The sequence below is a fragment of the Macaca mulatta genome, chromosome 8 (assembly GCF_049350105.2).
Source record: "Macaca mulatta isolate MMU2019108-1 chromosome 8, T2T-MMU8v2.0, whole genome shotgun sequence".
NCBI lineage: Eukaryota > Metazoa > Chordata > Mammalia > Primates > Cercopithecidae > Macaca > Macaca mulatta.
In genome coordinates this window covers 105,324,149-105,529,180 of record NC_133413.1, presented here as the reverse complement: position 1 = coordinate 105,529,180, position 205,032 = coordinate 105,324,149, and the positions used below count along the sequence as shown (strand labels likewise).

The 205,032-nt window shown below is 42.7% G+C and overlaps 3 protein-coding genes, 3 long non-coding RNA genes and 1 other non-coding gene across 17 annotated transcripts in view; 3 read left to right on the top strand and 4 right to left on the bottom strand.

Moving 5' to 3' along the window:
- Positions 1–3,216: 3,216 nt before the first annotated feature.
- Positions 3,217–107,306, bottom strand: NDUFAF6 (NADH:ubiquinone oxidoreductase complex assembly factor 6). Of its 6 annotated transcripts, none has more exons than XM_077942409.1 (11): positions 107,087–107,306; positions 101,374–101,477; positions 97,906–98,028; positions 91,704–91,760; positions 87,651–87,753; positions 86,196–86,329; positions 84,768–84,869; positions 81,077–81,133; positions 11,959–12,080; positions 6,080–6,180; positions 3,217–3,395 (listed from the first exon to the last, which is right to left on the bottom strand). In XM_077942409.1, coding segments are annotated over exons 2-11 (822 nt in total). In that variant the 5' UTR covers positions 101,395–101,477; positions 107,087–107,306; the 3' UTR covers positions 3,217–3,393.
- Positions 51,509–61,085, top strand: LOC144330823 (uncharacterized). Its single transcript, XR_013397343.1, has 2 exons — positions 51,509–52,086; positions 59,057–61,085. It is a non-coding gene; the product is annotated as an uncharacterized LOC144330823 (long non-coding RNA).
- LOC114680438 (U6 spliceosomal RNA) lies at positions 75,275–75,377 on the bottom strand. The gene has a single exon (XR_003732665.2). It is a non-coding gene; the product is annotated as a U6 spliceosomal RNA (small nuclear RNA).
- A 23-nt stretch (positions 107,307–107,329) lies between the features above and the next one.
- Positions 107,330–137,510, bottom strand: LOC144330821 (uncharacterized). The gene is made up of 3 exons (XM_077943874.1): positions 137,364–137,510; positions 108,988–109,132; positions 107,330–107,558 (listed from the first exon to the last, which is right to left on the bottom strand). Exons 1-3 carry the CDS (start codon positions 137,365–137,367, stop codon positions 107,330–107,332), a joined length of 378 nt encoding a protein of 125 aa, XP_077800000.1. The 5' UTR covers positions 137,368–137,510.
- A 12,854-nt stretch (positions 137,511–150,364) lies between these two features.
- Positions 150,365–157,811, bottom strand: LOC144330822 (uncharacterized). The gene is made up of 3 exons (XR_013397342.1): positions 157,601–157,811; positions 155,975–156,093; positions 150,365–150,593 (listed from the first exon to the last, which is right to left on the bottom strand). It is a non-coding gene; the product is annotated as an uncharacterized LOC144330822 (long non-coding RNA).
- Positions 157,812–173,052: 15,241 nt separating this feature from the next.
- LOC144330824 (uncharacterized) lies at positions 173,053–174,662 on the top strand. The gene is made up of 2 exons (XR_013397344.1): positions 173,053–173,256; positions 174,609–174,662. It is a non-coding gene; the product is annotated as an uncharacterized LOC144330824 (long non-coding RNA).
- Positions 174,663–185,979: 11,317 nt separating this feature from the next.
- The window catches only part of TP53INP1 (tumor protein p53 inducible nuclear protein 1), a 23,126-nt gene continuing 4,073 nt past the window's right edge, over positions 185,980–205,032 (top strand). The window contains exons 1-7 of one of the 6 annotated variants that reach the window (XM_077942413.1): positions 185,980–186,201; positions 190,962–191,126; positions 193,544–193,639; positions 194,344–194,604; positions 195,220–195,583; positions 202,974–203,011; positions 204,344–205,032. The exon at positions 204,344–205,032 is cut by the window's right edge and continues 4,073 nt beyond it. In XM_077942413.1, coding sequence (XP_077798539.1) covers positions 194,493–194,604; positions 195,220–195,583; positions 202,974–202,995 — 498 coding nt within the window. In that variant the 5' untranslated portion in view covers positions 185,980–186,201; positions 190,962–191,126; positions 193,544–193,639; positions 194,344–194,492 and the 3' untranslated portion in view covers positions 202,996–203,011; positions 204,344–205,032. 6 annotated transcript variants of the gene reach the window in all.

Below are 205,032 nucleotides of genomic sequence, written 5' to 3'. Positions count from 1 at the left end.
ACTCCGACCAGCCCTTAGAAAGTATTGCTCAACTGTCTACCAAGTTCTTAGGGAGACTGGAAGAATAGAAGGAAGACACCTCCCCACCCACAGCAGGCCTCCCCAGGGAACTGAAGAACAAGAAAGGCAGGCTTTGGATTTAGATGCCCAAAGGCGTCGGTACTGGCATTTGCTGCTCCCATTTAGCACAGTAATCCTTCCCGTCACACTTTCCCTTTGCTTTACCTAAAATCCCTCCTCTTGAAACCTAGGGAACTGCGGCGACACACACATACCCCACGTGCTCCAGCCAGCCCTTTCTTTTAAATGCATACTTTAGAATTCTGGTCTTTCCAAAACTTTGACGACACAAAACCCCATCAGCCTACTTCACATACCTAGAAACTGTAATTATAGCATAGTATATAAGGTTAAATGTGCCCTAATTAATCTGATAGCTAATTGCTCTGGTGGGTGCGTGGAGAGGTAAAGAAGTTGCTTAGGGTAGACCAGGGATGGGGGCGAGGTGGGGAGAACAGCATACTTATTTTAAACAAAGTGTGTGTGGTGTGTAGGAGAAAATTGAGTTTTGGTAAATTTTATATTTCTTATTCATCTATTATTTCAGTAAGTTGTTTTAACCTGCGTTTGATTGCTGTTGAATTAGAGTCACTACCAGCCAAGCTGCACGTGGATGAGCACCTAGGGAAGAGAGCAGACTTGGGTTCCGCCCTGCTGTTCCACCTGGGATCCTCCTCCTCCAGGCTTGCTGCCTCCCATCCTCCTCTATTTCAATAGAGTTTGTCTCTGAAACAAGTCTTTTTTTTCTTTAATTAATAATTAGAACAAAATTGGCAAAGATGAACTTTTTTTAAATGGGGAAAGTTGTATGATCACACACACACAATCTTTCGTGTGTTAGAGTTGTCTCTAGATGAGTACGGAAGTCGCCAGGGCCAGTCGCTTGTCTGTACCATCATTCTACCTCATTCACCTCTACATGCACAGAATATCTATCAGTGGGGAAAAGGCAGGACTAAATAATGCCTAGAGTCCTTTTAAATTTGGAAAGTAGGAATTGCTATGTCTGGTTGTCTAAGGTCAAGCCTAGAGCATTAGTTATCAAATATTTTTGGTCACTCACTCTCATTAGTAAAAATGTTTGCCCCCCTCACTTCTCATGTACTTATTTAGCTCAAATAAAGTGCATAGATAGAAGCCAGAATGACTGTAATCAAACATCGGCTTTGCCTCTAACAACCTTGGCACATCCAAGTATGACTTTGGTTTTTTTCACTTGTAAAATGGAGATAATAAAAGTATATATCACAGAGTCATTATGCAGATTAAATGAATTAATATATGTAAATCATATACCTGGCACACAGTGCTTTACAAGTGTGAAATAAAATTATTACATATATAATATACACACTTATATAGTGTTACATAAGTGTGAAATAAAAATTCTTACATATGGCCAGGTGCGGTGGCTCACGCCTGTAATCCCAGCATTTTGGGAGGCCGAGGGAGGCTCACGCCTGTAATCCCAGCATTTTGGGAGCAGATCACAAGGTCAGGAGATAGAGACCAACCTGGTAAACACGGTGAAACCCCATCTCTACTAAAAATACACAAAATTAGCCGGGCGTGGTGGTGGGCACCTGTAGTACCAGCTAATTGGGAGGCTGAGGCAGGAGAACAGCGTAAGTAAACCTGGGAGGCGGAGCTTGCAGTGATCCTAGATCACACCACTGCACTCCAGCCTGGGCGACAGAGCGAGACTCCATCTCAAAAAATAAAAAAAAAAATTTTTTTTAATTGTTACATATGTAATATACCCAGCTACTCAGGAGGCTGAGGCTGGAGGATCACTTGAGGTCAGGAGTTTGAATCCAGCCTGGGCAGCATAGCAAGACCCAGTCACACATACACACAGAATTATATGTACAATATATGTAGGGTATATTTATATACACACATACACCTATTATAATGTACCTAGTATGTTAGGTACATTAAAAAACAACATACACACAAAAAAAATCAGAAATAATGATTTTAAATATATATTATATATATATGTATGTTTTCTTTCTGTACTGTTCATAGTCTGTGCCCTCTCTGGGCTGTATGCACCCCAATTTGGAGACCGTTGATTTAGATCTATGCTAACAAACACAGTAGCCACTAGCCACATGTCTTAATTAAATGTAAATTTATTTGTTAAAAATTTAGTTTCTCAGTCACACTGACCACATTTCAAGTGCTTAATAGCCACGTGACTATTGGACAATGCACATATGAAATATTTCCATCACTGCAGAAAGTTCTATTGGATAGCACTGACCAAGTTGGAACAAAGCAGGGAACTCAAAGTCACTGAAAGGGAGTAAGAGTCACTCCTACTCGACCCTGTAACTGTGGTACCCTGTTCAAGTCAAGTGTTAAGACAGCTCTTTGAGCCTCACATCTCAACTGTAAAATGAAGATAAAAATAGGAATTACTGGCCAGGCACGTGGCTCACGCCCAGCCCCACCCTCCCACCCACCCAGTTTTTTTTTTTTTTTTTTTTTTTGAGTCTCACTCTGTTGCCCAGACTGGAGTACAGTGGCGTGATCTTGGCTCACTGCAACCTCCACCTCCCAGGTTCAAGTGATTCTCCTGCCTCAGCCTCCCAAGCAGCTGGGATTACAGGCATGTGCCACCATGCCTGGATATGTTTTGTGTTTTCTTTTTAGTAGAGATGAGTTTTCACCATGTTGGCCAGGCTGGTCTCAAACTCCTGACCACAAGTGATCCACCTGCCTTGGCCTCCCAAAGTGTTGGGATTACAGGTGTAAGCCACCACACCCAGCCTGTAATCCCAGCACTTTGGGAGGTTGAGGCAGGAGGATTGCTTGAAGCCAGGAGTTCAAGACCAGCCTGGGCAACATAGTGAGACTGTGTCTCTACAAAACAATTTTTTAATTAGCTGGGCACTTGGAGTCGCATCTCCTCAGGAGGCTGACATGGAAAGATTCCTTGAGCCCAGAAGGTCAAGGCTGCAGTGCAGTGCAGTGAACAATGATCCAGCCACTGCACTCCAGCCTGAATGATGGAAGGACACCCTTTCTCTTAGAAAAAAAAAAGGAACTTCCTCATAAACTGCTGAATGGAGGAAATAAGATAATGTGTAAAGTGTATGACATACTGCTAAAACATAGAGGAACTTGAAAAGATTAGTAAAACTTGAGTTTATATTTCCCCAATTTCTTTTTTTAATTTTTTACAGCTGAGAATAAAAGATTGGGTCTTGCTTTGCTGCCCACGCTGGATTCAAACTTCTGGGCTCAAGGGATCCTCCTTCTCAGCCTCTTCAGCAGCTGGGATTACAGGCATTCACCGCCAAGACTGACTAACCTGATTTTTAATCCTGAAAGGCAAAAAAGATCACGTTATTGTTCTTGAATCTAATGTGTATTTTGTAAAAGTGAATAGTTTGATTAACTTTTAATTGAAAACAGAACATTCAAGAAGAGATAGGATGGCAAATACCTGGATTTTAATTACTCCTTGATTTCTTTGTCCCCTCCACCTTTAAAGGCTGGTCTTTTCCCAGTTTTGCCCATCTCAGTAAAACGGCACTGCCATCCACAAACCTGATGAGTCACCATCCTGTCATCAATCTCTTTATCTCCAAAATATTGTAGGATCTACATTCAAAACACTTCATCTCATCTATTCTCCTCTCCTCCTGGCCCCTCCACACAGGAGCCACATAGGATTGTGTCACTCCCTGAAGAAACATTTCCATGGCTCCCCACCAAGGCTGCCATATAGAATTGTACAGTTGTAGTAGAACAACCCTATGGGAGAGTGTGTTCACATTGGAGGCACTGGAAATTTAATATTTATTATGAATATTTTCTGGCAGATTTTAGTGAAGTGATTCATTCTAACAAAATTATCTTACAACAATTTTCCAACAAGATGGACATCTAATTTGCCCAAACATGCCACATAGAATAAGAGAATTTCTCTTTCACTTAGTACAAAATGCCAGCTCATCACCAGGTCCTACAAGGCCCAGCACAATTCAGGCCCTGCCATCCCCTCCAACTTAAAATGATGCTACACTCCATCAACTGCCATTCACATTGACCTTCCGTCATTTCCTAAAATAAATCAAGCTCTTTTCTGCTGTGGGGTTCACTGCCCTGGACACCTCTCTACCTGGATAGACACAACCCCACAGTCTCTGCCCTTCACATAGCTGTGGCTCCTTGTCATGTTTCAGGACTCTGAGAGGCCTTTCCCGGACACTATGTCCGAGAGAGTGCCTCAGTTACTCTCAGTCACAGCCCTTTGCTTGTTTCCCTCCCAAAACTTATAGGTCTCCCTGGAGTCTGAAATCTGCATGAGGCCAGGGACCTCATTGTCCTCTCCCTTCTACCCATAGGTCCCAACAGGAGCGTGTGTCAGCTTGTCAGTGATCAACTTGGCATGATTGCCACCCCCTTCTACATTCTCCTCTGCACCTATAGGGAAACAGGCTAGCACTCTATTTTCCACAGAACTTACCCTAAATGTTTCCAGGTTAAATTGTGCCAGTGGAGACACATATATAAGAATTGAAAGGCAGAAGAAAAGCAGAACCCGTCATTCTCCAGTTGCTATGTTCTGAATGTTTGTGTCCCTCTAAAATTCATGTGCTGAAATATAATCCCCAACGGATTGGTTTTAAGAGGTGGGCCTTTGGGATGTGGTTAGTTCGTAAAGATAGAGCTCTAGTGAATGGGATTAGTGCCCTTAAAGAAAAGGCCTGAGAAAGCCTGTGTGCCCTTCCACCATGTGAGAACACAGTGAGAAATGTGCCATCTGTAAGGAACAGGCCCTCAGCAGACACCAATTCTTCTGGGTCATTAATCTTGGATTTCCCAGTCTCCAGAACTGTGAGCAATACATTTCCATTGTTTATAAATTACCCAGTCTAAGACATTTTGTTGTAGCAGTCCAAATGGACTAAGATACTCATATACATTGAACATGCAGCTCAAATCCTAAGGGGCTATTTTCCTGAACTCCTGGAAAAATATTAGATACAAAAAAACACAAAAAGGTGGGCATGCTGGCTCATGCTTATAATCCTACCATTTTGGGAGGCCAAGGTGGGAAGACTGTTTGAGCTCAGGAGTTCAAGACCAGCCTAGGCAACATGGCAAAACCCAGTGTCCACAACAAATACAAAAATTAGCTGGGTGTGATGGCACACACCTGTGTTTCCAGCTACTCAGGTGGCTGAGGTGGGAGAATTGCTTGAGCCCAGGAGGTCAGGGCTGCAGTGAGCCATGATCATGCCACTGTACTCCAGCCTGGGTGACAGTGTGAGACCCTGTCTCAAAAAAAAAAAAAAAAAAAAAAAAAAAAGCAAAAAACTGAATATTCTACTTTTTAAAGGGTAGGGGGCTGTATTCTTAAAAAAAAAAAAAAAAAAAAAGCAATACCTGCCCCTAGACTGGACCCTGTACTATAAGAGGAGGGTGCTATAAAGGATGATATCGGGTCAACTGACAAAATTAAACATGAATGGAAAATTAGATAAAAGTGTTGTGTCAAAGTTAAATTTACTGTTCTGGTTATATAAGAGAATATACCTATTCTTAGGATGTATGCACTAGTGTATTTAGGGGTAAATGATGTGTGTATAAATGTTATATATAACGTAATTTAAATATTACATATAAAGGAGAAAACTCACATACATAAAGATAAAGCAAATGGAGTAAAATGTTAGTGGGTAAATCTGGGTAAAGGGTATATGAATGTTCCTTATACTATTTCTACTTTTGCAACCTGTCTGTAAGTTTGAAACTATTTCCCAGAAAAGTTAAAATATATATAAAGCACTAAATAAACTACTCTGAATAATGCAAGACAAACTAAGATAGTTGTCGTAAATATTCAGTCTCAAAATGGACCTAAACTGACTGCTATATGATTAAACAGCAATACGTTGTACACTTTTTTCTAATTCCCCAGAGAACAGAAAGCGAATTTACTGTTCTTACAGAAGACAAGATATTCCCTGGCTATGGGAAAATAACCCATCGTACTCACAGCATCTTTCGGAGCATTTCAATATGCGACATTTGTGACTTTGCTGCCCACTGTGACCTGCAAACCAGTTTGGCACAACCACATTTGCTGCAAATCCTGGACTGCAAGAAGTGGGATCAGATATTATATTCCTTCTAAAATTCATTATGTAAAGAGAATAATTCGACATATAACCTCATCCCCAAATTGCAGTATCACATACTTTTTGCTTTGAAGCAAGAAGACCCTGGGCTTGGAAATACAGTTCTGTGCCTTTTTTTTTTTTTTTTTTTTTTTTTTTTTTTTTTGAGACAGAGTCTCGCTCTTTGCCTAGGCTGGAGTGCAATGGCAGATATTGGCTCACTGCAACTTCCACCTTCCAGGTTCAAGTCTCCCAAGTAGCTGGGATTATAGGTGCTCTCCACAATGCCCAGCTAATTTATTTTTTGTATTTTTAGTAGAGACAGGGTTTCACCATGTTGGCCAGGCTGGTCTCAAACTCCTGACTTAAGTGATCTGCCTGCCTCGGCCTCCCAAAGTGCTGGGATTACAGGTGTGAGTCACAGTGCCCGGCCAGTTCTGTGCCATCTTATCAAAGACCCTTACAGTCAGCTCTTAGAAAACCATTTAGAAAAGTTTCCCAGTTAAATGACATAGAAATTTCCTTTAAATATATTGCGGAGCCAGGCATGGTGGCTTGTACCTGTGATCCCAGCTACTCAGAAGGCTGGGGTGAAGGATCTCTTGAGCCCGGGAGTTCAAGTTCAGCCTGAGCAACGTTAAGAGATTCTGTCTCTAAAATATATACGTATTGCAAGACCCTGTCTCTAATATAGATATCTATATTAGATATCTATATTAGATATATATACTATTAGATATTTATAATTATTAGATATATATAATTATATATAATTAGATGTATAGATGTATATATCTAATTATTATTAGATATATACAATTTAGATACATAGATATAGATATCTAAAAATATATATATTACATATCTAATATAGATATATAAAATAGCAAAAAAAATCCTCTGTGCTCTACCTATTCACCTCTCTCTTCCCCCAACACCTCGCAACCACTGATCTTTTCACCGTCTTGCTATATATATAAAATATATATAGGGATATATGTATGCTATATATATAATATATAGCACCCCTATATATAGCATATATAGCATATATGTACACCCCTATATATAGCATATATATACCCCATATATAAAGCATATATATAGCATATATATACCCCTATATATAAAGCATATATATCCATATATATATATATATATCAAGACAGTGAAAAGATCAGTGGTTGCCAGGTGTTGGGGGAAGGGAGAGGTGAATAGGCAGAGCACAGAGGATTTTTTTTGTTTTTTTTTTTTTTTGAGACAGAGTTCTGCTCTTGTTGCCCAGGCTGGAGTGCAATGGCATAAGCTCGGCTCACCGCAACCTCCACCTCCTGGGTTCAAGCGATTCTCTGGCCTCAGCCTCCCAAGTAGCTGGGATTACAGGCATGCCCCACCACGCCCAGCCAATTTTGTGTTTTTAGTAGAAATGGGGTTTCTCCACGTTGGTCAGGCTGATCTCAAACTCTTGACCTCACGTGATCAGCCCACCTCGGCCTCCCAGAGTGTTGGGATTACAGGCGTGAGCCACCGTGCCCAGCCGCACAGAGGATTTTTAATAAAACAACTCCATATGATACTGTAATGGTAAACACATACCATCAGACATTTGTCCAAACCCACAGAATGTACACTACTAAGAGTGAACCCTAACATAAACTATGGACTTTAGGTAATATTGACTTGTCAGTGTAGATTCATAGATTGTATGAATAACAACCGTATCACTCTGGTGCAGGATGTTGATAGTAGAGGAGGCTGTGTGTGTTAGGGGTCAGGGGATATAACGGGAATTCTGAACTTTCTGCTCAATATTACTGTGAACATAAAACTGCTCCAAAAATAAAATCCATTCAAAAAAAATGCGCATGTCTCTTGGAGAGGTTGAAATTTAAACTGGGAGAGTTATTTGAGAAATTTTTTGGCAGGCAATTAAATTCATCTCTTGAAAGATTTATTGTAAATCATTTTCCTTAGGCAACTGCTCTTTTAACCATCTGTCAAGCTATCTCACCTTAGAATCAAAAAGTGATGTTGAGATACTTATCAATATTTTTAAAAATTAAATCTTCTTGGCAGAAATTTGATCTTGATCTTGGGAGTTTTAACATATAAATCTAGTATACATTGCATCCTGTGAATTTTCCCAACAATCAATATAAATTGAGCATTTGCCTTACTGCAAACTAAGTTTATATCTAACAGGGACATCATTTACTTGTCATATTGGAAACTAAGGAACTAGGTTTATAATCACCTCTGTTCTATCAGAAACACAAGGCTTAACACCCTACAATAAAATACATTCTAAGTAAATTAGTAAATTACATGTAAAATATGTAAACTTGAGTATAAAAAATCCATATAAAACACACTGCTGTATTACTGTTTTTTCTTTGACTAGCATGCTTCTTTTCCTTTTTTCTTCTTTGTATCTAGCCAATCTTCTGTAATAAGTATGTATTGTTCTATTTTTTAGAAAAACACAAGGCACAATCATGGGTACATTTTGGATCCAATTCAAATACTCATACACAAAAATACACAATGGTTGCTTTATTAGTCCATTTTCACTTTGCTGATAAAGACATACCCAAGACTGGGAAGAAAAAGAGGTTTAATTGGACTTACAGTTCCACATAGCTGGGGAGGCCTCAGAATCATGGAGGGAGGCAAAAGGCACTTCTTACATGGCAGCAGCAAGAGAAAATGAGGAAAATGCAAAAGCGTAAACCTCTGATAAAACCATCAGATCTCATTAGACTTATTCACTACCACAAAAACAGTATGGAGGAACCACCCCCAGGATTCAAACTATCTCCCACCGGGTTTCTCCCACAATACATGGGAATTCTGGGAGTACAATTCAAGATGATATTTGGGTGGAGACAAAGCCAAACCATATCATTCTGCCCCTGGAACCTCTAAATCTCATGTTCTCACATTTCAAAACCAATCATGCCTTCCCAACAGTCCCTCAAAGTCTTAACTCATTTCAGCCTTAACTCAAAAGTCCTCAGTCCAAAGTCTCATCTGAGACAAGGCAAGTGCCTTCCACCTATGAGCCTGCAAAATCAAAAGCAAGCCAGTTACTTCCTAGATACAATGGGGATACAACGTTGGGTAAATCTGTTCCAAATGGGAGAAATTGGCCAAAACAAAGGGATTACAAAGCCCATGCAAGTCTGAAACCCAGCAGGGCAGTTTAAAGCTTCAGAATGATCTCCTTTGACTCCAGGTCTCACATTCAGGTCATGCTGATGCAAAAGGTGGGTTCCCATAGTCTTTGGCAGCTCCACCCCTGTGGCTTTGCAGGGTAAGCTTCCCTCCTGGCTGCTTTCAGGTGCTGGCATTGAGTGTCTGTGGCTTTTCCAGGTGCATGGTGCAAGCTGCCAATGGATCTACCATCCTGGGGTCTGCAGAATGGTGGCCCTCTTCTCAGAGCTCCACTAGGCAGTGCCCCAGTGGGGACTCTGTGTCGGGGCTCCAATCCCACATTTCCCTTCTGCACTGCCCTAGCAGAGGTTCTCCTTGAGGGCCCCTCCCCTGCAGCAAACTTCTGCCTGGGCATCCAAGCATTTCCATAATCCTCTGAAATCTAGGTGGAGGTTCTCAAATCTCAATTCTTGACTTCTGTGCACCCACAGACTCAACACCACATGGAAGCTGCCACAGCTAGGGGCTTCCACCCTCTGAAGCCACAGCCCAAGCTCTACATTGGCCCCTTTCAGTCATGGCTGGAGTGGCTGAAACACAGGGCACCAAGTCCCTAGGCTGCACACAGCATGGGGACCCTGGGCCTGGCCCATGAAACCACATTTTCCTCCTTGGCCTCTGGGCCTGTGATGGGAGGGGCTGCTGTGAAGGTCTCTGCCATGGCCTGGAGATATTTTCCCTATGGTCTTGGGGATCAACATTAGGCTCCTTGCTACTTATGCAAATTTCTGCAGCCAGCTTGAATTTTTCCTCAAAAACTGGGTTTTTCTTTTCTACTGCAGCATCAGGCTGCAAATTTTCTGAACTTTTATGCTCTGTTTCCTGTATAAAACTGAATGCCTTTTATAGTATCGAAGTCACCCCTTGTGTGCTTTGCTACTTAGAAATTTCTTCCACCAGACACGCTAAATCATCCCTCTCAAGTTCAAAGTTCCACAAATCTCTAGGGCAGGGGCAAAATGCCACCAGTCTCTTTGCTAAAACATAAGAGTCACCTTTGCTCCAGTTCCCAGCAAGTTTGTCATCTCCATCTGAGGCCACCTCAGCCTGGACCTTACTGTTCGTATCATTATCAGCATTTTGGGCAAAGCCATTCAACAAGTTTCTAGGAAGTTCCAAACTTTCCCACATTTTCCTTTTGTCTTCTGAGCCCTCCAAACTGTTCCAACCCTCTGTCTGTTACCCACTTCCAAAGTCGCTTGCACATTTTCCGGTATCTTTTCAGCAATGCTCCACTCTACTGGTACCAATTTAGTGTATTAGTCCATTTTCATACTGCTGATAAAGACACACCCGAGACTGGGAAGAAAAAGAGGTTTCATTGGACTCCCAGTTCCACATGGCTGGGGAGGCCTCAGAATCACAGTGGGAGGCAAAAGGCACTTCTTCTATGGCAACGGCAAGAGAAAATGAGAAGGAAGCAAAAGCGAAAACCCCTGATAAACCCATCAGATCTTATGAGACTTATTGACTATCAAGAGAATACCACAGGAAAGACCGGCCCCCGTGATTCAGTTACCTCCCCCTGGGTCCCTCCCACAACACATGGGAATCCTGGGAGATATAATTCAAGTTGAGATTTGGGTGGGAACACAGCCACACCATACCAGCTGCTTTCTTACATAGAAAATTTCTAAATTATTGGAACATTACCTCCCCTGCCATTAGAGGAAAAATATACAGCAAATGCTGTATTCCTCAACATTAAATCCTATAAATGGCAAAACATTAACCTCAACAAGCAGTTATTTAACAAGCTTATGTCCTATGAAACTAGCTCAAAATAAGCATAAAATCTGCAAAGTTAGAACACTGTATTAGATTTTTAAAAATTGGTGCAAGATTAAACAAAATTCAACAGAAACCTTAAATTCAAACGTTGCCAAGTGAATCTATTTAAAAAGCAAGCCGGGCTGGGTGCGGTGGCTCATGCCTGTAATCCCAGCACTTTGGGAGGCTGGGGTGGGCAAATCATGAGGTCAGGAGATCAAGACCGTCCTGGCCAACATGGTGAAACATGTGCGTGGTGGCACATGCCTGTAATCCCAGCTACTCAGGAGGCTGAGGCAGGAGAATCACTTGAACCCAGGAGGTGGAGGTTGCAGTAAGCCAAGATCGCGCCACTGCACTCCAGCCTGGTGACAGAGCTAGACTCCATCTCAAAAATAATAATAATAATTCAAAATGAATTATTATTCTGATTCTGTAAGTTTTTAGTTGGCTAACTCTGTGTAAGTGGCTTAATTGCTCTGCACCTCAATTTCTTTCTTTCTTTCTTTTTTTTTTTTTTCAGCCTCCCAAAGTGTTGGGATTACAGGCGTGAGCCACCATGCCCAGCCTGTACCTCAATATCTTTATTTGTAAAATTTATAAAATGAGGAAAACAATCCCTATCTCCTAGGATTATAAAGATTAGTGATAATATTAAGTAAAACACACAGCACGGCACCTAGCAAATAGATGCTCAATAAACAGAGGATGTGTTGGCAATAGTTGTAGCAAATGTTGCTGCTCTTGAAATTACTAAGAAAATATAAATTTTTACCACTCATGTGGAAAGGCAGGAAGTGGTATATTAATCCTTGACACGTCTGATTCACAGGTCCCTGGCCAATTCTTGCAAAGGTCTTTCCACCATCTTTGTGCCTCTTCAATGACTTTATATTCCTGAAATTGAGAACACAAAAGGGCTGTTCACAAACAGGACAAATACCATGTGAACACACTGTCATTCAGTTGCAGCCACCCAGTCCCACTCCTCACCTGGTCTCCCTTTGACTGTATGAAGCTATCTCCTACACTCATCTCCAGCCCTGACTTCTACCCAGATTCGCCCACATGTTTCTCCACTCCTTAGCTCAAGTTCAGCCACCAGGCCTGGTGGGCACCAAGACAGACAGGCATGGCTGGATAGAGGGGAAGGTGGCTGGACCAAGAGTGCCCCAGAGAAGGGTCTGTGCTCCTTGCAGAGCAGTTTCCCCGTTCTACCTCAATTGGGCCTCAGCACATACAATCGCCATTGCATTATGACTCATACATAAGGCAAGTCATCTTTTAGGAAAGGAAACCAAAATTTGGAAATGAAACTAAGGGCAAGGAAGCCAAAAAACAGGGAACAGAGGCAAGAGGCAGAGAGGCTCATAGCCAGAGACCACAGGACTTGGTGCAAAGATCTGTTTCTAAAACGAGGGCCAAAATTCCTAAGTGTTAGAAAGGAAATTTTGATCTGGAAAACACTAAATTAAATAGCTTTCTGATAGCGATGCAAAGTTATGAATGACCTCTTCCCACTATGCAACACTTTCTCCGTTTACTGAACTTTTCTCCTGTTGTTTCTCTCCCGTATCATCTCCAGCATATCTGCTTTCCTACAAGAAGAGTCCTGACACACATTCAGCTTTCCCAGAAATGGAGTACTGTAGATATAAAGAGAAATAAAAATATGTTCGTCATGGATTTGAAGACCAAAATTATCACGGAAATCTTCCACTGGGGGATAAGGTTGGAGTGGAAAGAAAATATAGAGTGAATTCATCTTGTTTATTTATATATCAATTCCTTCATTTATTTACAAATATCTATTGCCTGCTATTAACTAAGTATTGTTCCTAGAGTTGGGGATGGCCTGGTAGAAGAAACAGACAGAGTCCCTGTCTTCGTGGAGCTCACATTCTAGCAAGGAGAAAAAACACAGACAGTGGTGAGTACAATAAAGGAAATAAAGATGATAGGCAGCATGATGTCACAGGAATCAAGAATCATTTGACATACTTAGTTTGAAACATCTATTAGTGATCTCACATAGCAATATCAAGTCTAGAGCAAGGAGAGAGATCAGGACTGAAAATACAAATTTGACCATTGTCTACAAAGAGATGGGGAATGAGAGTAGAGTTAAGGGTGCTTGCAAGAAAATTTTAAGAATAAAATCTTTCAAAATCAAAGATACAAAGATGAACGAATATAATCTGTCTGTTATGAACTGAATGTTTGTGTCACCCCCAAATTCATGTTAGAATCCTAACCCCCAAAGTGATAGAATTAGGAGTTTGAGCCTTTGAGAGTTAATGAGGTCATGAGAATGGAGTACTCATAAATGGGACTAGCGCCCTTAATAAAAGGACCCCAGAGAATTCTCTCAGCCTCTTTCCACGATGGGAGGATACAAGAGGCAGGTAGTGTACAACTCTCACCATAACCCAACTATGCTGGCACCCTGATTTGAGACTTCCAACTTCCAGAAGTGTAAAAATATATATATTTCTGTTGTTGATAAGCCACCCAGTTCATGGTATTTTATTATAGGAGCCCAAACTAAGAAACTATTATAAGAAATGGTGCTTTATGCTCAAAGACGTTTATTGCAGTATTCTAATACCATTAATAAGTGGGAAACACTAAACGTCTGTTTGAGAGCAGTTTAATACTTTGTCACAATGAAATATTATTCAATAATTCAAAGTCTTTACTAAGACTTCTTGATAGAAAAGGGATACATTTATATTATAATGCTAAGTGATAAAAACTACAAACCTATCTATATAGCATGATAACAATATATTAAAAATATATATAAAAAAGAACAGGACAGCTCCTTGAAAGGCTGAGTCAGAAGAATCACTTGAATCTGGGAGGCAGAGGTTGCAGTGAGCTGAGATTGTGCTACTGCACTCTGAACAGGCGACAGACAGAGACTCTATCTCAAAAAAAAAAAAAAAAAAAGAACAGGAGAAATTACATAAAAGGGTAACCATAGTCTTTTTCTTTCTTTCTTTTTTTTTTTAGTCTTTTCTATATTGTCTACAATTCCCATTTTATTAATCAGCTTAGGCTAGGCTGATGGTGAGGCAACAAAAATTGCTGGACATCTCAATGGCTTAACACATAAAATTTATCTCTCACCCAAAGTCAGCTGTAAGTCAGGTGTAGTAGATAATAAAAGATAACCATTATTAATACTTTCCTGCTCTGTGGCATATGCTACTCACTGCACTAATGGTAAGAGTCTAATTCCCCTCCCTTTGAACCTGAACTGGCCTTAGTGACTTGCCTTGACCAACAGAACATGGCAGCAGTGATGTTCCAGGACATCCAGGGGTAGCTTGTAAGAAGCTTTTTGAATCCCATCTAGGTCTCTTGGAATACTCACTCTTGGGATGCATCTGGTAGGAACCCAGAACCCATGCAGTGAAACTCTAAAGCCACATAGGTGCTCCAATTGACAGCTTCCTTATACCCAGTCAATAGCCAGCATTAATTCCAGCCAGTTGAGTGAGCCATTTTGGAGATCCAGCTCCGATGAGTTGTTAGGGGGACTGCAGCTCCAGTTAACACCTGACTGCAATCAGATGAAAGACCCAAGTAAGAACCGCCCAGCTTAGCCCAGTCAGCTGACACAGAATCATAAGAGATAATAGTAAATTGTTGCTTGAAACTACTACATTTTGGGGGGGTTGAACACACAGAAATCAATAACCAGAACATCTGCTGGTTCTCCAAAGCAGCTGACATTCATGCAGTGACTCAGTGATCCAGGCTGCTTTGTTCTTACACCTCCACCATCTTAATATCCGGCCTCCACTATCACTCTGAAGGAGAAGAGAGAACTGAAAGTTTGCATGGGAATTTTTGCTGCCTTGGCCCGGAAGAGACATATGTCATTTTTGTCCACAGCCAAGTCATACGGCCTAACTGAAAGGCAAGCTAAGAAATGCAGTCTTCCTGCAGTCTTCCTGCACCCAGGAAGGAGAAAAATGATACACTGGTGAACAGTGGTAATGTCTGTCAAGGCTGTGCATTGCTTTCACTTTTTAATTGTGAAATATTCCAAACATAACAAAAGTGCAATGCCTAAAATTACAGGCATTCATCTACTCACTATCCAGACATCTAACTTGTACAACCACACACACAAAAAGCTTTATTTGTAAAAAGATTATTGGATATTAAATATCCCTGGAGAGCTTTCTGTGGATGTTGAGTGATAATTGCTGACTAAAGTCTTTCAAAGATTTCAAGTTCAGACTCTTTAAAATCCACTCTCACTCCTCAGCCCACCTTTCCAGGGACCTCACAGTTTTTCTACCAGTACACTCAATAGATAGTGTTGGTATTTTTTGCCTCCTTGCGTCCATTTACTCTTTCTAAAACAACATCCTAATTTTCCTTTGCATAACCATTCAACCCCACTCTTAGCAAGACAAGCATAATCTGGATGGGATTAATTCCCCCGTAACTCCAGTGATGAGCTGATCTATGCTCTGCAGGGTAACCCATGCTCCTGGATACAGCCACCAGTCCCATTAGCATAAAGCCCAGGAATTTATCTGACATCTGAGAGCAGAGGGTTTCTCTCTCTTGCTGACATGAACAAGGAATCATATGATCCCAGGACTGTTGGCATCTGCTTTGGGACTGTGAAGGAAGACTGCCCTAGGATGCAGTTCATACAGTGGAAGCCAGAACAGAGACAGGAAAAGAAACAAGATCCTTAATCAAGCCTTTAGAGCCTGAACTACCTCCGGACTTTTTAGGTGACACCATGAATTCTTTTCATTGTTTAAGTCAGCGTAAGTTGGGTTTTCTGTTGATTTCAACCAAGGCTTCTAACTAATAAGTGCCAACGCAATAATCCAGTCACACAGTCACTTTCAGTTCTCTTAAATACATGTACTTTTTACTTCAAAATATGGTTAAACTCATCCTTCAATGTGGTTAGGCTGGGCACAGTGGCTCACACCTGTAAAATTCCAGCACTTTGGAAGGCAGAAGCAGGAGGATCACTTGAGTGCAGAAATTCAAGACCAGCCTGAGCAACACAGCAAGACTCCCTCTCTAAAAAAAGAAAACTTCGCTGGTTGTGTTGGCATGCACCTGTAGTCCCAGCTACTTGGGGAGATGAGGAGGGAGGATCGCTTGAGCCCAGGAGGCTGAGGCTATAGTGAGCCATCATAGCACCACTGAACTCCAGCCTGGATGACAGAGCAAGATCCTGTCTCAAACAAAACAAAACAAAAAAGTAGCGAGTATAGTCACTTGTAAAAAGCATGATCCAGGCCCCGATGATCATGGCTGAAGAATAAATCACCCTCTGCAGAATCTAGAAAAAAAAAAAAAAGAAAAAAAAAAACTTTAAAAACTGAGAATATTCCAGATTTCCAGCTGATGAGCATTCCTTAAGCGTTGACTTGTAGACATCTGTCACTTTTTTTGTTTGTTTTTTTTTTTTTTTTGAGATGGAGTTTCGCTCTTTCACCCAGGCTGGAGTTCAGTGGTGCCATCTCCGCTCACTGCAACCTCCGCCTGCCGGTTTCAAGCAATTCTTCCGCCTCAGCGTCCCAGGTAGCTGGGATTACAGGCACGTGCCACCACACCCGGCTAATTTGTGCGTTTTTAGTAGAGACGGGTTTTCACCATGTTGGCCAGGCTGGTCTCTAACTTCTGACCTCAGGGGATCCGCCCGCCTCAGCCTCCCAAAGTGCTGGGATTACAGGCGTGAGCCACCGCGCGACGGACATGTGTCATCATAGGGCATCTGCCTGAACAAGTGGGCAGCTCTCATACTCTGAGGTCCAACCTCCTTAGAACTATCTGCCAAGAAGTCATGTCTGGAGCAGCTGAAAAGAAATCTTGAAGCTGCATAAAGACCCTCATCCGAGGTCTGACAGCTCATGTATGTGAAATATGTGGATAGTGGATAGAAAAGCCTCCGCTGAGTCAAAGTTATGCTTGTAACTTCCCGATGCGGTCATTTGAATGGAGAAGTGTGTGTTCCTCTGAGTATGTGCAACAGAACTCCAACCCATGTGGCCGAGTCAACTGGAGAAAGTTTCAAGGATTGAAAAAAAAGAAAAAGAAAAAGAAGGGAAATGGAGAAACAGTTTTCAATCAGAGAAGCAAGACTCTTCCTTCTCCTGTTATAACTCTCTCATCTTCTCACCACATTTGAACAGCTAGAGAAGTCTCCAAGAAATGATAATATAACATTTAAAAGTTGCCAAGGGAATGCCTTCCAGAAATAGCACAGTAAGTGGAACATGTGGTTTGCAGTCATCTCAGTCATACAAATCCATCTTTTCTTGGGTCACTATAATTTTTCCCTCTCTCCTTCCTGAAAAAGACCCTTCAGCCTTCTTGGTGCTGACAAATATTGAGGTGTTCAAGACAAACTTTGTAGACTCCAGTAGAAATAATAAATGAATTAGATTCATTAAACATAAAAAGAATTTTTGAAGAGTTGGCAATTTGCCAAGTTGAGTACATGATTTGCTTGGCCCTTCAAATGCAAGACTATCTCAATAGACACTTTTGTGTGTGTGTGTGTGTTTTGTTTTGTTTGTTTGTTTGTTTTTTGAAACAGTCTCGCTCTACCCCAGGCTGGAGTGTAGTGGCGTGATAGCTCACTGCAACCTCCACCTCTCAGATTCAAGTGATTCACCTGCCTAAGCCTCCCGAGTAACTGGGATTACAAGCACCTGCCACCACGCCTGGCTAATTTTGAGACACTTTCACATATTCTTTTCTGCAGATCTCAGGAGAACATTTATATTAGCTTATTTTTCATTTCAGATCTAATTTGAAGCACTGGTATCAAAGTCCATTTTATAAATCTCAGCGATATGTTAAAGAAAACCATACCTGCCTTTTTTGTTGATGTTGCTATTTTAATCTCACAGAAAGAAAAATGTAGGAAAAGGAAAGAACATAATTATCACCTGTATATACCAGGTGAATGAAAGAGATTATAGAACAGTGGTAGAAAATATATACAGAAAGTCAGCAAGATGACTCATAAGTACAGTCTCTGAAATAGCTCAGCTTTTGTATACAGTGTGACAGATCTGCCAACAACTAACTAATGTAATAGAATAATGAATCACTTGGGACTAAAGTTATTTAAAAGTTCCTGTGAAGTACACCTCCACAGGCAGTTCCAGAAAATGCCATTGACTTTCAGCAAACATGGCTTTTGGCATAAGGGGGGAATCACAAGAAAGTCACCTACTGGTAAACTCACAGCACCAGCTGCTTTTGCAGTCCTGTGGGCCTCCCTCACATTCGCCTCCACCTGCCTGTCAGGGAACCGCTGGAGTTCAGTGATTAAACTCCCGGGACCATGCCTCTGGCTAAGGGTAAGGTACCCACTCCCCATCCTTCTCCTTTCTTCTCTTGTGCAAGCTCAGGCCACTTAGGGCCCTTCTCTCTTTAAAGCCAACACCATTCATTTTTTGTTTGTTTTTGAAACGGAGTCTCTCTGTCCCCCAGGCTGGAGGGCAGTCTTGCCACCTCAGCTCACCACAATCTCTCTGCCTCCTGGGTTCATGTGATTCTTGCCACTGTCACTCATCATATCTCTGGCTTCACTTCTCTAGTCCAAGGGTGGAGGTACAGATTGCTTGTTCAATGCAGTCTTTGCTCTTCCCAAACAAAAGCACTTATTTCCTTTCCCGACTAAGCCTTCACTGCAGATGACCTCAGGAAGGCAAGCAGGGAAAGAAGAGTCAATGCAGGAAGGCTCAGGGCTTAAGAAATCCCACCAAGTTCTCACCTTCCAGGACCTGGATACAATTCCTGACCCCTGGGAGGTCCCGCAGAATTTGTGTAGTCCACACCTCACTGTATCATAAGCTCTGAGGTCTCCTCTCCCTGGGATGGGGATGGGGCAGAGTTGATCATTCCTCCATGAGGCCTCCCTCCCAGCAATTAAACCTGCAGCTCCAGTGGGGACTGAATGGTGAGTCAGCTACTATCCCCTCTGGCACCATTTGTCTGAAGTAAATAATTTAATTTCCGAAGGCCCCTAGACTGGATGACACATCTTTTTTAAGTATTCCCTATTCCATAGAGAAATTATTCTCTCCAGGCTTTTCCTCACACTCCCGACAAAAAATCAGACTAAACTCAGGCCGCCAGGTTTCCAGCCCTTCCTCTGCCACTTGCTTGCAACCTGCGTGACCTCCGGCACATCACTGAACTTCAGTCAGTCTCAGTTTCCTCACCTGTAGGACTGTGGTGGTCTCAAAGAGATCGTTACTCAGCACAGACCCTGGTATACAGTAAGAATTAACACCAGGAGTCTTGTCAATATCTGCTGGCCAGGATCCAGCACCTAAGGGGGCAATGCCTGGCCTGGCAGTGGGCCATCTGGACTTTGCTCCAGCGTGGCAGCTGGCATCCATTCAGATTGGTCAGCCCATGGGACATCCTGGTTGCTAAACATTTTTAATCTTAGTGCTGTTTGTTTTTAATCTTAATGTTTGTACTGTGTGTGCTAAAAGCAAAGTCATACAGAGAAATATATACTAATGGGTCATCAAAGCATTGGGGAGGAGAGAGAGGAATCGGCAGAAGCATGGAGGGATGGGAGGGAGGAGGACGGCAAGGTGTCTTTTGTCTGCAACATGGTAGGCAAACAGGATCTTAATGGCTTATGGTGTAACAGAGAAGTGCAGGGAAGACTGTTGTGTTAGTTTCCTGTGGCTGCCGGAACAGATTGTCACAAACTGAATGGCTTAAAGACAACAGAAATCAACTCTCTCATAGTTTTAGACGCCAGAAGGTTCAAGCTCTCTCTGAAGGCTCCAGGAGAGAATCCTTCCTTGCCTTTCTAGCTTCTGGTGACTCTAGGAGTTCACTGGCTTGTGTCAGTGGAGCTCCAGTCTCCCCTGTGTGTCTCTGCGTCTTCAATGTCCTCTGCCTTTTTCTTATAAGGACACCTGTCACTAGATTAGCGCCCACCCTAAACCCATGATGATCTTATTTTGAGACCTTTCATGTCATTGTATCTGCAAAGAACGGCTTTTGAAGTAAGGTCGAATCACAGGTTCTGGGAGTTCAGACTTGAACATATATTTCTGGGGACCACTATTCAACCCATTACAATTATATACAAAAGCAGAGGCCTTTGCACACTTAATATTAAACTTAAGCACATCAGCAAAACCCCTTTGGCCATGTAAAATAGCACAATCAGGTTCCAAGGATTAGGAGGTGGACATCTTTGAGGGGCCATTATTCTGTCCGCCGTAGTTGGAAGCACGGATTTCTTTCTAAGAGCAGTAGGAATCAATGGGAGGTTTTAAGCAGGGGAGTGAAACCAGCAGAATCAGGATGCAAAAGCAGAAGAATCATACTGGAAGCAGGGACAAAAGGCTTATCCGTAGTTGGAGGATACAAAGTGAACATAGGAGCCCGCTAAATGGTATTTTAAAACTGACGTAATATATGGTCATGTGTATGATAATGGTAAATAATATGTTTTTATTGTTTCATAGTCTGGGCTTGGTCTTTCTCAATTAATCCTCTGAGGTTTTTATAAGGTCCTGAGTTCCAGGACCCCTTTGGTTGTTGTTAGAAGTGGACAGCTGGCCATGATGGATCCCAGATGACTATTTTGGTCAAGATTCTGGTGCCCACGATGAGCAGGCAGGTGTGCGAGTGCCTGAAGGCATGCTGCTTTGGCAGGCACATTTCCACAACACCTTACCAAGGCACTACCTACACGAGCAAGATGCTGGAACCATCTCAAGAACAAGCAAATGGCTAAACAGCAAGAGGAAAGAATGTCATCAAACTATAATCCAGGAATGTGCAGTACGTGGCTTCTTGGAAACACTTTATAAACACCAAGTAAAAAGAGTGCACAGAATCAGTCATACTGAGATGACGCGTGTATTTAAAGGATACATATGTCAGTAAGGATTTGAATAGAGTTTTATATTTTCTGTGATGTTTGTGAAGTGTATTCCAACCTGTCTGTGCTTCTGGCAACAGCTTCCTGTCTCTGATCTTGCATTGAGTTGCTCAGAATTGCCTGGAATGCCTTCCAATTACTCCTTTCGGCTTGCCTCTTTTTGCTCCTGCTGTCTTCACTGGTCTTCTAATCTCATCCCTCCCTGCTTCATCTTTCCCTACCTACCTCAATGCTACTTGTTAAAATAAAAGCCTTGAGTTTGCTGGCTACCCCTGGCTGCACTGGGTGTCTCGGCTTCCCTGTCATAAGTGTGGGTAAGAACCTCTGGCTTCCTGCCCAGGCCTTTAGGGTCAATCGAGCCAGGCCAGCCCACCAGGCTTCACCTCCAAGCAGGGGATCAGAGAGTTGGGATAATAATTCCTTTCTAGCAATGCATCGCTTGGAGAAGGTACAAGTGATTTACCAATCAGCATAGGAAAGACTGCATTCAGCCAGAACTTTTCCATAGCAACAGAAATCTTGGAGCTGACTCTGAATTGTGGGGACCGGAAAGGACATTATCCAATAACACCTTGATGGAGCAAAATAAAGGGGGGAGGCAAATTTTCCTTCAGGAGATTGGATAGCAACATGGTTCTAATGTAGAATTATTCATTATATCAATTTAACAGTTACAGAGGAGGCAGAAGAACATAAAAATTTAAAAAAGCACAGACTCTGGGCCCAGATTTTCCAGATTCAAATCCCAGCTTTGCTACTTACTGGCTGTTGTTTTTGAATCAGTGGCTTAACTTCTCTTTATCTTTATGGCTGCTACACCTCCACAATCAGGATAAGAATAGTATCTGCCTTATCGGGTTGTTTTGAAGATTATAGAAAGCACTTAGAATAGTGCCTGGAACATAGAAGCACTCAATGTGTGTTAGCTAACTTATTTTTACTGGAATGTGTCCAACACTCCACACCACTGATATTTGCTATGGGCTTTGCTAGCCCATCTGGCTTCTTAAGTAAGTAGCACCCATGAACCATACCTTACAGAGCAACGAAACTGTGCCTGCAGATAAAGAGCTCCACAAAGGCATCTTGACAGTTGCTGGGTAAGAAGCTGAAGCATGTTCTGCCTAGTGCAGTTTGTTGGTTAGGCGAGATGCTAATGAGATCACAGCTGTAGAATCAAATATATTCACTCTGTTCTATGACTCCAAACTAAAGTTTTTCCTCCTCCAACCATCTCTCAGGCAGATGCCACTGCTCGTAAGGACAGCCAGTCACCATCATTGGCTATTATTGGACTAAGAGCACCATTATTGGAGAAACTGCCACAGGTCCACAGATAACACATAATGAGTCATTAGAATATTCCCCCTAAATTAATAAGAATGGTTTTCACCACAATCCAGGGGATTCAATTAAGGTAATTCAAAGATGATAAAGAGGAGAAGGATACTTATAAGGACATACTGGTATGCAACTTTACAAATTTTTTGGAAGTATAGCAAAATAGTCCATAAAAGAGGCAGAAACAGACTCACCTGCATGATCTTGGATAAGTCACTTTCACTTTACCAATCTGAATTTCAGTTTCCTTATCAGGAAAGCAGGCAGGGGCTGGTCTAGGTGACCCAATGTAATCACAAGGGTCCTTATAAGAGAGAGGTAGGAAGTCCAGAGTCAGAGAAGGAAGATGCGACGATAGAAGAAGAGGCCAAAGTGATATGGGGTCATGAGAAGACATATGGGTTCATCATGAAGGCATCTATCTGTCTGTCTATCTATCTATCTATCTATCTATCTATCTATCTATCTATCTATCTATCTATCGCTGCATCTCTATCTATGATTACATTTTCTGAAAAACCCAACCATTTATACATCTTATCATGGAATTGTAAGGCATTCTCTGAAGAGTACAATGATTTCCAGATGCTCTTCCAATGGATAAGCAGCCTGCATGGGAAGAAGTTAGATGAAGCTAAGAAAGAAGTTTGACTCAGGCCGTAAGACCACACAGACCTTAGAGGCGTCTCTGCATATTATTCTGTTGAGCACAAATCCATCAAATGTTTTAAATTTGTTAATCATTTATTTTGCTTTGTGAATTCTAAAAAGGTTATAAAAGGACATGCCTGTACATTATGTTGGACAGATAGACTTTGATTTTTATTGCCCAACTAATTAATATTAAAGTTTTTGGAAGGACATTTTTAACAAGCGAGCTGAGAAGCTTTGGGGGGATTTAGTCTGAGGCGTTTGTTATCCTGAAAGATCTTGGAGCTGGGAAAAAAACCTGCAAATGGGGTAAACTGTAAATTGTTTCTATATCTAATTCCACCCAAACATCACAAAATTTTTCACATATTGAGAAATATGAAAGAATAGTACAATGAATACCTGTATATTCTCCACTTCAGTACAATGATTAAAATGTTGCTACATCCACTCTATTTATCTATCTATTTTTATTGTGGTAAGTTTTAACCATTTAACTAATCAATATTGGAATCCCTGCTTTCAGTTCTTTTGTGTGCATACTCAGAAGTGGAATTACTAGATAAAACTGTAATTCTACATTTAATTTTTTGAGGAACTGCCATACTGTTTTTCATAGTAGCTGTACCACTTTACATCCCACCAGCAAAGCACAAAGCTTCCAGTTTCCCCATATCCATGCCAACACTGGTTGTTAAATGTACAGTTTGGTGGTCTTAAATACAATCACACTGTGTGCAACCATCACCACTATTCATCTCCAGAACTTTTTCACCATCCCAAACAGAAACTTTCTACCCATTAAACAATAACTCCCAATTTGTCCCTTCCCCCAGGCCCTGGTAAGCACTGTTCTACTTTTTGTCTCTATGTATTTGACTATTCTTCATAGCTTATATAGGTGGAATCATACCATATTTGTCCTTTTGTATCTGGCTTATTTTACTTAGTACAATGTCTTCAAGGCTCATCCATAATATGGCATGTATCAGAATTCCATTCCTTTTTAAGGCTAGGAAATATCCCATAGTATGTACGTACCTCATTTTATTTAGCCAGTTATTCATCAATAGATATTTGGGTTGTTTCCAAAACATTCCAAATAGTGCTGCTATGAACATGGGTGTAAAATATTTGAGTCCCTGCTTTCAGTTCTTTTGTGTACAGACCCAGAAGTGGAATTACTAGATAAAACTGGAATTCTATATTTAATTTTTTGAGTAACTGCCATACTGCTTTCCATAGCAGTTGTACCATTTTACATCCCACCAGCAAAGTACAAGGATTCCAACTGCCCCATATCCACACCAACACTGGTTATGTTCTGGCTTTTTGTTGTTGTTTTTTTTCTATAATAGCCATCCTAATGGGTGTGAAGTGCCAGCCGATATTTCCAAGATCATTTGGATGAGAGGACTTGCCAACACAGCCTAACCAAACTCATGCAGCCCAGACGGTTGAATAGCAGGAGCGCATCTTTCTCCATCTACTTCTGGTACTATCCAAGCTCCTAGGTCACAAATCCACATGACTCCAGGTCATTCAGTTATACCCTCCCAAGCTCCTCTAGCTCCTGAAAGGCAGACTCATTCTGTCCCTTACATATGTCCTTGATGACTTCCTTGGTACCTGTAAAAACTCAATAATCTGTACTTACGTTAACATTTTTAAAAAACTATTTTTAATAATAGCTTTATTCAGATACAATTATCGTAAGATAAAATCCACCTTTTCAGAGTAACACTTTTTTTTATTATACTTTAAGTTCTGGGATACATGTGCAGAATGTGCAGGCTTTTTACATAGGTATACACGTGCCATAGTGGTTTGCTGCACCCATCAACCCGTCATCTACATTAGGTATTTCTCCTAATGCTATCCCTTCCCTGTCCCCCTACTCCCTGACAGGCCCTGTTGTGTGATGTTCCCCTCCCTGTGTCCAGGTGTTCTCATTGTTCAACTCCCACTTATTAGTGAGAACATGCGATGTTTGGTTTTCTTTTCTTGTGTTAGTTTGCTGAGAATGATGGTTTCCAGCTTCATCCATGTCCCTGCAAAGGACATAAACTCATCCTTTTTTATGGCTGCATAGTATTCCATGATGTACATTGCCACATTTTCTTTATCCAGTCTATCATTGACGGGCATTTGGGTTGGTTCCAAGTCTTTGGTATTGTGAACAGTGCTTCAATAAACATATGTGTTCATGTGTCTTTATAGCACAATGATTTATAATCCTTTGGGTATATACCCAGTAATGGATTGCTGGGTCAAATGATATTTCCGGTTCTAGATCCTTGAGGAATCACCACACTGTCTTCCACAATGGTTGATCTAATTTATACTCCCACCAACAGTGTAAAAGCGTTCCTATGTCTCCACATCCTCTTCAGCATCTGTTGCTTCCCAACTTTTTAATGATTGCCATCCTAACTGGGATGAGATGGTATCTCATTTTGGTTTTGATTTGCATTTCTCTAATGACCAGTGATGATGAACTTTTTTTCATATGTTTTTTGGCCACATAAGTGTCTTTTTTGAGAAGTGTCTCCTCATATCCTTTGCCCAGTTTTTGATGGGGTTGTTTTTTTCTTGTAAATTTGTTTAAGTTCCTTGTAGATTCTGGATATTAGCCTTTTTTCAGATGGATAGATTGCAAAAATTTTCTCCCATTCTGTAGGTTGCCTGTTCACTCTGATGATAGTTTCTTTTGCTGTGCAGAAGCTCTTAGGTTTAATTAGATCCCATTTGTCAATTTTGGCTTTTGTTGCCATTGCTTTTAGTGTTTTAGTCATGAAGTCTTTGCCCATGCCTATGTCCTGAATAGTATTGCCGAGGTTTTTCTTCAAGGGTTTTTATGGTTTTAGGTCTTATGTTTAAGTCTTTACTCCATCTTGAGTTAATTTTTGTATAAGGTGTAAGGAAGGGGTCCAGTTTCAGTTTTCTACATATGACTAGCCAGTTTTCCCAACACCGTTTATTAAATAGGAATCCTTTCCCCATTGCTTGTTTTTGTCAGGTTTGTCAAAGATCAGATGGCTGTAGATGTGCAGTGTTATTTCTGAGGCCCCTGTTCTGTTCCATACACTTTTTTTTTTTTTTAAGACACAGTCTAGCTCTGTTGCCCAGGCTGGAGTACAGTGGCACAATCTCGGCTCACTGGAAGCTCCGCCTCCCGGGTTCACGCCATTCTCCTGCCTCAGCCTCCCAAGTAGCTGGGACCACAGGTGCTGCCACCATGCCTGGCTAATTTTTTGTATTTTTAGAAGAGACGGGGTTTCACTGTGTTAGCCAGGATGGTCTTGATCTCCTGACCTTGTGATCCACCTACCTTGGCCTTCCAAAGTGCTGGGATTACAGGCATGAGCCACTGCACCCGGCCCATACACATATTTTTAAAGACAACTTTTTAGTTCCTATGATTAAGATGGTTGCCCTTAGGCCAGGCAAGGTGACTCGTGCCTGTAATCCCCGCACTTCAGGAGGTCAAGGCAGGAGGATCACTTGAGCATAGCAGTTTGAGACCAGCCTGGGCAACATGGCAAAACTCCATCTCTACAAAAAAATACAAAAATTGGCCAGGTGTGATGGCTCACACCTGTAATCCCAGCAATTTGGGAAGCCAAGGCAGGCAGATCACGTAATCAGGAGTTTGAGACCAGCCTGGCCAACATGGTGAAACCCCATCTCTACTAAAAATACAAAAAATTAGCCAAACATGGTGGCGCATGTCTGCAATCCCAGCTACTCGCAAGGCTGAGGCAGGAGAATTGCTTGAACCCAGGAGGCAGAGGTTGCAGTGAGCCAAGATCATGCCACTGCATTCCAGCCTGGGCAATAGAGTGAGACTCCGTCTCAAAAACAAAACAAAACGAGACACAAATTAGCTGGGTGTGGTGGCACGCACCTGTAATCCCAGCTACTTGGGTTGCTGAGATGGGAAGATCGCTGGAGTCCAGAAGGTTGAGGCTGCAGTGAGCCATGATTGCACCACTGCACTCCAGCCTGGGCAACAGAGTGAGACCCTGTCTCAAAAAAAGAAAAAAAAAAGCCCCTAAATTCAGGGTCACTTTTTAGAAGAGGAGTATCTTGTGATAGAGCAACAGTGTGCTATATCTCAACTAGACATCTGCTTACAGGCATGGCCAGCTGTCTTGGTCAGGCTCTCTTGGTTGATGGAAACAAAGACTCATTTATTCCTTAGAAAAAGGCCATTTATGATAAAGATCTTTGTGAACAGAAGCTAGGAAGCCATCTGGAACTGAGGCTACTTTTTCTTTCTTTTGGGGTACGTGATCTCTCTCTCTCTCTCTCTCTCTCTCTCTCTCTCTTTCTGTCTCTGTGTGTGTCTGTGTGTGTGTGTGCGCACGTGTGTTGGTGTGTGTTTCTCATAGCATCATTGCTTCTCTGTGTGCTTCTGTTACACTCAAAAGTTTGACTTGCTCTTACCCTCCATGGCCCCAATTTCTAATCTCCTCTCTTTCTGGGCATCCTTTTTGTTTCCTGATCCTGTCACTAACAACTTTATTCTCTCAGAGAGAAACTCTGGCTGCCACAGCTCATCTTTCCCAGCCAGGCCAGATGATCAGTGCTGACTAGCTGATATAGTGCTGCTCGAGGGCCAGCTGCCCAGCCCAGAACAATCTACCTTGCTGTGAGGGGGCTGCAATCACATAACAAAAGAAACGCAGAGGACAGGGTGAAGAGAGCCCAATGGCAACTGCACACACAATGGAGTGTGTTACAATGGGATGAGGAAGCCGAAGATTAGGAAGCATGACTCTTTTAGAATGGGCAGTTATAATGCTCTTTGCTCCAGAGGGGACACTGTATCTTCCAAGGCTGTTCACTACATTAACATCCTTAGACGAGGCTGAGAAAGACAGTCCAGAACAAAAGGGAAGTCAGTACCTTTGTGTTTAAGTGCAACTGTAAGATGCCTACTTGCATTTTATTCTTTTAAGTCATAGAAATAGGCCAGCTTTTGCCTGGGCCCTTCTAGGCTCTACTTGGTAAGTGTCCACCAGCCCTACCTAAAAGAGTACAGAAGGATGTCCACCTGGTTGAACCAAGCCATCCAGAATGGTAGGGAAGGCACCAACCATAGGGACGTAGCACAGGGAGTTACAAATGTAAATGCGTACAGGGGCCAGGCAGGTAGATGTATGAGCGAGGTGACTAGATATAAGAATTGGGAGTAGTGGGAATTGCACTAGACAGGAGAGGCCATGCTCTATTTGAAACTGGGAGCCAATACTTAGTTCAAGTTGATTATTTCCATGGAAGAACGAGGGTCCCAAGTTGTTTGACCTCTTTTTTCCCAAAAGAACTAGGAAACATGAATTTTTATGTGCTATGTCACCCAGCCTTTAAATGCTGGTAATGAATTAGAATTTAAAATACAGGTGCAATGGCTTACAGCTTAATCCCAGTACTTTGGGAGGTGGAGGCAGGAGGATTGCTTGAAGTCAGGAGTTTGAGACCAGCCTGGGCAACATAGTGAGACCTTGTCTTTATCACATTAAAAAATAAAAATAAGCTGGAAACCATCATTCTCAGCAAACTATCGCAAGAACAGAAAACCAAACACCACATGTTCTCACTCATAGGTGGGAACTGAACAATGAGATCACTTGGACTCGGGAAGGGGAACATCACACACCGGGGCCTATCACGGGGAGGGGGGAGGGGAGGGATTGCATTGGGAGTTATACCTGATGTAAATGACGAGTTGATGGGTGCTGACGAGTTGATGGGTGCAGCACACCAACATGGCACAAGTATACATATGTAACAAACCTGCATGTTATGCACATGTACCCTAGAACTTAAAGTATAATAATAATAAAATAATAATAATAAAATAAATAAATAAAAATAAAATAATGTAAGTGGCCAGGAGAAAACCCAAAGAAGCTGTGGTTGGAACTGATGCAGCAGCCTTATAAAGGAAGAAGCAGGCTCTGATAGACACCTGATCTGCCCCCACAAGTGGGTAGTTAAAGCCCTGGTTGATCACAGTCTTAATGGGTAAGCTCATTCAATTAAGAGAACAAAAAGCTAGGGATTGTGGAGAGTACTCTGTTAGAATCACAATCCCGTCCTCTTGCCCTACTCCAACTTCTTCTCCAAGAAAGAAAGAATAGCTTATTTTATTGGGAGTTCAGACAAAAGAACCATGCATGCCTGGACTGGCTCACTCCTATCCTTCTCTTTGAGTTTTGCCTATCTCCAAAGAAAGTTGCTGGATGTCTATGCCGTATGTTTTACAGCAGCCAATCTACATGGCAAGAGGGGCAGGAGGTTGGGAAACAGGATCCTGTGGGCTGTTTAACACTACCAGAGACCATGACACAGGGTCAGCCCCTGAATGTTATTCAATATGAACTTTTCTCAGTAATAAAGCTGACATTTTATTTGTCATCCTACTGATTTTTGAGTCAGTTTCTCAATTGTTTCTAAATTTGGTTAAGAAAAAGGTGTGGCATTTATTTATCTGTTCCAACTCAAACAGGCATTATTATTATTTACACTTTACAGGGGAGAAAACAGTCATTGGTTGATCAAGCTGTATCTGGCCCTATACTCTCTGTTCCTAATAACCACCCATACAGTAGATTTCTGCCTGCCTATCAGTCATTTCTCTCTCTTCTGGTATCAACAGGTTGATATTCCTTGGAATTTCCTCTGTACATTTGATAGGGGTAAGGTTGACTCACTCCCAAGGGCTGACCAATCGGAGCCACTAAACCACCTGAACACTGTGATTGGCTCAGGAACAAACATGTGACACATGCTTGGCAAAACAGAGTCAAACTTAATCTGGCGTAATGCTGGGGGACAAAAGTACTCTCTTTGCATTTGGGTCACTGAAATGAAGGGTTAAAAGCCTGGAGTTGCCACCCACCATCTTGTCATCATAAGATACATGACTGTAGAGCCTATAGAGAAAAAAAGGAATGCAAAGGTGGTGTGCTGGTCTCAGCCTATTGCCTCTCAGCTCCATATTTACCCTTCATTGTTTGTTGAGCAAAAATCTAGCTGGGCCCTTAAGTATTTCTCTTTTACTATTTGTCATGTTATTAAACTTTTTCAGTAGAGGGCGCTGAAGAGACACTGCAGAAGACATACGGTTTGCTTCCTGGTTCCAGTGTGTTCACTGGGAGCATGGGCTGCTTCTCCAGTGTCCAGCTCTTGCAACACTGACAGCTCCTCTACCACCTGGCTCCTTCAGTACCAGCAGCTTACCAGGGCACCTCCCTCAGGTACCCTCAGTGAAATACTTTCTCATGAATTGCTTTTCTGAGCATCCTAGAAGATGAATTTCCAGCAAGTTCCAGGGAATAGATTTCTAGCAAGTTCCACTGACACTGCATGACAGCAACTTTGTTAGCAACTCTGTCAATCAATGAGACACAGCCATGTGCTCTTTGACAAGTTCTGGGTCTTAACCCAGGGGGTCAGAAGTGGGGGGCCAGGAGTGGCAGATTCTTCCTTAGGTGCTCTATCTCAGCCCTAAGAGAAGTAGTACTCCTTAAATCTGCTATTTGTGCATTCTTTCAAATTCTCTTTATCTCTTACTAGCCAATCCATTGTTGCCCCAGTCCCCTGTTAATAGTTAATAATTCTTTAGATTGGCTGGGTGTGGTGGCTCCTGCCTGTAATCTCAGCACTTTGGGAAGCCAAGGCAGGTGGATCACCTGAAGTCAGGAGTTCGAGACCAGCCGGGTCAACATGGTGAAACCCCAACTCTAGTACAAATACAAAATTAGCTGGTTTGGTGGCAGGCACCTGTAATCCCAACTACTCGGGAAGCTGAGGCAGGAGAATCACGTGAACCCGGGAGGCGGAGGTTGCAGTGAGCTAAGATCGTGCCATTGCATGCCAGCCTGGGCAACAAGAGTGAGACTCCATCTCAAAAAAAAAAAAAATACTTTTTAGGTTACGCTTTTCCTAATGTTCAAACAATCGCGTGGCTGCTCACTCTTGATGGAACTGTGAATGACACAGATGGCTGGTGACACCAGGCCCTGATGGCACTGGCTAAACCTGGATCTGGATCCAGCTGGATCAGAAGCTGCCTCTTCCTCTGGACTTTTTCAATTACAGAAGCCAATTTTTTTTTCTTTACTTGAGTCATTTTGAGTTGGGTTTTCTGCCTCTGTTAAATCGAAGAATCCTGATTACAGAAGCCACAAAAGGGGAACGAACAATTGAAATAACAAGAAATGTTTACCCAGGAAGAGTCATCTTCCGAGGGGACAATATGAAAACTATGCATGTGTCCATCACGTGAAAGCAGAATTTCAATGTTAGGGTGCACTTGAATTATATGACTGTAATATAATTTAAATATAATATAAATATGATGACCAAATTAGGGCCAAGGGGTGCAAGTTACAGAGACAGTTCATCATGACAGCATGAGGAAGAGCCTTCCAGTAATTCAGCGCTCAATAATGGAATGAACTGCCCTGCCCAGCTGTGAGTGCCCTGTCTCTGGAAGTTGGGAGACAAGGAGTGCCCACCACCTTCAGGTACGTTGTGGAAGAGATGATTGCATTGGGTGGGAATTGCAACCAAGTAACCTATAAAGTCCCTTCCAAATCTAAGTTTCTACTATTATCCTTGCAGAAATTCCTTAGCCTAAATCCCATTCGATGGTCCCAGCTGAGAGAAAACCAGACAAGGGCAACATTGTGCATTATGTGAATCACTTGGGAACTTAGGGTGCTGCCAGATGTTATCATCAGATGTAAAGAAAATGGACTAAGTCACCAGATAGGGGTGTTTAAATAAAGCCTTCTTTGCCCTGTTAAGAACACAGTGTATTGCCGGAAAGAAATTACTATAAATAAAATCATTCTGAAAATAAGCACATTAAACACTTGGTTTTAATTTGACTCAAGCATATTTACCTAACTCAGATTGCTTAAACAAGTAGGTAAATGAAAAGTGCTCTGAGATTGGCTCAACCCAAGAAATGGAACATTAAGCTGGGAGGCAGCCAACACTGATTCTATTCCCGCTTTTTACAGTGACCTTGGGGTGAGGCGGGTCAGGAGGGAAGAGGGCAAAATAACTTGATTTTGCTGAGCTTTGGTTTGTCCAACTGCAAGAACAAACAAAGTAATAGGCACACCTACTTTACAGAGTATGTGAAAGTTAAACAGGAAATGTCTACAAAAATAGAAAACAATGTATTAGTCTATGGACACAATAGATATTTTGAGTCAGAATCTTCATGCAAAGGTTTCTGGGTATAAATCATACTGGAAGTTGCGTCATTTAGCCAATACTTTCCCACCCTTTCTGAATTAATATAACTTCTAAAGATGTCCAATCCAAAACTAAGTTCACTCTGGCATACAGGATAAATTGGTTTAACATAAACAAACATAGAAAGTGAAACTAAGACCTACAGTAAATCAGTATATTCAAAGGCATAATATATTCAGGAAGCAGAGGCAACTTTGCCTCTGACATGGAGTAGCCCTCTAGACCAAACATTTCAGATCATTTCCTTTTCATTATCAAAAATTTTTTCCTCTTCTTTAAGAAGAAAAAAATCCAGCCATACCTCCACCACAGTTTTTGTGGAGCAGAGCCTGCTTTCAAGTTATTCACGTTGTCTTCTATTTATGGTTGCTCTATTTATTTTTTTGCACGCAGACTGCATCCTGAGGAGGAAATCATTTTTAAAACCTAATTCTTACGGGTATCCTCATTTCAGGAACATTTGTGATTGCTCGTTTATTCCTTACACAGCAAGAACTAAGGCAGGAATTGATTAAGAGAGGAGAAAGGTAGAGAGAGCCCTGGATTGAGTCCCCACTTGGTTTAAATCAATTTCTAGATGAGATAGGCTAATCCATGTTCAACTCACTACAAGCCTCACTTATGATTTAAGGATCATTATCTGTAGCCCAGACCAATACTAAAGAGCCTAGACACGTCTATGCATGTTCTCCCAAAGCCTGGAGCAATGAAAAGGCACCAGAGAAAACATTTAGAAGCTAAACTTCCACTAATGAAGGATTATTTTATAGGCACTTGCAGATGCTGTATTATAGGAAATGATTTAGTGATGAGACAACAGTACTGGGGTAGTTAGGAATGAGGAGAGCTAAATTTCAAGATGGCTTTGTGCCCCCACCAAGCCCCGGTGAGATGAAGGCTGAGGCTCCAAACCAGGGGTGAGGAGAAAGAAAAAGTAGAACATCCAAGAAGCATCTGGTCTCCAGAAACTACTGCTAGGGGAGCTCTCCTCTCTGCTAGGGACAAGGTAAACACTAGGAATCCTTTGTTTATTCTTTTTCTTTCTTTCTTTTTTTCAATTTTTGAGATAGGCTCTTGCTATGTTGCCTAGGCTGATCTTAAACTCCTGGGCTCAAGGGACCCTCCTGCCTCAGCCTCTTTAGTAGCCGGGATTATACCATACCTGGCATAAGAACTCTTTACACTCAACCCCTTGCATGAACTATTAGCAGTTTTGGCCAGGCAACAGAAGTGGGTACAGGCAGAGAATATGGAGGAAGGCACAGAGGAGAGTGGCCGATTTTTTTTCTTTTCTTTTCTTTTCTTTTCTTTTTTTCCAGCTGGAAGCCTGAGATAACTGGTGGTCTCTGGTGGTGGCCCAGAAGAAAGAATGTACTCTGAAAGAGAAACCAGCTTTTGTTTTATTTTGTTTTGTTTTGTTTTGTTTTTTGAGATGGGGTCTTGCTCTGTCACCCAGGCTGGAGTACAGTAGGGCAATCACAGCTCACTGCAGCCTCGACATCCTGGGATCAAGCAATTTTCCCACCTCAGCCTCCAGATTAGCTGGGACTACAGCACCTGCCACCACACCCAGCTAATTTTTGTATTTTTAGTAGAGATAGGGTTTCACCATATTGACCAGGTTGGTCTCAAACTCCTGACCTCAGGTGATCTGCCCGCCTCGGCCTCCCAAAGTGCTGGGATTACAGGCATGAGCCACCGCACCCAGCCTAGCAGCCAGTGTTTTGTTTTTTGATTTTTGTTTTTGAGACAGAGTCTCACTCTGTCGCCCAGGCTGGAGTGCAGTGGTGCAAACTCAACTCGCTGCAACCTCCACCTCCCAGGGTAAAGCGATTCTCCTGCCTCAGCTTCCTGAGTAGCTGGGAGGGATTACAGGTGTGCGCCACCCCACCTCCCCCGGCTAAGTTTTGTATTTTTAGTAGAGACGGGGTTTCACCATGTTGGTCAGGCTGGTGTTAAGCTCCTGACCTTATGATCTGCCCGCCTCAGCCTCCCAAAGTGCTAGGATTACAGGCGTGAGCCACCAGCCCGGCCAGAAGCTAGTTTTTAAAGAAAACGGATCACTCCAGATTGGGGTATCCATTGCTTTAAACATCTTTCCATTAGGAACGCTCCAGATGTAGCAGTAGAGATTCATTTTGCTTACACTGTTAAGAAAATTCACTTTCGGAAAGCAGAAGGGACTCCAGATCAAAACATCACCACCAAGACATGAGCTGCTCTCAACAGAAACCAGTTGCAAATGAGGAGCTATAGAAAATAAGGAAACTCCTCTCACCTCTCTTACCGTTGCGTAGCAACCCCAGACAAAGGGGTCCAGAACCAACCACAAATCTCCCTCAAATGGCTGCATGCTACCCTCTGCTCCAGTAGGCCTAGAGATCCCTCACTAGCCACAGATGAGGAATTTGCAAGGTATCTGATAGTCATCAGATCCTAAGCTGGCCAGTGCCTTTGCATTTTAGAAGTTAGCTCATTTGGGAGCATACCAATTTCTAAATGCTTAATTTCAACTTAAAAGCCAACAATATAGACAGAAGATGGATTCTGTCACTGTATTTTATTTTATTTTATTTATTTTGAGATGGAATTTTGCTCTTGTTGCCCAGGCTGGAGCACAATGGCGTGATCTCGGCTCACTGCAACCTCTGCCTTCCCAGTTCAAGCGATACTCCTAACTCAGCCTCCCGAGTAGCTGAGATTACAGGCATATGCCACCACGCCCGGCTAATTTTCTGTATTTTTAGTAGAGACAGGGTTTCACCACACTGGCCAGACTGGTCTCAAACTCCTGACCTCAGATGATTCACCCGCCTCAGCCTCCCAAAGTCCTGGGATTACAGGCATAAGCCACCACACCCGGCCAACAGTATTTTAATATACACTATTCTACATCTATTGTTGAACATTTAGGTTGTTTCCAATTATCTGCTTTTACCAAATAGGCTGTTACCAATAAGGGGTGTACTTTTGCTACGTAAAGTTGAGATGTCTTGATTTATTCTTTTGTTATTCATTCTTAGTCTCATTTCATTTGTTGTCAAGGAATGAAGGCTATACCGTTCTCCATTTGGAAATTTGAGGCCAGGGGCATCATGTATTTTGGTAATTTCCCATGGACAGTTGACAAGATGGGACGTTCTCTCTAAGTTCATAATGTACATTTCCAGCCAGAGATAAAACTGTACAAATGACTCTGCTCATTGGCCCAGGGGCCCAGAGAGTGTGCTTCTCTCCTTAATTCCCTGTTAGGCCTCGTTAGGTGGGATCCCACCAGCATTGCTACTGATGAGCTGCTAGAAATCCCTGCCTAGCCCCTGGAGGTCTCCTCTCTGAAATTGTACAACATCACTGCTTCCACTTTGGCAATTACAAGGAAAACGGTAAACACAGAACCAACCCCTTCCTGCTGTTTTTCTTGTGAGAAATTCACAAAATCAGACTTGCATGTTCTTGCCCCACAGAAACTCAGGTAATGAACCTGGTATGGCAGTTTTGAAAAAAGTCAGTGTGGACTAAGGGCTGAGAGAATATGATACAGGTGAAAACATGGCGATATGATCTGCTTTGAATCAGAGCCAATCCTTTTGCAAGATGTTCATAGTTTTTAATAAGACATACATACTGCAAATATTGTCAGAATGAATTCAGTCTCCTCTACTTACTACTTGTGTGGCTTTGAGGTGCAATTTTTACATCCATAAAATGAGAAGAATGATACTAACCTCATCAGGTCACAGGGAGTGCTCAATAATATTAATTCTGTCTTTTATCAGCTATTGTTTCTTGCTGTATTAACTAAGGACTCTTTTTCATCTCCCCATTCATTTTTGTCACTTAGATTGTTTATAAAACCCGAAGGTGGTTTCAGGTCTGGACCTGTGCAGTCCTGGCCAGTGACTTGCCCCAGGCACTGAGTGATGTTGCAGTGGGGCTGAGAAACAGAACTTCTCTGCCTGACCTCCCAAAAAGGCCAATAATTTTGTTGAAGTCCTGTCTCCAGTGCCTCTTGCCCAGCAGTCTCCTGGCTGTCGCTGTCTCTGCTCAGCCAGTGCTCTCTCACTCCAATTTTCCATACCCACTGCCCCCAGTCCCTAAACTTTCATGTCCTTCTAAATAACGGGAACCCTTGCATCTTGATTTGACTCCTTGTCAGCAAATAAACTATTTGTAAATTGGGCTAGGTATCAAAGGCCCCTTAACAGTGATTGCTAAAACCTGCTACACTTAAACAAATTATGTGTAAACTTAAAAACTGAAGGAGCTAGGCTTTAGAAGTTATTACGATAATAAATGGAATATTCATTTGAAACTTCAAAAAAAGCGCTAAATCAGCCGGGCATGTGGCTCACGCCTGTAATCTCAGTACTCCGGGAGGCCAAGGCAGGCGGATTGCTTGAGGCCAGGAGTTCGAGACCAGCCTGGCCAACATTGCAAAATCCCATCTCTACTAAAAATACAAAAATTAGCCAAGCATGGTGACAGGTGCCTGTAATCTCAGCTACTTGGAAGGCTGAGGCACAAGAATCGCTTGAACCCAGGGGGCGGAGGTTGCAGTGAGCTGAGATCATGCCACTGCACTCCAGACTGGGAGACAGAGTGAGACTTGGTCTCCAAAAAGAAAAAAAAAAAAGCTAAATGACCTTTTTTAGACCCAAGAAAACTCTTGTATTGGCTAATGGGGGTGGGTGAGCATGGAGTGCACAAAATTTAGGAGAGACTGAGGAGCAATCAGCCCCAGGAGATTTAACAGCCTCAGGCCAGAATGAGAAGGTCTTGGGGGACAGACCTTCCCAGGTGTGCTGGCTGCCCCTGCACTCCACCCTGAGGTTCAGGGTGAATTGCCTTTAGGTTGCACCTTGGTTGAGAGGAGGCCACTGGGCACAGAGAGTGGCCAAGGATTAATGACCTGGATTCCTTTCCCCATTCAGATAACTGTGTCCCACCCAACCCTCACATCCTTCCTTCTCCAGCAGTACTAAGGTAACTATCTTCTCAGCTAGCTTCACCCTCATCTCTGGGTTGGTCAAACCACCAGATTTTCTCCTCACTCACCCCCTGAGGCACATTGTGCAAATTAATCATAGATGCCTGTCTGTGAGAGGGAAGGAATCCTCTACAACCATGGGTCAAACTCAAACCTATGGAGTCCATGCCTTTTTCTTTTTTTAATCTTTCTCCTATCTAACTGCGTGATGGTTAGTATCTGTTCAGTGCCAACAAACAAACTTAGGTGAGGATCAATAGAAAAATGCGGGCCAGGCATGGTGGCCACCTCACTGTGGGGGGAGAGTTTGAGGCCAGTAGTTCAAGACCAGCCTGGGCAACACAGTGAGACCCCCCCCACCCCCAAACTCTGCAAAAAATTAAGAAATTAGCCGGGCGTGGTGGCGTGCACTTGTAGTCTTAGCTACTCAGGAAGCTGATGCAGGAGGATGTCTTGGGCCAAGGAGTTCAAAATTGCCATGAGCTGTGATTATGACACTGCACTTCAGTCTGGGTAACAGACAAAGACCCTATTTCTTAAAAAGAAGAAGAAGAAGAAGAGGAAGAAGAAAAAGAGGAAGAAGAAGAAGGAGAAGAAAGAAGAAGAAAGAAGAAGAAAAAAGAAAAAGAAAGAGGCCGGACGCAGTGACCCACGCCTGTAATCCCAACACTTTGGGAGGCCGAGGTGGGCAGATCACCTACAGTCAGGAGTTCAAGACCAGCCTGGCCAACATGGCGAAAACCTGTCTCTACTGAAAATACAAAAATTAGCCAAGCGTGGTGGTGCATGCCTGTAATCCCAGCTACTAGGGAGGCTGAGGCAGGAGGATCACTTGAACCCAGGAAGCAGAGGTTGCAGTGAGCCAAGATCACACCACTACACTCCAGTCTGGGCAACAGAGTGAGACTCTGTCTCAAAAAAAACAACAAAAAAAAGAAGTATTTATTTCAGGTCTAAAGAAGGCCTTGAGGAAGAGAAAGCAAAAAAAAAAAAAAAAAAGAAAAGAAAAGAAGGTAGCTAATTAAGTAAGGGAAGAACAACTGTGGACCCTTTGCAGGGAAGATGTGTGGCAACCATACGACCGGCTACCTAACATTAACTGAACACTTAATATGTGTTAATAATTGTTTTAAGGACATTGCCTATATTGTCTCATCTAAGCCTTCTAACTGTTGACCTAAGGAAAGAAACTGAGGCAAAATTAATATAGTTTGTTTGGGCCAGGGTTGAGGACTGTAGCCCAGGACACTTCCAATTTGCCTTGGGGAATGCTGCCTTTGGCCTTTGTTACTTTGTTACAAGCAGGTTTTAAAGACAAAAAGGGAACAGGGAGTGGTCTGATAAAAAATAGTTTGGAATCCTCATTAGTTTACAGAAGTAACACTGACCAGTGATTGGGTATACATTGTTGAACTATAGGGTAAGAGTTATGGTGTCCAGCGTATGCAATTTTATGTGTCTTGGCATCAGATAATCTAGAGCTCACATAAGCAAGTGGCTTCAAGAAGTAATTATTTGGCTCAAGGGGGAGTGAGATATGACTTCTGTCACACATTGTCATGTTTCAGTGCTTCTTTGGGCCTGATAATGAAAGGAGCCTGTATTCCTCAGATAAGAAGTTTCTTTCTGACAATCCCAAAGATAGATAGTATCATTCTGATTTTGCTGATGAGGAACCCAAGACATAGATAAAATAGATTCAAGGTCCTGAAACTAGTGGTGGGTCACAATGCAAATCCACCAAGGCAGACTCTAGAACCCAAGTTACATCTCCACCCCTCCCACCCACCCCTTACACTCCCAAGGGATTAGAAGAGCTACCCAGTGAGAAGCATATGGTGAGCACCATGATAATGAATTCCGCTGAAACTGACTCAGGGAACTCGACATATGTTTTCTGTAATTCAGATTCTTAGGGACAATTGTTCTCATGAAATTGCTGATCAGTAGAGAAACCGGATTTATTTTCGATACTGTTTCTGCAAATGCGAATGGATATAGGACTTTGTATTGCCCTTAAAAGGCTTCAGGAGGCTGGGCACGGTGGCTCACGCCTATAATCCCAGCACTTTGGGAGGCCGAGGCAGGCAGATCATGAGGTAAGGAGATCAAGACCATCCTGGCTAACACAGTGAAACCTCATCTCTACTAAAAATACAAAAAATTAGCCAAGTGTGGTGGCACACACCTGTAGTCCCAGCTACTCAGGAGGCTGAGGCAGGAGAATCACTTGAACCTGGGAGGTGGAGGTTGCAGTGAGCTGAGATGGTGCCACTGCCCTCCAGCCTGGGTGACAGAGCAAGACTCCATCTCAAAAAAAAAAAGGCTTCATGAGATATTAAATAGCTCTAGTGAAAAATGCTGACCAGTTTGGGGTTTGGCCTGAAGACAATTAGTGTGGAATCGAATTATGTCACAGGGGGCCAGGCGCGGTGGCTCATACCTGTAATTCCAGCACTTTGGGAGGCTGAGGCGGGTGGCTCACCTGAGGTCAGGAGTTCAAGGCCAGCCTGATCAACATGGTGAAACCTCATCTCTACTGAAAATACAAAAATTAGCCGGGCATGATGGCAGGTGTCTGTAATCTCAGCTACTCAGGAGGCTGAGGCGGAAGAATCACTTGAACCCGAGAAGCGGAGATTGCAGTGAGCCAAGATTGTGCCTTTGCACTCCAGCCTGGGTGACAGAGCGAGACTTCTATTTAAAAAAAAAAAAATATATATATATATATATATATATATATATATATATATATATATATATATAATGTCAAAGGGGAATTTGAAGTTAACCACATGGTAGATAATTTCATTTAGAGACAGCAGAAGACACACAGGTGTGACTCAAAACTCGGAGTGCAGTGTGAAGTTGGGAACACTAGTCCTGATATAAATAAATGAGAAAGGAGTAAAGTAAAAATGACAGGTAAATGACATCTGCCCTTTACGGTTAACATGCACTTAGGCAGTTTATCCCAGAGCATAATATTATATAATGGAGGTAAACAGTTGGGCTTGCCTTAAAGGAATTCAGAAAGAGGAAAAGGCCTGTAGCAGTCATGGTGGAAGGATCGCTTGAGACCAAGAGTTTGAGTCCAGCCTGAGCAACATAGGAGATCCCTGTCTCTACAAAAAAAAAAAAAAATTAGCCAGGGGCAGTAGCACACACTTGTAGTCCCAGCTACTCAGGAGGCTGAGCTGGGGGGACCGCTGGAGCCCAAGAGGTCAAGGCTGCAGTGAGCCAGGATGGTGCCACTGCACTCCAGCATGGGTGCAGGACTCTGTCTCAAAAGAGAGAGCAAGAGAGAGAGATGAACAATTGAGTTACTTTCTTCTGCTTGAATAAATGCAGGGAAGAGCTTTTTGCAGAAAAGAGAGGGTATCATAAGAGACTGAGAAGGTTTTTTTGGAAGAGCTTCAGCACGAACATAAAATAGAGTTCAGCCATGGTGGGTGATATGGTTAGACTCTGTGTCTCCACCCAAATCTCATCTTGAATTGTAACCCCCGTAATGCCCATGTGTCTAGGGAGAGACCTGGTGGGAGGTGATTGTATCATAGAGGCAGTTTCCTCCAGGCTGTTCTCATGACAGTGAGTGAGTTCTCATGAGATCCGATAGTTTTGTAACGGGCTCTTCTCCCTTCCCTCCTCACTCTTCTTCCTCCTGCCGCCATATGAGGAGGTCCCCTTCACCTTCCGCCATGATTATAAGTTTCCTGAGGTCTTCCCAGCCATGTGGAACTGTGAGTCAATTAAACTTCTTTCCTTTATAAATTACCCAGTCTCGGGTATTTCTTTATAGCAGTGTGAAAATGGACTAATACAGCGGGTGTTTGGCGAATGGAAAGGTCACCCTCTGTATTAGTCAAGGTTCTCTAGAGGGACAGAATAGGATATATATATATATATATGAGAGTTTGTTAAGTATTAACTTACATGATCACAAGGTTCCATAATAGGCTGTCTGCAAGCTTGAGGAGCAAGGAGAGGCAGTCCAAGTCTCAAAACTCAAGACCTTGGACTTCAATGTTAGAGGACAGGAAGCATCCAGCTCGGGAGAAAAGTGTGGGCTGGGAGGCTAAGCCAGTCAGTCTCTCCTTTTTGTGTTTTTCTGACTGCTTTATATTAGCTGGAAGCTGATTAGATTGTGCCCACCATTGATTAAGGGTGGATCTGCCTTCCCCAGTCCACTGACTCAAATGTTAATCTCTTTTGGCAACACCTCACAGACGCAGGATCAATACTTTGCATGCTTCAATCCAATCAAGTTGACTGACACTCACTATTAACCATCACACCTTGCTAGTATTAAACAGTCCACAAGAGGGGACAGTTAGAAACGGCAGGGAGAAGACAGAGGAAATGGGAGAACCATGACTCAACTTTATCTGAAGCTTGTAGAGGAGAAAAGCAGGGAGGGGAGAGCAGAAAGTTCACGGCAAAGAATCTCAAGTCTCCTAGAAAGGAGAAATGTCAGAACATAGAGCTGGAGACAAGGAAAGACATGAGATAAAGGCAGAACCCAAGAAGTCAAAAACAAGAGAAGGGGAGCTCAGACCATGAACTAAAGAATGAAGTAAGCACAATCATACAACTCACGTTATCATACTTAAGTCGCAGATGTGGGCATGCTAGGTAAATGGCCTAGGAATGTGAAATTCTAGAGTTAGAGGGAGGAGAACCCTGATTTGATATACAGAAGCCACTTCCTGTGCACAGAGGCAGCTGTGGGGTTCTCCCCACAACGGGTGATTTGGGAAAGGGGCCACACTGAATAGAACCAGACATAATATGAAATATTTGATAAGGAGCGCCCACCTTAAGGTGTCTCTTAAGAAGAGACACCTGATGAGGTGCAGGGTCCTGGAAACTGTCCCTCCCACCTCTTGCCAGGATGCCAAAAATGTGGGAAGTCATTTGGAGGAGGGGCTTGGAAGAACCTGGGGTAGAGGACTCGCAGGGCAGCAGATATTTACCCAAACAGTAGGAAAGTACAGTAAAACCCATAATAGTGAGGTAAGTGGAGTCTACTATGAAAACACAACACATGGGCCCCACTGTTGTGACGCTAACTAAAAATAGTATTTTTCAACCTCTCTGGGATTTCTCAAAAAGCACATAAGATAGAGAAAGTTAGTCTGCGCCCACTGACTCCACAATGAACTGAGCAAGTGCAAATGACAACTAGGCAGTGAACCAGTGACCTCACCTCACACCCAAGATAGGAATTTGGGTCCACTTGGAAGAGGGGTACCCATTGCCAATTGTGGCATATCCTAGTCTGTGTTATGGAGGGTTTCACTGGGTTTAAGGCAGTGAGTGGCTGATACCACCATACCAGAAACTTCCTGGATAATTACTGCTTCCATCCACTCTATAAAGCTCTGAGGTCATGGAAAGGAAAATCCTATTTATGAGATGTGAAAAGTAAGAATATTGATAATCTTGTCCTCTCCCTACTATCTATCTATCTATCTATCTATCTATCTATCTATCTATCTATCTATATATATATATATAGAGAGAGAGAGAGAGAGTTTACACTGTGTATATGTATGTCTTCTATATACAGTGATACTGGATGGGAATTTCAAACAAATCTTCAGAAATGTGATTTGGAGGCTGGGTACAGTGGCTGACGTCTGTAATCCCAGCACTATGGGAGGCGGAGGCAGAGGCAGAAGGATTGCTTGAGTTCATGAATTCAAGACCAGCCTGGGCAGTGTAGTGAAACCCCATCTCCACACAAGTACAAAAATTAGCTGGACGAGGTGGTGTGTGCCTGTAGTTCCAGCTACTCAGGAGGCTGAGGTAGGAGGATGGCTTGAGCCTTGGAGGCAGAGGTTGCAGTGGCGGAGATTGCACCACTGCACTACAGCCTGGGCGACAGAGCTAGACCTTGTCTCAAAAAAAAAAGAAAAAAAGGCTGGTCGTGGTGGTTCACGCCTGTAATCCCAGCACTTTGGGAAGCCAAGACCAGTGAATCATTTGAGGTCAGGAGTTCAAGACCAGCCTGGCCAACATGGTGAAACCCCGTCTCTACAAAAAAATACAAAAATTAGCCAGGCAGTAGTGGTGCACCTGTAATCCCAGCTACTCAGGAGGCTGAGGCAGGAGAATCACTTGAGCCTCGGAGGCAGAGGTTGCAGTGAGCCGCGATCGTGCCACCGCACTCCAGTCTGTGTGACAGAGTGAGACCCTGTCTCAAAAAATAAAATAAAATAAAATAAAATCAAGAAAAGAAAAAGAAACACACACACATACACACACACACATACACACACACACACACACAACCAAAAAAGTGACTTGGCTGAAATTAACCTAAAATTGACTTCTGAAGCCAAAGCCTGAGATCACTATGTGAGAATACAGGGTCTAATCTCCAGTGTACATGTCAAAAAGGAGAATGGGCTGCAGCATCTAGAGAAGAGACCCTCCTGTAGACCCATCCTGTTGCTTTACAAAGTGTGGGAAACCATTGATGGGGTAGGTATGTTTTGGGTAGAGAAGAAAAGGCAGGGTAGAAGAGAGCAGAATCCAGCCAGGTAACCCCCAATGGAAGAATATTCAACTCTAGCTCATCGTGGGGAAGGTAATGACTTTGATCCTTCCAGTTACCTTCTCTAGAGGGAATATGGAAAAAATCCAGAGTGGACAAGGGCAGCCTCACATTAGGACCCCATCCAATGGGCATATCTGTCACTTTCCAGCGCACCAGGACTCTAGGGGCCCAGGATGGGCGTAGCTGTGGCAGAGGTGAGAGACAGCCTGTGGGAGGCTGTGAGCCCAGGTGGCCGCCTGGGACACTATGGTCCTTATAGCCATGAGGTTTGCAGGCAGTGCCTCAAGCGTGGCAGCAGCTGCAGTGCAGGCACCTGACTGTGGTCGACCTCATGGGGGTGGTGAGCAGCTAGCTGGCCCAAGGTGCCAGGGCCAGCGTGGCATCTGCAGGGTCAGCTAGTCTTCAGCGCTGCCAAGGAGAGTTTATGAGCTGCCCCTCCTCTGCTACCGGGAAACAGCCTGATGGGGCAGGTAGGGGTTGAAGTTTCCACAATTAGCTGGAGGAAGAGGGGATCTTGAGAAACAGTGGGTTTTGCTGTAATTGTATGTGTGCCACTCCCCGGCCCTGAAGGGCAAGAGCAAGAAAGACTGAAAGTTGTGAAATGTACCAGGGAAGACACTGCTGTTCAGCATATAGATGCAAGGAAGCTTGTCGCTCCTCCTGTTGCGGGTAACAGTGGTGATAGTGGAAATGAAGGTCTCAAAAGCTGGGTGATGGTTCAGCTGGACCCAGCATGTTAGCAACCCCGTGTTTGAACAGAAGGAAATGAAAAATATAGTAGAAGGACAAGGGAGGGAAATTGGGATCTCTTTTCACGGAGGCACAGAATGGTGAGAAATATCGTTAAATGTTTTAAAGTAAAAGTACTTTTGGAAAGGAGGAAACCAAAGAGAAGTTTTATACTGCAAATAGAGTTGGCTGTATGGAAGTTTAAATGAAAGGCATGGATGCAGGAAACAGGTAGAGAAGTGAACCAGCAGCCAGAAAAATGCAAAAGAACAACTGCTACAGCCAAATGATGAGATGAAAAAAAGTCCCGGGAAACTTTGGGGGAAATAAAAGGGGGAACTTCAGTCATGACGAAACAGAGCCTCTTGCTCCAAGAAAGGAAAAAGTACAAAGAATCACAGATACGGGTATAAAAAAATCCTTGGGGATGCCTGTAAATGTATAAGAAGCGGTCAGCGGGTGAGGAGGGAAAACCGTTACAGGAAAGAAAAAACGTAAGATGCAAGTATGAAAAGTTGTATTTGTGGATCTTTCTAGACGTTTCATCTGTTGGCTACTCTTTAAGAACCAGAGCACTGTGTGTGTGTATCCGCCACTATAAGCTTTCTATATTTCTTTTTTTTTTTTTTTTTTTGAGACGGAGTCTCACTGTGTCGCCCAGGCTGGAGTGCAGTGGCCGGATCTCCGCTCACTGCAAGCTCCGCCTCCCGGGTTCACGCCATTCTCCCGCCTCAGCCTCCCAAGTAGCTGAGACTACAGGCGCCCGCCACCACGCCCGGCTAGTTTTTTGTATTTTTAGTAGAGACGGGGTTTCACCATGTTAGCCAGGATAGTCTCGATCTCCTGACCTCGTGATCCACCCGCCTCGGCCTCCCAAAGTGCTGGGATTACAGGCTTGAGCCACCGCGCCCGGCCTAAGCTTTCTATATTTCTGAAAATTTTAATGATAAATATGCTCCATGCAGAATTTTTAAAAAAAGAAAAAGAAAAGTTGTATTTGGTCACAGGTAACCCACAAACTGCTAATGGTGCACCCAGTGGACAGCTTGCCCCTCCCTCAGATGACGGCGCCATCACCTCTGCAGGGACTGGAGGATGTGTTGACCTGATCACACAGAGAGAAGGCACTCAAGAGACAAAAGGAAGGAGGGAAGTGCCTTTTGTCAGGTTTGCCTTCCCACTGAGGGATTCTGAGGAGGGTTTAAGGGACGGAGGGTTTAAGGGAAGGAGGTCATTTCTGACGGTTTGCTATTTCCAAGAACAGGATCAGGAAAAGCAGAGATTAACTAGGGACTGGGTGCTGCCATGGGGCTAAGCAATAGATCCACAGTAACAAATGAAAATAGCAAAGTGCGTCTGGGGTGCCATTGGTACAAATCAGTAATCATTCAAAGATAGGATTGTGGCACGTTACAGCCTTGAGGGGAACACTGTTTTCTGTTTATTTTGCAGTTGGCTTTACCTGTCACTATCCTCACAGCCTGATTAAAGGTAGGGCTGCTTTTTTTCTTTCTCAGTTTGAGCCGATTTTTATTCTTTCAGTCCTGGTCAGATTTTTCTCTTTCAGTCCCCTGTTTTGGCCATGGGTAGACAGGACGTTATTCTAGATTTTGAGAACACAGCCTATAGATGCAAGGAAGCTTGTCGCTCCTCCTGTTGCTGGGTAAGCTGTGGATCATGTGACAGGACAATGGCTTTGTGTTAACATTTGGGACTCTGGAGGTCACATATTTAAACACTGCAACACAAAAACACTAGGAGAATAGATCACGATCAGAGTTTGTAGTTTGTTTCTAAACCAAGACTCAAGTTTACTCTAATTAACAAAGCCCCATCCCTAATCCGCAGCACCTGCAGAACCAGATATGGGGGTATTATGTAAATTATTGAATCTGATTTTCATGTTTATGTCTTGAATCTTTTTAGAAATGTTAAAGAGTCTAGAGAGGTCTGTGGAAATGCAAGCAAAGTCTTCTTTTTTTAAAGTATAGTTTTAAAAATATCTCTTAATTTTTTTTTGTTTTAGGAATGAGGTCTCACCGTATTGCCCAGGCTGGAGTGCAGTGGCTATTCACAGGCACGAGCACAGCACACTACAGTCTCAAGCCTCCCGAGTAGCAAGGACTACAGGCAAGTGCCAACGTGCCTGGCAAAGTGGCATATGCTTTGCCTTAAGAGGCCTTTTCAGGTATCTAGAAGAGTTCTGTTCCTAACCACCACATGTCTAATTTTATGAGTGTCCTGGCTGAGGTTTTCTATGACCATGGTGACATTGACAAGCTCTCCTGCTATTCTTGAACCATGGTACACAGGATTTTCTCATTCTTTAAGCCTTTTGTAAAGTGTAGAATGAAGAGGCATGGGAGGAGGAGGAGACGGCCCACAATTGCTCTTCAGTAGTTAAAGTTTTTGAACTTAGATCAAGGTCTAACTTTTCTCATCTTGGATCACGTTATCTAAAGGTTTCTTTTTCCAGAACTTTCTTAAACCCTCCCATCCCAACAGCAGCAGCACAGCACCCACCCCATTTCCTACCACCACTACACTATTAGTTTTTCTTTTTTTTTTTTTTTGAAACAGGGTCTTGTCATATTACCCAGGCTGGACTCAAACTCCTGGGCTCAAGCTATCCTCCTGCCTCAGCCTCCCAAAGTGCTGGGATAACAGGCGTGAGCCACCGCACCCAGTCTAATTCTTTTCTGGTTTCTACCACATGCCTCTTATTCCTCTTAATTCAGTTATTTCCACTAGCTTCGGGTCTGTTTCTCTCTTTTTCAGATTTTATCTGCAATAGGAGTTCTTAAACTAAGATGTATGGATAAAATTCAGGGGTTCTGTGATCTTGGATGGGAAAACATTATGCTTTTCTTTTTACTAGACTCTAACTAAAATGTAGCATTTTCATTTGTCTCTTCCCTTCATGTTGATTAATTTCTTTATATTTGTGCTGTTGAGTATTATCAGAGTCTGTGGCTCATTAAACGTTTTCCTCAACCATCATCCTTCCTCACCAAGGCCACCAATCAGGGTATCAGGATAGCCGAGTAAGCTGACAAAGAAGGTGGACTGGGACCTAGATCTTTGGAATGAGGAATGCAAGACTAGCCAGGCACGGTGGCTCAGGCTTGTAATCCCAGTACTTTGGGAGGCAGAGGTGGGCAGATCACCTGAGGTCAGGAGTTAGGGACCAGCCTGGCCAACATGGTAAAACCTCATCTCTACTAAAACTACAAAAATTAACTGGACATGGTGGTGCACTGTAGTCCCAGCGGCTCCAGAGGCTGAGAGGCTGAGGCAGGAGAATCGCTTGAAATCGGGAGGCAGAGGTTGTAGTGAGCTAAGATCGCACCACTGCACTCCAGCCTGGGCGACAGGGAAAGACTCCACCTCAAAAAAAAAAAAAAAAAAAAAAAAAAGATGCAGGACTCAGGACTCCATGTAAACTCCCAGAGGGCAGAACCTGTGCCCACTTTTGTTCACTCTTTTGTTCCCAGGGCCTAAGACAGTGCAGCCACCAACATGCACACTCAGTATTTGTGGAAAAGATGCATGAAGAAGAAGCTGGAAGATTAGCACTCTGTCCTTGAGTACGAGGCTAGGTGGGCTAACGTGGGGTGAGACCACAGTGGGTGAACTGAGACATATTGGCCCAAGGGTCCAGCATCATATCCTGGGACAACACAGCTTGGCCCAAAGCTAAGGCTCTGGTTGCTGTGCTCAAATAGCTTGCTCCAAGAAAAGAAAATAAGTCATTTGGCTGGGCACAGTGGCTCGTGCCTATAATCTCAGCACTTTGGGAGGCCAAAGTGGGAGGATTGCTTGAGCCCAGGAGTTTGAGACCAGAGGGCAACATGATGAAACCCCATCTCTACAAAAAATACAAAAATTAGCCAGGCATGGTGATGGGCACCTGTGGTCCCAGCTACTCGGAAGGCTGAGGTGGGAGGACCACGTGAGCCTGGGAGACGGAGGTTGCAATGGGCTGAGATTGCAGCACTGTACTCCAGCCTGGGCGACAAAGCGAGACCCAGTCTCAAAAAAAAAAAAGAAAAGAAAAGTCTAAACAAATTAAAATGAAGTTATTTCTTCTTCCTTCAAGAATCAGTTTTTATTTTCCTCTATTAAGAGTTTGGCCCTATAGTTTAATTATTATCAGTAAATTTCCTCCTCCTCTCACCCAGTTTTCTCACTGCATCTTCTTTAGTTCAATGGTTTTCAAACTTTCATCTTTAGAGACTTAGTGATTCCACAAACCGTTGAATGGAATGTCATGGGTACTGAAACCAACTGAAGAGCAAAATCATGGAGCTCTCTGATCAAAGCAACCTCGCTTATCTCCGTGATTTACTTAAAAATAAAGACCTGCTATTCTTGGGGATTTACAAAGTAGATTTAGCCCAATAAGATATCCTTAATGTTTTTTTGTGTATTGCAAATTTTACAAAATGTTTTATTTTAAAAAGAATTTATTGCCCCAAACTGGAAGCAATCAAGATGTCCTTCAATAGGGCCGGGTACAATGGCTCACGGTGACTCCCAGCACTTTGGGAGGTTGAGGCGGGCGGATTACCTGAGGTCGGGAGTTTGAGACCAGTCTGACCAACATGGAGAAATCCGTCTCTACTAAAAATACAAAAATTAGCCGGCCGTGGTGGCACGTGCCTGTAATTCCAGGTGCTCGGGAGGCTGAGGCAGGAGAATTTCTTGAACCCAGGAGATGGAGGTTGCAGTGAGCCAAGATCACACCACTGCAGTTCAGCCTAGTGGACAGAGTGAGACTCCCTCTCAAAAAAAAAAAAAGATGTCCTTCAATAGGTGAGTAGACAGACAAACTGTGCTGCATCCATACAATGGACACCTGCATGTGTTTTTTATTCATCAATAAAAAAGAATGGGCTATCAAGTCACACAAAAACGTGGACAAATCTGAACTGCACACTGCAAAGTGAAAGAAGCCAGGTTTAGAGGCCTGCAAACTTCATGATTCCATTTATATGACATTCTAATTAATGCAAAACTAAAGAAACAGTAAGCAGATGAGTGATTGCCAGAGGTTCTGGGGAAGAGGGGAAGGCTTGAATAGGTGGAGCACAGGTTATTTTTTTTTTTTTTTTAATAGAGACAGGGTCTCACTGTGTCTCCCAGGCTGGAATGCGGTGGCACAATCATAGCTCACTGCAGCCTGAAACTCCTGGGCTCAAGCAGTCCTCCCCACTGAGCCTCCAGAGTAGCTGGGACCACAGGTATGTGCCATCATGCCCGGCTAATTCTCTTTTTCTTTTTGTAGAGACAGGGTCTCGTTGTGTTGCCCAGGCTGATCTTGAACTTCTGGGCTCAAGCGATCCTCCTGTCCTGGCCTCACAAAGTGCTGGGATCACAAGTATGAGCCACTGGGCCCAGCCTGGGATTTTTTAAAGGCAGTGAAACTATTCTGCATGATTCTGTGGTGGTGGATACATGACATGACGCATTTGCCAAAACCATAGAAGTTGTCCACACCAAGAACCCACACCAAGTTCTCCACACTCAGTGCATGCAAACGTATCAGCTGCAGAGCCACGCCTCAGGGGACCGACCCTGGCCAGTACCCTCTGAAGTTCTCTCCACTCCAGTGGCCCCATGATGCCTGTGGCCTCCATCTCCACCTTTGATTCTCTCCATGGGCTCCTCTGTCCCATGCTGACTACTTATCCCAGCCTCTTCTCTGCCTCCTGGGTCTGCTTAATGAGTGGCCTTATATCTGTGGTCCCGTGGCTGCTGCTCACCGCCTTCCTTCCGCGGCTCTCAGCTTCTTCCCCCACTGCTGGCTCCATCTGCCAAGGCAGATATGATTGGCTTGGTTGGTCCCTCTCCATGAGCTCCATCTCAGGGGGCCGGCCATGCACCTGAAACTGGCTTGCCTTTGGCTCAGGTAGAAGCAGGATGGTGAGATCCACAGCAAGCCCACCCCTATCTAAGGGCTTGCTTCTGGTCACCCTTGCACCTTTGGAGGGACAGGCACTTCTCATGACCTTTACAACCCCGAATAACATCCCCCTGGGAAATGTCCCAACATTCCTCCTCATCTCCCACAATTGAGAGTTCTGTGCTTCTCCTGTCATGGAAGAGTAGTCCCCTCTTGTCCAAGGTTTTGCTTTCTGCAGTGTCAGTTACCCATGGTCAACTGCATCTGAAAGTACTAAATGGAAAATTACAGACATAAAGACTTGGTGAGTTTTAAACTGAGTGCTGTTCTGAGTTCTGAAATCTCCTGCCATTCTGCTCTGTCCTACCTGAGACATGAATCGTCCTTTCATCCAGTATCTCCACATTGTAGATGTTCCCATCCCTTCTTCATTTAGTAGTCATCTCAGTTACCGGATAGAGAAAAACATAGCATATATAGCATTTGGAACTATCCAAGGTTTCAGACATCCACTGGGAGTCTTGGAACGTATTCCCCATGGAGAAGGGGGAATGACTGTGCTTACAAGGCTGTGCTGTTCTTGCTTCTTTTCTTATTTGTCTCCCTCCCCAGACTGTAAGCCCCATGTATTCATTTACTAAGGCTGCCATAACAAAATACCACAGGCTGGGTGGTCTAAACAGAAATTTATTCCTCACAGTTGTGGAAGGTAGAAGTCCAAGATCAAGGTGTCCACAGGGTTGATTTTTTCAAAGGCCTCCCTCCTTGTCTTGTAGATGGCCATCTTCGCCGGGTGTCTTCACATGTGTGTACGTCTGTGGCTTCATCTCCTCTTCTTATGACATCATTCGTAGTAGATTGGGGCCCACCCATATGGTTTCACCTCAATCACTTCTTCAAAGGCTCTGTCTCCAAATATGGTCACACTGTGAGGTAGTGAGGGTTCAGACTTCAACAAAGGCAAAAACCAGATGCTATGAATCTTTTTTTTTTTCTTTTTTTTTTTTTGAGAAGGAGTTTCACTCTTGTTGCCCAGGCTGGAGTGCACGATCTTGGCTTACTGCAACTTCTGCCTCCTGGGTTCAAGCGATTCTCCTGCCTCAGCCTCCCGAGGAGCTGGGATTAGAGGCATGGGCCACCACACCTGGCTAATTTTGTATTCTTAGTAGAGATGGGGTTTCTCCATGTTGGTCAGGCTGGTCTCGAACTCCAGACCTCAGGTGATCCGCCTGCCTCAGCCTCCCAAAGTGCTGGGATTATAGGTGTCAGCCACCGTGCCCAGCCTATGAGTCATTTTGTATTCAGCACTCAGGGCTGTATCTGGCACACAGTGAGCACTCAATTTTTTAAAAGGAAGAAAAAGAAAGACGAAGAGAAAGAACACAGGCAGGAGGGACGGTTCAGGGCAGCTTACACTAAGATGTGGAAAAGGAGTGAGCAGGACTCGTGTAAAGGAAACACAGAGACCGGCATGACCAGGGCAAAGTGTTCATTCTGGAGTGGGAAATGATGTTGATGGCTAAGGTAAGGCCCAATTCTTGAAGCCCTGAGTGCCTGGGTGAGGTGTTTGGAATTTACGCTGTGAGTACCACGGCTGCTCTGAGAGGTCGGGAGCAGAGGAGGAACTTGAGGGAAATTATATGTGAATTTTAGTGAAAAATCTGGCATTGGAGAGCTTCTGCTTAGAGATATGCAATTTTTATTAATAATTCCAGAAAATTGTGAATTGTGTGAGGAAGGAGGGAACTGCCTCTTTCTAGTCAAAGGTTGATTTTTCTAACGATGTAACATTAAGTAAAAAGACCATTGAGACCTCATGTAAAAATTGAACCCTTTTATGATATAACCAGGGCAACTTCTAGGAGAGCTGAGTCACCACTCTTGTTTAGAGATTTCAAAGCCCCGGAGTCCTCTCCTTTCCTGATTTTGATTTTGTGTAGTTACCCAGTCTGGCTCACACTAACATCGAACTGTGTTTGTCAAAGATTCTCCTCTGGTAATTCAAAATAGCACAAGGAGAAGTGTGTGAGTGTTGGAGTGAAGCAAGATTGGCCTAGAGCTAGTTAAGCAAGAAGGTTTCCAAGCTCAAGTACCTGGAGAAGTGGGCATGGCTAGAATCAGAGACTCCAGTTCTTCAAATCTCTCTCCCAGTTGGCTTCATTTTCCCAGGCTGGCTGGCTGTGCAAGACACATGCCCTGACTGTCTGCATCCCTAATTTCCTCCAGAGAGGAAGGAGGACCCTTACTCACCAAGCCAACTAGAAAATTCTAGGGAAACATTGCTTGGGTCATTTACCCACCCCTGTCCCGAGAGATGCTTATGGTTGGCCTGGGGAGGATAAAATCCCAGCTCCAAAAAGGGAGTGCTAATCTAGGCTGACAAAATAATAAATGTCTGTTTGGGGGCATCAGAGAAATATTGTTTTCATTCCAAGCATTTTGAGACTGTGTATTTGGCCCTGGTGACCTAACAGACTGAATTTTCCTAGATGGTCCTAATTTTATTTAATGTATTTTTTTCTTAATAAAGATGATTTTAAGTGTATGACTAAAAATGACTTATTATTGGACACCTTTGTAAACTTCATCTGAATGAATAAATTCACATATCTGAAAGTCACGTCATTTGTCACGTCTTTGTCACGTCTCATGTCCATGGTTTAGAAACCTGGTGTATCACATATTTGTCACGTCTTTGTCACGTCTCGTGTCCATGGTTTAGAAACCTGGTGTATCACATATTTGTCACGTTTCGTGTCCATGGTTTAGAAACCTGGTGTATCGTTCCATTTTAGAGCACGCTAGAAAAATCAGCAGGAATCTCTGGACTGTTCTGTCATTTGAGCTCTTTCATTTGTCTGTTGACCCACATGAATGGGATCCTTATGACCCTGGGTTCTGCTTGTCAACTGTCCAAGTCTGGGCTGTTGTTGACCTACCAACAGTCAGTGAGGGATGTGTTTGCTTAACAATTGAGAAATAATGTTTTTCACTTTAGACTCTATTTGAGGGGTGGGGTTGCTGGATGCCTGATAATCATTCCTGCTTTCTTTGAATGAAATTTTTGAGGTTGTAAGAGAAGGAATTTGAAGTTTGCAAAGCCTAATCATAACATGAGGCCCTTGATCTAAAGGCTCTCCCGTGGGCAGCGGCAGGTGGGATCGCTGGAAGGAGGACTCTAAGGACAGGAAACCAGCGAGGAAGTAAATGTAACAGAGAAAATCCACAACTGGGATTAGACAATAGCAATGAGAGTGGAGAGGAAGAGATGAGTCCGAGAAACAGTGAACAAGGAATCCATAGAACTTGGTGACTAAGTGGAGAGGCAGAGAAAAGAGGAGGGGGAAGTCAAAGATGGCTAGATGTCTTCTAGTCTGTGACAGAGGCAGAGGAAATGCTCTGCTATTCATAGAAATGGGGAAGTTAGGAGGTAGTGCATAAGGCTGTACAGTTTTAGACATAGGACATTGGAGGAGATGGAAAGTCATCTTCAGGTGGTTAGAAATCCAGGGCCACTTTTGGTAAGTGTTCAGGAAGGAAAGTGCAGAGGGGTAGAAATCTCAGCCACAGGTCAAACACTTCCCTGGCCCCAGATTAAAGACCAATCCAATTAAGCATGAGAACACACGAGCCACACAAGTCACACAAGTCAGTAACAAAAAGGACTCCCAGGTGATCTTAAGTCACATAATTAACATATTTTCAGGACCCTACTTGTATATGGCCCTGAAAACGTTGAGACTAATCAGCTGGAATATATCCATTTTTTTTCTTTTCTCCTTCTTTTTAAATCATTATAGAGAATTTTAAAAATATACAAGAGTAGAAAGAATTCTAGAATGAGCTCCCATGTTTTCATTACCCAGTCTCAACAATGATCAAATCATAGCCAACCTTGTTCCATCCCAACCCTTACCCACTTCTCCCTGCGTTATTTTGAAGCTAATTCCAGACATAAATATTTCAGTCTGAATTTCTAAAAATAAGGACTCTATCCTTTAAAAATAAGCACAATGCCATTATCATGCCTTAAAAAAAAACCTATGATTTCTTACATCAAATATCAAGTCAAGTTCAAATTTCCACTAAAGTTTTAAGTTTCCATTAAAAACAGTTGATTTTAATCAGGATTCAAATTAGGACAACAGGTTGGGATTGGTTGGCAGGTTTTTAAGTCTCTTTTACTGTTTGGGTTTTTGCCCTTCATCACACTCTGGTTTTCCCACCCTCTGGAGAGAGCTCCCCACACCCTGGCTTTGCTGATTGCCTTCCTTGGGTGGACTTTCACTTGTGCCTCTGTCCTCTACATGTCCTGTAAGCTGGAAGCCGGGATCAGATTCAGATCCATTTTTATTTTAAATGTTATGCAAAAAGACACCCAGTGAAGGTGTTAGAATGAGCCACTGCAGTGGATGGGGTTCGCAGGAAATGTAAACTGAAAAGGGTCTGTCGGACCCCTGCGGCAGTGGGACATTTAAGGGGCATGCAGAAAAGGAGACACCTGGAAATGGGGGAGGAGGAGCAGCCGGGCGAGGCGGCGGCGGTGCCGCGTGGGCTGCTAGCCCGGATATACCCTGGGGAGCGCACCTGCGACTTCACCTCCAGTCCCTCCCCGGCTGGTGCAGCGGCGCGCGGGCACGCGGGAGAGGTGGCGCTGCCTACTGGGCCTCATCTTGCTGAGAATGCGACGGGGCGATAGCTTCCTGTCTTTTCCAGTGACTTTCAGCATCCCCAGAGGAAAAAACGGGGAGACACGCTTTGGCCTAGTGAAGCGCAGCAACACTGCGCTGGCTGCGCGCTCAAGGGCGAGAGCCTAGGGGACCCGCCTAAAGCGCCGTTGGGGCTGAGCACCCGACTCGCACAGCCCCGGGCATCGATCCGCGATCCGCGATCCGCGATCCGCGATGCAGCGTCCCTCCGCCCGGTGGGGGCCCTCCTAGCCCTTAGCGCGTCTGTCCCTAGCTTCGGTCCCTGCAGCCACTTATGATAGCAATGACACCCTTGCCCACTCGCCTGCCAGCCTGGCCAGCTCCCTGCAGAGGGCTCACACTTCTCCAGGAGTTGTAAGAAAAGGAGGGAAAGCAGGCCAACGTCCAGGATCTCCCCAGCCTTGGCGTTCAGATGCTGAGAAGATCCTCAAGGTTGGCCTGCTTTCCCCTCACTCCTCCGGCCTTGCTCTTCTCCCAGGTGCCCATTGCCCTCCCGGCTGTGTACCACTTTCTTGCTGCCGGTGAAGGTGTGTGTCCTCACTCTTGTGCTGGTCCTTAAACGATAGAACTTTAGGACTTTCTCATCCAGCAGCACCAGCCTGAAAAGGCAGTGACTTGCACCACCACACGCATACCTGGTCTCAGGTGGGTGGATCAGGGCAACTTGGCCACTAGTACCCCAGTAATGCCCATCTGCCCAACCTCAATGCAGGAGCAACAAGTTGCAGGAGCAGCAAGTATTTCTCTGTCTTGGAGAGATCTAGAAAAAGGCTGAACATACCATGAGGGTGTTGCTTCAGAAGAAAATGCTGGTCAGGGCTTCCAAACCATCATAGGAACTTGTGAGTTGAGAAACATGGTCAATTCTGCTCTCTTTCTCTTCTCTACCTACCCAGGCAGCCACAAATCTCAATGTCAGTCACTGCTTTGGTTAGATATCTAAGGGCTCTGTTACAAAGGTAACTAAGATGAGTACCAGTAGATGCCCAATGACACTTGTAAACACCAAAATGTATACCAGTATAAAGGATGTTGCAGCCTCAGCCTTGAAAAGTAAGACTTTTAGGGAATGAAACAAAGGATAGTCAGGTTCTTCTGGGGACAGGGAGGGTTCTGGCATGGGGAGCAGCCCTGGGCAGGTCTGGGGGTGCTGTGAAGTAGGGCACCCCGACATAAAGACCCTGTGTCTTAGTAGGTGGCCAGCAAGGGAAAGGCAGGAGATACAGGAGGAAAGGAAACTAACATTTTATTGAGACAGGCATTGTGCTGGTCCTGAGGTTTGTGCAAAGATTAATTTCTGGGGGTGAGAAGGTAAAAAATGATGAGGTGGAAACCAGCATTCTCTGTTACTCCAATCTGTGCAGAGCTAAAGAAAACTTGAAAGAAGGGGATGTGAGTGGCAGGAAAATCCCCAGTGACAGGCCCGGAACCTTCTGCCAGCGCAGCTCACCTCCTCCCCAGTGCCTCCCAATAGGATCTCAGCCCTAAACAAGCACGGGGCGTGGGGTGCTACAGATGATGATGTAGCTGATTCTGAGATGCCCCTGGGCACTGCTGGAGCTGAGCCCTGGGACTGGAATGACTTTTGCCCACTGCCCTCAAGATTCCCACAGGCCACACTGCCACTACCTCTTGGGTAAAGTACCTCCACCACCATCCAAATTCTTACCTAATGAGGAATTTTGCCAGGAACTACTTACAGCCAAATGGAGCCAGGCTGGGTATTTCCAGGACATGAGCCATTTTCTCTGTGCCCACTAAACAGGGTGCAAGTCCCTGAAGCCCTCAGGGAAGCTGCAAAGATTACTGGGGTGGGCTCTAGGGAAACAGCTGACCTCTTAGCTCCCACTGCAGGCCCAGGAACCTCCAGGACAGCCTGTGGGGGTGGTGAGTCTGCAAAGCTGGCTGGCTGATGAGAGTGCAGTGCTGGTAGTGTCTGCCTTATGCTTTAATATAGCCATATGGTATGAACACATGCAAAGCTAGCTGGTTTTACTGTTTAAGGAGGGCAGATTTAATTTCTGTGTGATCTGCGTTATCACCATTATTATTTCCTTGGTATAGAAATTGCTTTTTACTTTTTGTGTTTTTCTAAAATTACATTCTCCCTCTGACCAAGGCAAGTAATAAAGGGCAGATGATTGGGGGAGGGGAGGGGAATAGGAAAAAATCGTGGGAGATAAGCTTTAAAACCAATAGAGAGTTTTTCTGTTTTTAATTTCAGTTGAATGGCACAGCAAAGACCCATAGAAGTGAACTGTGATACCAGAAACTCTCTGCCCAGCTTGAAGCTGTTGATATATTATAATCCTTACGTGTGACGTTAATGGTTTTAGTATATATTAATTATCTGCCATCTAGCCTGTTTATTTCAAATATAGCTCCTGAATTCATTGATTTTTATGTGATTTCTGTTTTGTTTATGTATATCTTTTTAATTTCATAATCCAAAGTGGAAAGAAAACATTGATTTTTAGAAGCTCATTCTCTGAAGTTAGAAGAAGTAAAAATGTGTTTGCTTTCTTAAATTTGTTTGATAACCTGAAATCTTAAAGCATCCAAGATGGAAAATATCAAATTTCAAAGCTTAATGATAGCAAGATTCCAACAGATAAAATCTAATGACCTGTTTTTCTCTGAAAGTGATATGGTATGTATGTAAATAGATTAAAATGGCAAACACATATGTACACTTAGTTAAGTGGCAGCCACTATTTTCAGCACTTTATGGTTATCAACTAACTTAATCTTCATGATAATTCCAGGAAGTAGGCACTATCCCTAGGCCATTTTACGGATGAGAAAATTTAGGCACGGAGAGGTAAGTATAATAACTTGCTAGTGGTCAATCAGGAGGCAGTAGAGGAGCCAGCATATAAACCCAAGTTGCCCAGTTGCAGAACGACATTCTTGTCCCATATGCTATGCCTCTGAAAAAAGGAGGCCCTCTCCTTGGCACACAAAGGCAATAAAAATGGCTGCCTTGAGCTGTGTCTCTGTCTAGGTACACAGTTCATGAGTGAAGGAGCTCCTGCACCATGAATAATGGAAGTCCAGATTGGTCAAGTAACTTGTCCCGGCCCCGGCCCATGCATCTGGTATGTGGTTGGACAGGTTTCTAACTAATTATGTAACATCAAGAACATTTTAAACTGCTTTGAGACATTTGTGAATTAAGATCTTTGGGAAAAAATAGTATTTATATATTTATTTATTTATTTATTTATTTATTTATTTATTTATTTTTTGACACGGAGTCTCTTGTCACCCAGGCTGGAGTGCAATGGTATGGTATCGGCTCACTTCAACCTCTGCCTGCCAGGTTCCAGCAATTCTCGTGACTCAGCCTCCTGAGTAGCTGGGATTACAGGCGCCCGCCACCATGCCCGGCTAATTTTTGTATTTTTAGTAGAGATGGGGTTTCACCATGTTGACCAGGCTGGTCTCAAACTCCTGATCTCGGGTAATCCTCCCACCTTGACCTCCCAGAGTGCTGGGATTACAGGCGTGAGCCGCCATGCCAAGCCAATATTTTATATTTTTAATTCAATAGAATTTTTAGAAACCAACTATGCGAAAGCAGAGCTTTAAAACAAACCGTCATACGAGTGAATATAAGGTGGTAGCAGTAGTCTTATGTAGATAATGCAACTCTTACCCTCTGTACTTTTTAAATCTAAGAGATAATTGGGATTATGCATACAAAAGTTTACAAGTGTGATTCATATTGTTGATATGCTATGTGCTCCGTAACTGTTGTTGTGTACCTTTGTGTCTCCTATTAGATATAAGCTCCATGAGAAGAGCCACCTGGTTTACCTTGTTTATGGTTCCAGAACAGTGCCTGGTGCTCAACAAATGAACAGTGAGTGAATAAGTGAGTGTTGAGTCATCTAAGTGAGCTTAGATGAACTGAGAATGAGACTATGCACAGTGAAGAGAAAGGAGGACTCTTGAGGAATTCCACCAGCTTGAAGATGGCTGGAGAAAGACGACAGAAAGCAATCAGAGGTATGGAGGGCAAACCAAGAAAGCAGAGTCAAGAGCAGGGAGATTGGGAAGTGGTAGACAACATTTGGAAATACTGCAGAAAAACCTAAAAGGATGAGAATTAGGAAAGACACTATTGAATTTGGTCTTTGGGGCTGAAGAAAAAAGGCAGCTGCAGAAAAGAAATTGGAGTGGAACCCCATTTGCACGGAAATTATGGAGTAATTGGGACACCAGGCAGAAAGTTTGGCAATGAATGGAAGGAGACATGACAGCGTTGGGCATTTTCTGGCAGAAGCAAGGACATTCATTCTTAATTCAGTAGAAAAGTGTCGTGTTGTTGCTGTCTCAAGTGGAAGCGCCCTCTCACTCCTTCATTGTCCTAAGAGAACAAAAGGGGCCTTGAATTTCACGACTGCCCCAGTGATGCTTCTGAGAGCTTGAGCTTTGGAATCAGACTGCCCACATTCAAACCCCAGTTCTTCCTATTGCTGGCTGGTGATTTAGGGAAAATTACTTGGTTCCCTAAGCTTTCTCATCTGTGAAACGGGGATTCACTCAGTTAGTGAATATTATTCAGCTCCTACCATGTGCAGACACCGTTCTAGTGGGGGATTCAGCATACCAGCAGTAAACAGATCTCTGTACAATGCCAAAAACATGAAGCCAACTATTAACAGTATTTTTAAGTGACATCCTGGTGCTGCTTCCAGGAAGATGGAGTAGATATACTTTTCCCGAATACTCCCACTGAGTACAACTAAAACCCTGAACATTATGTATAAACATGCATGAGAAGATGCTGAAAGGTAGTAAGAAGGCAGACTGGCCAGCGACTTTGCGATCCAAGAAACAACCTGGTGATGAGTTTCCTGGACCCCAGACTTGGACTAAAGGAGCCGGCAACCCAGAAATGCCAACAGGAGCAAATAAAAAATCCCCAACAAAAGCCTGTTTCTCTAGCCAAAGGACTAGGACAGGGGCAGCCTAACGACAGGAAACTCTTAGTAACCACTTACTCCAGCACAGAAAAAAACTGTGGTCCACTCCCACCCACACCAGCCAGGGTGTGGGAGTCCAGGCTATCACAAGGGGCCTCACCTCCACTGGTGTGGTATCAGCAAAAGCCACAGGGAGCTGGTTCTTCCATCCCCATCTGACAAAAGGCTCCCGCCCCCATGGTGTCAACAGAGACGACACGGGAACCTGAACTTCCACCCACTCATAGCTGTAACAAGGCAGTCCCTCCACCTCCCAGCTGGGGTGGTGTCAGAGGAGGCCAAGTGGAGAGTCAGGACTTTCACCACTGCCCAGTGACAATGAGGCCACCTCCCTATGGTGTCAGTGGAGGCCATAAGGAACAGTAACGAGGCCTAGTGGGAATCCAGAACTGCCACCCTGCCCAGCAGTAACCAGGAGCCCTTCCCCTCCGTATGGACAGAGGCCAAGTGCTGAAGCTGGACTTTGCTCCCCCCGGCCCTGCTAGGTGGCTATTAGAACAGTCAGCTAAAACCAGTTTCACCAAGATAGGTCTAGGAAGACAGTGTCCCGAGCAGGACAAATAGTCCTCCCTGGCACCAGCTCCATCCACATTCAATGAGACTTGAAAACTTCTCTGAATGGATATTAGTTTAGAAGGAGCTAAGTTAGTTAGTTGGCCTCACATTCCTCAGCTGGGCCCTGGGCCCAGCATGCCACTTCTCCTGGTTATTATGGTTCATGTCTGAGGTAAGCCATCGGGAAACTGGATGGGACAACAAACTAAAAATGTTTTAGTTTGGACCTGTCCAAAACCAAGAGAATAAAAACAAAATGGATAGTCAAGATGATTCAGAGCTATGGAATGTGTCATTTTTGCTCAGAAGTGTGCTAACTTGCAGTGTGCTTTATCAAAGCCTCGAGTTTATCCTCTTCCTTGTTTCTGCTGCCTTTTCACTGTTAGAAGAGGGAGGAAGAGGAAAACAAAAAAGGAAACGAAAAAGAGAAAATGCCTTATTTTTCTCATTCTCATTAAACACAGTGAAAGAGAAAACTGAAGGGATTGGCTGAAATTTGATTTCTCTACACTCTACACTATTCCATTTAGACAATGATTTTAAAAAACCTGAATTTATGAAAACGATCAAGTGAAGAGTGACTACCCACTTAAGAGTTTTTATTTTTAATAAAAGGGTCTCAGGAGAACATTTCTTTTAAAAGTGATTGCCTTTAATTTATTTAAAATACCCTCATGCTGGGCACAGTGGCTCATACCCATAATCCCAGCACTTTGAGAGGCCAAGGCAGGGAGATTACCTGAGCCCAGCCCAGGCAACATAGTGAGACCCTCTCTCTCAAAAAAAAAAAAAAAAAAAGAAAGAAAGAAAGAAAGAAAAAAAGCCGGGCATGATGGCACATGCCTATAGAGCCAGCTACTTGGGAGGCTGAGGTAGGAGGATCATTTGAGCTCAGGAGTTCAAGGTTATAGTGAGCCATGATCACTCCACTGCACTAGAACCTGGGTAACAGAGACCTCATTTCTCAAAATAAAATAAGTACCCTTCAGACTGAGATACATATAGAAATTGAGTACAGATATATGCTCAGAATGGCTTTTCAAATCTGATGGTATTGGCTTAAGTGGACAACCATCTGTGGATGCATACTTCACACCTTGCTTCAAATTCATTCCGTGTGGATCTAAATGCAAGAAATGAAAACATGAAAGTACTAAAAGAAATCATGGCAGAAAAGGTTTTATAAACTTCAAGGGGACAAATAGAAAGAATTAAATCAAAGGATAAACAAATGGCTTTTAAATATATAAAAGATGCTCAAATTCACCCATAATAAAGGCAAATGAAACTACACCTAGAAGTGACAGAAATATATAAATCCCATGTTCCATCCCACCCTAAGAATCCTTATCAATACTAGCAAAGCTTATGCTTTCTTTTCAGAGAATATTCCATGGGATGGTGGCTTAAGCAACTTTATTTGGTTATTAAAGGAAAAGTAGACCTCACAAGGCTGGAGGCCTTAAGTGCATTTGGATTATAACTGCAAAATAAGAGAAAGAACATACTCCCACTAAATAAAACATCTTCTACAGAAAAATTAAGAATATTTTTCTAATCTCTTCTTTTCTACATTGTATTACTAAATTAAAATGTAGACTGAAAAACAATATGTAAAATGTACTTGTGTGTATGCCAAGGGGAAAGAAAATAGAAGAGGACATAGACCAAAACGTTAATAGTGGTTGTCAGGAGAAATATGTGGAAATTTTTCCCCACCAGCAAGCCATCAGTTCTTCAGCGGACACCAGCCACAGGACCTCCCATTGAATCCCGGCACTATCTACCTAGAGATAGTGTCAGATCCAAGTTGAAGGCTCAGGCCCCGAGACTGCCCCCTACTTCCCATACCAATTGCATGCCTAAGTTTGTTTTACCTGTGCTTCTGACCAAACAGCTATAAATTGGGGTGTCCATGACCCCTTCCTTGGGTTCAACTAATTTGCTACAGCCTAGGCTCACAGAACTCAGGGAAACACATGTTTACTGGCTTATTATAAAGGATATTACAAAGGATACAGATGAAGAGATGCATGGGGTGACATATCGGGGAACGGGCATGAAACTTTCATGCCCTCCCTGGGAGCTCCACCCTCCAGGAACCTCCACATGTTCAGCTATCTGGATGCTCCAAACCCTGTTCTCTTGGCCTTTTATGGAGACTTCATTGGATAGGCATAATGGACAACTGTGTAGAAATGTGAATGAACAAAAAGGGTATGATCTGAGCTCATAGACTGAGTGAGGAAACCCAGCAAGGCCCATCTGTTCAGATTCTTCTTGGCTTCTCTGAGGAGCATTCCTTCCCCCAGGGTCTGGGGCAGCACCCCTTCCGAAATGGGAGTCTGATGACCCACAATCAGAAAGGTGAGGGAAGATTAGGACACGTTCACCCTCCCAAGACTCAACCAGGAAGAAGCTGAATCCCTGAATAGACCAATAACAGGTTCTGAAACTGAGGCAATAATGAATAGCCTACCAACCAAAAAAAGTCCAGGACCAGATGGATTCACAGCTGAATTCTACCAGAGGTACAAAGAGGAGCTGGTTCCATTCCTTCTGAAACTATTCCAATCAATAGAAAAAGAGGGAATCCTCCCTAATTCATTTTATGAAGCCAACATCATCCCGATACCAAAGCCTGGCAGAGACATAACAAAAAAAGAGAATTTTAGACCAATATCCCTGATGAACATCGATGCAAAAATCCTCAATAAAATACTGGCAAACCAAATCCAGCAGCACATCAAAAAGCTTATCCACCACGATCAAGTTGGCTTCATCCCTGGGATGCAAGGCTGGTTCAACATATGCAACTCAATAAACATAATCCATCATATAAACAGAACCAAAGACAAAAACCACATGAGTATCTCAATAGATGCAGAAAAGGCCTTTGACAAAATTCAACAGCCCTTCATGATAAAAACTCTCAATAAACTAGGTATTGATGGGATGTATCTCAAAATAATAAGAGCTATTTATGACAAACCCACAGCCAATATTATACTGAATGGGCAAAAATTGGAAGCATTCCCTTTGAAAACTGGCACGAGACAGGGATGCCCTCTCTCACCACTCCTATTCAACACAGTGTTAGAAGTTCTGGCCAGGGTAATCAGGCAAGAGAAAGAAATAAAGGGTATTCAATTAGGAAAAAAGGAAGTCAAATGGTCCCTGTTTGCAGATGACGTGATTGTATATTTAGAAAACCCCATCGTCTCAGCCCAAAATCTCCTTAAGCTGATAAGCAACTTCAGCAGTCTCAGGATACAAAATCAATGTGCAAAAATCACAAGCATTCCTGTACACCAATAACAGAGAGTCAAATCATGAGTGAAATCCCACTCACAATTGCTTCAAAGAGAATAAAATACCTAGGAATCCAACTTACAAGGGATGTGAAGGACCTCTTCAAGAAGAACTACAAACCACTGCTCAGTGAAATAAAAGAGGACACAAACAAATGGAAAAACATTCCATGCTCATGGATAGGAAGAATCAATATTGTGAAAATGGCCATACTGCCCAAGGTAATTTATAGATTCAGTGCCATCCCCATCAAGCTACCAATGACTTTCTTCACAGAATTGGAAAAAACTACTTTAAAGTTCATATGGAACCAAAAAAGAGCCCACATTGCCAAGACAATCCTAATTCAGAAGAACAAAGCTGGAGGAATCATGCTACCTGACTTCAAACTATACTACAAGGCTACAGTAACCAAAACAGCATGCTACTGGTACCAAAACATAGAGATATAGACCAATGGAACAGAATAGAGCCCTCAGAAATAATACCACACATCTACAACCATCTGATCTTTGACAAACCTGAGAAAAACAAGAAATGGGGAAAGGATTCCCTATTTAATAAATGGTGCTGGGAAAACTGGCTAGTCATATGTAGAAAGCTGAAACTGGATCCCTTCCTTACACCTTATACAAAAATCAATTCAAGATGGATTAAAGACTTAAATGTTGGACCTAAAACCATAAAAACCCTAGAAGAAAACCTAGGCAATACCATTTAGGACATAGGCATGGGCAAGGACTTCACGACTAAAACACCAAAAGCAATGGTAACAAAAGCCAAAATTGACAAATAGGATCTAATTAAACTAAAGAACTTCTGCATAGCAAAAGAAACTACCATCAGAGTGAACAGGCAACCTACAGAATGGGAGAAAATTTTTACAATCTACCCATCTGACAAAGGGCTAATATTCAGAATCTACAAGGAACTTAAACAAATTTACAAGAAAAAATCAAACCACCCCATCAAAAAGTGGGCAAAGGATATGAACAGACACTTCTCAAAAGAAGACATTTATGCAGCCAACCAACACAGGAACAAATGCTCATCATCTCTGGCCATTACAGAAATGCAAATCAAAACCACAATGAGATACCATCTCACACCAGTTAGAATGGTGATCATTAGAAAGTCAGGAAACAACAGGTGCTGGAGAGGATGTGGAGAAATAGGAACACTTTTACGCTGTTGGTGGGACTGTAAACTAGTTCAACCATTGTGGAAGACAGTGTGGCGATTCCTCAGGGATCTAGAACTAGAAGTACCATATGACCCAGCCATCCCATTACTGGGCGTATACCCAAAAGATTATGAATCATGCTGTTATAAAGACACATGCACATGTATGTTTATTGTGGCACTATTCACAATAGCAAAGACTTGGAACTAACCCAAATGTCCATCAATGATAGACTGGATTAAAAAATGTGGCACATATACACCATGGAATACTATGCAGCCATAAAAAAAGGATGAGTTCATGTCCTTTATAGGGACATGGATGCAGCTGGAAACCATCATTCTGAGCAAACTATCGCAAGAACAGAAAACCAAACACTGCATGTTCTCACTCATAGGTGGGAATTGAATGAGAACACATGGACACAGGAAGGGGAACATCACACACCAGGGCCTGCTGGGGGTGGGAGGAGCAGGGAGGGATAGCATTAGGAGATATACCTAATGTAAATGATGAGTTAACAGGTGCAGCACACCAACATGGCACATGTATACATATGTAACAAACATTGTGCACATGTACCCTAGAACTTAAAATAAAATTAAAAAAAAAAAAAAAAAAGGAGCAGGTGAAGGGAGGGCAGAAGGTCAGAGAGATTGTTTTCCGAGGCCTGCTTCTGAGGCCTAAAGCACTCCAACATTATAGCAAAAGACTGTAACAAGGGTTATGGGAGTTATGAGCCAGAAATCATGAACACACACACACATGAATGAATGATAATATCACAGTGGCTATGTCTTACCTCGTGAAATTATGGGTGACTTAAAATATTTTCCCTTTACACTTTTGTGTTTATTTTTTTCCTCATGATTTTTACAGTGAGCACTTAGGAGTTAGCTGTGTAAGCAGAAAATAAACATATTCATTTTTCAAATGACCTCTTAAGAAAGAGTGTATTGGCCAGGCGCGGTGGCTCATGTCTGTAATCCCAGCACTTTGGGAGGCCGAGGTGGGTGGATCACGAGGTCAGGAGATCAAGACCATTCTGGCTAACACGGTGAAACCCCATCTCTACTAAAAAAAAATACAAAATAGTAGCCGGGTGTGGTGGCGGGCGCCTGTAGTCCCAGCTACTCAGGAGGCTGAGGCAGGAGAATGGTGTGAACCCAGGAGGCAAAGCTTTCAGTGAGCCGAGATCACACCATTGCACTCCAGCCTGGGCGACAGAGCGAGACTCCGCCTCAAACAACAACAACAACAACAACAACAAAAGAGTGTATTACACATTCCCTCAAAGCAAGATTCAAACAGATCTATTTCTAACATCTTAAATAGAATAGCTTACAAGAAAGGGGTGCAGGCAGCGTCTTTATGTTGATTAACTTGAGAAATGTCTTAATCAATTTAGAAAACTGTCATCATATAAAACTGCAGCAAGAAACAAATATAGGACATAGTGAAATAGCTTCTCAAATCAATGTTGTGTTCCTAAAGAATCCTTGTGGTGCCCATGAAAGAGATCCTGTGGTTTTAAAAAAAAGCTCCTGAACTTACTCTCTGAGAAATTCATTATGTAGGCTTGTGTTTAAACACACAGGATATTATTATATAACTAAGCAGCTGGGAAGATTAATCGTGATTAAAAATAAAAGGGAAAACACAGTACATCATGGCAGGACTGTTTTTCTTTTTTTTTGGTTTGGTTTGGTTTTGAGACAAAGTCTCGCTGTGTCACCCAGGCTGGAGTACAGTGGCACAATCTCAGCTCACTGCAACCTCTGCCTCCTGGGTTCAAGCGATTCTCCTGCCTCAGCCTCCTGAGTAGCTGGGACCACAGGCGCCCGCCACCACACCTGGCTAATTTTTGTATTTTCAGTAGAGACGTGGTTTCACCATGTTGGCCAGGCTGGTCTTGAACTCCTGACCTTGTGATCCACCCGCCTCAGGCTTCCAAAGTGTTGGGACTACAGGTGTGAGCCACTGCAGGAAAACAGTATTTGTGGAGGGGAATAAAATGTCAACCCACAGACTTATCAAATAACAAAAAGACATTTTATCTCATATCTGATTCAAAAGGCACTGCTTATCTAAAGATATGATTACATTAGAAACATTGTAGATAATCTCCATTAGGATATACACAAAATACATGTTATGGACCATCTGTGGATAAGTACTTGTTTTCAAATCTCATGTCACTCTTAAAATCCCAACACCTTAATGTGGCCTATGATTTCCTTATCCGTCCAGCCTCACTTCCTCCTCACTCTGCTTTCCAGCTGTACTCAACAACCCAGTTTCTTGAACATCCCATGTGTTGCCCAGACACCACAGCTTTGACACAGACTTCCAGTTCCATCTTTCTGATATCCAGTTTGTCCTTCACATATCAGACAGAACCCCAATTTACATTTCCTGAGAGCCCCCAGCCCACATTATACTACAGCATGTTCATTCGAACCACAAAGATTTTCAGAGTGGCAACAGGATCTACTTTAGGTTCTGGGTATACAAAGATAAATAAAACATTGTCCTACACTCAAGTAATATGGCTAAGTGAGGGAGAAATGTGTAAACAGTTAAAAGACAACAGGCATTTTGGGAGAAAGCATGGCTGTGCTTTGTGAAGTCAGCCTCAAATTTCAGATCCCTTGTTATTAATCTACCATCCACCGATTCTCCTGAACCATTGGTCACAAGCACAAGTATTTAGAGTAAGCAAGTAACATGAATGTTTGAGTCAGGCTGAGTCTGAGATAATAGCTCATGCCTGGACCTGTGGCCAATTGGAGAGGACACATCCTGTCTAAAACATTCAGTTTCTCATTCTTTTTCAAATGCCATGCTTGCAAAACAAAATGTGCCTGCAGGCCTCATTTGGTTCAGGCTGCCAGTCTGTCTTTTGTACAATAATATTAACGTGTGTTGTTTACTACATGTAGGTCACTATTCTAAGCACTTTACATGGAGAAATTCATTTATTCCTCACAACCACCACTGAGGTTGGTATGATTTTGCCTGTTTTACAAATGGAGCAAGAGGCTTGGGGTAATTTGCTGAGGTTACACAACTCTTAGGGTGGCAGAGCTGGGACTGAACCCACACACACTTTTTTTTTTTTTTTTTTTTGAGTCAGGGTCTCTCTGTCGCCCAGGCTGCAGTGCAGTGGCGCGATCCTGCTTGGCTCACTGCAACCTCCACCTCCTGTGCTCAAACAATCCTCCCACCTCAGCCATTGGAGTAGCTGGGACTACAGGCATTCGCCATTATGCCTGGCTAATTTTTATATTTTTTGTAGAGATGGGGTCTCGCCATGTTGCCCAGGCTGGTCTTGAACTCCTGGGCTCAAGAGATTCACCTGCCTTGGCCTCCTAAAGTGCTGGGATTACAGGCATGAGCCACTGCGTCCAGCCCACACTCTTAGAAGTACTTCACATCACTGTACAATACTCTACTGCCCTGTAGCTAATAACTTTATTTTTCACCTTATACTACAGAATGAGTTACATATTTAATAATTTATTGTGCCAAATATTCCTTTTTGCTGTTGAACAAACTCTTAACTAGTATATACTGATACGATACAAATATGTATGTCTACCTATCTATTTATTGTTCCATAAATTTAATCACCTTCCCATTCTACAAGCATCTTTCTCATTTGGAGAGTCTTAACTTTTAAGAAATAACTTTGTACTTACCCAAAAAATACACATTCATTATAGAAAAAAGTAGGTAAAATGAAGTATCAAAATTATTTTAATGCATTCCCTGACTGACTCTTCTCCCCTTCTTCTGACCCATTTCCAACACCCTTCCCAATTTTGGACCTGTGTTCCTTGCAGGAACAAACAGTAGGACGTTTTGTTTTATTTTCAGTAAGGAACCATATAATGTTTACAACTCTAAGGATCTTTCTGGACAAGGCAATTGATTAAGCCAATGTCTTCAGAAAAGTCCGATTTATATGAGCTAAAACAAATCCAAGGGCACTTAGGGATTTGCTGAAATGGAAAAAATATAAACTCCCAAGTCTTTGATCTTAATTCAGTGTTTCAGTAGATCAGGGGATGTGGTCACTTTATACACAAACTATCCTAAGAACTCTGGACATTCTGTTCTTTTTACATAAGTAAGTTAAAGGCAAAAAAAAATCAAGAGTCTTGACATAGACCATCCATTCTGTTTCCTGGCCTTTGTACACACTGTTTCTTCAGCCAGGACCTCCCCACAAAAACGTCAACACTCCCTCCCCAAGCCCTGGGTCCTACCCAATCTTCCTGACACTATTTCTCCTCTGGGAAACCTTCTTTGACTGCCAAGCCAGTGAAGTATCCCCCCACAGTCCCACACCATATACACCCGTGACCAGCACCTGACACCTATTTCAATTGTCTGTTTCTCTCTCACCTAATTTGCAGTTGGAATTTATGTAGTAATTACCTTTTTTAACCTACTTTGTATCTGAAATTTAAGCAGTAATACTTATTTCTAAAAAATGTGTGCCTTTGAGCTTTTAAACTTGGCAGTTTATTTTATAATCTCAAGAATGGTAAAAATAATAATAATAATAATAATAGGTTTTGGCATTGAACTAATGTGGATCTGGCAACCAGCTCTAGTACTAATGCCTCCATGACCTTGAACTTAACATCTCTGAGACGTTTTATCATTTGGAAAATAAAGGCCTACTTCACTATGAGGGTTAAAGCACAAAAGTGCAAAGTACACCACCTGTTCAAGTTTGTGTTCAATAAGTGTTAGCTACAGTTACATTTCTCAAGAATTCAATTTCATCAACAGGAGAGATTCAACCACAAGCAAAGAATATTGCCAATTGATTGAGAACTACCCAAAACTTATTTCATAACGATATGCAACTTCACCTACATTGAGAATAACCTGTAATTTATACTTAATATGTTATCTGCTATCCACTTATTCAAGTACATCTAAAATCGTTTGAAAATGTATCTGACTCCTTTAAAATACTCTAATAAAAACCCTGAGATTTGAAAAATCAAAAAGAATGCCAGCATCATCTAAGGGAGTATCTTTTACACCAGGAAATCAATAGTACAGTAAATTTCACTGATAAAGACTCCACTTGAATCTCTACATTGGTAACTTTAGTTCATCCAAATCTGTAAGCATCAAATTTAAAATGGTTTAGAAAGTATTTTGAAATTATTTACTTAATAATAAATCGGCTTCTGAGCCAGTAAAGAATCCACTAATCCAGTCACGTAATTAAACCCTCCTTTTAAGACCCTTAGAAAGGAAGCAAGAAGCTTAGATGACTGCTGCCAAATTTAACCTGGGAAGACCTGCAGATAATGCTTCCTAACAAACTCTCTGATGAACTTTTCAACCCTGGATCGTTCAGAATCCCAAGAGGAAACATGTCCCATTTCCTTGTATTTTCTTTTCTTTTTTATTTTTTTTGAGATGGAAACTTGCTCTGTCACCCAGGCTTGAGTACAGTGGTGTGATCTCAGCTCACTGCAACCTCCACCTCCTGGGTTCACGCGATTCTCCTGCCTCAGCCTCCTGAGTAGCTGGGATTACAGGCACCCGCCACAACACCAGGCTGACTGTTGTATTTTAAGTAGGGATGGGGTTTCACCATGTTGGCCAGGCTGGTCTCGAACTCGTGACCTCAGGTGATCCACCTGCCTCGGCTGGGATTACAGGTGTGAGCCACCACGCCTGGCCCCATTTCCTTGTATTTTCATTTGAAGATAAGCTGAATGGCTCTCAAAAGCCATAGAATTAAAGAAGAGGATCTACTTTCAGCATCAGTACCAACTAAGAGTCTACTAACATACAAAACCACATTGCACATTCATTCAACTATACGTTTATTAATTTCTACTTGCTCTCAATCAGAAGCCATTGTAGGTGTGTGGTGGGGGTGATGTCAAGATGATTGAAACAGTGTATTCTTTTGTTCCAAAAGCTGTTTGCATTTGCAAAAATGTAACATTTTAAGCCACTCACAATTTAAGTAGGCACTAATTCATAGCTGATACCGAAGACTTAAATTGAGATAGAGCCAAATGGGGCAGGAGACAAGGCTACTGAAAATACAGGAAAAAGGAAACTGTGGCATAATCCTGGTCCTGAGAGTGAGATTCATTTAGAGTCAGATCGACCAGTTACCAGCAATGTAAAAAATTTTGGTTTTTCCAATTGGTAGATATTTTATAAAAGTTTTATATTATTATTAATTATTATTCATTTCTCTTTGAGACAGGGTCTTGCTCTGTCACCCAAGATGGAGTACATTCATGTGTCACTGCGGCCTCACCCTCCTGGGCTCAAGTAATCCTCCCACCTCAGCCTTCCTAGTAGCTGGGCGTGCACCACCACACCTGGCTAGTTTATGTATTTTTGGTCGAGATGGGGTTTTCGATGTTGCCCAGGTTGGTCTCAAACAATTTAAAAGTTTGATGAACAAAAATGTGCCTTATTTCATAGGCTTTTAGGAAAACCAAATGAGAACACTGATGAAAGTATACAGCACAGTGCTCATCACTGGGAAGCACAATGTATAGTGCAGAATGTACAGTATAAAGTGTAGCAACCCTTAAATGGATGTTCAATACAATACTGTTAATATCACTTATACAAAGTTTGTCAATACAGTTTTGTTCACGATCATAATGCTGAATGACAGAGTGAGGCAGTGGGATTAATAAAAAAGTAAAAGCTTCCAGACCAGCCAGAGCTAAAATCAAATTAAGGCTCTAGCTCTTGCCAGCCACTCTGACCTTAAAGAAGTCACATTATTATAATGGATAAATTTTTACACAAGATTGTAAAAATTAAATGTTAGGGATATAAAGCCCACAACACGTGACTGATCCTCCTCAAATATTAATTTCACTCTTTATGACTCCTAAATAAATGCATCTTCCAGCTATTCTGAACACCTAGGTTATAGCTGCTCAGCATGTAAGCCCCTATGATAACTTGAGCCCTTTCCCCTTTCCTTCCCCAGTGGTGAAGGGAGGATGACATTCCCTCTCCCTGCCCGCTGGCTCGAGTGTGGCTTATGGCCTATGTACAGCTAAACCGATATTCCTGTTGGAGCTCCAGCTTCCAGGGACAGCACAGCAGCCAATGGCAGTGCCTCTGCCAGAACCTCAGCAGTCTTGGCACCCTAGTCCCACGGCAACTTCTCATCAATTTTGTGAGCTACTTGACATCCATGCAATAAATTCATTTTCTCCTTAACAGTCACTTCCTGTTGTTCCTAAATAAGAACCCTAACTTTTATAAAACTAATAGACTAGAATTAACATCAGTGCCATGAAATTATTTTAATATCTTTTTCTCCATGACTGCATATACAAATATAATGGAAGTAATGTATTCTTCTGCTGTAAAGATGGGTGGAATATATCAAAATCCACTCGCCGAATTTTCTTTAGAAAGTCCTCTAGAGAAACCTGGAAAAAAGAGAATAGTAATCACCAGATCATAAAATGATTAAGACTTAAAAAAAAAAAAACTAAAGAATAAACACAAGTGTTTAGGCTATGTTAGTTTCCCTGAGATGGTTTTCTATATAATAAGAATTTAAGTGAGAATTTTTAAAGAGAGAAAGAAAACAAAAAGGCATCTAAGAAGCTTCTACTAGACCAGTAAAAGGGTATCACAGATCTAGTACTAGAAAAACCAAGCCTCTTCTGCTCATAATATAAAAAGCTTTGGTCAAGACATAAAGGATTAGCAAAATCATGTTTCCCTGGACTTATTACTAAATTCAGTGGAATGCAAACAGGCTGTTTCAATCAGGGAAAACGAAACATCCCCACCTCGAACCCCCAAATGTAGTGTACTATGAGGGGTAGCTCAAGTTGTCTTTTAAGACATTATTTTGTGAGGAAGCCGAACAGGTGTCCACGTTGTTGCTAGAGCACATGATTTTCAACCAGGCAAAATTATCACCCCATCCTTTCCCCACCACAAAAAACCTGACAAAGTTTCCACAAGGATAACAGCAGGATAGAAAACACCAATGATGTGCAGTATCTTTGCATGGTTTTCAATTGTCATGATTTATAAATTTTTATTTTATTTTAATAACATTTTTGTTAAACAGGCAGGTCACTTAGTTTTGTGCTCCACCTTTCTAAGAGGCACCAGACCTCCTCAGGCCACATAAGCAGCGCCCCCTAGAGTTCTGCAGCACAGAACCTGGGTGATCAATGCAGGGATTATGCCTATAGATTCTGTAGAATATGCAGACAAAAACGAAGAAAACAAAAAATATTTTCTTCCAGACTTTTTTCCCATACTTTTATAAATATAGGAGTGAAATACAAACAAATTCATTATCTACTTTTTAAAACCCTAAACTTACATATATAGACAACAGGAGACATATGCATCAATGTGCCCAGTTGCCTTGTTTTATATTAGCAAGAAACTTAGAAACAATCCAGAGACCAGGTGCGGTGGCTCACACCTGTAATCCCAGCACTTTGGGAGACCAAGGCAGGTGGACTGCTTGAGCTCAAGAGTTCAAGACTCGTCTGGGCAACATGGCAAAACCCCATCTCTCAAAAAATACAAAAACAATTAGCCGGCTGTGGTGGTGCACACCTGTAGTCCCAGCTACTTGGAAGGCTGAGGTGGGAGGATGGCTTGAGCCTGGGAGGTCAAGGCTGCAGTGAGCCTGCACTCTAGCCTGGGTGACAAAGACCCCATCTCAAAAAAAGAGAAACAATCGAGAAATTCTTTGATCTAAAAAAAGAGGAATCATTTGTACAATGAAATATTAATATTATACTGCAGTGAAGTGAATGTACTATAGGTAGATGCAGTAATATGCACAAATCTCAGAAACATTAAGAGTGTACACATGTCCTAGAAGACATAAATAGAAAATGATCCTTTTTTATAAAGCTCAAAAACAAAACTAAGCAGTATGTTGTTCAGGAATATATAAAATGATGAAAGTCTTCTTGGAATGAAAGGAAGAAAATAATACACACAAAATTGAGGAGAGCTACCTAAAAATAAAGGCAGTGGGCCGGGCACGGTGGCTCATGCCTGTAATCCCAGCACTTTGGGAGGACGAGGTCAGGATCATGAGGTCAGGAGATCGAGACCATCCTGGCCAACACGGTGAAACCCCATCTCTACTAAAAATACAAAAAATTAGCCAGGAGTGGTGGTGGGCGCCTGTAGTCCCAGCTACTCGGGAGGCTGAGGCAGGAGAATGGCGTGAATCCAGGAGGCAGAGCTTGCAGTGAGCCGAGATCGCGCCACTGCACTCCAGCCTGGGCGACAGAGCAAGACTCCGTCTCAAAAAAAAAAAAAGAAAAATTAAGGCATTGGCAGGGGAATGAAATGGGAAAAACATGAGTGCAATTTAATGGTGACATGCTAGTTCCTGGCTTGAGTGGTGAGTTCATGGTGTTTATTACGCTATACATTGCAATATATACACCTAGACAGATATATTCATTTTTAATATATAGCAAATATTAACAATTTTAAAAGAGAATAAAAGAAAAAACTTTGAAAATATTTCAGTGCACTTTCTTTCACATGTTCTCTTGGTTTTGAAAATATTTTAGTGTACTTCCTTTCAGATGCTCTCTTTTTTTTTGTAAAAAAAAAAAAAGCTCATGCTATTTCATGTTCTATAACTTGCTTTTTTATCCCTTAATATACTGTGATCAACTTGCTATCTGTAAGAATGTTAATTTTAATAGCGTTATATTAATTATAAGGAATAGTTAACAAAATTAAGGTACAGACACACAATAGAATATTATATAGCCATTAAGCGTTAGATTTATAAATTTTTTAAATGATTCAAAAAATGCTCAACAAACAGTACACTAACATATGAAGTATAATTTCAACTATACACAAAAATTAATTTCCAAAAACCCCAGAATGACTAGCAGTTCTCTTTTGGTGTTAGAATTATAGGTAATTTCTTTTTAATGGAATGCTTCATGAATTTGCGTGTCATCCTTGCGCAGGGGCCATGCTAATCTTCTCTGTATCATTCCAAAGTTAGTATATGTGCTGCTGAAGCAAGCATGGGTGATTGCTATTTTCTCCTAATACTGTTTATATTGTCCAAATCTTTACTATGAAATGTATTGCTTTTAGGATTAGGAGAAAATTCCATTAGAATACAGAGGAAATGTGACCTCAAAATCAGACAGAACTCAAGTGGATATTTTTACATCAGGCTTTGGTTCAAAGGAAAGTCTGGCTAATGGTAAATAAACTGAGTAACAAATTGATTGTGAAACTCTCAAAGACACTACAAATTTCTGAATATGAATTCTTGAAACCTCATCTACGAAGAATACACCATACCTAGATTAGTCATGTTCAAAGAGTTTTAAACTGCAAATCCTTTCCTTGAACAAAATAACAGATGCCCCAAATATAAAACAAGTAAGAGGCCCTGTCCAAGCTGGAATGAGGGTGTATGACAGAAGCAGTTCCTCAGGAATTGCCATGTTGCCACTCTAGTCTCTCTTGGCACAGGATAGAAACTGAGCGCTGGGGCTGACCACGGTGGCTCACGCCTATAATCCCAGCACTGTGGGAGGCCAAGGCAGGTGGATCACCTAAAGTCAGGCATTCGAGACCAGCCTGGCCAACACAGTGAAACCCCTCCTCTACTGAAAATATAAAAATTAGCAGGGCATGGTGGTGCATGCCTGTAATCCCAGCTGCTCGGGAGGCTGAGGCAGGAGAATTGCTTGAACCCCAGAGGTAGAGGCTGCAGTGAGGAGAGATCATGCCATTGCACTCCAACCTGAGCAACAGAGCAAGACTCTGTCTCAAAATATCCCAAAAAAACAAGAAAACAGAAGCTGAGAGCTGGGCCCCACCCCCAGAGTTTCTGATTCAGCAGGTCAGTGGTGGAGCCCAAGATCTGCATTTCTAACAAGTTCCCCAGTGAGGTGGATATTGCTGGTCCAGGGACCACATTTTGGGAACCACTGGTCCATGACAGTGGTTTTTACCCCTGGCCGTACCTTACAATTAAAACTAAACGGGGCTGGGCACAGTGTTTTATGCCTGTAATCCCAATACTTTGAGAGGCCAAGGCTGGAGGATTGCTTGGGTTCAGAAGTTCAAGACCAGCCTGGACAACATAGTGAGATTTCATCTCTTCCAAAAGTAATTTTTAAAATTAGCTGGGTGTGTTGGTACACGCCTGTGCTCCTAACTATTTGGGAGGCTGAGGTGGGAGGATCACTTGAGCCTAAGAGTTTGAGACTGTAATGGGCCATGACTCCACCACTGCACTCCAACCTGGGCAACAGAGTGAGATTTTGTCTCAAAAAAAAAAAAAAAAAAAGGCCAGGCATGGTGGCTCACACCTGTAATCCCAGCACTTTGGGAGGCCAAGGCAGGCAGATCACTTGAGGCCAGGAGATCAAGACCAGCCTGGCCAACATGGCGAAACCTGTCTCTACTGAAAATACAAAAAAATCAGCCAGGCGTGGTGGTACACGTCTGTAATCCCAGCTACTCGGGAGACTGAGGCCTGAGAATCACTTGAACCTGGGAGGCAGAGGCTGCAGTAAGCCAAGATCATAACCAGTGCACTCTAGCCTGGGCAATGGAGTGAGAATCTGCCTCCAAAAAGAAAGAAAAGTAAAAAGGGAAGTTTTTAAAAAGTATCAATGCCTGGGTCCACCAATTTAATTGGTCTGGGGCGGGGCAGCCAAGCATTGTTTAGGTCTTTTTAAAGCTCTCCAAGTGATTATAAGGGGCATACAGGGTTGAGAACAACCTTTTTCTACAAAAGTTAATGAAACAAAGTCCTTAACCTTTATGAAGCTTACTTAGTATGTTAAACAGCTGATGGTATATCCATCAACCACTAAACAGGGTGATACAGAATAATGTGTTGACGTACACAAAATACACATATGATTATATGTATATGAAAGGTTCAGAAAGATGAACAGACATTCTCCCCAGATAGGGTGGAATTGTGTGAACTCTAATTTCTTCTTTTGTATCTCTTACACTTTGAAAATTTAAAATATTAATGTACTACTTTTATAATTAGCAAGGTCAATTAAGAAACAAAATGATTTCAAACACACAGACCTGAAAACTAAGATAGAGGATGTGAAGGGATCGAAATTAATCTCTAAGTATATTTTAGAGGGAAAAGGTAGATATGTTTGGTATTACAGAAAATGTGTAAGTTTACAATTTTCAAATATTACATATCTTTGAACCTTGGCTTCTATCTATAAAATGAAGTAACCATATTTTTGCTAGGAAGACTAGGAATAATGATGGAATGACCTAACCCAGGGCCTGTCTCATAAAAGGTTCTAAGTAACTGGTAGCAATTATCACTTCTCTATGGAGATTTAGAACAACAGTTCCCAAACCTGTCTATGCATCAGAATCACCTAGGGAACTTTTTTGTTGTTGTTGTTATACTTTAAGTTCTAGGGTACATGTGCACAACGTGCAGGTTTTTTACATATGTATACTTGTGCCATGTTGGTGTGTTGCACCCATCAACTCATCAGCACCCATCAACTTGTCATTTACATCAGGTATAACTCCCAGTGCAACCCCTCCTCCCTCCCCCCTCCCCATAATAGGCCCCGGTGTGTGATGTTCCCCTTCCCAAGTCCAAGTGATCTCATTGTTCAATTCCCACCTATGAGTGAGAACATGCGGTGTTTGGTTTTCTGTTCTTGCGATAGTTTGCTGAGAAGGATGGTTTCCAGCTGCATTTATGTCCCTACAAAGGACACAAACTCATCCTTTTTTATGGCTGCATAGTATTCCATGGTGTACATGTGCCACATTTTCTTAATCCAGTCTGTCATTGATGGACATTTGGGTTGATTACAAGTCTTTGCTATTGTGAATAGTGCCGCAATAAACATACGTGTGCATTTGTCTTTATAACAGCATGATTTATAATCCTTTGGGTATATACCCAGTAATGGGATGGCTGGGTCATACGGTATTTCTAGTTCTAGATCCTTGAGGAATCGCCATACTGTTTTCCACAATGGTTGAACTAGTTTACAATCCCACCAACAGCGTAAAAGTGTTCCTATTTCTCCACATCCTCTCCAGCACCTGTTGTTTCCTGACTTTTTAATGATTGCCATTCTAACTGGCGTGAGATGGTATCTCATTGTGGTTTTGATTTGCATTTCTCTGATGGCCAGTGATGACAAGCAGTTTTTCATGTGTCTATTGGCTACATGCATGTCTTCTTTTGAGAAATGTCTGTTCATATCCTTTGCCCACTTTTTGATGGGATGGTTTGTTTTTTTCCTGTAAATTTGTTTGAGTTCTTTGTAGGTTCTGGATATTAGCCCTTTGTCAGATGAGTAGATTGCACAAATTTTCTCCCATTCTGTAGGTTGCCTATTCACTCTGATGGTAGTTTCTTTTGCTGTGAAGAAGTTCTTTAGTTTAACTAGATCCCATTTGTCAATTTTGGCTTTTGTTGCCGTTGCTTTTGGTGTTTTAGACATGAAGTCCTTGCCCATGCCTATATCCTGAATGGTATTACCTAGGTTTTCTTCTAGGGTTTTTATGGTATTAGGGCTAACATTTAAGTCTCTAATCCATCTTGAATTAATTTTTGTATAAGGAGTAAGGAAAGGATCCAGTTTCAGCTTTCTACTTATGGCTAGCCAATTATCCCGGCACCATTTATTAAATATGGAATCCTTTCCCCATTTCTTGTTTTTCTCAGGTTTGTCAAAGATCAGATGGCTGTAGATGTGTGGTATTATTTCTGAGGGCTCTGTTCTGTTCCATTGGTCTATATCTCTGTTTTGGTACCAGTACCATGCTGTTTTGGTTACTGTAGCCTTGTAGTATAGTTTAAAGTCAGGTAGCGTGATGCCTCCAGCTTTGTTCTTTTGACTTAGGATTGTCTTGGCAATGCAGGCTCTTTTTTGGTTCCATATGAACTTTAAAGCAGTTTTTTCCAATTCTGTGAAGAAAGTCATTGGTAGCTTGATGGGGATGGCGCTGAATCTATAAATTACCTTGGGCAGTATGGCCATTTTCACGATATTGATTCTTGCTATCCATGAGCATGGCATGTTCTTCCATTTGTTTGTGTCCTCTTTTATTTCACTGAGCAGTGGTTTGTAGTTCTCCTTGAAGAGGTCCTTTACATCCCTTGTAAGTTGGATTCCTAGGTGTTTTATTCTCTTTGAAGCAATTGTGAATGGAAGTTCATTCATGATTTGGCTCTCTGTTTGTCTGTTACTGGTGTATAAGAATGCTTGTGATTTTGAGACCCTGAAGGAAGCACTAAACATGGAAAGGGGCCGGGCGCGGTGGCTCAAGCCTGTAATCCCAGCACTTTGGGAGGCCAAGACGGGTGGATCACGAGGTCAGGAGATCAAGACTATCCTGGCTAACACGGTGAAACTCCGTCTCTACTAATAAATACAAAAAACTAGCCGGGCGAGGTGGCAGGCGCCTGTAGTCCCAGCTACTCGGGAGGCTGAGGCAGGAGAATGGTGTGAACCCGGGAGGCGGAGCTTGCAGTGAGCTGAGATCCGGCCACTGCACTCCAGCCTGGGTGACAGAGCGAGACTCCGTCTCAAAAAAACAAAACAAAACAAAACAAAAAAAAACAAAAAAAAAACCATGGAAAGGAACAACCAGTACCAGCCATTGCAAAAACATGCCAAAATGTAAAGACCATCGATGCTAGGAAGAAACTGCATCAACTAACGAGCAAAATAACCAGCTAATATCACAATGACAGGATCAAATTCATACATAACAATATTTACCTTAAATGTAAATGGACTAAATGGTCCAATTAAAAGACAAAGACTGGCAAATTGGATAAAGAGTCAAGACCCATCAGTTTGCTGTATTCAGGAGACCCATCTCACATGCAGAGACACACACAGGCTCAAAATAAACGGATGGAGGAAGATCTACCAAGCAAATGGAGAACAAAAAAAAGCAGGGGTTGCAATCCTAGTCTCTGATAAAACAGACTTTAAACCATCAAAGATCAAAAGAGACAAAGAAGGCCATTACATAATGGTAAAGGGATCAATTCAACAGGAAGAGCTAACTATCCTAATATATATATGCACCCAATACAGGAGCACCCAGATTCATAAAGCAAGTCCTTAGAGACTTACAAAGGAACTTCTTAAAATCACAGATTCTCCTAGGAACTGGCTTCCTCCTCAATCCCAAAAGTCTTACTTAGTAAGAAGACTCCAGGAATCTATATTTTTAAAAAGTTTTCCAGGTTACCCCACTGCAACCAGCTCCGCAGTGGGCTATGAACCACTGTTCTGGAACCACTGCTACCATATGGTCAGGTCACAATGGAGAAAAAAATGAACAGAAGAGTAAGTAATACTTATATAGCTATAAGCAGCCTAACAATCCTACAAGGTAGTTTCTCCTATTATTCCCATTTCACCTAAGAGTAAACTGAGGAATGTGGTTATTAAGGAACTTAAGGTCTCATTGCTAGTAAGGGGCAAAACAGATTCAAGCCAATGCAATCTGGCTGCAAAGTCAGTGCTAAAAACTCAGCTCACGTGCCTCTGAGAAATACAGAAATGACCCTCAGCAAAAGCATCAATAACTAATGAAAGCCACCATGAGGGAGGGAAATAAAAACAAAGGCTCCAAACTAAAGAAGTGCATTGGGAACTTTATAAAATATAAAAACAGATCATACACATCTGCTTCATTAATTATACAGCCTTCTCTGTTAATCTACTTACCGTCTGAAGAAAAGCAGGAAATGCTTTCACAGGAACACTTTTGTGAAAGGACCTAGCCTAAAAAGGAAGAGGAAAGGAAGCTGGTCAAAATTAAGCAAATAAACACTCTCGCTCTGAAAGCAACACCAGCAGTTTAACAATATTGATAGGGCCTCTCTAAAATGCAAGAAAACAGCTCATCTCCTGTAGATTAAGATTAGTTTCCTAAGCCTAAAGGACTCAGAAAAAAGTAACTATTGTAGTAAAAATTCCATCCTTTCTTAGTTCTAGCATCCTTCTTAGCTTTAGCATCTTCCAGCTATCTTACAATATCTCATAATAACTTTGACTCCCCAGCTCTGTGGTAAGTGGGAAATGAAGAAATACTTGCATTACCAAGTCCTGTGCACCCCTAGCTTAGACTGACTTTATCTCCTGTTTAAATGAGTAAGATCCTCCTAGGTGATCTCCCTGTGTTCCCTGACCTTTAATTCGTTCCACACAGCCAGACAAATTAATGTCCTTACATCATCATTTCATTTTTACCTTCTTTAATTCCCTGATAGGTCGTTTCAACAATTCATCCAGGAATTCAAAGGCCTCCACATCTTGACTCTAACCTCGTCCATCTAACCTAACTCCCTATCACTCTGGGCTACGAACACCTGGTCACTCAGGCTGATGCCCATCATCCTGTATTCGCCAAGCCCACTCTTGTCTCCATGTCTTCATTTATATTTTCCCTAACACCAGGAAGAGCCCTCTACTTCCTGACTCACTTCTTAACCCATTACACTCCAGTTTGACCCCCAGCCATTCTCTAAAATTACTCGATGATCATCCATGATTTACTAATCACCATATCTATCTTTTCTCTTTAATCTCTCTGCAGCATATAAAACTCTGATATTCCCCTTTCTTAAATCTTCTCCCTTGATTTTCAAGACACTGGCTCTCAGTTCTATTTCTCTGAACATTCTTTCCTTCCTCTTCTTCCTAATAAATGGCCTTTCTCCTTCACCTTGTAAACAGAGGTAGGCCTCGGGGTTCTGTCCCTGGTCCTCTGTACATTCTTTTTCAGCAACGCCATCCAAACTTGGAGCTTTAATTATAAGCCTTTTATGTGGATGACTCTCAAATATATCATCTTTAGTCCTGACTTCCTTTAAAAGTCACAGTCCTGCATTCTTCAATAGCCCATCTCTCTCTAATCCCCTCAAATTCAATTATGTCCAGCAGCTAGTCCAAAGTCTAATGATCCACACCAAACATAGCATTAGTTTCTGCTGTCATTGTAGCTTTTGAATGGCACCATCAAAGTGCCATACTTGAATTCTTCATGCAACCTTCAACTTTCCCTCTATCTGATCTTGCCACAGTCCAATTAGTTATCAAGCCTAGTTGATTCTACTTGTTATGTGTGGGCACATATGTATACATATATATATAAATGTACATACACATACATAAACATCTACTGTCTCTAAATCATACTCTTTCTCTCTCTCCTAACTGATCACCCAACTTCTAAACTCTCTTGTGTCAAACACTGCTAGCAGGGTTTCCTACTCCGCAACACTAATATCACTGCTTTATTTGATGATGATGATGAAAACTAACATATTTCATGTACAATATGCCGAACTACGTTATAAACTCTTCATATATGTTAACTCATTTATCCAAATAACCCTTTAAGCTGGGTGCTAAAATGATCCTCTACTACAGATGAGGAAACTGAAGCACAAAGAGGTTAAGATTACATGATTAGTAAATGGCAGAATTAGGATTTAAAGTCAGGCTTCTGGTTCCAGAGTTTGCACTCTCATCCACAATACTCTAATGTCTCTCAAAAGCCTCTACAACTCCATAATCTTTCTTCAATCCGCCATTCCAAACCTATCTTCCAGGACCACATTTCACATAACCTATACACCAGTGGTGTTCAAACCTGGCTGTTTAATTAGAAATTTAGAAATTTTAATTCCTGGCCCCATCCCAGATTTACTACCCCAATCTCCAGGGAGTGATGCCTGGGAATCGGTATTTCTCAGGTGCCTTATGTGTCCATTGACTGGGACTGCTCAGGTTCCACACAAAGCTTTCCTGCCTTTCATGATTCTGCAGTGTGCTCAGATCTTACCCAAAACTCTGCTAGTTAGTCCTAAGTAATTTCTCATCTAAAGTTCCATGTATTTTATCTATACCTCTGTCAGGGCTGAGAACTGTCTTAGATATTCATGAAATCATGAAATTAAAAAGAAGCTGAAGATAGTCTTTGCCCTCAAAGAGCTTACAATCTGATTACTTACATATTTAATATTTCACAAATATTTACTGAGTGCTCATAATGTACCAGGTACTTTAGATGCTGAAGAATATACAATAGAATCAAACAAAGTCACTTACATTCCAATGAAGTGGGAGGCAATAAGCAAACTTTTAATGTCAGGTAGTGAAAAGTGCTAAGCCAGGTAAGGAGACTGAGGGTGATGGAAAAGGAAGATGTTATTTTAGGTAAGACGGCCAGGGAAGACTTTTCTGATAGGGTGACATTTGAGCACTAACTGGAGTGGAGGTGGGGTACAGGGGAAGAAGCAGGAAAAACAGCAAGTGCAAAAGCCCTGTGGTATGCAGGTACGTGTCCAACTCTAGAATCTACTGAAGCCTAAGAAAAAAAAAAAAAGGTTCACAAGAAGTACTAGGAAAAATTAGCATTATGGGAGCTAAGGAAATAGAAAGTTTCTACCAAGTCTTCAAGAGCCACTGAAATCAAGAAACACTTCAAGGAGAACCAGAAAGGAACAACACCATGGAGATGAATGACAGACAATTTCAAGAAAGAGGAGCACAGTCAACAGTGTCAAATTCCAAACAAAAGTCCTGGAAAAGTTTGAGAGATGAAGAACTAACTCTTAGGGAACAACTGAAGTGACAGGCAGGAGAAATCAGGAACCAGTCCAGGAGCTAAGTCCGAGAATCAATGGAAGAAAAGTCAGAAAGTGACACAGAGAAAAAGAAGTCTATGGTGTCAAAAAAAAGAAGAAAAGTTCACAAAAACAAATTGTAAGTGACCATTGAATTTGGCAATAAGGAGAGTTGCCAAACTTGCGATTGTTTATTAGAATGGGCAGGATAGGAACCAAATCACAGCATGATGGGCAGTGCCAAGGTGGAAAGGGCCTGAGGTAACAGTGAATGCGGACCACTTCCTTCCAACAGTTCACCTAGGAGAGAAAAATACCAACAGAAGGATCTACAGGCTGCCTGTAAATTCAGAAGGCAGCAGCAACAAACCAGAAGATAAAAGAGGCCACCTATCAGAGAAGCAAACTGAAAACACCAGCTGGGAGTGGCTGAGGGTGCAGCCCCTGGGAGCGGGAGGAGAGGCTTCGGCCTTGGGAGGCAGAAAGACACCTTGTCTTCCAAGAGAGAAGTGGATGGAGCACAGAGGAGCCCACATGAGAAAGCTCGGGCTTGATTTACTCAGTAAAGAACGCATTCATATGCTGTGAGGTGGGGGAAGGGACTTTTTTAAGTGAGAAAAGTTTACAACAGACTCTGAGATAAATCTACTGGGAAACCAATGAAAACTGGAATAAAGACGGCCAAGTTAGGAATACCATAACCATGTTCTAAGAATAGCCACATCTAGATATGATTATTCCCTAAATGATTTGGCAAACAAAGAAAAAAAAAAAAGCCGACTTACATGCTTTAGGTGCAAATGTGCCTGACTGGCAATGTCATATATTACATCTCTCACGTTTTTATCTCGGTTCCTCCGTAGAAAGTCCTCTTGTGAAACACCATGCTGTGTGGGGAAATATACATTATATTAGGAATCTAAAAGCACTTCCTTCCAACAGTTCACCTAGGAAAGAAAAATTAAATTGACAATTAAAACTAACTTAGCACAAGAGAACACATGACAGAACAGTACGTACAGTTTAATGCCTATTTTGTCTTTAAAAATGTGTGTGTGCACGTGCGTGTGTGTGCATGTGTGGAGAGAGAGAAAAAAACAAGAATGAGAGAGTGACACTTGGAACATGCAACAAGATTTTTTGTTTTTTGAGACAGGGTCTTAATCTGTCACCCAGGCTGGAGTGCAGTGGTACAATCATGGCTCATTATAGCCTCAACCTCCCAGGCTCAAGGGATTCTCCCACCTTAGCCACCTGAATAGCTGGGACTACAGGTGTGCACCAACACATCCAGCTAATTTTTGTATTTTTGGTAGAGATGGGGTTTCCCTATATTGCCCAGGCTGGTCTCAACCTCCTGGACTCAAGCGAGTCTCCCAAAGTGCTGGGATTACAGGCATCAGTCACTGCGCCTGGCCACAACAAGATGTTAATTAACAAGTTGTAGGTAAAACGAAAATATACAAGCAAGAAAACAAACATACAAAAAGTTTGAAAGAACAGATAATAATGAATCTCATATAGAAAACAAAGTTCTCGCCAGGTGCAGTGGCTCATGCCTGTAATCCCAGCACTTTGGGAGACCGAGGCAGGCGAATCACAAGGTCAGAAGATCAAGACCATCCTGGCTAACACGGTGAAACCCCGTCCCCACTAAAAATGCAAAAAATTAGCTGGGTGTGGTAGCATGTGCCTGTAGTCCCAGCTACTTGAGCGGCTGAGGCAGAAGAATCACTTGAACCCAGGAGGCGGAGGTTGCAGTGAGCTGAGATCACGCCACTGAACTCCAGCCTGGGTGACAGAGCAAGACCCTGTTTCAAAAAAAAAAAAAAAAAGAAAGAAAACAAAGGTCTCATAAACAGATATTTAAAATGGATTACTTACTCCAATAAAATTAAATAAGGAACAGGCTAAGGTGAACACTAGGAATAATTACTGCAGTTGCTTGGAAGGGAGGAAGGCATCAACATGAAGCTATACCAAAAGAGGTTCTCTAGACCTTCCTACTCAAAGCTCCTCTAGAGACCTAAAATGCCTGATGGACACAATTCTGACTTGATAACTCTGGGATAAAAAGAGGAAGAGCATTTTTAGTAAGCAATAAGCATTTCTTTCAAAGCAATTACTTGAATAGACTAAGCAAAAAAGCAAAAGATAACTTCCTTCCCCATATTCCTGAGGTAAATATTCAAAGGTACAAATTACAACCTTACCAGCATACAGATATCCATGGGAAGGAACACCTTTCTTCTGCTCCCATGATATGGTGTTGCTCTCAAGCAAGTGACAATGCCTTGCGCTTTTCCAATATGACTTGCAGCATGATCTGCATGAACGTCCTTTATACCTACGATTTCAGAAATTATACAGGGCTGCTCTATTCTAAGTGCATAATAAATCAATAGAAATAGCACAGAGAAATCAGCTAAACATGTAAAAACAGACATATATCCTATGTTTTATATCTGAAAAAAACAGGATTTATGAGTGAAAAACTGGGCACAAAAACAAGTTGACCATTTACCACTAGCAGATATCTAAATCTCAATCTCAACTTTTAAACGAGAGTTTTCCTCAGACTACAGCACACTAAGAACACATTTAGAATTTTAATCAGCTATCATGGAAAAACTTTACAAGTCTTCCATTTCTTCTCCTCTGTGCAATTTCCATATGACCTCATTTTAAGAATATGCTTAACAAACATTCTGCTCTTTGCTCCCTCCTTTCATTGTGACGGTAAACATGTCACCAGAGCTGTGGGCCAGAACAGGCCTGGGAGATGCAATGGGGACTTGTATTATTCTTTTAGGGAGGTATAAAGATATGTATTACCTTCTTCAAATGAGATGGTATTGTCCTTGGCCCAAATAATTTCCTCATTTCAATAAGACCTCACTAACTGGCAACAAAGTCAGAGGAGAAATCCTACCATCAAAATTTTGTTTTTAAAAAAGCAGAGAAAGAAAAATCTCAAAAACTTTTATAAATGCAGTTTTAGGCCGGGCACGGTGGCTCATGCCTGTAATCCCAGCACTTTGGGAGGCTGAGGCAGGCAGATCATGAGGTCAAGAGATCGATACCATTCTGGCCTTGTCTATACTAAAAGTACAAAATTTAGCTGGGTGTGGTGGCACGCACCTGTAGTCCCAGCTACTCGGGAGGCTGATGCAGGAGAATCACTTGAATCTGGGAGGCGGAAGTTGCAGTGAGCCGAGATTACGCCACTGCACTCCAGCCTGGGGACAGAGCGAGACTACGTCTCAAAATAAAATAAAATAAAGTGTGTTTTACTTCTTCTACTTTTCTTTTTCCATGGATAAGTATTATTAACAGGAAAGGAAGAATCAGGTTATAGGCCTTCCAAACTGTAGGAGATGCTATAGTAAAAAAGTAAAGCCACCTGCAATTACCAGAGTATTAATTTCAACATTCCCATGAGGAAAGTAGCTGTGTGAGAGCCTGAGTCTTGGATTACTCTGCATTACAAAGAAAGAGATATAAATTCCTCTTCTTGCTAACAACCACCACCACAAAAACTGTTCCTTTACAGATAGTACAAAGGAAGACTTCAGTGCTAAACTGGTCAGACTGCCAAATTATGAAAACGTGAAATCTCAAAGGTATTTTACTGGAAAAAAGAAGTATGAAACAGAAAAACAACTTACCCAATATTTCCAGTGTTAAGTAAAGAAGAGAGCTCTGTGTGTTTTCAGCATAATTTTCCAATTCCTTGATATTACGATATGCTTTATCATCTAGATTTTTTTCCTACATCAAATAAAATGCAAATAAAGTCTGTTGAACTGTATTTTATAAAGAAAAGGTGCTTTTTTTTTGCCCCAAAGAACTGAATAATAATGAATAAAAATATTTAGTATATGTTATTTAGTACACAATAAGATAAAACACTACAATATTAAAGTTCTACATATTCAATACTTTCAAATCCACCACCTCAAAATAAGACATCAGGAATAATATCAATGTACAAATCACCATGGACATGGCATTGTTTTTTAATTTCATCTGAAGCCCAAGTTATCAAAATAAACTGACTTTACTGAGCTCTTATGTAAGCACTTTAGACATTATCTTCTTAACCCGAACAATCCCCGCACCAAGAGATAAGGAATTCATACTTTCCCCATTTTACAAATGAAGAAACTGAGGCATGGATCCAAGGACACACAGTTAATAAATAAATAAATGGTGGGGACAGGAACCCACATATGTGACTCGTGAATCTACACAGTCAATGAGGAAAAGGTACCTAGAAAAAGAAAACAGAAACCAGTGCCTACCCCATCCCCCAAAAAGAAACCATGCTCAATAAAATAACAGGGTTGATCCCTAAATACACTATATTCAAGAAACAGAAAAATGAGAATCTAATAGCAAGAACACTTAGCCACTTTTATAATAATACATTTACGAAGATTATTATTAGGGCAAAATATTATCCCCTATTTCACCCTCTTTAAAATCAGAAGAAACTAACACCAGCATCAAATGCCACATGCAGGGTTTTAAAAAAAAGAGGCCGGGCGGGGTGGCTCATGCCTGTAATCCCAGTACTTTGGGAGGCCAAGGTGGGCAGATCACCTGAGGTCAGGAGTTCAAGACCAGCCTGGCCAACATGGTAAAACCCTGTCTCTACCAAAAATACAAAAGAAGTCAGCTGGGCATTGTGGCGGGTGCCTGTAATCCCAGCTACTCGGGAAGCTGAGGCAGGAGAATCTCTTGAACCTGGGAGGCAGAGGTTGCAGGGAGCCGAGATCATGCCATTGCACTCCAGCCTGGGCAACAAGAGTGAGACTCCATCTCCAAAAAAAAAAAAAAGAAAGAAAGAAAGGAAAAAGAAAAGAAAATGACACCAGCAATGATTCCAGAAAAAAAAAAATGCATCCTTTATGGTTTGTTAAATTCAGACATAACTAACATACCATAAAATTTATCCCTTCAAATAATACAATTCAGTGGTTTTTAGTATGTACACAAAGTTGTGCGGCTATCACTATTATCTAATTCCAGAATATTTTAATGACCCCCAAAAGAAAACTTGCATCCATTAAGCAGACACTTCCCATTTCCCCCTCCCCTCAGCCCTGGCAAACCACTAATCTACTTTTTGTCTTCATGGATTTGTCTATTCTGGGCACTTCATAAAAATGGAATTGTATAATATGTAGCTTTTTGTGCCTGGCTTCTTTTAATTAGCATAATGTTTTCTTCATCTACTGGTACTTCATTTTTTTTAGTTGAATAAATTATTAATAATATTCTATTGTATGGATATACAATATTTTGTTTAACAACTAATTAACAGACTATGAGTTCTTTCTACTTTTGGGCTATCATGAATAATGTTGCCACAAACATTCATATACAAGTTCTGGGTGGATGTATGTTTTCATTTCTCTTGGGTATAAATCTAGGGATAGAATTTCTGGCTCTATGGTAACTCCTATGTTCAACTCTTTGAAGAAAAAGTAGGCAAACTATTTTTCCAAAGCAGCTGCACCATTTCACATTCCCGCCAGCAATGTATGAAAGGTTTTAACATCTCCCTGTTTTCACCAATATTTGTTAACGTGCATCTTTTTTTATCACAGCCATCCCAACAGCTGTGAAGTGATGTTTCTTTGTTTTAATAAGCATTTCTCTAATGAAAAGATGTGAAACACCTTTTCAGAAGCTTATTGGTCATTTGTATACCTTATTTGCAGAAATGTCTACTCAAAGTCTTTCCCCATTTTTAAATTGAGATTTTTTTATTGTTGAGTTGTAAGTTTCTTGCATATTTTAGATCATTGTCCCTTATCAGATATATAACTGGCAAATATTTTTTTCTTTTAGTACAATTTATCTATTTTTTCTTTTCTTGCTTGTGCCTTTGGTATCACATCTAAAAAACCATTGCCTAGCTAGGCGCAGTGGCTCACACCTGTAATCCCAGCACTTTGGGAGGCTGAGGCGGGTAGATCACAAGGTCAGGAGATCAAGACCATTCTGGCCAACATGGTGAAACCCTATCTCTACTAAAACACACACACAAAGCTGAGTAGTAGTCCCAGCTACTCAGAAGGCTGAGGCAGGGGAATTGCTTGAACCCAGGAGGTGGAGATTGCAGTGAGCCGAGATGGTATCACTGCACTCCAGCCTGGCAACAGAGTGAAATTCCATCTCAAAAAAAAAAAAAGAAAAAAAAAGAAACTACTGCCTAACCTACAAATCACTAAGATTTACACCTATGCTTTCCCCTAAGAGTTTCAGTTTTAGCTCTTACATCTAGGTCTTTTAATCTAGTTTGAGTTCATTTTTGTATATGGTGTGAGGCAGGGGTCAAAACTTATTATTTTGCAAGAGGTATCCAATTGTCCCAGCATCATTTGTTGCAAAGACTGTTCTTTCCCAAGTGAAATGTCTTGACACCCTTGTCACTCAACTGACTATAAATATATGGGTTTATATCTGGACTCTCATTTCTATTCCATTGATCTATATGTCTACCCTATATCAGTAACACACAATTTGATTACTGTAGCTTTGTAGTTAAGTTCTGAAATCAGGAAATGTGAGCCCTCTAACTTTGTTCTTCTTTGTTAAGATTATTCTGGCTATTCTGGGTCCCTTGCATTTCCATATGAATTTTAGGACCAGTTTGTCAATTTCTGCAAAAAAGAAAGCTGGAATTTTGATAAAGATTGCACTGAATCTATAGATCAATGTTTGCTCACAGTTCTTTACTTTTAAATATCCCCCCTTCAAAAGCCAAGTGTTATTTTTCATTAAACTAAAACAGTGTCTCTGTCTTGGGTTCTCTAATTTTCTTTACCTTGTAAAAACAGAAAAGATGACACCTGAAAATAGGTCTTCTTAGCTAATAGCTCTTTTTGGCTTCTTCTGATTATTAATACAGCCTATAGCTAGCAAACTGTATCTAAATAAACTAAGTAAACTTACATTTCCATGACAACAGCATGTAATTAATATCAGGCCAAGGGGAACACTGACCTAACAATGCATCAGAAAGGTCACACATGTTAGGCCATGTCACACAGCAATTCACTGACTTGGCTGGACCTAGAACTAAGTTCTAAGAATTTAGTACAGGATTCCATTCACTGGAACTGTCAGACTTTCTTTATGCCCTCTACTATTTAGACACAGATCCAAGTACTGGGGTATACATAAAGGTATGTGCATGACTAGTCAAGTATCTGATGATATTAAGGAATAATTAGTAATTTTTAAGGTATGATAATCATATTATGGTTATTTTTTGTCTTTATCTTTTTAAGATACATATGCATTTATAAATCAGATGATAAGATGTCTGGGATTTTCTTTAACATGTCACCAGATATTCTACACATGCAGAGTATTCTCTCTACTTTTATGTAAGTATGAAAATTTCCTTTTAAAAACAAAATTGTGGAGTGTGGTTGTGCATACGCATGCCTCTGCCTGGGTGCCTGTCTCAATGTGAGGGTATGGGGGGTTGATGTGAGTAGCATGCAAGGGTAAAGTATGAATAAAATGACATGGTTCTCTAAAATTTTCCATCCTCTAAAATATTAATATACAATCAAAATATTTACTTCCTGAAGAATTAGCTTAAGAATTAAACAGGAAGAAAGAAAGAAAGAAAAAAATAAAATAAAACAAAATAATTAAACAGGAAGAAAAAGCTTAAAACTTGAACAATTTCGACTTACTCTTTCATCAGTGATTTTCATAAGCCATCTTTTAGTCAGATTATGTCTTTTAACAGCCTAAAAGACAAAGAGTATTATAAGTTTTCAGAAAGTACTAGAAATGACTTCTGTAGAACTGAATAAAATAAACAAACCAAATACAAAACTAAGTAAGGAAACATTTGTAATAACTCATCACCAGATAGACAGCTATGTTAAAGAAATATCAAGGAAAAAGAAAACGTCCCTAGAAAATATTTCAAAACATTTACAAGATTATATTTCTAATATTTTTCTACTAACTTGTCTTTTTTTCCTATACTGCTAATAATTTAACAATTCCACTTTCAAACAAAAACAAAACAAGAATTATGCATCAAATACTGAACTTCTCTATTATGTGATATACCCCGACATTTTATTTTTTTAATTGTAGAGACAGGGTCTCACTATGTTGCTGGTCTTGAACTCCCGGGTTCAAATTATCCTCCCGCCTCAGCCTCCCAAAGTGTTGGGATTATAGGCATGAGCCACTGTGCCTAGCCACCCTGACTTCTATGCTTACTCATTACACGCAAATTTTTTTCCACAGGGTAAAGATTCTATTTAGCAAAAGTAACCACTCCTCCAAAAACACAGTAACTAAAACTCCAACAAAAACAATCCACATGGTAAATTGTTACCTTAGCTAGTAAAGACACTCCAGTAGGAAAGAGCTCACCTAGTGCTCAGACACTTGTCTCTACTACAATTCTCCTAAAAGGAATCAGGGCTCTCGAGAAATGGGTGATTCCAAAGGTGAGGCAAGGGAGAGATTCAAGAGGATCTTAGAATATCTTATTGTGTCAGAAAATAAGAAAGTGCTCCAAAAAAATGATGGAAGCGTGTCACAAGGACATAGCAGCCACTGTGAACGAGTTCCCCCTGTCCAAAGCTGGAACAACCTGAACACCCAAATCAGTACATGAGTGAATTATAAACTGTAAAAAACAAGAAATCATGTGTCGACACCAATAATTAATAAACAAATAAATAAAGGAAAATAAGAGCTCATTCTTATAGCAGAATGCTAAGTGCCAACTGGTAAATGTGGACCAAGCACTGAGGTTGAGAAGTTATCATTTTGCAACCATAAGAGTAAAGACTGAATCAGACAAGAAGCATTAATGGCTACTAAGTTTAGGGAGAAATTCTGATGAGGAGGAGGATATTTACAGTCTTAAAGTCTCTCCTCAAAAACTGTTGATTACTGCAAGTGGAATTACAGTGGGAAAACCAGGCAAAATTGTGACTAAGTAATAAAAATTAACAACACCATAAAGGACAGGTGGACAAAGTGTGCCCCTACATGTGATACTCTGAGAAGGACGTACCACCTATGAAGTATGCTGCCAGCTAAGAATCCATAACTTCAATCTAATCATGACAAAACATCAGACAAATCAAAAATTAGTGTTCTATTTTAAAAAGATGAGGTGGGGGGATACTCTTCAAAAATATCAGTGTCACAAAAGGCTAAAAAAAAGGCCGTGGAAATGTTTCAGATTAAAAGAAACTATAGAGACATGACAGTTAAGTACTTGACCCAAGATCAGATCCTCCACTGGAAGGGAAAATGATATTGTGGACATTATTAGGTCATCTGACAAAATTGGAATATGAATGGAAAATTAAATAAAATTGTTCTATCAAATTTAAATTTACTAAAGCCAGTAACTGTTCTGGCCACGCACAGTGACTCACGCCTATAATCCCAACACTTTGGGAGGCCAAGGCAGGAGGATCACTTGAGTTCAGGAGTTCAAGACCAGCCTGGGCAACATAGCAACCTCATCTCTACAAAACATTTAAAAATTAGCTGAGCATGCTGGTATGTGCTTGTAGTTCCAGCTACTCAGGAGGTTGAAGGAGGAGGATAAAGCCCAGGAATTCAAGGTTGCAGTGAGCTATGATCACCCCACTGCACTCCAGCCTGGGCAACACAGCGAGATCCTATCTCTAGGAAAAAAAATAGAAATTAAAAAAATAACTGTCCTTATTATATGTATCATTATTCTTAGAAAATATTAGGCCAGGCGCAGTGGCTAATACCTGTAATACCAGCACTTTGGGAGGACAAGGTGGGAGGATAGTTTGAGCTCAGGAGTTTGAGACCAGCCTGGGCAACACGGTGAAACCCCTTTTATTTATTTATTTATTTTTTGAGATGGAGTCTTGCTCTGTCGCCAGACTGGAGTGCAATGGCACGATCTCAGCTCACTGCAACCTCCACCTCCCCAGTTCAAGCAATTCTTCTGCCTTAGCCTCCCAAGTAGCTGAGACTACAGGTGTACACCACTACGCCCAGCTAATTTTTGTTTTTTTGTTTTTTTTTGAGACGGAGTCTCGCTCTGTCCCCCTGGCTGGAGTGCAGTGGCGCGATCTTGGCTCACTGCAAGCTCCGCCTCCCGGGTTCCTGCCATTCTCCTGCCTCAGCCTTCCAAGTAGCTGGGACTACAGGTGCCTACCACCGCGCCCGGCTAATTTTTTGTATTTTTAGTAGAGACGGGGTTTCACCATGTTGGCCTGGATGGTCTCAATCTCTTGACCTCTTGATCCACCCGCCTTGGCCTCCCAAAGTGCTGGGATTACAGGTGTGAGCCACCGCATGTAGCCATGAAACCCCATTTCTACAACAACAACAAAAAATTAGCCAGGCATGGTGGCGGGTGCCTGTAGTCCCAGCTACTTGGAAGGCTGAGATAGGAGGATGGCTTGAGCCCAGCAGGTGAAAGTTGCAGTGAGCTGAGATCACAACACTCCACTCCAGCCTGGGCAACAGAGCGACACCCTGTCTCAAAAAAACACAAAAAATAGGCCAGGTACGTAGCTTACACCTGTAATCCCAGCACTTTGGGAGGCCGAGGTAGGCGGATCATGAAGTCAAGGGATTGAGAGCATCCTGGCCAACCCCCGTCTCTACTAAAAATACAAAAATTAGCTGGGAGTTGTGGCACACACTTGTAATCCCAGCTACTCAGGAGGCTGAGGCAGGAGAATTGCTTGAACCCAGGAAGCAGAGGTTGCAGTGAGCTGAGATCACACCACTGCATTCCAGACTGGTGACAGAGCAAAGCTCCATCTCAAACAAGAAAAAAAGAAATTATTTACCGAGGCCAGGCATGGTAAAGACTGAATCAGACAATTCGCTCACGCTTGTAATCCCAGCACTTTGGGAGGCCAAGGTGAGTGGATCACTTTAGCTCAGGAGTTCAAAACCAGCCTCGGCAACAAAGTGAGATCTCATCTGTACTAAAAATTCAAAAAAACATCAGCTGGGTGTGGTAGCATGTGTCTGTAGCCCCAGCTACTCAGGCCTGGGAGATCAAAGCTACAGTGAGCCAAGACTGTGCCACTGTATTTCAGCCTGGGCGACAGAGTGAGACCCTGTCTCAAAAAAAAAAAAAAAGAAAAAAAAGAAAATATTCACCAAATTTTTTAGGTTAGGATTATGATGTATATAACTTACAATCAAATAAAATTTATCACAAAAAAATTATGAATGTGAATACACATATAGGGGAATAGGAGAAGGAGGAGGAACGAGAAACTGCATATGTGAGTGAGGAAAAATGATTAAACAAATGGGATAAAATATTAACAATAAGTGGGCCAGGCACAGTGGCTCACACCTGTAATCTCAACACTTTGAGAGGTCAAGGTGGGAGGATGGCCGGAGCCCAGGAGGCCAGGAGAGGCAACATAGTGAGACCTCATCTCTAGAAAAAAATTATTTAAATTAGCCAGGTGTGGAGGCACATGCCTGTGGTCCCAGCTACTCAGGAGGCTGAGGCAAGAGGATCGCCTGAGCCCAGGAAGTTGAGGCTGCAGTGAGCCATGTTTGCACCACTGCACTCCAGACTGCTGAATCTGGGTAAAGGATATGGAGGTGTTTGTCCTGCTTTGAATTTCATAACTTTCTGAAAGTTTGGAATAATTTCCAAGTAAGTTTTTAAAATGTTTTTTTTCTGCCATGTCAACATTAAGCATAACATATTTTCACAATAAATAAATATAGTAGTGAAACATAAAATCTAGGGACATGCTACACTTCAACTAAGACTCCCAGATGTCACTGATACTAAATGTAAAGGCCAGCATGCTCATCAATATGTATTACATGACAAAGGTGTATGTATGGAGAACAGAGCCCACTTTGCCTGGCAGGAATCTAACAGAAGCTAAAAGGGTTACATGGCGTTAGTTCCTAAGTGTTCTTGGCACTACTACTACTACATGGCAGGACTCTCCCCATAGGCCCCTCTTCCAAATCCCAGGAATCAGCCAATCAGTCATTACGGATTCCTGCTCTTGTTTTATTTTACACTTGTCTGGGCTGATGGGCATGTTTGATTTTGTAGACCTTCAAGCACCATTCCTAGCATGTAAAAGTACTCAATAAATATTTAATAAATGAAAACGCCAAACTCCTATTTACTCAAGGCTGATGCTATAATGGCTGTAGATTCTTGATTATAAAATACAGCTCTGATTCTGAAGGAAATCAGAGACCAAGGTAAAAAAGCAAATACTTTAAAGAAGTTAGAAATCTGCTGAATGAAGTTTGAACTCTGGAAACTAAAGCCAAATAGAATAAAGACCTTGGTTACAAACATAAATTCAAACTGCAGCTAAAATTCATACACAGAGAAATGGGGAACCCATATAGAATGGATAAGAAATTATAAATACTCAACTATCTTGTACCCTAAAAATAACAATGAAACAGTGCAACAGAAAAGTGCTCTCTGGATAACACATTGTCATTGTTCCATCTATTTAATCTCAAGAACCCAACACTTCAAATACCCAATATGCCCCATATGCTCCAGCAGGATGGGGAAGGATAGAGAACATGCAACAAGGACAACTGCACTGAACAAGACCTGCATCTTTCAGATATTCACATTTAGCATCAACACTGGTCACATCAGAAAGCCAGCCAACATTAACCATCAAAATTCAAGCACCTATTAAAATTGGACAATTTACCAACCCTAAATTGGCACACATGTAAACATTTTGTAATTCAGATGTATCTTCTGGTTTTTTAAGAGAAGCCAAGGAAAGATAAATTTGCATCAAAGGACTCTCTAATCTTCCACATATTTCCTGACAAAGGCTAGAACCTTTTATGCAAGTCTTAGCATAAACCTCCACCTCCACTATATTCCGGTTTACATGTAAAATAATAAATAGAAAGGGTTTCTGGATTTTAGGATAACTTTTTAGTGAGTCACCTAGGTTGAGCTTCTTGAAGTGGGATGAACAGAGGTAAAGAACTAATCTAATACTCACAGCTTCCCATCCACTTTTTCTTCTCAATCCCTAGTTGTGGGGGTCTGGCTTTCCATCTTTACTGAGGCTCTGTGAAGTCAATCTGGGGCCCAGAAACTGGGCCTGCCTCTGCTGGTGCGCAGATCTGAGAAGAGGTGTACCACTGTCAGGTCTGTGGGTGGCTCCTGTTACAGAAACCCCCTTTTGGCAATCATTGCATTACAACAGGGACACAGATCGGAGATGAAAGGTACCTAATTCCCTTCCTCCTCTCATAGTTTAGAATATTTCTAAGCCATGTGTGGCTGCTTATGAGTGAGGGATCCATACAGCTGCTTTATTATAAAACCATTTACGACATAAATTTAGCTATACAAATAATACTCTAGCCCATAGGTTTCCATTCTCTAACACCTAAAACTCAACAATGGATAGGTAATTCTATCAAACTAGACAAGGCAAGTTTTAGATTTGTATCTGGACAACACTGAGAGTAAGTCTCCCATCACAAAAGATTAACACGTGTTCTACAGCCCAGAACCTGGATTAAAACACTGGTATAAGGAGCTGCTGTTAGGCAGAGAGAACAGAAAATTTTACTTGCTATTGCATCAAAATGTGCAGGATTTAAATTCTGCAGGCAGATATGGAAATGTGGAAAATACAAGTTATTATATAGAGACTAATTCTTCCTTTTTCCTTTAATAAACGAATACACAAAAGACCTTTGTAAATTATTAGTGGGTGATTTTAAATTTCTGTGCCAAAACTATAACAGCTCTGAATACATAAGCCTAAGAATATTTTCAGAATAGATTCCACTATAATCACCAGTACCCAAATTGTATCCATCAAAAAGTAGACTCGAATAATATTCTTACAAATCAAAAGTAGTAATCTTTTTTACCTTCCATAGTTCAATGGCCACAGGCTGTTGTGGTGGTTTGTCACAGTATATATCTTCCACAGTTTTTTTCCAAAACTGTATTCGCATCAGTCCAATAGTTTTCTCAGAGACTGAGTCTTTAACCTACAAATAGGGTTTAAAAACTTTAGCAAATGCATTCTACTGTCTAAAAAATCAGTATATTTGAGGGAATTTTTTGAGTTAATATAACTGTTCTATATTATGACTATGGTGGCAAATACATGACTACATTTTTTAAAACCTATAGAAGACAACGAAGAGAGAATTTTACTGCATGTACTTTCAAATAAATTCATTTATTCATTCTTTAATCTTTTTTTTAAAAAAGAAGATTATTAGATTGTCTCCCTCACTCACTACTAAGAATGGCCTTCTGGCCGGACGCAGTGACTCACATCTATAAACCCTACACTTTGGGAGGCCGAGGTGGGTGGATCACCTGAGGTCAGGAGTTCAAGACCAACCTGGCCAAAATGATGAAACCCTGTCTCTACTAAAAATACAAAAAATTAGCCGGGCGTGGTAGTGGGTGCCTGTAATCCCAACTACTCAGGAGGCTGAGGCAGGAGAATCGCTTGAACCCGGGAGGCAGAGGTTGCAGTGAGCCAAGATCACACCACTGCACTCCAGCCTTGGCGACAAGAGCAAAATTCCGTCCAAAAAAAAAAAAAAAAGAATGGCCTTCTTAGGTTGAGGCAAGAATCACCAACACAAGCTAAATCTAGGAGGTAAATTTGGATGAGGAATATGGTCTTAAAAGGTCTCCTCACAGGCTGCTTATTAGTAGCAAGGGAAAAAGGATTAACATCTTGACTCAGTGACTAAAATTAACATTACTGCTGGGAGTCAGATAGATATTTCATGCCTCCTTGTGACTCTAAAGAGGACACAGACCACTTACGTAACATTACTCTAGGAATCTGTAAGTTTAATATGATCCTGATGAAAAATAAACCCCAAATGAGAACCATTTTAGTTCTTAAAAGGAGCAATATTATTTAAAATATGTCAATGTCACAAAACGCAAAGAAAGGCTATGGAAATGTTCCAGAATAAAGGAGGCTAAAGAGACAGAAAACCAAATGTAATACGTGATCCTAGATTAGATCCCATAGAGAAGGGGAAAAAAATGCCATAAAGGACCTTACTGGGTCAATTGACAAAACTGGAAACCAGATGGTAGATCAAATAAAAGTATTGCATCAATGTTAAGTTTATTTTCTCGTAAGTGACCTGTGGTTATGTAAGAGATTATCCTTATTCTTATGAGATACACACTCAAGTTTATAGGGATAAGGGTCATGGTATAGTCAAGTTACTCTAAAATGATTCATAAAAAGAGAAATGTACATATACACATATGTGGATACAATGATAATGCAAATGGGACAAAATATTCACAACAGGGTCTGAGTATTGTTTGTACTACTCTTACTTTTCCATATGTGAAATTACTTCCAAATACTCTGGTGGTGGGTGGGTTTCTTAGCAATGTTTAGTGTTCAGATCCCAGTGGCATACAGTACAGCAGCAAGAGTAATCCTTTCAAAATATAACCAAGAGGTGATGGGTCTCTGCTCAGAACCCTCCAGTGGCTTCCCATCTCACTCAGTCAAAGTGATTTTAATGGTGTCTCCAAGACCTTACCTTTCTGACCCAGGTGCCCCTAACTGAATCTCCTCCCACGCACCCCGCCCTGCTCTGCTGGACCACCTGCCTTCTTCTGTTCTTTGAGCAGGCACACTTGCACGAGACTGCACTTGCTGTTCCTTCTGCCTAGAAAACTCTCTGTCCACATATCTGTACAGCTCACTCCCTCACCTCCTTCAAATCTCTGCTCCAATGCCACCTTGCCTGTGAGGTTTCTCCTAACCATCCTACATAAAACAGGAACCCCTGGTGTACCCAGCCTTCACAGCCTCCTTATCCTGCTTTATTTCTCTCCATCTGACACGTTACACAATGATTTATTTGTTCATTGAGTGCAGACCCTGTTTCATGTCATGTGCATATAGCATTGAATACAGTCTATATAAAGTGCCTGCATTCAGTCAACACTTGTTGAATGAGTGAATAAACAAGACTCTGTGTGCAAAGAAGTAGCAAGATGTACAAAGTGTATAAAGAAGTACAAAGTGACAGAATTCAGAAGGACCTCTGGGGGTTTATTAAAAATAAAATTGTATTGACTGGGTGCAGTGGCTTATGCCTGTAATCCCAGCCAGCACTTTGGGAGGCTGAGGCAGGAGAATCACTTGAGGCCAAGAATTTGAGACGAGCCTGGACAAAATAGCAAGACTCTGTCTCTAAAAAAAAAAAAAAAAAAAAAAACTGTTTTTAATTAGCCAGGTATAGTGGCACATCTACAGTTCCAGCTACTTGGTAGGCTGAGGTGGGAGGATCGCTTAAAGCCCAGGAGTTCAAGGTTACAATAAGCTGTGATCATGCCACTGCACTCCAGCCTGGGTGACCTGTCTGTAAAATTAAAAATTAAAAAATTAAATTTTAATCATTTAAAAAGGATAATAAAGACCAAGGTGGGAACTATTTATGGCTAAACGGTGACCGATTTAACATGCTGATGTACAGTTTACACTTGAAAAAGCATGAGGTGAAAAATCATAACCCATGACTTCCAGGAAGATACCAGAGGAAAAAAGAGCCAGTCTATTAGACTTTCTGCAGACTCATAGTTGTGAATCTCAGTTGTGCCTCGGTGCCATATTCACATCCTTTTATTTGTTCCTTGTTCACTTCCTACTATATTCCCTGAGAATCTGTGTCAAAATTTGCTACTCTCTTTAAGACTCTGAACCCTCTCCTGCTCCCTCACTCCCAATATCTGACCTCTCAATTTATGACTAAGAAGATTAAGGCTGTTTCAGTTTTCACTCTCTCATCTCCATCCACCATTTCAATTTATTTTGTATTTGCACATACTCTTTCCATTCTAAAGAAGAAAAAAGGATCTCTCCTTCCTTTGGAATTCTTAGACAAAAGTGAATTAATATGATCTAAGGTCCTGGTTTGCTACAATTGCTTTCATTCCCTACTCACATTAAAGCTAAAACCTCAATTTAAAAAGTGCTTTGAAAAACTGCTATATACATGTAAATTATGCAATTGTTGGAAAGAATAAGCAGTAATTCTCTGACTAACCTATTTAATTAACAGACAAATGTGCAACGTTAATGGCACAGTTCTATAATATCCTCAGGAAGAGAAATAAAAAATTCCAGAATGGCATTTATAGAACCATTAAGTTCATTAGATAGTTTTATTTTTGGTATTGAATTATTAAGCCTAAACAGTTAGCAGGGAAAAGAAATCACTAGCAGAGACCTTAAACACATCTAACATATAAATTACAACTATATTTCTTTATTGTTCAGCATTAAACACATTATATCACCATTTTCCAATTAATATTTTAAGGTATCTTAATACCAGCCTGAGCCAGTTCCACATTAAAAGCCCTCAGTGCAAAAACAGAGCTTCGGGATTCTGCAGGGAGCAGCAGGGAGCATAAATAACCTTCATAATCCCGTTTCCTGTAACAGACAGAAAAAAAAGACAGTTACTCTTCACTTTCCAAGTTGCACATAAAAATACTGACCAAAATTAACTGAAAACAAAAAGGCTTCAGGTTGGGCGCAGTGGTTCGTGCCTGCAATCCCAGCACTTTGGGAGACCAAGGCGGGCGGATCACTTGAAGCCAGGAGTTCAAGGCTAGCCTGGTGAAACCTCATCTCTACTGAAAATACAAAAATTAGTTGGGCATGGTGGCATGTGCCTCTAATCCCAGCTACTTGAGAGGCTGAGGCCCGAGAACTGCTTGAGCCCAGGAGGCAGAGGTTGCAGTGAGCCCAGATTGTACCACTGTACTCCAGCCTGGGTGACAGAGCAAGACTCTATCTCAAAAAAACAACAACAGTGTGAGGCTTCAGTTCAGAAAGGGCCTGACATGTCTTATTTTTTATATCTGTTCCTTAAAAATTATGAAAAATGTACCCCAATGCCACCTAATCTCTATTAATTTACTTTGACTTATGTAGTACTTATAATTTTAACTGTTTCAGAATCACTTTTGTTTTAGTAAGAATTCAAATGAGCTTCAAAAGTACAAATCAAGTTAAAATAGTTCCAGCAAATATTGGGGTGAATGTATGGTTTTTAAGACACATAGATACATAGAAAGGCAGAGATAAGACATAGAAATTCATGGAGGACTGTGTGCACACATACGTTTCCTTGCAACACCTGCTGAAAGAGCCTAGAAATAACAATACCCCCAGCCTCCACCCCATATTTCCAGTATTGGTGAACACACCTAGCACCCAGATCTTGGTTTCTGAAACCATTCTCCACTGAAAGAAACTAGGGCTCTGATATTTGGATATTTGTCTCCTCCAAATCTCATATTGAAATGTGACCCCCACAACGTTAGAGGTGGGGCCTAGTGGGAGGTATTTGGGTTACAGGGGTGGATCCCTTGTGAATGGCTTGGTGCCATCCCCTTGGGGATAAGTGAGTTCTCTATCAGTTCATGCTAGAGCTGGTTGTTTAAAAGAGCCTGGCACCTCCTCCCTTCTCTCTTTTGCTTCCTCTCTTGCCATGTGATACGCCTGCTCCCCTTCATCTTCTGCCGCAAGTAAAAGCTTCCTGAGGCCTCGCCAGAAGCTGAGCAGACACTGTGCATGCTTCTTGTACAGCCTGCAGAACCATGAGTCAAAGAAACCTCTTTTCTTTATAAATTACCAAGTCTCAGATATTCCTTTATAGTAATGCAAAACAGACTAACACAGGCGCCTGGAAGGAATGACTGACTTCATTCCTAGGGCAGGGAAAATACAAGGTAAGTCTGAAACATCTTCTTGAGCAATAAGTAAAGAAATGTTTAAAGAATGGAGGAAACTTCTCAAAAGAACACAGAAACTGGCTTAACAGAGCTCTCACTGGCCAAGTCCAGAGCAATTTCAGGATCAAAAAATAATGATAGGGCCAGGCATGGTGGCTCATGCCCATAATCTAGCACTGTGGGAGGCAGAGCAGGGAGGATGCCTTGAGGCCAGGAGTTCAAGACCAGCTTGGACAACATAGTGAGACGCTGTCTTTACAAAACACTTAAAAAATAAAAAAATTAGCTAGGCATGGTGGCATGGGCCTGTGGTCCTAGCTACTTAGGAAGCTGAGGTGGGAGGATTACTTGAGCCCAGGAGTTCAAGGTTACAATGAGCTATGATCATGCCACTGCACTCCAGTCTACAGGAGATTCTGTCTCTAAAATAAATAAATAAATAAATAATAGTAACAATTTGAAACAGGACTCTACGAGCCTGTACCAATAAAAATTAATAAATAGGAAGAGAAGGAAAAACCTGACAACCAATACAATGACTACTATTAAATTTAGAAGACATGATGGAATTTTTAAAAATCACCATTTGATAACTATCATGGTATTAACCGATTCAGATAAAAATCATCAATAAATGCCCGAAAATATTAAAGGGGTAAAAGTTTGATGGAAACAGAATATTTACATAGTACTGAAGTATCTCTCCACAAAGTGTGCATTTCTTGCTTATAATTAACATTTTTAATTAAGTTTACAAAAAAAAAAATCTGGAAGTCACCTTTGCAACCACAGGTTAACATCATAGTAATAGGACAAATCAATGTCATGTGCTTCCTGATACGATATGGAGAGAAAAGCTGAGTGTCCCTTCTGTGATATTCCTGCCGAAAATGCATGTCATGAGAAAATATTAAAAACCCAAATCAAAGGAGATTTCTACAAAGGAACTGGCCTATTCTCTTCAAAAAAAATATCAAGCTCATGAAAGCTAAGACTTAAAGAATTGTTCCAGATTGGAGAAGACGAGAGAGATATAACTAAATGGAGCACATGATTTTGGATGTATGAAAAACCTAATAAGATAACCAGCAAAACTTGAATGGGGCCTGTGGATTAAATGGTAATATTGGATCAATATTAATTTCCTGATTTTGATGGCTGTACGGTGATTCTACGGGACAGCATCCTTGTACTTATGATACATAGACCAAAGTATTAAGGGCAGATAACGGAGTATCATGTCTGCATCTTATCCTTAAATGTTTCAGAGTGTTAAAAATGAGGGAATCTGCTAAAGAGTATATTGGATCTCTGTGTACTATTTCTGTAATTTTTATGTAAATTTACAATTACTTCAAAATAGACCTTACCATATTCACTCCAGGAAAGATGACTTAAATATAAGGTACTTACCAGACTACTTACCTACTTTAACACACTGGAACCTTCTTACAAAACAATATTTAATATGAGTCTAACCTGGGTCTCACCCCATAGAGTTTAGGTACTAAAATTCACATTGTTTCCACTTTTCAACTGGTTCACATTTTGTCAGGTTCCTAACAGAGAACTTAAACTGCTTCTAGTCATTCCCTTGACAATCTCCCCCAATTGCCACATAAACCAAAAGAAGAGGTCACAAACGGTAACCTTGCTATCTCAAGAGTACTACTAAAAAGATCTCACCCTAAGCAGTTTCACCTACAAAATGGTTCCCCAAAAGTTTCTAAGGACAGCGAAGGCAAAGCAGCTCTATAATTGACATTTTAAAATTGTATTTTAACATAAAAAGTCTCTGAATTTCAGAAGTGGTTTAAAACACTTGAAGTTGGCCGGGCGCGGTGGCTCAAGCCTGTAATCCCAGCACTTTGGGAGGCCAAGACGGGCGGATCACGAGGTCAGGAGATCGAGACCATCCCGGCTAACACGGTGAAACCTGTCTCTACTAAAAAAGTACAAAAAACTAGCCAGGCGAGGTGGCAGGCACCTGTAGTCCCAGCTACTCGGGAGGCTGAGGCAGGAGAATGGCTTAAACCTGGGAGGCGGAGCTTGCAGTGAGCTGAGATCCGGCCACTGCACTCCGGCCACTGCACGCCAGCCTGGGCAACAGAGTGAGACTCCATCTCAAAAAATAAAATAAAATAAAACACTTGAAGTTAACATGAAACAGTGAGAAAAACACTGAATGGGAATCAAACTACAATCTTAACTTCCATCACCAACTGATTATTAATAGAAATGACACCAATGGCTCCTATTTCCCAATTTCTAAATGAAGCTTATTAACCTATCAAAGTTATCTCCTAAAAATAAGCAGTATGTGAAGTACTTCAAGCTTCTTAGAGGGAAATGAAAAATGAAATGAAGATATAATAGAACTGTAGCAACATTTGGAAAATAAATCTTCCACACAGCTAAGGATTTGCCCTATTAACAAGTTTATTTTTTAATTTTGAATGGAAATTTTTCTAAACAATATTACCTCCTTCAACACATTAAACAGGATATACTGATTAGCCATTTCTTCATCACTTAGATCATTGTTATAAATATGAATTATTGAACTATGGATATACAAGGATGTCCTAAGCATCTAACCAAGATCCAGTTACCTGAGAGCTGTCCCAGACAATGAGAAATGCCATATTATGGATGTATACATAAGAGCTTTATGTGGCAATAGGGCCAATAACCTCTCATTCATTCTAACATTTATGCAGTGCCTACTATGTGCCAGGCACTGTTCCAGACACTGAAGATGGGTACTGACTTGAATTTAGTTAAGAGAGACAGATGTATGAGAAACAAGCACATGGGGTATTAGGATTGTTGTGCATTAGTACCATGGACCTGTGCCCCTGAGGCACAAAGGAAGTGATTCTCTGGTGAGACTGCAGTAAAGAACATTACTGCACTTCAGCTCCACCAGTAGTACCTCCTCACCTTCTCACTACAGCCTGAGGCTCTGCGTTTATCCTCCTCAAAGTCAAAGTCAGAGAAGCCTATGTAAATTAGGCTTGAGATTTTCCCAAGAAAATCTTGTTTTGACACTGTCCTCCAGGCTAGAGTGCAGTGGAGCGATCTTGGCTCACTGCAACCTCCACCTCCCAGGCTGAAGCGATCCTCCCAGGTCAGCCTCTGGAGAAGCTGGGACCACAAGCGCGGGACACAAGGCCCAGCTAAGTTTTGTATTTTTTTGTAGGGATGGGGGTTCACCATGTTGGCCAGCCTGGTCTCAGACAGCTAGGCTCAAGCAATCCGCCTATCTCAGCCTCCTAAAGCGCGGAGATTACAGGCGTGAGCCACTGCGGCTGGCCCACAATTTTAAAAAAGTGATTATAAACAAAACACTCAAATGCATGTATTTTGTTGTGTTATGCTACTTTTCTCTAAAATGGAATTTTTTTAAAAAAGGTTTTATTTGCATAATCAACTTCAAGGTAGTTCAGTTATTCGAGTACTTTTGATAAGTCCTTGAGACCAAGTACTTCGAGACCTTACCCCACTCTTTCAAATGAGATGCAGAAGGGCATCGGGGCTTAAGCCACTGGTGTCAGCAGTCAGGCCTAGATTCCCAGGGGCCCCTGCCGCATGAACCAGGTGACCTGATTTATCCAACCCACCTCCACAAATGATTAAGGAGCGACACCCAAGTGCCAGGCCTTCCTAGCGCGCCGCCCAACAAACAAAACACTTCAGGGTTCTGACTTTATGAGGCTATTCTTGTGAACCTCTGGCAAATTATCTACTCACTATAAAAACCCCGTTTCCTTGTATGTTAAATGAGATAATAATGACTTCCACTCACTGTGCCCTTACTATATGCCAGGCATTGTTCTAAATTCTTTATTACTCACAACCTTAAATGATAGGTCTACATTTGTCCGTCGCAACTTGTAACGAAGACTAATTACTCGTAATCTACTTTGCATAATGCCAGGCACACAGAACTCAAAGTTGGCTACTGTTGTCATTAAAATTAATAGACGTTCTGTGAATTAAAAAGGTTATTCATGCAAAAACGCTGAATTCGGTTAAAATTAAGGTTCGGATAAGGCGACAAGCGTGGGCAGTCGAAAGAATTTTGCCATAATTTTGTGACCCATGTGAATGTTCCTGTGGGCTCGCTGCCTCCGCACACCCACACGCGGCGCCCACTAGAACGCACACCCAGAAAGGCACGAGGAAGGCGCCGGTCCGCTCTCTCAAACGTCAGGTCGAACGCGAAGCGCAGCCGCTCCCACCGCGGGACCCCGCTTCCCGACCACCCCCGCCCTCCCCGGGAAGGTCGCGTTCGCTCACCGCAGCAGCTCCAGGCAGTAGTGGTCAGTGCCCCAGGTGCCCGGTCCGCTGGCCGCAGCCACGCTCCGCCCAGACACCTCCGGCCCGGGCAGCCGCCGCACGCGCGCGTACAGACCCAGAGGCGGCCGGCGGCAGCACAGGCCAGGGATGCCAAGCCGCAACGGTCCCCAGGCAGAGCCTTGCACGGAGGCCGCCATGACGCCGGCACTGCGTGCCCTTCGACCTCACGCAGTCGGCGCGCAGCTACGCCCCCGCCACGCCCCTGCAGGTCCCCTTAAGCTCCTTTGAGTCGCTGGAAGGCCGCCTCCGGACGCCGCTTGAAGAAGAGCCAGGTGTCGCTGTGGTCCTCTGCATCTGGGCCGCCGCTGCGACTCTTTGGCCCTCGTTCCAGGAAAGACCCGCCCAAGTCCGTCCGACCCCTCCTGGACTCTTCTCCTTCCCCGACGTGTATCCACAAGCGACCTCAGAGCACCTACAAGAAGGGATGGGTGCTGCTGGTGAAAGAAGTAGCTGTCAGAATCACACCTCACCTCCCCTAAACCCTAAATCCACCATGAGGACAGAACACCTTGCATCGTTTCTCAATAGCTGTGCCCTTGGCACTTTGGGCGCAATAGCGCTGTCCCGCTCGTTGCTGAAAGTTTGCCATACGTGAATGCCCAGGCTTGGTGACCACCAAACGCCCACACGCCCCCAAAGGCCTCTGGAAATGTCGCCCTGTTTGGGAACTACTGGCCACCTAACACCTCCAGGAGAAAAGCACACACATCTCTGAGAGAAGCCACACAGTAGGCCATTATCAACCACTACCTATAGCTCACCTGTTTGCTGACTTTTTTCTCCCACTATCCTCTGGGTTCCATATGGGCAGAGCCATTATTTTGTTTCCTGCTTTATCCCCAATGGCTGTCACTTGAAAATTGTGGAAGCTGAAGTGCCTCAGTTCACATAAATAGTAAGTAGTCAGGTAAGATCCAAACATTCCAAATATCTGTGTTATTCCACAGTCTTATTTGGACAGGGAAGGGAAGTGAGGAAGGCCGTAGACCAGAGCCTGCTTTTCTGGGGCTCCAAGGTCCAGCATGGAACTCCAAGGAGTCAAACTTCCCAGCGTAAACCTGACCTTTCAGGTCCTTAGGAAGATGTATTTATCAAGGCAGGAAAACAGAGCTTTTGACAGTTTACTAGCTTGATTTATAACTTTTTTTTCTTTTTTCTTTTGAGACAGAGTCTCACCCTCTCCAGGCTGGAGTGCAGTGGCGAGATCTCGGCTCACTGCAACCTCCACCTCCCGGGTTCATGCGATTCTCCCGCCTTAGCCTCCAGAGTAGCTGGGACTACAGGCACACGCCACCACATCCAGCTAATTTTTGTATTTTTAGTAGAGATGAGGTTTCACCATGTTGGCCAGGATGGTCTCGATCTCCTGAGCTCGTGATCCACCCACCTCAGCCTCCCATAGCGGTGGGATTAACTTTGAATATTTGTTCGCATGGTATGTTGGCCTCCTTTGGTACTCTTACCTTCAGGCCCCTCAAATATTACAGGTGGGTCTAGCTGCTACCAACTAGCTGATCCCAGCCAGCAGTTGCCTACACTTGAATCCCAGTGACACCTCTTGCCTCCAGATTTGCCTAGACTTTTCTTGCTGTGGCCAGACTGGTTCTTTCTAAAATGTCCATCTGATCATGGCGTTTCCCTACTTGGCAGCATTTACTGTGTGTTGTATGCAGTCCCTCCATGATGTAGCCTCAGTTTACCTTTCTGCCGCAACTCTGGCCACTTGCCTTTGTGACTCCAAGTTAATGTTTCTGTTTAAACCCAAGGGAAAGCACCTTGTCCTCTAGACCTAAGAACTCTAACCAATTCATGCAACTTTGGTTTTTACTCTCTGAGATTACCTCTCTTCATCCTGTGTAGTAGCAGAACCCCGGTGGCAGGTCCTTTCATCACCAGTGATTGGTTCAGGACAGTGCATATTTCCCTGATCTGGCCAATCAGACTTGAGAACAAGTCTACTGTGGTGCTTCTGAGAAAGTTGCTTCACTAATAAAAGGAAACATAAAATTCAATATACTACATATGAAATATTCTTGGCAAAAAGGCTTAACATCAAGTTAATTAAGCTTCTAAATCTAATTTTAAAGTTTCTAAGAAAAAGACAAGAAACAAGATAAATGATACCACGGGGAAACAAATCAGAAAAATTCGAAAGAAAAACCCAATATCACTCCTGAGATCAGGTTATAACAGGTCTGTACCTTCCATATTTCATCTTGGGTTCTCTCTCTCGCCACTAACTCTGTGGGAAGCTAGCTGCCGTGACACATGAGGGAGATTAGTCCTTTGTGTGTAATATAGATCATTATTATTTTCCCCAGTTTGGTTTAGTTTTGTCTTTGCTTGTGGAATCTTTGCCATGCAGAAATTTTGCAATATATTTTTATGTAGTCAAATTTACAATATTTACTTTTATGGCTTCTGGATTTTGCACAGTCTTTGGAAAGGCCTTCCACTTTTAAAATGTGTTAAAAGAATCCCTTGCTTTCTTCTAGTCCTTCTGGTTTCTCTTGTAGTACTTGTAGATTTCACTTTTTTACATTTTCATTTTTTTGTTTTTGGAGGAGTAAATATTAGGAAGATATGGATCCAACTTTTTTCTTTATATCTAGTAGTTGTCTTACTATCATTTATTCAGTATTCCACCTTTTCCTCCTTTGATTTGAGATGCTTCCTTTTTCACAGAATAAACTCATGCATATATTTTGTGTCTATAGTGTTCCATTTGTCTATTAACGTTCTAGTAGTAAGCTCTTTTAACTATTGCGTCTTTACAATATGTTTTCATAGATATCTAATAGGGCTAGTCCTTCTTCATTACTCTTTTTCTCTTCCCCGGTCTTCCTGGCCATTCTTGTTTATTTTCCCATTCGACTTTTAGGATCAGCTTTTCGATTAAAAGAATTCTGAAGGTAGTTTTATTACAGCTATGTTAAATTTATACCTAGGAAAACTGGTATTTTTATTATATTGAACCTTCATCAACATTTTTTATTACAGCATGATAGTTAATCTTATTGATATATGTAACACATTAACTATGCCCTTATTCAATCCTTGTATTTTCCACAGTTAAATAAATTTAGATGAACCACTATTAAAAAGGAAAAACAATTTTTCTATACTTATGCAACACTTCTGACACTAAATGTATAGATCTTCCACACCAAGCATTTTCAGGACTACACAGTTAGGACAGAATCCACAGGTTCAGAGCTCAGCCTCACAAGGCTGCCCCCTACTTTGGACACCAGTAGCAATTAGTGAGTCCTCAGATTACCCATGCTTTTGTTTGACTTGGCTACAAATCAGGAATTTTCAGGACCTTCCTCCTCAGGTTTGATAATTTGCTATGATGGCTCCCAGATATCAGGGAAACACATATATATATTTACTGGTTTATTATAAAGGATATAGATGAAGGTCAAAGAACAAATATAACACATTTATAACAAAAGATGCTTCTCTCACCCCTATCAGTCAGGAAATTATAAGGCTTTTAGGAGCTCTGGGTTAGGAACCAGGGGTAGAGACCAAATATATGTTTCTTACTGTTACAGTTATGGTTAAATTTTTGCTCATATCTGTGATTATTACCTTATAATATATTCCTAGAAATAGAATCACTAATCAAAACTGTGAATCTTTGAGATATCTAGCATTGACAAATTTCTTACCAAATAAATTATATACTCCCACAAACTGTGGATAAAATACTAGATTTATTAAATTTTTAAAAATAGCCTTGCTACTCTAATAGGCAAAAAGTGATATCTCACTTTTCTTCTTTCTTTTCTTTCACTAGTTTAAACTTGTCACTAGATATATCACTTTTAATTTGTACTTATTTGACTATTAATGAGACATTTTTTATTTATTACATGTTTGTACTCAGTTTTGAGCATTTTGTTAACATCTTTACCCATTTTTTAAAGTTAAAAACTTAGTCATTTATTTCAAAGTATAAATTTTTTCTTACCCATTTTTATTTTAATGGTCTTTTCCTTTTGATCTGTATGAGCTTCTGTATATTAAGGCTATTAAGTCTCTTGTCATATTTGTGTCAAATAATCAGTGCGCTTATTTTTAATTGTTTTTAACAATGTTTCATTGTATGTGTTTTTATTTTAAAAGATGCACATAGTCGATGAATAAATTAAATAATACGAAGCATGTATAATAAAAAGTAAAAGTTCTCTCTTCCCTTGCCCCTTGTTCCTACTGGTAAGAAATATATGTGGTGATGTTTTGGACTTTTTTTTTTTCTTTTTTTTTTTTTGAGATGGTGTCTCGCTCTGTTGCCCAGGCTGGAGTGCAGTCGCGCAATCTCAGCTCACTGCAACCTCCGCCTCCCAGGTTCACGCCATTCTCCTGCCTCAACCTCCTGAGTAGCTGGGACTACAGGTGCCTGCCACCACGCCCAGCTAATTTTTTGTATTTTAGTAGAGACGGGGTTTCACAGTGTTAGCCAGGATGGTCTCGATCTCCTGACCTCGCGATCTGCCCGCCTCGGCCTCCCAAAGTGCTGGGATTACAGGCGTGAGCCACTGCACCCGGCCTTGACTTCCAAAATTTTCAGCTTTTTATGTTGTCAAATCTATAGAACTTTTTCTTTGTTAATATCTATTGTTTGTTTATGTTTACAAAGACCTTTCCCATACAGAATTAGGGGTATTGGGGAGCCAACGTGAATATGGAGAAACTAGCAGGTAGGCTATTCAGGTTGTCCAGGCAAGAGATTCTTGAGGCTTGGACTGGGATGATGGCAGTGGAGATATAAAGAGGTGGATGGATCAGTATATAACTTAGAGGTTGGCTTGCTGATTGATTGAGTGAGTGATTGGTTGGTTGATTGATGGGGGAGGAAGGAAATAAAAGGGAGAAATAAATGATGGTTTCTAAATTTTTGACATAAGCAACTGGGGAATGGGGAATCTTTTCCTGAGCTGAGGAATGTGAAGGCTTTAAGGGTGAATGAGGATAGTTTGATGCATGATACTTTCCTGCATGCTCTTTGTTGATACATGACTCTCTTTAGCAGGACCCCTAAATACAGGGTGACACTTCTTCAACTCTTTGCTGCCGCTCTTGATCTTTATTCTTTGACCTACTCTGTTCTTTTGAGTTTGCAAAGTGTTCTTGAGTTTGTCTCGTGTTCTCTTTGATGACTCCTTCCTGGGTACTAATGTGGGCTGGGTTTTTCATTACCTAGTCTGTGGTGTGATTCAGAAGGAGGACTGGAGGGTCATAATAATCAGGGAGGTACTCCTGCGTGATTTCTTCTTTATCGGATTGCTGCAATGAGGGCCCTGGGGCAGGTTCCTGAAGGCTGGTGCTGCCTCTCAGCACCACCTCATCAAAGGAGAACCAGGCTAATCAGTGTGTGGCCTGAAATGGACAGTTGGAGCTAATCAGTAAAAACATAGTGAGTTTGTTGTTGTTGATGATGTTGTTACTGCGTAGAATAGTGCCCAATGAAACTTCTAGTCTGTCTTGAACTCCACAAACAGGTTCAGAGGACACCATTATTTCAAAACATCAAAGCAAGATCAGAGTGCCTACACTAGGGAAAGAATAAGTCATTCCCCACCCCTGCCCCGTGCAATCAGTTCGATGCTGGCATATGACTGCTGTCTCTTAATGGTCCAGAGAACATGTCTCTGACTTCCTGCCAAAAGGACGCATACTGAATGTTTTTCTGAGAATGGCTGTGACTTGTGAGGAGCTGTTCTATGCACACACTGCCTCCTGATTCATCTAGCAACCAGTAGCACGTGCCAAGAAGGGAAAAGGCTCACAAGAGTTGGAAATACAGTCTGTTGCCTTGGGATAGTGTTTCTGGACAAAACATTCTAGGGAAATAAGAAATTTCATCCTAGCTGATCCACAATTCTATTACATAACTGAAGGTCACACCTGGTGCTAAGTTAAATATTTGTCACTAAAGATATTTCCATTTGGCAAACAAAATATTGTGGGATTATGCTGTTCCCTCTTTCTGGAATGTGCTTGTGTGCTGTATCTTCAAGGAGGCCATTTGGTGATAATCCCAAATCCCTAGCCTTTAACCAGCCACCTATGGCTGCCTCTACAGACTCCCAAGAGAGCTACACAGAGGACAGTCCTGGCAAATGAGCGCTGTTTATTACACTGTTTTTATAAACCCCACTGCTAAGCTTGTCTGGATCACTTCAAAGGCAGAAAGACATGTAGAAAGACAAACCCAACAAAAATGGTGTGATTCAAGACCTAAATCAAAGTAACTAAGCTGCAACTCAAGGCGTTCCTGAGATTTGGGGTTATAGGAGGAGAGCTCGAAGTTGGTCACTGTCACCACAAAAGTTCTAATGCCCTTTTCCCATTTCATGAACTTCTACTCATCCTATGAACACCTATTTAAATGCCTCTTCCTTTCTGAATTTTCCTTGACCATAACCCCATCCAAGAAAAAAAGAGTTGTTCCCTCAGTTTTGATCCTATAACAATTTGTGTTCGTGTTTGATCACTTTGCCAGGGCTTATTGTGGTGATCTGTTTATATGGCCCTCTTCCCAGACTGCCAAAGGTATATGTTTCTTACTCCTCTTTTTATCTCCAGTGCCTGGCCAAGTGCCTGGCATTGGGAGGTGTTTAGTGTATTGTTCCGAAGACCAAGTGTTTTGGCACCGGAAATAAGACACCAGGTTATGCAGTGTGTGCACTGCACAAACATGCCTGGCTGAGGGAGCAAGAGGGGCTGGTGTGGGCTGGTGTGGGATTGTCTCTGCTCAGAGGAAGGGCAGCCTTTCTCTTCACACAGAGAGGCATGTGCCTGCAGGGCTGCCTCAGCCCAGAAGGGGACCTTCTCATTTACAACAAGGCACCATATAGGCTTGCAGTCTTAGCGACTGAAAGAGCAAATCAGACTCAGCAAGTTTAAGAAGGGCAGAATATGAAGAAAATACAAAATTGAAAGGAATATTTCCCCTTGTGAAGGGTTTCCACTATTCGTTTAATAGTCAAGCCTTACAGTTATCTGATTTTAAGGAACCTATCGTCAGCTATGAAAAAGAGAAACTTGAATGCATCATGCTTTTTGGGTAGTTTCCTTATCCTCAATTACCTTTGTTTTTTGGAGATGGAGCTTCACTCTTGTCACCCAGGCTGGAGTGCAATGGCGTGATCTCAGCTCAGTGCAACCTCTGCCTCCCAGGTTCAAGCAATTCTCCTGCCTCAGCCTCCCAAGTAGCTGGGATTACAGGCACCCACCACCACACCCAGCTAATTTTTGTATTTTTAGTAGAGATGGGGTTTCACCATGTTGGCCAGGCTGGTCTCAAACTCCTGATCTCAGGCGATCCTCCCGCCTCGGCCTCCCAAAGTACTGGGATTACAGGCATGAGCCTCCATGCTGCCCGGCCCTCAATTACCATTTTTTAAAAAAATATAGAATTGTACAATTTTGGATTTGAAAGAAAGTCATCTATCAATTCAATGGTTTTTGAGCATTTAGTACTAGTTACACACTTAGTATGGAAGGGGCACTAGAAACGAACAAAATTAGCCAATGTCAAATACCTATTAGGTGGCAGATTTTTCATTTGCTAAAAGGATACCTACACACTATTCTCTCAGAAACAAGAAGAGGCAAAGTGGTCACTATGTTATGCAATTGCAGTTTTATTCGTTTCACTCTTTGGTTTCCACTATGATCTTATATTGCCAATTTTTCAATACCATAGCTGTCATTTCTTTAGGTTTTTTTTTCTCTGTTCACACCTAATGGACCATCAGCCATTCTGGGGCATACCTGCTAAATGTTCCAGAGATTTAATGCACACAAAATCACAGGTAGGAAGAGGAAGATTGATGACCCCTACATAAGACACAGACAAGACTTGTCATAGTTGTCACATGGGTATGGTGGGTTGTTTCTGCACAAGTTGTTTCTAATTAGAATAAATAACTAAAGTTTGAAAATACTATCATTTGCTTTGTGTATATATTAGAGATGAGGAGGGGTGCAGTGGCTCATGCCTGTAATCCCAGCACTTTGGGAGGCCAAGGCAGGCAGATCACTTGAGGCCAGGAGTTTGAGACCAGCCTGGCCAACATGGCAGAACCCCGTCTCTACTAAAAATACAAAAATTAACTGGGCATGGTGGTGCACACCTATAGTCCCAGCTACTTAGGAGGCTGAGGCAGGAGAACTACTTGAACCTGGGAGGTGGAGGTTGCAATGATCCAGATCATGCCATCACACTCCAGCCAGGGCCTCAGAGCGAGACTCTGTCTCTAAAAAAACAAAACAAAACAAAACAAAACAAAACCATATATATATATATGAGATTACTTCAGGTTATCCTGGGGATAATGTCATTTTCAACATGGGAGAGAAAAGGGTGGAGTTACAGCTATGTACCAGAAACCACAAATATCTTGTCTATGCCATAGCCCCTAAGTCAAGTACCCAGGGAATATAGCATATCTGTGAACATCACCCCATCACCCATTGTGTGTATTGTAGGGGGAAGTGGTTAGGAGCCTAAAGGCATATGATGTAATTTCTTCTTTCTTCATCTTGTCCTGTTCCTTCTCTTTCTCATTTCTCTTTTGGCACCTGCATTGGGTTGCTGTCCACTAATGTACCAAGATCAGTTCAATCAGTTCAATACAATTTGTGTTTAATGGGCATCTTTATGCTTGTGTTTTTATCCCAATGTCTGGGTTGCAAACCCTTTCTTCCCACCCCCACCTGTCTTCTCAGATGTTTTCCTGTCTGTCCCCACAAAACAGATTGGGAGCACCTTGAGGAAAGGGAACAAGACTTAAGCTTATTTGTATTTATCCCCTGACTTTATAGTCTAGTGAGTAGTTGCTCAAACATTTTTCTGATATGAAAGTTAATGGATGAATGAATAGGAGGTACTGGGAGGTAAAAAGAAACCCTCACTGTATTGGTGATATTTTATTTATTTAAAAATTCTAAAAAAAAAAAAAAATTCTAAAGCAGGCCAGGTGTGGTAGCTCACACCTGTAATCACAGCACTGGGGGAGGCCAAGGCGGGAGGATTGCTTGAACCCAGGAGTTCAAGACCAGCCTGGGCAACATAGGGAGACCCCATCTCTACAAAAAAAAAAAAAAAGCAAAGCATGGTGATGCATACCTGGGGTCCCAGATACTCAAAGGCTGAGTTGGGAGGATCTTTCAAGCCCTGGAGGTTAAGACAGCAATGAGCCATGATCACTGCACCCAGCCTGGGTGACAGAGTGACCCTCTGTCTCAGAAAAAAAAAATTCTGAAGCAAACATGTCAAATTATTAAAATTGTCTAAATCAGGATGGCAGACATATGAATATACATTATCTTATTTTCCATATTTTTCATGTTTGGAAACTTCTGTAATACTGAAAAACCAAGATAAGCAGTGGAGGTGATAGCAGTATGACAAAATGTCTTTCTTCAAAGGATGTCATCATTTAATTAGGGACTTGTTCCAAGGCACATGATTGCAGAAGTCTGTTGGATTGTACAGTTTTCGGAGTTGACTAGCTAGATGTCAGAACAACAACAAAAAAACCCCACAGTAAATAACTCTGAAACTAGAAAAGCAGGAGTTGACACTACCTATCCAATTTGTAGGGTATCCTAGGAATCAGCAGATAAACCCTTTTGTTATTTTCTAATACACACCCAGCCTCTATGAAATATTATCAGGAAAAACTGGATAGAACTAGACAACCAGCTACTGGCTAGTTAAACACCTAAGGGTTGGTAGAAGGTCTGTGGACATTTATGGCAAAATACGTTTGCCTCTTTAAGTCAGATTTACTCTTCCTCTTTATCCTATTTTCTACCTGGAGGGCTGAACTGTATGGACCACATGGATGGATGCTCGTGACTTCTGGCTTCTAATTGCGTTCATATAGAATCAAAGACAGGGAGGGAGAGATGAAGGAAAGGAAAGTCAGGTTGCTTAATCCCCTTGTTCCCTTCCTATAAGGTTGTCTCCATGACTCTACATGACTCCACATGCCTCTGTATGACCCCTCACTTCAGTCTCCTCATCCCATTGTGCCTACAGCTCATTAAGAAGCACCAGATGGGTGGGGCGTGGTGGCACACACCTGTAGTCCCAGCACTTTGGGAGGCCACGGCAGGCAGATCAACTGAGCTGAGGAGTTTGAGGCCAGCCTGGAAACATGGTGAAACCCGTGGCCACACACACAAACACAAAAATTAGCTGGGCATGGCGGTGTACACCTGTGGTCCTACCTACTCGGGAGGCTGAGGCAAGAGAATTACTTGAGCCCAGAAGCTTGAGGCCACAGTGAGCCATGATTGTGCTGCTGCACTCCAGCCTGGGCAACAGAGCAAGACCTTGTCTCAAAAAAAAAAAAAAAAAAAAAAAAGAGGAAGAGGAGGAGGAGGAGGAAGCACCAGATGCCTGCATACATAGACCTGTGAAAATAGTCCCTTTGTATATAAAGCACCCCAAATTATTTTTTTCTGTCTCCTGTCGGGACTCTGATTGATGAAGGACTTGGACCATGACGTTCAAGTTTTGTTTTTTGTTTTTCGTGTTTTTGAGATGGAGTCTGGCTCTGTCGCCAGGCTGGTGTGCAATGGCACAATCTCAGCTCACTGCAACCTCCACCTCCCGGGTTCAAGTGATTCTCCTGCCTCAGCCTCCCAAGTAGCTGGGACTACAGGCATGCACTACCATGCCCAGCTGATTTTTGTATTTTTAGTAGAGACAGAGTTTCACCATGTTGGCCAGGATGCTCTCAATCTCTTGACCTTGTGATATGCTCGCCTCAGCCTCCCAAAGTGCTAGGATTACAGGCATGAGCCATCGCGCCTGGCCAAATGTTCAAGTTTTAACTGCTCACCAGTAGTTAGGACCCAGGTCTCCATCCTTCACTTAGCAGATGCCAGAAGAGAACTTCCGAGAATTAACTTTAAATGTGAAATTCCTGTCTACACATGGTGTCTCCAGCTCTTTCTAACTCATTTCATCCTCTTTTTCTTACCATGAAGTTATAAAAACAGAAATGTTAAAAGATTGCAAAGCAATTGAAGACATATTGTCAACATGAAATAAGTATATAATCATCCTTTAATAAATTCTACCTTTTGAACACTTTTATCACTTTGTGATCTTCATATATTAATACACTAATATATGTAAGGCACAATCACAGGGGAGAATCTAAACATTCAGTCTACCAGGTAATGATGAAAAGATGATGTATATGATTTAGTTCACTTGAAATATTATGGACGTCAATAAACAATGGAAATGGTAAGCATCTGGGATAACAGTGGGCCTGGCCAGGAATGTCTGGTGATATCTTAAGCTCTTTAAAGCCTTTGCCTGTGTCAGTTCCTCTGCCTGGGATATTCTTCCTCTCTTTCTCACTCTTGATCTGGCTAATTTCTATTTATCCCTCACCACTCTTCTTAAATGTCACAAGTTCAAGTAAGTCCCCGATCCCAGTCTAAATCAGCTCCGCACTTCCTACTAATTTTTCTGATAGAACCCAGTTCTTTTCCTTCTTGATACTTATCACTATATAAAAGTATGTATTGTAGGCCGGGCGCGGTGGCTCAAGCCTGTAATCCCAGCACTTTGGGAGGCTGAGATGGGCGGATCACAAGGTCAGGAGATCGAGACCATCCTGGCTAACACGGTGAAACCCCGTCTCTACTAAAAAATACAAAAAACTAGCCAGGCGCGGTGGCGGGCGCCTGTAGTCCCAGCTACTTGGGAGGCTGAGGCAGGAGAATGGCGTAAACCCGGGAGGCGGAGCTTGCAGTGAGCTGAGATCCGGCCACTGCACTCCAGCCTGGGCGACAGAGCGAGACTCCGTCTCAACAAAAAAATAAAATAAATAAATAAATAAATAAATAAATAAATAAATAAAAGTATGTATTGTATGTTCATTGCCAAATGTCCATCTCACTCTTGAGGAAGGGAACCAAGTTTGTTTGGTTCTTCTACTATATTTGCAATTTCCAACACAGTACCTATCAATATTAATGGTTATCAAATAAGCGAATGCTCAAAGTTCTTAGAAGGAAGAACCATCGCATTTATGAATTATAACTCCATTTATACTATTGCTGTCAAAGGTGAATTATCTGCTTGTCCTAAGTTTAAAAGTGTGCCTCAGTTAGAACTATTAGGTATTGTTCCCTGGGTAAATTAAAACAAATGTATTTACATATCTACTGTAGATTTGAATTTTATGTCATATTTTGTTCCAGGAAGCCAGAAGTCCAGCCAATACCTTGTCATAAATAGTCTTTTCTTTAAAAAGTCCTTTCTTAAAGTTACAAATGATTAACTTTGTAATTAGATACAGTAGGGGATGCCTGCTGTTTGGGCTGCCCAGCTTCCTTTCCTCCTTATTTAGGTTATAAAACCAAGAACCCCTGTGTATGGCCTCTCAGGTTGTACACTGCACAACTCCAGGAGGTCCCAAACAGATGGACTATAAAATGGATTAGAGTCTGGAGCTGTGCAACACCACCTTGACAGAACTCTTTTCTTTTGGTAAATGCTCATCCACCCAGACAGTCCAGCCTGTGGGTCTGCTCTCTTTCCACAGTAGTAGACATGATCCAGGCCAGCCAATTGGAGTATTATCTCTAGAAATTATCATTGATTACTGCAGGTGTCGGCACATGACCTGAGGAAGTCAACCAGCACTTTGAGGGGGATTATATAGATGGTGAAGAAGACAGAACATTGCCTGATACTTCCTACACTGAGAAGCATGAAACTCTAGAGCTGGTGGGGGTTCTTTTGCTGCAATACTGTAAGAGCCTGCCTGCAAATGAAGTCAACAGAGAAAAAGCAGAGCTGAAGAAGAATAAAAGGAGACAGATTCTTGACAATATGGGTTGATCCCCAAATTCTAGCTGTGCCTAAAGTATTCATAGGCTTGTTGTTGGTTATGTGAGCTAGTAAATTCTTTCCCTTGCTTGGGAGAGTTTGAGTTGGATCTTTGTCACTTGCAACCCAAGAGTCCTGGCTAACTCAGATGCACAAGCAAAACCATAAACCAGGAACTTGGAACTTATTTTCTGCTTAACCGAAAACTGAATTCTCTACTTGTGACAATGGGGGTGTCACTTCTCTGCTCACAACCCTCCAGTACCTTCTCATCTTACCAGAGAAAAGGCCAGATGTCCACACATGGCCACAGGTCCCAACATGGTCTAGCCTGTCCCCTCCCTTTTCCCCCCACTTTGTTCATTATACATCAGGTATCCTGACTTGGTGTTCCTTACACACGCCAAGCATGCTCCCACCAGAGGGCCTTCCTTCGCATGTGCTGTTCCCTCTACCTAATGTATGCGACTCACAGTGAACTGTTTGACCCAATTCAGGTATGTGTTCACATGTCAACTTTCCTCACCCCCCATCTAAAATCTTCCTTTCCCTCTCTGTATTAGTCCCATAGGGCTACAATAATAAAGCACCACAAACTGAGTGTCTTGAACAACAGAAATTTGTTGTCTCACAGTTCTGGTGGCGAGAAGTCTGAGATCAGGTTGTCAGCTGAGTTGTTTTGTTCAGCAGGCTACGAGGAAGAATCTGTGCTGTGCCTCTCTGCTAGCTTCTGGTGGTTTGGTGACGGTCTTCAGTGTTCCTTGGCTTGCAGAAGCATTGCCCTGATCTCTGCCTTTTTCTTTACATGGCATTCTCCCTGTGTGCATGTCTGTGTCCAGATTTCCCTATTGTATAAGGACACTAGTCATCTGAGATTAGGGTCCATCCTAGTGCTCTCGTTTTGACCTGATCATCTTCAAAGAACCTCTTTCCAAATAATATCACATTCCCAGTACTGGAGGTTGGAATTTGGTGGGGGGAACACAATTCATCTTGTAGCCCCCCACTTATGCTGCCCTATTTTTTTCTTTGCAGTATATATCACCATCTGATATATTATATACTTATGTTTTTACTAGCTTAATGTCACTCTTCCCCCAGACTAGGATGTAAGTTCCAGGAACACATGGATGTCATGTTACACCCACAGCACTTAAAACAGTGCCTAGTATATGGAGGTATGCAATCAATATCTGTTAAGTGAGTGAATACTAAACAGGGAAATAGGCTCTCCGATTTTAAGATACTAAAATTTGAAACTTCTTTTTGCATAATCAACTATTTGAAGAAAGTAAGACTTCTCAGATGTCATTTATGTATCTATTTAGAGTTTAAAGGCACAGTGGTGATCAATGCAAAATCTCCATCTGGGTGCAGTAGCTCACACCTGCAATCCCAGAACTTTGGGAGGCCATGGTGGGAGGATCCCTTAAGGCTATGAGTTTAAGACTAGCCTGGACAGCATAGCAGCCCCCTGTCTCACAAAAAATAATTTTAAAACATTAGCCAGGTGTGGTGGTGTGCACCTGTACTTCCTAGCTACTCAGGAGGCTGAAGTCGGGGGATCATTTGAGCCCAGGAGTTTGAGGCTGCAGTGAGCTATGATGGTAGCTCACTACACTATAGTTTGGGTTGGAGAGCAAGACCCTGTCTCTAGAAAAAAAAAGGAGAAGAAGAAAAAGAAACAACATCTCTATCACAAACTTACAAGTACCAATCTTTTGAAAAGAGAAGAGTAGAAAGAAACATTCTGAGGAAGAATGGAATTTGGGAGTGGTAGGTTGATAAGGGACATGCGAGAAGAGATAGAAGTTGAATGAGGTTAAAAGAGGTCAAACTCTGGCAAAACTAAAAGTACTGATCTTTTCTCTCACTTAATAATGACAGTATGCCAGTAACCTTCTATGGAGTTACATTATTTTTATTACCCATTAAAAAGGGGTTTTTTTGTTGTTTTTTTTGAGACAGTGTCTTACTCTGTTGCCCAGGCAGGAATGCAGTGGTGTGATCATAACTCATTGCAGCCTCTACCTCTTGTGCTCAAGCAATTTTCCCACCTCCCAAGTAGCTGGGACCACAGGCATGTACCACCATACCTGGCTTATTTATTTATTTATTTTTTGTAGAGACACAGTCTTTACAGCACTTGCTGTTGCCTCCCAAAGTGCTGGGATTACAGGCATGAGCCACTGTAACCAGCCTAAAGGTACTTTTAATGAGAAAACAAATTTAGCCTTCAAATATTAGAAGTGCCCCATCTGACATTTATTGAGATGTATTATCTGTGTGTAACTTTATCAGGTTATCTGTCTTTCCTCTGATCCTCTAACTGGAATATGAGCTGAGGGGCAGGGGACTGTGTCCCTGCTAGCCTACAGATAGTCAAAAGACAAATGGTAAATTAAATGAGCATATACACACAGAAAAGAGTTAAGAGCCCTCACTTACATAAGGGTTTTACAAAGCAGTAAGAAGATAAATGATCCAGTGGATCAAAGGAAGTACACATGCTATAAGCATATAAAACAGTGCTCAATCTTGCCAGTAGCCAGGGAAATGCAAATTAAAATAAAAACAAAATGGAATTTTTACCTATCTGCAGTTGAAAAGATTGATGACTTTCAGGCCAGTAATGTGTAGGTAATCAGAAACACACTTTTGAGGATGAGTCAGTATGTGGAACTATATATTCAAATTCAAAATACACTTACCCTTTGACCTGAAAATTCCATGTTTAGGAACCTATCCTATGGAAAAGACAGTCTTCATAATGATGCATATCCATAAGGCTCCAGAATTTCAGTACAGGAAAGAGATAGGCATGCCCATTTGGTTTTAAACAAATACTCAGAAATATAAGATACTTCTTATACTTCTGAGTTTATAGAGTAAAATTTCTTCTTTGTACAGAATTAACTATTAATTAAACATCCCTATCAACACTTATCAAATGTCAACTAGAGGCAAGGGGTGGTGTCTGAATCTCTAATATTCTATTTTAGGAGTTAAGTCATGAATATTGAATGAAGTAACTCTTTAGCTTCTATACCACTCCTACCCTAAACCCAAATCTGATCTGTGTAAAACTTTAAGCCCCAAAAGTGAGCTTAGAAGGTGAGAGGTCAAAAGAGTGTACCCCAGGAGGGCACCCCCTGCATCTAGGGCAGTAACATTCTCATCTTCAGCTCTCAAATGTCACTGTCTGTTCTCACCATGCCCAGTTATTTCCCTCTGAAATAAAAGGGGAAAGTGCCACGTAAAGAATTTCCCACAACCATTTTATCAGATTAAGGGACTGACATGTTCATATCCAGGGAAAATACTCTTTGAAGATGACTGTCCACTGGGAAAGAAGGATTATTTCGATTGTGCTAAATTGCTCTGCATAACAAAGTGAGAGGAACCTAGACTTGTCTCTTTGGGAAAGGGAGAAGGTGAGGGGCAGGGAAATGGATAAGACTTGAAGATTTTTGAGAATGAAAGGTAGCGACTCCTCCAGAAATGTAGTAAAAGTGTGGCTAGCACGTGTCACTGAAGGCCCTGGCGCTTCTCTGATACTCCCACGACACATGGAGCCCAGCTGGAAGCAGCGTGGCTGGTGACGGGTGGCCCGTAGCAGTGATGGAGGCAGGCAGTAGACAAGGGCATAGACATTTCCGCCGCACAGAAGACTCTTTTAATGTACTATCTGTGCTCAGGGCTCTCCTGGCTTTGCCACAGTCTTCGTCAAGTCTGATTGGGTCCGCTGGCTCCTCCTGCCCAAGCCTGCTTCCTTCCCCTTCGTCTTGGCAGACTTTACTTCCCCACAAAATCTTTTCCACCCCTACCCTGTCTCAGCATCTGCTTCCCAGAGAGCCCAACCAGCACCACTAGAGACCTCTCATTTGAAACTGCTGAAGTTTAACACTAGTGGGATTTTTTTTTTTAAGAGTCTGAAAGGAACTATTTATCATATTCAAGTGTGGAAATTAAAACTGAATAGCTGCCAGTTGTTTTCTGCAGCATAGTCACTATTTAACTTAGTTGATGACTGACTTTGTCTTAATGAACAATCACAAATTCTCTCAGGAACATAATCCTTTTCTTTTTTGCTCTTAAAGAGAAAGAAAAGGAAAAAAAAACATAAATATTGCTACAGCACTTTCTAACTTTTATGAACAATAGATTCCAATTTTAAAATTAGAAAAGATCTTGACATTTATTCTGATTAAAGCCTAACAGCACATGTCCATAGAGCCCTTGAAAATCGTGGTCTGGGCCAGGTGCAGTGGCTCACACCTGTAATCCCAGTACTTTGGGAGTCTGAGGCCTCCTCCACTTGAGGTCAGGAGTTCGAGACCAGGCTGGCCAACATGGCAAAACCCCATCTCTAGTAAAACTACAAAAATTAGCCAGGCATGGCAGCACACTCCTGTACTCCCAGCTACTGGTAAGGCTGAGGCAGGAGAATTGCTTGAACTCGGGAGGCAGAGGTTACAGTGAGCTGAGATGGAGCCACTGCACTCCAGCCCAGGTGACAGAGTGAAACTCCATCTCAAAAAAAAAAAAAAAAGAAAAAGCACAACTAAGCTTTTTGTGTTTGTTTTCAGAAAAGCAGCATCCCTCACATAGGGCCACTTGGCACTTGACCTTCCCAAACTGTGCTGGGGAATTTTGCAATCACATTAATTTGATACAGTGTACTTGGGGGAGGGCATTCTGTATTTTGTTAAGAAGAAAAAATACTTTAAAAATGTGTAACTGTTAAACAATAATCATTACTTCTTTAATAAACTTTTAAACATATGAAGGAGGAAACTGACATTCAAACGAGTATTTTGTGTGATCGATAGAGGAATATATTTGTAAATTCCCTTTATTCTCTAAATACTCCTTTCTCTGCCCTCTTTTGAGATCTCTGCTGAAATTACATCTCTGCTTGGCTTTTTCTCCTTTACAAAAAGGAGAAGCTCAACTTTCTATCCAGACTGCTTAACCTTCATTAATCTACTTTCTGTCCGGGCTGGCCTGGAGCAGATGAGGTTATGTGAGATTTCTCAGCCTCTTAGGAAGACCATGGCCCCTAAACCCTCTCTGTTGCTGTTATGGGAATCTCTTCAGTGACATCCACCCTCTCTCCCATAACCCACTGACCCAGATGGCTGAGGATCTAAATACAAGTATATCTGGTTTCTATCAACACCATGGAACAGCCAATTTGTCTACACAAAAGGGTAGTTTCAGCTACAAATTACATGCAGATGGCTGAGCATCTCTTCTGTGACTAAAGTTGAAACGGTATTTTCAAATCAAAGGCAATTATGTGAGTGAGTGATATTTGCTTACGTATGGATGGATATATGTATTATGTGCTGGCTGACAGTGGCAGTGTCTGTGTTCACAAGTGTGGAGTTCAGGATATTTCCACATCTATAAATTTTTTTTATTTTTTGTTTTTTATTTTTTTAGAGATAGGGTCTTGCTCTGTGGCCCAGGCTGGAATGCAGTGGTGTGATCACGGCTCACTGCAGCCTCAACCCCCTGAGCACAAGCGATCCTCCCACCTTAGCCTCCCAAGTAGCTGGAACTACAGGCATGTGCCACCAAGCCAGGCTAATTTTTTTTTCTTTTTTTGTAGAGATGGGATCTCCCTATATTGCTCAGGCTGGTCTGAAACTCCAGGTCTCAACTGATCCTCCCACTTCAGCCTCCCAAAGTGCTATGACTATAGGCGTGAGCCACCATGCCCAGCCCATATCTACAAATACAAATTTGTAAATGTATTACAAAATTGTAATGAAATGTACATGAAATGAAATGTCAGTGAAAATTGTTTTTCAGTTTAAATATTAAAACAAATAGTTTAGCCAGGCACAGTGGTTCATGCCTGTAATCCCAGCACTTTGGGAGGCTGAGGCGGGCAGATCACCTGAGGTCAGGAGTTCAAGACCAGCCTGGCCAACATTGTGAAACCCTGTCTCTACTAAAAATACAAAGAAATTACCTGGGCGTAGTGGGATGTACTTGTAATCCTAGCTACTCGAGAGGCTGAGTCAGAAGAATCGTTTGAACCCAGGAGGCGGAGGTTGCAGTGAGTCAAGATTGTGCCACTGCACTCCAACCTGGGCAACAAGAGCAAAAACCCCATCTCAAAAAAACAGTTTAAATGGGTATTAACTAATAATATTAATTACTGTTTTTAGTACTAGCTCTGGATAGAATTCCTTTGTAAGGAGCTTGTGACCTAAACAAGACATATCAAACCGACACGAATAAAAATTAGCTAAGGAAAAGCTAGGCTTTACCATTTCGGGGAGAGACTGATCTTAGACTCTGCCCTTTGCTGCACTTACCCAAGCTGGGATTATTCAGAGTTTTTCTTTATACAGTTGAAATGGGTAAGAGTTGATGATGATCATCTTTAATTCATTACATATTATTAAATAATAATGTGCTTTCCCCAAATCAACTAAATATTCTTGGCTTGTGGTAAGGGAGAGGAGGAGGATGAGTGAGCACAGAGCTGAAAGCCATCTGGCCTGTTCTTTTAGGATTTAGGCTTTTAACACTGTCTCCAGGGGAAGTTACACAAAGATACTTTGGTAGAATTGAAAGAAGACACTCTCCTTCCAAGTTTAAAATTGAGATCCAAGGCTGGATGCAGTGGCTTATGCCTGTAATCCCAGCATTTTGAGAGGCCAAAGCAGGAGGATTGCTTGAGATCAGGAGCTCGAAGTCAGCCTGGGCAACATAGTGAGACCCCGTCTCTACCAAAAATTCAAAAATTAGCTGTGCGTGGTGGTGTGTGCCTGTAGTGCCAGCTACTTGGGAGGCTGAGGTGGGAGAATGGCTCGAGCCTAGGAGGCAGAGTTTGCAGTGAGCCTAGATCAAACTACTCCAGCCTGGGCAACAGAGGAGACCCTGACTTAAATAAATAAATTCATAAAATTGAGATCCATGACTAAACTACATGATCTTTAGTATACCACAGATGTAAAAAAAAAAAAAAAAAAAAAAAAAAACCAGAGCCTCACACTGTTGCCCACGCTGGAGTGCAGTGGCGTGGTCATGGCTCACTATAGCCTCAACTTCCCAGGCTCAAGTGATCCTCCTACCTCAGCCTCCCAAGTAGCTGGGACTACAGGCATGTACCACTATGCCCGGCTATTTTTTGTATTTTTTGTAGAAATGGGGTCTCACTATGTTTCCCAGGCTAGTCTTGACTCCTGAGCTCAAGTGATCTTCCTGCCTTGGTCTCCCAAAGTATTGGGATTATAAGCATGAGTCATGGTGCCTGGCCCATGGATTTTTGAAAGTAAATATTTTAACTATCTTCTTATTGGCACAACTATGTTGTGCTGTAAATTTTTGTTTGTTTGTTTTACAGGCATTAGTTTGTTAAAATGTAAACACTTGAAACCACAATTTTTAAAACCTTATTTTATCATTTAAAAAAATGTTAATATACAAGGAGCCTCATAAAAAAGAAGGCAGCTTGGGTCTCTCTCAGCCTTTGAGAAGCTCTGAAATCAACTGGTTAGAGTGCAAATATTTCCATGAGGTAGTAGGAGCGTTTTTGTATAAGCCAAAGGAACTACAGTATAAGAAACCTGGAAAGAAGGAAATGATAAGTTAAGAATAAGTTGTATGTTTGAAATGAAAACTCAGTGTATGCTTTTTTGTTGCCTTTATATTAGATTGTATGGACTCCAAGAAGTCTTTCGGTCTTACTCTCCCAACATGTTAATGCATACTTAAAATATACAATATTGCACCTTTAAAGCATGCTTTTTTTTTTGAGACAAGTCTGGTTCTGTTACCCAGGATGGAGTGCAGTGGCATGATCTCGGTTCATTGCAACCTCCTCCGCCTCCTGGGCTCAAGCCATCCTCCCACCTCAGCCTCCTGAGTAGCTGGGAATGCAGGCGTGCACCACCACACCCAGCTAGTTTTTGTATTTTTTGTAGAGACAGAGTTTCGCCATGTTGCCAGGCTGTTCTCGAACTCGTTAGCTCAAGCGATCCACCCGCCTCAGCCTCCCAAAGTGCTAGGGTTACAGGTTTGAACCACTGTGCCTGGCCTGAAGCATGCTTTCTTTATCTGAAGTTACTAGCTTGCCTTGGTAAATTTACAACAATAGCATCTCTGTGACGTTGTAAATGTTCAACCAGAGTAAACTACATGATGATGAACAAGTGTTCTTGGACACCAAGTCCTGGAGTCTAAAAATAAAACCTGATACACAGAGATTCTTTGAAAGATAAGTCTTACAGAGATGTCTTTTTTTCTTTTTTCTTTTCTTTTCTTTCTTTTTTTTTTTTTTTTTTTTGAGATGGAGTCTTGCTCTTGTTGCCTAGACTGGAGTGCAGTGGCATGATCTTGGCTCACTGCTACCTCCGCCTCCCAGGTTCAAGCAATTCTACTGCCTCAGCCTCCCGAGTAGCTGGGATTACAGGCACCCACCATCACGCCCGGCTAATTTTTACATTTTTATTTATTTATTTATTTATTTATTTATTTTTGAGACAGAGTCTCGCTCTGCTGCCCAGGCTGGAGTGCAGTGGCCGGATCTCAGCTCACTGCAAGCTCCGCCTCCCGGGTTCACACCATTCTCCTGCCTCAACTTCCCGAGTAGCTGGGACTACAGGCGCCTGCCACGTCACCCGGCTAGTTTTTTGTATTTTTTAGTAGAGACAGGGTTTCACCGTGTTAGCCAGGATGGTCTCGATCTCCTGACCTCGTGATCCGCCCACCTCGGCCTCCCAAAGTGCTGGGATTACAGGCTTGAGCCACTGCGCCCGGCCTAATTTTTACATTTTTAGTAGAGACGGGGTTTCACCATGTTGGCCAGGCTGGTCTTGAACTCCTGACCTCAAGTGATCTGCCCACCTTGGCCTCCCAAAGTGCTGGGATTACAGGCGTGAGCCACCGCGCCCAGCCTTACAGAGATATCTTAAAGAGAAAGGAGCGACAACAGAAACAATAGGAAAGTCAACTCTCACAAGTTAGAAGGGAAAATTAATTCTGGGTGTAGGTCAATAGAGGTCATCATTTGAATTAAAAATGTCTTGAAAGGGAAGTTCTTCCTCTCTTCTGCCCAGTTCCTGGAATGGCATTGCCTCTTAGGGAAGCATGCGTAGTTACTCAGCAAAACCATTTTGGTCCCTCTTAACAGACTAAAATATGAAGCCAGCTGTCCAGCTGGGATGGAGACATTCTATCTTTGAGACCAAAAGGAATTGGTCTAATTAAAGGCATTTAGAGAAGGATAGGGGAGAAAAGATACAAAGGGCACCAAAGGTGGAAGAGAGCTTAAGTCTGAATTCCATCTCTGCTACAGAGTTCATGTATTCCTAACAGTCTCATTCAAGTGCTTAAAACAAAGGCACAACAAAAGGATGCGGGCTCATAATAATAATAATAATAAATAATAAATATATTATTTATTTAATATATTTGTTATATATTATATTAATATATTATGTGTGTGTATATATATATTTTAAAAGACCAGTCCTCCCCTGAGGAGCTCAGAGTTCTAAAGTAAAATCCAATCTGTTGAATAATGATGGCACAAGTTGTAAATTTCTAGGATTCCACAAAATGGAGGGTTGAAGGAAGGTAAAAAAATCTGCTGTGGTATTCCAGGAAGGGGTGTAAGAGACACAGGTAACCAATGGCTTGTGTCATGGTAATAAGAAATGTACTTCAAAGAAACCCTTATGAACGGTTCCTGATGCCCTTCGGTCTCTGTGTCACATCTCAAGATACCTAGCTTGGTGGGGGTCTCTCTCAGAGTGACTGTATGTTCGGCTTATATCATCTCGGTTACTCCTGACAGCAACGCTATGAGTTGGAGATTTTTTCTCCCATTTATGAAGAAGGAAACTGACCTCAAAGAAAAGTGTCAAGTCATTTACTCAAGATTGGATGGGAAAGTTGGGATTTTAGATCAGTCTGACCCTAAAAATCCTGCTATTTATTTACTTATTTATTTATTATTTATCTATTTATTTATTTTAGAGATGGAGTCTTGCTCTGTCGCCCAGGCTGGAGTGCAGTGGCACTATCTTGGCTCACTGCAAGCTCCGCCTCCCAGGTTCATGCCATTCTCCTGCCTCAGCCTCCCGAGTAGCTGGGACTACAGGTGCCCGCCACCATACCCCGCTAATTTTTTTTGTATTTTTAGTAGAGACGGGTTTCACTGTGTTAGCCAGGATGGTCTTGATCTCCTTACCTCGTGATCCGCCCGCCTCGGCCTCCCAAAGTGCTGGGATTACAGGCGTGAGCCACCAAGCCCGGCCAAAATCCTGCTATTTCTTTTTTTTTTTTTTTTTGAGATGGACTTGCTCTGTCGCCCAGGCTGGAGTGCAGTGGCCGGATCTCAGCTCACTGCAAGCTCCGCCTCCTGGGTTTACGCCATTGTCCTGCCTCAGCCTCCCGAGTAGCTGGGATTACAGGCGCCCGCCACCTCGCCCGGCTAGTTTTTTGTATTTTTAGTAGAGACGGGGTTTCACCATGTTAGCCAGGATGGTCTCGATCTCCTGACCTTGTGATCCGCCCGTCTCAGCCTCCCAAAGTGCTGGGATTACAGGCTTGAGCCACCGCGCCCGGCCAATCCTGCTATTTCTATACTGTCATTCTGTGTCATTGTTACCAACTTTAATCACTACTTGCACGTTAACCTGACTCCCCTCTTACTTGAGCCTACACACTTGAACCTCAGAATTATCTTTGACCCTTCCAATAAACCATTTCAGCAATATTTATTGAGTACCTACTAAGAACTATCTATTGAGGATAAAGAATGAATGAAATACAATTCCTGCCCTCACAGAACAGACAGATCATGTGGGGAATCAGTTGCTAAATCTCGTAAGGTTCACTTATTATACATCTATCCTCACTTCTCTTTTCTGACTGTGTTTCCCTGGTGCAAGCCCTCACTACCTTCGTTTGTCTCTGTTATTAGTCAGGATCACAGAAGAACTAATTACAGACTTGTGGGTAGAGTTAAGAATTCAAAAAAGTGGGCCGGGTGTGGTGGCTCACACCTGTACCACATAGAGGAAGTACCACATAGAGGAACCACTACCACATAGAGGAAGTCCAATTGTAAAGGGAGAAAAAAGAGGAGACCTTTGGGAGGCCAAGGCAGGAGGATTGCTTCAGCCCAGGAGCGAAAGACCAGCCTGGGCAACACAGCAAGACTCCATTTCTACAAAATATAAAAAATTAGCTGGGCATGGTGTCATGCACTTGTAGTCCCAGTTATTTGGTAGGCTGAGGTGGGAGGCTTGAGCCCAGGAGGTTGAGGCTACAGTGAGCTGTGATTGGGCCACTGCAGTCCAGCTTGGGTGACAGAGCAAGACCCTGTCTCAAAAAAAAAAAAAAAAAGTAATAGTGAGACACCCAGAAAATACTAGCAGTGGGAAACCATGGCCATGCCACGGGCCAAAGTGCTCCTGGAGCCCATAGTGAGCTGGAGACGTGCAAAAGCTGGTGCCCTTAGGAGTTATAGTCATGAAAGGAGGCAGCTCAGAAACTCAGCTTCTCTCTCCTCTTGCCGTCTGATCAGCTGGCATCCTCCTCTGCTCAAACTCAATCAGAAGTCCCCCAGCCAGGAAGCCAGGTCTGCAGAGGTCAGCCTCTTCAGGCAGAGAAGTCAGGGAATGGATCAGGCAACGTAGATGGAAAACAACCAACAATCTCTCAACTCGTTCCTCAACAAATACACACGGAACGTGTAGCCTGTGACAGGCACAGTGGCTACAGTGGCAAGCAGAATAGAGCTCCTTCTTTCCTTTCTGGAGGTTACAGCTTGGAGGAGACCACTGGAAGAAACCCAATAAAGCACTAATTATCCGTTTAGACAGCATGAATGTAATTAATGCCAGTGAATTGCACACTTAAAAATGGTTAAAATCACAAATTTTATGTTCTATGTATTTTACCACAATAAAAAACTCAGTAGCTAGAGAGTTTGGAAGGAAGCAAGAGAGTGTGGCATTGAGGAAGCCCAGGGAAAAGAATTTTGCAGGAGAAAGGAGCTAAGGATGTTAAGAAAGGTGAACAAGAACTCCTTAGCCAGAACTCGCCAATGGAAAGATGGTAGTGAAGCCAGACATAAAGCGGTGAAGGGTAAGAGAAAGAAGAAAAAATGTGGCTGAGTTTCTGTTATGACAAGTCCTACCCAGTAGGGCCCTGAAATGGCATTTTAGACTTGTCTCTAAATTCTCCTCTGTCTCCTTTTGCTCCTCTCAGTATACCTACTCAGTGCTGAGCCAGATTGGACCACAAATAGCTCCATTGCTTTCCTGTCTCTGTGTCCTTACTTATATATTATCTTATCCCAGGAACGCCCTCTCCATGACATAAGTCACTCCTTTATCGGTGTTCTGATGGCACTTAATACATATCTCTATTAGAGCCTTTGTCATATTTTATTGTAATTTTTTGTTTTCCTTCAGAGGGACTCTTCTGCTCATCTGCCCAACATCTCTTCCTCCACGGCCCCGCCTTCCTTTGGTATCAGGTGCACCCTGTAGTTAGAGAATTGCCCCTCCTTCATTCACTGTGGATCTGCTATGGCTTCTGAATACGACTCCAGGGCCCTCTGGCTATAACTGTAGGCACATGACCCAAGCCAGGCCTACAAGCATCTCTTCTCAGGGTCCTATACATGAAAGGTGAAAAGATCTCTCTTTCTTTGGTTCTAACAGCTGAGATGATGTATGCCAGAAGTTGTCTGTGGCCAATTTCCACACAATGCCTTCAAACCACTACCACATAGAGGAAGTCCAATTGTAAAGGGAGAAAAAAGAGGAGACCTAAGCAACAATCACATTATTTGAGTTCCCGGATCCACTTATGCCTGACACCACCTCCCCTCCTGGACTTGTCAATTGTATGTGCCAACCAGGTGCCTTTTATGCTTAAGCCAGCAGGGTCTCGACAAATACATGTGTTGTATTCCCTACTAGTCTCTAAGTACTCTATGGTTGCAGAGACTTTGCATCCCAGCACCTAGCATAACAGGTACTCAATAATGTTAAGTAACGGTTGAAATCTTAACAGTCATCTAGATCCAATTCAAATTTCATTTACTAAAGAAAGTTTTACTGAACCCTCAAACAAGATCACTCAAATGTCTGTGATTCCTGGTAGCACTTTATAGATTCTGCTTCTTATTTTAATTGTTTGTGTTCTTGGGCCTCTCTCCCTATCAAATGATACATAAGTTGGATGCAAGGCTTAAGTCTGCATAGTAGGTGTTCACTAAAAGTTAACTGCTCTAAATTGAACTTGTATGTGTTAGTTTTTGTACAGAGGAAAAAAACAGACAGGTGAGACTCATTTCTGCTCTTGAGGGCTCGTAGCATGTGTTCAACAAATAATGTTGTGACTTGCCTTGGCCTGAATAGAAAATGAATAATAGAGAAGAAAGAAAGTAACATATATATTCTTTATGGAGAAACAAAGCTCTAGATTGACAGCAAAAGATATTTTTATCAGGAAGTGTCCAAAGAATGGGGAACAAGATCAGAAACATTTTATAAGTAGATCAGGAACCAAATATTCTGGAAATATAAAACCACTCATAAATAAAGTCAGAGGCAGCATTCCACTGAACATAATTTAACAACTACCATAAAAGTCACTAAATCTTTTTTTTTCATTGTCTTCAAACTTCTTTCCAACTAAATAAGTGCAGGTTAATTTGATCCTCTGTGTGTCTAATCCTGGGTGAACACAATGGCTGTAAAATGTTCTGCTTCTCCAAAGAATGTTCCATGAAGCTTACAATGTTCTAGCTGTTGTAGCTCTCTGTTAAATATGGTGGAGAACTTTGTTCAACTTGGAGGACCCCAAGGCTCCTCACATAGAAATCTGCAATCTATAGATGCTCTGGGAATATCTGTGAATGACTCAAACCAAATGTTTTCCTCCAATGCATGATTGTATCCAACTTCCCCACACTATTTCCTCTTTAGCCTGCTTCAGAGGTTTAAGAGTCCAGCCCTGGACAGCCACATTGAAGCAGAAGTTTATGCAAGAATCCAGAAATCTTAGTCTAGTTTTTGGATAATCTTGGGGGGATTGAGGCAAAAAATACCTGGGCAAAAAATACCAAAAGTGATGATACCATCTTAGCAGTAATGGCATTGTTCAATATCCTCAGTCACCTGGAAGCTTTCCTGTTGCAATTAACATATGGACAGGCCAATTTGTTGGCCTCTAAGCAGAATGTCATTGAAATATAGCATTGTCAAGGTGAGGCACCAAAGGTTCAGGGCCTGGTGCTCAACTCTTCTGGATTCAACTAACTATCTCGAGGTGGGGATGATGAAGCTCTGGGAAGCAGAGTCACACTCCTCCAAAAGATTTCCCAGGGGGTAGAAATTCAAACAGAAATTCAGTCCTTCTGTTCTAATAAAATAAATACAGAACTTTATCCACAAAAAGATAAGGAGGGCCAGGCACAGTGGCTCACTCCTGTAATCCCAGCACTGTGGGAGGCCAAGTGGGGAGGATCACTTGAGTTCAGGAGTTCAAGACCAACCTGGGCAACATAGCGAGACCTCGACCCTACTAAAAAGTTTTTAAAAATTAGCCACACATGGTGGTGCTCCTGGAGTCCCAGTTACTCTGGAGGCTGAGATGGGAAGATCACTTGGGCCTGGGAAATCAAGACTACGGTGAGCCATGATTGTGTCACTGTACTCCACCCTGGGAGACAGAGCGAGACTCCGTCTCAAAAAAAAAAAAAAAAAAAGTAAAGGGGAAGGGGAAGCAATTTGGAGACAGGGCCTCACTCTGTTGCCCAAGCTGGAGTGCAGTGGCGTAATCTTGGCTTGTTGCAACCTCTGCCTCATGGGTTCAAGCCATTCTTGTGCCTCAGCCTCCCTAAGTAGCTGGGAGTACAGATGTGTGCCTCCACCCCTGAACAATTTTTGTAATTTTAGTAGTGACAGGGTTTCACCATGTTGGCCAGGCTGGTCTCCAGCTCCTCACCTCAAGCGATCTGACTGCCTCAGCCTCTCAAAGTGCTGAGATTACAGGTATGAGCCACCACACCCAGCCTGAATTGTTGGTTTTTTTTTTTTTTGCTTACTATGTTACAGTTTTTTACATAGTTTGAAATTTTTTTACAGTAAGCATATTTTACTTTTAGATTAAAATATGCATTTTTGCATATCTCATCTGATTCTAATAAAAAGATTAGAATATGCATTTTTAATTATTGCAAATAATTCATTTAGGACACTAATTTTTGGTTCTATGAGGGTAGGGGCCAAGTTTCGTTTTCCCTTCCCACTGTATCTCTAGCATGTATCATAGTGTCTAAGACATTGTAGCTGCTGAATAAGTATTTCTGAATGAATGTTCAAATAGGCTTTCATTTTTTATTTTTTATTTTTATTATTTTTTTTTTTATTGAGATGGGATCTTGCTCTGTCGCCCAGGCTGGAGGTGCAGTGACGCGATCTTGGCTCACTGCAAGCTCCGCCTCCCAGATTCACGCCATTCTCCTGCCTCAGCCTCCTGAGTAGCTGGGACTACAGGCGCCCGCCACCACGCCTGGCTAATTTTTTATATTTTTAGTAGAGACGGGGTTTCACCATGTTGGCCAGGATGGTGTTGATCTCCTGACCTCGTGATACAGGGTTTCATTCCCGTCACCCAGGCTGGAGTGCAATGGTACAGTCTCGGGTCATTGCAACCTCTGCCTCCCAGACTCAAGTGATTCTCCTGCCTTAGCCTCCAGAGTAGCTGCGACTATAGGTATGCACCACCACACCCAGCTAATTATTGTATTTTTTGTAGAGACAGGGTTTCGGCATGTTGCCCAGGCTGGTCTTGAATTCCTGAGCTTAAGTGATCCATCTACCTCAGCCTCTCAAAGTTCTGGTATTACCGTGCCCAGCTAAGCTTCTTTAAAAAAACAACAACAACAACAAATATATATATATAGAGAGAGAGAGAGCCAGGTCTCACTATGTTGTCCAGGTTGATCTCCAATGCCTGGCCTCAAGTGATCCTCCCCCATCGGCCTGTCAAAGTGCTGGGATTACAGGTATGAGCCACCACATCTGGCCCCCAAATAAGCTTCTTGATTCCTGTCAATATCTTCTAATTCAAAAAGTGGTCATGGTCATATAAATCAGCAAGAGGCTGACTAGGTTATAGAATATTAGTGTCTGTAGACACAATGTAGTCCAAAATTTTTCAACTCACAGATAGCGCCTATTAGTAGTTTGCAAAATCAAGGTAGAAAGTTATGACTAGCATTTTAAAAAATAAGTAGAATGGGCCCAGTGTGGTGGCTCACGCCTGTAATCCCAGCACTTTGGGAGACCGAGGCAGGTGGATCACCTAAGGTCAGGAGTTCGAGACCAGCCTGGCCAATATGGCAAAACCCTGTCTCTACTGAAAATATAAAAATTAGCTGGGTATGATGGCATGCACCTGTAAACCCAGCTACTTCGGAGGCTGAGACAGGAGAATTGCTCGAACCCAGGAGGTGGAGGTTGCAGTGAGCCAAGATGGCACCACTGCACTCCAGCCTGGGTAACAGAGCAAGATTCCATCTCAAAAAAAAAAAAAAGAAGAAGCCAGGCGTGGTGGCTCATGCCTGTAATCCCAACACTTTAGGAGGCCAAGGTGGGCAGATCACGAGGTCAAGAGACCGAGACCATCCTGGCCAACATGATGAAACCCCATCTCTACTAAAAACACAAAAATTAGCTGGGCGTGGTGGCACGCACCTGTAGTCCCAGCTACTTGGGAAGCTGAGGCAGGAGAATCGCTTGAACCAGGGAGGTGGAGGTTGCAGTGAGCCAAGATCGTGCCACTGCACTCCAGCCTAGTGACAGAGTGAGACTCTGTCTCCAAAAAAAAAAAGTAGAATGAAATTTAGTAGAAAAATACTGGAGTACGTTTAATAAGGGTATTGTTTTATGACATTTTGTGTCTGTTTTACACACACACAAACACACATATACATTGTGTGGCGGTGTAAAATATATTTCTTAACTGGATTGTGGTCAAGAAGTCTGAAAACCACTGATCTAATTTCTCTCTCTCACACACACACACACACACACACACACACACACACACACATCCTGCTCGCCAACCATAACAAACCCAACCAAACCTTCAATTCCCCAAAACACCCTGCTGTTTTATAATCTATAAGACTTGGCATTTATTGCTTCCTTTACCAGGAATAAACTTGCCTTCCTTTTCTACCTGCAAGTCCCTGGTTTACCCTTCAAGATGCTGCTCAAGCAGCATCTGAACAAAGCCAGACTCCCTCCTGTGTGCATCCACCTCCCCTTCCACTTGACTTACTCATAGCACTGTGCACTGGGCAGCAGCCGCTTCCAAAGGTGTCTGCCTCTTCTACTCATGTGGGCTTCTGAGAGCAGGGGCTCTGTGGTCCTCACCTTGATGTTGCTAGGGCCCCACACCATGTCTGTAGCACTCAATACATGATTGCTAAATAATTACAGGGAAAAGCTCTTAGAAAGAACAAGGCAGCTCTTTACGTAATGAAATAGAATGGCACCCAACTTTCAGTAGTAGGTGGGGAAAAAAAGTTACCATACAGTATCCTTAACATGCTGTCATTGCGTGTGTGTGTGTGTGTGTGTGTGTGTGTGTGTGCATTTGATTGCAGAGAATAACTTTAGAAGAATACAAAGGAAACGGGTAACAATGGTTGTCCTCTGGGGACAAGGATAGAAGGGAGACTAATATTTCACTGAATGCCTCTTGATTTTTGTGCTTTGTGCACGGGTCATCCGTCATTAAAATTAATTAATAAATATTCCTCCAAAATATTTTATATGCAAAGAATATAAGAAAGACAAGATTTATGCCTTCCAAATATTCCTTAATATAGAAAGGCATAATTGTTTTTCTCAAGTAATTTTTTAAAAAGAGTATTTTCTGTGAAGCTTAAGGTAAATCTAGTCTTTCTCTGATTGACAGCAAGGAGAAGCTGCATTCCCTGTAACTCAAGAGCAGCCCAGGTGTAAGAGGGAGATGAGATTAAACAGCATATCATTTTCTAAGGAATAAGAAAACTTCAATCTTTATGGAAAACCGCAGATCTTCAGGGAGGTCTGACTAATGAACACTCAGTAGCTGTCAAAGAAGGCAATTGTAACAAAGGACAATCTAAGCTAATTTTGTAACTGTTTAGAGAACAACGTTCTTCCGCCAGACCTCTGGCTAGGCTCTCCAAATTCCTCACCTCATTAAAATATTCTTTTCTATAAGCCTAATTGTCAGAACTGAAAGAACCCTTATTACAGACCTGGGTTCCTATGGCAACAGTAAATAAATGCCAAATTATCTAAAGCATTGAGAAAAATAATATACACTAATAATAGGTAGCCCTGTGATTCCTTTTAATAAGACAGCTAATTGAGAGCCAGCTATTCCTACATGTTGGAACAAGAATGGCTGTGGAGATCTTCAGACTTTTTAAAACCCAGTAAAATGTCCTCTATTAAAGTCACTGAAATGATACTGAGTCAAAAATATGTTCATGGCTACTTTAGGGACATCATCGTGATGTTCTAAGCGTATCTGCTAGTGGAAGAAAAAATCATTTTTCCTTTTTACATTAAATACTCAAAGTCTGTCTCTTATATTCTGTGTGTGTGTGTATGTGTGTGTGTGTGTGTGTGTGTCTTTATTCTTGCTTAAGTGCCTGCTGAAATCCTGGCAGGGTGAGGTTGGCCCCAGGCCATTGCCTGCACCGTGGCTTCACAAGCCAGCCGGAAAACACAGGTTGCTCTCCCCATTCTACCGCATCTGTCACATTCCTCTCCACAGAAAGAAGGATAAACTCCAAACAGGAGGACCCTGAGATGAGACCTTTCCATTTCATATTTTCTGAACATAAGTTCTTTTCCAAAATCACCTCTTTCCTTGACTTATGGTGGCAAGTGACATAACCCTTTGTAGTAGTCAGCTCAGGCTCTCATAACAAAACACCAGCTACTGGGGCTTAAACAACAGAAATTTATTTTCTCACAGTTCTGGAGGCTGGAGGTCCAAGATCGAGGTGCTGATTTCTCCTGAGGCCTCTCTCCTTGGCTTTCGGGGAACCATCTTCTCCCTGCGTCTTCACGTGTTCTTCCTTCTGTACCTGTTGGTGTCCTACTCTCTTCTTAGAATGACGCAGCCATGTTAGATGAGGGCCCACCCTAATGATGTCATTTTAGCTTACTTACCTCTATGAAGACCCTATCTCCAAATCCAGCCACATCATGAGGTACTGGTGGTTAAGACTTCGACTTATGAATTGGGGGGCGGTGGTGGGGGCACAATTCAACCCAAACAGCCTTTCTACTTTCTCTGCACGGTGAGCAGACATTGTATTTACCAGCCCAGGTCACTGGAACCCAGGCTCCATCACTGCAAGATCAACTATCCAATTATCTAATTCTATTTAGATAAGAGGCAATAATGATTATCCCCTAGGTAACAAAGAGAAATGAAGAATTCTCATTCAGATGTCCCATTTTAATACTTATGTGTCAGTTAAATACATGAAAATGTTGTTATAGACAACCCAACAGCAATAAGAGACTCAGGTATAAGTTATGGAGGGCGTGATTAATTTTGAGGGTATAAGGAAAGTATCTTAGAGAAGATGTGTGATTCTTGACCTCGTTCCTGGGCATAGAAGGGGCGGAAGGAGAGAGGGCATTTCCGGAAAAAGAGAGTAGCATTTAATTCATTGTACTAAGCTGGTTGTTGTGTCTGTCAGGAGACCCTGGAGGCTTGGGATTGCTATATTGAATCCACAGTGCCTGACCCAGGGTGAGTTTAACTTAACGTGATACATTAATGTCATGCACTATTTTGACTATCTAGGAAGAAAGAGCTTAAAGGGAATAAGTGGCCGGGTGCAGTGGCTCACGCCTGTAATCCAGCACTTTGGGAGGCCGAGGTGGATGGATCACCAGAGGTCAGGAGTTTGAGACCAACCTGACCAATATGGTGAAACCCTGTCTCTACTAAAAGTACAAAAATTATCTGGGCATGGTGGCATGCACCTGTAGTCCCAGCTACTTGGGAGGCTGAGACAGGAGAATTGCTTGAACCCAGGAGGTGGAGGTTGCAGTGAGCGCTCCAGCCCGGGCGACAGAGTGAGACTCCGTCTCAAAAAAAGGGAGTAAGCAATGTAGCCTGGAACACTGAGGGAAGTCAGGGCCAGCCAAATTTGAGAGTAGACTTGGTAACTGAAACTGGAATGGTGGATGAGTTATTGAAGGCAAAGATATACTGAGCAAGCCACTGCCCTGTTTAAAACCCTGAATTGGTTTCTCAGTGCTTTTAGAATAAAGTTGGCCATTTTTTTTTCAAGTTTTATTTTATTTTTAAAGATGGGGGCTCAAATTTCTGGCCTCAAGCAATCCTCCTGCCTCAGCCTCTCAAGTAGCTAGGATTACAGGTGCAAGCCACCATGCCTGGCTCAAATTTTATTTTTAATTGTGGTTACAAACACTTAACACTAACCATTTTAAAGTGTGTAATTCAGGAGTGTTAAGTATATGCATGTTATTGTGCAAGAGATCTTTAGAATTTTTTCATTTTGCAAAACAAAACTCTATGCCCATTAAACACTAATTGCCCCTCCTTCCTCCCAGCCCTTAGCAACTACCTTTCTACTTTCTGTTTCTATCATTCTAACTCCTTTAGATACCTCATATGAGTGGAGCCACAGTATTTGTACTTTTATTAATTTTTATCACTTAGCACAATATTCTTGAGGTTCATCTGTTTTGTAGCATGTGACAGGTTCTCCTTTTAAAGGCTGCATAATATTCCACTGTATGTATAGCTCACATTTTGTTTATCCATTCACCTGTCAATGGACAATTGGATTGTTTCCACCTCTTGGCTATTATGAATAATGCTGCAATGAACATGGATCTCTTTGAGATCCTGCTTTGAATCCTTTTGGATATATACCCAGAAGTGGAATTGTACTACTTTTTAACTTTTTTGAGGAAGCTTCATGCTGGTTTCCATAGCGGCTGCATCATTTTACACAGAATAAGGGTCCATAGTGTTTTTTTGTCTTGTCTTGTTTGGTTTGTTTGGTTTGGTTTTTTGAGACAGGGTCTCCACCCAGGCTGGGGTGCAGTGGCATCATGATAGCCCACTGTAACTTCAATTTCCTGAGCTCAAGTGATCCTCCTGCCTTGGCCTCCCTAGTAGCTAGGACTACAGGTACATGCCATCATGCCTAGCTAATTTGTTAATTTTTGTAGAGACAGAGTCTCACTGTGTTGTCCAGGCTGCTCTTGAACTCCTGACCTCAAGCAATCATTCCACCTTGGCTTCCAAAGTGCTGGAATTATAGGCATAAGCCACCGAAGTCTATCTTTTTTTTTTTTTTTTCAAGATGGAGTTGCACTCTTGACGTAATCTCGGCTCACTGCAACTTCTGCCTCCCAGGTTGAAGCGATTCTCCTGCCTCAGCCTCCCTAGTAGCTGGGATTACAGGCGCCAGCCACCATGCCCAGCTAATTTTTGTATTTTTAGAAGAGATGGGGTTTCACCGTGTTGGCCAGGTTGGTCTCAAACTCCTGACCTCAGGTGATCCGCTCACCTCAGCCTCCCAAAGTGCTGGGGTTACAGGTGTGAGCCACCACGCCCAGGCCATCATTTTTAACATGGCTTTCAAGGCCCTGAATGACTGGAAGCTCCCAGAGGCCAGTAGACCCACACATTGGTCATTTCTAACCATGAACCACTGGCTCAAGAAAACCACACGGCCAAGCCCAACATAAATGGGGCAGGGAAACATATTCTTCCCATAGAGCACAGGGCAGGGGAAAGAGTGAGTGTTTGAATAGAATCTGACCTACACTTTCTCCTCCTACCCTTTACTCTCCCAAATTTGCCTCACTACTCCTACTCATCATAAACATCTCAACTTAAACATCCCTTTCCCAGAAGACCTTCTCCCCTTCCCACATGAATTTGGCTCCCACTATTTGCCTCAACATGTATTTTTCCTTTTATGAAACTTAATGTGTTGATAGTTATTTATATAACTTCTCTATCTCCTCCAATATCAACGACTGTTGTATGTAAAAATAGTGATTTATAACAATAATCATGTTTTAGTGGCTAAAAACAACTACTGTGTATTCTTTCTCGTTATTTTTGTGGGCTGGTTGGGCACTTCTTCAGCTTGTCTTACCTGGGCTTACTCATGTAATTGCAGTCAGATGATGGCAAGAACAGCTGGATGGTCCAAGCTGACCTCACTCAAATGATTGGCAGTCAGTGCTGATTGATGGCTGGGATGCATTAGCTCTCCTTCTCCATGCCCACTTATCCTCCAGGAGGTTATAGCAACATCCATCCCTACATGGTGGTCTCAGGGCAGTGTTTCAAGAAAGCATAAGTAGAAACTGCAAGTCTAGACTTGAAAGTTGTTCAACATCACTTCTGCCACATTCTATTGGTCACATCAAGTCACAAGGCCAACCTAGCTTAGGAAGTGAAGAAAGAGATTAAACCCCTTACTGGGAAAGATAGCAAAATCATACTGTAAAGGACATGCTTAAGGAATGGGCGGAATTGTTCCTCCCAACACATATGTTGAAGTCCTAACTTTTGGTGCCTCCGGATGTGACTGTATTTGGAGATAGGGTCTTTGAAGAGGTAAATAGGTTCAAAATGAGCCTGTTAGAGTGGGCATAATCCAACATGACTGGTATCCTTATAAGAAGAGGAGATGAGGTTGCTGACAGGTACAGAGGGAAGACGATGTGAAGACAAAGGAGAGGATGGCCGTCTCTAATCCTCAGAAAAGAGGCTCCAGAAGAAACCAGCCCTTCAAACACCTTGATCTTGGACTTCTAACCTCCAGGATTGTGAGCAAATAGGTTTCTGTTGTTTAAGTTATGCAGTTTGTGGTATTTTGTCACAGCAACCCTAGCAAACTAATACACTTACAGAGGCAGGAGGAATTATCTCAACCGCCTTTGCAAACAATCTGCCACACCCCTAAGACCTTAAACTCCTTGTGGTTTGGGGTTCTGTTTTTCTTGTACATCACTGGCATTCAGCAAATATTGCCCATTATTAGGCCTGTTTTTTACGGCAAGAGAAGAAAGAGAAGCCAGAGAAGATGGTAAAGGATCACAGAATTATGAGCGAACCAAAAGAATGTTTGTGTCGTGAACATCAAAGGAAGAGAGAATCTTGGGAATAGATCTTTAGATACCTCAAGGAGGACAGAAACTGAGAAATGGCCACTGGATTTGACAATTATTAATTGACACACCAAACAATTCACAACATGGGAAAGACTGGGATTGGCTGAAGGGAAGAAGAGTGTCAACCAAGGGGCACTTTAAATTCTTACCACATTTTACCATAAGAATATAGACCTATATGTAAACTTTTTTAACATGTCTTTTTTTTTTTTTTTTTGAGATGGAGTCTTGCTCTGTCATCCAGGCTGGAGTGCAGTGGCACGATCTTGGCTCACTGGAACCTCCACCTCCCAGGTTCATGGGATTCTCTTGCCTCAGCTTACCGAGTAGCTGGGACTACAGGCACACACCACCACGCCCAGCTGATTTTTGTATTTTTAGTAGAGATGGGGTTTCACCACGTTGGCCTGGCTGGTCTCAAACTGCTGACCTCAGGTGATCCGCCCCCTTGGCCTCCCAAAGTGCTGGGATTACAGGTGTGAACCACTGTGCCCGGCCACATGTCATATTTTTAAAGACAGTTGAAATTTTCTCTGGGCCCACCTATCCTACCTTCTGTAAGTGCCCACTTCTAAGAGTTTACTGTACACCCTCATACATTGCTGGGTAGTACAAAATGGTACAACCCCTTTGGAGGGCAATTTGGCAAAAGCCATCAAATTACAACTGTAATAAATTTTATGTTAATAAAGTTGTTTTTAAAAACTTCAAATGTATAAACCCTTTAGTTATACTCACATACATGCAAAATGACACTATGTATAAGAATATTCACTGCAGCTTTATTTGTTATAGGAAATGTTTGGAAATAATCCAAATGTCTTCCAATAAAGAATGGTTAAATAAACTGTGCTACAGCCACACAATGAAATCTCGTGCTGCTTTAAAAAAAAAAAAAAAGGAAAATTAAAAAAAAAAAAAAGAATGAGGAAGCTCTCCTTGTACTGATATGGAAAGATTTCCAAGATAGATTAAGAGAAAAAAACAAGGCACAGAGCAGTTATATGCTCCGTTTATGTAAGCAAGAAGGTAAAAGAAGGAAATATATTTAATTTGCTTATATTTCCGTAAAGAATCTCTGGAATAATAAGAAACAAATAAAATTGATTATCTAGAGAAAAGGGAGCAGATAGGGACAGGTATGGGATTATTCTAGATTATGTTCTCATTTACATACATAAGCTGATTAGATTCATATAGCAAATCTGAGGCTATTATTATTATCCCCGTTTTACAGATGAAAATTAGAAACCGCTAAGTCACTGCCCCAGTTTACCAATTTAGACAGCTGGTACACATGGAGTCTGATTATAGCCTACCTCTGCCTGACTCCAGAGTTCATGCTGCAGCATCACTCAAACTGTGGCCTGAGCAAACACAAGCCCCTGGTCTTCAGATTTATGATCTAAAGTAAATAACATCACAGGCAGAATAATGAAAAGTCATAGCCAAACATATTTTAAGGTGTTTATCAAATCAGGGAGCTGGAGATTGGAAGATATTTTTTATTAAGGGAGCTGCTTTTACTAGTGGTTTGTGTTTGTTTCTTTCTTGGTTTCCTGGCTTTTCAGATGTCTGTTTTGGAAGAAATCAGTGGAGGAGGGGAGGGAAAGATGATCTACTTTGTGTGTATATACAGTTCCCTTAGACAAGTCATTTTTTATAGAGGTTTCTGAAGTTTACAGTATACTGCTGTTTAGCTCCAGGACATGATGTCCAAGTAAGTGACTGGAAGTAGAGGGAGGAAAATAAAAGGTTAAGAAAAGTCCCTTCACAAATAAGCCTTCTGCTGTCACTGCTGTCAGGTCTCCTGCATAGGAAGGGCTTATTGTCTGAGCATAAATGGGGAAACCTGGAGTTATCTATCTGTGAGGAAGCTTTGGCATCCAGTTAAATTTCACTCTTTCAAACTTCCCTTGTGTGTCCTAGAGCTTTTCTTTACTAGTTGTCATGAGGAAGTCTCATTTGTCAAGCTGACCAACTGTCCATTTTTTCCCTGTCATGAGGAAATCCTTTCTTAAGCCAGATTTATTTTCTAAATGGAAATTTCCAGGCCTTGAATGCAGTAGCGGTTGCTCTGGGCAGTCCAGGTCCTAAAGTTCAGTTTTTCAACCACGTTTCCATGGCTGTTACTCACACACAAGACATGAGTGGTCCTTCAGAGGGGTTCCAGTTAGAGTTTTTGGGTGACAAGGATTTATTTTTATTTTTTATTTTTGGAAAGCTTTAATGAAAAGAGAGCAAGGAACTCAAGAACCCATCAGAGGAAGTGGAGTGTTCTCCCCTAGAATTACTCTCCTTTTGATTTCAGCTTTTCAGATGTAAATGGCACTCGTTTGCCACGATGTCAATTTGGTCCCAAACCCACAAGTCTTTTCCCAAATGGCAAAAATAGAGAAATAGAGAATGGTTGATTATCCCCAAGGCTGATGATTGCTGTCCCACCACAGTGACCTACAATGACAGGACCACACAAAATTGTTGCCCTAATTCCAAACCACCCTATGAATGTGTTGTACTTGTCTTTCAGCAAAGTAGACCTCTCAGCTTGCTCCACAGTCACTCAGGACTCCTGGCATGACTAGACCAAGTCATCATTTTGTTCTGGAGGCCAACCCTCTCCTTGACTCATAACAACTAATAGAAGAATGAATCTTAGCCACAACACTGATGAAGTTTTTTACATTAAAACTTTTGGCCAGGCGTGGTGGCTCACACCTGTAATCCCAGCATTCTGAGAAGCCAAGACAGGCAGATTGCATGAGCCCAGCAGTTCAAGACCACCCTGGGCAACACAGTGAGAGCCTATCTCTACAAAATAATAAAATAACAAATTATTTGGGAGATGGTGCGCACCTGTAGTCCCAGCTACTCAGGAGGCTGATGTGGGAGGATCGCTTGAGTACAGGAGGTTGAGGCTGCAGTGAGCCATGATCATGCTACTGCACTCCAGCTTGGGTAACAGAGAGAGGCCATTGTGATGTGCAACACGTGAAAGAGAATTATCACTCTCTTAGCAAAGGAATAGGTAAAATCCGCAAAAGCCCAAGTCACTGTCAACATTAAAATAAGAATCTGAATTTATTGGCTGGTAAAAGTTTATTGACTGAGTGAAAGTGCCTCATCATTTTCAGTCAGACCCCTCGTTCATTAGTTTGACCATTGATTCATTATTCGCTCATTCACATTTATTGAGTCAGGCATTGTACTAGGCACTGGGATTATAAAAGAGAACAGGATAAAAATAATCCCTGACCTCAAGGATCTGACAAGCCAGCCATTTGTTCCCTCCCCTCAACACTCTCACCAACTTTAAACTGCTCCTCCTCCCTGATCTTCATCCACAGAGCTGTAAGCAGAGGTACAATTCTGATCTATAGAAATGCTAATTGTCACTGGAAAAATTCCTTCAGTATATCAGCCTCGAATTTAAGGAATAATTAAGTCTAAAAATAACTTTCATTGTATAGTTTTCAAGTGGTTTTCTTATTTGTAAAAACAATTCATTTGAGCCTCACAATATATCTGGGCTGGGTAGAAATCACTGTTTCATTTTTTTCTCTTTTTTTTTTGAAAAACTTTATCGAGATATAATTCATATATCATACAATTCACTCATTTAAAATGTACAATTAAATGGTTTTCAGTATATGCAGAGTTTTAAATACAACCATCAGCACAATCAATTTTGGAACGTTTCATCAACCCAGAAAGAAACATGTACCCATTAGCTAACCTACTTTATGTCCTTAGATTCAGCTATTCTGTACATTTCATGTAAGTGAAATCATGAAATGTATGGTCTTTGTGTCTGGCTTCTTTCACTTAGCATCATATCTTTAAGGCACAGCCACGTTGTAGCACATGTCCATACTTCATTCCTTCTTACGGCTGAACAATATTCCCTTCTGTGGATGTATCATATTTTGTTTATCCATTCATCAGTAGATGGTGTATTTAATTTTATAAGTGAAGAAACTAAAGTAATTAAGTGCTTGGGTTGGGACCATTCAAAGCCAGGTCCCCTGGCTCCCAATCAGGGCTCATTCTATTAAATCTACTAGGTCCTATAATTTTAAAGTGCATGTTCATTCCCACTGTCAAAATACATTTGCCTACAAATTTTTAAATAGGGAATGAAACTAAGAAATGCAAATGCAGTGCAGACTAAGCTGCTTTCTTGGTTTGCTGTTGTTATTTGAGAATTTTTCCCACTTTTGAGGGAAAAAAAAGAATTTCAAGAGAGAAAAATAATTCAATTAAAAATGGTTCTTTGTAAGACACAGTCCTCACTGTTGCCCCTGCTCGTTTATCTAATTCTATTTTTCTTTTCTCTGTTGTTCTGTGTATACAAGTCATGAGTCACCAGAATGGGCCTGTGGGAGCTGAGAGAGAAAGAGGGAAAATAAGTTCTTGATTAAAAAGTAGCACATCAGAGGTCAACAACCATCACAGTTCAGCTTCAGTTGCCAAAGTTGTCTCCAGGGATATTCCAAATTTAGAAAACCAATAAAGAAAGACATGGGGATGATAAGCACTGAATGCTGGATAGCTGTTACCTCCGGGTGACAAAGCAATGCATTCAGAGAAGGACACACATGGGGTTTAATGGTATCAGTAAAGTTTTATTTCTGAGGCTGAGTGGTGGATACACCAATGTTAGCAACAACCACACAGTTCAGCTTCAGTTGCCGAAGCATAGGCTCCAAAACCCACAGGCCATATGAAAATGCTGTGAAGTTCATCCTGATTCCTCTCCTCCATCTAATAGCTTTATACACACTTAGATGAGACCTTTGAGAGGTAGGGGAGAACCCTAGTGGAGGCTACTATAGTAAGGATAATAAAGTTGAATAAATTAACTTAGCATTGGAATTAAACACCAGCCTAGTAAGACAGGCTAAGAGGAGGAGGCTGATATAAACAAGAAAACATTGTTAGAACTTACTATGCAAAATGTTATCTTGAGGTCCCAATCTGATTAGTTTTTTGCAATTCATCTCTCGCTTCCTCTTTTTGTCTCCAGCTTTCCTCTCTTCATAGAAGCGGGTGGGGCTTCTTATTCCAGGACCCCAGTTCCCCTAAGCAGCCTAAAACTGGGCAGATCTATTAGCCAGGACTGTCTCTGTCAATAAAGGCTGCTCTTCCAATGCATTTTTCAGTGTGCTAAGACGTAATTCTAAACATCCTCTGATTCCCATACATGTTAGCTCCTATTCTAACATAATGCTCTGTTGTGGCTGGGAACATATTGAGTCCCACAAATGAGTACTTGTGGACAACGGACCTCTTTGGGGGAGGGAGCCCCAAGGGAGAGGAGGGAAGAGTGTTTATTCCATTAATGTGTATGTGTGTGTCCCCACCATAATTTCTGAAGGGACTGGAAGCAAGACCTCAAGGCAGCTAATAAAGTACTGGGGAGAACTACACCTCTGCTTTGGAGGGGGTTGGGTGACCAATGGCATCTGTAAGGGTGGATGAACCAAGTCAATAAAAGTTCTAAAATAATACACATGCTGTGTTATGGCTGCATTGGCTTAACAATTTTAAACTATATGTCTCTGGGGATATTCTAAATTTAGAAAACCCATAAAGAAAGACATGGGAATGATAAACACTGAATCCTGTATAGTTTGTACTTCTGGGGGACAAAGGAATGTGTTCAGGGAAGGACACACATGGGGAATCAAGTATACCAGTGAAGTTTGATTTCTGAAGCTGAGTGGTGGATACACCAATGTTAGCATCATCATAATGGTGTTATTTAAAAAAAAAAAAATCCCAGTTTTACTGACTACTAAACATTGATAGGTATAGTCCACATACACAAGAGCTCCTGTAGATGCTCAATTTTTAAATATATGTAGTGGCCAAATATGCATAATATAAAATTTACCATTTAACCACACTGGTGTTTTCTTAGTCCTAAGTCGCTCTCATGTGACAGGTAATAGGGCAATAGACTCATCATATCACAGAAACCAAATTAGCTCATATGCTATTTTTCCAGTATGTTTTGAAGTGACTAGAAAGAGCTTTCTCACAAAGAGAAAGCCTTCCTCATCTTTGAGGACCCTAAGGAAAAAGCAGAAAACCGAAAACCCGTGGAACTGCATTCTTTTATTAGACTTAGTGGTTTCAAGAACCTCTCAATTTTTCACTATATTAAGCTATTTAAGGAAATTGAGAGTTCAGATGAAAAATTTTGAAGTCATATCTTTTTTTTTAATTTATTTATTATTATTATACTTTAAGTTGTAGGGTACATATGCATAACGTGCAGGTTTGTTCCATATGTATACTTGTGCCATGTTGCTGTGCTGCACCCATCAACTCGTCAGCACCCATCAACTCGTCATTTACATCAGGTATAACTCCCAATGCAATCCCTCCCCCCTACCCCCTCCACATGATAGGCCCCGGTGTGTGATGTTCCCCTTCCTGAGTCCGAGTGATCTCATTGTTCAGTTCCCACCTATGAGTGAGAACATGCGGTGTTTGGTTTTCTGTTCTTGTGATAGTTTGCTAAGAAGGATGGATTCCAGCTGCATCCATGTCCCTACAAAGGACTCAAACTCATCCTTTTTGATGGCTGCATAGTATTCCATGGTGTATATGTGCCACATTTTCTTAATCCAATCTGTCACTGATGGACATTTGGGTTGATTCCAAGTCTTTGCTATTGTGAATAGTGCTGCAATAAACATACGTGTGCATGTGTCTTTATAGCAGCATAATTTATAATCCTTTGGGTATATACCCATTAATGGGATGGCTGGGTCATATGGTACATCTAGTTCTAGATCCTTGAGGAATCGCCATACTGTTTTCCATAATGGTTGAACTAGTTTACAATCCCACCAACAGTGTAAAAGTGTTCCTATTTCTCCACATCCTCTCCAGCACCTGTTGTTTCCTGACTTTTTAATGATTGCCATTCTAACTGGTGTGAGATGGTATCTCATTGTGGTTTTGATTTGCATTTCTCTGATGGCCAGTGATGATGAGCATTTTTTCATGTGTCTGTTGGCTGTATGAATGTCTTCTTTTGAGAAATGTCTGTTCATATCCTTTGCCCACTTTTTGATGGGGTTGTTTGTTTTTTTCTTGTAAATTTGTTTGAGTTCTTTGTAGGTTCTGGATATTGAAGTCATATCTCTTTATGTTTAAAATGATTTCAGAAAGCTACCTCTAGATTGTATTTTTAATTTTGGTGACAATTGTCTCTCCAGGAAGCAAATGTCCTCAAGGACCTTCACATCTCAGGAGGAAACAGGTGTACCCGGATATAAAGCTGCAAAGGAAGGCCTGGCTGTGTGGTTAGCTGCAAACACCAAAAGAGAACAAACTGTGTCAAGATATTTATTAGGACAGTTGTTTTTATCAGGGCTCTACTTACAAACTTCTTAATGTTTTGAGTGGTCTGCCCTTAACCCTATTTTTTCCACAAAGCTTGTGATGCATGATTTTGCTGAACATGAGATTTTTTAAAAATAGAAAATTGTGTCGGGCGAGGTGGCTCACACCTATAATCCCAGCACTTTGGGAGGCTGAGGCAGGCAGTTCACGAGGTCAGGAGATTGAGACCATCCTGGTTAACACGGTGAAACCCCATCTCTACTAAAAATACAAAAAATTAGCCGGGCATGGTGGCACACATCTGTAGTCCCAGCTACTCCGGAGGCTGAGGCAGGAGAATCACTCGAAACCTGGGAGATAGAGGTTGCAGTGAGCCAAGACTGCACCACTGCACTCCAGCCTGGGCGACAGAGTGAGACTCCATCTCAAAAAAGAAAAAAAGAAAATTGTACAAAATTGTATAAAAATATATTGTTGCAGGGTGCGGTGGCTCACACCTGTAATCCCAGCACTTTGGGAGTCCAAGGCAGGCAGATCACAAGGTCAGGCGTTTGAGACCAGCCTGGCCAACATGGTGAAACCCCGTCTCTACTAAAAATACAAAAATTAGCTAGGTATGGTGGCACATGCCTGTAATCCCAGCTACTTGGGAGGCTGAGGCAGGAGAATTGCTTGAACCTGGGAGGCGGAGGTTGCAGTGAGCTGAGATCACACCACTGACTGCACTCCAGCCTGGGCGAAAGAATGAGATTCTGTCTCAGGAAAAAAAAAAAAAAAAAAAAAAAAATATATATATATATATATATATATATATATACACACACACACACACATATATACACACACACACACACACATATATATATATATATAATTATTGTTTTTCTTTTCTACTACTTTCTGGGCTGATACTAACCCAGGGGTTATGCAAATCAAAATGGCCTAAATAATCAGGAAAATGCATCATTTTACACAATCTGATGTTCCAAACAAAGAGTCGCATAAGTAGAGTGGCATAATGATGTCATCAAGCACTAAATATTTTATATTATCTCCTCTGTTAGCCTCAGCACCTTGGCTTTCATCAGCAGCTTGTCCTCATGGTTACAGGTTGGCTGCCATAGCTCCAGTGCTCACACCGTCACACAGCTATGTTCAGAGGCAAAAAGAAGTTTTTGCTATAGTGTCTTTTTTTGATTAGGGAGGAAACTATTTCTAGAACTCCCCTTCAGATTTCCCTTCAGGTCCTTTTGGCCAGACTTGGATTACATGTCCATCCCCTAGCTGCAAAGGAGGCTGGTAAATGAGAATCTAGCATTTCCAGCCTTTAGAGAGGAAGGCAGCTCTACCACTAAGGAACACACATTGGGAATGGCTCTTAGGTTGGCAATCAGCACTGCCACCTGAGGCAGGAGGTAACCAGACAGGTCTATGCCTTTGTTAAAGGCACAGAACCTATGCCTTTAACCTTTGCTCCATGATGTCACCTTTAAGATTCATCCAGCTCTTAAATTACCCTTCCATCACAAACACTATTATGTAACCACACCCCCAAACTCTACACCTTCTCTCCCATCTGTGTACATGAAGTTCCCTCAACCTGAAATTCTGCCCCTTCCACATCTGCTTTAGACATAAAGTCTACTCTTAATAGATGCCACTCAAACACCACTTTCCCAATAAAGTCTTCCAAATAACTGTGGCTAAGCTTTACAACTCCTTTCTGGTCTCCTGTAGCACAAGGGAACGCCCTGTGGACTCCACAAGTTTGGTGATTGAATTGGACTGTTTTGCTCTCTGAGTTTCAGAAGGAAATGTAATAAAAAACAGATTTCTCTTCACATAATAGAGTATTGGGGGGGATTTGAGTAAAGTGATATTACACAAAAGAGCTACCAAAGTAGTTAACATTATTGGTTTTTTGTTTTATGCTATTTGTAAGCTCTTGCACAAATCATTTAGGTAATCTACTTAAAAATAATTAATTTCATTTCCCAAATTATTTGAATGACTATTTTAACTCTCTGTTTTTTCAACTGTTAAGAACTGGTCTCTATGAATTTTTAAACTGCTTCTCAAAATTAGCAAAATTATAATAATTGTTGAACCTAGGTGATGGATACACAGGGATTCAGCACATTGCTCTACTTTTGTGTATGGTCAATACAATTTAAAACTATTTTGGATAGGACCTCTGGTTTCTGCTTCTGCACGTAAGGAGCTTGGAAGTTGCCATTCTATCTTAATAGCAACTACAAAGCAGGACAGGCTGAAAAATCAACAACTCTTCTTGCATCTGTAAGAAAGGCGAGGACACAGGAAAAACTGCTGCCCCCAAGATTGGAGAGACAGGCAAATACAGCTCACTGGAGCAGAGGCTCATGAGTGGAAACCTCCACAGAAACCAGGTCCCTGCCCTAGGGACCCTGATTTGCTATCTTTGAGGTGGACCCTGGAATCTGTGCTTTAATAAGTGCCCCTTGGTCACTCTTCAGTACAGGCACATTTAGGAAACCAGGTGAGTGATTAAGACGTGGACCCTGGACACTCTCTGGATGCAGCCCACCTCGGTTTGAATCTTGGCTCTACCACTCATAGTATGATCTTAGAAAAGTTACTTAATATCCATAAGCCTCAATTTTCTCATTTGTAAAATGGTAACAACCATAGCTATTTCATAGTATTGTTGTGAGGTTTAAATGAGATCATGAAAATGAAATAATACCAGTACAAGATTCGGGGGACTTGATTTAAGAAAAATCAGCTGGATGTGGTGGCTCATGCCTGTAAATCCTAGCACTTTGGGAGGCCGAGGTGGGTGGATCACTTGAGGTCAGGAGTTGTGAGACCAGCCTGGCCAACACGGTGAAAACCTGTCTCTACTAAAAATACAAAAATTAGCCAGGCAGTGGTGGCGTGCACCTGTAATCCCAGCTACTCAGGAGGCTGAGGCAGGAGAATCGCTTGAGCCTGGAAGGCGGAGATTGCGGCGAGCCAAGATCGTGCCTCTGCACTACAGTCTGGGTGACAAAGTGAGATCCCCTGTCTTAAAAAAAAAAAAAAGAAAAGAATAGCAAAGATATCTTGAATTTACAATTTTTATGAAACCAAAGGACTATGTGAACACATTGTTAGGGCCCAGGAAACTTTATTAACTTCATGGAAAATCTGCCTCTGAGTAGTTATTATTTTATTTTGCCTAGACTTCATGTATGTCATTCCTTTTAGTTTTTGCAATGACCACATGCAAAAAGTGTTATTTTTACCACTTTAGAGTAGAAGAATCAAAATAGAGGCTTACGGAGATGGTGGTCTGCCCAAGACTACACCAAAAACAGTAGCTGTACAAACCCAGGACTACCATGTTCCAGGGCTCACCCGTACTGTCTGGACCACATAACGAACATGCACACTCTGTCTTTATTAGTCCTCCTTTTAGGTGAATGAGCTTGTTGAAGTTAAAGAGAGATACAGAGTCTCAACTTAGTTGGCTCTTCCATATTACAGTGGGTCACCATGGGGCTGGGACTGTTCTCAGTTTTGAAGCCAGAATCTCAAGGTTTCTATTACATGCATGCTCTAGCAACTAATTGGTTAAACAAACTTGCGAAAGGCTGACTGAACAAATGTAATGCCAGTGTGTTCACGCATAATGGGAGGGTGCCTGCCTGATAATCAGTGCAGTCAAAGGGCTAAACCACAGATCAGAAGACAGCTTGGTAAACCTGGAATCAGAAATAGGAGTTGGGTTTCATGATGAGATAGTTTCATCAAACTAGGCTAATCAAATGAATGGCTATTTCTTCAGGGGAGATACACAGTCATGCATCACTTAAAGATGAGGACATGTTTTGAGAAATGCATCATTAAGTGATTTTGTCATTGTTCAAATATCATAGAGTATACCTACACAAACCTAGATGGCTTAGCCTACTACACACCTAACCTATATCGTAGAGGCTATTGCTTCTAGGCTACAAACCTGCACAGCATGTTACTGTACTCAATACTGTAGGCAATTGTGACACAATAGTATTTGTGTATCTAAACACATCTAAGCATAGAAAAGATGTATAATTTTTTTTTTTTGAGACGGAGTCTCTGTCGCCCAGGCTGGAGTGCAGTGGTGCAATCTCAGCCCACTGCAAGCTCCGCTTCCTGGGTTCACGCCATTCTCCTGCCTCAGCCTCCTGAGTAGCTAGGACTACAGGCACCTGCCACCACGTCTGGCTAATTTTTTGTATTTTTAGTAGAGACAGGGTTTCACCGTCTTAGCCAGGATGGTCTCTATCTCTTGACCTCGTGATCTGCCCTCCTTGGCCTCCCAAAGTGCTGGGATTGATTACAGGCATGAGCCACTGCGCTTGGCCAATTTTTTTTTTTTTTTTTTGAGACAGGGTCTCACTCTGTCACTTAGATTAGAGTGCAGTGGCACAATGACAACTCACTGCAGCTTTGACCTCCTGGGCTCAAGTGCCCATCATTGACCAAAATGTCATTATGCAATGCATAAGCATACATCTGCCGATCAAATAGTGGTTGAGGTCAGGAATCAGAATATCAGCTCTCTCAAGGAAGCACTGGTCAAAAGGCAACAAATTCTCTCTCTCTAGTTCTCCTTTTTAAAGCAAATCTCCATAAGCATAGTTTGTACTGTTTTGGTTATCAGTGTCTAAAAACATAATTTTACCTGTTTTAGGAAATGTATTGGCTCACATAACTAAAAAAAATCTAAGGGCAGCTCATGGCCAAATTGGGGCCCAAATGATGTGTTCCCTTCCATGTGTTGCTTAATTCTTAGGCTTCACATGGAAGTAAGATGGCTATAGCTGCTGCAGTCATCAAGTTTCAAGTTCAAGTACATTAAGGTTCAAGTACAACATATGTCTTAATCCTTTTCCTGTTGCTATAACAATATACCTGAGACTGGGTAATTTATAAAGGAAAGAGGTTTATTAGGCTCACAGTTCTAGAGACTGGGACGTTCAAGATCAGGCAGTTGCATCTGGTGAGGGCCTCCTGCTGCATTGCAGTGTGTCAGAAAAGTAGAAGGGCAAGCAAAAGAGATCAAATGCAAGAGGCAGCCTTGCTTTATAACAACCCACTCTCATGGGAGCTAATCCAGAACTGAGAGAACAAAAACTCACTGCAAGAGTAAGGCATTCATCTCTCTTAACAATCTAATCACCTCTTAAAGGCACCATCTCCCAATACTGCCACACTGGAGTCCAAGCCTCAACGTGAGTTTTGTGTGGATAAACCATATTAAAACCATGGCAATACTGGGGTGGGGGAAAGAGCCTCTTGCAGTGGCACTAATTTAACTGACTTCAATTACTTGCTCACCTTTGAACCGATCATGAGGAATGTGAAATGCTGATTGGCAGACGTCTGGGTCATGTGCCGTTCCTCTTGAGCAGAGGGTGGAGCTCCAGACACTTCATGGGTTGTTGAAAGGTGGCTGCCTAAACAAATACAAGGTAGGCTTGATGGAGAAAACAGGGAATGGAGGTAAACAACTGTGCACTAAACTAAGGTTTCATGTCTTGTTTATTAATGTACAGTTGACAGGCCGAGCGTGGTGGGTCACACCTGCAATCCCAGCACTTCAGGAGGCCGAGGCAGGCAGATCACCTCAGGTCAGGAATTCAAGACCAGTCTGGCCAACATAGTGAAACCCTCTCTCTACTAAAAAAAAAAAAAAAAAAAGAAATAAGCCAGTTGTGGTGACAGGCACCTGTAATCCCAGCTATTCAGGAGGCTGAGGCAGGAGAATCACTTGGACCCAGGAAGCGGAGGTTGCAGTGAGCCAAGATCACACCACTGCACTCCAGTCTGGTTCGTCTCAAAAAAAAAAAAAAAAAAAAAACCCACAGTTGACAGTGTTATTTGTGTCCTAACAATAACCACATTCCCGTCACACCTTTCTTGGGATACACCCCAGTAGCTCCTTTGAGCCTGGGTGTCTCCCACAAACTGTTTCTTATGATATGTAACTTCTGCAGTTGACTAAACTCATTCAACATGAGTGGTTCGATTTACCACCCATTATAAAAGCAGCATGTACTCTTTAAAATATATATATACATATAATAAAAATGCATAAAGAACAAAAGACTTTCCCACACATAAGTAAGCATTTATCTCATCACGTAAGCATAAGCACTATTTCTTTTTTTGGTTTTTTTTTAGCTTTGAGACAGAGTCTCACTCTGTAAACCAGGCTACAGTGCAGTGGCCCGATCTCAGCTCACTGTAACCTCCACCTGCCCAGTTCAAGTGATTCTCCTACTTCAGCCTCCTGAATAGTTGGGATTACAGGTGTGCGCCACCACACCAAGCTAATTTTTTTATTTTTAGTAGAGATGAGGTTTTTGCCATGTTGGCCAAGCTTGTCTCGAACTACTGGCCTTAAGCAATCCACCTGCCTTGGCCTCCCAAAGTGCTGGGATTATAGGCGTGAGCCATGGTGCCCAGCCCATTCCAGACTGTCTTCTATGGATAAAGTTCGTTATTTGTCATGATCCTTTTTTACATTGCTGTGATCCTCCTGCACATATGTCTGCCTTTTCCCTTAGCATTATGTCATAAACATTTTCAAGGTTATTACACAGGCTTTATTAATATAATTTCTTTTTATAAAAATATTTGACAAAATATTACAAGAGCAATGATTTGTGGCAAAATAATTCAAATAACACAGAAATATATAAAGTTAAAAAGTAAAATCCCCGGATTTCAGGAATGTGGACTAAACTCATGCTGAAATCTCCTTCATAAGACCCCAGGAAGAGATTTTTTTAAAGATACAAAAAGGAAGAGAGAAGGAAGGAAGGAAGAGAGGGGTGTGAAAGACAATACAGCCACTTTTGAAAACAAGGAAGGACCCTCTCTCTAAAGGCTGGGCAGCATTCCTCAAGGCAGTGAGGAGATAGGAAACCACAAGTAAGCCAAGAGGCCCCAGCTCCTCACCTCCAGGTGGGACTTGAAGCCCAGGGTGTAGGCAGAGGTGTAGCCCGCGTGGCAGAAGGTAAGCTCGGTCAGCCTCTGAAAATGGCCCATGCCATCAAAAAGAGAAAATCTCAACAAAAGTGGGGACTTGCATCTGAGAAAAGAGACTGACCAGAATGACGAGGACCTGAAAAGTAGTGACTTCATATCCTCAAGACAGCTCTCAGTCTTAGCTGCACGCTAAAATCACCTGGGAGCTTAAACAGGAAACAAACACACACTGTTTCGCTCTACTACACTCATCCCTTCTGACACAAAATGTCTCAGGGCTTATTCTACCCCGAAGAATCCTCCAACTCTTTCAACACCAACTAGGTGTATCACAATTTAATTATGACACTAACTACCTGGAGTGACCGCAGATGCCACAGGTTAAGGGCTCAGTCCCACAAAACTGCCCCCAAACTTCAGATGCCAATTGCAGCTAGTGAGTCCCTAGGTTACCCACACTTCTAACTTGGCTACAAATTGGAGGCGCCCATTTGCTATGATGGCTCACAGAACCCAGGGAAACATTTATGTTTACCTGTGTTTGCCAGCTTTTTTTTTCTGAGACAGGGTCATGCTTTCTCTCCCAGGTTACAGCAGAGTGGCATGGCTATGGTTCACTGCAGCCTCGACCTCCAGGCTCAAGTGATCCTCCCACCTGAGCCTTCCAAGTACCTGGACTATAGGTGTGCACCTCCAAGCCTGGCTAAGTTTTTATTTTTCTTTTCTTTTTTTTTTTTTTTTCCCGAGACGGAGTCTCGCTCTGCCGCCCAGGCTGGAGTGCAGTGGCCGGATCTCAGCTCACTGCAAGCTCCGCCTCCCGGGTTCACGCCATTCTCCTGCCTCAGCCTCCCGAGTAGCTGGGACTACAGGCGCCCGCCACCTCGCCCGGCTAGTTTTTTGTATTTTTTAGTAGAGACGGGGTTTCACCGTGTTAGCCAGGATGGTCTCGATCTCCTGACCTCGTGATCCGCCCGTCTCGGCCTCCCAAAGTGCTGGGATTACAGGCTTGAGCCACCGCGCCCAGCCCAAGTTTTTATTTTTCATGGAGATGGGGTCTCATTGTGTTGCCAGAACTCAAGTGATCCTCCCACCTTGGCCTCCCAAAGTGTTGGGATTACAGGCATGAGCCACCATGCTTGGCCTGTTTACCAGTTTATTATAAAGGATATGATAGAGAATACAGATGAACAGCCAGATGAAGAGGTACACAGAGTGAGTCCAAACATGTCCTGAGGGCAAGAATTGGGGTGCACCACCCTTCTAGCACGCAGATGTGTTCACCAACCTAGAAGCTCTCTGAGCCTTGTAGTCTTATGGAAGCTTCATCACATTGGCATGATGGGTTATTAACTGAATCTCCAGCTCTGCTCCCCTTCCTGGGGAGAACAGGGGATGGGACTGAATGTTCCAAGCTTCTAATCATGGCTTGGTCTTTCTGCTGACCAGTTCCCATCCCAAAGCTATCCAGGAGCCCCCCAAGAGTTGCCTAATTATTAATAGAACAAATGACCCTTCTAGTACCCAGGAAATTCCCAAGGATTTAGGAGCTCTTTGTCAGGAACCAGAGTCCAAGACCAAATATTAGAACAAATGATGTACCTTGCATCCCTGCCACTCAGGAAATTACAAGGGTTTTAGGAGTTCTGTGCCAGGGACTGGGGAGGAAAACCACATATATGTTTTATTATATCATAATGTCACAGAGCTTTTCAGGGTTCATTGCCCACTACTCCCCAGAACAGATATTCCCTAGACCTAACTGTTGATCAGTGAAATCAGAATTTCAAGTCCAAAAGCTTCAAAAGCAGGAAGCCAACAGTGCAGCCCTCAGTCTGTAGCCAAAGGCCTGAGACCCCTCAGAAGGCCACTAAAGTAAGTTCCAGAGTCCAAGGGCTGAAGAACCTGGAGTCTGATGTCCAAGGACAGGAGGAGCGGAAGCAAAGGTTCAAGTGATTCTCGTAACTCAGCCACCCGAGTAGCTGGGATTACAGGCACCTGCCACCACACCCAGCTAATTTTTGTATTTTTAGTAGAGACGGGGTTTCACCACGTTGGCTAGGATGGTCTCAACCTCCTGACCTCATGATCTGCCTGCCTCAGCCTCCCAAAGTGCTAGGATTACAGGCGTGAGCCACCGTACCTGGCCCAAACATCAGTAACTTCTCAGATATTCCAATGTGCAGCCAAAGTTGATTTCTTGTGCTCAGAAAACTAAAGTAGAGAATCATATTCACAAAATGAGAATGGGTGGCTGTAAAATAACAGCACATTATAATTAGGAAGAATTAGCAAAAGATGCTGAAAATAAAATACTTGTAATTTTTGGAAGAAAAAAAAATCAATAATGCTCTGAATATCAGACTAGACATGACCATGAAGGCAGTCCCTTCAGATGCATCGCTTCCCAGCACTCATTCAGCCTCTTTCCTCCCACCTGCCCCCTCATCCTTTCTCTAATCCAATCCTAGACCCTGTGAATGTAGTTAAAAGAGCATAATAACAACAGTCTTCCAACCAAGAGCAACAAAGGAAGCTTCCAGGAGGCCAGCAGCTGCGGGTCACGGGGGTTCTGCGAATGTGCTCTTTTTTTTTTTTTTTTTAATTATTTTTTATTATTATACTTTAAGTTCTAGGGTACATGTGCATAACGTGCAGGTTTGTTACATATGTATACTTGTGCCATGTTGCTGTGCTGCACCCATCAACTCGTCAGCACCCATCAACTCGTCATTTACATCAGGTATAACTCCCAATGCAATCCCTCCCCCCTCCCCCCTCCCCATGATAGGCCCCGGTGTGTGATGTTCCCCTTCCCAAGTCCAAGTGATCTCATTGTTCAGTTCCCACCTATGAGTGAGAACATGCGGTGTTTGGTTTTCTGTTCTTGTGATAGTTTGCTAAGAATGATGGTTTCCAGCTGCATCCATGTCCCTACAAAGGACACAAACTCATCCTTTTTTATGGCTGCATGTGTGCTCTTTTTAACTGCTATAGCTCCCTGCTGCCTGAGGCTCTGCCGGACTCCAACTCCCAGCATGGGAGACTCACCTGCAACTTTCATTGAGAGTATATGGGGAGGGGCCTTGGCAGGAGCAAGTTCAGTAGACATCTCACCATACCTTCGTCTCTTTTCTCCCCAACCTCCACCTTAGATTTATAGGAATATAAAATCTGATTAAAATAGCAATTAGGACAGCTTTAAAGGGAAAAATAAGCTCCAGAAAGCCACCTGCTCCATCCCACCCACACCTGCCCTCTGTCTCTACCTGGCCCTAACAGCTACCCGAGTAGCTGGCAAACACGTGATTTGGTGCAGGCTTCTCCAAGCAGTTATGTTGGTAGGCTGAGAAAGGAAGAAGCAAGGAGTTGGCATTTTGGAACCTCGCAGATCTTAGTTTGACTTCCTGGGCTGCTACTTGCTTACTTGTTTTGGGCCTAGAAGGCCTTGGGTTTGAATCTCAGGTTGACTCTTGGACAAACACCTACAGGTGTGGAAGTGAGCACCACACCTCTAGCTGGACAGGCTTCTGAAGCTGGCAGGTTATGTACTTCCTGCATATGGGGAAAGGGACGTCCTTTGAGACCCCCTTAACAAGGAAAGGCTTGACTACTGACACTCTGGGAGCAGATGGACTACAGGCTCCAGGTACCTCTGCCAGAAAGTTCCTTAGCATCTCTCCTATGGCACTCTACCTCCTGACAGCTTCCAAGCCAGGTGTGATGCTGCTTCCTTCCTCATCAATACGGCCTCATTGTTCAGCTTATTGCTGCCTAAGCTGCCCCAGTTCCATGGGGTTCCTATCTGCAGCATCAACAAATCCTGAGGGCAAGAGCTGGGGAAGGCATTGAAACAAAGGGCTATAACATCCTTCCCTTTTTCTCCATACTGTCTTCAATGTCTTGAAAGCTGGAGAACCATACACCCTTTCCTAAATGCCCAGGAAGAGAAGAGATTGGAAAATGGAGCTCCTGGGCCCAGTCTTGCTGGGGGAAAGTTTCTTTGAATCAGGAAAGCAGGTGATGTAAAGGCCAACTCATGGTCCTCCCTCGCAGGAAGCCATGTCTAGGCAGCTTGTCTGGTCATGATATTTTTCTGTGTCTTCCACCCCTACCACCTACCAGGTCTGTTTTACTGTGTTTTTTCCCTTATAGTAAAGATAATTAAAAAAAAAAAAAATACAAACAGAGTCAGCTCTAAGTAGACACCAACCCAACCTGCTGCAAAGGGATGAGGAGATGGTATGGCCACAACAGCTGGTCAGTGTCCTGAATGACCTTCTAGTTTCTGACTAATGGCCACCTTCCAGGGTGGTACGATGTTCCTGCGCTAACCTTGAGGACTGGCTGGGTGGCTTTCTGGAGTTCCCATAAAGACATTATTTGTTTTCCTCACTTCCATGAATACCTTTATCTTAGTTGGTTCAGGCTGCTATAATAAAAATACCATAGACTGGGTGGTTTATAAACAACAGAAACATATTTCTCACAGTTTTGGAGGATGGGAAGTCCAAGATCAAAAATTCCATGTCTGGGGAGGGCCTTTTTTTTTTTTTTTTTTTTTTTTTTAGAGACAGGGCTCTTGCTATGTTGCCCAGGCTGGTTCTGAACTCCTGGCCTCAAGCAATCTTCCTACCTCGGCCTCCCAAAGCACGGGGTTTACAGGTGTGAGCCTCCACGTCTGGCCAAAGGTCACTTTTTTTTTCCCCTCTGTAGCCCAGGCTGGAATGCAGTGGCATGATCTTGGCTCACTGCAAGCTCCGCCTCCTGGGTTCAAGTGATTCTCATGCCTCAGCCTCCCAAGTAGCTGAGACTACAGGCGCCTGCCACCATGCCCGACTAATTGTTTGTATTTTTCATAGAGACGGGGTTTCACCGCGTTAGCCAGGATGGTCTTGATCTCCTGACCTCGTGATCCACCTGCCTCGGCCTCCCAAAGTGCTGGGATTACAGGTGTGAGCCACCGTGCCCGGCCCAAAGGTCACTTTCTTTTTTTTTTTTTTTTTTGAGACAGAGTCTGGCTCTGTCGCCCAGGCTGGAGTGCAGTGGCCAGATCTCAGTTCACTGCAAGCTCCGCCTCCCGGGTTCACGCCATTCTCCTGCCTCAGCCTCCCGAGTAGCTGGGACTACAGGCACCCACCACATCGCCCGGCTAGTTTTTTGTATTTTTTTAGTAGAGACGGGGTTTCAACGTGTTAGCCAGGATGGTCTCGATCTCCTGACCTCGTGATCCGCCCATCTCGGCCTCCCAAAGTGCTGGGATTACAGGCTTGAGCCACGGTGCCCGGCCCAAAGGTCACTTTCTGATTCATAGTTAGGCATCTTCTCACTGTGTCCTCAAGGGGGAGAAGGCATGAGGGAGCTCTCTGGTGTCTCTCATTTTATGTTATTTTTTGAGATAGAATCTTGCTCTGTGGCCCAGGCTGGAGGTCCTATCATCTCCACTTTACAGATAAAGAAAAAATACTGAGACATAGAGAAATTAAGTAGCTTGTTTAAGGTCACACAGCTAGGAAGTGGCAGAGCCAGGATTTGAACCCAGATAGTTTGCCTTCAGACATTTCAGTCGCGATCACATGGTAATTATTGAAGGTTTCTCTTAAGAAATGAGTATTTATTTATTTAGTTAGCTAGAGACAGAGGCTTGTTCTGTTACCCAGGCTATAGTGAAGTGAAGCTATCATAGCTCACTGGAGCCTCAAACTCCTGGGCTCAAGTGATCCTCCCACCTTGGCCTCCCAAAGTGCTGAGATTACAGGTGTGAGGCATCATACCTGGCTAAGAATTGAACATTATTTATTTATTTGTTTATGTGTTTATTTATTTATTTTTGAAACAGTGTCTTGCTCTGTCGTCCAGGCTGCATGCAGTGGCACAATCATGTGGCACTGCAGCCTTGACTGCTGGGCTTAAGCAAGCCTCCCACCTCAGTCTCTTGAGTAGCTGGGACTACAGACATGCACCACCATGCCCGGATGATCTTTTTCTTATTTTTCTTCAAGTTTTAGTAGAGACAGGGTCTTGCTATGTTGTCCAGGCTGGTCTTAAACTCCTGAGCTCACACAATCCTCCCACCTTGTCCTCCCAAAGTGCTGGGATTACAGCATAACTGAATTTTTAAATTGTACTTAATTTTATGATCAAATACTCATTTTCCTTCAGGGTGGCCTCTTTGATCTATTTTAAAGATCACATTGTGGCCAAGCACGGTGGCTCATGCCTGTCCCAGCACTTTGGGAGGTTGAGGTGGGCAGATCACTTGAGGTCAGGAGTTAGAGACCAGCCTGACCAACATGGCGAAACCCCACATCTACTAAAAATACAAAAATTAGCCGGGTGTGGTGGCGCACGCCTGTAATCCGAGCTACTCGGCAGGCTGAAGCAGGAGAATTGCTTGAACCTGGGAGGCAGAGGTTGCAATGAGCTGAGATCCAGCCACTGCAATCCAGCCTGTGCAATGGAGCAAGGCTCCGTTTCAAGAAAAAAATCACATTGTATCTATTCTTTGCTCTCTAAATCTGCCTTGCTACACCATGGACCAAAACATTTAAAGAATAACCTGGTTGGACTTTTCAGAAAGTAGCTTTCTGGGAGAGCCTTCTCTCTGACACTATCAGAATCTTTGTTTTTTTGATTTAGCATTTGTTATATAACTACAATTTGATAGGTAAAGGAAGCGAGATGGAGGTAACACTGCCAGAAAATTTTAAAATGCAGCTGGTTGATTTCCAGCTACCAATTACTTCATTCTTCAATTTGCAGGTGAGTCAGAATTTTTTTTTTTTTATTTTTTTGAGATAGAGGTTTTTTTTTTTTTTTTTTTTTTTTTTTTTGGCTTTTGTTGCCCAGGCTGGAGTGCAATGGCGCAATCTTGGCTCACTGCAACCTCCGCCTCCAGAATTCAAGTGATTCTCCTGCCTCAGCCTCCTGAGTAGCTGGGATTACAGGCGCAAGCCACCATACCCTGCTAATTTTTCCATTTTTAGTAGAGATGGGGTTTCACCATGTTGGCCAGGCTGGTCTCAAACTCCTGACCTCAGGGGATCCTCTCGCCTCGGTCTCCCAAAGTGCTGGGATTGCAGGCATGAGCCACTGCGCCAGGCCCAGAATGTTTAAAATATATGTGAAATATACATAAAAGAATCTAGAAATACAAGGTGTCATTCTGTCATCTCCACCTGTGAGAAACCTGAAACTAGAGGCATTCCCACTGGCCCAATCCTAACACTGCAGCAGGAACCTCCAAGCTAGTCGTTGCCAAAGAGTGGGGCTCAAGAAGTAACCCAAGATGGAAGAAGCCCAATAATCCATCTGAAGTCACTCTGGTGGTTCTGAGCAGAGGCTGAGCAAAGTCACTGTTACACCAAACCACTTATAGCAGGAAGTTAGGCAACAAATATTGTTTGGGAGTATCAGCTTCATTCTATCAATTCTATTAGCTACACCTTGACTTTCATTCCTTTGGAGTCAAGGCCATCTTTACTCTAGCACTGGGGTTTCCGAGAACTCAACTGACAGCTAAGTACGCTCCAAAATTCCCTATTGCCTCTGGGCAGCATCACTGAAGGCCCAGCTGTGCGGTCAACATTTACCTTGCAGCTGTGTTCATTTCTGCTGTGATATTTTTGGATTCCAATTATGCTTATAGCTTTTGAGGCTTGATTGTTTACTCACACAGAACACTTTTTCGGATCATAGATGCAAGCTCCTCAAGGGAAGGACTTTCTGAATTATCTTTGTACTCCCAGGACTTGGCAGAGAAGCCAGTATAGAATTCAACAAAGTTGTGCTGGCTCCCGCCTCTAACCCTAGCACTTTGAGAGGCCATGGTGGGAGTATGGCTTGAGGCCAGGAGTTCGAGACAAAGGCGTGCTGCATGAAAGAATGGTAGCCAGTCTTCCTGTGTGATGCTGAGGGAACATTTTGGTGAGTTTCCCTTTTTCTAGAAATATGTTCCCATAGGTAAGAAGAAAAGGTATATACAATTTACAATCCTGCTTTTTAAAAAAGTTAATATGATACAGGCATTTTCCTGTGTTACCATAAATTCTTCCCAAGCATTTTTGGTATGTGTTTGATCAATATTCTATTGTATGAATGTGCCATGCTTTTCTAAGCCAGTCTCCTGGTGTTCAGCATTTTGATTATTTTCTGTTATTTTTAATTTTTTTTTTTTTAGAGATGTCACCTAGGCTGGAGTGCAATGGCAAGATCATGGCTCACTATAACCTCGAACTCCTGGATTCAAAAGATCCTCCTGCCTCAGCCTCCTGAGCCACTGGGATTACAGCTGTGAGCCACCATGCCTGGCTATTTTCTGTTATTAACTATTATAAATAGAATCGTGACTAGCTTTTTCATTTGCATTTTGGCTTAGTTTCTTAGGATTCCCTGACCTGGAATTTCTGGGTTAAATGATATGAAAAACTCTTTGCTAATTTGGTAGTTGAAAACACGTCATTTTATGGTTTTTTTTTTTTTTTTTTTTTTTGAGACAGAGTCTTGCTCTGTCACCAGGCTGGAGTGCAGTGGCGCAATCTCGGCTCACTGCAAGCTCTACCTCCCAGGTTCAAGCAATTCCCCTGCCTCAGTCTCCCGAGTAGCTGGGACTACAGGCACGCGCCACCACACCCGGCTAATTTTTTTGTATTTTAGTAAAGATGGGTTTTCACCATGTTAGCCAGGATAGTCTTGCTCTCCTCACGTCGTGATCCGCCTGCCTTGGCCTCCCAAAGTGCTGGGATTACAGGTGTCAGCCGCTGTGCCCGGCCCATCTTAAGGTTTTAATCTGTATTTCTTTTCTTGCTAATGGTGCCAAACAGTTTTCTTTATCTTTGTTTACTAGTTGTATTTCCTCCTTTTCCAACTGTCTGTTCATGTCCTTTGTTGATTTCCTAGTAAGGTCTTAGTATTTTCCTTATCAATTTGCATGAGTTTTTTTTTTCCATTGTAAAGATCCTAAGCCTCACTGTATTTACTGAAAACAATTTGCCTCTTTCTGTGTTCTAGATTTTATTATAATGTTTGTTATTGATATCAATATATTCTAATTTTTCATAACTTAAGTGTTTTCCCTTGTGCTTTGTTTCCAACTTTAAAATTATTTTATTTAGAAACAGGGTCTTGCTCTGTGAACCAGGCTGGAGTGCAGTGGCACGATCGTAGCTCATTGCAGCCTTGAACTCCCCGGTTCACCTGATCCTCCCGCCTCAGCCTCTTGAGCAACTGGCAACATAGACACGCACCACCGGGCCCAGCTAATTTCCCTTCCAAATCCAATACTGTCCAGCTGCTGACCTTATGACTTTGCAAGCTGCTCTCTCTAAAGTAATCAATGACCTCCTGCTACTTTTCAAATCCAGTGGCACCACTTGACCTTTGGAGGCATGTGAAAGGGCATGCCTCTCCTCTTGCTCTCCTAGGTGGACCCTATTGGTTTTCTCTCCAGAATCATCGGTCCTTTGTCACTGTTTCTCTTTCTCAGTTTCCTTAGCCAGTTCCTCCTCATCCTCTTATTTCCAAAGGTTCCAGGTGCTCCAGGGCTCATTCTCCTTTAATACCTATTCCCTAGGTGATTCATCTCATCTAGTCCTCTGTCTTTAAATGACAATTTGATCCTGATGCCTTTCCAATTTCTATTGCCAGCCTCCACTTCTCCTCTGAACTCCAGACTCCAACTTCTTCTGCAACATCTCCACTTGGCTATCTAACAGGTGTCCCAAACTTCACATGGTCAAAATCTTGCTCTCTCAGGTTCGTCCTCCCCACCTGAGCAAATGGCATCCTGACCTTAGACAGCCTTATTCTGAAAGGCTTGTAGTCATTTTTGACTCCTCCTTCTGTCCCACCCTAAGACAATCTATCAGCAAATCTTATCAAATATATCCAGAACCCAGTTACTTCTCCCCACTTGCATCAATATGACTCAATCCATGATTTCGCTCTCTCTCCCCTGGGCCACTGCAGTAGAATCCCAACTGGTTTACCTGCTTTTACTCTTGCCCTTTGTACCATCTGCTGCCCACATCGTAGATTTTTAATAGTAAAGTAGATCATGACATCACACCCCTGTGCAGAACCTTCCAGGAAAGTCTCTACCATCTTCTCTAAGTCTCTTCATGATCCCAGCCCACCTCTCTGACTTGGTCTCCTCCCTTGTTCACTCAGCTCCAGGCACGTTGGTTGTGTGATTCATGAACGACACCAAGCATGCTCCCGCCTCAGGGAGCTTGCACCTGTTCTTCCCTCTGGCTGGAATGCTCTTCCGCAGATGCCCACATGGCATACTGCCCCGTGTGCCAGGTTTTACCCAAATGACATTTCATAATAAAGGCCTTCCCTTACTCTGCGTTGATTTTCTTCCTAGCACTTATCACCCCTGACATATGATATATGTTTGTTTATTGCCTGTCTCTACTGACTAGATATTGTGGTAAGCAGTCTCAGAGTGGTTCCCCACGATCTGAACTTCCTGGTAATCGTGCCCTTATGTAATCCCCTCCCATTCAGCGTGGCCTGGACTTATTGGCAGTAATTCAAAATAAATAAAATATGGCAAAAGTAATGGGATGTCACTTCTGAGAATGCTTTACAAAAAGACTGACTTCTGTCTGTTTCTTTCCACCCGCAACTCCCAGCCCAATAGAGATGTCCATGTTGCAATGAGCTGACATCTCTGGCCAGTAACCAGCAGGGACCTGGGGCCTGCCAACTACCATGTGAGTGAGCTGGGGTTGAAGGTTGAATCCTCCCCTGGTTGGCCTTAAGATGACTGTAGCCCCAGCTGACATCTTTTTTTTTTTTTTTTTTTTTGAGACAGAGTCTTGCTCTGTTGCCCAGGCTAGAGTACAATGGCACAATCTCGGCTCACTGCAACCTCTGTCTCTCAGGTTCGAGCAATTCTCCTGCCTCAGCCCCCAAGTAGCTGGGATTACAGGCACATGCCACCACGCCTAGCTAATTTTTTGTATTTTTAGTAGAGACGGGGTTTTGCCATGTTGGCCAGGCTGGTCTCGAACTCCTGACCTCAAGTGATCCACCCCCTTCAGCCTCCCAAAGTGCTGGGATTACAGACGTGAGCCACCGCGACCGGCCCCAGCTGACATTTTGATTGTAGCCTTATGAGAGAACCGAAGCCAGAGGCATCCAACTAAGCCCTGCCCGGTTTCCTGACTCACAGAAACTGTAAAATAATAAATACTTGTTGTTTTAAGCCTCTGAATTTCAGGATAATGCAACAATAGATGACTAAAGGATCTCTGTCATTATCTTTGGCACCTAGAAAAAAACCTGGCACACAGTAGGTACTCAGAAATATTTTGGAATGAATAAATTAATTTCAGGACTTTTTCTAGGAAGATGGTCAGTCTTGCTGTGGATGATGTGGTGTGCAAATGTGAGTCCTGGAACTGCTTCAGCCACTCCATGGTCATTTGTGAGGTCAGCTTGAATGCAGGGCCAACACAGACGGGCATATCCAAGAAAACAGCGAAGTTGCAAAGCCGGAGCCCCAACAAACACATCTGCCCCACCTGTAAATTGTTTTGGCTACTTGATCAAAGTTTAAGCTAGTTTGGGCTCAGTTTTTAAGAACTTGTAACTAAAAGCAGCCTATGATTACACTTTTCAAGGCATCATTCCCTTTTTCTCTCTCTCCATATGTTCTTTTTCTTTCTTTCTTCTGCCTACCTCCTTACGGTAGAGATTATAATGGTCTATCCAGTTTCCATTCCTTACATTCCTTACCAAGGGAACCTGATTTAGTTGGTGCAGTAATGGGCCTAGCTAAGAACTGCATTTCCAGCCTCCCTTGAAAATAGTTCTAAGTTCTGGCCAATGTAAGCAGAAGTTATATAGTGAGTCTCCTGGAAAGACTTCCTTAAAAGCAGCCCCACTTGGCTGGCAGACCCCTTTTTCCTTTGGCCTCTTCCTCTTTCCCGCTGCCTGAAATAGGATGGTGGGACCTAAAATGATCATTTTGTGAAACTAAAGCACATTTGAGCATGGACCACACACACTTAAGTGTGGCAGAAGAAAAAGAGAGCCTGAGTGTCTAATAAGCCAAGAATCTAACCCCGAAAGCCTCACTGCTGAACTCTGTGATGAGAAGAAACCAGTCCTAATCATATTCATCGCCTTTTCTGTTATTTATTTATTTATTTATTTGGAGACACGGTCTCACTCTGTCACCCAGGCTGGAGTGCAGTGGTGCAGTCACAGGCAGGGATTTCCCCCACACCAAGAAGAGATGCTGGGCCTGAGAAGAGGAAAGAGGCATCTCTGGCACCCATCAGTGGCAAAGACCTGTGCCATGCTTTCTGGATGTATCAGGCACTGGGTGTACATTCCCATGGTCCATCAGGGAGATGGAGTGTGATAGAGTTTAGATATCTGTCCCCTCCAAATCTCATGTTAAAATGTGAACCCCATCAATGTTGGAAGTGGGGCTTAGTGGGAGATACTGGGTCATGGGGGCAGATGATTCATGAATGGCTCGGTGCCATCCCCTTGGTGATGAGTGAGTTCTCAATCCATTAGTGCACATGAAATTTGGTTGTTTAAAGGAAGCTGGCACCTCCATCTCGCTCTCTCTTGCCATGTAACATGCCTGCTCCCCTTTGCCTTCTGCCATGAGCAAAAGCACCCTGAGCCCTCACCAGAAGCAGATGTTGGTGCCATGCTTCTCATACAGCCTGAAGAACTGTGACCCATATAAACCTCTTTTATTTATAAATTACCCAGTCTCGGGTATTTTTCTTCTTCTTCTTCCTTTTTTTTTTTTGAAACAGGGTCTCTCTCTGTTGCCCAGGCTGGAGTGCAGTGGAATCATCATAGCTCACAGCAGCCTCAACCTCTTGGTCTCAAAGTATCTTTCTGCCACAACCTCCCAAGTAGCTGGGACTACAGGCATGTGCCACCATGCCCAGCTATTTTTTAAATTTTTTGGTAGAGATGGGGTCTCCCTATGTTGCCCAGGTTGGTCTCAAACTCCTAGGCTCAAGGGGTCCTCCAACTTCAGCCTCCCAAAGTGCTGGGATTACAGGCATGAGCCACCGTGCCCTGCCCAGGTATTTCTACATAGCAATGTAAAACAGACTAATACAGGGTCCTACCGCCAGGGTTCCTATGTCACAGAAACAGCAGCACCAGGGACTGAAGGGCCCTGGAGGCCAACTAAGGCAACAGAATTTTAGCACAGCCTTGGGTGCAGGGGGAATCCCCAGGAAGAACTAAGATGACTTTCCCACAGCCCTAACAGGATGAGGGCTGAATGTGAAAATGAAGTTGAATGATAAGATAATGAAATGGGGTATTTATTGACCTGCTGAGCTTGTACACTGAGCTTCTGAACTCCTTGAGAAGCAGGCCTCCACCTGTCTTTCCCAGCTACTGCCCTGTTCTCCCTAAATGCCCTCTGCTCTCTGGCTCTTGTCTTTCAGCCCCAGATTTCTGGCTCCCTAGACCTGCTGTCACAGGTATTTGCCAACCTTCACAATTTCCCACCTGGTTCTTTGGACTTTGAGTTTCCTGAAGTTGGCTCTGCAGGCAGCTTGGGTTTTGGAATCCCCTATTACCTAGTTAGATGTTTGGCTATGGCCTTTGTTCCAACCCGTCTCCAGCTGAGTCAGAAAGAAGGGACACAAGCACAGAAAGCTCTTTTCTCTTTGCTTCCTGACATAACTGTATTCATCCTTCAAGTCCTTGTTCATATGTTATCTCCTGGGATCATTTCCTGACCTCCTTAGGTAGGGTTCCTTTTCTGGGTTTCCATAGCATTTTATTTATACGTCTGTCCCCTCACAGTGCATTCTTTATATGTTTACATGGTGGTCTGTCCACCTTGACAATGAGCACCTTGGGGGCAGGACCCCTGCTTCATTCACTTAGCACAATGTCAGCTACAGAGTAAGTCCTCAAAACTGCTTGTTAAATGCCATTTTTCATGCAGTCTCCACACTGTCATGTACTCTTATTTTTCTAGCCTTCTTTTTATCTGTATCAGTAAGACATGCCTTTGGCTACAGGTAATAGAGAAACTGACCGCAGTGATTCAATAGTTAGAGATTTTTTTTTTTTTCCTCACATGAAAAGGAGTTTGAGCCAGGTGCAGTGGCTCACGCCTGTCTGTAATCCCAGCACTTTGTGAGGCCAAGGCAGGTGGCTCACTTGAGGTTCAGGAGTTCCAGACCAGTCTGGCCAACTTGGCGAAACCCCGTCTCTACTAAAAATACAAAAATTAGATGGGCGTGGTGGCAGGTGTCTGTAATCCTAGCTACTCAGGAGGCTGAGGCAGGAGAATTGCTTGAACCCAGGAAGCAGAGGTTGCAGTGAGCTGAGATCATGCCACTGCACTCCAGCCTGGGCAACACAGCAAGACTCCATCTCCAAAAAAAAAAAAAAGGGAGTTTGAAGGCCAGGTGCAGTGGCTAATGCTGTAATATCAGCACTTTGGGAGGCCAAGGTGGGAGGATCACTTGTGTCCAGGAGTTGGAGGCTACAGTGAGCTATGATTGCACCACTGTACTCAAGCCTGGGCAACAGAGTGAGACACTGTCTCAAAAAAAAAAAAAAGGCCGGGCGCGGTGGCTCAAGCCTGTAATCCCAGCACTTTGGGAGGCCGAGACAGGCGGATCACGAGGTCAGGAGATCGAGACCATCCTGGCTAACACGGTGAAACCCCGTCTCTACTAAAAAATACAAAAAACTAGCCGGGCGAGGTGGCGGGCGCCTGTAGTCCCAGTTACTTGGGAGGCTGAGGCAGGAGAATGGCGTGAATCCAAGGGAGGAGCTTGCAGTGAGCTGAGATCCGGCCACTGCACTCCAGCCTGGGTGACAGAGCGAGGCTCCGTCTCAAAAAAAAAAAAAAAAAAAAGAAGTCTGGGCTAGGTGTGGTGGCTCATGCCTGTAATCCCAGCACTTTGGGAGGTCAAGACAGGCGAATCACTTGAGGCCAGGAGTTTGAGACCAGCCTGGCCAACATGGCAAAACCCCATCTCTACTAAAAATACAAAAGTTAGTCAGGCATGGTGGCACATGACTGTAATCCCAGCTACTTCGGAGGAGGCACAAGAATTGCTTGAACCCCGGAGGCAGAGGTTGCAGTGAGCCAAGATCTTGCCACTGCATTCCAGGCTTGGCTACAGAGCAAGACTCTTTCTCAAAAAAAAAAAAAAAAAAGCAGTCTGGAGGTAAGGAACCTAGGACTATCAGAGACTCAGCCTCCTCCTGTCTTTCTATCCTGTCCATTTTAATGTGCTGGACATAAGGTGGCTGCTGTGCCTCTGAGCACTGCGTATTTGTTCTGGGCAGGAAGAAGCAGAAAGAAAGAGTTGAAGAGCCAACTCTATCCCTTTTCATCAGGAAAGCACAGTTGTCCTAGAAGACTTTTGCTGACATCTCATTGGCCAGAACTATGTCACATGGCCAACCCTAGCTGGAAGGGAAGCTGAGAAGGGGAAGGCAAGGGACAAAGTGGAGAAGTGTTGGTGTGAATGAGAAAATTCTTGGGCCTCACTCCAGACCTACTGAATCAGAAATGCTGGGGACGGGCGCCCGCAATCTGTGATACAACAAGCTCTCCAGGGGATTTTGATGCAGCTGACATTGGAGAATCATAGCGAAATATGAAGGTCAGTATTATGGTAGGAAAAAATCCTGGACTAGAATTCAAATCAATTTCTTGGTACAAGTTTTGTTACTGGCTAGCCAAGAGACCTTAGTTTCCTGTCTATAAAATGGGAGTAATAATGGTTGCTCTAGGCTGGGTGCAGTGGCTCATGCCTGTAATCCCAGCACTTTGGGAGGCCGAGGCGGGTGGATCACAAGGTCAGAAGTTGGAGACCAGCCTGGCCAATGTGGTGAAACCCTGTCTCTACTAAGAACTACAAAAAAATTAGCCAGGTGTATTGGTACGCGCCTGTAGTCCCAGCTACCGGGGAGGCTGAGGCGGGAAAATCGCTGGAACCCGGGAGGCAGAGGTTGCAGTGAGCGTAGATCGTGGCACTGCACTCCAGCCTAGGCAACTGAGCGAGACTCTGTCTCAAAAGAAAAAGAAACAACAATAATGGTTGTTCTGACTTCATTCTCTGAATTGTTGTGAGGACCAGTTTAAACGACGCAGATGAAAACATGTTAAAACTATAAGTCATTAGACAATTGTACTGATTTTAAAATGGTGAAAGTTCTTACTGAATGAATGAAAGGTTGGAGGAGTTTTGTATGAGGTAGGCCTAGAGCTCAAAGACAAAAATGAAATGTGAGAGAGTGTAGTGGTGAATTTTATGTGTCAGTGAAGAACACTGATGAATAAGAGAAAAAATTTTCTAATTGGGACTGAGTGGTTTATTTTGCTTCTCTGTATTGTTGGTCAAAATTCCAAAAGAATGATAGTCTCTTGACACTGTTTCTGTGTTCAGAGATGATTGCATATAATTAATAAAAGGCCAAAAATGTCTATATGCTGGCCTTTTAGAGTTTTGGTCTCTCACAAGACATTTTCTTGGGTAATAATGATACAGCAATCTTGCAATGGCCTTGTCACAGTTTATGTAGCTGACGTGTTGGGCAGAGTGCAAATGCCTGGGAAAAGCAAAGCTACTCGTAAAAGGTACAACGGGTTTGTTCGAAAAGTTACAACAGACAGGGACAAAAATAGAAATTGAAACCACAGACGTTCAGAATACACTGTTATCAAAAACAAATGTTTGCAGCAGCTCCAGTGGTTGCTGCTACAGGTGGTTTCCATGAGAGGAAAGAGGACATTGACATACATGGTTTCAAAACAAACACTTTGGAGGATGATGAAATGGAGCATTTAGCAGAAAGGGAGGTAAGAAGATGTGAAACAAATGAAAGGGATTTAGCATTCTGCCATCTGGAATAAAAATACTGAGATGTCATTGTCTGTGCACCAAGCAAGGCATCCATCCTTTACTGTATTAAAACTGCTCACTCAATTCCTTGTTCATTCGTTCCACAACAGCCACCCATATAACAGACATGGAGCAGTTTCCACCGGATGAACTTAGACAAGTCATCAGCTGCTAACGAGGCACCAGGGAAGGCCCAGTCATATCTACATTTGCCTTCAGATAACCTTTATGGGTTTGGAAATTGCCATGATGAAAATAGCAGAGTCGTACTGAGGTTGGGAGTTTGACCTGTCTATTCAGGTGAAAACCACAATGTCAAGAAGGAAACGTTGGCAGCTGTGTGAAAACACCAAAACCAGTGAGTTGCACATCTTCAATGGATGAATTATACAGCATGTGAATTTTATCTCTATAAAGCTGCTACCAAAAAAAAAAAAAGGAAGTGTTTTTAAGGCAAAGATCTGGTGACACAGAGGCTGTGCAGGAGCTAAGAGACTTTGTTTGTATATGTATCGGTTAAGTTTGTCTGCACAAAATGTGAAGCCAAGGTTTACTCATTGATTGATCTGTTTACATCTGGACTCTGACATGCAAGTGCTGTGATAAGACAGTTTGTAGAAGTAAAATCACAAAACCACGTGCTCCTCGGTGCTAGGGACAGAGAATATAATCTGCACATGAAAAGCTGAAGAGATGTCAACATCCGAAACTGGTGGGGACCCAAAGCCAAGGTCAGTTCATACAAACAGGCCAGGCTAGACATGGTGGCTCATGCCTATAATCCCAGCACTTTGGGAGGTCAAGGTGAGAGAATTACTTGGGCCCAGGAAGTCGAAACCAGCCTGAGCAACATAGTAAGATCTCATCTCTACAAAAAATTAAAAAATAAAAATAATAGCCTGGCGCGATGGTATGCACCTGCAGTCCCAACTGCTCAGGAGGCTGAGGTGAGAGGATCACTTGAGCCCAGGAGGTCGAGGCTGCAGTGAGCCATGAATGTGCCACTGCACTCCAGCCTAGGAAACAGAGCAAGACTCTATCTCTAAAACAAACAAACAAACAAACAAACAACAACAAAAATTGGCCAATGCTAAGTCAGGGATTCAAAATATTCAACCACCTTTGGAACTGGACTTCCTAAGGGTGTTTTAGTTGTCAATCAGGCAAATGGAGTCTTATCTGTTTGTCCTCTTCCCCTTCCAAGAACCCACTGATCTCCTTCCTCCTCTTCAAGTCTTGAGTACCTAGTATGTAGGTAGCCAGGACAGCTGTAATTTGATAAGTGAATACGTTTCCTCCTTTACATCCTGGGAGATTGTTATGGTTATTGCTGCTCTCAAAGACAGGAATTGAAATGCAGCTTGGTTGGACTGAAGAGTCTTGGAGTAAGGATTCCTGAGGTCAAGTGCCGGCCCCATCATTCACAGGTTATGTGACCTGAGTAAGTCATTGGATACCTCTTGATCCCATCCCTTCTCAGTTACTCAGGCTTTGCTACCGTGATCACCCCCTCTTGCCAGCAGCCAGTTTCAGCTTCTCTGCCATACCGTTCTTACCAGCAATACCAGTAGTTGTAATTCCCAGAGTAAAAGCCCAAAGTAAAGACAAAACCTCCCTGCCTTCCCATTCACATCTAGTTCCACTTTGATCTTTTGCTTTCCTTAACAACAAAGTTTCTAAGGAAAGAATTGCTAAGTGTTATGGACTGAATTGTGCACCTCGCAAATTCATATGTTGAAGCCCTAATCCTTTGCACTTCAGAATGTGACTATATATGGCTGGGCGCGGTGGCTCACGCCTGTAATCCCAGTACTTTGGGAGGCTGAGTCTGTTGGATCACCTGAGGTCAGGAGTTTGAGGCCAGCCTGGTCAACACAGTGAAACCCATCTCTACCAAAAATACAAAAATTAGCTGGACATGGTGGCATGTGCCTGTAATCCCAGGTACTCGGGAGACTGAGGCAGGAGAATTGCTTGAACCCAGGAGGTGGAGGTTGCAGTGAGCTGAGATCGTGCCACTGCACTCTAGCTTGGGCGACAGAGGAAGACTCCATCTCAAAAAAAAAAGAATGTGACTATATATGGAGATAGGGCTTTGAAAGAAGTGATCAAGAGGTCATCAGGGTGGCCCCTAATCCAGTATGACTAATGTCGTTACAAGAAGAGGAGATTAGGACGCAGACAACACAGGCAGAGCATGTGGGGACACAGGGAAAAGACAGCCATCCACAAGCCAAGGAGAGAGGCCTCAGCAGAAACCAGCCCTGACAACACCTTGATCTTGGACTTCCAGCCTCCAGAGCTATCAAGAAAATACCTTTCTGTTCTGTAAGCTGCCCAATCTGCAGTTCTTAGTTATGGCAGCTCCAGAAGTAAATGCATTTAGACCTTCTATGTCTGCTTCCTCACCTCCAGTCTCTCTTTCTTGTGATTTTCCTCCGTCTTTTTAACCCACTCCAGTCAGGACTCCATGGCCACCAACACTCCTCACAAATTCCCTGTGCCAAAGTCACCACTGACCACCATCTGTCGTGCTGGACCCCTGCTGACTCCAGTAGGGCTAGCACCATGTCAGAGAGGCTGAAGAAGAGACCTGGAGACAATGAACGAGACGTAGGGTTTGTTGGGTGGATTTACAAACAGGGATGGTCCAATGGCAGTGAGCTGGACAGAAGCACCACCACCATTTGTAAAAAGCATGCAGTTTGTATGGCATTTCCACTTAGCAACCTCCACCTAGCAACCTTCATTTAATCCCAAACAAAGAGCCTCTTTCCCCTGTACAACCCTCATTCCAAGAGGTGGCCCGGGGGTTCAGATGTCCTTCATGAATAATGAGTGAATTTCTGGGTTGGCCACTTCCACATTCCTCAGCTTGTAACTCCAAACACACATCTTCTTAGACTACAAGGTCATTCTCAGGGTATGTGTAAGTGAAGTTATTGCTATCAGTACATCTGCTGTAGACCATCTTGCTGGATCTAGAAGCCATCTCGCTGTTCTCATCGTATCTGGCTTCTCTGCAGTTGGTCATACTTTCCTTCCAAAGACAGTTTCAGTACTTGGATCAGGCCACCATGCTGTCTTATTTTCAGTCACCCCATTGGCTGTCCCTTCTCACTCCTCTTGGCTGGATATCCCTTATCTTCTTTCTTCTAAATGTCAGAGCCCTGGGCCCAGCTTTCAGCCCTTTCCTCTGTCCATAATCTCTCCCTAGCTCCTTCCATCTTGTTCTATGGCTATAAATATTAAAACTGATAAGTTACACATTTACATCACCACTCCCACCTCCTCTTTGAGCTCCAGACCCAAATATTCAATTGCCCTGGAACTTCCACCTGGATATAAAAAGCATTTCAAGCTCAATGTGTCTCCCTCATCCTTTCTTTGTTTCTCCCCATTTTTTATTTTTAGAGATAGAATCTCACTTTGTCATCCAGGCTGGAGTGCAGTGGCATGATTTTAGCTCACTGCAACCCCCGCCTCCCAGGTTCAAGTTATTCTCTTCCTCAGCCTCCCGTGTAGCTGGGATTACAGGTACCTGCCACCACGCCCAGGTAATTTTTGTATTTTTTAGTAGAGACGGGGTTTCACCACATTGGCCAGGCCGGACTCGAACTCCTGACCTCAAGTGATCTGCCCACCTCGGCCTAACAAAGTGCTGGGATTACAGGCATGAGCCCCTGTGCCTGGCACCCATTCCCTTTAATAGCATCATTGTTCACCGTGTGTTATCAGAACCCCAAGCACCATCCTTGATTCTCTTTCTCTCACACTTCACATCAGTTCACTAAGCAGCCTTATTGTCTCTATCTTCAAAATAAATCTTCATCTCAGTCATTCATTTACCTCCTCCTCCACTGCTGCCATCCTGGTCCTAACCCCACCCTCCCTCCTCTGAATTACTGCATCTTATTTCCCTGCCTTCCATCTTACCCACTACATGAGTTTTCTGCACAGGTATTCTTTTGAAAGTATTGAATCCTCTCATTTCCCATCACATTTTGAATGAAATCTAGACTTTTCATTCTGGTTTGCAAGTTCCCTCCTGACCCAGACCCTGCCCACCTCTCTGATCTGGTCTCCTTCTCCAGTTTCTTTCCCTCACTGCTGCACTCCGGCCACACTGCTGGTCCTCTAAGCACCCCTGTGGTGTGGTGGGACCTTCACACTCACTGTTCCTTCTGTTACCAGTCACTGATTAGAGCTTCACAGAGCTTGCTTGCCCCTTTCATCATGAAGGGCTTGGCTCAGAACTCACCTTATGGAGAGGCCGTCCTTGACCCCCCCCCCAGCTCATATAACACTTGCCCAAACATTGGAGAACCCAGCACACTCAGGTTACTCTTATGACCTTTTAATAAGCTCTTACTATAGTGCCAAGCATTGTATTAAGTGCTTACATGCATTATCTCATCAACCTCGGAACCACTGAAGGAGGCATTCTAATAATCCCCATTTTATGCATCAGGAAATGGAGGCTAAGAGAGGTCAAGTCCAAAGTCATTCAGCTTGCACTAAGGTCTGATTCTAGAATGAGGGCTCTTAAACCATTAGATTCAGCTGATTCAGCTGCTTCTCACTTTAAATTCTATTCTGAGTTATGGATTATATGGCTTCCAGGAGTTTAATTTACAGGATTGATTGGTTTCTATTGCACTTGTGTTTGAGCAGGTAAAATAACCCAGGTGTATCAGTGTGTGCTGGGGAGGGACTTCTTTTCCAAACTATGGTTTTAAACATTCACATAATATAAAATGCAGGTTAGGTAGGCACAAATTCAAGCATAGGTCAAGACCACCTCTCTGGTTTGTGCTTATAGACTTATTAAAGAAGATGAAGATACTTTGCTGTTAATTTTATGGTTTGAGGGGGCTCAAGCACTCAGAAGTTATTAAAGCTTTTAAGCATTTTTCCTCTTATTTTCTTTTAAAATCCTATTTCCTTTTAATCTATTTGGGGTTCAAAAAAGGGAAATAGATAAATAAATACCATCCTCTTTCCACATGGTGATTAGAGAGAAAATCCTTCATATGAGAAGCACTATAGTTTGAACGTGTTCCCCAAAGTTCATGTGTTAGAAACTAAATCCCCAGTGTAACAGTGTTGAGAGGTGGACCTTTAAGAGATGCCTCGGCCGGGCGCGGTGGCTCAAGCCTGTAATCCCAGCACTTTGGGAGGCCGAGACGGGCGGATCACGAGGTCAGGAGATCGAGACCATCCTGGCTGACACAGTGAAACCCCGTCTCTACTAAAAAATACAAAAAAACTAGCCGGGCGAGGTGGCGGGCGCCTGTAGTCCCAGCTACTCGGGAGGCTGAGGCAGGAGAATGGCGTGAACCCGGGAGGCGGAGCTTGCAGTGAGCCAAGATCACGCCACTGCACTCCAGCCTGGGCGGCAGAGTGAGACTCTGTCTCAAAAAAAAAAAAAAAAAAAAAAGAGATGCCTCATAAATGGATTAATGCTGTTATCCCAGGAGTGGATTAGTTATCACAGGAGTGGATGCCTGATAAAAAGCATGAGTTTGACCCCCTTCCTCTCATGTGTGTGCACACGCTTTCTTGCGTTTCTGTAGGTCTGTCGACCTTGGATTTGCCAGACTCCACCACTGTAAGAAATAAATCTCTGTTCTTTATGAGTTACCCATTCTCAGGTATTCTGTTACAGCAACACAAAAAGAAATAGGACAAGAAGGGTCTATGTGCTGGTAAGAACACACACTTACCAAAGACCTACATGTGCCAGGCACCTTTCTGCCTTTATTGTCTCTCTGAGCTGGTATTATTGTCCCTCTTTTACATGTGAGGAAACTGAGGCACTTAGAAGATAAGCAACTGTCCCCATTCCAGAGCAGGAACTCCATAATTATCTGTCCCTTCCTTCCTTACCAGACAGCACAGAGTGTATTTATCTCCAGCATGCAACAGAATTGATTACCTGAGGCCCATTCTGTGAGACCTGTTCTCAGGGCTCTACAATTTAGTTTCACGTTATAAGAATAAAAAACACAAAAAGTGACTTCTCAGAGATCTGTGGGCCTTTCTGGAAGTGTTGTAAAAACCCAAAAGACAGCAAAGGAATTCAAAGTTCTACGGCTCTTCAGCTTGTAAACCTATGGGTCTGGTCAGGTCCCCATGAGATACCAGGTCATGCCAAATCCTCAGTTACACTGTGTAGCACTGCTGAGAACCGCACTGCTCTTAGGCACAGCAAGGACTCTTCTATCTCGGGCCTTTGTACTTGCTCTTTCTGCTCCTGGACCACTCTTCTATGCCCTTTGGTTCTCAATGCTCAAATGCCATCTCCTCAGAGAGGCCCTCCTGACTTCCCCACCAATTTCTCTCTAAGCCTTTACCCAGCTTATCTTTCTTCACAGCACACACTAAATTACATATTTACTTGTTTATTGTATCTCCTCTACTAGATGGAAGGTTCTTGAGGGCCAAGACTTTATCTGTTTTGTTCACTGCTGTATGCCTGGTGCCTGACATAGAATAAGTGCTCATTAAATAATTGTTGAATAGGCCGGGTGTGGTGGCTTATGCCTGTAATCCCAGCACTTTGGGAGGCTGAGGCGGGCAGATCTTGAGGTCAAGAAATCGAGACCATCCTGGCCAACACGGTGAAACCGTCTCTACTAAAAATACAAAAATTAGCTGGGTGAGCTGGCACACGCTTGTAGTCTCAGCTACTCAGGAGGCTGAGGCAGAAGAATCTCTTGAACCTGGGAGGCAGAGGTTGCAGTGAGTGAAGATCATGCCACTGCACTCCAGCCTGGTGACAGAGCAAGACTCCATCTCAAAAAAAACACAAAAAACAAAAAACAAAAACACACAAATTCATGTTGCAAAATGTAATGGATATTTAAGAGAAATAAATGCCTACTCCTATCAAAGAGGAATAAAGCAGGAAAAGAGGCCCCAAAAGGGTACTACAGAAATCAAAAACCTTGCCTCAGATGATCAAAACGTTTAGGCTGGCTTTGCCAAAGCCATGAGAAACATGGACATTTAAAAGCACAAATTCATCTTGCAAAATGAAATGGGTATTTAAGGTAGTTCATTCATGCAAAAAGAAAAAAAAAAGAATCCAATCAACGAGTTTTCCTTAAATAGGTAGATTAGGTAGATTACTTAGGCAGTGTGTGGCTTATGTAAGTAGTAACCATATCATCTGCATCCTTTTGAGAAGAGCAGAAAGGCACTTGTACTCAAGCTGTCATCCTAACAAAGCAATTCATGGTTACAGACCCACCTCGAGTTGCCTCTGGCATATGTGGACTGTTGGGCAGTGCCCAGAAGTAGCACTGTGAAGAAGTCGCTTTGGCAGCGGGAGTTACGAAGTCCTTTGCTCACACACTTCAACTAATGTCCAACAACCGCCCCAAGACCGAGTCACATCTGCCCCACACAGTGCCTCTTCAAGCTTCAGGGCTCCTTGGAGCTAGGGTGGTGTATGAAGGGCCATTCTGTATCACGTCTCTAGGCCATATCCATTAAGGGATGACCTTGCTTTCTGCTTGAAGGTGTTTTGTTTTGTTTGAGACAGTTTCACTCTTGTTGCCCAGGCTAGAGTGCAATGGTGCGATCTCAGCTCACTGCAACCTCCGCCTCCCTGGTTCAAGCGGTTCTCCTGCCTCAGCCTCCCGAGTAGCTGGGATTACAGGCATGCACTATCATGCCTAGCTAATTTTGTATTTTCAGTAGAGATGGGGTTTCTCCATGTTGGTCAGGCTGGTCTTGAACTCCCGACCTCAGGTGATCCGCCCGCCTTGGCCTCCCAAAGTGCTGGGATTACAGGCGTGAGCCATCGTGCCCAGCCTCTGCTCTAAGTTCTAAATAATTCGGTTATCTATACATTCAGCCAGAAACTAAGAAGCCTTGAAAGGACTTTCCAGAAACTGGAGAAAATATCCTAGGCCTGGAGTGATTGTTAGTCACAATCCAGGGCAGGCTACCCCAGTTCTTGGGGACTCCTCCCTAGCACTGGTTACTGAATGAAGAGGGCCCTCCTCCTTTTTCCTTTCTGCTGCCTCAGCCAGCACACAGATCCTTTTTAAGGATTTTATTTCAAATCACCATGTGGAAATAGGGTTAAACAAACAGACAAACATACAAAAGTCACAAAGGTTGCAGGGTCTTGAAAAGCTCTTACACTTATTGCCCTGGAACAATTCTTGACTCCTTTCTGAGATGGTAACTGGCAGCCCAGTTAAACGTCTGTTTTCTGTTTTTACTTCAGAAAGCAGAAATCACAGAATCTCTTGCTTCCTTGTTCCAGGCTTTCTGGAGACCCAGACAGACCCTTTCTTCCCTTAAGACAGCAGATGTCACTGGAATGCTAAGTGATTGTTTATCTAAAATGCAATTTTAAAAATTTCTTGTCTTTCCCTGACACTTGGCAACATGCTGTGTCCATAGTAGAAGCCCAGCGGATCCTACCTATTGATGGGTAGTTAGAAAAAGACCTAAGTGGACTTCACTTTGAGATTCTCCTCAGTACAGACTGAACAACTTGTTGCTTTGTTCTGAGGCTGCCCCAAGTAGCCATCCTACAAGTTGGTAAGAAACAACATTCTTTAGCAGCCTCGATGCCACTCGCAGGGTGATGGCCACAGCCTGCTTTCATAAGCAGGAGGCAGAGGCATTAGTTGCATTGTATCTGTTTGTTGGTGTGAATGTGGTCCTGCACTGTGAGTCTTCAAAACAAAACTTGAGGTTGAATCCCTTTTGTTAGGGTAGATAAGGGAGTGTATTGAGCTCCATGGAAAACAGACAGGAGGACTCTGACAGATGGGGAAAGGGTCACCCCCACAGCAGGGGGTCAGCCTGGAAGTGGGTACTATAGCAACACGCTAAGAATTATTCTGTGAATTAAGGGATGGTTGGATTCACTGGATCTGCCCAGGCGGGGAACCTGGCTGGGTCTTTGTCAGTGAACAGATGAAAAGCTTGCTTGCATTTGTGTAAGTTGACAGTTTGGTTGTGTTCAGACAGCTCTACGCTATGGAGATGACATTACTCCTGAGTTTTACTGCATGCATTTATGTAAATCAGTGGCATACCAGGGAGGGTGACAGCAGGAGTGATCTGCCCCAGCTACCGGCAGTACACAGTAAATTTGTGTGTCTGCAAAGAATTTTAAAATAAAATTGACTAAAAGTCAGTTTGCTTTTTATTATTATGCTCCAACAGTTCCAAACAATGTGGTAAAATACTCCTCCCTCCTAGGGACAGACTTTACCTATGCTGCCCCGAGGCACTCCCTCCTTGGTGCACCACTGGGATAAACAAGCACCAGGTGGGAAGAGTATAAATCAGCAAGAGAGTAAACAGAAAGCAAGTGACTCCTGAGATGAGATGTTTTCATCACAAACACTCTATTTGGTAGAGCTTAGAGTCATTGATCTGTGATGGGCATTTCTGTTAGCTTTGTGTTTCGGTTATCTATTGCTGCTTTAAAAACTACCCCAACATTTAGTGCCTTAAAACAATGATCATTTACTTGTTCACAATGCTGTCATTTTGCAGTGCTCCGTGGGGATGGCTTATCTCTGTTACATATGGTGTCTGCTGGAGCTGGAACTTCCTAAGGGCTTTTCCACTCATGTGTCTCATAGCTCAGCTGGGAAGAGCTAGAGCTGGCCAGGCATCTTTCTTTTCACATGGCCTTTCCCTGTGGCTAGCAGGGTGGTCTCTCCTTATGAGTGGCTGGCATTTTCCAGAGTACAAAGCAGAAGCTATCGGGTTTGCTTAAATGCTTTTGCTTAATGCCGAGGCTTGGAAGTCTTAGAACATTCTTTCTGCCACATTCTATTGGTCAGAGCAATCACAGGGTCAGCCCAGATTCAAAGGGAAGAAAAATACACCCACTTCATGATGGAGATACTGTTGTGGTCATCTCTGGAAAAATGATCTACTTCATATTGTTTTCTTCTATCATAACAAGATCGTATGATTTCACATGTTGCTTTAACCATGATAAACCTTGTCAAACTGGAAAAAGGTAGGCCTTTTTCTTTTTAAAAATCAGCCCCTTGTAATTGTCATACCTTGATTCTGAATGTGGAGATGGCCTCTTCAATGGATTCCTAGGGAGAAACAAGAGATCATAGGGCTCCTACCTCAGCATTTGGGAGAAAATATTAGAATGAGCCTGATTTGCAAAAACCTAAAGTCCAAAGCATGTTCAAGTCTGTGAGACTATCTAGATCACAGTTTTAGCTCTTTCTCCCAAGACAAGGTCCAATGACCATCATATTTCGATCATTACTCCTTGGTGTCTGACAATTCTCTGCACTGCAATTTACATCCTTTAAAACCAGTACTGTTGGAAATGGACTGACTATGTTGTGAGGGTCAGAATATGAGTGTCTTTCAGATACTGTAATGTGACAGGAATCCCTCGAGGGTTGCTATACAGTTCACCCCGGGTCACAGAACTACATCCCGGTCCAAACAGTATCCACATTAGAGCTAATAGGCATCAACGTCACTCACCTGCCTTTGCCAGACAGTTAATCCACCTATATGCGGACAGAGCCTTGGTTTGGAAAACACGTTCATGCCCACTGTCTCACTCTCTTGTCACTATAAATAACCTGGTGAGTTGGCAGGCCCGGCGTGAATGCCCACACTTTGCAGTATGCAAACAGAACAGAGGGCTAAGTTCCCTGGGTCACATGAGAGCTGGGCTGCAGCGCCTGGGGAGGCGGCCCTTCCCGCCAGGTGCGCTTGTTGTCCGCTGGAGCAGAGGCCCCCGAGCCTGCTGACCTCTCTGCCTTCAGGCCTGGTCTCGCAGTCCCTTGTGCCTCGTCTATAGGCAGGCGGAATCCAGAGCGTACAGCAAGCCCGGCCAGCTCTTGGTGGCGGTTTCTACAGCAGGTGGGGCCTGGCTCCGTGACTGAATGGCCTCCATCCCTCTATCTGGGGCCCAGCAGCGGCCCCCTCCCAGCACCCTGGCTGCACATCGAACCCTAGGCAGGCCAGGTGGGGCTCCCGGAGGCGTTAGCCCCAGCCCTCCCAGGATTCTTAATGTTCCTCTCACAGCAGAAAACGTTCTGCGCCCTTTGTGCCTCAAACCCTCGACCCCTCACTCGGCCAGAAGGGTCGCTGAGGGGGAGCTCCTCCTCTGCCCTTCCCGTCGCCGGCCGGTTCTTCCTAGCCCGCCTGCTACGCGCCCCGCTCCCGCTGGCTCCCGGGAAGCCGGCCCCGGCCCCAGCGCTTCCCTCCCAGGCCTAGCCCCACTCTCCCACCCTTCCGCTCGCCCAGGCCTCCACGCTCGGATCCCGGTTTTTGTTGCCCGGGCTTGTTTCGGAGCTGAGCGCGCCGCCGGCCGGGCGCCAGGTCACGTGCGTTGGTGACAACCTCTTGCAGGGCGGCCCCGGGGCCTCCGCGCCGCCGATTGGTGGGGCCCGGCCTGGCGCGGCCCGGGGCGGGGCAGCGGGGCTGGACGGCGGGCGGAGCGGCCGATCAGCTGTTGCGAGCGCTGCACAACAACAAAAGGACTTGGACTGACCGGCCTGGGTGCCGCGACTCGAGGGCTGGAGTCGGCCCAGCGCCTGCCGTCCGGGGACCTGAGCGAGGGGAAGCGCAGCCCGGCCCCACCGCAGCTACCTCAGCAGTCCCGCGCCACCCGCGTCCTTCCCCGCCTAGCCGGCGGCCGCCCCCTTCCCCGCGCAGCCCCGCACGGCCCGGGCCCACGTAAGTGCCGGGGGACGGGCGGACGTCCAGGGCCGCCTCGCTGCCAGTTGGGGCGGCAGCGCTGCCCGCTCCCGACCCCGGCGGGGCTGGCCGCGCGCCCTGCCTTGGGGCGCCGGTTGCGCTTCGAACCTCCTCGCTGCCTCCCCTCGCCGTCGCCGGGCCCGGCCGCCCACCCTGTCGGTTGGTCCTCGGCGGCCCCCGGGGCCCAGAGCGCGAACGGAGGCTGACAGAGGCAGCGACGGCGGCGCGGACAAGGGCCCAGCCTGGCCCCGGCGCTGGGCGGCGGTTGGGTGTTTGGTCTCTACCTCCTCCCCCGAGCGTGGCCTGTTTTCTTGGCCGCGGCGGGACCTCCTCCTCTCACTCCTCCTCACTCCCCTCCACTCCTCCTCCTCCGCCTGCGCTCGGCCGTTGGATGGGGCCGCCCGCTCGGCATTCGGCGTCAGGGCTCCCGCGGCCACCTCCGGGACGCATCTCCCGAGACAGAGGCGGTTGGGCTTGTGGCCCGGCGCTCTGTCCTGGCCCTGCCATCCTGTCCCCCGCGCCTGCCCTCCGAGCTCCGGAGGCCCTGCGGCTACGGGGAACCTGCTGCGTGACCCGGTCACCGGCCCCCGCCTGTCCGCGGCCTGTCCCTTGACCGGGCTTGATCTCACTCTTCGCTACCTGCCTTTGCACCTGTGGAAAGAGTACTCTCCTTGGCCCTTAACATTGAGATCCTTTGAATCGCTCACACTTACTGAGCGCTGAGTATGTGCCATATACTATGTTTTATTGCCCCAGTTGATTCTCATAACCCTATGTGAAATAGGCCCGGCTATCTTACACATAGGAAACCCAAGGCACAGAGATTAAGTTGCTCAAGGCCACACAACCAATTAATAAAAGGAAATGGTGTTTGTATTTCACAGTGGCAGCCGAATTTTACCTGGAGAGCCTTTGTTTTGCTTGTATTTCCTGATTATATCTGCTCAGTAGGTTAATTCCAATTCAGAATGGATTAAGGAAGAGCCTTTTTACAACTGTGACTCCCAAGGACTTGGGCACATTGCTAAAAGAGCCTTTTCTGAATGCACAATAGTTATATTTTGGGAAAAGGGGGGAAAATGTGACCCTTGGGGTCATTGAACAGAAGTCATAATCAGTTCCCCCAAGATACTGAAATCACCAGCTTGGTAATTGAAACACATTTTCATTTGCAGATGTGGAAAGCACTGGGAAGCTTTTAAGTCGCAATCAGTGTAATTCTGAACTGGCAGCATAATTTTAAAAGGCCCCTGCCTGGAACCAGGACCTTACTAATTTCTGTGACCAAGGACTTGTTTCCTCATCCTATCTTTTGTTCTTTTCTGCCATTGCTTCCTCCGATTTCTGGTTTCAAAATTCAAGATTATCAGGCTGTGAATTACCACTTACTCTTGTCTTTGTCCACTGTCTTTTAGACTTAAGGGCAGGCAGGGGTGGATCCCTGGGGAAATAACCTCCCTTGCATACTAGTTGAACAGACTTCATATAAGTTGAACAAGCAAAGACAACTTTCTTGGCCTGGGTTTTTCTGCAGTTCAAAATCCATTTTAAATTACTTGAATCTAGTCTTCATATAAGTGGAACAAGCAGAGATAACTTTCTTGGCTTGGTTTTTCTCCAGTTCAAAACCCATTTTAAATTACTAGAATCTGCATGTTTTTAAAATAGTGGAAGAGGGTGGGATAAAAAGAAGGAATTCTGAGGCTGCTTTTCAATGACGGTACGTTTAGCCACCTGATTTCCTGAAACTGTGAAGGAGCCACAACTGTACACAGATTTAGAAGTTAGATCATCAAACTTGCGGTCTTTTTTTTTTTTTTTTTTTTTTTTTTGATGTTTTTTGGAGCCGCCTACTGGCAGCCAAAACTAACTGAAAAGGGCTGTTTTCTGAAGTTCAGAGACCCACAGTTGAGACTAGGAGCTTAAAAGAGCATGTGTAGGGAAAACAAGGAATTGGAATCAGATGGATTTTTGCCCTAATGCTGACTCCACCCCAACCAACTCTGTCACTTTTGAACAAGTTAGTTAATTCCTCAGCCTGCTCTGTCACTTTTGAACAAGTTAGTTAATTCCTCAGCCTGGGTTTCCTCACCAGTAAAATGGGACAAATAAGTACTTCAAGGCCCCATTACATACAATAAGCATTCTGTAAATTGTAGCTAATTATTAAGTAGACGTTTTATGGATAAACTCAAATGCAGCAATGCCGAATGACTTGTTGACAGTCTCACAACTGGCTTTGAATGAACTTGTAGTTAATATTTACTCAGGTCTGCTATTCTAAGTAGTATACACTTAATCCTTACACTGGCACTGTGAAGTAGGTATTATAACTGTCATTCCCATGTTAAGAATGAGAAAACAGACACCAAGATGTTAGTAAATATCCTGAATTCACATAGGTTGCATGTAGCAGAGCCAAGATTTCAAACGGAGCAGGCGAACTCCATGGCCTGTCTTTTTTTTTTCTTTTTTTTTTGAGACGGGTCTTACTCTGTTGACCAGGCTGGAGTGTAGTGGTGGGATCATAACTCACTGCAGCTTCAAACTCATGGGCTCAAGCGATCCTCCTACCTCAGCCTCCCGGGTAGCTGGGACTACATGTGCATACCACCACACCCAGCTAATTTATTTTTTGTAGAGATGGGGTCTTGCTTTGTTGCCCAGGCTGGTCTTGAACTCCTGGCTTAAAGTGATCCTGCTGCCTTGGCCTCCCAAAGCGCTGGGATTATAGACATGAGCCACTGCGCCCAGCCTCAGAGCCAGTCTTTAAGTACCACAACATACTGTCTCTTGGTGGGCTACCTATCTTAAAAGTGAGAAAATAAATTATGCTAACAAGATCTTCCAAACTAGCAGTTTCTTTTGTAAGTGGTCAAACTAGAATGCTTTTCCCCATGAGTATTAGACTCCATCAGCCACCTTTCTCTGCCTACAAAGCATCTCTACTCATGTAGTAATATGCAAACCATTGATGATAAAATGTTAAGTAACAGTGAGATACAAAACAGTGCATTCACAAGATAAAAAGAAACCTTATCCATAGAAGAAAACAGAAGAAAAGGCACCAATATGTTAAGTGATGGGAACAAAGCAATGGAATAATACTTATTTTTCTTATTTTCTAGACGTTTTATAATGTCTTGTTCAGTTTATAATTAAAAAGACATAATTTATTTTTTAAAGGGAGGGATGGAGGTCTTTTGAGCCAAGCAGAACAGGGACAAAGCTGCCTTCTTGAAATGCTAGGGCCCAGACACTTTGTTTCTTTTCTGTATTTGGGGGTTCTTTTCTCTGCTGGGGAAACTGCTGGGCTGAGGCTGGTTAAAGCTGAAAGCTTGCAGGTGCCTTAAAGAACAACAGCGCTACTCCACCTAACCTGCTTTGCTTCACCTCTTTGCTGAATTCCAGAACTGGATTTGTAAGTTTGTCCTCTTAGGACACATACTTTCTCTGGAATTTTTATTTTCGTTCTATGATTGCCCTCGTGTTGTGAATATTAGTGATGATCTGGAGAGGAGAGGAGTCTAAAGCTCTACTTTTCCATTTACCTCCACGTAGAACCAGCCCAATTGACAGCCTCCATCCCTGGGCAGGAGCCAAGGTCAACAGTAGCAGTGACTGGGCAGGGATAGTCTCTGGGTCATCAGTAGGAAGGTAGACCTTTAAGACTTTTTCTAGAACTGCCCTGTTCAACAGAAATAAATAATGTGAGCCATATGTATGTTTGAATTTTCTAGTAGCCATATTAAAAAAGGAAAAAGAAACTGGTGAAGTTAATTTTATTAATGTATTTAATAATACTAAAATTATTTTTTCAACATGTAATCAATATAAAAACTTCTGCATTTTGGGGGGGTACTAAGTCTTTGAAATACACTCTAGTGTGTATTTTACACATAGAGCACATCTCAATTCAGATACAAAGTTTTCATTTGAACTACTTGCTCTATATTTAGACATAAAATTTATAGGTGAAAAAGTGGATTAATGCACGCTAACTGTTCCAAACATACTTGAAAGTTTTCAGAAAACTAAACTATCAGCTTTTAAGTTTAACTAGATTAAACTTAGTAAATGGATTAACTAGTAAAACGAAAAATGCAGTTTCTCGATGATACTAGTCACATTTCAAGTGTTCATTTACACAGTGTGCCTGGTGGCTACCTCAATGGACAGTTTTAGCAATGCTGGGAGGGTCTCTCCAATAGCTCCTTGCCTTTTGTGACACCTGTGGGAAGCAGGGCTAGGGGAACTTAGCTTTGCTAGTTAAACCAGCCTCACTTTTTTGTGCTAGAAGTTTGTGGGGAAAGAGAGTGAAACGAGGTGATTCAGCACAGTCTCCCTATTTTCCCGATGGTGAGACTGAAGCTCAGAAGGGCCAGTTTAGCTCCAGCCACCTGTGGTAGAGCCACAGCAAGAACTGCTGCTGTGGATGACCAGGCCCCTTTCACCCTCCCCAGGAACTCCATTCTGTGTTCTTCCCATGGGTGTCAGCAGATGTGCCATGGAAACACCAGCAGTAGCTTGGGTGAGATGAAGGACGAGCTCCTCCTTCACTTGGCTGGGCTTCTCAACACTCTATTGCCCAAGGTTGGTTGTCCTTGCAGAGATATGGGACATCTGGAGGCAGCCTCTGACTTTGGGAAACCAAAAGAGCACTGACTTGTACTGCTCCCTAGAAAGCTCCTCCAGAGAAGCCTTTCCTGTAGCTGACTTGCTATTTGTGTATATTCCAGGCAGAAGCTGCCTTCCTGGGTTTGGAGCTGTGGCCAGAGGGGGCAATTTGCATGTGGGAACCCAGCAGCTGCCAGAACTGCAGTGGCCCCAGCAATGTTTTCAGCCTTATAGCTGCCAGTTATCTGACCTGGGCCCCAGTGCCTTACTCTCATGCAGCATCACAGGTAGGGGACAAGGCATTCGTTCATGATGAGCAAAGGTTCCCCTGTGTGGTTCTCCCCTCCCAGTGTCTTTAGCTGATTCAGGGCTGGAGTCCAGCACTATGCTGGAGAATTGGGCTTATTCTCTCAACTGGTTCAGCAGATACAGAATTGTACGTGGGGCCAATATCTGCCTCCACAATTTAAAATAAAATGGAGGAAGAATTTTGAAAATATGTTTTTCCCTCCTAGCATGTATCCTCAAAAATCTTTATTTACATCAGACCTTATGATAACTCATTTTGGGATATAACTGTCACACCACAGCGGGTCAAACAAACTATACAGCCCACTTTTCTTCTGATTTCTCTTACATAGAGCATAAAGCTAACTTTGAATTCTGCTATAGCTCCAGCCTTCATGATTTGGCCGTGTTGCTTTCCAGAAGGTTTCAGGAAGACTGGTTATGCAAGTGACACTTCCTGTTTACCCATTTTTAATCATTAATGGCTGAAGAAGATGAATTGTGACCACAAAGTGTTCTAATGTCATTTATTTGAAATGTTTTACTTGTGTAGTAGTGTGCCAAACACTTGTAGCAGTCCAGTTTACACACAACAAACTGAACCAGGAATCTCAGCTACAGATCCCAACTACTTTTACAGCTAAAGATTACTTTTGAAAGTGAACTGTCAGGAGCCTGAAGTTGTAGATTCAAGGCTGATGCTTGTGATAAAAAGAGGTGGTGATTAGTGAGGTGCATTTCTTCAGCCCTGGCTGATCTCATCCATATATATAACTTTTTTTTTTTTTTTTTGAGACAAGGTCTCGCTGTGTCACTCACATTGGAGTACAGTGGCACAATCATAGCTTACTGCAGCCTTGAACCTGGACTTGGGATCCTCCCACCTCAGCCTCCCAAGTAGCTAGGACTACAGGTGCACACCACTGCACCTGGCTAATTTTTAAAATTTTTTTGTAGAAACAGGTTCTTATTTTGTTGCCCAGGCTGGTCTCCAACTCCTAGGCACAAGCATTCCTCTGGCCTCAGCCTCCCGAAATGCTAGGATTGCAGACATGAGCCTCCACATATAGCCTCATCCATTCCTATGCTTTTTATCACCGTCTTTGTGTCAACAGCTCCCAAATCTGTGCCCCTAGCTGAGACAACACTCCTGAACTCCAAAGCTCTATATCCCGCTGCCTGCTGGACATCTCCAGCTGCATTATTTTGCATATTCCTCCAATTTACCATTTTCGAAATGCCTTATCTGTGCTTTCTGCAGTATTCATTCCTATTTCCCTAAATGGTTCCACCATCCCCTCAGTAGGCCAAGCCAGAAACCTGGGTCTTTGACTTTTCCCTTCCCCTTTTCCTGGCTTACAAGGCTCTGCAGGACCTGGTTCCTGCTCAGCTCCCCTAGCCTGCTCTTGTGACCCTCCCTCTGCACCTTGAGTGGTACTGAAGGTGCCACATCCTCACTCATGCGCAGGCTTCCATAGTGTTCCTTTGCCCCCTTCCTCCATTAGTGACCTCAGCCACTCGAGAAAAGTCATTTATTGCAGGAGTCCACCCAGGTGGCCTGGAGAACACCAAATACTTCTTCCATGGCATTCATCACACTGGATTGTTAAACTGGTGGGAGGGCCCTTTTCACAGCTGTCTCCCCTGTGCCCAGCACTGTACCTGATGCATAACAGGTACTCAGTAAATACTAGACTAATAGTTGACCTGGACTGAGGACTTTATTCTAAGTATTTTGCTAAGTCCGTTGTCTTTAACAAGAGTAGGATCAGGGAGACTGTCTAGTAGGCGGTTTTGACAAAGTCTCAGACAACAGTTTGGCTTAAACTAGGATGAGAGTGGTGGAGGGAAGCAGGCAGATTCGAGCTGCCTGTGCTGCTGGGGTTGACGGGACTTGCTGATGGTTGGGATGGGGGTGGGTAGGAGGGAGCAAAAGGCGTGCAGGTGCGGTGGCTCACGCCTGTAATACCAGCACTTTGGGAGGCTGAGGCAGGCGGATCACGAGGTCAGGAGATTGAGACCGTCCTGGCCAACACAGTGAAACCCCGTCTCTACTAAAAATTGCAAAAAAAAAATTAGCCGGGTGTGGTGGAGGGTGCTTGTAGTCCCAGCTACTCAGGAGGCTGAGGCAGGAGAATGATGTGAATCTGGGAGGCGGAGCTTGCAGTGAGCCGAGATCGCCCCACTGCACTCCAGCCTGGGCGACAGAGCAAGACTACGTCTCAAAAAAAAAAAAAGGCATGAAGGCTGACTTGCTAGAGTGTTTGGCCTGAATAATTGCCAGCTGCTGCTGCTTCCTGAGAAAGGGATGAAGGGCAGTGTATATGAATAAGTTTGTGGGGAAAAAATTAAAAGCTATCTTTTAATTTTTGTATCTTTTAATTTTGGTATGTGTCTGGTTTGATATGCCCATCAGGTTGCCAGGTAGAAATGGATAAATAAATCTAGAACTCTGGAATAGGATTAAGCAAGCCTGGAGTTTCTCATTTAGAACTCACCAGAACTCCCTAAGGTAGGAGCTGTTGCCAACTGAAGTCACATAACTTCCTAACTCAAACAGCAAGTAAGCAGTCAGCCAGGGTTTGAATGCAGGTGGCTGACCTCAGCACCCACCTGCTGAGCTGCCACATAGGAAGCGTGTTTCCAGTTCTAGGTTTGGCCAAGCTTAGTTCTCTGCAGTGTAAATTTTTTCATGCCAGCTGTAGGAATTTAGAAGGTCAAAGTGTGCTTGCTGGGCTTACAGATTTTAAGTGTAATCAGGTATGATTACAGTTATAGACAAGAAGTACAGAGTAGAAGAGAAAATGAGCCAGAGGAGGGTGAGGGCCTGGCATAATGGTGATCACCAGGCACTGTTGCTGGGACTTCTGGGCAGTTGAATAACATATACCAAGACTGTTAATATCTACAATTTGCTCATCTGCTTGCAGAAAAGTTTGAAGGATATTATTCAAATTCATCCCTTATTATAAAAGCATAGATATGAAAAAGAACCAACTCTTTCCCTTTTTTTTCACATTTTAAGATATTTATAGGTTGAATTTGAGTATTTACAAAACATTATGTTGCATTTCTTGTGTTTGACTCTTGCAGAAAGGGAATAGCTGTAGAATGTAGGCCAAGGTATATGCTTTTTTCTAAGGGTATGTGTGTATGTACTTATATACATATGTGTATGCTGATTTGAAATAACTTTCTTTTTATGTTTTATTTTAGGGATAATGACTCTTCTTGCTTTTCACCTAAGTTGATAAGCACCCTGTGCACTTTAATCTCCTGTCAGTACCATCGGGCCAACTGAAGACAAGGTTTTGAAATCTCAGCTGTAAAAGACATCCAGCCAAACTCTCAGTCTTGCCTTAACAATGTTCCAGAGGCTGAATAAAATGTTTGTGGGTGAAGTCAGTTCTTCCTCCAACCAAGAACCAGAATTCAGTGAGAAAGAAGATGATGAATGGATTCTTGTTGACTTCATAGGTAAGGTACACTTGGTTACTTGGTGGTTCATCTTCACAGTAAAAATGGAAACTTGCATCTTAGTTTTTGCATAAGAAAACCAGTAACTGAGGGTTTTTAAGCCTTAAAAGTAAGCAGGAGTTTGTCTTTAAAAAATTACAGGAAACCACCTGGGCTAGATAATGTCAGTGAAATTGACTGACATCAGTTTTTAGTTTTGCAACTCTTACAGATTGATTAGATCAAGGGCACTTCAATAGAAGACCCTTGTATTAGACAGGTAGTAACCCATCTGGCTCATTACACAGTTATTCAGCAGAATAGAAACAGTCTTAAAATCACTCCTGCAAAACCAACATAATCCATCCCATATAGTGACACACACACACACACACACACACACACACAATTTCTGTGCTCAGAAATAATTTTATAATCATATAGATGAATATAAATGGGTTTGTTTCTGAACTAAATAAAAGAAGATATGTGAGCATCAGCTAATAGTATCATTTCTTCTTTTTTCTGTGCTGTGAATTTGATGGGTGACTTTATAATGACTGCCCAATGTGATAATCATCCTCCTGTGGGACTCTTCTACAACACACATGGACGGTAATATGGACTACAATCTAGATACTTGCACTGGCTTCTCAGCAGAAGAAGAAGAAGAAGAGGAGGAGGACATCAGTGAAGAGTCACCTACTGAGCACCCTTCAGTCTTTTCCTGTTTACCGGCATCTCTTGAGTGCTTGGCTGATACAAGTGATTCCTGCTTCCTCCAGTTTGAGTCATGTCCAATGGAGGAGAGCTGGTTTATCACCCCACCCCCATGTTTTACTGCAGGTGGATTAACCACTATCAAGGTGGAAACGAGTCCTATGGAAAACCTTCTCATTGAACATCCCAGCATGTCTGTCTATGCTGTGCATAACTCCTGCCCTGGTCTCAGTGAGGCCACCTGTGGGACTGATGAATTACATAATCCAAGTAGTCCCAGGTACGTTACAAGTATTTTAACTCTCTGTAGGCAGTCCACTGAGCATGCATTTTGTCTCTAATTCAAACCTAAGTTATTAGAAGATGCAAAAGTAATTTTATTAGAGATTTATGAAAGCATGTGTGTGCACAGTACACAAGATGATCCGTAAGATAACTTGTTGACTGGTCATGGTGTCTCACACCTGTAATCCCAGCACTTTGGGAGGCCTAGGCAGGCAGATCACTTGAGCTCAGGAGTTCAGGACCACCGTAGGCAACATGGTGAAACCCCGTCTGCACAAAAAATAACAAAAAATTAGCCAGGTGTGGTGGTGCACACCTGTAGTCCTAGCTACTCAGGAGGCTGAGGTGGGAGGATGGCTTGAACCAGGAGGCAGAGGTTGCATTGAGCCAAGATTGTGCCACTGCACATCAGCCTGGGTGACAGAGCAAGACTCTCTCAAAAACAAAAACAAAAACTTGTTCATTTTCGATTTTTTAAGAAAGTTAGATGTAGCATGGCCCCAGTTATATAATAGCATTCTCATTTACAAAATTCTGCTACTGATTAGAAATAAGACTGGCATTTCTGCTAAGTATCTTAGAACATAACTCTGACTTTATAGACTGGATTATTTAGGGTATCAAATTCAACTAGAATATTATGTCTTAAAATTTATTTTCTTCTAAGTATTTCTAGCTACGTCGCATCAAATGATGTAACCTTGAAAACCTTGTCTGAGAATTTAATGAACTCAGTTTCTTACTGCAGTCCTCACACTGCACAGTCACCCAGTGCTTCTGACACCAGATGTGTGGGTTTTTTCCACACACCGCAGTCCTCCAGCAGTGGACACTCTTCTAGTGTCCCATAGGTTGAAGGCTTAGTCCCAAAAGACTGCCTCCCATTTCCGATGCCAATCTCAAGCCCCCGGTTTTATTTATGCTTCTGACCAACCAGCTGTAAACTGGTATTCCCATGACCCCTTCCTTGGGTTTGATTAATTTGCTAGAACATCTTATAGAACTTGGGAGAACATGTTTTCCGGTTTATTATAAAGGATACAGATGAAGGGATGCATAAAGCAAGGCGTGTGGGGAGGGCATGGAGCTTCCATGTCCTCGGCGCACCCCACCCTCCAGGAAACTCCACATGTTAGCTCTCCAGAGGCTCCCTGAATCCAGTACTTTTGGGGTCTTATGGAGGCATCAGTACATCGGCATAATTGATTAAATCATTGGCCATTGGTGATTGGCCTAACCTTCAGACCCTCTCCCCTCTCTGGAGTTTGAGGGGTGGGGCTAAAAGTCCCAACTCTAACTTGGTCTTTCTAGTGACCAAATCCCATCCTGAAGCTGTCTAGTTGCTGCCAACCACCAGTCAACTAATTAGCATGCACTTTCCATGTTGGAGGTTCCAAGGATTTTAGGAGTGGTATGCCAGGAGACTGACAAGACTGAATATATATTTTACAGTATATATATTTTACAGTCCAGCCTCAGTCTTCAAACTTGGATTCCTTACAACAAAAGGTTATGGAACTCAAAAACTACTGGCACAACACCGGAATCCCATTCAGTCTATAATTCATTACATCCGTCATTGTATTGTATGAGCATGTCTCCCAGGGCGAGGCCACTCAGGTTTGCAGGTTTATTGATCTTGTTGGTTTCCAAAAGCAGAAATGGTTTTGGCAAACATGTAGCTTCACCCTTTCAGGCATCTGGTATACCTGGGCTTAAAGACAATGTCATCTTTTTCTCTGAGCCTGTTTCAAGGTATTAATATGATGAATTGATCCCAATCATAACCTATTTATTCATTCTTTTATCCTCTTTTTCTTCATTTATACCCAAACTTTTCCATCTCTGGAAGGGATGTTAGGTTTAGCCACTGTGCTGGTCTAGATTGCAGGCAGCAATACTAGTTTAGCAAGTACCTCTCCCTCAGTCCACTCCCATTCAGATAGAGTAAGGTGACATAGGTACAAAATTAGTGGGCTGTTTTTACCACCAGACAATATAGCTGCGTTCATTGTTGACTCCAGTTTTGCAAGATGGGGTGTAGGTAACCCCATAAGGGCCTTAGGACTTTTGACATGAGGTTTAAAAACATAATTACAGCTTCTTGCTCAGGAACCATCCCTGCTTCCAGTACTTGTAGTTACAGCACTGGTCCTAGGACCATTGCATCTGGTAGAGGGAAAAAAAATGAGGTGATGTGGGAAAGAAAGAAAAAGTTAAAACCATTATACTAGCACACTCAACCCTTGGCTAGAATTGCATAAGTCATACCAGCATCCTCCCTATCCCTTCTTCCTCATATCACCAGAAAAACAGGAAAATCTTGTGGGGACAACCAGCCCTTCATTCTTTTATCCCCCCATTTTGTTTTTGGGTTTTTTTGTTTTGTTTTGTTTTGTTTTTTTGAGATGGAGTCTCACTCTGTCGCCCAGGCTGGAGGGCAGTGGCAGGATCTCGGCTCATCGCAACCTCTGCCTCCCAGGTTCAAGTGATTCTCCTTTCTCAGCCTCCCAAGTAGCTGGGATTACAGGCACTCGCCCCCATACTTGGGTAATATTTGTACTTTTAGTAGAAAGGGGGTGTCACCATATTGGCCAGGCTGCTCTCGAACTCCTGACCTTTGGTGATCCACTGCCTCTGCCTCCCAGAGTGCTTTTGGGCATTATGGGCTATATAGTGTGTCCTTTGGTTTGAAGAAATGACAGTCAACTATCTACATCCATGCAGTATCTTCTGTTCTGGGTTTTTTATGGCACTCTGAGCATTTGCATCTTCCACTGGGTAAGTAAAGCCCACTCCAGAGACTGTCTCTTCTTCTCTAGACCCATTTGTAGCTCCCCAGGGATACCAGCACCAGTCTCACTTGTTGCTATGCTCAGGGCCTTCCCACCGGGGAATCTGCCCCTCATCAGTAGTCTGTCTCTTTTGCTGACTGGCAAAACGGTTCTCATTGGTATTTGTGCCTGAGAGGGTAGAAGAGGAATGTCTAGATGCAGCCCGTCTCTGCATTGCCTGTACCACTCATTTAATGAACCCAGGAGGGCACCTCCAGGGAGCACATGGGGATATATCTGCTTCCAGTCCCAGTCACCTTCCAAACCTGGAAGGGAGTTCTTCTGATGGCCATTGGCACATCCTAATGTACCCCTCAGATTTCCATACGGTTGTGCTCCCTATGGAAGCCATCCCTTTAAAAGTCCAGGTTTTCATTGTGATTCTGCCTGACCATGTCCATTGACCACTGCTCATGAGTCAGTAAAAACCCAAACCTAGGGGCTTCCGTCATCGCTAGGAAACCAGCATGCAGTTCAACCCACAGAGCCGATTTGTTTTTACCTCCTTTGATCAAAGTAGCATCCTTCCAAACAGGATGCTGTCTGTTCACCTTGGAACTGCCATGCACAACCAAGCAGCTCTTTGTCAGTCAGTTGAGAGCTACTAACACTGTAGAATCCAGCTCCTCACACAGTTCCAGAGTCAGTCCAAGGTGGAGAGAGGCTCCCTGCTTGTGGGAGCCTCCTTACATTCCCTACGTAACATGATCCTGTATAAACCATTTCCATTTTTTATGGAACTCTTCTGGGCACTGCCCTCCCAATTAGTGTTTCTCTGATATCACCAAAGACAGCATAGGTATTTCAGGTTTCAAGATCATTTTATGTCCTTCAGTCATAGGGGTAGCGTCAATTAATGTCCTTTAGCGAGGGATTAAATGCCTCTCATGTGGAAATTCTCTAGTGCAAAGTGCCAGTAGTTGTTACTGAGAGGTGCTCACAGTCTTTTGCCATAAGCGCCAGTTTCCCTTCCACATAAGACTATCAGACAGATAATTTGTCCCTACCACCAATCCAGCTTCTGATATACACTATGTGGACCTGGGCAGTGCTGTTCGTCCCCATTTAGCATGTCCAGTTAATAATGTCATGAAGGGCAGACTTACATGCCTTTTGTTTTACAGTACTAGGTAGGGGAAGTGTGTCTCCAGCCAGACATATCCATTCTCATAAAACATTTAGGTAAAGGGGATATAACTTCTTTACGTAAAGCTCACTTAAACATCCTAACTTTCATAATCCTATCAACACTTGCATTTTTATGTTCTCCAATCTAATTGTAGCCTGAATCAGGGCTTTACCAATGGATCTTGATACCACAGCACATGGAGCTCCCATACCAAGGAGTCCCAGGAATTTATCTTCACCACCCCCAACCATTTTGCCCACTTGTATAGGAGAGGCCTTCGGTTCCCAGCAGAGACAGAAATAGATCCTTGCCCATTTGTCAGTCATTATCTTGATTAATCAATCTGTCTATTGCCCCAAGCAATTGTTGGTTACTTTTCTTGTAATCTCTGCCTTCTGGCTTTTTAAGTTTCCCCAAATTTAGAGACATTATGTGACCTTTGTCCAGAGAATATATCCAGGAAATATCTGAGATTGTTCCCACCCACTAAAGTAAACCCCATTACCCTGTTAATTAGCTGAAAGTCCCACTGTCCTATTGTGTACCTTAGTGGAATGTTTCCTGTTAAAGTATTTTCGGAATGTTGGCATTCCCTGTCTTAGGTTGAGGGTCCAGGTGGATTTGGATCCTTGGAGCAGTTCAGAATATCCCTATTGTTAGTGTTGTCATGTCCAGGCTCTGACTCTACTAAGAAAAGTATTGTATCTATTGTATCTGTCTGTCTGTCTAGCTCTCTCCCTATCTACTGTTTCCTGTTTTCCAGATATAAACAAACCCTAGGCAGCACATTAATTTGTTAACTTTACCAGAGTTTGCTATACTCTCAAGTCTTAATATTATAGATGATTTTACATATTTCATTTCATTTTGCTTGTACCAAAATGAAAACAACTTTCTTGTATGTTATATGATGCCAGGCTATATCCTAGGTAAGGTCTTGGGTGGGGAATGTTACTTTAACTGGCACTGTATTCAGTGCTACAAGTTTATTAAGAGGCGTTTCAGGCATTCCAACAAAAATTTAAAATACAACTTTTTGGAGTTGCTATTGATTTAATTGCTTTAGAGTTGCTTCAGATTCCTTTCTTGAAAATTCTTTCCTCCTGATTCTGATTTTACCTCTGAGGAATGCCACTCAAGAATTTATAATTAGGCCAGGCACAGTGGCTTACACCTGTAATCCCAGCAGTTTGGGAGGCTGGGGTGGGCGGATCACAAGGTCAGGAGTTCAAGACCTAGCCTGTCCAACATGGCGAAACCCCATCTTAAAAATACAAAAATTAGCCAGGCATGCTGGTGGGCACCTGTACTCCCAGCTACTAGGGAGGCTGAGGCAGGAGAACTGCTTGAACCCGGGAGGCGGAGGTTGCAGTGAGCTGAGATCACACCACACTGCGCTCCAGCCTGGGTGACAAAACAAGGCTCCGTCTCAAAAAAAAAAAAACAATTTATAATAATTAGTCACTTTAAACTTACTAGCATTTGTATGTTTACTTTTCAGTGTTTTGTATGTGTAGTCAGCAGCTTTGCAAAAGAATTTACTACAGAAACAGTACAGATGCAATGTAAACAATTAGAAAATACAAATATGCAAAAATTGGAAATGACATTTTCATGACCCAGAGATGAATACTTTTAACAACCTAGAGTATATCCTTCCAGATTGTGTGGTTTTTTTTCTGTGCCTGTATGTACACATAAACTTTTAACCTAAATGGCAACGTGCCATATATATATATATATATTTTTTTTTTTTTTTTTTTTTTTTGAGACAGAGTTTCACTCTTGTTGCCCAGGCTGGAGCACAATGGTGTGATCTCGGCTCACTGCAACCTCCGCCTCCCGGGTTCAAGCAATTCTCCTGCCTCAGCCTCCTGAGTAGCTGGGATTACAGGAACACACCACCATGCCTGGCTAATTTTTGTATTTTTAGTAGAGATGTGGTTTCACCATGTTGGCCAGGCTAGTCTTGAACTCCTGACCTCATGATCCGCCCGCCTTGGCCTCCCAAAGTGCTGGGATTACAGGCGTGAGGCACCATGCCCAGCAGTATAGTTTTTTTGTTTTGTTTTGTTTTGTTTTTGAGACAGTGTCTTGCTCTGTTACCCAGGTTGGAAAGCAGTGGCGTGATGTCAGCTCACTGCAACCTCTGCCTCCCAGATTCAAGCAATTCTCATGCCTCACCCTCCCAAGTAGCTGGGACTACAGGTGTGCACCACCACACCTGGCTAATGTTGTGTTTTTAGTAGAGACAAGGTTTTACCATGTTGACTAGGCTGGTCTCAAACTCCTGACCTCAGGTGAGCCACCTGTCTTGGCCTCCCAAAGTGCTGGGATTACAGGTATGAGCCACTGTGCCCGGCCCATATATACTATTTTATAAACTACTTATTTAGGCAATGATCTCCACCATTTTGTTTCAGTAGATTTCTTCTTCTTCTTCCTTCCTTCTTCTTCCTTCCTTTTCAAGGTTGTTATGGGTTTCTAGTTTTGGTACAGTGAGAATGTTGTTTTTGTATCTTGTCTTTGCATTCATATATGACAGTTATAACATATAGGGATAAATACGTACTTTTCCATATATAAAGGATCAAAAGAAGGCACTGAATTTTATTTATTTATTTTAACACGGAGTCTCACCCTGTCGCCCAGGCTGGATTGCAGTGGCGCGATCTCAGCTCACTGCAACCTCCACACTGGGTTCAGGTGATCCTCCTGCCTCAGCCTGCCGAGTAACTGGGATTACAGGCACGTGCCACCATCTCCAGCTAATTTTTTGTATTTTTAGTAGAGATGGGGTTTCACCATGTTGGCCAGGCTGGTCTTGAACTCCTGACCTCAAGTGATCCACCCACCTTGACCTTCCAAAGTTCTGGGATTACAGGCATGAGCCATTATGCCTGGCCAGAATGCACTGAATTTTATGTGAATCCTTTCTGCACACAGGAAATTCCTGTAAATTATTACAGTTTTAAAATAGTAACTATGATTTTTTTTTAACATCCTTATTTTGGGATTTGAAATTCTTATAAGGAAGTCTTGCTAAATCAAGATGGAAATCAGGTGTTACCAAAATTAGGCTAGCTTTGTAGTAAATGTTTTCTTAGCAGGAAATAAATCATATGTCTTTCAGACGTCAAATTGCTTCAATTGTGTCTGTCATTGGGGATATTAGCATAAAGCACAGAAAATTGAGGTGCTTTGTAATTATAGTGGGATTCGGGGTATACGTTTCATTGCATTTTAGCCTTTATAAATACTGCTTTTGAAGGTTTTACATGTTATCTTAAGTACATGTATGTGCCTTTAATGGCACATAGTAAACCAGTTTTAATAAAAGTTGACCACGTCCTAATAGTAAAGTTACAATAGCATTTTAAATCTTACTAGTGATTTAATAGTTCACCATTTAACATTTGTAGGGCCAGGAAAAGCTGCTTATAAGACTCACGGGCACAGAGTAAGTATATTCACTTCGAGACTGTGTGATATATGTATGCATAGGGAGGCAAAGGACCCAAATGCTGACCTTTTAAAAATGACTTTTTTTTTTTTTTTGAGAGGGAGTCTCACTCTGTCACTCAGGCTGGAGTGCAATGGTGCGATCTCGGCTCATGGCAGCCTCCGCCCCCCAGATTCAAGTGATTCTCTTGTCTCAGTCTCCCAAGTAGCTGGGATTACAGGCTTGCATCACCACACCTGGCCAATTTTTGTATTTTTAGTAGAGATGGTGTTTCACCACGTTGGCCAGGCTGGTCTTGAACTCTACTAAGGTGATCCACTCGCCTTGGCCTCCCAAAGTGTTGGGATTACAAGAGTGAGCCACAGCGCCCAGCCTAAAAATAACTTTCTTTATATTAACTTTTTTTCTATTAGTTTCTTAATGTGGCCTCTTAAAATTCTACTTTAAAAAAAGTTTGTATATACATATATATATGTAATAAAAGATAACAGTGTTTTCCTCAAGTGATTTTACGCAGAATGTGTCACTGCCCTTCCTTTGTAAAATAACCCTTAAAAATCATAAAGCTCTTCATGTTACGTGTTGACATAGTTTATAGCAATCCCACTTGATTAGTTTTTTTATATGGAAAACATAATCATACTATGTGTAGCCATATTTTAAGATTGTGTTATTCAAGAGTCTTATAATATTGCCATGTAAATACCATCTCAAAAGTGCCCTGTTGTGAGATAAATAAGGAGATTTATTCTATAATAAGCTATAGCTTCTTATCTAGAAAAATGGTAAATGGGTAGAATTTCCATATTAAATAAAGATTTAAAGCATGTTTCCTGGAACATTTTACTTATAGACAGGAAATGTCTTGTGAAGGTATTGTGAGCACACTGCTTTATGATCAGTAAAATTTGGGAATTAAAATATTTTCCTTGTAAGATTATGGTAAGAATTAAAATACATATTTGCAAAAGAATTGGCAAATGCAGATATTCAATAAATGTTAGCTCCCCTCCCAGACAAGCTTATATAAATGTGTGTGCTCTGTAAATGAAATTCAAAGTATAAAGTGTATTTTTAGAAAACAGTCTACTTAGTGAGCCATCTGGGGCTTACATGGCATCTTTCTAGTAAGTAACAATTGGCTCTCCTCTCCACCACTATCAGTCAGTGGGGTCACAGAATAATAAACTTGTCTGTCAGCCATGAAACACAAACTCTCATTCAGCCATAAACAAATTAGCACGGCAAACTGAATTGCTAAGTAACTTTTCCAGTTTCGTTAATAACATACTCTGTTATTTAATACATCCCCACTTTTTTCTGTTTCAGAGTGGAAGCTCAAAATGAAATGGGGCAGCACATTCATTGTTATGTTGCAGCTCTTGCTGCTCATACAACTTTTCTGGAACAACCCAAGAGCTTTCGTCCTTCCCAGTGGATAAAAGAACATAGTGAAAGACAGTCTCTTAACAGAAATAGCCTTCGTCGCCAAAATCTTACCAGGGATTGCCACTCTCGGCAAGTCAAGCACAATGGCTGGGTTGTTCATCAGCCCTGCCCGCGTCAGTACAATTACTAAGAATTTTAAGTTTTATTGGTTGGTTTCTCTTGGTTTGTGCATATGTGTATGGATGTGTGTATATGTACAATGAAAGTGTTGTCTCTTTACAACCAATTGATAACCAATCACAGTTTTATCAGTGTATTTAGACACTATCTTGAAAACCAGATTTATATGCTGTGTATCACATAATGCCTTGCCTTTAACATTTACTTTTTTGTACACTTTTTCAGATTATTTCTGGAAACATATCAATATAATTACAGTGTTTGGTGTTTGGGGGTGTCTTTAAATCTATTAGGGTGTACATTAGTCAGCATTTTAAAGACATTTCTTCCCAAGTACGAGAATAGGCATCTTTCCTTTTCATTTTATTTTGTATTAATCTTTTGAGCAAGCAAAAATTTATTCTCAGGGTCAGCTATACACTTTATTGACCAGTACTTGATAATCTCTC

Bases quoted from the DNA above. Each gene is read 5' to 3' on its own strand.
- NDUFAF6 (XM_077942406.1), bottom strand. From the start codon at position 107,283: ATGGCGGCCTCCGTGCAAGGCTCTGCCTGGGGACCGTTGCGGCTTGGC. The intron at 91,761-97,905 runs GTAAAAAAGATT...TTTGTCTTTTAG, and splicing joins TGGCCATTGAACTATGGAAG to GCTGTTAAAAGACATAATCT. The intron at 86,330-87,650 runs GTAAGTTGTTTT...CTGAAATCGTAG, and splicing joins CTTAACACTGGAAATATTGG to GTATAAAGGACGTTCATGCA.
- LOC144330821 (XM_077943874.1), bottom strand. The intron at 107,559-108,987 runs GTAATCTCAGAG...CCCTTCTTGTAG, and splicing joins ACTACACAGGATGAAGAGAG to GTGCTCTGAGGTCGCTTGTG.